This window comes from Neovison vison, chromosome 6 (genome assembly GCF_020171115.1).
Source record: "Neovison vison isolate M4711 chromosome 6, ASM_NN_V1, whole genome shotgun sequence".
NCBI lineage: Eukaryota > Metazoa > Chordata > Mammalia > Carnivora > Mustelidae > Neogale > Neogale vison.
Genome location: NC_058096.1, coordinates 125,497,913 through 125,728,086, shown reverse-complemented (window position 1 = coordinate 125,728,086; position 230,174 = coordinate 125,497,913). Strand labels below are relative to the sequence as shown.

The 230,174-nt window shown below is 41.6% G+C and overlaps 3 protein-coding genes and 1 long non-coding RNA gene across 18 annotated transcripts; 3 read left to right on the top strand and 1 right to left on the bottom strand.

Moving 5' to 3' along the window:
• Nucleotides 1–1,921: 1,921 nt before the first annotated feature.
• On the top strand, nucleotides 1,922–3,102 carry LOC122908907. Its single transcript, XR_006385037.1, has 3 exons — nucleotides 1,922–2,306; nucleotides 2,558–2,699; nucleotides 2,891–3,102. It is a non-coding gene; the product is annotated as an uncharacterized LOC122908907 (long non-coding RNA).
• A 34,847-nt stretch (nucleotides 3,103–37,949) lies between these two features.
• ESYT3 (extended synaptotagmin 3) lies at nucleotides 37,950–113,478 on the top strand. Of its 4 annotated transcripts, none has more exons than XM_044252265.1 (23): nucleotides 37,950–38,485; nucleotides 57,585–57,626; nucleotides 59,431–59,565; nucleotides 62,439–62,515; nucleotides 63,812–63,878; nucleotides 64,499–64,588; nucleotides 65,093–65,148; nucleotides 66,644–66,764; nucleotides 68,895–69,065; nucleotides 69,684–69,766; nucleotides 71,604–71,652; nucleotides 71,903–71,992; nucleotides 72,481–72,543; nucleotides 72,641–72,703; nucleotides 73,246–73,314; nucleotides 73,810–73,896; nucleotides 74,539–74,688; nucleotides 76,545–77,023; nucleotides 77,669–77,767; nucleotides 78,256–78,387; nucleotides 86,026–86,131; nucleotides 86,959–87,008; nucleotides 113,433–113,478. In XM_044252265.1, the coding sequence occupies exons 1-23, from the start codon at nucleotides 38,150–38,152 to the stop codon at nucleotides 113,449–113,451; spliced, it is 2,634 nt and encodes an 877-aa protein (XP_044108200.1). In that variant the 5' UTR covers nucleotides 37,950–38,149; the 3' UTR covers nucleotides 113,452–113,478. The 4 variants fall into 4 exon arrangements, with proteins under 4 accessions (XP_044108200.1, XP_044108201.1, XP_044108199.1 ...); XM_044252266.1 differs by lacking the exon at nucleotides 113,433–113,478 and adding an exon at nucleotides 87,655–88,539; XM_044252264.1 differs by lacking the exon at nucleotides 113,433–113,478 and adding an exon at nucleotides 87,366–87,635.
• On the bottom strand, nucleotides 86,483–215,420 carry CEP70 (centrosomal protein 70). 7 transcript variants are annotated; one of them, XM_044252267.1, is made up of 18 exons: nucleotides 215,137–215,420; nucleotides 202,090–202,192; nucleotides 171,275–171,400; nucleotides 169,043–169,133; nucleotides 168,156–168,279; nucleotides 167,618–167,798; nucleotides 154,983–155,152; nucleotides 147,051–147,107; nucleotides 141,845–141,932; nucleotides 141,663–141,751; nucleotides 140,431–140,505; nucleotides 129,857–129,962; nucleotides 121,277–121,447; nucleotides 109,336–109,482; nucleotides 108,987–109,155; nucleotides 107,753–107,867; nucleotides 106,450–106,529; nucleotides 86,483–86,826 (listed from the first exon to the last, which is right to left on the bottom strand). In XM_044252267.1, exons 3-18 carry the CDS (start codon nucleotides 171,287–171,289, stop codon nucleotides 86,615–86,617), a joined length of 1,890 nt encoding a protein of 629 aa, XP_044108202.1. In that variant the 5' UTR covers nucleotides 171,290–171,400; nucleotides 202,090–202,192; nucleotides 215,137–215,420; the 3' UTR covers nucleotides 86,483–86,614. The 7 variants fall into 7 exon arrangements, with proteins under 7 accessions (XP_044108202.1, XP_044108203.1, XP_044108204.1 ...); XM_044252268.1 differs by lacking the exon at nucleotides 215,137–215,420 and adding an exon at nucleotides 204,083–204,154; XM_044252270.1 differs by lacking the exon at nucleotides 86,483–86,826 and adding an exon at nucleotides 102,945–103,696.
• Nucleotides 215,421–215,441: 21 nt separating this feature from the next.
• Nucleotides 215,442–229,687, top strand: FAIM (Fas apoptotic inhibitory molecule). 6 transcript variants are annotated; one of them, XM_044252275.1, is made up of 6 exons: nucleotides 215,442–215,541; nucleotides 220,298–220,356; nucleotides 221,443–221,575; nucleotides 221,916–222,144; nucleotides 226,006–226,055; nucleotides 229,232–229,687. In XM_044252275.1, the coding sequence occupies exons 2-6, from the start codon at nucleotides 220,313–220,315 to the stop codon at nucleotides 229,379–229,381; spliced, it is 606 nt and encodes a 201-aa protein (XP_044108210.1). In that variant the 5' UTR covers nucleotides 215,442–215,541; nucleotides 220,298–220,312; the 3' UTR covers nucleotides 229,382–229,687. The 6 variants fall into 6 exon arrangements, with proteins under 6 accessions (XP_044108210.1, XP_044108212.1, XP_044108215.1 ...); XM_044252276.1 differs by lacking the exon at nucleotides 215,442–215,541 and adding an exon at nucleotides 215,680–215,711; XM_044252277.1 differs by lacking the exon at nucleotides 220,298–220,356.
• Nucleotides 229,688–230,174: the final 487 nt, after the last annotated feature.

The following is a 230,174-nucleotide window of genomic DNA, read 5'->3' as shown; positions in this document are numbered from 1 at the left end:
TTCCATCTTGCTAATTCAGGGGCTGGTGCTCAGTCTTTTTGCATTTGATCTTGCAGCTTTGGCACAGATTTTCACTCCTTCTTTCTTGTTCAACTTTTTTCCATTGGCTTCTAGGATGCTGCCATCTCTTTGTTTTTCTCCTTCCTCCTGGTCACTCCCTAAAATCTTTTGCACGTTCCTCCTCCTCTGCTGGAGCACTCCAGAGCTCAGTCCTTGGTTCTCTACCTGCCATATGATCCAGTAATTCCACTATTGAGTATTTATCTGAAGAAAACAAAACACTAATTCAAGAAGATGTATGCTCTCCTATTTTATTGCAGCATCATTCATGATCGCCGAGATATGGAAGCAACCCAAGTGTCCATCAACAGATGAATAAATAAGGAAAATCACACATACACGTACACATGCACACAAATATTATGCAGCCATAAAAAAGGATGAGATTGTGCTATTTGAGACAACATGGATGACATTAGAGGGTACTATGCTAAGTGAACTAAGACAGAAAAAAAACCCATATGATTCAACTCATAAGTAGTGGAATAAACAGCAAGTGAATAAATGAAAAAGCAGAATAAGACCTACAAATACAGAGAACAAATTTTTGTTGCCAGAGGGAATGAGGACGGGGATTTGGGCCAAATAGGTGCAGGAGGAGGGCAATCCAGGCTTCCAGTTAGGGAATGAGCAAGTCATGGGAATAAAAGGCACAGAACAAGGAATAAAGTCAGTGATGCTATAATAATGAGGTAAGAGGACAGATGGTAGCTTACACCTGTGGTGAACATATTGTGATGTATAAACTTGTCCAATCACTAAGTTTTTACTTGAAATAATAAAACACTGTGTCAACTGTACTTAAATTAAAAAAAAAAAATTTCCCCCAGGTAATAAAAAAGCCACCTAGCCCAGTGACCGTCTACACTTACTGTGGTGAGCATTGAGTAAGGTATAGAACTGTGGAGTCACTGTGCTGTACACCTGAAACCACTATAACCTTGTACCTCAACTTTACTCCAATTAAACAAAGTCTCCGTGTCACAGGGGTTCCCAGCTCAGTAGGGATGAGGAACCATTCTGACCTGTGCATTAAGAGGAATCACTCCAGGGCGCCTGGGTGGCTCAGTGGGTTAAGCCGCTGCCTTTGGCTCAGGTCATGATCTCAGGGTCCTGGGATCGAGTCCCGCATCGGGCTCTCTGCTCAGCAGCGAGCCTGCTTCCTCCTCTCTCTCTCTCTCTGCCTGCCTCTCTGCCTACTTGTGATCTCTAAAAAAAAAGAAGAAAAAAATAAAAAAAGAGGAATCACTCCACCTGGGGGAGCTGGAAGGGGCTCTCATAAACTTAGCGCCCAGCAGATGAGGAGGTTGTTCGCTGACCAGATGAGATTTCCAGGTGCATATTGGGCCCACTCATTCCATCACTTGTGAAGATTAAGGGTTGCATTGCCCAGGCTCCCAGGACTCTTTAAAATAAAGTCCACCTCTACCTCTGCTCATGTCTGAAGAGGCAGTGGATAAAAGTTGGCTGGTGTCAGTCATGTTGGCATCAGCATCACCCAGGAGCTTATTGAAAGTGCAGACCTTGGGGTCCTGCTCCGACCTGCTCAGTCAGAATCCGCATTTTAGCAGATCTGCAGGGGAGTCAGGTGTGCGGCGCAATAGAGTTTAGAACATCAGCCCGGCATCAGACTGCCATCTAGTCGTGGGCTCACTGTGCCCCAGGACCATGTCCAGCTGGAGGAAGCCTCCTTGGCATTCAACTTGGCAGTGACAGTTTGCTCCTCTGCCCATAGCAGCAGCAGATTCTGTCTAGCAAGGCAGTGTGCTCCCAAGGGTCTTCCTGGTCAGCATGCAGTGCCCTTAGTTATGAGGGAGTTCTACACAAACGGGAGTGAGATCCCAGTTAGCTTCTCAAGCACTCTAGTATTTGCCTGCAAGTGTGGGCAGTTGTGTTGAATGTAAAGAACAAGAGAACTCACAGTCTGGGCTAAGAACACCGGAAGGCTCTGGGTTCCTCAGGCACTCTGAAGGAGGAATATTCTGTGCAAAGCTGGAGATACTTTTGTTCCCCCAGGAACTTTACAAAGCTCCAACAGCATGTCAATAGCTCATTATCGTGGTCATGTAAAAATGGAAACATAAAGAAGAAAGCTGAGTTCACACAGAACCAAGCGCTGATGGATGCTTGCAGTAGAATGGATAGCCTCGCGATGATGCGATAAACCATGAACCCGGACTCGAACCCAGCTCCCTAGTCAGTCCGGCACCCACACCTGGGCTGATGAACGGAAGGAAAGTAATTGTGTAAGTGGTTCTCAAAGTGTAGGCCCCAGACCAGCAGCTTTCAGCAACACCTGGGAACTTACTAGAAATGTAGACGATCTGGCCCTGTCTCAGACCTACTGAGTCAGGAATTCTGAGGGAGCCCCCATAATTGTTTTAACAAGTCCCCCCTTGTTTTAACAAGCCCTCCAGGAGATTTTAGTGTTCCCTCAAGTTCGAAAACCCCTGTGTTAAAACATGTAAGTAAGAATAAAAATCCCCACCATGTGCAGGTAAATGGCAGCTTACTCTGTTCTCATCGGTAAGACAGTAGTGGGCAATCCAGGCAGAGCTGTTCAGGTCCTGCTCCCTCCTTCTGGCATCTGATTAATGAGGATCCTTCAAGGTCTGGAACCCAGGGACCCCAGCGCAGAGGTAGGTAACCTTGCCTCCCTGGGAGGACAATGGGGTCGCTGTCCCTGCCCTACCTTCCCCGAAATCATATATAAAATTGTGCATATATGTGCATTCTTCTAGAGACTATCCTACTGTATCAGATTCTTAGCGTACCACTGTGCTTTATCCAACAGAAAACTGAAACTTGAACCTCTTTTTTCTGACTTCAGGCCATTCTGGCAGTTTCACAGCCACTGAGAGCCGGAAGAGGAAATGAAAGAAGCAAAGATCCATTTACTTTTCTAAGAAGCTCTGACAAAATTCTTCATATGGTTGACACATCTCTGAACCCGCCCCCACAACATCCTGAGGGAGGCGGATGGCCACCCTTCTCCCAGTTCCCCCACATGACTAAGTGTGTGACCCACACATGACTCACTCACCTCCCACCCCCACCGTGATTTGCACCACCTGCTTCTCGGGCCCCCATACCCTGGTCCAGAATTGGTGAAGTGGGGAGGGGATAATCAGGATGCTTGATAGCACTGGGACTGGCTTGCAGCCTGCTGCTGGGGTGGAAGGCTGGCTGGGAAAGGCGGGCAGAGGAAGGATGTGAGGCATGTTGCAAAGGACCTTGACGTCTGATGTCCCTTCTCGAATTCATAACCACCTGGGCTGCAAAGTGCTGGGTGTTAGCATTAATATCACTTCTGGAGCTTAAGGGGGAAAAAACCCAGAGAATCTGGTGCAGTTTGCTTGGGTTCAGTCCCCGCGTGATTCAGCTCCACAGTCAGAGCTGAGACCACTGGCTGGTTCCACTTTATTCTGGTTCCTTTTCAGTGAACATCGCTTAATAAAAGAAACAACTGCCTGGACGTGCGGGTGTCTGAATTTACGAAAGGACCCTGGTTTCCAAGCCCCTTGTAAACAAGCAGTTGAACATAGGGACTCCTCTTTCCATGATGGCAGGTCCTCTTGGAGCCTGGCTTGCCTTGTTGATTCATCTGGTCACACACTACAAGCTCACATCCCTTCCATTTTTATATCCCCAGGTCCCAAGGGAAGGCTGCTAGTACAAAGTTGACACTTGATGTTTATTAAATGAATGAATAACGCTATCAGCTACCAGCAGGGGCCTCCATGCCTTAAGCCTAAGTCAGACTCGTCCCACAGCGTCCCAGCTTTGAAGTTCAGCCCCTGCCTCAGTTTCCACAAGGAAAGCTCGCTCTCAGCAACCATTCCTGAGCTCTGCTGAGGACTTGGGGGTCCCAAGGATGTCCCCTCCGCTGTCAGGGCCTCTCCCTTGTCATGGAAGACCCCCTCCCACCAACACCAGCCACCGAGTCAGCTAAGCAGCCACCCTTCAGACTTCCTCACCGTGCCTGGTTTACTTCCTTTTGCCACAATCCCATAATGCCTTCCAAGGCCGTAATACTATTCTGACAGTTACTAGGGTGACTAAAGTTTCCAGTCTGCTCAGGACTAAGGGTTTTCCTAGCACGTGGGCCTTTCAGGGCTAACAACACAACAATTGGTCACCCTACTGGTAAGAATCAAATTTTTCAGCTTGTTCTATAACAACAATACTAACAACCCTAAACTAGGCGGTGGTTCTCGAACAATTACCAGCCATCCTATGCACCTGGGAGGCTGGTTGAGACACAGGATTTCCCGATTCAGCAGGTCTGGGGCCCGAGGATCTCACAACTGCCCAGGGATGTGAGGTGGCTGGGCTTGTAGCACAGTCCGAGAACCCCGATTAGCTAACACGTATCGTGCCTTCAGTGGAGGGCTTGGCACGGGTACGTGCACAACGGGTCCTGGTGAGGGGAGAATGTTCGGTGGGGCGCTGATGGTAGGCCAGACGCTGCTATTTGTATGTATCATCTCATGAATCCTCACAGGCCCTCTGTGAGGTAGGCGATACGATGCTTATTTTCCAGCAAGAGAAACCGTGGTCCGGGGACTGCCTGGTGATGGAGCCTGATTTGCACCCGGTTCTCTCTGGCTACAAGGCTGGCGTTCAGTTTATATGCCCACCCCCGCTACCCTGAAGACAAGCTGCTCCCAGCTAGCCGCACCACCCTTTTTAATTTTAACTTGTCGGAGGAAAGTCTTGCAGTGAATCTCCCACATCCCCGCCTTCTTTCAGTAAGCGAAATGCAGATCAACTTCCCGTGGGTGACTCAGCAGCAGCATTTTGAACCCAGATCACGGACATTTTCCAGAACTTCTGCGCTGGACCTTCCCCCAGAGACAGTCTTTAGTCCTGTCCCTCCTGCCCCTTTCTCCAGCCTCTCTCCAAGCCTGGCCAGCCCAGCCCAGCCCAGCAGCTAGTAAAGTAGGATCCCAGAGGCTTCAAGTCTGGGGTCCTCTGTCCTCCAGCCCAGGGGAGCACCCCATAACTAGGGATCCCATGGGCCTCCACATTGGTCCTACTCCCCTGAAGGCTGCCTGGGGGAGCCCTTGATGCAGGGTCTTATAACTGCATTTTCTGGGACGATCACAGATCTTCCCCACCACCAGATGAATCCAGACTTCTGTTCCCTATTTGTGGTTGGCAATGCTGAACTTTCCAGTATTACAGGTACCCAGAGGCTGTGTAAGTAGGGGGTAAGAGTGCCCAGGTCTAACCTAGCTATGCTGCTGCTTGAGGATTTTGGGCAAGTTGCCTGACTACTCTGTGCCTTGATTTCCTCATTTGTCAATTTGGGTGGATGATAATATCTGTACTTCCTAGGGCCATTGGGCTATTATTAGGTGTGAATTAGAAATGCACACTTAGGGGGGGACAAGATGGCGGGGTACTAGGAAGAGGCGTCTTTTCAGCTGGTACCCCAAAGTGAGCTGATTACCTACCAAAGAACTCTGATCACCCATGAAATCAGCCTGAGATCAGAATTATACACGTCTGGATCTCTACAGGGGCAGAAGACGCCAGTGAGCAGGTAAAGCGGAATGGGAACAGCGGACTGATATCGGAAGATAAACAAAAGGGGGAGGGAGCCACCAGAGGCGACCGGTGCAAAAGTAATACCCCGATACGAGCGAGAGTGCCCTGCGTCTGGGGACCAGCATTAACTCGGAGACTGGTTGAAAGCACTCCAAAAGAGCAAAGGATCGCGGGGGCAAACTGTGGGAATCGGGGCGGCTAGGGACAGGGGCTTGAGTCCCCGGTCCCAGACGGCCTCCCCGGCGCGGAGGCAGAGAGAGTGCGGCGGAGAAACCGGCTCCTGGTCCCTAAGCCGCCAGCGTGCCCCAGAGCGCGGGGTTCCGGCTCCTGTGAGGGGATGGGAGCCGGTCTGCAGAACGCGCGCTAGCCCTACCACAAAGCTTGAGATGCGCGTGCACGTCGCTCCAGCTCTCCTGGGTTTCTAAGGCCCTGGGGCGCTTCTTGACCCGGGCCATTGTTTCAAAGTCTAAGCCGCGCGCCCGCGAAACTCTTCCCCGGACAGAGGCGCGCAAAAGCCCAGCCTGCGGCTTACGGACCAGCGCCCCGTTCTCAGTGCCCCAGACGCGCGCCCGACCCACAGCCGCCTCTGAAAAGAGGTGCGCGCAAGCCGGGCACTCCCAGCCCCGGCCAGCGGCAAAATCTCAGTGTGCGATCGCTGCTTGGAACCTCTCTGGCGGTCAGGAGCTCCCAGACAGCCGCCACTGCCTTGGCTTTGGGGACGAGCAAAAGATCCTGCGCCCCCAGGGTCTTTAACTTGGAACCTGCACTGCCAGCATCCAAGGGGGAATTTATTCAGCTTCTGCACCCAGACTGAGGCTTCTGAGACGGAGATCAGGAAGTGTTCCAGGGTGCACCTTGACTGCACCAGAGTTGATACATCCAGCTACATCTGTTCAGTCTTCTCCCACCAAAATGACTAGGAGGAGGAATGCCCAACAGAAGAAAAATACAGAGGATGGACCTTCCGCAACAGAGCTAACGGCTATCAACATAGACAATATGTCGGAAAGAGAATTCAGGCTAACAATTATCCAGGCAATAGCTAGGTTGGAGAAAGCCATGGATGACCAAACAGAATTGATTAGAGCCGAACTGAAAGCGACCAGACAGGATGTTCACAATGTTAGGGCGGAGCTTAAAGCTACCAGGGAGGAGGTCCACAATGCTCTCAATGAGTTCCAATCCAATCTAAACTCTCTCAAAGCTAGGGTAACTGAGACAGAAGATAGAATTAGTGATCTGGAAGACAAACAGATAGAGAGAAAGGATCAGGAGGAAGCCTGGAACAAACAGCTTAGATCCCACGAAAGCAGAATTAGGGAAATAAGTGATGCCATGAAGCGTTCCAACGTCAGAATTATTGGAATTCCTGAAGGGGAGGAGAAAGAAAGAAGTCTAGAAGATGTCGTGGAACAAGTCCTTCATGAAAACTTTCCGAATCTCGCAAATGAAACCAGCGTTCATGTACTAGAGGCTGAACGGTCTCCACCCAAGATTATACACTCCAAAAAAACATCACGACACCTGATAGTCAAATTGAGAAATTATAATTGTAGGTATAATCTCTTGAAAGCTGCCAGGGCAAAGAGGCTCCTTACTTACAGAGGGAAGCCCATCAGAATAACGTCAGACCTGTCCACAGAGACCTGGCAAGCCAGAAGAGGCTGGCAAGATATATTCAGGGCACTAAATGAGAAGAACATGCAGCCAAGAATACTTTATCCAGCAAGACTGACATTCAAAATGGATGGAGAGATAAAGAGTTTCCAAGACCGGCAAGACTTAAAAGACTATGCAACCACCAAGCCGATACTGCAGGAAATATTAAGGGGGGTTCTATAAAAGAGGAAAAATCCCAAGAATAGCATTGAACAGAAATATAGAGACAGTCTACAGAAAGAAAGACTTCAAAGGTAACTCGATGTCAATAAAAATGTATCTATCAATAATCACTCTCAATGTGAATGGCCTCAATGCACCCATAAAACGGCACAGGGTTGCAGATTGGATAAAACGACAGGACCCATCCATATGCTGTCTACAAGAGACCCATTTTGAACCTAAAGATACACGCAGACTGAAAGTGAAGGGGTGGAGAAGCATCTTTCATGCCAATGGGACTCAAAAGAAGGCTGGGGTAGCGATTCTCATATCAGATAAATTAGACTTCAAACTAAAGACTGTAGTCAGAGATACAGAAGGACACTACATAATCCTTAAAGGGACTATCCACCAAGATGATCTAACAATTGTAAATATCTATGCTCCCAATATGGGAGCAGCCAATTACTTAAGAAAACTGTTAATCAAGATAAAGAGTCATATTGATATGAATACACTAATCGTAGGTGATCTTAACACGCCTCTTTCAGAATTAGACAGATCATCGAAGCAGAAAATCAATAAAGAAACAAGAGCATTGAACGACACATTGGACCAGATGGACCTCATAGATATATACAGAACATTCCACCCTAAAACAGCAGAATACTCATTCTTCTCAAGTGCACACGGAACCTTCTCCAGAATAGACCACATACTGGGTCACAAATCAGGACTCAGCCGATACCAAAAGACTGAGATTATTCCCTGCATATTCTCAGATCACAATGCTTTGAAACTGGAGCTCAATCACAAGGAAAAGTTCCGAAGGAACTCAAACACCTGGAAGCTAAAGACCACCTTGCTTAAGAATGCTTGGATCAACCAGGAGATCAAAGAAGAACTGAAACAATTCATGGAAACCAATGAGAATGAAGACACTTCGGTCCAAAACCTATGGGATACAGCAAAGGCGGTCCTAAGGGGAAAATATATAGCCATCCAAGCCTTGCTCAAAAAAATTGAAAAATCCAGAACACACCAGCTGTCTCTACACCTTAAAGAACTGGAGGATCAACAACAAATCAAACCAACTCCACACATAAGAAGGGAAATCATCAAGATTAGAGCTGAGATCAATGAGGGAGAAACCAGAGATACAGTAGAACGTATCAATGAAACTAGAAGCTGGTTTTTTGAAAGAATCAATAAGATCGATAAGCCACTGGCTACACTAATCCAAAAGAAAAGAGAGAAATCCCAAATTCATAAAATTATGAATGAAAGGGGAGAGATCACAACTAACACCAAGGAAGTAGAAACAATCATCAGAAGTTACTACGAACAGTTATATGCCAATAAGCTTAGCAACCTTGATGAAATGGATGCATTCCTGGAAAAATATAAACTACCAAAATTGAACCAGGAAGAAATCGACAACCTGAATAGACCGATATCTAATAACGAGATTGAAGCAGTGATCAAAAATCTCCCAAAAAACAAGAGCCCAGGACCTGACGGATTCCCTGGGGAATTCTACCAAACCTTCCAAGAAGAAATAACACCTATTCTCCTGAAGCTGTTTCAAAAAATTGAAGCAGAAGGAAAACTTCCAGACTCTTTCTATGAAGCCAGCATTACCCTGATCCCCAAACCAGGCAAGGACCATACCAAAAAGGAGAATTTCAGACCAATATCACTGATGAATATGGATGCTAAGATTCTCAACAAGATCCTAGCCAACAGGATCCAACAACACATTAAAAAGATTATCCACCATGATCAGGTGGGATTCATCCCTGGGCTACAAGGATGGTTCAACATTCGTAAATCAATCAATGTGATACAACAAATTAATAGGAGAAGAGAGAAGAACCACATGGTCCTCTCAATTGATGCAGAAAAAGCATTTGACAAAATCCAACATCCGTTCCTGATTAAAACGCTTCAAAGTATAGGGATAGAGGGAACATTCCTGAACCTCATCAAATCTATCTATGAAAGACCCACAGCAAATATCATCCTCAATGGGAAAAAGCTTGCAGCCTTCCCGTTGAGATCAGGAACAAGACAAGGATGCCCACTTTCACCACTCTTGTTCAACATAGTATTAGAAGTCCTAGCAACAGCAATCAGACAACAGAGAGAAATAAAAGGTATCCAAATTGGTAATGAAGAAGTCAAACTCTCTCTCTTCGCAGATGACATGATTCTTTATATGGAAAACCCAAAAGACTCCACCCCCAAACTACTAGAACTCATACAGCAATTCAGCAGCGTGGCAGGATACAAAGTCAATGTGCAGAAATCAGTGGCTTTCTTATACACTAACAAGGAAAATACAAAAAGGGAAATTAGAGAATCGATTCCATTTACTATAGCACCAAGAACCATAAGATACCTGGGAATAAACCTAACTAAAGAGGTAAAGGATCTATACTTGAGGAACTATAGAACACTCATGAAAGAAATTGAAGAAGACACAAAAAGATGGAAGACCATTCCATGCTCTTGGATCGGAAGAATAAACATCGTTAAAATGTCTATACTGCCTAGAGCAATCTATACTTTTAATGCCATTCCGATCAAAATTCCACCGGCATTCTTCAAAGAGCTGGAGCAAATAATCCAAAAATTTGTATGGAATCAGAAGAGACCCCGAATCGCTAAGGAAACGTTGAAAAACAAAAATAAAGCTGGCGGCATCACCTTACCTGATTTCAAGCTTTATTACAAAGCTGTGATCACCAAGACAGCATGGTACTGGCATAAAAACAGACATATAGACCAGTGGAACAGAGTAGAGAGCCCTGATATGGACCCTCAACTCTATGGTCAATTAATCTTCGACAAAACAGGAAAAAATATACAGTGGAAAAAAGACAGTCTCTTCAATAAATGGTGCTGGGAAAACTGGACAGCTATATGTAGAAGAATGAAACTCGACCATTCTCTTACACCGTACACAAAGATCAACTCAAAATGGATAAAAGACCTCAACGTGAGACAGGAATCTATCAGAATCTTAGAGGAGAACATAGGCAGTAATCTCTTCGATATCAGCCACAGCAACTTCTTTCAAGATACGTCTCCAAAGGCAAAGGAAACAAAAGCGAAAATAGACTTCTGGGACTTCATCAAAATCAAAAGCTTCTGCACAGCAAAGGAAACAGTCAAAAAAACAAAGAGGCAACCCACGGAATGGGAGAAGATATTTGCAAATGACAGTACAGACAAAAGGTTGATATCCAGGATCTATAATGAACTCCTCAAACTCAACCCACACGAAACAGACAAACACATCAAAAAATGGGCAGAAGATATGAACAGACACTTCTCCAATCAAGAAATAAAAATGGCTATCAGACACATGAAAAAATGCTCATCATCATTAGCCCTCAGGGAGATTCAAATTAAAACCACATTGAGATATCACCTTACACCAGTTAGAATGGCCAAAATTAACAAAACAGGAAACAACATGTGTTGGAGAGGATGTGGAGAAAGGGGAACCCTCTTACACTGTTGGTGGGAATGCAAGTTGGTGCAGCCTCTTTGGAGAACAGTGTGGAGATTCCTCAAGAAATTAAAAATAGAGCTTCCCTACGACCCTGCAATTGCACTCCTGGGTATTTACCCCAAAGATACAGATGTCGTGAAAAGAAGGGCCATCTGTACCCCAATGTTTATAGCAGCAATGGCCACAGTCGCCAAACTATGGAAAGAACCAAGATGCCCTTCAACGGATGAATGGATAAGGAAGATGTGGTCCATATACACTATGGAGTATTATGCCTCCATCAGAAAGGACGAATATCCAACTTTTGTAGCAACATGGACGGGACTGGAAGAGATTATGCTGAGTGAAATCAGTCAAGCAGAGAGAGTCAATTATCATATGGTTTCACTCATTTGTGGAGCATAACCAATAGCATGGAGGACAAGGGGCGTTAGAGAGTAGTAGGGAATTTGGGTAAATTGGAAGGGGAGGTGAACCATGAGAGACTATGGACTCTGAAAAACAGTCTGAGGGGTTTGAAGTGGCGGGGGGGTGGGAGGTTGGGGTACCAGGTGGTGGGTATTATAGAGGGCACAGCTTGCATGGAGCACTGGGTGTGGTGAAAAAATAATGAATACTGTTTTTCTGAAAATAAATAAATTGGAAAAAAAAGAAAAAAAAAAAAAAGAAATGCACACTTAGAATAACGGCTGGCATGTAGAATCTGTATTTAAATGTTAGCCAATATCCCAGAATCCCATCAGTAAATGTTTCTGGAGTCCCTACCAATAACTCCAGCCACCATTTATTGAATACTTAGCAAGCACCTGTCATCGTGCTTTGTGTGGGTCACCTCATGTAAGACTTGGAGGAGCTGGGTGACTTGCCCAAGCACACAGCCCTAGTAAGTGAAGATCCCAGTCTAGGCCAAGCTGCCCTGCATGGACCCCTCTACCTCCCTTGCAGGGCAGGCCCTGGGCGGGCTATCAGTGGGAAGGCTCGGCCTCACCGCATCGCCCTCCTTCCCTTGGATGGCCATCCTGGAAGTCTCTGTACTGTTCCCCCATCCTCCAGCCACATCTCCTGCCCTCCTCCTCTCCCCAGCCTGTATCACTCCCCCTGCACCAATGCTCTTCTAAAAGTTGGCCTCCACAGTCCACTCACTCTGCCTGTCATTGTCTCCTTTCCTGGTCCCAGGGCTACTCTGAACTCTGCTCTGACCAAGCTCCCCTTACCAATCAAAACAGATTTGACCTTCACGAGAAGCAATTTGGCCTCCTGCCCTCAGAGGCTTAAAATCCTCCATCCAAAAAAGTCCTCTCCAGGGATCCTCTCCTAAAGAAATCATCAAAGATGCAAAGAATTATGAACAAAGATGATCTTTGAATTTATAAGCCAAAAAAATTGGAAATGATCTAAGTGAACAATAATTGGGGAATGATTAAATAAATAATGCTATATCCACAGAATGGAGAACGACCCAGCTATTAAAGAGATGTGTGACTCAGTGTAAGAAATACATATTTCCTGTCCTTTTGCCTGCCCTGAGAGTTACCATCTTTGTCAAAATCTTTGCTTAGTGGAAACGTGAAGAAGATGGCATCCAATTTCTTTCATTTTGATTATTTTGACTACCAATAAGAATGGTTATTTTTTTAGATTTGTTAATTTTTATTCCTTATGAATTGCCTATTTATGCTCTTTCTTCAATTTTCTTTGGATACTTCATTTTTCTTAATTGTTAGTTTCTATTAACTTTATTGACCACTTATATGTCATATTTATTGCAAATTGTTCCCTAGCATGTAATTTCTTTTCATTTGTTTTTTTTTACACTGTAGACATTTTACATTTTATATGTTCAAAACTATCATTTTCTCTTTTATGGTTTTTGCCTTTGATGTGATGCTAACAGGATCTTTTCTCATCCAAATAGTATTTTCTTCTAATACCTTCATACTTAATACCTTTTTTTCCAGGTGATTTCCTGCTCATGAAATAATAAAATGGAAATTTCCATACCTCATACCCTTATACTGAAGATTAAATGAGCTGATTCACAGCAAGTTCTAGAAACAGCAACTGGCTCATAGTGGTACTTCTGTCACTGTTAGCTATTATTAATTGCAACTAACTCACTGGAAATTTTTTCTGGAGGTAGGTGTGAAATAGGTTTTGGTTTTGTGTTGAGCCAGAGTTGTCCCAACGCTGTGTGTTTGATCATACATCTTGTCATCAAAAAGCCAGTGGCTGGAATGCAATCTTTGTGTTGACCCCAATTTCAGGGGGAATTCCCTTTACAGAGCTATGGGCTGGGGAGGAAGACTGCTCCAAAGCTCCCTGCTCACCTTCTCATCCTGTACTCTCCCCCATGCCAAGGTCAAGGCCTGTGTCACAATAGGTTTCCTAAGTAGACATGCTTAGCCTGCCATTCTCTTTCCCAGCTCACATTCAGCATCACATGGCCTCAGTCTTTCTCCACTTTTCTCTCTCTTCACTTTGTTCTCTAGGGCCAATGAGACTCAGGTTTTCTCCAGTGGCACTCCCACAGGTCACTGAGTCTCCTCAGCCAAGATCCCCACAGCCCCTAACTCAGCTGGTGAGCCGCATAGGAGCCAAGAAAGGACAGGCCCTTTGTCCCCAAAGGGTGGCAGTGAGGGGGATGAGGGGGGTGCTCTATCCCCTGGGGGTCACCCAACCAGTCTTTCTGGCCACTGCCAATTCCTAGGTCCCCTAACAGCCAGCTTTCCTCTGTCTGAGGCTCAGTGTTAACCTTCCTTCTTATAATTCACCTCTGCAAGGAAGTGTACAAGTGACATATTTTCTCAGATGAGCATTCTATCAAAAGTTGGGGAAGAAGGGTGCCTGGGTGGCTCAGTCGTTAACCATCTGCCTTTGGCTCAGGTCATGGTCCCCGAGTCCTGAGATCAAGCCCCTTGTTGGACTCCCTGCTCAGCAGGAAGCCTACTTCTCCCTCTCCCACTCCCCCTGCTTGTATTCCTTCTCTTGCTGTCTCTCTGTCAAATAAATAAAAATCTTTTTAAAAAAGAAAAAAAGGGTTGGGAAGGAGATGGGATTTTTTTTAAAATTAAAACATTTATTAACTTTGCAAGACTAAATAATCATGGGGAGGAAACCATAAATTCCATGCTTTTCTTTCTCCTCTGGAATTCTGCTGTTCTCCTTGGTAAGTGAACTTGGCCTTGGCTGGATTTTTTTTTCCAATTTATTTATTTTCAGAAAAACAGTATTCATTATTTTTTCACCACACCCAGTGCTCCATGCAAGCTGTGCCCTCTATAATACCCACCACCTGGTACCCCAACCTCCCACCCCCCGGCCACTTCAAACCCCCCAGATTGTTTTTCAGAGTCCATAGTCTCTCATGGTTCACCTCCCCTTCCAATTTACCCCAAAGCACATACCCTCCCCAATGTCCATAACCCTACCCCCCTTCTCCCAACCCCCCTCCCCCCAGCAACCCACAGTTTGTTTCGTGAGATTAAGAGTCACTTATGGTTTGTCTCCCTCCCTATCCCATCTTGTTTCATGGATTCTTCTCCTACCCACTAAAGCCCCCATGTTGCATCACCACTTCCTCATATCAGGGAGATCATATGATAGTTGTCTTTGTCCGCTTGACTTATTTCGCTAAGCATGATACGCTCTAGTTCTATCCATGTTGTCGCAAATGGCAAGATTTCGTTTCTTTTGATGGCTGCATAGTATTCCATTGTGTATATATACCACCTCTTCTTTATCCATTCATCTGTTGATGGACATCTAGGTTCTTTCCATAGTTTGGCTATTGTGGACATTGCTGCTATAAACATTCGGATGCACGTGCCCCTTAGGATCACTACGTTTGTATCTTTAGGGTAAATTCCCAGTAGTGCAATTGCTGGGTCATAGGGCAGTTCTATTTTCAACATTTTGAGGAACCTCCATGCTGTTTTCCAGAATGGTTGCACCAGCTTGCATTCCCACCAACAGTGTAGGAGGGTTCCCCTTTCTCCGCATCCTCGCCAGCATCTGTCATTTCCTGACTTGATTTTAGCCATTCTGACTGGTGTGAGGTGATAAGGAGATGGGATTTTTTTGACAGAGAGGTCTTTATTGATCAGGCAGAGCTGAAATGCCGCTTTTAGAGGGCTGAGTCCTGGGTGCAACCAGTAGCGTCCTGGGGGAGGGGGGTAGGGCACTGCCAACTGGGCATTTGTGTGAAGGGCGCGCTCTGACCTCCCCAGCAGTCCAGGCCTGTGGAGCGAGGGCTTCCACGCCGTCCCTTCCCCCAGGCCGCGGGAGGAAGATGTGGAACTCCTCTCGGGTGAGAAACCGGGCTGCGGAGATGTAAGTCCCGCGGTCCTGCCGCGACTCCGAGCGCGTCCTCCCTGCCAGCCCCTAACTGGGATCGTCCCTCTGACCTTGGCAAGCTATCCTAACTCTATGGGCACAGGTTCTATCGCCCGAAAAACGGAGCTCCCCTGAGAACTTGCTGCAGAGGGTGTCGAGGATTAAATGAGTTGATGCATTCAAAGAGCTTACAGTAGTGTGTGGCACACGCGTAGAAGGTTCTGATATGCGTAGTTGCTGTTTTCAGCATCACTAGCATTTATAGCCACGGCAGCAGTCGCGATGTCACCCGCATCCGAGGTGCCCCGGGGGCGACAACGCGGGAAGCCAGGCCGTGTCCCTCTCGTCCACCAGGGGGCGCCATCGCAGAGCGCATAGGCCGCTCCCCAGGCTCCTCGCCGCGCAGCTGGGCGGGGCCGCCTCCGTCTCAACAAACTTCAGAGCGCGCTAGCTTGGGTCCCTGCTGTCACGCCTGCCGCGGGATACCTGCCCTGCAGGGCTGCTTGAACCCAGACTAGCGTACACCCCAGGAACCCAGGCTCTGGCCTCTGGCCCTTAGTATGAGGTGCCGCGTGGGTCACGCAAGCCGAGAGGCCTGCTCAGGAACTGTTTGCTGATCCCCCTGGACCTAAACACCCCCACCAGAGACCGGGCTAGCTCCTTCTGAACACCTGCGGACACCCAAGCCTAAACCCTGCAGGACTGACCTCAAACACCTTCTAGGAATAGCTTCATCTACTTCAAGGTTTCCAGGTGGGTTCAAGGAAATTGGGGGATGGGGGGCAAAAGGAGTTTCAGGAAGGCTCTTCTTGCCTTGGTTCTCCCAGGGCTCCACACGCATTTATTGCCCTCCCAACCTGCCATCCACTTGGGAGATCCCGAGTCTCTGACCTTTGTCCTTTGGCAACCAGCATCTCACACTCTTGTATGAGGACCTCCTGCCTCAGATCACAGATGGAGCCTATTAACAGGACGGACTCCAAAGCTCGGTGTTGGGCTTGTGGTTCTCAGCGTGCGGTCCCAGGACAGCTGCTACCCGTCACGCGGGCGGGGGTGGGGGAGGGGCTCCAGACCCAGAACTGTGGGGGTGGGGTGAGCGACCCCTACCTTAACAAGCCCTCCAGGAGATTCTCCTGCAGTGGGAAGTTTGTAACTCCCAGGCCCGCACTCTCCTCTCTTCTGCGGCCGCAGGATTGCTCTCCACAAACGTCCCCAGATCTCCCTCCAGAGCTCTGGTGGGTCTCCTTGGTGAGTTTCCAAGGGGCTGCAGGTTTTGTCGGTGGTGTGATTTTGGGGTTGTGAGGTGCGCCCGCGCCCCTGACTTGGTTGTGATAGGTGTTTTCCCGTTTGACAAGGCTCAAAGCTATTGTGGTTTTCATTTTCATCTTGATGAAAGTGTGTGGTGTTTTCAATACAGTTGCTTAGCAAGTAGAGCCCTAACTTGTGACAGTCAACTTGACAGATGATCAGATCTCGCGATTTGCCTTGTTTCCAACAGTTGTACTGGTTTTCTCCTCTAAGGCAAGGGGAGGTTGCCTGGAGACACTGTGGTGGCCACATTCTGGAGTGAAAGGAGAGGAGGCACAGCCCTGCTCCCGCCCATCCCCCCCATCCCGGCCACATCCCCCCCCCCCCCCCCCGAGGTGGAGAGCCCTGCCCTGGGGAAGTTCCAGACCTGGGATAAGAGCAGTGTGGTGCCTGGGGGATACTGAGTACAGACCCATTCTTTAGGAAGCTCACAATCTCAAAGAGACAGATAACCTTTTGGCAGAAGTGTGAAAAATTCATTCCTTTCCCTCCCAGTGACCTGGAAGAGAGAACTCAGCACCACCATCCAAATCCCTCCACAAACACGCAGTGAGAGAGAAAAGGTAGAATTATTTTCCATGAAAAAGGGGCTGTTGGCGTATGTAAACAAGGCTCTAATAATGATGCTAGAAGACTTCAGAAAATATTTTTATTCTAATTGTAGGTAAACTTGTTTCTCTGAAACTCTCAACACAGTTCTCATGATTCTTTTTTTTTTTTTAATAATTGTGTAAATAGAAGTATAGCGGATTGAATAGTGGTCCCTCAGAATATATGCCCAAGTCCTAACCTCCAGTACTTGTGATTGTGACTTTACTTGGAATTAGGGTCTTTGCAGATATAATTAAGTTAAAGATCTTTTGATGAGATTATCCTGAAATTAGAGAAGGTCCCAAAAATCCAATGTCTGTTGTCCTTGAAAGAGAAAGGAGATGAGATCAGGGAACACACAGAAGTATAGGCCTTGTGAAGATGAAGACAGAGAGTGGAGGAATGTGTCTAGAAGTCAAGGAACACCCAGGATTGCTGACAGCCACCAAAACCCTGGAGGGAGATGTGGAACAGACTCTGGCTGAGAGCTTCCAGAACAAACTCGTCTTGTCAACACCTTGATTTCAGACTTCTGGCCTCTAAAACAAGGAGAGAAGAAATTTCTGTTGTTGTAAACCACCCAGTTTGTGGTCATCTGTTGCAGCAGCCCTAAGAAACTAACACAAGAAAATATGTTTGGGAACCCTGGGTGGCTCAGTCCATTAAGTGTCTGCCTTTGGCTCAACTCATGATTGCAGGGTCCTGGGATTGAACCCATGGGTTTTCTCCTCAATGGGAAGTCTGCTCCTCTCTCTCCCTCTGCCCCTCCCCCTGCTCATGCTCTCTCTCTCTTTCTCTCTCAATAAATAAATAGAATCTTAAAAAAAAAAAAAAAGACTCAAGATGAGCAGCTGTGGTTGGAACTGTCCTAGTCTGGTAGCAGATGTAGGTGAGGGCTCACTTAAGGAAGGCCTGCATTTCTAGCCTCCAACTGCAGCAAAGCCATGTGTGTATTTCCTATGAGTGAGGGGTGGGCCCCTGGAAGGAGGTAGTATTTAGTAGAGACTCCCTATCGTAGGCCAAAGGATAGCCAGAGGGTTAAGGGGAGAAATCCACACTGCCAACTGGAGGAGGCATTAACTGGGTCAAAGGCTCTACAGGAGAGGGAGCCACAGTTTGGCTGAGCCCCCCTCAGTAAGTGTCACACAGTTTGGCTGAGCCCCCCTCATTTACTTGCTTGCACTTACTGAGCCCCCCTCAATAAGTGTCACTCAGTGGTGACACTCCAAAGTCACCAACACCAGGTGACAATGCACCAAACTAGCAAGACCTTTCTGTTGCTCATCTCTGCTCTCCTAGAAGGCCCCAATGATTGTTAGTTTTATTTGTCAACCTGACTGGACCATGCGGTGCCCAGATAGTTGGTTAAATGATACTCTGGGTATGTCTCTTAGAATGTTTCTGGACGAGGTTAGCATTTGAATTTGTGTACTGAGTAAAGAGGGTTGCCCTCCCCAACGTGGATGGGCATCATCCAATCTGGGAGAGCTGAAGGAACAAAAAGGCAGAGACAGAACATGCACTCTCTGCAGACTACATGAGCTGCGACAGCAGTCTTTTTCTGCCCTCAGACTGAGACTTACTCCACTGGCGCTGCCGGTTCTCAAGCCCTCGGACTTGAACTGAACTACACCCGGCTCTGCTGGGTCTCCCAACTTGCAGACCCTCTTCCTCTGCAGCTCCCCCTGCTTGTGCTCTCTTTCACCACTCTCTCAAATAAATACATACATAAATACATAAATAAGTAAAATGTTTCATAAGCTCCATTAGCAAAGGGTGTGGAGTTCTTTTGTGGGAAGTTTTAAATTATAAATTTAATGTTTGAAATTATGATAAGACTATCCAAATTTTCTGTTTCTTCTTAGGCCAGTTTTGGCAGTTTTTGTCTTTGTTCATTTCATCAAGTTTGTTCAACTTACTGGAATAAAGTTTTTCATAATATTATATTCCCTTATTATCCTTTTAATGTCTACAGAGACTATGGTGATGTCCTCTCTTTCATCCCTGATACTAATATTTTATTCCTTCTTTCTTTTTTCCTTGGGCAGTTTAGCTAAAACCTTATCAATCTTATTGGTATTTAATTTAGTTATTTTTGCTAATCTCATTTATTTATTTATTTACTTATTGAAGTAAAAATAACGTGCAATGTTATACTAGTTTCATGTGTACGATATATTGATTCAGCAATCTATACAATACTCCATGCTCATCAAGACAAATGTAGTCACCATTCAACATTATTGCAATATTATTGACTACAGTTCCATGCTGTACTTTTCTAAACATTTTATTTATTTATTTGACAGACAGAGATCACAGGTAGGCAGAGAGAGAGGAAGGGAAGCTGGCTCCCTGCCGAGCAGAGAGCCCAGTGCGGGGCTTGATCACAGGACCCTGGGATCTTGACCTGAGCCGAAGGCAGAGGCTTTAACCCACTGAGCCACCCAGGTGCCCCATGCTGTACTTTTCATCTCTGTGAACTATTTGTTTCATAATTAGAAGTTTGTGCCTCCTGAACCCCTTTATGTATTTCACCCATCCCCTCATCGGCCTCCCCTCTGACACCCACCAGTCTGTTCTCTGTATTTAAGAGTCTGTGTTTTTTGTTGTTGTTATTGTTCCTTTATTTTTCAGATTCTGCATGTAAGTGAAACCATGTGGTATTTTTCTCTCTCTGCCTGACTTATGTCCTTATATCACTTAACATAACACCCTCAAGTCCATCCTGGTTGTCACAAATGGCAAAATGTCCTTCTTTTCTGTGGCTGAGTAACATTAAGTTGTGTATACTCCACATTTTCTTTATCCATTCGTCAGTCCATGGCCACTTGGGCTGCTTCCATATTTGGTTATTGTAAATAATGCTGCAATAAATATAGGGGTGCATTAACCTTTTTTAATTACTATTTTTGTTTTCTTTAGGTAAATACCCAACAGTGGAATTACTGGATCATATCGTATTCCTATTTTTCTTCTTTTGAGGAAACTCCATATTGTTTCCACAGTGGTTGCACCAATATACATTCCTACCAACAGTGCACAAGTGTTCATTTTTCTCCACATCCTCACCAGCACTTGTGGGTTCTTGTTTTTTTGATACTAGCTGTTCTGACGGGTGAGAGGTGATATCTCATTTTGGTATTGATTTGCATTATCCTGATGATTAGTGATGCTGAGCACTTTTCCATATACCTGTTGGTCAACTGTATGTCTTTACAAAATATCTCTTCAAAACCTCTGCCTATTTTTTAATCAGGTTGTTTGGCTTTTTGTTTGTTTGTTTTTGTTTGGGAAGGTGGTGTTGGGTTGTATAAATTCTTTATATATTTTGGATATTAACCCTTTATGGAGCATGTATTTGGCAAATATCTTCTCCCATTGAGTAAGTTGCCTTTTTGTTTTGTTGATAGTTTCCTTCACTAAGAAGCTTTTATTTTGATGTAGCCCAATGGTTTATTTTTGCTTTGGTTTCCCTTGCCTGAGGAGATATACCTAGAAAAATGTTGCTATGTCCAATGTCCAAGAGATTACTCACTCTATTTTCTTCTAAGAGTTTTATGGTTTTAGGTCTCACATTTAGTCTTTAATCCATTTTGAGCTTATCTTAGCGTATGATGTAGGAAAGTGGTACAGTTTCATTCTTCTGCATGTTGCTATCCAGTTTTCCCAGTATCATTTATTGAAGAGACTATCTTTTCCCCATTGTATATTTTTGCCTTCTTTGTTGCAGATTAATTCACCATATAGGTATGGCTTGTTTCTGGGCTCTCTTACCTGTTCCATTGATTGATGTGTCTATTTTTGTGCCAGTACCATATTATTTTGATTATTATAGCTTTGCAGTATAGTTTGAAAACTGAGATTGTAATACCTCCAGCTTTGTTCTTCTTTCTCAAGATTGATTTGGCTCTTAGGTCTTTGTGGTTCTAATAAATTTTAGGATTATCTGTTCTAGTCATGTGAAAAATGCTGTTGGTATTTTGATAGGGATTGCACTGAACCTGTAGACTACTTTGGGTAGTGTGCACGTTTTAACAATGTTAATTATTCCAATCCATGAGTATGGAATGTCATTCCATTTTTTTGTTTCATCTTCAGTTTCTTTCATCAATGCCTTATAGTTTTCAGAGTACAGATCTTTCACTACCTTGTTTAAATTTATTCCTATGTATTTTATTCTTTCTGGTGCAATTGTAAATGGAGTGATTTTTCTAATTTCTCTTTCGGCTACTTCATGAAGTATAATTAGTGTATAGAAATGTAATAGATTTTTCTGCATATTAATTTTGTATCCTGTCACTTTACTGAATTCATTTACCAGTTCTAATAGTTTTTGATGGTCTTTAGGGTTTTTATTTATTTGTTTGTTTTTAAAAGATTTTATTTATTTATTTGAGAGAGAGCAAATGAATGGGAGGCAGAGACAGAGAGAGAGAGAAGCAGGTTCCCCACTGAGCAGAGAGCTCCATGTGGGTCCCCATCCCAGGACCCTGAGATTGTGACGTGAGCCTAAGGCAGATGCTTAACTGGCTGAGCTACCCAGGTGACCCTAGGGCTTTTTAAAAAATATATGTATATTGGGGCACCTGGGTGGCTCAGAGGTTAAGCCTCTGCCTTCGGCCCAGGTCATGAGCTCAGGTTCCTGGGATCAAGCCCCGCATCGGGCTCTCTGCTTGGCAGGGAGCCTGCTTCCCCCCTCTCTCTGTCTGCCTCTCTGCCCACTTGTGATCACTCTCTCTGTCAAATAAACAAATAAAATCTTAAATATATATATATATATATATATATATATATATGTATAGGATTGTATCATCTTCAAATATTGACAGCTTTACTTCTTCCTTACTAATTTGGAAACCTTTTATTTCTTTTCCTTATTTGATTGCTGCAACTAGAACTTCCATTACTATATTGAATAAAAGTAGTGAGGGTGGACATCCTTGTCTTTTTCACTGAGAGGAAAGCTCTAGGTTTCTCACCATTGTGTGAAGTTAGCTGTGGGTTTATCAGATATGGCCTTTATTATGTTGAGCTACGCTCCTTCTACACTCTTTGTTGAAATTTTTATCATGAACAGCTATTTTATTTTGTCAGATGCTCTTCTGTGTTGATTGAGATGATCATATGGTTTTTAACATTCCTCTTATTAATGTAAAGTATCAAATCGATTGGTTTGCAATTATTGAACTATCCTTGCTTCTCCCTCTTGATTAAATCCCATTTGATTGTGATGTGTGGTCCTTTTAATGCATTGCTGAAGTTGGTTTGCTAATATTTTGTTAAGGATTTTTGCATCTGTGCTCGGCAGAGCTATTGGGCTCCAATTTTCTCTTTTTTTGGTAGTGTCTTTGTTTGGCTTTGGTATGAGGGTGATGGTGGCCTTGCAGAAAGTATTTGGACACTTTTATTCCTCTTTTTTTTGGAATAGTTTGAGAAAAATAGGTATTAACTCTTCTTTAAATGTTTGGTAGAATTGACCTATGAAGCCATCTGGTACTGACTTTTGTTTTTTGGAAATTTTTCATTACTAATTCAATTTCATTGCTAGTAATTAGTCTGTTCAAATTTTCCATTTCTTCCTGAATCAGTCCTCTAATCCTGAAAGATTATATATTTCTAGGAGTTTACCCAGGTTATCCAATTTGTTGGCATATAATTTTTCATAGCATTCTCTTATAATCCTTTGCATTTATCTGGTGTCAGTTGTTATTTCTCCTCTTTAATTTCTTGTTTTATTTATTTGAGTCCCCTCTCTCAATTTCTTCCTTTATGTCTATTAATGTTTGCTTTTTTTTTTATTTAGGTGCTCCTATGTTGTGTTCCTAGATATTTATAATTTGTATACAACTTTTGTTGGATATATCCCTCTATCATTTTTGCAATGCCCTTCTTTGCCTCTTGCTATAGTCTTTTTTTTTTAAATTTTATTTATTTATTTGACAGAGATCCCAAGTAGGCAGAGAGGCAGGCAGAGAGAGAGGAAGAGAAGCAGGCTCCTTACCAAGTAGAGAGCCCAGTGCCAGGCTCGATCCCAGGACCCTGGGATCATGACCTGAGCCGAAAGCAGAGGCTTTAACTCACTGAGCCATCCAGGTGACCCTTGCTATAGTCTTTTGTTTTAAACTGTATTCTATCTGATATAAGTATTGCTGCCCTAACTTTTTTATTTTGCTTACATTTGCATGGTAATTTTAAGAAAGATTTTATTTATTTATTTGAGATAGAGCAAGAGAGAGAGAGCACAAGCAGGACAGAGGGAGAGGGAGAAGCAGGCTCCCTGCTTAGCAGGAAGACTGAGGTGGGACTCCATCCCAGGACCCTGGGATCATGACCTGAGCCAAGGCAGATACTTAACTGACTGAGCCAACCAGGCACCCCATGCATGGTAATTTTTTCTATCTCTTTAACTTTTAGTCTGTATGTGACTTTAGATCTGAAGTGAGTCTCTGTTGGTAGCATATAGATGGATCTCTTTTTTTGAGCCATTCAATCACCTCATGTCTTTTGATTAAAATTTACATTATATATATATACATATATATGTATATAGATGTACATATATATGTATATATATGTATATGTATATTTCTTTTTTTTAAAGATTTTATTTATTTATTTGACAGAACTCACAAGTAGGCAGAGAGGCAGGCAGAAAGAGAGGAAGGGAAGCAGGCTCCCCACTGAGCAGCGAGCCTGATGTGGGGCTTGATCCCAGGAACCTGGGATCATCACCCGAGCCGAAGGCAGAGGCTTTAACCCACTGAAACACCCAAGCACTCCAATATATATGTGTATATTTCTATGTGTAAATATATCTATTTGTACACATATATATATCTCACACTTTAAATATAAGAAAGATAAGCTGAAAGTAAAAGGATTGAGAGGAATATACAAGCAGTTAAGTACAAGAAAGCTGAAGTGATTATATTCATATGAGACAAATAGACTTTAAGATAAGGACTATCTGATACAAACAGATATTTTATAATAACAAAATGGTGAATTCGTTAGAAATACATAATTATAAGTGTGTATATGCCTAATATTAGAGCTTCAAAGTACATGAAACAATATTTGACAGAACTAAAAGAAGAAATAGACAAACCAGCCATTGCAGTTGGAGATTTTAACCCTCCTCTCAGTAACTTATAGAATACCTAGACAAGAAATTAGTGAAGATATGGAAGTTCTTCACAATACCATCTATCTTTTTAGGATTTAATTAATTTATTTATATGAGAGAGAGGGAGAGTAACGAAGGCAGAAGGAGAGAATCTCAAGAAGATTCCATGCTGAGTGCAGAGCTGGACATGGGGCTTGATCTCACAACCCTGAGATCATGACCTGAGCCAAAATCAAGAGTTGGATGCTGGGCGCGTGGGTGGCTCAGTTGGTTGGACGACTGCTTTCGGCTCAGGTCATGATCCTGGAGTCCCGGGATCGAGTCCCACATCGGGCTCCCAGCTCCATGGGGAGTCTGCTTCTTCCTCTGACCTTCTCCTTGCTCATGCTCTCTCTCACTCTCTCTCTCTCAAGTAAATAAATAAAATCTTAAAAAAAAAAAAAAGAGTTGGATGCTTAATCGACTGAGCCACCTAGATGCCCCTCAGACTTCTTGATCTAAATGATATTTATAGAATATGATACCAAACAATTATGGAATATACTTTTTCAAGCATGCATAGAACCCAAATAGACTGTATACTGGGCCATAAAATAAGACTCAAAACATTGGGTGCCTGGTGGCTCAGTGGGTTAAAGCCTCTGCCTTCAGCTCAGGTCATGATCCCAGCATCCTGGGACAGAGCCCTGCATCGAGCCCCGCATTGGGCTCTCTGCTCAGCAGGGAGCCTGCTTCCTCCTCTCTCTCTCTCCCTGCCTTTCTGCCTATTTGTGATCTCTGTCTGTCAAATAAATAAATAAAAAGTCTTTTAAAAAAAAAAAACCTCAAAACATTTCTGAGGGTTGAAATCATACAAAGTATATTTTCTAACCACAATGAATTTAAATTAGAAAATAATAACAAACCAAGCCCCCTAGCAATTAAAAATTAAACAGGACTTCCAAAGAATCAATGGGTCAAAGAGGAAGTCACAACAGAAAATAGAATAATTTTTTAACTAAATAAATCAAGAGATTATAACCTATTGAACATAAACCTAATATAATAAATAAATGTTTGGGGGCGCCTGGGTGGCTCAGTGGGTTAAGCCGCTGCCTTCGGCTCAGGTCATGATCTCAGGGTCCTGGGATCAAGTCCCGCATCAGGCTCTCTGCTCGGCGGGGAGCCTGCTTCCCTCTCTCTCTCTGCCTGCCTTTCCATCTACTTGTGATTTCTCTCTGTCAAAATAAAATCTTAAAAAATAAATAAATAAATGTTTGAATAATAGTTGATATTAATGAAATTATATCGATAATCAAGAACCTTCCCAGTGAGAATATTATTTCATTGGTAAACTTTGCCAAACATCAAAAGAAGATAAAATACCAACCATATACAAACTCTTTCAAAGCACAGAGGAAAAAGAAAACTTCATAAATTACTTAAGAGACCAGCATAATCCTGATATCAGAAATTGACAAGAAAAGAAAATTATAAGAACAGAACATTTCAGAACCATATTTTTCATGAACATAGATGTAAAAATTCTAAACAAAATATTAGAAAATCAAATATACAAGTAAATTAAAAGGAAGGAATACCTAACAACCAAATGGGTTTTATTCTAGGTATGTGGGGTCAATTATACAACTATAAGCCAATCATCATAATTCACTGCATCAACAGAATAAAGGGGGAAAAGTATTTGATCATCACCACTGATTCAGAAAAAGCATTTAATCAAATTCAGGAAACTGATGTAAAAGGGGAAGTTCCTTATTCTGATAAAGAATATCTTTAAAAAGTTACAGCTAAATCATGTATAGTGATAAAAGATTGAACATTTTTCCTCTAAGATCAGGAATAAGACAAGGATTTGCTCTCACTCTTGTTCAATGTTACACCGGAGGTCTTAGCCATTCCAAAATGGTAATGTAAGAAACAAAAAATATAAAAATCGAAAACAAAGAGGGAAAAGTCTGTTTTCTGGCAGATAACATGATTATATTTTTTGAGCATTCAAAAGAATCTTCAGGGGTGCCTGGGTGGCTCAGTGGGTTGGGCCTCTGCCTTCGGCTCAGGTCATGATTTCAGGGTCCTGGGATTGAGCCCCGCGTTGGGCTATCTACTCAGTGGAGAGCCTGCTTCCCCCCCTCTCTCTGTCTACCTGTCTGCCTACCTGTGATGTCTGTCTGTCAAATAAATAAATCTTTAAAAAAAAAAAGAATCTTCAAACTAATAAGTTAACTTAGAGAATATGAAGCCAATATAGAAAAACCAATTGTTGGCTGGTCTGAGTGCTGTAGTGTTCATAATTAATTGATCACAGCCAGTTGCAGATTTCTTTTTTCCTTCTCTACTCCCACTGATTCCCTTCACTAGTCTTAAAAAGAAAAAAAGAAAGAAAAAGAAAAACCAGTTGTATTTCTATATGCTAGCCATAAAGTACTAGAAAATAAAATTTTAAAATCCACCATTTACCATAGCATCAAAAATACTGAAAACCTAAGAATAACTCTTAGAGCAGTTGTTCAAATCCTCTATTCTGAAAGCTACAAACATCCAAAAACAAAAAAACAAAAAGCAAAAATACCCCAAGTCATAAACTATGGAACTCCTTAATACGTGAATGGATCTAACATGTTCGTGGGTTGGAAAACTCAATATTATTAAGATGTTTTTGTGGGCAAAATTCTAAGATGGCCCCATGATCTCTGCCCTCTGGTATTAAGTCATACTCTCTTAGAGTGTGGGGAGACCAGTGACTTGCTTTTGGTCAACAGAACATAACAAAAGTGATGGGCTGTCACACCTGTGATTATTTTATGACATATATACAGGGAGTCCTCACTTTGCACATAAAATGGGACAAGCTGAAACTTAATCAATGGGAAAATGTATGATTGTTCCCAGATCTTTAAAAGTATTTGACAAAGGGGTGCCTAGGTGGCTTAGTTAGTTAAGCATCCAACTCTTAATTTTGGTTCAGGTCATGAACTCAAGGTTGTGAAGTCAAGCCAGGCACAGGGCTGCAAACTGGGTTAAGATTTTCTCTCTCCCTCTCCCTCTTCCCCTCCCCCCCTCATTAAAAAAAAGTGTTTGATGAAACATTAAAAAGTCCCTTTGCAAATATCACTAAATTCTACCCCTGAAACAAAAAATACAGTACATGTTAACTAAATTGAATTTTTAAAAAGAATTTATTAAAAAATTTTCTTACTGCCAATTATAAATAAACTGGGAAATTAGAGAAATAGTAAAATTAATATTTATATGATATAATCTAAAATATGAGAAGTACTTTCAATAGCTACTACAAGTAAAAATTCACATATCCTATGACAAAGCAAGCAATTCCACATAAGACCAAGAGAGCATAGGTCCACTTAACAATATATGTAAGAATTTTCTTATCAGCTTTATTCATAATAACCAAAAACTAGAAAGAAAATTAAATTTCCATCTTTAGGAGACTGGATCAAAAAATTATAGGATATCCATGCAATGTAATATTACATGGCAGTTTTAAAAATCTCATACTTGCCATAGCACAGATAAATATTAAAAACTCTAAATTGAGCAACAAGCCCAGATACAGAAATATACTGTTGACTAACTGTTGGATTTAATTCATATGAAGTTGAAGAACAGCACACTAAATCAATGATAACAGAACTCAGACAAGTGGTTACCTCTGGACATGGATGTTACCTGGAGAAGCATGAAGAAAATTTCTGGAGGGATAAAGATGTTCCATATCTGGATCTGGAGACCATACAGATGTATAATTGGTAGAAATTGGTCAAGTTGTACCTTTAAGATTTGTGTGTTTTACTGTTTGTAAATTATATTTACTAAAAATAAATATATAAATAGAAAATGCATGTTACGCTTTTAATACAGTGCTTTGTGCACAGTATGGCCTGAATAAATGCCAGGGTTTTGCTATTTTAAAAACCTGTAGAATGCAGCTATAGCTGTACTTAGAAATTTATAAGTTCTAAGTGCATATATTATGAAAGAAAAGAAGTTCAAAAGTAACTATCTTTTTAAAAAGATTTTATTTATTGAGAGAGAGAGAGAGCACATGCACATGGGGGGAGAGGGAGAGAGAGAATCTTAAGCAGATGCCCCCCGAGTGCAAAGCCTGACGGGGTGGAGGTCTCACTTGATCCCATGACCCCAAGATTATGACTTGAGTCAAAACCAAGAGTCAGACACTCAACTGACTGAGCCACACACGTGCCCCCTGCCAAAATTAATTATCTTAACTTCTATCTCAAGAAGTTAGCCAAAGAAAAAGAAGTTGCAGCAAAGCAAACCCAAATAAAGTAGAAAAAGGAAATATAGAAGCACAATCATGGAATAAGTAAACATACAATAGAGAAAATAATTGAAGCCAAAAGTGGGTTATTTGAAAAGATTTATAAAGTTGATAAACCCTGGGGCACCTGCATGGCTTAGTCACACAGATGTCTGCCTTTGGCTTGGGTCATGATGCCAAGATTCTGGGATGGGGCCAGATCAGGCTCCCTGCTCAACAGAGAGCTTGCTTTTCCCTCTCCCTCTGCCCCTCCTGCTTCCTTGCTTGTGCTCTCTGTCCCATTCAAATAAATGAATAAATAAATAAAATCCTTTTAAAAAAATTGATAAACCCCTATGAAGACTGGTTAAGGAGACAAAAGGAAAAAATATAAAGTATCTATAACAAGAACTTAAGGGTGTCCCTGGGTGACTCGATTGCTTAAGTGTCTAATTCTTGAACTTATCTCAGATCTTGATGTCAGGGTTGTGAATTCAAGCCCTGTTTAAAAAAGAATTTAAGAAGAAAAGAAGGACACCACTACAGATCCTACAGACTTTTTAAAAAAAAAAAATATTATAAACATCCATATGCCAACGTGTTTCAAATTTTAGGCAAAATTGAAAATTTCCTTGAAAACAACTTCCCAATTTGTTTCCAAAACACAACTGATCAAGAAAAGAAAGACAATCTTAACAATCTTAGAATTATTAAAACAATGTGATGGAAAATATAGAAGGGTTAGGTTGGAGCTGAAGGGCTGGAGGTAGAAATACTGCCAGCATGGAGATGTGCAATTGGACAGCCTGATAGTTTTTCAGAAGGACAGTAAGGAAAGAGGACTGTCCATGTCTCACTTAGTCCTTGTCCCTAAAGGGCCAGGCTTGCACCTTGGTCAGCACCAGCATTGATTAGTCAGTGCTGATTGTATCAGGTGGGTTCGAGCTGCAGTGTCAGTGTGGACTGCCTGAGAGACCTTCCACAGTGGGCATTTCTGTCACTCCTGCATCTGCCAGCTCCAAGAAGATCTGTGGGACACGATCCTGCAACCAAGGGGTCTCCCAGACCGTATCAGTGAGGAGCAATTTTCAGCTGGGTAAACGGATTGAAGTGACAAAAGATCTCAGGCCAAAGGAAAGCAAACAATTGTGAAACAGTATCTAACATTATTGTGTGAAAAGACTCTACATAGAGATCTCTGCTGATAAGTAGGGCTGCTGTTTGAGGTCAAATGATGGAGTTTACTTTCTTCTACTCATGGGAGGAAGAAGCTCAAGAATTATATCGAATCCCTAAAGAATAGAGTGGAAGATGTTAAAAAATATATATATGTATTAGCTAGCCAGCTAGGCTAGAAAAGCAAAACTAAAACATTAATTTCCCAAGGCAGTTTGTCTTTTTTTTTTTTTTAGATTTTATTTATTTATTTATTTATTTATTTATTTGACAGAGTCACAGAGAGAGAGGGAACACAAGCAGAGGGAGTGGGAGAGAGAGAAGCCAGCTTCTTGCCAAGCAGGGAGCCTGATGTGGGGCTTGATCCCAGGACCCTGGGATCATGACCTGAGCCAAAGACAGATGCTTAATGACTGAGCCACACAGGTGCCCAGTTTTGTCTGTTTTATTCACTGTGACCATCTCTAGTGTTCTAAACAGTGCCTGGTGTGTAAAAGACACTCCATGAATACTTGTTGAATAAATGAATGAAACAGCCAAAGACAAATGTGGAAAATCTGGGAGGAGAATTAAACAGAAAATTGGAGGACATAGACTTTTTTTTTAACAAATAGAAGAATCATTTTTTTTCCAGAGGATACAGGTAATAGAAAGGATATTATGCAAAAGTCAAATCAAATAATTATCAACACTTTCAGATCATATTTCCACACTAAAAATCTAATTATTCTAAGTGTGTATAGTCAGAATTTTAATTGCTGACAGATATAAAGCAATTATCCACCCAACGGGTATAAAAAACTAACATTCCTAGTAATCTACTCTTCCCAATTAAGGAATGATAGTTGCAGTTTTCCTTCATAATACTATGACCTAAAAGAAAATCATCAACACATTTAAGGCTGATCTAATTATAGATTCTAAAATAAAACATTTTGTCTCTTTTCCCTTACAATATATATGTATGTAGGCTTTTGGAAAGAAAAAACCATCATGCAAAGAGAAATAAGTCAGTTAGAAAGGGATAAATATTCCACTGATATGAGGTAGCTAAGAGTAGTCAAATTCATAGAGGCAGAAAGTATAGTAGTGTTGCCAGTGGTTGGGGGAAGGAGAGTGGGGAGTTACTATTCTGTAGGTACAGAGTTCCAGTTTGAGATGATGGGAAAGTTCTGGAGATGGATGGTGTGGTGGTTGGACAACAATGTGCACATATTTAATGCTACCGAACCATATACTTAAAATGGTTTAAATATTACATTTTCTGTTAGTGTGTTTCACCACAGTAAAAAAAAAAAAAAGACACCTTTGATTTCATTTATTTTTGGTAATCAAAGTACTAGTTTGTGGTTGTCAAGAATGGCAGGAATGGAAATGGAGCCAACAAAGTGGGGAAGTGGGGGAAGGGTGGGAAGATTACTATAGGACAGGGTGAGGCAACATCCCCAGACTTCAGCCTCTAGGACCTGTGTGAGGAGTTCTGGAACCACATCTGTGGGGTAGGAGGCCACAGACCCTGCCCACGGTGAGTGTCTGAGGGAGACCTGGCTGAGATCTTTAACAAAGTGGTCACCTCCATGGCCATGTCCCCCTCCATGGCCGTGTCCCCCATACCAGGTTGGAGAAAGGGGGGAGCAATTAGAGCCTGACCTTCTCAGATGGCACCAATGGCTATGCTTCTGTGCCCTAATGCGTGTGCCCAGGAACTCCATGTTGACCCAGAACAGCGAAGACCCACAGGGCCACTGTGTTCCTGTTTAGGACATGAGAGCATGTGAGAAGTGAGGGGGCACAGGAAGCACAAACAGGCTGGAGCCCTCAGCGGTGGTCTTGGAGTGGCAGGCAGTGGTCAAATCATGAAGAACATTGCAGGGACATCTTCCACCCTCCCACCCCCGATGATGCCTTCCTGCTGCTACACTTCCTTCACCAGACAGACAGACACACACACACACACAACTCTACCACATTTTCGTGATGAAAGTTTGAAATAACTGACTTCTTGGGTATAGCCTGTGCACTTTCCCACCCCCAGCACCCCAAACAGTGCTCTGTAAATGTCAAATTTCACTGGTTGTGTGGTTTTTAGGCCTGGCTTGGAAAGATTCCAGGCTAAGGAGCTATGGATTTGCAGCTCCCTCTGTTGCTTTTTATCAGAGGATATGATTAAGGGCCATACTGTTCTTGGCTCAAACACACTCGGGTCTTCATTCTTGTGTGTTCCTTCACACACATACAGCACCTACTGCTGGGTACTAAGCTTGGGAACCCAGTGAGTTATCAAGACCCACTGAGAGAACTGACACCCGAGACCTCACAGATGCTCTGGTTAAACCCTTCACATTGGATACAAGGGGTTGCTAAGGTCCAGAGTGGGAGCTAAGGTCCAGAGTGGGAATGACATTTGCTTATGGTCATATAGCAAATCACTGCTTAGCGTTCTTAATTTTTTCCAGCTTTATTAAGATATAACTGACACATAACATTGGGTAAGCTTAAGGTATACAATGTATTCATTTGACATATGTATATATTGTGATATGATCACCAAAATAAGGTTAACATATGTACCACCTTCCCTGGTTACAATTGTGTGTGTGTGTGTGTGTGTGTGTGTGTGTGTGTGTTGAGAAATTTTAAGATCTATGCTCTTAGCGGCTTTCAAATTTGGAATACTGGGTTTAAAACTATGGTCGCATCAGAAAGGATGAATACCCAACTTTTGTAGCAACATGGACGGGACTGGAAGAGATTATGCTGAGTGAAATAAGTCAAGCAGAGAGAGTCAATTATCATATGGTTTCACTTATTTGTGGAGCATAACAAATAGCATGGAGGACAAGGGGCGTTAGAGAGGAGTAGGGAATTTGGATAAATTGGAAGGGGAGGTGAACCATGAGAGACTATGGACTCTGAAAAACAATCTGAGGGGTTTGAAGTGGCGGGGGGGGGGTGGGAGGTTGGGGTACCAGGTGGTGGGTATTATAGAGGGCACGGCTTGCATGGAGCACTGGGTGTGGTGAAAAAATAATGAATACTGTTTTTCTGAAAATAAATAAATTGTAAAAAAAAAAAAAAAACTATGGTCGCCATGGTTATACCTTATATCCTCAGAAGTGTTTCTGTGTTTTTTCAATGATGATATACAAAGGACCCACAAGCATATGAAAAGGCACTGAGTATTACTAATCACTAGGGAAACGCAAGTCAGAACCACAATGAGATACCTCTATGCCCATTAGGATGATTACTATAAAAAAGAAATGACAACAATGGAAAATAACATGGGCTGGTGGAGAAAGTGGAGGCTTGTGCATTGTTGGTGGGGATGTGAAATGGTAAAACCTGTGGAAAACAGGATGGTGGTTCCTCACAAAATTAAACATAGAATTACCATATGATCCAGCAATTCCACTTCTGGGTTTACCCCCCTCAAAATGGAAAGAGAGTCTCAAAGAGATATTTGTATTCCCCATGTTCACAGCTGCATTGTTCACAGTGGCGACATGTGGAAGCAACCTAAGCACCAGATGAATGGGTAAGCAAGATGTGGTGTATATACACCATGGAATATCATTCAGCCTTTAAAAGGAAGGGAATTTGGGGCACCTGGGTGGCTCAGTGGGTTAAGCCTCTGCTTTCGGCTCAGGTCATGATCTCAGGGTCCTGGGAGCCCTGCGTTGGGCTCTCTGCTCAGCGGGGAACCTGCTTCCCTCTCTCTCTCTGCCTGCCTCCCTGCCTACCTGTGATCTTTCTCTCTTTCAAATAAATAAAAATAAAATCTTTAAAAATTTTTTTTTAAATTTAAAAAAAGGAAGGGAATTTTGCCCTATGCCTTAATATGAATGAACCTTGAGGACATTATGCTAAGTGAAATAAGTCAGTCATAGAAAGACAATTCCATGTGATGTATATGACTTATATGAGATATCTAGGTTAGTCAAAATCATAGAGACAGAATGGTGGTTGCCAGGGAGAGGAAGGAGGGGACAAGGGTTTCAGTTTTGTGAGATGAAGAGCTCTGGTGATGGATGGGGTGATGATTGCACAACATTATTCAATACCACCGAACTGTGCACTCAAAATGGTTAAGATCAAAAATCTGTTATATGCATTTTCTCACAATAGAAAACTGTAATTATACAGATAGTATTTAAGTACATCCTTGTTGTAAAAAGTCAAACAATATAGACCAAACTAAAGTCTTCCTTGACGGCCTCCCCATCAAAATATATAGCTTTGTACCCATGTGTCTTATTGAGTCCTCACACCCCAGTATGATTTAAGTATTACTGTGATCTCCATTTTCCAGACGAGGAAACAGAACCGCAGAGAATTTAGGGACCTTCCCCAGAGCCAGGAAGTGCTCGAGTCTAGATTTCAACTCAGGCACATGGAGGACAAAAGCCATGCCCTCACCAGAGTGCTCTTTCAGCCTCCTGCATGTCTAACTTTGCTGGACCTAAGAGGCATCAGAGTTAGCCACTGCCCTCAAGGCAGTCCCAGTCCAACGGAGTGGGCAGACACAAAGAAAGTTATCCTAGCCCCACATGAAAATGCAAAAGCAAAGCTAATGACATCTACACAGCAGAGGCTACTTATCTTTCTGTCCCAAAGGACAGGTGCTTTTATGAGATGTTAAGTTTTTTTAAAAGATGAAATTGTAGGTACCTCTTTAGCCTTCTTTTTTATTTAGGTCTCAACACAAATGTCCCCCTCTCAGAGAGCCCTTTCCAAATCACCCTGGCGAAAAGAGCCCTCCACCCTCCACCAGTCACCCTCACCCCCCTCACTGCATCATCTTCGTAGTGTTTTTCCTTACCTGCTATTCTCCTGTTCTTTGTCTTCCTTCACTAGAACGTCAGCTCTGTAGGAGCAGGGATCCTGCCTATTCTGTTCACCCTGAGTCTCCTGCACCTAGAACAGTGCCTGGCACATAGCAGTTAGCAGTATTAGTTTCCAAGGGCTGCCATAACAACATACCACAAACTGGAGGCATAAAAGAGACATTTATTTTTTTCACTGTCCTGGAACTAGCAATCTGAAAGCACAGTGTTGGCAGAACCACACTCTCTCTGAAGGTTCTGGGGAAGACTCCTTCTTTGTTTCACCCTTGCTTCCTGGTTTATAGCTGCATCTTTTCAGTTTCTATTATTGTCATCACACGACCTGATTCCTCTGTGTCTGTTTCAAAATCTCTGTGTTTACAAGGACCACATATAAATTTAAAGTCCACCCTGATCCAGTGTGATCTCATCTTAACATGATTACATCTACTAAGACCCCATTTGCAAATAAAATAACATTTATAGATACCAGGGATTAGGGCTTCAACATATTTGTGGGGGTGGGGACACAATTTGGCCCACAAGAGTAGCTAATAAATATATTGAACAAATGATCTCCTGTTCTCCAAAAAAATGCTATAATATGATAAACTCTCAAATAAATTCAAGCAAAGGCTTTGGAAGGCATCATTCTGCCCAGGTTTTGTGATGATCAAACAGTATATAAAATGTCTTTTGCTGGGGTGCTTGGGTGGCTCAGAGGGTTAAAGCCTCTGCCTTTGGCTCAGGTCATGATCCCAGGGTCCTGGGATTGAGCCCTGCATGGAGGGGGGGAGAGTGTCCCTGGGGGGGGGTCCCTGCTTAGCAGGGAGCCTGCTCCCCCCCACCCCCACCTGCCTCTCTGCCTACTTGTGATCTCTGTCTGTCAAATAAATAAAGTCTAAAAGGAAAAAAAATGTCTTTTGCTGACGATAGTAACTGGAGAGTCCAAATCAAGGGAAATAATGGCTCCAATGTTCTAGGCACAGATTCAACCTCAGGTGGGATATGAAGTTTCTAGGTGCCACAATCTCAGTGTTCTTACATATTTAATCTATGAGAGCGATTTAAAGGCATTGTAAATAAAGTTTAGACAAGAAAATCAACCATCATCCCACTACCCTAACATATTTTGGGGAAAATTCAGGAGGGGAGCTTTCCAGGCAGTGGAAACAACAAGTACAAAAGCCTTGAGGCATCCATGAGCTTGGTGTGTTCAAGGAGCAGAGAAGGCAGTGCAGCAGGGGTTAGCAGTGGTCCACAGGATGATCCAAGTCTCTTGCTGGACATCTCTGTGGGTGTCCATCAGCTCACAAACCAGCAACCTTCCATTATCTGAAGTCCTCCAAACACCTTACCTTCCACACCCCCTCTGCAAGGACACTAACCCACAAAAAGGATGTGGTGTGGACTTGTTGTGTGTGAAGAAGGGGGATGATGGATACAGTTGGGTCCTCTCTGGGCATTTGGAATTGGGACAGGATAAGGGTCAAACAGTCTCTGGAAAGTTCTGTGACCCCGGAAGCTGTGGGAAAGATGCTGTGTTCTCCACTTCAGCCAGAGACAAAGGAGGCGGGTCAGTAGGAAGAGCAGCAGGGATTCAGAGCTGAGTCAGTCAACAGTCAGCTTCCTGGTGCACCCACCCTGACAGCCAGCAGGATTCCTGCCGCAGGTTCCAGGGCACTTGCCAACATCCCTATCATACATTCTGAGTTCTTTAGCATGAGCTGATTTGGGTCAACCAAGAAGAGAAGAGTTTGAGTAAAAGAATTCTGTGGTTTAAAAAAAATCCTCAAGGCATCGTGGATGCCTTGGATAATTTTATTTAACATTGAGTTAAATAAAATTTATTTTTACTTTAAGATTCTATTTATTTATTTGAGAGAGCATGAGAGAGAGGACATGAGCAGGGAGAAGGAACAGAGGGGGAGCCCAACACTGGACTTGATCCCAGAACCCTGGGATCATGACCTGAGCCGAAGGCAGACACTTAACTGACAAAGCCACCCAGGCATCTATGAGTTAATTAAAATTTAACAGCTTTCTATCTGAAGGACTTCTCAGAGCCTTTAATAGGATTGTGTATATCCAAAAAGGAATTCTCAAAAAAAAAAAAAAACCCAAAACCCAACACAACAAAACAAAACAAACCCTCACATGAGATGCATTTCCTACATTGATTTCCCAAGCTGCACTGGGAAATAGCTTAGCAGTGTTAAGCTGGAAGGGTTTCAATTTCCATTTTGACTGAGTCCTGTAAGGTTGGGAATGATAGAGGAGAGCCCACCTGTTCCAACCACCTGGAACAAGCCTGTTATTGAAAACACTCATTGCAGCGAGTAATTTTATCCAGTAGGTAAAAAGGATAAGGCCAGAGTGAGAGAGGAATACCTGAAGGGACAGAGAGAAAGAGAATCAAGTGATCTTCTGGTTTTTGTCCATTGGGTCCAGGCTTTCAATGAAATTACTGAAAGCTTAGAATCATTTCAGTACATTTGTCAACTCCAAAATCACATTTCAGTTATGGATGTGCTCACTCATGCGACCCGCCTAAAATGTATGCCCCTCCACAAGACGGTTTACTGTCTGAACGTGGAGACTGAGACTCCCCTGCTCAGATAATTCAGAAAAGGATTAGGTAGAAACTATTGGCTTCACAACTGACCCCCAAGCTCCCCAGGGCTTGCCCTTCATCTCTCTTGTACCCACCTGTCACCTGCTGGGTCGGGCACCCCAGAGACTAGCAGGTTGGCCTGGCCACCCGGAAACGCCAGGTCTGATGATTCAGGGAATTAAGATCCAAACTGACACCCGACAGAGAATGGAGAATGCGGGACAGAGGTTGTTGTGGCGGACAAAAGGGACCCTGGGTCTGGCTAGGTTTTGCTGGGGGCCAGGTCTAAGCTTTATGAGATGCCAGAGGAGGGCAGCGATGCCGGGCTCTAGGGGCCAGTTGGAGGCCTCAGTCAGGCCCACGCTTGGGTGGGGAGGCCCGGCGAGCCGGTCCGTGGAGGGCCTCGAACACCCAGCCAACAGCCCATACTAGACTGCCTCTGGTAGACTGGGTGTAGGAAACAGGTTTTCTGTGATGTTTATCCATGACAAGCCATCTGTCCACACACCTCGATGAGTCATACACCGCCTGCGGCGGCACCTAGTCCAACTAAGGCTCTACCGGGGCGCTGCAACCGGACTCTCTGAGAATGAGCGCGACGTCGCGGGTCTAAAGGCGCTCCTCAGAACCCCACAGCCGCCTCGCCCACGGCCTGACCCCGCCCCCTTCCCCGGGCCCGCCCCTAGGGGGCGGAGACGTCGGAGCTGTGAGCAGAGCCGAGAGAAGAGCGCAGCGGCGCACGGCGTCGGCACGCCCGGCCCTCCAGCGCGAGGAGCTCTGAGAGCTGAGCGCGAAGACTGCGCCGGCGAGTTCCGCAGGGCTAGTGTAGCACGGTGCCCGGATTCTCGCGTTTGGCCGAGCGATGTGCCCGGGTGTCAGGGCGCGGGAACCTGGGCTCAGGTGAAGCTCTGGGAAAGGACAGCGAGGCGGCGACGAGATGCAAGCAGAGGAGCCCTGCGCCCCCGGCGCTCCTGGTGACCGCGGTACCCAGAGAGACCAGCGCGCACCCAGCCCAGATCCGCGCCTGTCTAGCCAGCTGCTACCGGAGCTGTACACCTTTGCGGCGCGAGTGCTTTTCTACCTGGCTCCCGTCTACCTAGCCGGCTACGTGGGGCTCAGCATAACCTGGCTGCTGCTCGGCGCTCTGCTGTGGATGTGGTGGCGCAGGAACCGCCGCGGGAAGCTTGGGCGTCTGGCGGCCGCCTTCGAATTCCTGGACAACGAACGCCAGTTCATTAGCCGCGAGCTGAGGGACCAGCACCTGCCGGCCTGGGTGAGCTGTGGGGAGCCGGGCGGAGGTCGGAGGTGGGGCGGCTGCTCTTAGAGGTTTGGAAAGAACCTGCGCTCGGTTGGGGAGCTGGGGGCTGCAGCTGCGCGATCCGCACACCTGTTGCCTCACCAAGCCCGGAGCACAGAGCCCCTCGCCACGGCCGTCCCTCAGTCTCCTCTCCACCGCCGTTCCCAGAATGGCGGGTTGGGGGGAGATTGTCGTCGGGGGTGGGGAACCTAGGTTTCACTGAAGGGCCCAGAGCCTGGGAGAAAAGTCACGGGCGGGCCACACCCAGGGGGAAAAAAAAAATGGGCGTCTGGGACTTCGCAAAGTTACTCGGGGCGGGGGAGCAGAAGGCGTTTCTTCCACCCGCATGTTGATTCAAACACACACACACACACACACACACACACAAAACGCTGGGTGCAAAACTGATCCGCAAATGCAGCAATGACAAAACTGCAGACTAGCTGCCTCAACAGAGGTCCCAACAGACAGAGGAGGCTGGCCTAGAGATGGGATTGAAGGGATGGGGTGGGAGGCTGGATCACCAGCTTCTCTCCCTTCCTCTACATGGTAGGGACGCTCAGACGTGCCCAGACACATTCAACATTCACGTTCCACACTACAGACCCATCTCCTAGTGTGGAATGGCCTGGACTAGGGTTTCTCAAATGCTTCCAGTTCTGAGAAGCACCTGGCCTGCTTAACAAAAACAAGTTCTGAGCCCCACCTCACAACTCCCAGGTGGAACTGAGGCACATGGCTGAATTTGGGAAACACTGGCAACAGGGGCTTTGGGACCAAGCTTTGGTCTGTGGCAAACTGCACTTCTGGGTGCTTCTCTGATGCTACCAGATACTCTCAGGCCCACAGGGGGAGATGACCAGAAGTCACCAGACCCCACATTTCCTCTGGCCTGATGACTTTATTCTAAAATTCAGCCCCACCGTGAGAGTAGCCAACAAAATGAGGTATGCCGAGAACATATTCGAAAGGCCTGTTTATCTTTAAAACGAGAGAAATTAAGCCTTACTATATTAGTTTGCTATGGTCGCTATAGCAAAGTAGCACAGACACACAACAAAAAATCATCTAGATCGAGGCATCAGCACTCTGCTTCTTCTGAGGCTTCTCTTTGCTTTGTAGGTAGCTATCTCCCTGTGTCTTCATAGGGTCTTCCTTCTGTACATATCCGTGCCCAAATGTCCCCCTCTTACAAGGTCACCAGTCAGATTGGGTTAGGGCCCATCCTAATAATCTCATTTTAAATTAATCACCTATTTAAAGACACTGTGTCTAAAAAGAGTCACATTCTGGGGTACTGGCAGTTAGGATTTCAACATAAGAATTTGGGGAATATGGCTCACTGCAAAACACTGATATTTAATACACGGACTGAGTACAGTTTTATAAATTGGTTTACATATACCGAGGACGAGGGGGCCCAAACCTTTTATAAGGGTGACAATAAAAAAGCACAATGACAACTTTCGTAGGGGAGCAGCCATGGGAATGGTATTTGGGGCCTGTCTCTTGATTATGCTGATTATTCTTTGGGGGGTTGTAATCCTGAAAGAACTGGATCCAGAGAGCAGGCCGGGACCTATCCACGTGCCTTGCTCATTGTTGAGGGAGTTTTGGATGCCTGTCATATCTCTGTTTGGACCCCATGGTGGCTTCAGTCCATGAGGGTGGGTGAGAGGCCTCACCTAGTGACAGGCCTCCCTTTCTGCCCTTCCTTGGATTAGGGAACACCTCCAGACACTTGGTTGTGTACAAAAGGCAATGTTTCTGAAATTGAGGCAAGAGTCACATCCTGTAGGGGCATTGATGTGCCCCCCCCCAACATGCCCCCATGCACATAAACACCAAACGCAACATGAAACTAGCCAACGGAGAGCTCAGCCTGATGTGTAAGGCAACACAAGAAGCTACCTAACCTCATAAACTATACCCCAGGCCTGACCCAGCTGGGCATAGGGACACACAGAGGAAGATAATGGCGTCTCTCCTTCCAAGAGGGCAGTCTGGAGCAGGAAGTAGATGCAATATAGATAATTGCCATGGAGGTCTCAGAGAAGCCAGAGGTATCCTGAATAGGGTCCAGCCAAGGGTTGAAAGCATGGAGTGAAGGACATCCCACTTGATTTCCATAGCAGATTGTCCCCAGACCATAGCCTCCCTCTTCTTTGGCAGAGTCCTGGGAAGGGCCTGACCTCAGTTTATGTTCTCTGGACTCTCCTGGCTGGTGGGCTGGGCCTGGATTGCCTTTTGGATTGAGGCAGTGGTGCTATGAAGGGGATTCCAAGCTGGGGGAAGCTTTCGAGCACAGCACAGAAGCACACCGTGGCCAGTGTATGAGAGCGTACTGTGTGGTTTGGTTTGGTTTGGTTTGGCTGAAGTGTGTATTAGGGGCCCCACTGAGGTGGGCTTGATAGAGGTTGGAGCAGCCATGAAAGTCACAAGGAGCCTGTGGAAGGCTTTGGAAAGGCCTGATTCTGAAGGTCACAAGGAGCCTGTGGAAGGCTTTGGAAAGGCCCTGTAAAAAGCAGCACGAAGGGAGGAATAAACCTAGAGAAGAGAGACCAGATGAGAAAGCCTTGGCTCTGGGTATGGCGGAGGCAGTGTGCTCCTTGCCCATGATTTTAGAGCATGGGAGTCCTTATTCTATACATGGGCCTTTCAGTGTGCCATTTCCCTGTTTGGAGAACTGATTGCCTTGCACGGAAGCAGGGTCGATGACTTACCACCTCCTTTGGTCTCAAGAAATATTTTTACAAAACAACAGATGACAAGCCCATAGTTGGCAGGGAAGGGCAGGGGTTGATGAGGAGTGAAGGGTCTTGGCTACAGCACTCAGGCACAGCCCTGTGAGTCGTCCCCTGCATGGCATTTCCCAGTGAAGGGATGTGGGGAATCCAGTCCACCTGCTGCTTGGAAAGGGCATCTAGTTCTACTTTGCACCAAGACCCCGTGAGGGGTTGGAGGCCCGGGCCAGGCTGAGCTGGAACAAGACTCTCCTGCCAGGCTCTGGTGGCCATGACTAGTTCTCAGTGAAGTCAAGGCTCCTCCTCAACACATTGCTCCAAGCTGTTGTCCCCAGGTGATCTTAGTGAGTCCTTTCCCTCCCTGAGCCTCAGTGTCCCCACCTGTGAAAGGGGTTGTTTCTCGGGTCAAACATCACACTGCCCTGCCCCTCCTCTGGTTCCCTTCCATGGAAGAGCTAGCTGGAAGGAAGGATTCCTTCGCCTTCAAAGGGGCCACAGGTAAAGAAGCTGTGGATTCTTTTGTGGAGTGCACATGGCTGGTCCCTTGGAGGGAGCTGCCCTCCACTGCTGGCGCTCTGAACGGAGGAGCAGCTGCCGCTCACTGTTCATGTGTGAGTGTTCTATGTGTCTCTGTGTGTGAATGGTCTGGGATAGATTTTTTTGTAGAGATCTGGCACAGTGTTTAGGTCTGTTTTTGGGGGAATGAAGAGCCTCTTGAGTGAGCCAACCCTGCTAGGGCTGGGGACTAGGGACAGCACAGAGTGGAAAGTGAAGTCCTTGCTGCTGCAGAGCTGGAGAAGGCCCAACTCGGCCATCCCGTCTTACCACAGGCCCTGGGAAGTCGGTTCTGCAGGTGACTGTGGCCTGGCCCGAGAGGCTGTCTGTGGAGAGGAGGCACGGGTGTGTGCTCGGTGGGGGGCCGGGGAAGGGGATTCTCAGTCTCCCAGGCCTCCTATGGGACCTTTCCCTGGTCTGACACTCATTAGTGAGTGTGTCTCACCAGCAAACACGTCTGTTTGTGATCCCTGCTCCAGCCGGGCTTGCTCTCTCCTGCCAGCTGATAGCAATCAGTTAGTTGGCAGTTTTGCTGGGGACAATTAACTCTGTGTATCTGCTGAGATGGGGGTGGGGCTGATGTGATGTGGTGGCAGGTACAGACTCAGAGTCCGATGCTCATTCACGGGTGGGGGTGGGTGGGAGGCTTGAGAAGTCCCCCTGTGTTCTTGGGGTCCCTGATTCCCCTCTGAAAATGGCAAGGCTTTAGGAGATGCTGGGCAGAGTCTTCTGTGGTTGGAGTCTGCCATCACGACTAAAAAGCCCAATTGGCTTTTCTGTCCTGCCGCCGGCCCCCAGGACACTGTTCGGCAGCATTTCTTGCCTACCCATCATCTAAACTGGTTCACACAAAGCAGGGTACACTCGAAGGCTCCCAGCAAGTGTACCTGGGATGGTCTCTTCCAGGCTTCTGCCAGCATTCAGGCCGAGGACTAGAGCTGAGTGCGTTGCTTCCCTGGGGCTGAGCATGACATTCCTTCCGAGGGTGGGGCAGCCCTCTGTCCTGGCCCCATCTCTCACGATCCCTCCTGTACTGACACTCTGGTTAATTAGAGGAAATAAATGCAGTGGCAGCTCTGAGCAGGGCGGGCCACTCAGATTACCTCAGTTCTCGGAGCCCATGCTTGGGGACCTGGTCTTAAACATCCGCTTGGAGCCAGGGGACTTCTTACTTGTGAGGTCCCTGCAGCCCTGCGAGGTCCTGAGTATGGCTGGGAGTCAGTCTTGTCCTTGGGAAGGAAGAGGCACGGCACATTTTAGTCATGCCCCTTGGGTCTCTGCCCCACGTCTCTGTGATGCTTCATGGACTTCTCACGTCTTGGGCCAGGGTTGGGCAAGAAGAGGGGCAGAATGTGGGCATCCACCCCTCCAGGCCCAACACAGGGATGTTAAGCATCCACGTATTCATTCCTATATGCAGTCCCCAAACATCTCTTGAGGACTTACAGTGTGTCAGGCCCACGATGATATGCGTGACACATGGCCCCCACCTGCAAGGAATCCCTGGACTGGGTGGGGATTCAGACTTGCTAGAACCGCCTTTCCTGATTTAGTGTGATCGGTCCTCAGAGGTGGCAGGGCAAGGCTCTGAGAAAGCCTCCAGGCAGGTTTGGTCACTTGAGCTCATAAGCTCCTTCTGAGGTGAGCAGATTCTGGGACAGCAATTTGTGATACCCAAACTCACATGGGACGTCCCATTGCTTTAGGTGTAAGAGGCTGAATTTTTTTGTAACAGAAGTGTCCACACCAACCTTTTCTCCGACCAAGTATCTGAGGACCTTGGTAATGGGGGAGATCATGATGTAGATAAGGCTCAGGGCCAAGGCAGGGGACAGCCATTGTCCTGCTCTTCTGTTGTGGCCCCCTGTCTGGTGGGCAGAAAGTGTGAAGAGCTGGTCACCAGCTTCCTTCGGCCTCCTAGCCTGGTCTTGACAGCAGGTTGAGCTGGTACTTCAGTGGGAATGGCCCCAGTCACTCTGAGGGCACTTCTGGCAGCTGTGTGCTGTCCCCTAGAGGCCACAACGCAGCTACACAAATGAGCAGGGGACTGGGACCTAGGCTTCCCTGCCCCCTTCTTGACCCTCCCATCCCTCCATTCAGAGTTTCTCCCCCAGGAGAGTTCCAGGGGTTTTTAATTGAGGGAAACCTGGAGTTTACAGCCCGGACATGTTCACACGTGCTTGAGGAAAGTGCTTTCTCTCTTCCTCCTTCTTTACCACAAATAGAGAAGAGTGAAAATGTTTTCTGTCCCAGTGGGAACTAGTAAAAGGGAAAGCCCCATTCTTTTTCCCCTGCCCTTCAAGCCAAGGGAACGAGAGTTCACCCCCTCAGACCACACGGGGAGTCGGGGCTGGAGCTGGGGTGGCCGCTCCTGCCCTAGAAGCCCCATCCCAGTGTACCAGGAGTCTCCCAGACACTCAGAGTAGAGGGCCAGGGACTTTTCAGGGACACAGGGTGTCTCAACCCCAGAGTCACCTACTCCATTCTTTTGCCTGGGTTGTGTTTAGTTTTTTAGTTTACATTGGTTGTAAATTGGTAAAAAATCTGGTTTTTCTGGTTATAAAAGTGAAAGTAGTCCCATTGTAGAACATTTGGAAATGGCCTAAGAGAATTAGGACAAGTGTTTATAGTCCCTCCACCCAGAAACACACCGTTCTATTTGCGTGTATTTCTTTTGTATGGAAGGTGAATAAAACAGTTCTTTAAAAAACTTGTGCCTTTTTTCTTTTTCCTGTATTTTTATGTTTGTAATATTATATTACCAACATTCTCCCAAAAAACCTGTTTAAGGATTATGCTATCCTTCACATGAATGTACCCTGCGCTGCTGAACCATTTCACTGGCATTGATGATCTGTTATTTCCCAGCGTGTCCTCCTCTTGTGGCTACCCGAGGCAGGCAGCTTCTCCTAGATATGTCTGGAGTTTCTCCCCCTGATCCGCCAGCCTGGCTCCCTTGACTTTTCCTTCAAGTCCAAGCTCAGGCCCCCCCACTCTCAGATCCTACTCCTCGGGGCCCCCACAGCATCCGGAGCCTGTCACCCCATGTCCTTTCTGCACTTGCACCTGATTTTTGTGTCTGACTTTTCCTCCAGACTGAATGCTCTTCTAGGGCAAAGGTGTGTTTCCTGCTCACGTCTGTTTCCTCAGTTCCTTGCTTGGTGTCCAGTACACAGTAGGCGCTCAGGAGAAGTCTGTCCCTCGGGCCCTACAAGGTAGGAATCTTAGTCCATGTTTCCCAAGTTCCTTACCATGGATTCCTACATGTTAAACTCACGTCAGTGATTAGGAACACCTGGGATCCCGGGTGGCTCAGTCGGTTAAGCATCTGCCTTTGGCTCAGGTCATGATCTCGGGGTCCAGGGAACCTGCTTCTCCCTCTTCCTCTCCCCCTCTCCATGCTCATGCTTGTGCTCTCTCTTTCTCCCAAATAAATAAATAAAATCTTTTTTAAAAAATGCTTAGGAACACCTTAAAGATTCTCATTCCCTCGTCACTGTGGCCTCATCAGCATCAGGGATTATACTTCTTGGTATTCTAAGGCATACATCATTTTATTATACTTTGCAGATAATTGCATTTTTTTTAACAAATTGAAGGTTTGTGGCAACCCCGCATCGAGCAAGTCTATCAACACATTTTTCCAACAGCATTTGCTCACTTTATGTCCCTGTGTCACATGTTGGTAATCCTTGCAGTATTTCAGACTTTTTCATCATCATTATATTTGGTGATCTGTGATTAGTGAGTATGACTCCCTGAAAGCTCAGGGGATGGATAGCATTTATAGCAATAAAGTATTTTTTAAATTAAGGTATGTACATTTTTTAACATAATACTATTGTACACTTAATAGACTACAGTATAGTGTAAACATAGCTTTTATATGGGAAACTGAAAAATTCATTTGACTTATTTTATTGTAATAGTCACTTCATCCCAATGATCTAGAACCAAACCTGCAGTATCTCTGAGGAATGCCTATACTAGTTGATAAGCAAAAAGATACATTTTTTTTCATTCATTTATTATTTTTTTTATAATTTTTTTATTTTTTATAAACAAATATTTTTATCCCCAGGGGTACAGGTCTGTGAATCGCCAGGTTTACACACTTCACAGCACTCACCAAAGCACATACCCTCCCCAGTGTCCATAACCCTACCCCCCTTCTTGCAACCCCACTCCCCCCAGCAACCCTCAGTTTGTTTTGTGAGATTAAGAGTCACTTATGGTTTGTCTCCCTCCCAATCCCATCTTGTTTCATTTATTCTTCTCCTACCCACTTAAGCCCCCATGTTGCATCACCACTTCCTCATATCAGGGAGATCATATGATAGTTGTCTTTCTCCGATTGACTTATTTCGCTGAGCATGATACGCTCTGGTTTCATCCATGTTGTCGCAAATGGCAAGATTTCATTTCTTTTGATGGCTGCATAGTATTCCATTGTGTAATATACCACATCTTCTTTATCCATTCATCTGTTGATGGACATCTAGGTTCTTTCCATAGTTTGGCTATTGTGGACATTGCTGCTATAAACATTCGGGTGCATGTGTCCCTTTGGATCACTACGTTTGTATCTTTAGGGTAAATACCCAGTAGTGCAATTGCTGGGTCATAGGGCAGTTCTATTTTCAACATTTTGAGGAACCTCCATGCTGTTTTCCAGAGTGGTTGCACCAGCTTGCATTCCCACCAACAGTGTAGGAGGGTTCCCCTTTCTCCGCATCCTCGCCAGCATCTGTCATTTCCTGACTTGTTGATTTTAGCCATTCTGACTGGTATGAGGTGATATCTCATTGTGGTTTTGATTTGTATTTTCCTGATGCCAAGTGATATGGAGCACTTTTTCATGTGTCTGTTGGCCATCTGGATGTCTTAAGATACATTTTTTGGGGGGGCATTACTAAACCCAACTGTCTGACGGAACTCTCTGGTCACTCACAATTACTCTCAGGTCTCCTTGAAGAAAACGCCTCTGTGGATGGCTAAGGACAGCCCCTCTGTGCAGCAAGCCCTCCTTCTTCAGCAAAGAGAACAGGCTCTTGTCTCCAAGATTCTTGTCCCCAGTGGCTGCCTTTGCAGTCTTACCCACGCGGTGTCCTCCTCCTGGGTCCAGGTGACTCAGGCCGGTCTACGGGCCAGGTGTGTTGTTAAAGAGCCTGTGGATTTTAGAACAGCATTAGGCAGTATTTCAAGTTGGCAAAAATTTTTCCTTTAAAGCACTTTTAGGGATGCCTGGGTGGCGCAGTTGGTTGGACGACTGCCTTCAGCTCAGGGCGTGATCCTGGAGTCCCGGGATCGAGTCCCACATCAGGCTCCCAGCTCCATGGGGAGTCTGCTTCGCTCTCTGACCTTCTCCTCACTCATGCTCTCTCTCACTGTCTCTCTCTCAAATAAATAAAATAAAATCTTAAAAAAAAAAAATAAATAAATAAATAAAGCACTTTTAGCCAGGAGATTTAAAGTAGAACAGTGGACATATTTATTTATTTATTTATTTTTTAAAGATTTTATTTATTTATTTGACAGAGATCACAAGTAGGCAGAGAGGCAGACAGAGAGAGAGAGGAGGAAGCAGGCTCCCCGCTGAGCAGAGAGCCCCATGTGGGACTCGATCCCAGGACCCTGAGATCATGACCTGAGCCGAAGGCAGCGGCTTAACCCACTGAGCCACCCAGGCGCCCCTGGTGGACATATTTAGAAGCCATTTGTTGTTTTGGTTTTTTTAAAGAATTTATTTATTTATTTGACAGAGATCACAAGCAGGCAGAGAGGCAGGCAGAGAGAGAGATGGAGAAGCAGGCTCCCTGCTGAGCAGAGATCTTGATGTGGGACTCGATTCCAGGACCCTGGGATCATGACCTGAGCCGAAGGCAGAGGCTTTAACCCACTGAGCCACCCAGGTGCCCTAGAAGCCATTTTTATGGTTAAATGTTTATCCCTCAAGAACAGAGGGAAAATGGGTCAAAGGTTGTGCTTCACCAGGAAATAAGGGACCATTTTCCAGCAGAGGCGGAACCACCAAATAGGAACAATGGGGCGGGAGCCTGTCTGGGAAGACCAGAGCCACAGGGCCTCCCTAAGTCAGACTTCCCTGGGGAATACTTGTTGTGAGGGGGCTCCTCTCCTCTCTGAGTGTGGGAGGGAGTTGGCCGCATCAGTTTGAGTCTGCGGGCGTGTGAGCGTAACAATATGCCCACTGGTGCAGAGAACTGTGAGGCTTTTGTCCAAGCAAAGAGGTTGTGTTTTTGTGTGTACGTGTGATTCTGTGGCTGTGACTGCATCATTCTGAGGGCGCGTGTCTCAGGTTTTTGAGGTACAAGAAGACCCACAGGCCTTCTCTGTACCTCTCTACATCTGCGGGTCGGTCCAAGGTTGCTCGCATGGGAGGAGTTACCATACCTGTGACAGGGAGGGAGCCAGGTTGGCCTGGTGACAGGCAGGCCCTTTAAGTGCAGCTGTCCCACACCCCCTGCCTCCTGAGAGGGTCTCGTGACCCAAAGCTGCCACCTGGGCCTCCCAGCCGGGCTGTAAGTCCTGCCTGGGCTTCTGCTCTCATGGCTGCAGGCATCCCTCTGGCTCATTGCCTCACTGCAGTGGGATCATTTTTCCTAAAGGGTTTAAGAGATAAAGCACACGACCACCTGGAGGTGAAGCATTGATGTGCAGGGCCCTTGTCTTGGCCTCTGCGAGCCTGGAATTCTGTTTTGGACTTGACTTTGCTTTAGTCTATCTCTCTGTTCTGAGCTCTCGTTACCTCCATTGCCTAAAAACTGCTGTCATCAAAACATGAACCATGCTGCCTGGGAGGCTTTGGCCTATGCACACTAACAGCAGATGTGAGTCAGCATTAGGGAGACCTCAGGGGCTGGGGGAGGCCCCCCACCTTTCTAAGGTTCTCTGAGAGGCACTGGAGGGGGAAGGGCAGGCAGCCAGGGTCCTGGTGACTTGACCACAGGCCAGAGCAACTTTGAGATTTTCCAGGCCTGCTTTGGGGAAGTGCTCACACCTGTAGTACATCAGTCAGGGTAGTGTTCATGGTCTGGGGTATGAACGGTGCTAGAGTTCTGAGTGTGTCTCCATTGTGGGGGATTCGCATTCATCATCTCCTGGTTGTAGACCTGGGGAGCAGAGGCATGGCAGCCTCACTTCCCTCAATCAGGAGAAACCTGAGGCTGCAGAGAAGGGGTCAGGACCAGACCCTGGTCCTCAGGGACCCCCCGGCAATACTTCTTACTCCTGGGGTCTGGCTAGAGAAAGCAGCTGGGGAATGGGAGTGGCTCACACTTTAGGGGCGGGGGCAGCACCCAAAAAAGCCAGGCAGACTAATGGTATTTTTTATCTGCTAGCTCTTGCCTCCCCTTGTTCATTGTGGCACAAAAGATACTCCCTTTGTAAAAGAATCAAGGTCCATAAACTGCTGGTAAGAATTTGATGACAAAGCAGTATTCTCCCAAGAATGACAGCTGGAGACACAGACTGTGACTTTGGAGCCCTAGTCAGGAGCCCCAGAGAGTGGAGGAGCCACTTTCTTCCAGGGCCTGAGCAGGTCCTCCAGCAAGCCCTGAGCACTCACTGTCCCACACTCTCCACCACCTTGATCAGAACAACCAGGGAGCTGGTTAAAGATAAAGTTTCCGGGGCACCTGGGTGGCTCAGTGGGTTAAGCCGCTGCCTTCGGCTCAGGTCATGATCTCAGGGTCCTGGGATCGAGTCCCGCATCGGGCTCTCTGCTCAGCGGGGAGCCTGCTTCCCTCTCTCTCTCTCTGCCTGCCTCTCTGCCTACTTGTGATCTCTCTCTGTCAAATAAATAATAAAATCTTTAAAAAAAAAAAAAAAAGATAAAGTTTCCGGGCCCCTGCCCAAAGGCTTCAGGTTCCTGGATCAGAATCTCTGAGCACCCTCACCAAGAATCCATGTTTTAAGGGGCTCTCCAGGTGGAGGTCTTGTACCCACAAAAGATTGAAACCCCCTGCCTGAGTCTGGCCCTTTGCAATGCCAGGATCTGTGGGTGTCTCCCAGCCAGCTGGTCTCAGGGATCCCCAGCCTTGTGAGGTATTGGAACAAAAGTTCAGTGATTTCAGGACTCAGCCTGAGGGCAGGCCTCCAGTCTTTTTCTGCCTTCCCTTCCTTTGTTTAGGGGGGAAAAACACGCAGAGAGGCTCTGAACGGGTCCCTCTGCCATGCCTCACTGTGGAGCCCTCCCAACATTGGGCAGTTTCATGCAGGTGCCTCCTGGGCATTGGACCCAGGCTGTCTGCAGCATACCCCTCAGCCAATCAGCAGAGGCTAAGAAAACTATCCTCAACTGCCTTCCTTCTCTGGCCTCAGGTACCTTCACTGTGTTCTCTCATTTTCTCTTCTCCCTTCTGTGTGGCTTCCCAAGGCGCTGAGCCACAGGCATCTGGAGATCCCATAGACAATTTACCGGACTTTGGATCAGACAGAGCTGGACACATAGCCCAGGAGACATTGTTCTTGTCATGTACCCGAGGACAGAGGTAGCTGAGTGTCTGCATCTCGGGCAACTGACAACTGCCAACAACGGTCACCACTTCTGGAGCATTTGTACTGAGCCAGGGAGGGTTCCGAGCACCACACATGCATTGTCTTATTTACTCATCTCAGGGACTCTGTGAAACTGGCAGCATTGTACCCATCTTGTGGATGAGAAAACTGAGGCTGTCAGAAGTGAAATTTTAAATGCACAAGGAATAAATACTTCTACACTAAGATGTGGACCTCACATGCTGACACTTCAGGTGCAGCAGGCGCGGAGAGAAAATTTGTAGGCTGGGCTCAAATTGTATGCAGGTGAAATGTGAGTTCCGGTCACCTGGGTGATCTGGGCGGGTACCAACTGGTCTCTGAGCCTCTCCTCATCTATAAAATGGGGATGATTGTGCCTTTGCTGTGCACCTTATGGAGTATTAGGAAGGTGAAATGAAAGTATCTGTAGAATGTCCTTTGTAAACTATAAAGCATGGTGTACCAGTGAAGACTCAGGTACCATGAGGGCAATCCTCTGCTAAATTAGACTTTCTGTAAAAGAGGAAAACATAGTCGTCCATAAGGTTTTCTTAAGAGGAGTGAGAGCAGCCAGGTGCCGAAGTACAGAATTGGTGGGGAGATGGACCTGGGTCTGTGTCTCAGCTCTGGACTCCATAGCTGGTGACTATGAGCAACCCTTCTGAGCCTTACTTTCCTCATCAGTACAATGGGGCTGATAAGGAATTAAGGTGAGTTTTAAGTGACATGAGATAACATGAACCAAAAAAGTTTGAAAATAAGGTGGAAAAAGATACAACTGGGCAAATCTGAAACAAAAGTAAGGGAGAATGGCAATTTTCATATTAGACAAAATAGAATGTAACTTGGATACATCCTAAAGACCAGGATGTTATAGCATATAGCATGAAAAAGGTAACACAGCAATCATGGACATGTATGTGCTGCATAAAATAAACCTGAAATGTAAACCAACAGCCCAAGAGAACTGCACAGAGAAGTAGATAAATCTATAGCTTGGCTTGGCAATTCTAACACATTCCTCTCTAAAAATGATATATCAAGTAGACAAAGAGGAAACAAGGATAAAGAATATTGGGAGGGAATGATTTTTTTTTTTTTTACAAAGGACATGGTTAATAACTTGATCATATATAGAGTAGCCACAGGAATTAATCATTACTAGTCCACAAAGGAATTATCACTATATTCCAGTGGATTGCTATCCTACAGACTGTGAAGACCATAAAGAAAAGGAATCAGAAAACAATAAATAGCCTTAGAAATCTCATATGTCTACATATTTAAAAATATCATTATTTAAAAAGCATTGTTTGCAAGGTAGTCGTAATAGAAATTATGAAAAGACAGGAAGCTGAATAATGATAAAATACAATGGCAAAAATCATAGGGGAATTTATAAGTTTGAATTTGAATAAACCCAAAACTGAAATAAATTCTTCAACTCTAAGAACATAAAAGAGCAACAGATTTAGATCAAAGGAATAGAGAAAGAATTAATACATATAATTGTGAAAATGAACAAAAATTTTGATTATAAATGTAAAGGGGAAAGAATGACAACTGAAGTTCTATGAAAAGATTAGTGCAATGGGCAAAATCTTAGTCGAGCTTGATCTATTAATAGAAAAAGATGAAAATAAAATCTGGAATGAAAATGCAGAAGTAACTACAGATAAAGCAGATTAAAAATAATAAAATATAAACAAATATATATCAATACATTTGAAAACCTAGTTGAACTAGATACATTTCTAGAAATGCCCAGATTACCACAATAAGAGATAAGGAGACCTTGAATACACCATTAACCACTGAAGAGAGAAAATGTAATTTCCCACTCCAAGAGCCTCAGGCTATGATGGCTTTATAGGTAAGAAACACTAAACTTCACTGATTGGGTAATTCCTATTATCTACAGGTTGTTTCAGAAAACAGGATATGGAAAAGCTTTATCACTAGTGTTATAATTTATTGTAAAATCTTTATACCAAAACTAGATATGGATTGTACAAAAACAAAAATTGTAGATATCACTTTGAATCGTGAGTGTATAAAACCTAAATGTGATATCAGGCTAACTAAATGTACTGCTTCAAATGGGGCTTATCCCAAGAACTAGAGATGGTTTTGTTTTATTAAGAAATCACTTAAGTTGGCCATCTTAATGGGCGAAAGGGAAAAATAACACAATTATCCCAATAGATTTGAGAAAGCGTTGAATGTAGTTCAATACCCATTTCTTTTCTTTTTTTGTAAACAATTTATTTATTTGACAGAGAGTGAGAGGAGAGAGAGCACAAGCAGGGGGAGCAGCAGAGGGAGAGGGGGAAGGCTTCCTGCTCAGCAGGGAGCCCGATGCAGGACTCGATCCCAGGACCTTGAGATCATGACCTGAGCTGAAGGCAGAGGTTTAACCCACTGAGCCACCCTGGTGTCCCTCAATACCCATTTCTAACGAAAGCTCTTGGAAATTTAGCTATCGAAAAGAACATCCTCAATCTGATAGCTTTCCTCTAAAAATCTACAGCAAAAAGCATGCTTCATGGAAAAACTTCTGTTTGATGTCAGGAACAAGATAGAGCTGCTTGCTGTCACCACCACTGTCTGGTGTGGTACCAGAGCGCTTGGCCAATGAAGACAAACTTAAGAAAAATAAGAAGGAAAAAAAAAAAGAAAAAAAGAAAAATAAGAAGGATAAAGATAAGAAAATAAAAAGGTTATTGGAGATTATATATAAATAACGTATGAGAATTAATGGACAATTAGAACCAACAACAAATTTCAACAAAGTTGCACAGAAAACGAAATACCATTTTTAATAACCATAAAACCTCCTAAGTAATCTAACAAAAAAACGGGATTTTTATAAAGAAAGACTTATGATCTTATATATGAATACAACCAGATGTAAGTTAATAAGGGGAAATATTCTGTTTGTGGATGCAAAACTTAATATCATAAAGCTATCTGTTCTCCCACAAATATATAAAATCCCAGGAGGATTATTGGAGGGAAGATGGACAAGATTCTAAAATTCATTTTGGAAGCATAAATACTATTAACTGAGTTGGTTTGAAAAAGAAAAACAAACAGAGAGGATCCCCCCTACCCTGGGTCATGCTACAGTGATTAGTATGGTGTGGTGCTGGCAGGAAACAGGCACTCAGACCATGGAGTTCCTTGCCAAGTTCAGAAACACACCAGAGTACACACGAGAAGCTGACATATGAGAAAAGTCGCTTCACAAATCAGGAGGCAAGATGGAATTTTTTTTTTTTGGATATGTGTTATTAAAAAATTGTCTTAGAGTTTGGAGAGAAATGAAATTCTATACCTATCTTACCTGCTATAAAACTTTCAGACAGACTGAAGACCTAAGTACAGAGCTAAAATATAAAGTCAGCAGATTAAAAACATGATATAACTTTGAGAATCTGAAGTAGGGAAAGAGTGTTTTAAAAGGCCAATTATAATGGAAAAAAAGACTCCTTGGTCTCCAGGGAGAATTGGGGCTGAGTAGTTGTTCAGTAAGTGTCTGCCTCTCTGATGTCATTCCCTGGCCCAGGACTTACTCTGCAGCAGTCACAGAGAAGGTGGCCTGGCTCAGGATTTGGCTCACTGGGGAGTCCTGACAGGTGCTGAGATTCAGGCAGAGAGGAGCCAGCCGGGTGCCTGAGGCAGAAGAGGCTGACTTGATGATCCCTTATTTTCTTGGCCTGAATTGCTCTCATCAGGGCATTCAGACTTGTTCTCTAGAGGAGTGTCTTAGCAAGGAGCCTCAAACACTAGTATGGCTGGCCAAGAGAACATGAAAACAATGCGGCCCCGGGCACTCCGCTGCTGCCCACACAGTCAGTGTGAGTGTGGGCCACTCTAATGCAAGGGCTGGGCTGGTCATTGATATTTCACAACCAACTCTGCTGGATCTCCAGAGTCATGCCAGGAGCTGGTTAAAAATAAATTGCAAGGCCCCACCTGGAAACACTCTGATTCAGTAGGTGTGAAAGGCAGCTCAGGAATCTGAGTCTGGGAGTCTGACTGGCTCCCAAATGTGGCCAGGATAGGACCTGCCAGGCTGGATCACTTTTCCAGGGTGCAGGAGATTAGAACTAGCTCCCAGTGGTGCAGTACCTCCCTCTGGGTCCTCCCCTGGAGAGGTGTGATAGGAGGTGGAGGGGATATACATATCAGTTGTGCCCAGGGGCAGGATGGGAGTACAGTGGTCAGGATGGAAAGAGGAGAGGGAGGGGTCCAGCCAGCTGGCTTGGGCAGAAGAGGCATAAGGGTGCCAGGGAAAGCCCACCTTTCTCCTCTGTGAGGGTCCCACTCCCTGCACCTTGGTATGATCCTATACTGGAATGGTCTGTTAATTGTCTGCTTCCTTTACTAGCCTGGGAGCTGTTGGAAGGCAAGAAGTTTGCATTCATTTATGCGTTCATTCATTCCACAAATATTTATTAAGATAGTCATATGCTGGGGTCAGGCACTAATAGGTCAGCCCACTAGAGCTTACAGGCTAGTAAGGAGGCGGGCAGTAAGACCCAGCAGCTCTAAAGAGGTCTATTAAAAGCCACAATGGAGAACTGGCAGATACCTAGTAGGGACACCTATCTCTGACTTGAGAGATCAGGAAAGGCTTCCTGGAAGAAATGAAGTTGAAGATGGTGATGAATGGAGCAATGAAAGAGATGGGGATGTCAGTTTCAGCCCCACATGGAGTTGTTATGTCAGTGCTGGGAGGAGTGATACAGAGCAATGAAAGGCCTCAGCTCCCTTTGCCTCTTAGGGGCTTGGAACCTAACCCAGGGCAGCAGCGGCAGGGAGTGTCTGGTGAATAGGCTGCTGCTCCCCAGTGAGCTGGATGGGCCAGCCCTAGTTCCTGCCCACTTCCCCCAGATCCTTTTCCCCTCTTTCCCTTCTATTCCTATGGACTGGGCCAGCTCCCCCTCTGGGAACCAGGCAGGGATTTTCCTTTAGCACCTGGGAATATTAGATGTTTCTTCAAGTTAATATGTATCATTGTCCAGAACTGGAGAAACTGAGGCTGGAAGAAGGGCTTGATGTTCTGGGAGTCCCAGAAGCACTGGGCTTCTCTGACTTCTCAAGGCTGTTAAAAACTGCTCCTAAGGGGCGCCTGGGTGGCTCAGTGGGTTAAAGACTCTGCCTTCAGCTTGGGTCATGATCCCAGGGTCCTGGGATTGAGCCCCACATCTGGCTCTTTGCTCAGCAGGGAGCCTGCTTCCTCCTCCCTCTCTCTCTCTCTCTCTCTCTCTCTCTCTGCCTGCCTGCCTCTCTGCCTACTTGTGATCTCTGTCAAATAAATAAAGAAAATCTTTAAAAAAAAAAAAAAAAAACTGCTCCTAAGAGGCATCTGGGTAGCTCAGTCAGTTAAGTCACCCACCCTTGATATCGGCTCAGGTCATGATCTCAGGGTCGTGACATCTAGCTCTGCACTAGGTTCCACACTCAGCAGGGAGTCTGCTTAGGATTCTCTTCCTCCCTCTCTCCCTCAGCACCTTCTCCCCACTCCAAATCTTTTTTTAAAAAGTCAAATTCCTAAAGGAATTAAATTACTCTATACTCCTGGGCATAGTGTTCTATGCCAGAGTCTATGTTTGGGCCTTCAGGGCACCCCCAGAGCTACCCCAAGGCCTGGTGTGCACTAGGTAGGTGTGTGAACTGTATGGACATGTTTCCTTTCCTGACCTTGGGAGGTCCTCTGCCCACCATGAATGTGATCCTGAGTTGGCCTGTGCTCTGAGGACTTGGCAACAGAAATGGCCATTGCTGCCATTTTACTGATCACGTTTTGTGTCAGGCACCAGTGGTCTTGCCCATTTGTCCTTGAAAACCTTGGGGTTGGGCTGGGGGGTCTATGAGAAGCTCAGCAGATACTGGTGGAGATTGAGCCTCTGGCAGGGAAGGGATTCAGAACTGTCAGAATCAGGTCGTGCAAAGGTTAGCTGATAGGATCGTCACCCACTCACCCCCTCAACCCTCCGCCCAGCCCCATGCAGCCCGCCCCCCTGCTAGGCAACCCAGGGATGTGGCTGGGGGCTGTGACTTGAAGGAAGCTCCCTGTGTGAGAACAGGATCTGGCCTGCTGGGTAGGGGTGCTCCCCATTCCCCTGTTGCCTAGGCAAACAGCATGATCCCCTTTCCAAGCCTTTCAGATTGGCAATTGTTATCTTAGGAATCACCACCATCCTACCTGCTGCTAACTGAAAAAAAGCAGACAAGCAAACACTGACCTCAATTTCTGTGAAAACTACATATGCTTATTTCTACAAGAGGCTGGAAGGAGACACCTGTTAATGGTGGTTGTCACTCAGCACTCTCCGATAAAAATGTCTTTGGGGTCTTTGAGGTGGCTCAGTGGGTTAAATCCTCTGCCTTTGGCTGGGGTCACGATCCCGGAATCCTGGGATTGAGCCCCGCTTCGGGCTCTCTGCTCGGCGGGACCAACTCTGCCTGCCTCTCTGCCTACTTATGATCTCTGTCAAATAAATAAGTGAAATCTTTAAAAAAAAAAAAAAAAGAAAAAGAAAAAAGTCTTTCCTTCTGCTCACCTACAGTTTCTAATTTTTCTCCAGAGGCCACGATTACTTGTGTCATTAAAAGACTAAGGACGGGGGACGCCTGGGTGGCTCAGTTGGTTGGACGACTGCCTTCGGCTCAGGGCGTGATCCTGGAGTCCCGGGATCGAGTCCCGCATCGGGCTCCCAGTTCCATGGGGAGTCTGCTTCGCTCTCTGACCTTCTCCTCGCTCGTGCTCTCTCTCACTGTCTCTCTCTCTCAAATAAATAAATAAAATCTTTAAAAAAAAAAAAAAAAAAGACTAAGGACGGAATTGGCGAGGAGCTGAGCCGGGTGGGGGTTCCACATTTCCCCCCCAGAAGGCGGGGCTTATTTGCATAAGCAAACAGGGGGTTCCCGCCCGCCCTTCCAGCCTCCTGGCTGCTGGGCGCAGTCTGCCCGGAACCGCCTACTTGCGAGCCTTGGGGCACCGTTGGTGCGGTCTGGCCGCTTGTCGCCTGCCCCATCGGACAGTGTGCCCCTGGGCAGAGCTGGCGAGTCTCCTGGTCGGTGCCTGGCGAGTGCTGAGTGGGGGCGGGGAGGCAGAGCAGAGGCAAACGTGGGGTGGGAGCGGGAACCGCTGGCTTCGAGGCAGGGTCTGGGGGAAAGGAGGAGGCACAGGCTGAGTCTGACTTACCCTCACGCCTTCTGTTCCCTAGATCCACTTCCCGGATGTGGAGCGGGTCGAGTGGGCCAACAAGGTAAGGCTGAGGTGGGCCTGGCGGGGCCGGCCTCCTTGGCCTGGTCCCCTTGGTGCCCCTAGGCTCAGTGTCCCCACCCTGGATGGGAGCTGTGCCACAAAGGCCTGTTGGCAGTAACCCTCAGCGTTCTTCTCCTTGTCAGTGACTCTCTTTAAAAAACAAACACCTTTCTTTAGCGTGAAATTAATGCACAGGCAGAGCAGAAATGTTAGAAAACACCAGGAAGTACAGAGAAAAATGCAGCCCGGCAGGAGGCCAGGATCAGGGCCTCCCAGGAGAGGAGGGCGGTATCTCACCCCAGCTGCCCTTCGCCTGTGGCCAGCCGGGATCTGCCTCCAATGACTCGGCATCCTCCTACAGGGTGCCTGGCCTTTCAGAGCCCATCTCTCATCTGTGTGTGGGGATAATTATGGTCCCTGCCTTGGGAGGTTGTGAGGATCCCTCAGGTAATGAAAGCGCCACAGGGCCCAAAGGTCAGGAACACCGTCGTCATCAGTATGACCACTGTTGTTGGATCCTGCTGGTCACACCCTTGGGCCCTGCTGCGGGAAGCCCTGGGAGGGCCCGGCTCTGAGACTCCTGGTCTGGCCTTTTCTTACAGATGAGGAAACAGAGTCTCCCCTGCCTGATGAGTCCAAAACTGTCTCCTAGATGTGGAGACTCCAGTACCTTCCCACCCCCTCAGGTATCCTGATTCAGGACTTTTTCTATAGAGGCTTTGCCTCTGTTCTGGTTGGAAAAGTCCATAGCAGGAATGACTTGAGTTTAGGTATAAAAAAGGACTTTCTAATGGTTTTTGAGCCAAGGCTGATAGTCTCGTGTTACCAGATATGTCATTGCCACGTGGGTCAGAAACTGCTCCCAGCTGGCAGACAGAAGTTGGAGGAAGTACGCTGCTCCTTTCCCCTGGTCACCTGGTTTCTGTGGACTAATGCAGGGCCCAGGGCCCCTGGGACAGACCTTGTTCTTCGGGCCTGCATGTCTACCAGTTCACGGGTGCACTTGTATGCTGTGTCGTTTCTTGCATTGACACTGAGTCGCACACAAGATGCTGGGGACTTGTGCTGGTTAGATCAGCTTCCTGCCCTCTGCTCAGGGCACGGATGGGGATACAGTTGTGTAGACGGACCCTACACGGGGGTACCACTTGTGTCCCAAAGAGCTTTGTGCTCAAGATGCACTCGGCAGACCACAAAGCAGGGAGTCAGGAAGATGGGACCAGCCCTAAGGGGGCTCTTAATAGAATGGAAGTGGTAAAGCCCTGAAACATCACTGCCTCAGGCTCCTCTCATGATGGGTCTGGGGAATGCAAGGTGCATCTTGTGAACTATGACCCAGGTCCAGGAGAAGGAAAGGGAGAAGACTTTGCCCCAGACAGAACTGCTGCTGCTGCTCCCTTCGTACCCCTCACTGGCACCCCCCCTCCCCACGTCTCTTCCCCACACCCCCATGGCACCTGCTACTTGTTGATTACACCACAGTGTTGCCTTTGAGAGCTTCTGTTTTAGCACAGAACAAGAAGTTTCATAATACTATGTTTAGTGACTGTTTCACGGTGCTCTGCAAAAGAGCACCAAATCTTGGGTTCCCACTGCCTGGGCAGGTGTGAGAAGCACTGTTGGAGTTATGCGATGTCTGATGGACAGATAGACGGATAGGTGGGTCAGTGGGTGGGCAGGCAGGCCTGTGGGTGCTGCAGCGTAAGGGCTACGGGACCCCCACACCTGGGTCAGGTTGTCCTGGGCAGGCCTGGGTCTTGGTGGGGGAAACAGACCTGACCCCCAAGAGCCTCCTCTTGGCACAGATCATCTCTCAGACCTGGCCCTACCTGAGCATGATCATGGAAAACAAGTTCCGGGAGAAACTTGAGCCCAAGATCCGGGAGAAGAGCATCCACTTAAGAACCTTCACTTTCACCAAGCTCTACTTCGGACAAAAGGTGGGTGATGTCTCAGGAGGGGGAGCCTGGATCTGCCATGCAGTCTTTTCCCTGTCCCAAACCCTGCCTGCCTGAAAATACCCCAGGGGACCTCCCCATGTGCACTTTTCAGCCTCTCGGTCTAAGTATAGATCCCATACCCCCAAGTCCCAGCACTGCCATCCTTGCAGGTACAAAGGAAGCCTGGGTTAGAACAAAAAGGAAAGGTGGGAAACGAGTCCACTTTTCTTTAGCCAAATTTGGAAAACATGCTGTGCAGTAGAAGCCAGCCAGATAAGAAGGTGTCCAAGTACGGCTTGCTGGGGCATCAGCGAGGAAGAACAGATTTCCACAGGGGGAGACAGTGCCCCAAGGTAGGGGAGAGTTCTTTACCAGGTCAGTTCTGTTAGTTAGCATCACAAGCCCGGCACTAGTTCTATGAAGCTAATGGGCAACCCAGGATAAAAGAAGTTTGCGTTTGACATACCCAACATCATGTCTCTCCCTATTGTTGACAGCTTCCTACTCCACCCTTTTGCCCCACTTCTGCTGCCCCATTGGTGTGTCTTATTTTTGTCATTTGGCTCAGTCAGTAGAGCATGTGCCTCTTGATCTCGGGGTTGTGAATTTTAGCTCCACATTGGGCATTGGGTTTACCTAAGAAGAGCTGCCTCCCACAGGCAGAGAACTGCCTGATGTCCACCCCTTGGTAAACCAGACGCATTGGCATCTGGCCTGCTGGGGGACAGGCAGGTGTCAGGGCGCAGGCCAGCCTGCCCCACTGGCTGCCTGAGTGGGGAGTGCAGCAGGCATGCCTGACCCCTGGAGATTCTAATCTGTGCCTCTCAGATTTGGCCAGGACTGGTCTGTCTCGGCATCTATGAGTTCCTTTATTCATTCTCCGCTTCATTCATGTCCACTTACGGAGCATGGCTATGTGCAAGGACCCGTAGGCAGAAATGGGTGTGACTTACGCCCCTGCCTTTGGGAAGGTCAGTGTCCTGCTATAGAGACAGACACCCAAACTGGTGGGCCACTCCATGGCAGTGTACTCACCATGCTGGAGGAATGCATGAACTCGGGAGTGGAGGGGTGCAGGGGTTGTGGTCATCTGGGAGGACTGCTGGGAGGGGGTGCTGTCTGACCCGCATTTGGACTCAGCAGGCTTGGAGCTAAGCAGTGGGTGGACTGCTGTAGAGCAGAGCCAGATGCCTGTGGGAGGTGGTGCTGCTGGGAAGCCATCCCTCACCACAGCAGAAGCAGGCCCCACAGTGGCCCCAGGCTTCAGGTGGTCCCTTACAGCGCCCCAGCCTCCTCCCCAGGCTGCCGCTGGCTTTTCTGGGTCTTTACCATCTAGGCCTTGGTAGGCCTTGGAGGCCAGGGTATAACCAGGTGCCATGCAGCCTGAAGTTCCTGTGATTGGGGGACCCTCTGAAAGAAAAAGAACATAAAATTTAAAATGTAAAACCAGGACAAAAGTGAATATTAAATAAATATGAGAAAGAATGGGAAAATAAACCACAGAAAATTAAACACTTAAAAAGCTGACATACCACACATATCACAAGTTCGGGAAAAACTACGTGATGATTTTAATTAACTGCTCAAGTTGTCCCTGTAATACTTTTTTCCCCTCAATCTGTGGCCTCTGTACTTTTTGATAAGCTTTTCATGTGACAATGCATTTGTAAATGTCATTTTTTTTTAAGACTTTATTTGTTTACTTGAGAGAGAGAAAGAGCGTGAGCGGGAGAGAGCTCATGCACACAGAAGGAAAGGGAAAGGGAGAGGGAGAAGCAGGCTCCCTGCTGAGCGGGGAGCCTAATGTGAGGCTTGATTCCAGGACCCTGGGATCATGACCTGAGGCCAAAGGCAGACACTTAACTGACTGAGCCACCCAGGTGCCCTGTAAATGTCACTTTCTAAGGAGAGAATAGAAAGATAATGGAATCTTCTCTAGTATGATTGATTGAATTTTTTTTCTCCAACATTTCATTGTGAAAAATCTCAAACCTGCAGAAGATGTGCCAGTATTATGCCGTGGACTGTTTGGATTGTATAGCCACTAACCTTTTGCTATATTTGCTTTAGCACATATCCACACATCTATTTTTCCTCCTCATCTTTTTTTTTAATGTATTTTAAACTAGATTGCAAACATTAGTGGCCTCCACCCCTAATTACTTCAGCATGCATGTAACTCAAATTCAAATGATACTTCTCTTTTATTCTTGGTAAATACTAACCAGAGCCCATTCCAGTGCCCACTAGCCTCCTGATGGGAGGCAAAGAGAGAAGTGAGGTGGGGGAGATCACCTAGGAGCTCAGCGCTTGGCCCTGGTGTGGGATACTTTAATTTCTAGGGTCAGCTCTCCTGAGCTAGGGACCCTGCCTTCTTCTCTTGCCCTTGGAGGGCCAACTCCTACTCATAGGCCAGAACTATTTAAGTGCCACCTCTTCCAAAAATCTTCTCTAACCCTGGCCTGCCCCAAGGAAGGTGTTCCTGAAGTCCCCAGACCCCCAAGTGACAGCAGAGACTGTGCCTCCTCATGCCCTCCCCCACCATTGTCTCCTCTGCTGGGCTTCCAACCCATGAGGGGAAGCTTAGCCTGTCTTGCTCTTTACCTTGTCCTCGGTCCAGTGCCTGGCACAGAGCGGGTACTCTGTACATATCTGTGGTAGGAGAGAGAAAGAAGGAAGGGTACACATTCTAGGGAGGAAGGTATCATAGGTCTGAGGACAGATGGGCCACAGTGTGAATTTCTCTTTTTGTGTCCCATCCCAGAATTGTGGTGGTCATGTTGTTGTGACCAAAGCCCAGTGCCGGGCAGGGGCCAGCAGCCATCCCTTGCTGTGAGATCCCTGCTCACCCATCCCTCTGGCATCTCTTCCAGTGCCCCCGGGTCAACGGCGTCAAGGCACACACTAACCAGTGCAACAGGAGACGGGTAGTCCTGGACCTGCAGATATGGTGAGCCATCTTGCCCATGTGGGCCAGGTGCAGGGTACGGGGTACGCCTACGCCGTGTGAGAACAACCAGCTTGAAGATGGAGTAATGTACTTTATGTTCTGATTTGGGGTGGGAAAGCGTCTCACAGCGCGCATGTGCGCGCATGCACGCGCATGCGCGCACACACACAACACACACACACACACATACACCCCACCCTGGGCAAGAGCACAGGGTCCCTGCTTGGGACAGTAAAGAGTATCAGGAGAATGGACATTCCCAGGGAAGCCACTGCTGGTTGACCCCTCAGCCCAGGCCCAGATTCTCCCATAAGAAATGGCACCAGGCAGGCTCTTGGATTCCAAGGCCCAGGCAGCAGAGCTTTCTTGGAGGTCACAGCTAGTTACCGGGATGCTCAGACCAGCTGCCTTAAAGAGGATGTGGAAAGAGGGAGCAAGTACAACAACATGATGTGGGGACTTGTGGTAAGGCCCAGGGAACTCTGAGCACAGGCTATAAGATCCGTGGGAGAATTGGACTCTGATGTGTCAGGAAAACAAGGATGCAAAGACACATCTATGTGTCTAGTTCAGTAGGTTGGGCAAAGGTACCTCTTCTGAATGATGTTTGTAGCAAGCTGGAGTCTGAGAGAAGGGACATTCAATCCAGGAAGTCTTCTTGGAGGTGGTAAGGTTTTATTGTGCTTTAAAGGAGCAAGGATTAGGGGTTCGTGGGTGGCTCAGTCAGATGAGAGTCCGGCTCTGTTTGGGCTTAAGTTATGATTTCAACGGTGGTGGGGTCCAGCTCTGTGCTCAGTGAGGATTCTGCTTGAAGATTCTCTCCCTCTGCCCTTCCCCCATGTACTCACTTGTTCTCTCTCTCTAAAATAAATCAGTTTAATAAATAAATAATAGATAAATAAAGGACCAGTGATTAGCTCTGAAAGTTCCAGAATGTTGCATTCCTCTCCAGTGTCTTATTTTCATAGCTCAGAGGCTGGCACTGAGAGCATATCAGGTAGATAGGAGTCAGCTCTGGGAATACCTGTCCCCATCTGGGGGATGTGTGAAGATGATGGTTATTGGGCATGCCTGGCTCCAAGTCTCTGCCACCAGATCTACCAGGGTCCTCTGGCACACATGTAGCTTCTCAGCCAGCCCAGGCTTTGGCGGAGGCCATAGCCTGGTGATGCTGGGCGCAGGGTTGGTGACTGGATGCCTGAGCTTGGGCTGTATGGCCCGGGGCAAGTTTCCTGGTCTCTCTGACTGGTGGACCTGCCTTTCCTTTCGGCCTTCCTTCTCCCTCCCCACTTTCAGCTACATCGGGGACTGTGAGATCAGTGCAGAGCTGCAGAAGATACAGGCTGGTGTGAATGGGATTCAGGTATGTGGAACCTGGTGGCACTGCCCACCCCCCATGCCCCTGCTTCCTGCCCTTTGGGCAGGGGGAAGCAGGCTCACACTGGAGCAGGTAGCAGGGAAGGGGAGGACACCACACAGGGGCTGATCATCCCAAGACTCCAGGCCTGAGGTCACGCGGCTGGAAAGTGGTGACTGGGCTTTACCAATCTTCTGCTTGGCCCTGTGGCCCCACACCTGCCTCTGTAAGAGTCCCCCTCAGGGGGGTGGGAGCTGCCCAGGGACGGGAGAAGTTCTATTTATGGAGTGATGCAGAGCCAGTGCTTAGAAACTAGGTGGATGGAGGAGGGGAAAGAGCTTACGGCAGAGGTGGCGTACTGGCACCGGGGCCTGCCTGGCTGGGCTGGCTGGAGATTGGGGCAGGGTTGCAGACCCCTCAGGCTGGAGCACTAGCGGATGGCAGGGGCAGCTAGCTCATGGCCCTTGGTAGCCGGCAGAGGGGTGGCAGCCATGTGCAGGTTTCTGTCCCCTGAGGTGGCCCTGACATTTGGGGATGGCATGGGCATGAGCAAGACAGGTGGCCTTGGCTGAGTACAGGTGCAGGGAGAGGCTGAGGTCCTGCGTGCGTCCTCTGTGCCCATCCAGTTGCAGGGCACGCTGCGGGTCATCTTGGAGCCCCTCCTGGTGGACAAGCCCTTCGTGGGAGCTGTGACCGTGTTCTTCCTTCAAAAGCCGGTGGGTGCCAAGGAGAGACCTAGGCCTATTTTGGGGAGTAAGCACTCGCCTGCCGGGCCCCAGGTGCTAATGTGAACCCAAGAATAGAACTGCCTACACCAACCTAGACCCGGGTACCCCACACTCCTCATGTCCTGTCATCTTAGGTGGCCTGAGGTGCTCCACTCTGCTCTAAACCCAAAAGCAAGAAATAGCTCGCAAGAGTGGCTTGCCCAGGTCACACAGAGGGTCCAAGGTGGAGAGGAGTGTGTTTCTGAGACCCCTCAGTCCGGGCCAGCCTGTGGCCCTGTGCACAGCCCCACTCCTGTGTGGTCCCAGCAGGGAGGCGGTAGACTGAGGCCTGCATAAGACTAAGAGGTGCCTTCATTTGCCTGACACCCCCTTGGAGGTGCCCCCCACAGCGGCTGTGTTCTACATGCTGGTGGGTGCCAGAGGCTTGGCCAAGGGACTCAGCCTTGGGCTTCTGGCTTCTTCCAGTCTAACAGCCTCCCTCTGCCCCTGCAGCATCTGCAGATCAACTGGACAGGCCTGACCAACCTGCTGGATGCACCAGGAATCAAGTAAGTGCGCTGTGGGAACGGCGGGCAGACCCCCGGAGGGGGGCCCTCAGCAGTGGGCAGCCAGTGACTGGAGCTGCCCAGCGGCGGTGCCCTCCTTCCCGGCCCCTGCATATAGACTGGGGCTGGCACCAAGCTGGCCCTGCTCCGGAGGGAGGAGGGGTGGTGTGTTTGGAGGGGGAGCAGGAGGCCGGCAGTGCTGCTTGGGCCCTGCGGTTGGCAAGTGCTGCCCCCAGAACATGCAAGCACATATTCAAACGCACGGGCACACGCTGGCCAGTTGAGACGTCCTGGGGGAGGCCCTGGGGGCTACCGAAAGCACAGGCTCTGTAACCAGCCCCGGCCAGACCAGCCTCCTGGCTCGGTCACTCAGCACTGTGTGATTTCAGACAATTTCCTGTACCCCTCTGGGCTCTTCCTCCCTGAAAGGAGAGCCTGCTTCTTCTGTGTCATGGTTTTGGGAGAACACTCAGGTGTGTGCGGTGGCACAGTGGGCATGAATACACATGATGTCCTCCTTGCAGCTGCACTCCCCTCCCCCAGCCAAGTGGGTGGTGAGAAGCCCACAAGGCCTCACCCAACCATGGTCACAGGGGGCTGCTGTCACAGCAGAGGCTAGTGAAGAGAAGCCGGTCTGGGAGATTTCACATTCTGGGGACTGGATCTAGGGGCTGCTGCACGCAGGGCCTCAGGCCCCCAGGTAGGAGCAGAGGAGGGCTCTGACCCCACATGGACCCATGTCCCCATGAGGGAAGGATGGTTGGACTGACCAAGGCAAGCTGGGGCTTTCTGAGGTCAGGCACCTCCCCTGCCTGCAGGAGGGACCCCGGGCTCCCTCACTGAGGATGTTCTCCCCCCATCTTGGCCCCCTGGATTCAGAGAATCCACTTGTACGTGGTGTCGTTCAACAGATGTTTACTGAGTATCTAGTGTGTGCTAGTCCTGTTCTTGGCACTATCCTTGCTGCTCTACTGGGGAGAGAGAGTCAGGCAGTAAACAGAATTTTGATGGGATGTCAGGGAGTAGGAGGGCCACGGGAGCAAACACTTAGGTAGCACTTACTGTGCACCGGGCACCATTCTCTGCACTTTCCGTGTTTTAACTCCTTGTAACAACCCTAGGAGATAGTGTTAATATCCTCAGTTTAGAGATGAGGAAACTGGTCCAGAGAAGTCAGCGACTTACCCAAGGCCTCACAGCTCATGGGCGATGGAGCCAAGATTGGCACACAGGCTCCAGGTCGCCCCTCTTAGCTACCCCACCGTGATGCCTCAGAGAACAAAGCAAGATGGGGAAGAGGGGTGGTTGGGTGCTGTCAAAATGGAAGCCCACCTCCCCTCCAAGCCACGCAGGCTGGAGTCAGGGCTGGTCTCTCCCGGGCAGGGCCCAGCCCACCAACTCTGCTCCTGGTTCCAGTTCTGGGGCTGGGTGGTGGGGCAGGTAACCTGGGGGAAGGCAATGCCACCCCTCTACAGCTGGCCATGCCCACTGTCCCCAGTGAGGTGTCAGACAGCCTGCTGGAGGAACTCATTGCTGCCCACCTGGTACTGCCCAATCGTGTAACTGTGCCTGTGAAGAAGGGGCTGGACGTGACCAACCTGCTCTTCCCTCTGCCCTGCGTGAGTACCAGCACCAGCCACGGAGCACAGGGCCTGGGACTGAGGGATGGATGGGCCTGCAGAGGGAATGCATTCTCAGATGACAATTGTCTCTGTCCTGTGAGAGCATGGCTTCCTTATTCTATTGGAGGAAGACTGAATCTTGAGAAGGTTGACTAGTTTGCCCAAAGCCACCCATCTAGGGAGAGGCAGAGCCCAGGTGGCATTCCTTCCTGGATCCTGGTCCCAGCTACAGCCTGGATTGGGGACTGTGGGTAGTTACCCCCGTCCTGAGGAAACTCCAGGAGGCTCCCATCCTCTCTTCAGGGACATGAGGCTCCCCTGACTCCCATCATTTGGGGTGGAAAGAATCCCCAGGAGAAAATATTGAGTCAGCACAGGATGGGGGGCTTTATTGTGTGCTCAACCCCACTGCCCCCTCTATCCTGGGCCCCGATTGGGAGGCCTCTGAGGACAGACACATGGCCTCCCTACAGGAGGTGCCCTTTAGGACTGGCAGGGCTCAGGAGATGGGGACGTGCCCATTTCACCATCAGCGCAATGTCAGAGGCATCGGTCTGCTGCAGTGGCACACAGGGGAGGCCTGGGCTGTCCAGGGAGACAGAGTACAGGCGTCCTCACAGCCTTGCCATAGTGATGCGGGCTTTAGCCCGCACTGCGTGGGGCAATCTTAGAATAACAGTTCAATACCATCACCTGCATCACCATTACTGAAAACAGTCTGTCCTTGGGGTAGATTCCCAAGATGTCCTGGGAAGCTAGTATGATTTAAACTCACTTGGGATAGTTTTGTGTATTCGTGACAACTGGCCATGAATATTTACACTGACAGGTTTCATTCTATTTTCTATTTTTAGGGCTTAATTTTGACCATAACTTCCTTTTACCACCATGTAAAATATTTGCAAGCTTCTAAAATCTAATATAAAAAAAAATTCTGTTTCAAGGAGTCTGACTTCTATCCCTTGTTCCCTCCACCTAACCTCTACCCTCCTCCTATAAGTAACGGTTTATCCCCCTACTGTTCCTTTTCTAATGTGAGCAGTTGTGTGCATATCTAATTATATTCCCATTCCCCTTCTCTGATGGATGGCAATGAACTACAGTTTTCTCCACCTTGCTTTTATCACTCCATACGTCACGGGCACCACTCAGTGACAGCGTGGACAGGGCCCTTCTCCTCACAGCCACACTGTACTCCACGGCATGAGTGTGCTGTGTTACTTAGCTAGTTCTGATGGACAGCGAGTTGTGTCAGTCTTTGACTATTACCAATAGTGCTGTCATGAGTAGCCTTGTATGTGTCTTTTTATATTTTTACCAGTATCCTTTGAGAGCTAGCAGTGGGATTGCTGGGTCAAAGGATAAATGGAAATGTATCTCCCGGTATTTTTTTCTTTTACTTTAATTCCAGTATAGTTAATATACAGTGTTAGATTAGTTTCAGATGTAAAGTGATTCAGCAGTTCAGCAATTCCTCAGCGCTTATCATAAGTGTACACATATCTACTGATATTTAAAAAAAAACAAAAGAAGAAGAAAAACGGCTCCAGGCAGGAGCCCTTATTGGCCCCCCTGAATTGTATTTCCCAAGTCTTGTGGTTTGTTCTGCCTTAGGACAAAGCTGAATGTGGGGATGGAGTGGGAGTCAGTGCGGGGCCTTTATGAGCACAGGGACCCACTGCCCACAGCAGGCAGTCCCCACAGGGGAGAGTACCCCTGGGTGTCAGAAAAAAAATGACTTCAACTTGGTCTACATGCACGTTATTGGGCGGGGTGGGGAGGGTGAGGAGTATAGGAGGAAACCTCCTCAGATGGTGGTTGTTGGCACAGGAGGAAATGGCTGCAGTTAAACAAGCCAGTCACATGGCAGGTTGGAGCCAAGTGAGGTTAGGAAGGCCAGGAAGGGGGGCTGGGCATCATGATGCAATGGACAAAGCCCTGGGCCCTGATATCACTTGTTGTATGGCGAGGAGATTGCCAGATCTGGCTTCTGTTTTTCATCTGAACCTGGAGCAAGTGAGATTGGACTGGGATGATGTCTGATGGCTTTGGCCCCAGTGCTGTGGGCCTTGAGGGCTGGCACAGCTCAGGAAGCAGCTGTGAGCCCTGGGCTGGGGCATTTTCCAGGGAGTGATCAGAGTCCATTTGCTGGAGGCCGAGATGCTGGCTCAGAAGGACAGCTTCCTAGGGATCCGAGGCAAGTCAGACCCCTACGCCAAGGTGAGCATTGGCCTACAGCATTTCCGGAGTAGGACCATCTACAAGAACCTGAACCCCACCTGGAATGAGGTATTTGAGGTGAGGGTCTCCTAGCTACTTTTGATGCCCTCCAGGCTTCATGCTGGGTCATGCTGGGTCCGAACAAGGGAGGGCCTCACGTACCCATGGGCAACAGTAGGCCAGAGGAGTGGGCCGATTTCCCACATCCACCAGGCTTCCAGAGGGGGGCTGCTGTGGCCCTGCTGGAGGGAATTCCCACCTCCCTTCCCTACCAGACAGCTTGAAATTTTTCAAACCAGAGGAAAAGACAGAATCTGTTCTGCCCAGATCCTCTCAACCTCCCCTGCCAGAGCCTGACACCAGGAGCTTAATGTTCTCCCTTAAATTCACCCACAATTGCTACTACTTGAAAGGCAGTACACACAGCCTGTTTAGTGCTCCAGAAGCTGCGAGTCCCATGCAGAACACATAGCAGCACCATCCCGAGCACCCACCCAAATCCTCCCCATCCTGCAAGAGGACATTATTCCGTTCTTAGAGGTGGGATTCTTCAAAAGCACTGGAAGGCAGGAATACACCCAGGGCTCTGCACTGGCAGGTGGCAGAGCTGGAATTTGGTTCTCCTTGGGTCATGCTTGAGGTCTGCTTCATCAGCCATTATGGGCTGCAGACCAAGTCACCTGTCTTTCCTTACAGTTTATAGTGTATGAAGTCCCTGGGCAGGACCTGGAGGTGGACCTGTATGATGAAGATCCCGACAGGGATGACTTCCTGGGCAGGTGAGGAGGAGGGCTGAGCTGGGCCTGGGGGCACTGGGCTGGCCCTTGGGACACAACACCCCTGCTTCCACCTCAGTGACCTGCAATCCTGGCTTGGTTACACTGACACAGTGACTGTGTTAGGCAGCCAGCTGCATTGTTTCATGGTTCTACCGCTAACCTCCTTCCTAGAGGTCTGAGTGCCAGCCCTAAGCTGGGCCATGGGGATACTGAAGACCCCAAGGTCTGTGTACCATGGGCTCTGCTTCCTGCATTCCTAATGATGTAGAAGTCCCCATTTGGAACAGTCGTAGGGGCAAGGCTGGCGTGGATGGGCAGGTCCCCTGTGCCAACGAGCCCTGGCCACTTGCTCTGGGGAAGAACCCAAACTCAGGGCTGTGGGAGAACTGAAATGGCTAAGCTGGGGCTGGCTATAGAAACTCCAAATTTATATGTCTTTTGGCCCATTAGCCCCACTTCTAGGAATCTCCTGTGAAGTAAAAGCATTATACCTGAAATGCTCTACAATGAGCAAAACTGTGGTGGCAAAACAAAAAAGGCTGGAAACATGAATAGTCCGGAGCCTACCAGCCTCAGAGGACACTGGTTGAAAATGTGTGAATAAATTTGCCATTGCCAAACTACAGGATAGTCTGCCGCTTTTTTTTTTTTTTTAAGATTTTATTTATTTGACAGGCAGAGATCACAAGTAGGCAGAGAGGCAGGCAGATAGAGAGGTGGAGCAGGCTCCCTGCTGAGCAGAGAGTCCCATGCTGGGCTCGATCTCAGGACCTTGGGATCATGACCTGAGCCAAAGGCAGAGGCTTTAACCCTGAGCCACCCAGGCATCCCTATTCTGCAGCTTTAAAAAAATGATGAGTAGAAGGATCTGTGTGTATTGACCTGGAGGATGCCAGTATGGGGGTGGGGGAAGCAGTTGGAAGTGACCTGTGCAGTTTGATTCATTTCTGCAGGGAGGACTCTTGAGTACAGGTCTGTGTGAGCAGAGAAGAGCACGGAAGCCACACAGCAGGCTGTTCACACTGTTCATTCCAGGAGGTTGGGATTGGGAGGCAGAAAAGAGAGTTTTACCCAAATTTTCACACTGCTGTATTGTTTAGCTTATTTCCATGAACAGGTAATTTTAAAAGTAGAAACAAAGCAAAGTGTGAGGGACATGATCTGACAGCCTAAGAAACAGCTTACCACCAGATATTATTTTTCTTTTCATCTTAATGGAAAAAGCTGCAGGTTTTGTACTGTTGCAGATTAGAAGTCTGGCTTATGGTTGATGTTGTAACTGATTTCAAGTGTGTTCTGAGCTCAAGCATATTTCTAACACCTACACAGTCTCCCCACTGGCTATCGGGATCATCTATTTGGGCTTGGGTCGGATAGGTGGAGGCACACTGTGAGTGTAGCCAGTACCTCCTCTCACACCCATGCCAACTATACTTACCCCTTGGAGGGCATCTGGGGAGGTACTGGAGGGGCATTTGTGGTTGTTACAATGACTGTGGAAGGTGGTGCCACTGGCATTTAGAGGGCACAGGACAGGGAAGCTAAATTCCTGCAATGCATGGGCAGTTTTGTACAACGAAGAACCGTGCCATTCAAAACACCAGTAGTACCATCACAGAAATCCAGGGCCAGTGTGTCCAGTGTCTGGTCATTCTCCTCTGGGGATCGGAGCCACTTGCCTGCTCAGGCAGTAGCCCTGATAATCAGGCCTTCATTTGTTTGAGCTGCAAGTGGTCTCCCATTGGTTCCTTGAGATGGATAAGCTCCTGTCTTGAGGACTGCACTCACATCTGCTTCTTGCCTCCTTGGAGCTGAACTGACTTCCTGTGTATTCCAGCTTGCAGATCTGCCTTGGGGATGTCATGACGAACAGAGTGGTGGATGAGGTAGAGTTGGTGCCTATAACCTCCTCCCTGTGGACATCCTGGTTTCCATCTGTCCATAGGAGGACAGAAGCAATTCTATGACCACCTCTCCAGTCCCTCAAGCCAGAGCCCTTCCCCTCTGGGCTGGGTCACCTTTTCCCTAAAGCCACCTAATAAAGGTCCCTGAACTGAACTGCTTGAAGAGGGTCTGTAGCACCTCAGTGGCCCTTTCCCTGAGCTTTCCTCTCCCTTCTCACTCCCCACCTTACAGTGGTTTGTCCTGAACGACACAACCAGTGGGCGGCTGCACCTGCGGCTGGAGTGGCTTTCACTGATTGCCAACCCAGAAGCTCTGATTGAAGTGAGTGTGGCGTGTCAGTGCTCCCTAAAGGAAAGGTGTGTGAGTGTGGTGGCACGGGGGTGGGACTTCTGGCACAGCCGGTCCATGTGTGAGCTGTGGAAGGGGGCGAGATGAAGCCTCCATATCTCACTCACAGAATCCTCCAGCCAGCCCCTACCTTCTGCTGAACCTGTCTCTTAGCCTCATCTCCACACAGGGCAGCTCCTGATCTCTCAGCAGAGGCTGCCTGCCCAGGGAAGATGGGATCTTTAAAGGATGCTGGTGCTGGTCAGCCCAGTTCATGGGGAAGTCCACCCCTGTGTTTGACTTGAATCTGTCCTGCTGCAAATGTAAACACAGTCTCAACAAAAAGCTAGGTTGTGGGGAATCTTAGGGCTTGTCCAGAGTGCAAGTGCTGGCTGGCTTCCTTCTGCCATGAATGGGCTTCTCCAAAGCCAGTCTGTCTCCTGATGCTACAGCACTTACTGAGGGTCTATGTCTGTTTGTAGGACCAAGGTGGCCTTTCAACTGCCATCCTTGTGGTCTTCTTGGAGAGTGCCTGCAACCTGCCGGTGAGTGACAACATGACCAGTGTCACACCCTGCCTTGTGCCCATAACTTGCAAATGTCCAAGTGTCATTCATTTATCCTCTTCTTCATGTGCTATAGAGAAACCCTTTTGACTACCTGAATGGTGAATATCGAGCCAAAAAACTCTCCAGGTTCACCAAGGTAAGTGAAAGCAAGTCATGGCTCCTTTACCCCAGAGTAACCATAGCCTTGTCTTCTGGTTGATCATCTGTGCACCCACAGCCTACGGATGACAACAGTGCCATTCATTAAGTCTGCTGTGTGCCAGGCACTGGGCTTTACAACTTGTCCCCCACATTTATTATGCCTGAGCCCCATGATGAGTGTGTCTGTTTTTGCCATTTTACAAGTAGCATCCAGAAGGTTAAGCACCTGAGTCACAAGCTAAAGAGCCAGAACTTGACCATTTCCATAGCCCCAGGGAACAAGAGCCTGTGCCGGAACCAGGCCTAGCTCCCGGGTTCCTGTCATGAACTTGGAACCTCTCCTCCAGTTAACCCTATCCTGGTCCTTGCACAGCTTTGGCAGCCCAGGGCCCTGGGAGCATCATAGTAGCCTTCTTCTGAAGGGAAGCAACTGGTTGGCCCCAGGTCCCACTGAAGCTCTGGGAGCTGGGAGGTACACTGGGGTGGTGTCTCAAGCCAGTGGTGCCACTTCCATTGCTGTGGATTTGCCCCTCACAGAATAAAGTCAGCAGAGACCCTTCCTCCTATGTCAAGCTATCTGTAGGCAAGAAGACACACATGAGCAAGGTAAGACAGCTTGGTGTGTAGCCATGGGACAAAGAACTGGGGGCTCCACGCCTTTTCAAGGAGAGAAGAAAAGGTAAGGGAATTAGAGAACTGAATGCTTCGTGGGTGCCAGGTTACAACTGGGGCACTTTGTCTTCAGAATAGCCTCACTAAACAGTTCTATGGTTTAAGAATCTGAGGGTCAGAGATGACTGATTTGCCCAAGGGCACCTGCTAGAATGCAGCAGAAATCCTTTTGGTCTCCTCTCCTGGAAGTGAGCTCTAATGCTGCTGCTATGCTTTTCAGCTCCTGCAAAACTTGCTGGGAAAGCTCTCCTTGCCTTGAGTCTGGCTGCCCTGCTCTCATGTGTCCCCTAAATGGCAGAGTGTCAGGGTCTGACCCCTGGGCAGAGGCTGAGAAGGCTCCCATTGGGTGGCCAGCCGAAAGCAGAGGGTGCCAATATCCTGCTCTGCCCCTCCTGACCCTTCAATGATCTTTCTCTCTTCTGTCCCCAGACTTGTCCCCACAGCAAGGACCCAGTGTGGAGCCAGGTGTTTTCCTTCTTTGTGTCCAACGTGGCAGCTGAGGAGCTGCATCTGAAGGTTTGAAAGCTGGGCTCTTGGAACAAAGCTAATCAGTATCTAAGCCATGAGGGTGGGGAGCTTGATAATGCACCTTGAACAGGTTCTCCCAGCAGTAAAGTCAGCCCCTTTTCTGTGGGAGAGGGTGCAGAGGTCCCTCATCTTCATGAGCCTGGTGCCCAAGGACAGTGGGTAAGAGCTTGGAAGAACAAACCCTCAAGTCCCTTGGCTCTCCCTGCAAGAATCTTTCCAGTTGTTACCCAGCACCCAGAGTGGCCTATGTTGAGATCCTCCCAGGATCTTAGTGATGATGTACTTCTTTAAACAATAATTTAGCCTTCACAAAAGATCTGTGGAAAAGAGTTTCTTTATTTTACACATAAGCAAACAGAGGTACAAACAGTGACTTAGTCAAGAAATCTTAACAAAAAGGTAGATCTGGGATCTTTTCAGGCCCTTAGCCCATCAGTCCCTAAAGCCCCTGAGGCCCTGGGCATTTGCCTCATAGAGATCCAGCTGCCAGGTTTTCAGAACAGGACCAGAGGCCAATAGAAGCACAGTACTCGCTTACTGAAGTGAATGTAGACTTGAATGGGGCCCAGAGAGTGGTGGTGGTGGGTGTGGGTCTTGGTTCTCCTGTTTTGTGACTGGCCCACTGCCCAGGTTCTTGATGATGACCAAGAGTATGCTCTGGGAGTGCTGGAGATCCCCCTGTGCCAGATTCTACCCTATACAGACCTCACCCTCGAGCAGCGCTTTCAGTTGGACCACTCAGGCCTGGACAGCCTCATCTCCATGAGGCTGGTGCTTCGGGTAACTATCTCCTCTTGTTCCCTATGTTCCATGGCTCTGGCCATGGACAAGGCAGACTATCTTAGAACTAAGTACCTGCTCTTTGCTGAAAAGCTAGGAAATAGAACTATATTTTTCATCAACTTTGGAATATTGTCAGCCATTATCTCTTCAGATATTGGCTCTCCATTCTTTTAATCTTTAATTCTAGAACTCCTGCACTGGACCTTCTCCCCATCTCTTCTGTCTCCACCTGACCTTACTGTCTCTTGGTGCTACATTCTGATTTTCTCAGATATGTCTTCTAGACCACTAATTCTTTTAACTATTCATGGTTTTTATTTCAAAGGCTATTTTTTATTTCTATCTTTTCCAAATTCATTGTCTTTTTTCACTGTATTTTATTATCATGTTTATTATCATATTCATATTCTGTCTTTAACCATCTGAAAATATCTAGGCTATAATGTATACCTATAATGTGAATTCTATTATCTGAAGATCTTGAGAGTTGAGATCTTGACATTTGTTGTATCTGTTGATGCTTTTTCAGGGTGACTCATTTCTATGTTTGTTGACTTAGGTTGCAAACATATGTTGTATTCTTTTGTGACCTAGATTGAGTTTGCTTGCTTCCAAGGAGATTCTGTTTTGCTATAACCACGTACCTTGAGAGCCTTACAAACTAGGGTCCACTCTTAGGTTAATTTTTAAATTTTTAGGTTTCATGATTCCACAGGTATGACTATGAGCCAAAAATTCATATAAGACAGTCCTATAAGGTACCATATCCTCAGGAAAGTCTTCAGTTCACCCAGCAGAGTACAAGCAAGATGGACATAGTTCTTTGCAGTCTTTCCTTGAGCAGGGTGGAAATGTTTATCCTAGACTACTTTTTTCCCTAAAGAGACCCCACCTTCGTGGTTCCTACTTCAACTCAGCCTCACATTGACCTGAGGTCTCTTCTCCCCACCCCTTGGATTATTCAAGGTTGATAAATGACCCTAGGAAAGCTTAGCCTTTTTCAGTAACCCTAGGGGTTTTCCTTACTTTCTTGTAAATTTGGCTATGCATTTAAAAAAAAAATTTATTCGACAGACAGCCAGAGACGGAACACAAGCAGGGAGAGTAGGAGAGGGAGAAGCAGGCTTTCTGCCAATCAGGGAGCCCCATGTGGGCCTCGATCCCAGGATCCTGGGATCATGACCTGAGCAGAAGACAGCCGCTTAATGACTGAACCACCCAAGTGCCCCTTGGCTGTGCATTTAAAAAGGATGTTTGTTTCATTTTATTAGTCATTCCTACTGAGGCTTTTCAGAATAGAAAATTTTGACCATTATAGTGTTAGAAATGTAAGTTCCTAGAAATGGTCTTGATGACTGAGGGGCAAGGAGAAACACAATGGCTGAGGTTTGAAACTTTGTAGGAGCACAGGGATATGTGTGGACAGGAAACACATTTTAGGGAAAACAATGGTGAATAGGGTGACAGCTGGAAAAGGGCCAATCCAGAAGGCAGGGTGTGGTATCTGTGAAGGTGAAGGAGGTGTAGATTCTGAGAGTCCTTTGCAGAGAGGGACAGTACATGCTCTAACAATGAGCCAGGTCTGTGCCAGCCAGTGAGTGGGGGCAGGACTGAGTGCTCATGAAGACTCACTATTGAGGCAGGAATAAGGGAAAAAGAGAAAAAATGGTTATAGGGACCCAGGGGAAGAGAGAGGTTAAGGAAGATATGGGCGGGGTAGGGGGAAAATCCACTCAGAAATCCACTGTGTTGGGTAGTCAGGAAGGAACCGCTTCCCAGAAATTAACATGACAGCAGAGGAGGAGAAAGTGGATGTGGGGGGCCCAGCCCATAATCCTGTCATCTGCTTGCAGTTCCTGCGTGTGGAAGAACGAGAGATGGGGAGCCCATACACAGGACCTGAAGCCTTAAAGAAAGGTCCTCTGTTCATTAAGAAGGTGGACACCAACCAGGAACCCAAAGCCCCATCCCAGGGAGAATGCCCTGCAAATTTGCCATGCCCCCCAGATCCTGCTTCTGATACCAAAGAAACCTCCAAGAGCTCCATGTCAGCCACCAGTGCCACTATTGTTACCACTGAGCCCATGCCCCAAGAGACAGGCTCAGAGCCCAAAGGGTTCTGTGAGTCCTTGGGGAAGAAGAAGAGTTCGGGCACCATCTTCCTGACTGTCCCAGGCCCGCACTCTCCAGGGCCCATCAAGTCACCCAGACCTCTGAAATGCCCTGCCTCCCCACTCGCGTGGCCGCCCAAGAGGGTGGCTCCCAGCATGTCCTCGCTCAACTCCTTGGCATCCTCCTGCTTTGACCTGACAGATATCAGCTTCAACATTGAGTATGCACCTCTCTGCTTCATACTGTCTAAAACGACCTGTGTGAAAAATACATTCCTGAATGGAGAAGTAGATACAAACTCACATTTCTCTGCAAGTTCTGATCTTTTACAAAGTGGCTTCATGAGAGGCAGCATGGAATATGCTAGAAACCCAGGGCAAGGGGAGAACGAGAAAGTGCATTCCCACTGTAAAACAGGTGCTGGGCTTTGGTTGTTATGGTTCCTTACCACAGAAACACTTCCTGCATTCCCAAGTGTGGGATGCTATGGAAAACTTAGAATGTGGAAATAGATCCTCAATGGCTGCCATTTATTGTTAACTACGAGCTTAGCATGCAATTTAATTCCATCTTTACAATTACCCTATGAGATAGAAGTTAATATCATAAAGGTCAAATAACCAACAGTCTCACAGGAAATCATGGTATAAAAGCAGATCCCACTCCCGGGTTCATGTTCTTCCTACTGTGAAGTAGGACAGTCACATGTGAATGGATAGAACTGACTTCTGCCTGAAAGGAACCTCACTGAATTATTAACCCACATGGCTCTATGCTCCTAAAGCAGGACATGCTTCTGTCTCAGGGGCTGGGGGAGAGGCCAACACCTTTAATGGCAACAGAAGTAACAAACCTTTCTTTACAGAGGTGGGGATCTCAGGCAGTGGAGGCTGGGTGAGATTCAGCTCACTGTGCGTTATGTGTGTCTGCGGCGCTGCCTCAGTGTGCTCATCAATGGCTGCAGGTAATGGGGTGCTGGGGCAGGGCAAAGGCCTCAGGTGAATGAAAGGGTGGAGATGCTTAAAGTTATAGTGGGGGTGGACAAGTAATACACGAGGAAGAAGTGAGGTTTGAAGGCTGCAAGCTGTGAATGACAAGGTCTTCAGTGATGCTGATGGGCAGGCTCCAGAGCCAAGGACTTTGTTTAAATATAACTGCTGCAAAAACTGTCTGGGGTGACTTGGAGCCAGTACCTTTTCTCAAGTGTGAATCTCCAATTTCCTTTAGATGGGAAGTACTTGCTTTACTCCTGACTTTAAAAAACACGTGTTTTCAAAATCCGGCTTCTGTTGTTTTATCCTCCAAATTCTGCAGACTTTTGTTTTTTGGTCATCAACAGGGCATTTTTATCCACAAGCCATCTACTAAAGCTGAAGGGCTAGTACAGCCTCTCCAATGGAGTCCTTTCAGGGTTTGAAAACTTTCTTTCTAATGTCTTTGAAACCAAATCAGAAACCTGACACCCTGTACCAGCAGTGGAGCTGATCCCTATGTCCGTGTCTACTTGTTACCAGAAAGGAGGTGGGCAAGTCGTAAGAAGACCTCAGTAAAACGGAAGACCCTGGAACCCCTGTTTGATGAGACGTAAGTGAACCAAGCTCCCCTGCCTATGGAGTGTCTTCGTATCCCTTCAAGTATTTGCTGAGTGCCTGGCAAACCTGCCAGACGCTGTGAAGGGCTAGATCTATGGGCCTCAGAATAACATGTTCTACGCCTTCATGAAATTTCTATACATTAATGGGAGAAAAGGACTGCCAAGGCAGTTTAGCAAAACAACTACCAACTTTTCTTGCTCATAGAGGCTAAAATGTTCCTGATTATGAACTGTTCCACACTTTTTCTCTTTAAATGAAGCCTCTTTAGCGGTAAAAGGATTTAAATCTGGCCAAATATGTTTTCTTTAACTCTGTTTTAAAGTAGCAGTTAAAAACAAAACATATCTTAAAAACATATCTTAAACCCAGAGACCTAAAATTTCCTCTAAAGCTCCAAGCTCTGGAAGCTCTGTCTTCCCTTCTGCAACAAAGCATAGGCAACAAGTTGAAACAGATGTCCTTCCTGACTTGTCCACCCAATGTCCTTAGGTGCATGACTGATAAGAGTCTAATCACATTTCTTGCTTTTGATGGGTCACGTATGGCAAGTTTTATGTGAAATATTCTGTACCTTGAGGTCAACTTGAAGTCAAGAAGTCAAAATCTCATTATTGCTTCCTTCTCCTTCAGAATCCTAACAAAAGACATCTGGGGAGATAATACACCTGTTAATTATTTCCTCTTATCTTGGTCAGTAATTACTCATTTTAAAAGAGCTGCATTGGATGCTCTTTGGGCCTTGTCTAAGAACTAATACATTCCCTTTAAGAGCTTCACTTGGAGTTGATATCAAGAAAGGGTTTAGGAGAGAGAGAATCTATTATTTATTGAACACCTTATGCCAGGCACCATCCTATATTCTAGAGCCACACAAGTAAAAGACTTTGCACTCAAAGAGAGCTATGACACAATTATAAAAGGATTTCACAATTGCTATGTGAGAACACAAGAGGGAGAGGTTTGACATTTGGCTTTTGTGACAAACAAACCTGATCTGTTAGTAAATCTCTCTCAATATTGTAACAATAAGATATGGCCAGGTTATCTGAAGGGCAGACTTGGCAACCTCCACCCTAACAGTAAACCTAGAAGTAAGGAGCCTGGACATCTCTTGTGAGTGCATGACCCATACTAAGACTCATTATAATTAAAATGTCAAAAGTTAGCAGTAAAGGGAGAATCTTAAAAACAAGAGAAAAACTTGTTACATATAAGGGAACCCCTTTAGATAACCAGAAGATTTTTCAGCAGAAACTTTGCAGGCCAGAAGGGGTGGCCTGCAAAGTGCCAAAAGAAAAAACTCCCAACCAAGAATACTCTACCTGGCAAAGCTGTCATTAAGAATTGGAGAGACAAAAGTTATTATCACTGGACTGCCCTTAAGGACTTTGTAAGCAGAAAAGAAAAACTGCTAATTAGTAACAAGAAGACATATAAAGGTATACATCTCACTGGTAAAGGCAAATATATAGTAAAGGTAGTGGATTAATCACGTATAAAGCCAGTATGAAGGTTAAAAAACAAAAGTACTAAAAATAACTACCACTATAGTGATATAGGGATATAATAAGCTATAAAATATGGCAGGGCTAGGTAGAAGCTTTAGAATCTTTTTAAAAAATATTTATTTATTTATAAAAGATTTTATTTATTTATTTGACAGAGATCATAAGTAGGCAGAGAGGCAAGCAGAGAGAGGGGGAAAGCAGGCTCCCTGCTGAGCAGAGAGTCCAATGTGGGGCTCGATTCCAGGACCCTGAGACCATGACCTGAGCTGAAGGCACAGGCTTAACCCACTTAGCCACCCAGGCGCCCCTAGAATCCTTTCACACTTAAGATATTATCAACTTAAAAAAGAGCATTCTATGTAAGCCTCAGTGTAACCACAAAGCAGTAACCTACAGTAGGTACACAAAACGTAAAAAGAAAGTAATCTAAGCGTACCACTAAAGAAAGTCCTAAAACTACAATGGAAGAGAGCAAAAGAAGGAATAGAAAGGGACTACAAAACTGCCAGAAAAGCACAAAATGGCATTGAGTACTATTAATATAAACTATCAATAGTTACTTTAAAGATTTTTATTTATTTATTTGACAGAGAGAGATCACAAGTAGGCAGAGAGGCAGGCAGAGAGAGAGAGGAGGAAGCAGGCTCCCTGCTGAGCAGAGAGCACAATGCAGGACTCGATCCCAGGACCCTGAGATCATGACCTGAGCCGAAGGCAGCAGCTTAACCCACTGAGCCACTCAGGCGCCCATATCAAGTTACTTTAAATATAAAACTCTCCAATCTAAAGACACAGAGTGGCTGAAAGGATAAAAAAACAAGACCCATCTATGTGCAGTCTGTAAGATACTCATTTCACACACAAACTGATAGTAAAGGGATGGGAAAAGATATTCTAAGGAAATAGAAACTAAAAGAAAACTGGGGTAGCTATACTTCTCTCAGACAAAATAGACTAGAAAACAAACACTGTAGGGGCGCCTGGGTGGCTCAGTCGCTAAGCATCTGCCTTCAGCCCAGGTCATGATCCCAGGGTCCTGGGATTGAGCCCTGCATCAGGCTCTCTGTGCGGCAGGAAGCCTGCTTCTCCCCCTCCAACCCCCTCTGCTTGTGTTCCCTCTCTCACAAATAAATAAATAATAATCTTAAAAAAAAAAAAAAAAACCAAGCACTATAATAAGAGATGAAACAGGCATTACATAATGATAAAGAAGTCAATCCCAGGGACGCCTGGGTGGTGCAGTTGGTTGGACGACTGCCTTCAGCTCAGGGCGTGATCCTGGAGTCCCGGGATCGAGTCCCACATCAGGCTCCCAGCTCCATGGGGAGTCTGCTTCGCTCTCTGACCTTCTCCTCCCTCGTGCTCTCTCTCACTGTCTCTCTCTCTCAAATAAATAAAATAAAATCTTAAAAAAAAAAAAAAAGAAGTCAATCCCATAAGAGGATCTAACATTTACAGATATTTTGCATCCAACGTAGGAGCAGCTAAATACATAAATATTAATAGACCTAAAGGAAGAGATAGCAATACAATACTAGTAGGGAACTTTGATATCCCACTTATATCAATGGTAGATCATCCAGACAGTCAATAAGGACATAGCAGCCTTAAATGACATTTTAGAGCACTGGGATCTAACAAATAGATACAGAATATTTCATCCATTCATACAGAATATATGTTCTTTCCAAGTGTACATGGGACAATCTCTAAGATCATATGTAGGTCACAAATTAGTTTTCTTAAATTTATTAAGACTTGTAATTTTTATCAAGCATCTTCTCTGACCACAAAGGTATAAAACTAGAAATGAAGAACAACAAATAAACCAGAAAATTCACAGTTTGTTACAATTAAACACCATGCTATGGAACAACCAACAGGTCAAAGAAGAAATAAAAAATATCTTCAGACAAATGGAAAATACAACTTGCCAAATTTGTGGAATGCAGCAAAAGAAGTTCTAAGAGGAAAGTTCATAGTAATAAATGCCTACATCAGTAAACAATAAAAATCTCAAACAACCTCAGTTTATATCTCAAGGAACTATAAAGAATGAAGAAAGCCCAAAGATAGCAGAAGAAAGGAAATAAAAATCAGAACAGAAATAAACTATAGAAATAGAGACCAAGGGACACCTGGGTGGCTCAGTTGGTTAAGTAGCTGCCTTCGGCTCAGGTCATGATCCCAGCGTCCTGCGATCGAGTCCCACATCAGGCCCCTTGCTCGGCGGGGAGCCTGCTTCTCCCTCTGCCTCTGCTGCCACTCCGCCTGCCTGTGCTCGCTCGCTCACTCTCTCTGGCAAATAAATAAATAAATAAATAAAATCTTTAAAGAAAAAAAAAGAAATAGAGACCAAGAAAATAGAAAAGATTAATGAAACTAAAATTTGGTTCTCTGGAAAGATAAAACTTTCTTTAGTTTTCTGTCATTAAGACTCCTCAAGAAAAAACACAAAATCAGAAATGAAAGAGACATAACTAATATCACAGGAGTCTAAAGGATCATGAGACCACTCTGAACAAAATTATATGCTAACAAATTTGACAAGCTAGAAGAAATGGGTAAATTCTTAGAAACATACAACCAAGACTGAATAATGAATAGAAAATCTGAACAGACCAATTAGTAATAAGGAGACTGAATCAGTAGTCAAAAATCTCCAAACAGAGGCACCTGGGTGGCTTAGTCATTAAGTGTCTGCCTTCAGCTCAGATCGTGATCCCAGGGTCCTGAGATCAAGCCCTGCATCAGGATCACCACTCCCAGGAAGGCTGCTTCTCACTCTCCCATTCCCCCTGCTTGTGTTCCTTCTCTTGCTGTGTCTCTGTCAAATAAATAAATAAAATCTTTAAAAAAATAAAAATCTCCCAACAAACAAAAGTCCAGGACCCAGTGGCTACCAAACACTCAAACAATACCAATCCTTTTCAAACTCTTCAAAAACAAACAAAAACAACAGCAGCAACAAAAAACAAATAAAAAAACAGAAGAGGGAACACTTCCAAACTCCTTTCACAAGGCATTATCCTGATATCAAAACCAAACAAGGATACAAGAAAAAATTACCCTCTATGAACATAGATGCAAAAATCTTCAACAAAATATTAGAAAGCTGAATTCTATAATAAAAGGATCATACATCATGATCAAGTGGGGATCCCAGGATGCAAGGATGATTCAGTATCCAACTGCAAGTCACTATAAAACATCAAATTAACAAATCATATGTTCATCTCAATGGATGCAGATAAAACATCTGACAAAATTCTACATCCATTTATGATAAAACTGTCAACAAAGTGGGTAGAGGGGAAACATATGTCAACATAATAAAGGCCACAGGGGACAAGTCCACAATTAACATGATAATATGGGGTGAAAACCTGAAATCTTTTCCTCTAAGATCAGAAACAAGACAAGGATGCCTATTCTTGCCAGCTTTTTAGTTTTGGAAGTCCTTGTCAGAGCATATAAGCAAGAAAAACAAAAGGCATCCAGATTGAAAAGGAAGAAGTAAAAGTATCACTGTTCACAGATAACATGGCATTATAGAAAACCCTAAAGATTCCACCAAAAAAACATTAGAACTAATCAACAAATTCAGTAAAGCTGCAAGATATAAAATATATAAAAATCTGTTGTATTCTAAGCACTAAAAATGAATTATCAGATAAATTAGAATACAATTCCATTTATAGTTGCATCAAAAAGAATACCTACATATAAATTTAACCAAGGAGATGAAAGATCTGTACATTGAAAGCTGTAAGACATTAGTGAAAAAAACTGAAGACAACACAAATAAATGGAAGGATAGTTACTGCTCATAGAATGGAAGAATTAATATTAAAATGTCCATACTACCCAAAGCAATCTACAGACTTAATGTAATCTCTTTCAAAATTCCAATGGCATTTTTCACAGAACAAATCCTAAAATTGGTGTGGAATAACAAAAACCCCAAAGCAATCTTGAGAAAAAAGCTCAAGGAATTACACTACTTGATATAAAACTCTGTTAAAAAGCTATAGCAATCAAAGCAGTATGGTTTTGGCATAAAAACAGACACAAAGATCAATGGAAGAAAACAGCTTAGAAATAAACTGGCACATACATGGTCAATTAATTTTTGACAACAGTCAATTAATATGACAACTTATACAATGGGGAAAGGACTGTTTCTTCAATAAATGGTGGTGGGAAAACTGAACGGCCACATTTAAATGAGTGAATGAAACTGGACCACAATCTAACATTATACACAAAAAATAAACTCAATATGGATTAAAGACTTGAATGTAAGACCAGACCATAAAACACCTAAAAGAAGATATAGGCAATAAGCTCCTTGGCACTGAACTTGATGATTTTTTAACTTTAACAAAAGCAAATAATTTTTTTAACTTTAAAAAAAAGCAAAAATAAGTGAAACTACCTCAAACTAAAAAGTTTCTGCACAGGCAAAGAAAACTTAACAAAATGAAGAGGCAACCTATTGAATGGGAGAAAATATCTGCAAACCATTTATCTGGTAAGGGGTTAATATTCAAAATATCCAAAGAACTTACACAATTTGAAAGCAAAAAAAAAAAAAAAATCTGATTTAAAGATAGAGAACTGAACAGACATGTTTCCAAAGAAGACATACAGATGGCCAATAGACACATGAAAAGGTGCTCAATATCACTAATCACCAGAGAAATGCAAATCAAAACCACAGTGATCTATCACCTCATATCTATTAGAATGACTATTACCAAGTGTTGGTGAAAATGTGGAGAAAGAGAACCTTGTGCACTGATCGTGGGAATGTAAATTGGCACAGGCACTACGGAAAAGTGTGGAGATGCATCCAAAAATTAAAAATAGAACTACCATATGATCCACTAATTCCACTTCTGGATATTTATCCAAAGAAAATGAAAACACTAATTCAAAAGCACATACATACTTCCATGCTTGCTGTGACAGTATTTACAACAGCCAAGACATGGAAGCTGTTTAAGTGTCCACTGATGGATGAATGGATAAAGAAAATGTGGCATATACACAGTGGAATATTATTTGGCCATAAAAAATCTTGCCATTTGCAGAAACACAGATGGACCTTTAGGGTATTATGCTAAGTGAAATAAGTCAGACAGAAAAAAATTCTTACTGTATGATCTCACTTGTATGTGGAAATCTAAAAGAAACAAAAAACCCATAAAAGAGCAAACAAAAGATGCCAAGCTCCTGAATATAAAGAACAGATTGGTAGTTCGTGTGTGGCAGGAGGGAGAAGAGGGGTAGAGATAAGGGGGTCAGGTCAAATGGAACAAATTTCCATTTATAAAATGATGTATTGAGGAAATAATGTACAGCATGGTGATCCTATTTAATAATATATTACATATTTTAAAGTAGCTAGGAGAGTGGATCTTAACAGTTCTCATCACAAGAAAAAAAATTTTTTAACTATGTATAGTGATTAATGTTGACTTACAGTGATCATTTTGCAATATATACAAATATCAAGTCATTGTTAAACACTTGAAACTAATGTTCCCTTACCTCAAAAACAAAAAACCAAAAAACTACCTATAAGAATTCCAGTGGCCTCTTGTGAGTTTATGACAAAGCTTGTACCCTAAGATTCCTCGGCCTTACTCCACAGGCAGAAAGGGGAAGGTCCACTGTTTTCTATGAAGCTCCAATACACCTGACTATTCAGCATCCTAGTCCTTAGCTGGTCAGAAAAAACAAAAGAGATAGGGGTTGAGGTGGTCCTAGGAGTATACACTGTTGAAGGGGCAGCTGAAGGAAAGGCAACCAGGGTAGGCTCAGAGAAAGAAACCCCGAAACATAGTAGTTCAAACAGTCCAAGGCCTTCACAGAGAGGCAAACAGTCTCTTGATACTTCTAGAGCTTGTGATTAGCATAGGACAGTGATTACCTGTAATAATGATCCACTGAATATCTGCTATGAGCTAACACTATTCTAAATGGTCCCCAGAATATATTTTCTATTTTAAAAGTAGGAAAATGGATCAAACACTTCAGATTTTCAAAATGATTAAAATATGTAAATCTAAAAAAGAAGAGTAAATCTCACTTTGACTTTTTGCATCTTTAAGATTTGAATTTTTTGTTCCCATGGAAGAAGTAAAGAAGAGGTCACTAGATGTTGCAGTGAAAAACAGTAGGCCACTTGGCTCACACAGAAGGAAGGAGCTAGGAAAAGTAAGTACAAGAGGGACTCTTGGTACTCTGCCTCCCCCAGCACTCTACCTGGAGTTCACTGGTGGAACACCTTGCAGAAATTCTGATGGTATCATCTGGCTGTTACCAGAACTGGCTTCAAGGAGGTTAGAGCCTCATTGGGAGGTTTTGGGGGTGGAGGGTATTTTAACATTGCTGAAAGTAAAACAGGTGGGTAAATTAATATGATAAATACTATTTTAACAAGTTGGAGAATCTATCCAAACTCATCATTGCACAAGTATTTGAACATCTACTAAGTTTGTTTTGAAAAATACAGCACTATTATGTGAAGCTTGGGTCCCATTATGTCAAGATTTTTGTGGAGGTGGGATTTTACTTGAAGTAGAGAATATATAATCTTCAGGAAGATGCCAAGTACAGATAAAAAGAATATTTATACAATACTTTGCATTTGTAGTTTAATAAACACCTTCTTATAATCATCTTTTTAAGATCCCACTTCTATGATGTAGGTGGAGTTATCCTTATTTTTAGAGTTGAGGCAACCATGGTGTCTTGCTTAAAATTACAATTCAGTTCATGAGTAAAGGCAAGTTGTTCTCTCAGGAATATTGATAAATTCTGAGGTTTAACTCTGAAGAGCAGTTCACCTTTTCCTGGTACACTGAGGCCAGCGCCTGTATTGCACTTCCGGAGAGGTTCCATGTTGAGAGCTAAAAGAAAAAGAGTCCCTGCTCAAAACTGAAACCCAAGGAGCCCCTTTTTATGATTAATTCCATTTGTCCCAATATGTTTCCATTTAATGCAGTTTTTTGGAAGGAACCTGATTATTTGTGTTTTTTTAGGTACTGATTGACTTATCAAAAGAGGATCTGATTAAGGGCTTCTCACGATGGTAAGTGAGCTCTTTCATTTTATCACATTAATCTGGTACTTAAGACATTGTTTCCAGCAGTGCACATGATCTTTTTCCAAAATTCTTCCTTTTTCAGTACATGTCAGCTTCTTTGCTTATCAAGGAAAGAGACACATTATCACCTATACTTAAGGATTTTCTGCCTATAGTTCTCACTTACTTAACAGACTTCTCTCTATAAGCCCTAGTCTTAATCCCAGCTGGTCGACTTACAGAGGGATGGGTTCTCCCAGTCCCAGATGGACCTAGGCTAGCTAGACAAGGCTGCTTGTCCTGATGCTGCCACCACAACATACCTGTGATACTAACACAAGTCCAAACCCAACTGTTTTACAGGTATGAGCTGACTCCAGATGGGCAGCCCAGAAGTTGATGAGCACCCTTACCACCTTTATATTAAAATGTGTACATATGTATATTTTGTAATTTAAATCAGAACAGTCATTTGAAAATATATACATACATTTTTGTGTGAAATTTAAGTACATGACTGGATAATATTAGGAAGAGGTAAATATATATAAAAGTACTACTCTCGGTTGGATTTAGTTGTTGAAATCCAGAAAGAAATGTGGTGTTCATACCTAATAAATTATCAGAACCTCACTGGTGATTTTTTTTGTAGGTAATTATATACCATATAACTTGGGATTTGCCCAAATGTATGTGTCAAAAGTGTCCTGTCTCAGACATAAGGGATGAGGGAGACCTGTTCCTGGAACAGCTGCCAGTGACTGACCAAGGGAAGATGCTTCTTTTATGGGAATAAAAAGTGACCCACACCAAAAGTGCCAAAAGCCAACACTACCTAAGCCCTTCTGGTCCTTCTGCCACCTCTGGTACTTTACTGCCTGGAAATTTGTTCCTTTATCTACTGTAGAACTAAAGTGTACTTTTCCGATGGCAACAATGTTATAGTGATATACCTAAATACTCTGAGTTAAATACTCCAACGTGGGATGGCCTGGCCCCAAACTCCAGCATGTGGCTTCACTTTCATAAGAAAAAGCAAACCGAACCCCGAGTCCAGGTCTGTATCTCCACTACCACAGCAGAGCTCTAGAGACTGCTGCAGAGTGTTGGTGCCAGAAGAAAGGAGCTTCTGTCTCTCTCTCTCTCTCTCTCAGATGGTTTGGCAATTCTATTCTACCTTTCTAAGATGGCTGTTTAAGTAACATTCAAAAGCAAAATATGTAAATTGCACAAACAAGTTCCTCTTTTACATTTCAAACTTTATAACACCAAATATTCTGATCCTCTCTGATGTTATTCTAGAGCTACTGTTGAATTTATGTCCTTTTCTCTTCACTCAGGCAACAGCTCCTGCCATCAGTTTCCTATTCCCCTCCCCTCAATGCCTTCACTGCTGCTTTTCTGAAGAATGGTAACATCTTAAAGTTTGTTATGTTATTCTCACTTATATCCATCATTTCCTGTTTTCTACAAGAATAAAACCCACTTGGGGCACCTGGGTGGCTCAGTGGGTTACAGTCTGCCTTCGGCTCAGGTCATGATCCCAGGGTCCTGGGATTGAGTCCCGCATCGGGCTCTCTGCTCAGCGGGGAGCCTGCTTCCTCCTCTCTCTCTCTCTGTCTGCCTCTGCCTACTTGTGATTTCTCTGTCAGATAAATAAATGAAATCTTAAAAAAAAAAAAAGAATAAAACCCACTTAATTTTGTCCTTTGGCCCTAACAATCTAGTCCCTAGTGTTCTGCTACTTTATTTATGTGCAGATGCTCTATTCCAGACTAGTCTATATATCATATCCTACCTACTCAAATCCTATTCTCTTCAAAAGCCTGGTCTCAAAACCCACCTCTTCTATGCCAGTCCACACTGAAATGGCCTCCCTCATCTCCTACAGCATTTACTGTCAATACTGTATATTTTTAATTTTAATAATTCCCTGCCTTGTAACATTTAATTTTTTAAAAGGCTTATTAGAGGAGAGGGAGGAGTCAAGATGGTGGAGAAGTACAAGCTAAGACTGTATCAGGTAGCAGGAGATCACCTAGATAGCTTATCAAACCATTGCAAACACCTACAAATCCAATGGGAGATTGAAGAGAAGAAGAATAGCAATTCTAAAAACAGAAAATCGACCACTTTCTTAAAGGTAGGACCAGTGGAGAAGTGAATCCAAAGCAACGGGAAGATAGACCACGGGGGGAGGGGCCGGCTCCCGGCAAGTGGCGGAGGAACGAAGCACAAAATCAGGACTTTTAAAAGTCTGCTCCACTGAGGGAAATCGCTCCAGAGGCTAAACCGGGATGAAGCCCACGCGGGGTCAGCGTGGCCCCAGGTCCCGCAGGGTCACAGAAGGATCGGGGGTGTCTGAGTGTCGCAGAGCTCGATTAGACCAGGGATACAGAGACAGAGGCGAGGAGTGAGCTCTCAGCTCAGGGTTACCTTGAACCAGTCGCAGGCTGGGTGAGCTCAGAGCGCGGCCAGAGGCCAGGGAGATGGGAGTGATTGGGCTCTTTACTCTGAGGGTGCACTGAGGAGTGGGGGCCCGAGCTCTTGCCTCCTCCGGGTCAGAGGTTGGGAGCCCGCCATTTTCATTCCTGTCCTCCAGAGCTCTAGGGAAAGCATTTAGGGAAAAAAGCTCCCTAGAGCGAACCCCAAGTAGATTACTTAGCCCAGCCCCTTGCAGGGCAACGTATTCCACCTCAGGCAAAGAGGTTTGAGAATCACTACAACAGAGCCCTCCCCAAGAAGATCAGCGAGAACATTCAGCCAAGACCAAACTCACTGATCAAGGATAAAAGCAAAAAAAGGCATGGAAGATATTAGAGAAACCCTCTCTGGAGAGATAAAAGCCCTTTCTGGAGAAATAAAAGAACTAAAATCTAACCAAGTCGAAATCAAAAAAGCTATTAATGAGGTGCAATAAAAAATGGAGCCTCTTACTGCTAGGATAAATGAGGCAGAAGAAAGAATTAGTGATATAGAAGACCAAATGACAGCAAAGAAAGAAGCTGAGCAAAAGAGGGACAAACAGCTACTGGACCACGAGGGGAGAATTTGAGAGATAAGTGACACCATAAGACAAAACAACATTAGAATAATTGGGATTCCAGAAGAAGAAAGAGAGAGGGGAGCAGAAGCTATATTGGAGAGGGTTATTATAGAGAATTTCCCTAATATGGCAAAGGGAACAAGCATCAAAATCCAGGAGGTGCAGAGAACCCCCCGCCCCCAAAAATCAACAAGAATATGTCCACACCCCATCACCTAATAGTAAAATTTACAAGTCTTAGCGACAAAGAGAAAATCCTGAAAGCAGCCCGGGAAAAGAAGTCTGTAACATACAATGGTAAAAATATTAGATTGGCAGCGGACTTATCCACAGAGACCTGGCAGGCCAGAAAGAGCTGGCATGATATATTCAAAGCACTAAACGAGAAAAACATGCAGCCAAGAATACTATATCCAGCTAGGCTATCATTGAAAATAGAAGGAGAGATAAAAAGCTTCCAGGACAAACAAAAACTGAAAGAATTTGCAAACACCAAACCAGCTCTACAGGAAATATTGAAAGGGGTCCTCTAAGCAAAGAGAGAGCCTTAAAGTAGTAGATCAGAAAGGAACAGAGACAATATACAGTAACAGTCACCTTACAGGCAATACAATGGCACTAAATTCATATCTCTTAATAGTTACCCTGAAAGTTAATGGGCTAAATGCCCCAGTCAAAAGAGGCAGGGTATCAGAATGGATAACAAAACAAAACCCACCAATATGTTGCCTACAAGAAACTCATTTTAGACCCAAAGACACCTCCAGATTTAAAGTGAGGGGGTGGAAAACAATTTACCATGCTAATGGACATCAGAAGAAAGTTGGGGTGCCAATCCTTATATCAGATCAATTAGATTTTAAGCCAAAGACTATAATAAGAGATGAGGAAGGACACTATATCATACTCAAAGGGTCTGTCCAACAAGAAGATCTAACAATTTTAAATATCTATGCCCCCAACGTGGGAGCAGACAACTATATAAACCAATTAATAACAAAATCAAAGAAACACATCAACAATAATACAATGACAGTAGGGGACCTTAACACTCCCCTCACTGAAATGGACAGATCATCCAAGCAAAAGATAAACAAGGAAATAAAGGCCTTAAATGACACACTGGACCAGATGGACATCACAGATATATTCAGAACATTTCATCTCAAAGCAACAGAATACACATTCTTCTCTAGTGCACATGGAACATTTTCCAGAATAGATCACATCCTCGGTCCTAAGTCAGGCCTCAACTGACATCAAAAGATTGGGCTCATTCCCTGCATATTTTCAGACCACAATGCTCTGAAGCTAGAACTCAACCACAAGAGGAAATTTGGAAAGAATACAAATACTTGGAGACTAAACAGCATCCTTCTAAAGAATGAATGGGTCAACCGGGAAATTAAAGAAGAATTGAAAACATTCATGGAAACAAATGATAATGAAAACACAACGGTTCAAAATCTGTGGGACACAGCAAAGGCAGTCCTGAGAGGAAAATATATAGCGGTACAAGCCTTTCTCAAGAAACAAGAAAGGTCTCAAATACACAACCTAACGCTACACCTCAAGGAGCTGGAGAAAGAACAACAAAAAAAGCCTAAACCCCGCAGAAGAGAATCATAAAGATCAGAGCAGAAATCAATGAAATAGAAACCAAAAAAAACAACAGAACACATCAATGAAACGAGGAGCTGGTTCTCTGAAAGAATCAATAAGATTGATAAACCCCTGGCCAGACTTATCAAGAAGAAAAGAGAAAGGACCCAAATAAATAAAATCATGAATGAAAGAGGAGAGATCACAACTAACACCAAAGAAATACAAACTATTATAAGAACATACTATGAGGGACGCCTGGGTGGCTCAGTTGGTTGAGCAGCTGCCTTCGGCTCAGGTCATGATCCCAGTGTCCTGGGATCGAGTCCCACATCGGGCTCCTTGCTCGGCAGGGAGCCTGCTTCTCCCTCTGCCTCTGCCTGCCTCTCTGTCTGCCTGTGCTCGCTCGCTCTCCCTCTCTATGACAAATAAATAAAATCTTAAAAAAAAAAAAAAAAGAACATACTATGAGCAACTCTACGCCAACAAATTTGACAATCTGGAAGAAATGGATGCATTCCTAGAAACATATAAACTACCACAACTGATCCAGGAAGAAATAAAAAACCTGAACAGACCCATAACCAGTAAGGAGATTGAAACAGTCATCCAAAATCTCCAAACAAACAAAAGACCAGGGCCAGACGGCTTCCCAGGGGAATTCTACCAAACATTTAAAGAAGAACTAATTCCTATTCTCCTGAAATTGTTCCAAAAAACAGAAATGGAAGAAAAACTTCCACACTCATTTTATGAGGCCAGCATCACCTTGATCCCAAAACCAGACAAGGATCCTATCAAAAAAGAGAGCTATAGACCAATATCCTTGATGAACACAGATGTGAAAATTCTCACCAAAATACTAGCCAATAGGATTCAACAGTACATTAAAAGGATTATTCACCACAACCGACTGCAACGTCGGTTCGACATCCGCAAATCAATGTGATACAACACATTAATAAAAGAAAGAACAAGAGCCATATGATACTCTCAATAGATGCTGAAAAAGCATTTGACAAAGTACAGTCCCTTCCTGATCAAAACTCTTCAAAGTGTAGGGATAGAGGGCACATACCTCAGTATCATCAAAGCCATCTATGAAAAACCCACCGCAAATATCATTCTCAATGGAGAAAAACTGAAAGCTTTTCCGCTAAGGTCAGGAACACGGCAGAGATGTCCATTATCACCACTGCTATTCAACATAGCACTAGAAGTCCTAGGCTCAGCAATCAGACAACAAAAGGAAATTAAAGGCATCCAAATTGGCAAAGAAGAAGTCAAACTATCACTCTTTGCAGATGATATGGTACTATATGTGGAAAACCCAAAAGACTCCACTCCAAAACTGCTGGAACTTGTACAGGAATTTAGTAAAGTGTCCGGATATAAAATCAATGCACAGAAATCAGTTACATTTCTCTACACCAACAACAAGACAGAAGAAAGAGAAATTAGGGAGACAATCCCATTTACAATTGCACCCAAAACCATAAGATACCTAGGAATAAACCTAACCAAAGAGGCTAAGAATCTATACTCAGAAAACTATAAAGTACTCATGAAAGACATTGAGGAAGACACAAAGAAATGGAAAAATGTTCCATGCTCCTGGATTGGAAGAACAAATATTGTGAAAATGTCTATGCTACCTAAAGCAATCTACACATTTAATGCAATCCCTATCAAAATCCCACATATTTTTTTTCAAAGAAATGGAACAAATAATCCTAAAATTTATATGGAACCAGAAAAGACCTTGAATAGCCAAAGGAATATTGGGAAAAAAAAAAGCAAAAGTTGGTGTCATCACAATTCGACTTCAAGCTCTATTACAAAGCTGTCATCATCAAGACAGCATGGTACTGGCACAAAAACAGACACACAGATCAATGGAACAGAATAGAGAGCCCAGAAATAGACCCTCAACTCTATGGTCAACTAATCTTTGACAAAGCAGGAAAGAATGTCCAATGGAAAAAAGACAGCCTCTTTAATAAATGGTGTTGGGAAAATTGGACATCCACGTGCAGAAAAATGAAATTGGACCATTTCCTTACACCACACATGAAAACAGACTCAAAATGGATGAAGGACCTCAATATGAGAAAGGGATCCATCAAAATCCTTGAGGAGAACACAGGCAGCAACCTCTTCGACCTCAGCTGCAGCAATGTCTTCCTAGGAACATCACCAAAGGCAAGGGAAGCAAGGGCAAAAATGAACTATTGGGATTTCATCAAGATCAAAAGCTTTTGCACAGCAAAGGAAACAGTTAACAAAACCAAAAGACAACTGACAGAATGGGAGAAGGTATTTGCAAACGACATATCAAATAAAGGCCTAGTGTCCAAAATCTATAAAGAACTTAGCAAACTCAACACCCAAAGAACAAATAATCCAATCAAGAAATGGACAGAAGACATGAACAGACATTTCTGCAAAGACATCCAGATGGCCAAGAGACACATGAAAAAGTGCTCCACATCACTCGGCATCAGGGAAATACAAATCAAAACCACAATGAGATACCACCTCACACCAGTCAGAATGGCTAAAATTAGCAAGTCAGGAAATGACAGATGCTGATGAGGATGCAGAGAAAGGGGAATCCTCCTACACCGCTGGTGGGAATTCAAGCTGGTGCAACCACTCTGGAAAACAGCATGGAGGTTCATCAAAAAGTTGAAAATAGAACTACCCTACGGCCCAGCAATTGCACTACTGGGTATTTACCCTAAAGATACAAATGTAGTGATCCAAAGGGGCACGTGCACCCGAATGTTTATAGCAGTAATGTCTACAATAGCCAAACTATGGAAAGAACCTAGATTCATCAACAGATGAATGGATAAAGAAGATGTGATATATAGATATATATATCTATATATATATACACACACACACACACAATGGAATACTATGCAGCCATCAAAAGAAATGAAATCTTGCCATTTGTGATGATGTGGATGGAACTAGAGGGTATCATGCTTAGTGAAATAAGTCAATCGGATAAAGACAACTATCATATGATCTCCCTGATATGAGGAAGTGGAGATGCAAGGTGGGGGGTTAGGGGAGTAGGAGAAGAATAAATGAAACAAGATGGGATCAGGAGGGAGACAAACCATAAGTGACTCTTAATCTCAAAAAACAAACTGATGGTTTTTGGGGGGAGGGGGGTCGGGAGAGGGGGGTGAGGTTGCGGACATTGGGGAGGGTATGTGCTATGGTGAGTGCTGTGAAGTGTGTAAACCTGGCAATTCACAGACTTGTACCCCTGGGGATAAAAATATATGTTTATAAAAAATTTTAAAAAATAAAAAAGAAGGCTTATTAGATTATCTATGAAGGTCACACACTAAGAACTACTCATATTTGAATTTTAATGTTTCTGTTTACTGTCCTTCCAGGTGAACTAAGTTATTGTAACTGACTTTTCAACCCCCATCATCCAAGACTATCCTAAGTACACGGCAGATGTGTAATAAAATTTGTTTCTGCTAAGATTTCTATTTTGAGTGACAAATTTCATAACAAAATCAAGCAACTGATGCCTGTCCTGTCTACTTCACAATGGCCTTGCAATGTTCACTAAGTACATGTGCCTTGAAAATGGTAAAGCATCAGAGATGTAAAAAAGAATACATCATGTATCACATCCTGAATATTAGCAACCCTAAAATAACTTCTGGTTAAGATGGCCAACAAGCGAAAACCTATCGTTCCTCTTCCAAACACAGAGAAAAACCTACTTAAACCACGAACAGCATTTATTTTAAACAGGGCTGATGAAGAAGTAACACAGGTAAATTTCCTGGTGATGGTCCAAAGAGGAAATTTAAGGGTTGATAAGAAGCAGAATTTTAGCATACACTGACAGAAGCAAGGCTTTTGTAAGGGACAAGCAGCCTGAAAGTTTTTATCAGAAAACACCTTGGCTGCCAATGAGGACAAGGAGCTGGCTATCAACAATGGGTGGAAGCAGTCAACTCATCTGTCTTACAGGAACACAGGGTCTGAGATTACACCCAATTGACTTGGTATAGAAACCCCAAACCTTGAAACTTATGTGAAAACTGGTACAGAATCTACAATCATGAGAAGTCCTGACACAGGCAACCACAAAACTGGCCGTCAGGGTTGCCATGCCCATCCAGGGTACATGTGAGACCCCTGCAGCAGGTAATTCCCATTAGAAGAAGCTCACAGGCAAAATTATAAAATAAAATTGGAATTTAAAATATATGAAACACATGAGAACATCAAACTGAAAAATGGTCTTGAGATGTATTTCAGTAAAAAAGAAAGTATAATATTCAGAAGTGGAACATGGGAAACAATGGGGACCAAAGAAATCCACAAAATGTTAACCTAAGTCTTGACTGCTTAGAAAATATAACAAGCAACCAAAAATTTCTGGAAAAACTGGTTTCAAAAACACAGTGGCACTAAAATGCTAGTATTAACATTTAAAAAGGAGTAAGAGGCTGGTGCAGTGGAAAGTTAAAGTGTTCAGGTCCTTATCTTATTTAGGAATCTAAATATAGTTTTATATTTTAAAAATAAATTATAGCTAGAGTTGGGTCAGATACTACCTTATCACCTCTCAGCTCCAAATCAACCTATCTTTGCCCTGCTTTGATTCAGGGCACACCAGACTTGTGTCTTTGCCAGGGGGCTTGATGATTTCCCAGTAGAAGGCATTGGAGAGACACTGCAAGGCCAGAGGAGAAAGAAAAAGGGGCTTTTCTTTTTTCTTTTGTTGTGCTGTTTTCCATGGCAGCCAGCTGGTTGTTGTGTGGAGGCTGTTCTCCATTACTGAAGCACCCCTTACAGTTTACTTTTGGCTCCTGTCCTTGGGCTCCGCCACCATAACCATGGCCTTCATGGTTCAACACCAGTGAGCAAGTTGGGTTGTTTTGCTCTTTTTTTGCCACAAGGAAGCTTCTTCCTATGGCCACTAAAACTCTCCTCAGTTTTCAATCTCAACCTAGTTGGAAGGCATTCTTCCAAATTTCACAATTTCTTTCTTCACTCTCCTTTATCCCTGAGGGTAGTATATGCTTTCTGCAGCTGCTGTTCTGTACTTCTTAGAGTCCTCTTTTATCCCCTTTTATAGTAGTTAACTACCTTTTGCTAGTTAGCAATTCTTGTTTTTAAATTTTCCTGTTTGCTAACTATGCAACGTGGTTTGTCTGCTAATTGGACCCTAAATATATATTTAAAATTTTAAGATAATTACTAAGATAGAGTAACAACAGAAAAATCAGCAGAGCTGAACTATAAAACTTCTAAAACAATAGTAGAGAAGAAAAAGTAATAGAGAAAAAATCAAAAAAGAAAAAAAGCACAGAAAAAAATGATAATTAGGAAAAAACTAAAGAAGATGGTCAAAAGATCTCTAAATACATTTACCATCACTATAAACCCACTACTAAAGCCTAGAATGCCAAATGATGCTGGGAAAACTAGACAGCTACAGGCAAAAGAATGAAACAACCACTTTCTTACATGATACACAAAAATAAACTCAAAATGGACGGAAGACCTAAATGTGAGACCTGAAACCATAAAAGTCCTGGAAGAAAATACAGGCAGTAATCTTTTTGTTACTGGACTTAGCAACATTACTCTGGATATGTCTCTTCAGACACGGGAAACAAAAGCAGTTAAACTCCTGGGAGTACATCAAAATGTAAAGCTTTTCGTCTCTTTATTTCTGCTCAGGTGATGATCTCAGGGTTGTGAGATGGAGCTCTGTTTTGGGCTCTGCATTCAGCATGGAGTCTGCTTAAGATTCCCCCTCTCTGTCTCTTTCTCCTCCCCCTGCAAGTTCACTCTTTCTCTCTCTCAAAATAAATAAATACTTTTTAAAAAATAAAAATGAAAATAAAAAATAAAAAAGCTTTTGCACAGCAAAGGAAACCACGAACAAAACAAAAAATAGCAACCTACCAAATGAGAGAACATATTTCCAAATTATATATTTGGTAAGGGGTTAATATCCAAATTATCTAAAGAACCTATACAACTTAACACCAAACAACAAATAATCTGATTAAAAAATGGGCAGAGGACCTGAACAGACATTTTTCTGAGGAACACATGAAGAGGGCTGACAGACACATGGAAAGATGCTCAAAATCAAGGGTATCTGGATGGCTCAGTCAGTAGAGCATGTGACTGTTGATCTCAGGGTCATGCATTGGAGCCCCATGTTGGGCAAAGATTACTCAAAAAAAAAAAAAAAAGATGCTCAATGTTATTGATCATCAGGTAAGTGCAAATCAAAACTCTAAGGAGATACTACCTTGTAGCTATCAGAATGGCTAGTATGAAAAAGAAAAGAAGTAACAAGTGTTGGCAAGGATGTGGACAAAAGGGAATATTTGTCCACTGCTGATGGGAATGTAAGTTGGTACAGTCACTGAGGTTCCTCAAAAAATTAAAAGTAGAGGGGCGCCTGGGTGGCTCAGTGGATTAAGCCTCTGCCTTTGGCTCGGGTCATGATCTCAGGGTCCTGGGATTGAGCCCCGCATGGGCTCTCTGCTCAGCCGGGAGCCTGCTTCCTCCTCTCTCTCTGCCTGCTTCTCTGCCTACTTGTTATCTTCATCTGTCAAATAAATAAATAAAATAAGAAATAAAAAAATTTTTTTTTATTATTTATTTTTTATTTATTTGAGAGAGAGACAGTGAGAGATAGCATGAGCGAGGAGAAGGTCAGAGAGAGAAGCAGACTCCCCGTGGAGCTAGGAGCCCGATGTGGGACTCGATCCCGGTCCTGGGATCATGACCTGAGCCGAAGGCAGTCGTCCAACCAACTGAGCCACCCAGGCGTCCCAAGAAATAAAAAAATCTTTAAAAAAAAATTAAAAGTAGAAATACCATATGATCCAATAAATCCACTACTGAGTATTCACTCAAAGAAAATGAAAAGACTAATTTGAAAAGACATATGTACCTTTATGTTTACTCTAGCATTATTTACAATCATTAAAAGCAAAATTTTTTAAAAAAGCAATCCAAGTGCCCATTGATAAATGGTATATAGACACAATATACTATTACTTGGCCATAAAAACAAATGAGATTGTGCCATCTGAGATAACAAAGATGAACCAATAGAGTTATTAAGGTAATTGAAACGATTGAGGCAGAGGAAAGAAAAAACCATATGATTTCACCTCTATGTGAAATCTAAAAAACAAAACAAAGGAACAGACAAAAAAAAAAGCAGAAAGAGATCCGTAAGTCGAGAGCAGGTAGTTGCCAGAGTGCAGAGGTGTTGGGGGAATGGGCAAAATGGGTGAAGGAGAGTAGGAAGTACAGGCTTCTAGTTAGGGAATGTGTATGTCACAGGGATAAAAGGTGCAGCATGGGAAATATAATTAATGGTACTGTAATAACACTGTATAGTGACACATGGCACCTACACTTATGGTGAGCATATTATAATGCCTAGAGTTGTTGTATCCCTATGTTGTACACCCGAAACCAATGTAACACTGTATGCCAACTATACTTTCATTTTAAAAAACAAAACAAAACTGACTCCAGGTGATTAGATTCAATGTGAGAAGGCAAAACTGTACAACTCTAAGATAATATAGGAGAATAACTTTACAACTGTGACTAGAGAAAGATTTCATAAGACAGAGAGCACTAAACTATAAAGACCATACATCTCTATACTAAAATTGGGTTCTTCAGTTCATAAAAAGAAACTACAGTTGACCCTTGAACAACATGGGTTGGAATTGCATGGATCTACCTACATGTGGATTTTTTTTTTATAAATACTGTACAATACTATAAATGTATTTTCTCTTCCTTATGATTTTAACATTTTTTCTTTTTCTTTTTAAGATTTTATTTATTTATTTGACAGAGAGAGAGATCACAAGTAGGCAGAGGCAGGCAGAGAGAGAAAGGGAAGCAGGCTCCCTGCTGAGTTAGAAAGCCCAATGCAGGGCTTGATCCCAGGAGTCTGAGATCATGACCCAAGCCAAAGTCAGAGGCTTAACCCACTGAGCCACCCAGGAGCCCCATGATTTTCTTAACATTTTTTTCTCTAGGTTACTTTCTTATAAGAGTACAGTACAGAATATATAGAGCATATTAAATATGTGTTAACTGACTGCTTACATTATCAGTAAAGGCTTCTTTCTGGTCAACAGTAGGCTATTAGTAGTTATGTTTTTGAGGAATCAAAACTTCTACACAGATTTTTGACCACATGGGGGCAGGGCGACACCCCCAAACCCCATGTTGTTCAACAGTCAACTATATAGGAAAATGGAAAGAGGACACAGAATTGCAAAAACCATTTGCTATACATTTAACAGTCAAATGGCTCATGTCCAAAATACGTAACTCTTACAAATCAATATAAAGACAATCCAACAGAAAAATGAACAAAGGACATTACCTAAGCACTTCAAAAAAGAAATACAAATGGCCAACAAAGGAAAATATGCTTAACTTCATTAGCAATCACAGAAATAAACATTACAACCATAATAATAACTCTATACACTACAATGGAAAAATTAAAAATGTGAGTTACCAACAATTGGTCAGGATGTGGAAAAAATTTATACTTCCACCACCACACTGATGGTGTAAGTATAAATTGGTACAATCACTTTGGAAAATAGTTTGGCATTTTCTTAAGTTGAAGGTAAGCACTCCCTATCAAAACTGCTACAATGTATAACCCCCAAGCTACCATAGCCTCTGTGGCAGTATACATTAAGTGTCTTCCCCTAGGGCCCAGCAATTATACTTCTTGGATATTGATTCCAGAAGACTTGCGCACAAGTGTACAAGGATGCATATACATAACAGCAGCAGCTCACAACAGACAGGAACAAGAAACAACCCAAATATCAATTGCCAGCAGAACAGACAAATAGACTGTGTAATATTCATAGAGGAATACTAGATACCAATGAAAATAACCTGGCCCAACAGACAAAACATAGATCAATAGTATAAAAATAATATTGAACCAAAGAACAAACACTAAAAAGAACATGATTCACTGTTTTTATACAGTTCAAAAGCATGTAAAACTCAACTATCCTGGTATAGGCATACACAAAAATGGCAAAGCTATTTATATATTAAAAAAAAAAAAAAGGAAGAGACTAAACATAAGTCAAGCTAATAGTTACCCTTTGGGGGAAGGGACATGGTGGTTGTATTTTGGAGTGCTGGTGATGTTCTATATTTTTGATTGTTGCATGGGTACTCACGTATAATCATTCATCATACTTGACATTTGTGGTTTATACCATTTTTAGCATGTGTTATGTTTTACAATTTAAAAAATTAATAAATAAATAAATAAATAAGGAAAATAAATATCCAACAGCTATTAATTAAAAGGATAATCCTGCATTCAAAGTGAAATGCTTGAGAAGCAAGAGTTATTGAGAAGATATTATCAACTATGAATTTATATGTATATGTAAATATGTTTGAAATACATAAAACAAATTTGACAAATCCAGAGAAATTTCAGTAACTCCGATAAACTAACAAATCAAGAAGACAAAAAAATTGACAGAAATGAAGTAGATTTAAACAATTTACTGGCAGTATATATCAAATAGAGATGAGGCTTTTTTAAAAAAACAACATGTAGAATATGTATACATTTCATGACATAGAAAATTACAAAGAAACTCTCAGCACATTCCAAAGACTTGATGCAAAAAAACAAAACAAACAAAAAACCCCAAACCAAAACTCTGACTACGAAGCCATAAAATTAGAAAAAAATAATGAAGAGACAACCCAAGAAACTTTATATATTTTCAGACTTAATATTTCCAAACCCCCACTCCCAGGATGTAGTAAAAGAAACCAAATTTACCCTTCTACCTCTACCAACCAGAACCCAAACAAAACAAAGAACAAAGCATATGGAACAGTTTTCAAGACACTGGATATCAGGTATATGTCCATACAAAGATCTGAACAACATGAATCTTTATGGTGGTTTTACCTGTAGTAGTAAAAAACTCAAAATACCTAAAATCTCCATCAGTAAGTGAATGGATAGACAAACTGTGGTATACTCATACAATGGACTACTATACAATAAAAAAAAATGAACTGTTAATAAATACAACAACATGCAAAAATCCCAAAATAATTATGCTGAGGGAAAGAGGCCAGACCAAAAAAGAAAAAAGCTTTTTAAAATCAATTGTATGAGGGGCGCCTGGGTGGCTCAGTGGGTTAAAGCCTCTGCCTTAGGCTCAAGTCATGATCCCAGTGTCCTGGGATGGAGCCCCACATCCTCTGCTCAGCAGGGAGCCTGCTTCCTCCTCTCTCTGCCTGCCTCTCTGCCTACTTGTGATCTCTGTCAAATAAATAAATAAAATCTTTTAAAAATAAATAAATTAAATAAATAAAATCAATTGTATGATTCCATTTACATGAAATCCCATAAAATGCAAATGAGTCTATAGTGACGGAGAGCAGATCAGTTGTTGCTTACAAGTAGGAGGGTGCTGGGTTGGATTACCAAGGGCAAAGAGGTAACTTTTGGAGAGATAGGTATGTTTAGTATTTTGATTGTGGTGATGGTTTCACGGGTATATATGTGTGTGTATTAGAACTTATTAAATAGTATAGTTTAAATACATACAGCGTATTAGTCAATTATTTATCAATTAAAATGTTCAAAAAGGAGCTAAACAATAACTGCAGTACTTATATTTTCAATAATTAAAACTGGATAAAAGTAGATCTAACAGAGGGAATCTGCAGTTCTTCCTCCAGTGACCTTCCAAAAAAACTCTGAGGCCTCTGAGGAAGAGTCTGAAAACCTGTTTTAAACTAAGAGCTAACCAGAGGCTCCTAAACTAGCTAACAGAATTTAAATTAACATAATTTTTAAATTACATTTCTTCCTTTCATATAATGTTAGATTTACCAACTGCCTCATAGCAATTTCTTGGAGTAACCTAATCAACTCAGAGTATTTACATTATTGAGTATCCAATTACTTTTTCTACTTAACCCTCAAAGACACAGATTCTTTCACAAATTCTGGGCTAGAGTTTAGAAATATGACTGCAGCCTAGCAAAACAATTTAAAGAATTTTAAATCTAGAAAGAACCTAGGCCTGCTACTTATAGAAGAATGGCGGGGGTGGGGTGGGGTGTAGTAACATTGGTCCCTTAAAAAATCAGACTGAATATTGAGAACAGAGAAGCAGCAGAAGGCAGCAAGGAAAGTATTCTCACATAAAATAAAATGCAGCAAGGCTCAGCCTTGTAAGAAAATATGATTCATTATTTGTGCATAATATAAATAAGTCACTGAGGACACTTATATTTGGAAATTCTTCACAAAAACTTTATTTAAGATTTCATGTCCTTATAAAAAGTATATTACATCAAGATTGTAAAAAGATATTTTAAATGAGAGACTACTATCTGCTCATTTATATTACCTCATAATTCATTTCCTATCCTAACACAATGATAAAACATTTTTTCCTTCATCCTTTTCTTCCTCCTGCTTTGAAAAGGCAGTGCCCTGAGGGTTATCTTAATAGAATGTGCCATTTCCTTGCCAGGAAGCAGAAGGTTCTTATTGGCTGAATTCAAGAGAGCCACTGGCAATCCTTGTTCCCAGAATCAAAAAGGTCACTAAAACCTCAACCTAAATACAACCTTTTTATTATCTGCAATCTGAGTTTCTGTTTTACTCATACATTACACTTTAAAACAGTCTTAAACTTTAAGCACTGAAGAAATGCTTACCACTTTAGCTTACAATGTTTTCTATATAAGAATCTCAAAGTTAATAAAAATATAGATGGGAAGGACCCAATACTAAGAAGGGGATGAATTCTGAGAGTAAACACATTTATAACCTTTGTCTCAAAGCAAGATCCTACAAAATACTCAGAATGTTAAGAATGCAATTTACACAGTAAAAATGATTTGATTTGTTTTCAGTATGAAAGTATTTTTAATTTCTTTACTGCAGGTACAATGGCATCCAAGTCATCAATTTCTGTAACAGAAAAACAATAAGGAAAAGAGTAGCTTTATCTAGTGATAGGCTCAGATGAAATGAGAATTTCTAAGCAAAGCAAATCTCAAATGCAAAGGCAACACTAGCACTTTAATGCATGTGAAATTTTTCTCTAATAGTGATGACAAGAGTGTCACTGATTCAGAGTGTCACTGATTCAGACACAGATGCTTCACAGGGCATCTGTTTGTAAAGCTACCATATACCTTCAAGTATCCTCTGACTCTGATATTAATCTCATCAGCAGTGTGCTCTTATTAAGCAATCCTACTGGCCACATTTGTGATGTTATTGCTGCTTTAAATCTATGTAATTACATGGGTGAGCCTACGTGGTGAAATCCTGGGTAAAAGCTGTTTCTTTTCTGGGTCCCATCTGAACACTTAATGATTTCTTCTCACAGAAGGTAGTCCTCTCCTTAATTCTACTGGAAAAATTTCTCATTAGCAGGATCATTCATAGGTCTACCTTTTTAGGATGAAACACATCTACCTAGTAAAAAGTGTGAGGCAAAGTACAAATCTCAGATGCAACATGTTGTAGAGCTTAGGCTGGTCCAGCTTACGAGATCAACTGGTTCAGGTTCTTCTCTGCCAGATTATTTGTGAATTTGATTTCTCTTTCTGAAACTGTCTTCTTACACTCAGCCTGTTAAATTCACTGTCTGTAAGCTTTTGGACGCTGAAGAAACAAGGTCCTTTTCTCTCATTATCTAGGCTCCAACCCTACAAGTGACAGCGTCAAGTTCTCTAGATTCTTACCATTGTTTTCTACCTTATTCTGATAGGCCACAGTTTATAAACTCATTTTCCTCTATATAAAACATGCTTCCTTAGATTCCACCTCTCTTCTTCCATGTTTAGCTGAATTTTGGTTGCTTTTTTTAACCTAAACGTATAGCCCATGCTACTCAAGCTCCTGACTTCAGTCAGAATACTTATCTAGATCCACTTACAAAGTGTCAAGATATCAGAAAAAAATATAAGCAAATCTGCAACAGAAAATTTGATTCACACCTTGCATCATAATAAGATCAAGTTAATCCCTGAACCCCATTCTGAAATCGCACCTGTATTCTCACTACATGAGGTATCTGCCTTATAAATGAAACTTGAAAAGGATCTGAGCTAATATGAGAATATTCTCAGCTAATCACACCCCTTATATGAGAACAACAAAGTCCTTCTCCACATCTAGTATTCAGTTCAACACTCTGTAGTTGATGCTTAAAATGACATTTAGTAATAATAAACATAGTTATGTTTGCCAGACAGATTTAACTTTCCCAATGTTAAATGTTATTTTTAATTCCAGAATTTCAACTGTGACATAAATACAGAGCTCATATGCAGGGAGACATGGCTTCTTGAAGTAAATGATCCCCCATGAACCATGCTGAGTGTCATAATATCTGAGAGGAAGTTTCTGTAGAAGGATTCTAAAATAAGTGTTACCTGTGCACCTATTAAAATGTTTACTAATGAGAAGAACCTCCCTGTTTAACTGTTACCCCAAAGCATGTAAAATCATATTATTTTATGAAATGAGGGTCTTGGGGATATGAGGCAACACATTTCTACAATTTCATGTCTCATTTTAAGTTTAGCTTTCAAATTACATTTCCCCTTGCTATGTTCTTTTCAAATATATGCACATGCCTAATGCACAGTCACTGTCCCCCTTGCTTCCACAGTCTACATAAAACTGGCCACAAAACTTCCTTTATGTTTACCAGGGCAGGTATTCTAGTCAGATGCTTCTTTTCATTTATTCGTCTTCTTACCAAATTTTAATTTACTCATTCCCTTATCTTCTACTAAACCTCATTTCCTCTTCTAATTTAATTTTATTATTATTTTTATGTAAGCTCTCTGCCCAACGTGGGGTTTGAACTCACAACCCCAAGATCAAGAGCTGCACGCTCTTCCCACTGAGCCAGCCAGGCACCCCTCCTCTTCTAATTTAATTTCCTATGTCAACAAGGCATTCTTTTAAAAAAAAAAAATCTTTCAATTGAATTATATAGAAAAAATATTCATCAGTGAATAAATCACTTTAAACCTTAAAGTGTTCTTAATAGTAAGATAAATTACTTTTATAGCCATATATAATCACACTTAAATTAAGAGCCTTGGGTCACTATTTTGCCTATGATTCCTAAGCAAATTACATTTTTTCCCCTTTAAAAGATAATACTAATAATAGAACCCTCAATCTGACCGAGAATACAAATGTATGTTCTCCCTTATACAGATTTATTAATTTTTTTCTACAGATGTTTACCTTAGATTACTTCTTATCACCTAAGAAATTTAATTTGTATATTTAAAAAAACACAGTAGGTAAGTTCTATCTTTAAAAAAAAGGAAGAAAAAAAACCAAACTAAACACCTTCAAAATCATAAATCCTACAAAGATTTCTCATTAGGTCATGCCAGAGTCAGGGTTAACTGGGCCTAGTCAGAGTAATACCATTTCTCATTTTATAGTTTCAAAATAAAGGCAGCCCTTAGCTCTTTCAAGGCTATGTGTTTCTCTTTTTTATAGACCAACCCCAACCAACTCTAATTACAAGTTAGCAGTATACTTCCAGAACTTTTAGTGTTTTTTAGACACCTTCTACCAAAACACTCTAAGTAAAAGCACTAATACAGCGACTAAGGAACACTCATCTCTCAAACCCATTGACATCTTAAGACTCGAAATTTAATCACTACCAACAAAGATCTTACCTAAGATTTCAAGTAGATCATTAGTAAATGCCTGAAATGCTGGGAAAAATTCCTCATGTTCTTCCAGTTTGTTGATAATGCTTTTAAAGAAAAATGCACAGTTTACACTGAATTTCCAACTTAAGGTTCTTACATCTGATTGAAATAAAACATTTTCAAAATGGAAAGAAATTTCCTAACTTCAATATAAATTTAATAATCATTTACTGCAATCCTTCCTTTTAAAAAGGTCTTTTTTCATCTAATACCACTTTTCTAAAAAAAAAAAAATTTCTTATTATCAGTGTAAACATGTGTTCCAAAGTTATATTTATTTAACATTCCTAATGTGGAAAGCTTGAGAATTTTTAAGAGACCTTCCTTTTCTTTTTTTAAAAATATTTTTATTTATTTATTTGACAGGGAGATAGAGAGAGAGCACAAGTAGACAGAGCAGCAGGCAGAGGGAGAGGAAGAAGCAGGCTCTCTGCTGAGCAGGGAGCCCAATGTGGGGCTCGATCCCAGGACCCTGGGATCATGACCTGAGCGGAAGGCAGACACTTAACTGACTGAGCCACCCACACACCCCAAGAGACCTTGCTTTTTAACATTTTCTAAAAATTGTTTTTCATATCCTGTATCTTATTAAACATTAAGTATCAGTCATCAGTGTAAATGTGGGAAAGGGAAAAAGACCAATAGTGAGATATATGTTCCTTTAAAAAGCATCAAGTATCAGAAAACTCAAGTGCCAGATCTTCCTGGAGAACCTGCAGAATATGTGGAATAGGTGGTATATGTATATATGTTACAATATAAAATTGAGGGGGGGGGTGGAAGAGTTGCTTTAGGTATAACTATGTTTCCATATTTTTTTAAAAATCAGGTTTTATTTTAGAGATGACTAGCTTTAAAAAAAAACTCCTTAACATTTATCTTCTAATCAAATAATACATTGTTAGCAATTACTAAATGATCTATGGTAGTATACTAAAAATAGGACTTGTTCATATATTCCAAACACTAACATGAAATTGCTAACAAGGTATGACTTTCTCCATATATACTTGCCCTTTGGAACATGCTTATAGCAATAATGCTGGAGACCTGACTCACCCTCTATAAACTTATAGGCCCTACAATCCCTTTTTATCTTGAAAATGCTTGGCATTCTCTCCATCAATAAGGTGTGAGACTATTTTAGATTGTCAAATTATTTAAAAGATGCTAACCCAAACAGGAAAGGTAAATAACTTATGAAGTTCTGAAAGTCTTTAATTTCACCAATCCAAGCACTATGGAAGATACTTTTTAAAATAAATACCTTTGGAGGTCTTCAGGTCCCAATACCTGCATAACCTGTTCATTCACATCCTCATTAATCAGTTTACACAATTTTCCAACTGTGTTCACCAACACACACAATGAGGATGAACTATCTGAAAGAGAGAAAGAAAAGGATATTTTATTTTTTTTAAGATTTTATTTATTGTGACGCCTGGGTGGCTCAGTGGGTTAAAGCCTCTGCCTTCTGCTCAGGTCATGACCCCAGGGTCTTGGGATCGAGCCCCATATTGGGCTCCCTGCTCCTCGGGGAGCCTGCTTCCTCCTCTCTCTGCCTACTTGTGATCTCTGTCAAATAAATACATAAAATCTTTAAAAGAAAAAAAAGATTTTATGTATTTATTTGAAGAGAGACAGAGACACAGCAAGAGAGGGGATACAAACGGGGAGAGAGAGAAGCAAGCTTCCCACCAAACAGGGAAGATGCTGGGATCATGACCTGAGTCAAAGGCAGATGCTTAATGACTAAAGCACCCAGGTGTCCCTAAAAGGATATTTTAAAAGAGAATTTCATCATCATTAAATCAAATATTTTATGCTTTAGTTATCCTCAGTTTTTTTACTTTTCAATTTTTTAACCTACTTTTTGTTTATTAGGAATAATTCTTTTTTTTTTTAAGATTTTATTTATTTGACAGACAGAGATCACAAGTAGGCAGAGAGGCAGGCAGAGAGAGAGGAGAAAGCAGGCTCCCTGCTGAGCAGAGAGCCCGATGCGGGGCTCGATCCCAGGACCCTGGGATCATGACCCGAGCCGAAGGCAGAGGCTTTAACCCACTGAGCCACCCAGGCGCCCCAGGAATAATTCGTTTTTTAAAAAAATATTTATTTTATTTATTTATTTGACAGACAGAGATCACAAGTAGGCAGAGAGGCGGCAGATCCCAGGACGCTGGGATCATGACCTGAGCCAAAGGCAGAGGCTTTAACCCACTGAGCCACCCAGGCGCTGCAGGAATAATTCTTCTTCTTCTTCTTTTTTTCTTTAATTTTATTTATTTATTTGACAGATCACAAGTAGGCAGAGAGGCAGGCAGAGAGAGGGGGGGGGGGGAAGCAGGCTCCCTGCTGAGCAGAGAGCCCAATGCAGGTCTTGATCCCAGGACCCTGGGATCATGACCTGAGCTGAAGGCAGAGGCTGTAACTCACTAAGCCACCCAGGCGCCTCTAGGAATAATTCTTAAACAGGGGCCAGAAAGGACAAAAGTCATCACCTAATTCTAAGAGTTCTTGGAGGTTTCTCACAGCATTGTTCATTTCTCCAAGCCTAGTATAAACTTCATTCATTCGAGGATAGACTCCATTTAGAGAAGGCACATCAAATAGCTTTTGGAAGTGAGAAACAATAGCTTGCAAAGTTTTTAAGTTTGGCACATTGCTGTCCTGTCCAAAAGAGAGGGAGAAACCATTCACATATTAAAATAATCCCAAGACTTTAATAAAAACTTTAAAAAGAGAAAAAGAATCTTAGTAGAATAAAATCAATATCTGTTTCACTATCAGTTTTTAAGATAAGATTACATTAAAATTTTAGTAAACATTTACATAAGTATTAATCATTACCTTTTCCTTATTTTCAACTTCTTCTAACATGGTATCTACTATAAACAACAGATCTTCAATTCTGATACCTTCATTTTCATCCTGCTTTTTAAAATTATGCCAAGGTACCAGTTCTGCAGATAGTATTTTCAAGGACTTATACAAATCCTTTATAACAAAAGAAAAAACACGGTATTATTGACCTTAAAAAAGTTTCTGTAACAATGCTAATAAAACATAATTATTCAGGCAGGTTTAATATATATAAACCATCATCAGTATTTTTTTGACTACCATTGTCAGTTTAGAAAGAGTCTATTAAATTTGTTTTCTCCAGGTAAATATAGGGCTTCAAAAAGACATGATATATTGATTATCTCAAATCTGGATATTTAAAGTAATGATATTATGTATTAGTAGTTTATGTTATTTAAGTAATTATTTTTGGACTGTTGATGGATAAAAAATAAGCTTATCCTTTATATTTTGGCCTTAAATAATTCTATAACAGATTTACTGAGATATAATTCACATAAAATTCATTCTCTATAAGTGTACAATTCAGTAACTTTATTCAGTTTACAGAGAGATGTACAACCATCACTATTATCTAATTTCAGAACATTTTCATCACCACAAAAAGAAATCCCATATACATTTACTGCCATTCCCCATTCTTTCCTATCCCCAGCACCTGGGTCACTACTAACATACTTTCTGTTTCTATGGATTTGCCTATTCTAGGCATTTCACATAAGGTGGAATTATACAGTAAGTGGCCTTTTGTAACTGGCTTTCCTTCACTTAGGATAATGTTTTCAATATTCATCCAGTATAGCATTTATTTCTAGGCAGGTTTTAATTTGAAAAAATAATTAGTGGGACGCCTGGGTGGCTCAGTTGGTTAAGCAGCTGCCTTCGGCTCAGGTCATGATCCCAGCGTCCTGGGATTGAGTCCCACATCGGGCTCCTTGCTCGGCAGGGAGCCTGCTTCTGCCTCTGCCTGCCATTCTGTCTGCCTGTGCTCGCTCTCTCTCCCTCTCTCTCTCTCTGATAAATAAATAAAATCTTTAAAAAAAAAAAAGAAAATAATTAGTTAAAAAGATTCTAAATTAAATTAATTTTACTTAATCTTTGTTGACAGCCTACTTAATCCTTTTGACCTAGACAGGTTCTCCTAATTTTTTTTAATCTGTGCACAAAGGACAAAGCTACTGGAAGTTTAAAACTGGTCAACTGATAAACATTTACTGAGCATCTGCTATGTGCATGGCGCAGTGCTTGGCCCTTTAGAACACTGCTGTCCAAAAGAAATGTAAGTCAGAGTAATTCTATTTACTTATGTTTTTAATACTATAGTTGACACACAATGTTACCTTAGTTTCAGATATATGACTTAGTGATTTGACAAGTTTATACATTTTGCTATGTTCATCACAAGTATAGCTACCATCTGTCCCATTACATTGCTTATTAAAGTACCACTACAGTCATGGTAATTTTAAATTGTTGAGTACCCACACTTAAAGCAAAAAGAAAGAGGTAGCATTAATTTTAATAATATATTTGGTTTAATCCACTATATCCAAATATTATCATTTTAATACATAACCAATATTTTATTTTTTTCTATACTAAGTCTTTTAAATCTGGTAGATATTTTAAATTTACAGTACATCTCAATTGAGACTAGTGTATTTTAGGTGATCAAAAGCTAAATGTGGCTAGTGGTTACTGTATTAGTGCAATCCTAAAATACAGAAAGAAGCACAGGAAATTCTTTTTCCAACTCCTTATTTTTGTCCTCAACTTATTTATCATTCTCCAGTGACTGCCCGGGCCTTACATACTGTTATCTGTTACCTCTCATTTGTTAAGAAGGCAATTACTATTTCAGCAATTCTAGGCAATACATCAGTATCAAATGAATGTTTTTTTTTTAAGATTTTATTTATTTATTTGACAGAGAGATCACAAGCAGGCAGAGAGGCAGGCAGAGAGAGAGGAGGAAGCAGGCTCCCGGCTGAGCAGAGAGCCCAATGCGGGACTCGATCCCAGGACCCCAGGATCACGACCTGAGCCGAAGGCAGCAGCTTAACACACTGAGCCACCCAGGCACCCTCAAATGAATGTTTTAAACAGTAAGTGCCATTAGAATTTGAAAAAGTCAGGAAGTTGCAGCATAAATACTTTAATTGACCAATGCACCATCAACAAGGTATAATTATAAAGAAACGGTCTTCAGTAAAAAGCACACCAAATATAAATTTTGCTTGGGAATAAAGTATTAGATAGTTAAGATAAAGAACTGTTCTGGTCTACTTGGCAGTGACAAGATGGTTGTAGCATAGTCCATCAAGCCCCGAAAAATCTAAAAAAGGATCTCCTTATGTTCTCCACATTGCTCAGCTGTGGAGATGTAGATGTACAACCAATGTCCTGTCTTTATACAGCAGGCCTCTGGAGCACTGGGGAATGGGAAAGCCACAAGATACAACATCATACTGGGTTGGGAAAGCAATATCTAGCTCAACTTCCCTGGGAAGACAGAAGGAAGAAAGCAGACAGCTCTTTCTGCCTTTCCCATCCTTCTCTTTTAAGCCAAATCTATCCTAAGGAAAAAACTAATCTAGGCTGTCCTAGCCTAACTAATGGCTGTTCCAACCTTAAAGGCTACTACAATATAGAAAACCTTCCATATGAGGCCACAAAGAACTTAACACAGTTTCTCAATTTGGATCCTGATAGTGCAGTAATAAATATCTGAATCACCGCCTAAAATTGATGAGTTACTTCAGTGGCAGAGCCACTAAATTCCTCTCAAGGGTCCTCAGAATATTCTAATTACAGAGTTTACTCTCTTTGTCATCTTCTAGTGTCTTGTTACTATACAGTACCAAGAACTTACCACCACTAGCAAAGCTTTTCTTGGGGGGGGTTTCCTCGTCCAGAATGTGGAGCATAAGTCATCTACCTCATTCACTTGGCACTTCATCATGGGCCGTTTTTTTGGTTTTGTTTTGTTTTTAAGAGTTTATTTATTTATTTGAGAGTGAGAGAGCACAAGCAGGGGTAGGGGCAAAGGAGAGGGAGAAGAAGGCTCTCCGCTGAGCAAGGAGCGAGATGGGGGGCTCAATTCCAGGACCCTGGGATCATGATCTGAGCCAAAGGTAGACACCTAACAGACTGGGCCAACCAGGTGCCCCCTTTCGTGGGCTGTTTTTATAGCATTCATTTCTTCTAATGAGATCTTAAATGATTAAATTTTATCTTGTATTTTTTATTAAGTTTTATCTCTCCAATTAGTCTGAATCTTGTGTTCCTTTTTTAAAAAGACTTCATTTATTTGACAGAGAGAGTATGAGCAGGGGTAGAACCAGAGGGAGCGGGAGAGAATGTGAAGCAGACTCCATGCTGAGTGCAGAGCCCAATGAGCGACTTGATCCCACAACAACGAGATCATGACCTGAGCCAAACCAGGAGCTGGATGCTTAACTGACTAAGTCATTCAGGTGCCCCATGTTCATCTTTTCTGATTACCTCCCCAATGCCTTGAACATAGTAAATCATCAGTAACTATCCATTCATCTGATTCTTTCTTTTGTCTTCTTTCTCTTCTAGTCTTTCACCTTCTCTTGGGAAGGCTGGGCATGTTCTAGCCCATCTTCCTTGAGAGGAACTGAAGCGGGATTAGCATGATGGAGCACCTGGGTGGCTCAGTCAGTTAGGTGCATAACTCTCAGTTTCGGCTCAGGTCATGATTTAATGGGTCATGGGGATCAAGCCCCACACTGGGCTCCCTGCTCAGCAGGGAGTCTGCTCCAGGATTGTTCTCCTCTGTTCCTCCCCCAATTTGCTCACTTGCACTTTCTAAAATAAATAAATCTTTTTAAAGTGGGGTTAGCACCATTTCCTTCTACTGGGAGAACCCCCTAGCAAGCGGTGACTGGATTTACATAATTAACCATGGTTTACATAATTAACTACTAATTATTTACCTTCTGCTAAGATATAAACTGAAGAGACTCAGGTCTATACGATAGGTATATTAATCTAACACTATCACTCAATTAAAATGTTTTCTATTTTATACCTCTATCTGATCCCTATATAAAAAGGGAAGAAGAAAATAGGTGAATGAGAAGATTCTTTCATCAATTACAGGTATGTTTTTATTATTTTTTTTAATTCAATATCATCATCTTCATTTTGCTGTCTTGGAATTTGTTATTTTACTTCTTTCATTTGACAAATATTGAGAACACATTATGTATTAGGAGGTTCCTTGGGACATATGACAAAATTAAAAAAGGTACAATTCATAAACCTTATATAGTCTTACAGATATCTTCTGTATCATTTATACATCATGCAATAAGGCAATATATTCTTACAGATATCTTCTGTATCATTTATACTTCATGCAATTATACTTAATTGACAAATACTGTTACTGAATCACATCTTCATGAACATGACAGAATACATCATGAACATGATATATATATTAGTTACTGAAAAAAATCTAAAGATCAGGGGAGCCTGGGTGGCTCAGTCGGTTAAGTATCTGACTTTTGATTTCAGCTTAGGTCATGATTCCAGGGTCATGAGATTGAGCCCTGTGTCAGGCTCTGTGCCTCCATGGAGTCTGCTTAGGATTCTTTCTCTCCCTCTCCCCCCTGCCCCTCCCCTCTTTCTCTAGAAAGAAAGAAAGGAAGGAAGGAAGGAAGGAAGGAAGGAAGGAAGGAAGGAAGGAAAATAGAAAGGAAGGAAGGAAGATTAAAGGGAACAGAAACTAAATTTATATTTTACTTTTTATTTTTTATAAGCATATAATATATTTTTATCCCTAGGGGTACAGGTCTGTGAATCGCCAGGTTTACACACTTCACAGCACTCACCAAAGCACATACCCTCCCCAATGTCCATAACCCCACCCCCCTTCTCCCAACACCCCCTCCCCCCAGCAACACTCTGTTTTGTGAGATTAAGAGTCACTTATGGTTTGTCTCCCTCCCAATCCCATCTTGTTTCATTTATTCTTCTCCTACCCCCTTAAGCCCCCATGTTGTATCACCACTTCCTCATATCAGGGAGATCATATGATAGCTGTCTTTCTCCGCTTGACTTACTTCGCTAAGCATGATACACTCTAGTCCCATCCACGTCGTCGCAAATGGCAAGATTTCATTTCTTTTGATGGCTGCATAGTATTCCATGGTGTATATATACCACATCTTCTTTATCCATTCATCTGTTGATGGACATCTAGGTTCTTTACATAGTTTGGCTATTGTGGACATTGCTGCTATAAACATTCGGGTGCATATGCCCCTTCAGATCACTACATTTGTATCTTTAGGGTAAATACCCAGTAGTGCAATTGCTGGGTCATAGGGCAGTTCTATTTTCAACATTTTGAGGAACCTCCATGTTGTTTTCCAGAGTGGTTACACCAGCTTGCATTCCCAGCAACAGTGTAGAAGGGTTCCCCTTTCTCCACATCCTCACCAGCATCTGTCACTTCCTGACTTGTTAATTTTAGCCATTCTGACTGGTGTGAGGTAGTATCTCATTGTGGTTTTGACTTGTATTTCCCTGATGCCAAGTGATATGGAGCACTTTTTCATGTGTCTGTTGGCCATCTGGATGTCTTCTTTGCAGAAATGTCTGTTCATGTCCTCTGCCCATTTATTGATTGGATTATTTGTTCTTTGGGTGTTGAGTTTGCTAAGTTCTTTATAGATTTTGGACACTAGGCCTTTATTTGATATGTCGTTTGCAAATATCTTCTCCCATTCTGTCAGTTGTCTTTTGGTTTTGTTAACTGTTTCCTTTGCTATGCAAAAGCTTTTGATCTTGATGAAATCCCAATAGTTCATTTTTGCCCTTGCTTCCCTTGCCTTTGGCGATGTTCCTAGGAAGACATTGCTGCGGCTGAGGTCGAAGAGGTTGCTGCCTGTGTTCTCCTCAAGGATTTTGATGGATCCCTTTCTCATATTGAGGTCCTTCATCCATTTTGAGTCTGTTTTCATGTGTGGTGTAAGGAAATGGTCCAATTTCATTTTTCTGCACGTGGATGTCCAATTTTCCCAACACCATTTATTAAAGAGGCTGTCTTTTTTCCATTGGACATTCTTTCCTGCTTTGTCAAAGATTAGTTGACCATAGAGTTGAGGGTCTATTTCTGGGCTCTCTATTCTGTTCCATTGATCTGTGTGTCTGTTTTTGTGCCAGTACCATGCTGTCTTGATGATGACAGCTTTGTAATAGAGCTTGAAGTCGAATTGTGATGACACCAACTTTTGCTTTTTTTTTTCCCAATATTCCTTTGGCTATTCAAGGTCTTTTCTGGTTCCATATAAATTTTAGGATTATTTGTTCCATTTCTTTGAAAAAAATATATGGGATTTTGATAGGGATTGCATTAAATGTGTAGATTGCTTTAGGTAGCATAGACATTTTCACAATATTTGTTCTTCCAATCCAGGAGCATGGAACATTTTTCCATTTCTTTGTGTCTTCCTCAATGTCTTTCATGAGTACTTTATAGTTTTCTGAGTATAGATTCTTAGCCTCTTTGGTTAGGTTTATTCCTAGGTATCTTATGGTTTTGGGTGCAATTGTAAATGGGATTGTCTCCCTAATTTCTCTTTCTTCTGTCTTGTTGTTGGTGTAGAGAAATGTAACTGATTTCTGTGCATTGATTTTATATCCGGACACTTTACTAAATTCCTGTACAAGTTCCAGCAGTTTTGGAGTGGAGTCTTTTGGGTTTTCCACATATAGTACCATATCATCTGCAAAGAGTGATAGTTTGACTTCTTCTTTGCCAATTTGGATGCCTTTAATTTCCTTTTGTTGTCTGATTGCTGAGCCTAGGACTTCTAGTGCTATGTTGAATAGCAGTGGTGATAATGGACATCTCTGCCGTGTTCCTGACCTTAGCGGAAAAGCTTTCAGTTTTTCTCCATTGAGAATGATATTTGCGGTGGGTTTTTCATAGATGGCTTTGATGATACTGAGGTATGTGCCCTCTATCCCTACACTTTGAAGAGTTTTGATCAGGAAGGGACTGTACTTTGTCAAATGCTTTTTCAGCATCTATTGAGAGTATCATATGGCTCTTGTTCTTTCTTTTATTAATGTGTTGTATCACATTGATTTGCGGATGTCGAACCGACGTTGCAGCCCTGGAATAAATCCCACTTGGTCGTGGTGAATAATCCTTTTAATGTACTGTTGAATCCTATTGGCTAGTATTTTGGTGAGAATTTTCACATCTGTGTTCATCAAGGATATTGGTCTATAGCTCTCTTTTTTGATAGGATTCTTGTCTGGTTTTGGGATCAAGGTGATGCTGGCCTCATAAAATGAGTGTGGAAGTATTTCTTCCATTTCTGTTTTTTGGAACAATTTCAGGAGAATAGGAATTAGTTCTTCTTTAAATGTTTGGTAGAATTCCCCTGGGAAGCCGTCTGGCCCTGGTCTTTTGTTTGTTTGGAGATTTTTTTTTTAAGATTTTATTTATTTATTTGACAGAGAGAGATCACAAGTAGGCAGAGAGGCAGGCAGAGAGAGAGAGGAGGAAGCAGGCTCCCTGCCGAGCAGAGAGCCCGATGCGGGACTCGATCCCAGGACCCTGAGATCATGACCCGAGCCGAAGGCAGCGGCTTAACCCACTGAGCCACCCAGGCGCCCCTGTTTGGAGATTTTTAATGACTGTTTCAATCTCCTTACTGGTTATGGGTCTGTTCAGGCTTTCTATTTCTTCCTGGTTCAGTTGTGGTAGTTTTTATGTTTCTAGGAATGCATCCATTTCTTCCAGATTGTCAGATTTGTTGGTGTAGAGTTGCTCATAGTATGTTCTTATAATTGTTTGTATTTCTTTGGTGTTAGTTGTGATCTCTCCTCTTTCATTCATGATTTTATTTATTTGGGTCCTTTCTCTTTTCTTCTTGATAAGTCTGGCCAGGGGTTTATCAATTTTATTAAATCTTTCAAAGAACCAGATCCTAGTATCGTTGATTTGTTTTATTGTTTTTTTGGTTTCTATTTCATTGATTTCTGCTCTGATCTTTATGATTTCTCTTCTGCTGGGTTTAGGCTTTTTTTGTTGTTCTTTCTCCAGCTCCTTGAGGTGTAGCATTAGGTTGTGTATTTGAGACCTTTCTTGTTTCTTGAGAAAGGCTTGTACCGCTATATATTTTCCTCTCAGGACTGCCTTTGCTGTGTCCCACAGATTTTGAACCGTTGTGTTTTCATTATCATTTGTTTCCATGAATGTTTTCAATTCTTCTTTAATTTCCCGGTTGACCCATTCATTCTTTAGAAGGATGCTGTTTAGTCTCCAAGTGTTTGTATTCTTTCCAAATTTCCTCTTGTGGTTGAGTTCTAGCTTCAGAGCATTGTGGTCTGAAAATATGCAGGGAATGAGCCCAATCTTTTGATGTCGGTTGAGGCCTGACTTAGGACCGAGGATGTGATCTATTCTGGAAAATGTTCCATGTGCACTAGAGAAGAATGTGTATTCTGTTGCTTTGAGATGAAATGTTCTGAATATATCTGTGATGTCCATCTGGTCCAGTGTGTCATTTAAGGCCTTTATTTCCTTGTTTATCTTTTGCTTGGATGATCTGTCCATTTCAGTGAGGGGAGTGTTAAGGTCCCCTACTGTCATTGTATTATTGTTGATGTGTTTCTTTGATTTTGTTATTAATTGGTTTATATAGTTGGCTGCTCCCACGTTGGGGGCATAGATATTTAAAATTGTTAGATCTTCTTGTTGGACAGACCCTTTGAGTATGATATAGTGTCCTTCCTCATCTCTTATTATAGTCTTTGGCTTAAAATCTAATTGATCTGATCTAAGGATTGGCACCCCAACTTTCTTCTGATGTCCATTAGCATGGTAAATTGTTTTCCACCCCCTCACTTTAAATCTGGAGGTGTCTTCGGGCTTAAAATGAGTTTCTTATAGGCAACATATAGATGGGTTTTGTTTTTTTATCCATTCTGATACCCTCTGTCTTTTTATTGGGACTTTTAGCCCATTAACATTCAGGGTAACTATTGAGAGATACGTATTTAGTGCCATTGTATTGCCTGTAAGGTGACTGTTACTGTATATTGTCTCTGTTCCTTTCTGATCTACCACTTTAGGCTCTCTCTTTGCTTAGAGGACCCCTTTCAATATTTCCTGTAGAGCTGGTTTGGTGTTTGCAAATTCTTTCAGTTTTTGTTTGTCCTGGAAGCTTTTTATCTCTCCTTCTATTTTCAATGATAGCCTAGCTGGATATAGTATTCTTGGCTGCCTGTTTTTCTCGTTTAGTGTTCTGAATATATCATGCCAGCTCTTTCTGGCCTGCCAGGTCTCTGTGGATAAGTCTGCTGCCAATCTAATATTTTTACCATTGTATGTTACAGGCTTCTTTTCCTGGGCTGCTTTCAGGATTTTCTCTTTGTCACTAAGGCTTGTAAATTTTACTATTAGGTGACGGGGTGTGGACGTATTCTTATTGATTTTGAAGGGTGTTCTCTGCACCTCATGATTTTGATGCTTGTTACCTTTGCCATATTCGGGAAATTCTCCCCAATAATTCTCTCCAGTATACCTTATGATCCCCTCTCTCTCTCTTCTTCTTCTGGAATCCCAATTATTCTAATGTTGTTTCATCTTATGGTGTCACTTATCTTTCGAATTCTCCCCTCGTGGTCCAGTAGCTGTTTGTCCCTCTTTTGCTCAGCTTCTTTATTCTCTGTCATTTGGTCTTCTATATCACTAATTTTTTCTTCTGCCTCATTTATCCTAGCAATGAGAGCCTCCATTTTTTATTGCACCTCATTAATAGCTTTTTTGTTTTCAACTTGGTTAGATTTTAGTTCTTTTTTTTCTCCAGAAAGGGCTTTTATATCTCCCGAGAGGGTTTCTCTAATATCTCTATGCCTTTTTCAAGCCCAGCTAGAACCTTGAGAATTGTCATTCTGAACTCTAGATCTGACATATTACCAATGTCTGTATTGATTAGGTCCCTAGCCTTCGGTACTGCCTCTTGTTCTTTTTTTTTGTGGTGAATTTTTCTGCCTTGTCATTTTGTCCAGATAAGAGTATATGAAGGAGCAAGTAAAATACTAAAAGGGTGGCAACAACTCCAGGAAAATATTCTTTAAGCAAATCAGAAGAGTTCCCAAATCCTGACGGAGGAGAAAGGGGATAAAAAGAGGTTCAGAAAGGAAGAAAGAAAGAAAGAATTAAAAAAAGAAAACGAATAAAGAAAAGTATAAAAAAGAAAAAAATATATATATATTAGATAAACTAGTTAAAAAAGAAAAGGGTAAAAGTTAAAAAAATTTTAGCAGAAGAAGAGAAAAAAAATGAAAAAGAAAAGAGAAATTAAATTAACTGCAAGACTAATGAATCATAGGGAGAAAGCCATGAGTTCCGTGCTTTGCTTTCTCCTCCTATGGAATTCTGCTGCTCTCCTTGGTATTGAAACTGTACTCCTTGGTAGGTGTGGTCTTGGCTGGATTTCTTGTTGATCTTCTGGGGGTGGGGCCTGTTGTAGTGATTCTCAAGTGTCTTTGCCCCAGGTGGAATTGCACCGCCCTTACCAGGGACCGGGCTAAGTAATCCGCTCGGGTTTGCTTTCAGGAGCTTTTGTTCCCTGAGCGCTTTCCATAGAGTTCTGGAGGACGGAAATACAAATGGCGGCCTCCTGGTCTCTGGCCCAGAGGAGCCGAGAGCCCGGGGCCCCATTCCTTAGTGCTCCCTCAGAGAACAGCGCCCAGTAACTCCCATCTGCCTGACCTCCAGCTGCGCTCTGAGCTCACCGAGCCTGCGACCCGTTCAAGGTAACCCCAAGCTGTGAGCTCACTGTTGGCTCTGTCTCTGTAGCCAGCTTCCTTGTTCTAATACCTATAAGCTCTGCGACACTCAGACACCCCTGATCCTTCTGTGACCCTGCAGGACCTGAGGCCACGCTGACCCCGCGTGGGCTTCACCCCGGTTTAGCCTCTGGAGCGATGTCCCTCAGCGGAACAGACTTTTAAAAGTCCTGATTTTGTGCTCCGTTGCTCCGCCGCTTGCCGGGAGCCGGCCCCTCCCCCCGGGGTCTATCTTCCCGTCGCTTTGGATTCACTTCTCTGCCAGTCCTACCTTTCAGAAAGTGGTTGTTTTTCTGTTTCTAGAATTGCTGTTCTTCTCTTCGATCTGCCGATGGATTTGTAGGTGTTTGCTATCTTTAGATAAGCTATCTAGCTGATCTCCTGCTAGCTGAAGTAGTCTCAGCCTGCTACTTCTCTGCCATCTTGACTCCTCTCCCCAGAAACTAAGTATTAATGACTTCAGCAATTCACCTTTCAGTGTACTACTCAATAAAAACTGAAAAACCTGTAGATGCATGATAAGAAATGCACAATAACTCCAGAAAGTAAAGAAATTTTTTTCTTCTATGGACAGAGAGAATAAGTAAAAGTAGTATGGCTGCTACTGAACTATTCACTTCTCTACAGAATAGACAGATGTGGACAGTTTTGAGAGAAGAAAAATGATTTCAAATATGAAGAGGAAAAAAAATCCCCAATTAAAATGGAATGAAGGATAAAACATCACATCTCAAAAGGAGTAAGGGCCAGGAAAATCTGAAGCATGGAAATACCAAAAAGAGGAAGATGAACGTACAACAGGGAAGGACCCGGAGGTGTGAAACAGAACCAATACAGATTTTCAACATGGCAGCAGGCCTGAGTCTTTGGTAGAACTTTATAGGAGGTAAAGCTTATAGTAATGACAATATCAAATAGGTCATACTTAAAACTGATATGGTAAGTAGCAAGTTTTGAGTTTTAAATAAGCTAAGCTTTACAGCTAAAACAAACAAAAAAATGGAGCCTAGTCCTATTAATAAAGCCCAGAGACTCCAATAGATTTTCAAAGCATGTAAAAAAATATTCAACCCCTTACCTTTAAGGAAGTCAGTTGATCTGCCCACATTTCTATTATAGGAATAAGATGCTCAAATCCACAATCCTGAACAAGATCTTTATTAAAATGTTGGGTTCCTCCTTTGCTCTGTTTATAAATTATTACTGGAGCTCTTGGATTATGAACAATTGAATTGATGCTATTCAGAACCTAAAAAAAAAAAAGACCACGGTTTTAGGTTGAAATGTTTATCATAGTCTTATCAAAGTGATTTAGGTTAAGGGAGTGCTTTATATGTCAATGTATCATCATTTTCAGAATTAACTTTAGGCATTAAGAGGTTCTTTAATAAGACCGATACTTGTAATGTTTTGGAAATAATGCAGTTTTATCAACAAAATTAAACATATAAGTTCTAATGAGAACGAGAAACTTCCAAGAAAAGTTAAAATGCATTTTTAAATTATTTTGACTTTAAAGTAGATTATGCATGACCTATTATAATCCACACAGGGAAAAATAATCATCAGTACATCCTTAGCTAGAGTCTCACATTTCTCTAATTCTATCTCCTCATATCTAAGCTAAATCAGATGGTGAAAGGGGGCATTTCCTGTTGTTTCATAACCTCAGTCAAAGTTCAAGGGCAATGAAAAATAAAGTCCAACACATTATATACAGAAATCCTGGAAACATCATGCAATTCTTGAAACCCCAGACCCAATTCAGAGAACTAATCCATAAAACGCTATTCCTCTACAACCACTCTCAGTATCAAAATCTGTATTATTAAGGTTCTACAGAGAAACAGGAGCAATGTGTATGTATATAAATACATCTAAAGAGATTTATTATAAGGAATTAGCTCACACAATTATGGAAGCAGGTAAGTCCCAATGTCTGCAACAGGCAAGCTGGAGACCTAAGCGAGCCAATGGAGCAGTTCTAGCCTGAATGCCCACAGGCTTGAGACGCAGGAAGAGTCCGTGCTTCAGCTCAACAATGAAGGCAGAAAAAAACTGATGTCCCAGGTCAAAGGAAGTCAGTCAGGCAAGTGGAGCTCCCTCTTATTACTCATTCTGTTTTAGTCAGGTCTTCAAATGATTGAATGAGAATCATTCACATCAGGGAAGGCAATCTGCTTTACTCAGTCTGCCAAATCAAATGTTAATCTCATCCATAAATACCCTCACAGACATATTCAGAATAATGTTTGACCAAGTACCTGGGCACCCTGTGGCCTAGTCAAGATGATACATAAAATGAACCATCATAAATACCCACATAATCTCTACCTAGATTTAACAATTGTTAACATTTTCCCATATTTGCTCACTTAGCTCAACCTTCTAAAGACATGATAAAACTTTATCCTCAAATACTTAAGTATGCACCTCTTAAAAGTAAGCATATTCTCCTATAAAATCCTAAAACCATTATTATACATAAGGGGCGCCTGGGTGGCTCAGTGGGTTAAGCCGCTGCCTTCAGCTCGGGTCGTGATCTCGGGGTCCTGGGATCGAGTCCCGCATCGGGCTCTCTGCTCAGCAGGGAGCCTGCTTCCCTCTCTCTCTCTCTGCCTGCCTCTCTGTCTACTTGTAATCTCTCTCTGTCAAATAAATAAATAAAATCTTTAAAAAAAAAAAAAAGAAATTTAACAGTAATTAGGGGTTCCTGGGTGGCTCAGTCAATTAAGCATCTGCCTTTGGCTCAGGTCATGATCCCAGGGCTCTGGGATCGAGCCCTGCATGGGACTCACAGCTCAACGGGGAGCCCACTTCTCCCTCTCCCTCTGCTGCTCCCCCTGCTTGTGCTCTCTCACTTTCTCTCTCAAATAAATAAAATTAAAAAAAAAAAAAGACAAGGGGCGTTAGAGAGGAGTAGGGAATTTGGGTAAATTGGAAGGGGAGGTGAACCATGAGAGACTATGGACTCTGAAAAACAATCTGAGGGGTTTGAAGTGGCGGGGGGGTGGGAGGTTGGGGTACCAGGTGGTGGGTATTATAGAGGGCACGGCTTGCATGGAGCACTGGGTGTGGTGAAAAAATAATGAATACTGTTTTTCTGAAAATAAATAAATTGGAAAAAAAAAGAAATTTAACAGTAATTCCCTAATATCATCAATGCCTGGAGTAAAACTTAAGTATCTTAATATGTTTAATATGTGACTATAACCCCTCTGCCAAAAACTATGAGTTTTACTAAGGAGAGGAAACAAACACCCCAAAACACCAAGTATAAACAGAGAAGAGTAATTTCCTTATTTACCACCATCAAACCCAGACCATTTAATAAACAGCTATTTAAGTATAAAAACAAGACACTATATTGATCTCAAATCTTTGTCCCTACTCATACTTCAAGCTATAACTCACAGGTTTCCTGGTACTAAGATATCAGATGTTTACTGAGGAGCTTGTTTTGAGTTCAAAAGAATATTTCAACATTTTCTTCTCTTGTACTTAAACATATTTTAATGGAAAAATCAATTCGCCTCCACAGAATTATTAATGACAGCAGAGCATATTCTTTTTTTTTTTTTAAGATTTTATTTATCTGACAGACAGAGATCACAAGTAGGCAGAGAGAGGCAAGCAGAGAGAGAGAGAGGAGGAAGCAGGCTTGGGATCATAACCCACTGAGCCACCCACGCGCCCCCAGCAGAGCATATTCTAATGACCACAATCAGTGACTGGCAGCAAAATATATATTAACAGTGAGCAAACAGTAAAATGACAATTACAAGAGAGATGGGAATTTAAAAAAAAACAACTCAAAAATGGGTCTTATCTATTCAGGAACAGTTTGTAGATATTGATAAACTCTTGCTATGGATAAAAACTGTATCTTAAGAGTAATTATTTGACAAGTAGAAAAGAATTAAGATGACAAATGTCCTAAGTACTTGAAGAGAAAAAAAGACAAATCTCAACCTAGCAAATGCCAAGTAAAGAACAGAACCAAAAACCATATATAGACAACAGAAAAATGTCAGGAATAAAAGCAGATATATGAGTTGGTCTCAATATCCATGAATGGTTTAATTGCCTTGTTAAAGGTTAAAGCCTCTCAAATTTAATATAAGAAACAAAAGAAATTCAGTTATATGCTAGGTACAAGAGAGTTATCAAAACAAAACAAAAAATTAGTTTACAGAAAAGTGCCTGGAAATAAAATCAACTCAGATATACATGAAGAACCAGCAACAATTAGTTAGAAAATGTAATGGAAAAAAATGATGCTATTCTCAATAGAAATAAAAATTATACAATACCTAGGAAATAAACCTAACAAAAATACTCAAGAGCTAAACTTAAGAATATATAAAACTTTACTAAGGCTACATAAAGGAAGGGCCACATAAAATTAGGGACATATTTCTGAGTGAGATTATTCAAAACTACAAAGGTGTCACCTTTCCAAATATTAATCTAAAAAATCAATCCAATTATAGTTCATCTCAATAGGATCTGTTTTTGATATTGACAAATTGTTCATCCAGAAGAATAAATAGCAAAGGAAAAATATTTACAAGAACAATGACAAGATTCTTACCCTAAAGGGTATCTAAAACCTACTACAAAATGACAAAGTTAAAAGAATATGGAAATAGTATAAAAAATGGAACAGACCAGAGAGTCTAGACACAAACATATGTATATGAGTAGAAATGACAGAAGCTTCATTTCAATAAAGTAGAGAAAGAATGGTCTATGAGAAACTGTAAACTCAAATGGCTCTAGATACAAGATAAGACCATTACTGAGTGAAGCAAGGATGATGGCCAGGGGCTTTAGCTAACTGAAGAATACAGGCCTCTATGTGACAGGGGAGAAGCATAATTCTGCCCTGATAATGACTATGCAGGATTTGTTGTCAGATTCTGTGCTTTTTAAGAGAAGCTTAGAAATAAGCTTAGAATTAAGAACTTAATAAAAATCTTAATTTTTTTCAAGATTTTTTTTTTTAATTTGACAGACAGAGATAACAAGTAGGCAGAGAGGCAGGCAGAGAGAAAGAGGAGGAAGCAGGCTCCCCACTGAGCATACAGCCCAATGTGGGGCTCAATCCCAGGACCCTGAGATCATGACCCAAGCCAAAGGCAGAGGCTTAACCCACTGAGCCACCCAGGTGCCCCAAAATCTTAAAAATCTTAAAAATTTATCAGCTTTTTACTATCATGCTTTGAGTTAGGCCAAAGTCTTTCAAGGAGTAAGAAATATTCTAAGTCAAGCTACCTATAAGAAGTTTTTAGTCAAGTTTTTAGTCAAGAAGATATGTCATGGCAAGGCAGGATAAGCACACACAAATATAAATATTCCTTACCACCTGACAGTTTATTAAACTGATTGGAAACCAAGCTTCAAATACAACAATAGAAGGAAATTTTAACACTCTACTTACATCAATGGACAGATCATGTAAACAGAAAATAAACAAGAAAACAAAGGCTTTGAATGATACACTGGACCAGATGGACAAAATATTCCATTCTAAAACAGCAGAATACATTCTTTTCAAGTGCACATGAACATTCTCCAGAATAAATCACACATTAGGTCACAAAACAGGCCTTAACAAATACAAAAAGACTAAAATCATACCATGCACCTTTTCTGACTACAAATTAATGAAACTAGAAGTCAACCACAAGGAAAAATCTGGGAAGAGCACAAATACATAGAGGTTAAGCATACTACTAAACAATGAATGAGTTAAACATACTACTAAACATATTATTAAACCAGGAAATAAAGAAGAGATTTTTTAAAATACATGGAAACAAATGAAAATGAAAACCCAATGGTCCAAAATCTTTGGGATGGAGCAAAAGCAATAGAAGAGGTAAGTATATAGCAATACAGGCCTACCTCAAGAAGCAAGAAAAATCTCAAACACTTTACATGTAAAGGAGCTAGAAAAAGAATAAATGAACCCTAAAGTCTGGAAAAGGAAGGAAATAATGAAGATTAGAGCAGAAAAAAATGATATAGAAACTAAATAAACAATAGCACAGATCAATGAAACTAGCACAGATAATGAAACCAGGAGCTGGTTCTTTGAAAAGAACAACAAAATTGGTAAACCTCTCATCAGGCTTATCAAAAAGAAAAGAGAAAGGACCCAAATAAATAAAATCACAAATGAGAGAGAAGTAACAACCAACACCACAGAAACACAATTATAAGAGAATATTATGAAAAACTATAAGCCAATAAATTAGACAACCTGGAAGAAATGGGTTCCCAAAAACATTACCAAAACTGAAACAAGAATAAATAGAAAACTTGAGCAGATTGATAGCCAGCAAATAAAATGAATTAGTAATCAAAAACTCCCAAAAACCCAAAGTCTAGGACCAGGTGGCTTCATAGGTGAATGCTACCAAACATTCAAAGAAGAGTTAATACATGTTTTTCCTCAAACTTTTCCAAAAATAGAAAAGGACGGGAAACTTCCAAATTCATTCTATGAGGCCAGCATTACCCTGATAGCAAAACCAGATAAAGACACCACACGAAAAAAGAGAATAGACCAATATCTGACGAACATAGATGCAAAAATTCTCAAAAAAATACTAGCATACAGAATCCAATGATACAACTTAAAAATCACTCACCACAATCAAGTGGGATTTATTCCTAGGTTGCAAGGGTGGTTCATTATTTGCAAATCAATCAACATGATACATCCCATTAAAAAGAAGAAAGGATAAGAACCATATGATCATTTCAACAGAGGCAGAAAAAGCATTTGACAAAGTATAACATCCATCCATGATAAAAAGCCCCAACAAAGTAGGTTTAGAGGGAAAATATCACAACACAGTAAAGGCCATATATGAAAATCCCACAGCTAATACCTAAATGGGGAAAAACTGAGAGCTTTTCCTCTATAGGCACAAACAAGAGAGAGATGTTCACTCTTACCACTTTTATTTAACATAGTACTGGAAGTCCTAGCCATAGCAGTCAGATAACAAAAGAAATAAAAGCCATTCAAATCAGCAAGGAAGAAGTGAAATTTTCACTATTTGCAGACGGCATGATCCTATACATAGAAAACCTGGGAGAATCCTCCAAAAAACTGCTGGAATAAATGAATTCAGTAGAGTCTCAGGATACAAAATCAACATGCAGAAATCTATTACATTTCTGTATACTAACAACAAAGCAGCCCTGAAGGAGAAATTAAGAAAACAATCCCATTTGCAGGGGCACCTTAGGTAGCTCATTCGGTTACGTGGCTGTCTTCAGCTCAGGTCATGATCTCAGGGTCCTGGAATTGAGCCCCACATAGGACTCCCTGATCAGCGGGGTGTCTACTCCCTCTGTCCTTCTTCCCTGCTCGTGCTCTCTCTCTCAAATAAATAAAAACTTCTTTTAAAAAAAAAAAAAGGGAGGGAGGGAAGGAAGGAAGGAAGGAAAGGATGGAGTGAGGGAGGGATAATTCCATTTAAAACTGCACCAAAACAATTAAGATACCTAGGAATGAACCTATCCAAAGAGGTTTAAGACCCATACTCTGAAAACTATAAAATACTGATGAAAGAAACTGAAGATGACATCAAGAAATAGAAAGTCATTCCATACTAACAGATTGATAGAACAAATACTGTTACGCAATACACAAAAGTAAATTCCCAAAATGGATTAAAGACCTAAATGTGAGACCTGAAACTATAAAAATCCTAGAAAATAATATAGGCAATAACTTCTCTGACATTAGCTATAGCAACATTTTCCTAGATACGTCTCCTGAGGTAAGAGAAACAAAAGCAAAAATAAACTATTGGGACTACATCAAAATAAAAAGCTTCTGCACAGTGAAGGAAACAATCAACAAAACTAAAAGGCAAACTAAAGAATGGGAGAAGATATTTGCAAATGACATATCTGATAAAGGGACATATCCAAAATACATAAAGACCTTATACAACTCAACACCCAAAAAACAACCTAATCAAAAAGTGGGCAGGATGTGGGGGCAATTTGGCTGTGACATCTGTCACCCCACTGATCACTGGGGTTGAATCAGCTGATCTGGCTGGCTAGGCAAGTGTCCCCTTCCTCCCTCACCACACCACTCCTTGTGCATCCCTCCCAAAGCTGCAGGTTCAGTCAAAGAGGGCAACCTGCCCCAGTAGAGGAGGACTATTCTTCAGGCAAGGGTATACAAGTAGCTGTGTTCCCCTATTAGAACCTCCAAACAAGCTCTCAAAGTCCATTTGTAGGCAAGCTCTCAAAGTCCATTTGTAGGCAAATATAAGGTAGTAAAGCTTTCAAGACTCTAGACCACATCCAGATGTGGCCCTGCATGTGGCAGTCTGCCTTTCTTTAAAAAAAAATAGCGGGGGGAGGGGTGGTGCAGAAGACCTGAATAGACATTTTTCCAAAGAAGACATACAGATAGCTAACATACCCATGAAAAGATGCTCAACGTCACTTACCATCAGGGAAATGGAAGTCAAAACTACAAGGAGGTATCACTTCACACCTGTCAGAATGGCTAAAAGCAACCACACAAGAAACAGAAGGTATAGGCAAGGATGTGGAGAAAAAGAAACTCTCGTGCACTGTTGGTGGGAATGCAAACTGGTATAGCCACTCTGGAAGACAGTATGGAGATTGCCCAAGAAGTTAAAAATAGAAGTACCCTATGATCCAATGATTGCGCTACTGGGTATTTACCCAAAAAATACTAAAATACTAATTCAAAGGGATACATGCATCTTGATGTTTATAGCAGCATTACTTACAATAGCCAAATTACAGAAAGAGCCTACGAATGGATAATGATGTGGTATGTATGTATATATATGTATGTATATACACATATACATGTGTGTTCACACACACACACACACACTGGAATATTACTCAACCATAAAAAAGAACAAAATTTTGTCATTTGCAGTGATACAAATGGAGCTAGAAAGTATTATGCTAAGTGAACTAAGTCAGAGAAAGACAAACACCACATGATTTCACTCATATGTGAAATTTAAGAAACAAAACAGAGGCACCTGGCTGTTTCAGTCAGTGGAGCATGTGACTGTTGATCTCAGGGTAGCAAGTCAAGATGACTTAAAAATGTAAAAAAAATTTTTTTTAATTAAAGAAAAAGAAAACAGGGGCACCTGGGTGGCTCAGTGGGTTAAAGCCTCTGCCTTCAGCTCAGGTCATGATCCCAGAATTCTGGGATCGAGCCCCGCATCAGGCTCTCTGCTCAGTGGGGAGCCTGCTTCCCCCTCTCTCTCTCTGCCTGCCTCTGTCTGCTTGTGATCTCTGTCAAATAAATAAACAAAATCTTTAAAAATAATAATAAAGAAAAAGAAAACAAAAGAGGGAAAAAAAACTACTAAAGAACAAATTGATGGTTACCAGAAGGGAGGTGGGGGGGGAATGGGTGAAATAGGTGATGGGGATTAAAGAGTGCACTTATTATCATGGGCACCAGGTGTTGATTGCATGGAAGTGTTGAATCACTACAGTGTACACCTGAAACTAATACTACACTGTATGTTAACTCACTGGAATTTAAATAAAAAGTTAAAAGAAGAAAAGAAACTAACTAAAGTTCACTACAAATAACCAGTCTCTGCCAGTTGTTCAATACCTGAAAGTATCTCTGGTCAATTAGGGCCTGCTGCTGGTTATCTTTGCTGGGTTCATCCGGTTTTTCTGGCTCCTCTGCCTTTTTTTGACTGATAAGATCCTGTAATCTAAAGGGAAAAAAATAAACCAAGACAATATAAAATACTTTCCTAGACACTGGATTAAGACAACAAATGAGTCAATGATTGAGCTATCCTCCATCTTTAATTTTTTAAAGATTTATTTGAGAGACAGAGTACACATGAGCAGGGGGTGGGGTAAGGAAATGGGCAGGATAGGGGGTGGAGAAAATCTAAGCAGACTTCCCCAATAAAGGCAGAGCTGACACAGAACTTGATCCCATGACCCCAAGATCATGACCCAAGCCAAAATCAAGAGTCAGACGCTCAACTCACTGAGCCACCCAAGTACCCCAACCCTCCAAAAGTTTTGTGTAATTTTACATACATATTTATGTATACATACACACACACATTTTTTTAAATTTAATTCTGTAAGTCATATGGTCACTGGAAAACAAGAATATCCTCTCAATAGACCACAAATTAGAAGAAATCACTGAAAACAAAAGGGATCAGAGTGAAGAAGTTAAGTTCTAACCACTCCCCAACTTGCAAAAAAGCAGAACAGGAAAGAACTAAAGCAAAAGATGAAAGAAACTTCCAAGGTACTGAGATTGGAGGCTAGAGACAAAGGGAGCAAGGAGCAATGGTCAGGGCAATTTTTTTGTTCACTGTAGCAGCAACAATTAGTATGGTCCTTCCTTCTTCATACTCCATTTGTACCAAAGATCAAACAACAGTGATGCCTGGGCTAGTCAAGAGGGCATGGAAACCCAAGAGACCACTGTTCCAGGTGCCTACCAGAAATCTGAGGGAGTTTCTTTGCCTAGAAACCTATGTACAAGTGTATCTACCTAGTAGCAAACCTTTTCCCTTCACCAAATATCTCGTAAGTCAGGCTGTACTAAACATTTTCCTCCCACCTACCATGCCTTTGGGAAAAAGTAGTCTTTTATTAAAACCTACTTCAAGTTAACCATATTAAATTTGAATATGCCTATCAGTTTCCTGCAGAACCCAGACCCATTAAATCCATTCCATGACTCATTAATGAGTTTGACCTGCTGTTTCTAAAACAGAATAGCAATATTCCAGGGCACTTGTGGCTCAGTCAGTTAAGTGTCAAACTCTTGATCTCAGCTCAGGTCTTGATCTCGGGGTTGTGAGTTTAAGCCTTGAGCTGGGCTCCACACTCTTCATAGAGCTGTCTTAAAAAAAAAAAAAAAGCAATAGTCCATCATGTCCTTTGCCTGCTAAAAAACAAATCAATGGCGGGGCACCTGAGTGGCTCAGTTGGTTAAGCATTGGACTCTTGGTTTCGGCTCAGGTCTTGATCTCAGGGTCTTGAGATCAATCCCTGCATGGGCTCTGTGCCTGGCGGGGAGTCTGCTTCTCTCCCTCTCCCTGTTTCTCTCTCAAATAAATAAATCTTTAAAAAAAAAAAACCCACAATCAATAGCTTCCCACTGCTCTGTAAACTAAATCTAATCTCCTTAGGTCAGCATTTGAACAACTCAGGGCCAGTAGCTGTTACCTAATATTCCTCCTGACTTCCTTCTTACTTCATCTCTTACTATTACCCTACAATTATCTACACCAGTCATATGATTTACCCTTAATCTTCATTCTATTGCTTTTCTCTGCTCTCTGATGAGTGTATGTCAAAAACAAATTATTATTAGTAAGTGGAATTAGTTCTAGGTAAAAAGTCAATCTCCTTCACCCAGTAGATATAAAGACCTCACAATCCATTTTCCTTTTTTTAATATTTATTTATTTGACAGACAGAGAGCATACGAGAGGGAACACAACCAAGGGGAGCTGCAGAGGGAGCAGCAGAAGCAGCCTCCCCACTCAGTGGGAGCCCAACGGGGGGCTTGATCCCTGGACCCTGGGATCATGACCTTAGCCAAAGGCAGTTGCTTAAACAACAGAGCCACCCAGGTGTCCCTCACAATCCATTTTCCACCTCACTTCCCATCTCTTTACCAAATTCATATACTTTACAGTTTGGATGACGGCAGTGCCAGGAGCATATTATCTAAAATACAAACAGGAGATAGAAAAGCCAATATGCTCTCTAATGGGAATACAAGTAAATTGATATACCTGAACTTAAGTGTTAGTTAACCTTTCAGTCGGGTTAACTGATCATTGAACTGTTAGTTAACCTTTCAGTCAGGTTAACTGATCATTGAACTGTTTGCAGATCTGATTAATAAATATTATGCTATTGATATACAACATTTAGCTATAAGTATAGTAACCTAAATATAAGATTGCATGTAAAACTTACAGTCACTCTGGGAAATGATATGTGATTCAATTAACTAGATGAATAAAGACATACCCTCATTTAATAATGACAATAATCAACTTATATTAGAAAACTGATGATGAAGATAATTGTATTTATTGAGAACATTCTCTATGAAGAACTCTTTTAAGCACTTCACACTGTAAAAGAAGATTTCAAAATGGAGTGAGCAAACTGAGTTAAGAGTCTCTTAAAATAAGGTTAAGTAGGCCATTCAGGAGGAGGATTTTATGCATATTCTCATAGGAAGAAACTAAATTTTTAAAAAATTTCAGCCTCAACTGACAGAATGGAAGAAGATATTTGCAAATGACATATCAGATAAATGGCTAGTATCCAAAATCTATAAAGAACTTATCAAACTCAACACCCAAAGAACAAGTCATCTAATCAAGAGATGGGCAGAGGACATGAACAGACATTTCTCCAAAGAAGACATTCAGATGGCCAAGAGACACATGAAAATGTGCTCCACATCACTCAGCATCAGGGAAATACAAATCAAAACCACAATGAGATACCACCTCATTCCAGTCAGAACGGCTGAAATTAACAAGTCAGGAAACGACAGATGCTGGCGAGGATGTGGAGAAAGGGGAACCCTCCTGTATTCTTGGTGGGAATGCAAGTTGATGCAGCCACTCTGGAAAACAGCATGGAGGTTCCTCAAAAAGTTGAAAATAGAGCTACCCTATGACCCAGCAATCACACTACTGGGTATTTACCCTAAAGATACAAATGTAGTGATCTGAAGGGGCACGTGCACCCGAATGTTTATAGCAGCACGGTGCACAATAGCCAAACTATGGGAAGAACCTAGATGTCTATCAACAGATGAATGGATAAAGAAGATGTGGTATATATACACAATGGAATACTATGCAGCCATCAAAAGAAATGAAATCTTGCCATTTGCAATGACGTGGATGGAACTAGAGGGTATTATGCTGAGCGAAGTAAGTCAATCAGAGAAAGACAATTATCATATGATCTCTCTGATATGAGGAATTTGAGAGGCAGAGTGGGGAGTTTGGGGGATAGTGGAGGAAAAAATGAAACAAGATGGGATCGGGAGGGAGACAAACCATAAGAGACTCTTAATCTCACAAAACAAACTGAGGGTTGTTGGGGGGTGGAGGTATGGAGAGGGTGGTCGGGTTATGGACATTGGGGAGGGTGTGTGTCATGGTGAGTGCTGTGAAGTACGCAAGCCTGATGATTCACAGACCTATACCACTGGGGCAAATAATACATTATATGTTAATAAAATAAAATAATTAGAAAAAAAATTTTTTTTCAGCCAGCTGTGTCTGGATCTAACTTCCTCCTCACCAGGACACCTAAATTGTTCACATTCTATACTTCAAAAGGAACCAATGAGATTTGTATTTTGGCAAGTTTCAATACTTCATATGCATATTAAATTAACTCAAGCCAGTTAACCTAGTTTCAATCAGTTCTGCACAGAGGACCTAAATGAGAATGGCACTCATTACCTTTTACCTTTATAATTCTGCCTCCTCTCTGTCTCTCTCAAAACACAATTCAGGTTTCTACCTGAATCTGTCTCCCAAAATCCAATTCTAATTGCCCAGATTAGTATCTGTTTGTTTAAATTTTCAGTCAATTCCTTCTTGGTTGACAACATGTATACATTTAATCTCACTGTTTTTCTAAGTTAACAGAAGATGAGGATTAGTGAAAGCTAGGGACTCATGGGATATTGACCTTTGGTTTGCCTGTTCTCACAATAAATATCAGCCAAAGCCCAATATTCCTGAAAACTTTGTATTCTGCAAAACCACACAGGTAAAAATAACAGAGCTCAAGAGAAAAGCAGTGTTAGAAACCAGTCTACATAAAATTGGTGCAGCTTGTAACCAGAGAACCATCATCAGGCAGTCCCTCAGGAGGTAAGTTAGATAGCCCTAGTAGGTCTATAGGTTGCCTCAGGGGATATTAAAAATGCACAGACCACAGAGCAGAAATATTGGCTTGAGCATGTCAAGACTATGAAGATGGAAATGAATCCACCTCCAGGCTGAAGAAGCTGAGGTTAAAACAGGTAAGGGAAGAAGGGGGCTCCAGCCTGGAGTCTAATGGTGAGAGTCAAGGAGGGACCCCAGGGTCCAGCCTCTCATTTTAAACTTCCTTAAAATAGAACTGAAAGGGCAGTTGCCTATGCACTAACAAAGGTTTTCCCCTTGCTGAACGCTGTAATACTACTGCTATTCTAATTCCTTGTACCTAGGAAAAATAATGTAAACAATGTAATGTCTATTTTACATTACTAATCATTCCTTAATTTCTCAATTGCATATGATTTCATTGATGTTTTGGAAATGTATTTTAGCAGTATAGGCTGTATTCAGAAATATGTTAGGGTTGTTCTGTTGTCTCCAGAGCAGTGAGCTAAAGGCCTAAAGGCCATAAAAATCCCCTAAGAGTAGGGGCGCCTGGGTGGCTCAGTCGGTTAAAGCCTCTGCCTTTGGCTCAGGTCATGATCCCAGAACCTGGGATCAAGCCCTGCATTGGGCTCTCTGCCCAGTGGGGAGCCTGCTTCCTTCTCTCTCTGCCTGCTTGTGATCTCTCTGTCAAATAAATAAATAAAATCTTTAAAAAAAAAAAATCCCCTAAGAGTAGCTAAAGGATTCTTTACATACTTAATGGATATTTATTCCATGTAGCCAGGAGCAATAGCTGTGTTTCTCTGTGAAGTCTGGGAGACTCAGCAAATTGTACTTTCAGCTTAAAATACGCTGTGCAGTCTCCTCTTTTCTTTTCTTTTCTTTTTTTTTTTAAAAGATTTTATTTGTTTATTTGACAAACAGAGATCACTAGTAGGCAGAGAGGCAGGCAGAGAGAGAGAAAGGAGGAAGCAGGCTCCCTGCAGAGCAGAGAGCCTGATGTGGGGCTTGATCCCAAGACCAAAGGCAGAGGCTTTAACCCACTGAGCCACCCAGGCACCCCAGTCTCCTGTTTTCTATAGACAATTCCATAAGATATTTCTATGTGCAGATATTTTATAGCTTTTAACTGTGTCTGATGAAGGCTTTCCATGATTCATGATGACTCCATTCTGGAGATGAGAAACAAATTGAAAGATGGAATGCCAATTTTGTTTTTGTGGCTCAGTGGGTTAAACCGCTGCCTTCGGCTCAGGTCATGATCTCAGGGTCCTGGGATCGAGTCCCACATCGGGCTCTCTGCTCAGCGGGGAGCCTGCTTCCCTCTCTCTCTGCCTGCCTCTCCATCTGCTTGTGATTTCTCTCTGTCAAATAAATAAATAAAATCTTTAAAAAAAAATTTTAAAAATCCTGCTAGGAGCGCCTGGGTGGCTCAGTGGGTTAAGCCTCTGCCTTCGGCTCAGATCATGATCTCGGGGTCCTGGGATAGAGCCCCGCATGGGGTTTTCTGCTTGGCAGGGAGCCTGCATCCCCCTACCTCTTCTGCCTGCCTCTCTGCCTACTTGTTATCTCTGTCAAATAAATAAATAAAATCTTTTTTTTTAAAAAGTCCTGCTTATTGGGGCGCCTGGGTGGCTCAGTTGGCTAAGTGTCTACCTTCAGCTCAGGTCATAATCCCAGGGCCCTGGGGTCAGGTCCTACATTGCCCTCATAAGTCTCCCTGCTCAGTGGGAAGCCTGCTTCTCTCTCTTCCTCTGCTACCTCCCAATGCTTGTGCTCTCTTGCTCTTTCTGCCAAATAAATAAAAAATCTTTAAAAAACACCACTTATTTTGTTTTGCCACAAGGATACAAAACACATATATATCCACCAATGTGAGCCTCTCAAAGTTGTATATTCCTTGAATCTTTTTCTCCACATTCCTAGGACTTTTTATATGATTAGGATGAAAAGAAGGGTGGTTCCCTTCAATCTATCAACTCCAATGCTCCAACTCTAAAGGCTACTGTTTCTTTAGAAAAATCCCACACGTTACCTTTCAGGCCCAAACCAGATGATTAGAAAGGCTTTACCTAGAAAGCCTCATGGGGGAAAGCTGCTTTCCCACATCAGTCTTGGAATACAGTCTATGCACTGCACTCTCTGGAGGGAGTTGCTGTCGAGAACTCAGCCTCCCTTATCCCTCCCTTTCCTTGCAACACCCAGGCCAGCATTACTAAGTCCAGGTGCCTCCATCCTGAGGCCTCTTTATTGGGGTGACCCTGACTGAGGTACTTGCCACTTCTCCTTATGGGGTGGGGGCAGTCTTAACTAACCTACTTTTCTCCACTCTGAGGCAGTATTTTCCACTCCCAGGCCTGCACTGGGCCCATGAAACAGCAGGAGTCTTTTGTGCAGGACTCCTAGGCAGTGAGATGTTTCCTCCTACCAGTGCTGCATGTCATTCACTGACCCTTCCCTGGTGCCATTCCACAGAGAAAAATCGAATACTAAAAATGGAATACTTTTTGGCTGCTTATACTGTTGTAGTAAGTGAATAAAGCCATGATTGTTTATTTCAGTTTGGTTCACTGTCCTAACCACCTTACCATACATCAACTCAACACCAGAGTGACAGGATTATGATTCTGTTTTTGCCTACCAAATATAAATACCACTGAAATTAAATGAGATTAGTGTAGTATCTTTTTTTTAAAACTGGCAGACCTATTTGATCACCTCCTAATAACCGAATTTTATAATCAACCTGTTTTTATATTAATTCAAACAAGAAAGTTCATTTTTTCCATGTCAAATAGACTCATTTGATAGTGAAGGTGGTTGGTGGAAAGGCAACCAATCTAAAGAAAAAAAATTGAATTCTCTCGGGTTCTAAATGGGAGAGAGAGAGCCTTTTCCCTCCTCTTCTTGTAGCATTTTCTTTGGAAAACTTGCAGTTGTAAATCCTTTCTCTATGTCTTTGAGAAGTATGTAAATCTTTCTAAGATTTAAATAAGCCTCTTGCCAAGTTACATCCCAGGAATGTCTTTCTTTGTAGGAGCCTTTGAACCACATTTTGAAATGTAGGTATCTCTCTGCGGCAGTTTAGTCTAGGCTCCTGGCTCTAGGTTGTACCTTGCTGCTTATCATAAAAAAACATGGGAAGCTTTACTTTTCCTTAGGATAAAGACAAAATTCATGTATAATATATGTAATCGATTGTACATGGCTATATAAAAGAATGAGATTTCTTTCTGGCTTTGTAATCGCTTCAGCAGACTGTCTATAATGTACATCACAGTCTGGCTGGATGTTAATCAGTAATAAAACTTTTTTTCTATATATATGGAGAGGATTCACTAGACTGACAGGATATTTTTAGTTATTTGCCCAACATTTAGTTCTTGAATTCTCTAACATTTACATTCTTTAAAGAGAACACAGTAGTTCTTTAAAAATTATTTTGTCTCTGCCATTGCAGAAAATAAAAATTTGAGAAATTTTACCTTAAAAAAATGTTTTTCATCAGGTGTTTTGTTGGTTCTAATTAGTATGATGACTAAGAGTTTGAGCTTGGGAGTCAGAATGACTGGGTACAGATCTAATTTCTTTCCAAGTTCTTCCACATACCATCTGTGTGATGTAGGCAATTTATCTAACATTCCTAATTCCCTGTTTCACATCTAGATTCTACAAAACTTCCAAACCTAAAAAAAAAAATTATTAATTTTTTAAATTCCAAATTTAAATTTCTAAAGCACAATTAATTTCTTCAAAATTCAATAGAAAAATGCAGCAGGGATTAATTCTAAATCATAATTTTAAAGGCTAATTGTGAAAAGTCAATCTAAAGACGACCCAAAATGAACCACAAAGACATATACAGTCAATTCTTGTTATTTGTGGTAGTTATGTTCTATAAAGTCACCATAAACACTGAATTAGCAAAGACTGAGCCATTGCTCCCAGGGTTAATACAGAGTTGGCTTCCTACATGCAGCTGGTGACACTTCCCTCAACTGATCAATATATAAACTTGTTTTATGTGTGTCCATGTTTAAAAACACCTTATTGGATATTGTTATTCATTAACATTGAACTCAAAACTAATAGCACTATAACTCATGCCTAAATGACGTTTATCTAACACATGTATTTTCTCTATAAGCCATATCACAGCCTTCTTCCCACCCAGGAAAGGACACTAGACAGCACATCAACATTATGCTTAGTGGCCATCATGAAGAAATCACCAAAAAAAGTGCAAAAATGCAAAGAAACAAGCAAAAAAGTGGTACTGTGAAAACAACAAGGATGCTTGTTCAGAGTTAAAAGAACTGAAACAACGGACAGAGCATCACCTTGTTCAACAGCAGGAAATGTGTATTTGGGCATGTTGTCTCATGATCATGATAATGCTACAACAACTGATTTGAGGGTTAAAAATAAATTTTAGCAGGTAGGCAAGTTCACAAATATGAAATCTATGAATAAATTAGACTGACTACCCATCTCTATGTATACATAGGTACACATACGTAAGTGTGTGTGTGTGTGTGTGTGTGTCTTCGCTAATATATTTGCCTTCGGGTGAGTAAAATTCCTTTGAAGAGGATCAGGACATGTCACTCCACAATATGCCATTTGACATATGAAATGTTTTAAGTCAAAGGACTTTGAGACATGGCGGGTGCAGGAGAGACTCTCTGACCTCCTCCTCTCCTAAGCAGATCTTAAGACCCTCATGTAATAGGGGCCCTCCAATACAGCTAAAGGAGCATTTTTATCTCTGCAGACAGAGGAACTCCAAGAAAGAATCTGAGTTCCCCCCAGTATACTTAGCTCATGCCCTTTTGTCCTATCATGTTTTTCTATAACTTCCCCAACAAAAGTAGTTTAAGAAGAAGGTTCAGGCTTAACTAGGCTTAACTGTTTCTTTAGGCCTTCATTTCCTTATGAATACCTTCATATAGTCACATATAACATCCATCATCTATCCACACCTCCTCTTCTTATCTCCCTACATCTTCCTTTTCCCAATTGCTTCTCAATCAATTTTCCTATCTCACTTAGACATGAAGAACTATCTAGTTATTCAGGCTTAAAACTTAGAGGAATCTTGATTTTACCCCCGAGCCATCACCAAGTCCTATCAGCTCTACCTCCAATATTCCAAAGACTTCTCACCTCTGCCACTACTGCCCCTTGTGTCCATGTCACCTCTTGTCCAAACTCACACAATAGCAACTCTCATACTATTTCACACTTAGTACTTACACTACATCAGAATGGTCTTATTTATTTTTTTCATTGTCCTTCTCCCCTCATGTAATCTCCATGAGGGCAGGGACCATTTCTATTTTGCTAGTCACACAATTTCAGTACCCAAAATGCCAAGCAAATAGTAGGAAGTACTAAAGATACCCAAATATTAAGGAATAAGTAGGAAGGGAAAAATATTAAGTGAACTAATGAATGCAACCTTTCCAAACCTTCCATTTTTCTTTTCTTTTTTAGTTCTCTTTCTATACTATCTTAATTTAACTCAGTATGTTAAACCTTGGATGTCCAGAATATTTGCCTTTCACTGTGGCATGTTTGCCATGGGAAGGAAGAAACACAGTTGTCAATGAAAATTGAAATAACTTATGCTAATACAACTGACTTAATACACCTAATGAGATATTAACTAATACAGTTTTCAAAATATCTCCTCCCAGTGCTCCCTACACTACCTCTTCTGGTCCCGCTCCCCTAAATGAAAGAGTACACCTGGATAATCTTCAGAAAATACTACCACTAATTTAAGACCAACTTTTTCAAACTCCTCTGAGACTGTGCCTTTCAAAATCAAGAAAAGCACAAGTAAGTACTTTTATGTGAATGTGAAAGGCTGTGAATGGCTCATTGCATTCATTCTAGTACTTTTAAAGTGTGATGAGGCTGTGTATTATTCAGGTCACAACTAGCACCAAGAAAAATTGGGGGCTTGTCATGTCTAATTTCAATGATTCACTTGCAATTCCACTATGGTTTCCAAAGACAATTTTCTAATTAAAATCTTTGCCCTTATTACATCAGATAAATGCCTTTTTTTGTTCTTAAGATAAATATATAGCCGAATCCAACACAGTAGAAACTGTTTTTAAACTCTAGAACCAGAAATACCTTTTATGTCATTTCCCCCCTTCAGTCTGGTAATTTCAAACAAAGGCCACTATGAGGAAAGCATGAAGTAAACTTACAGGTATTAAAAATAATAAGATACTAAACTATAATGAATCTGTAACTTTGGTTAAAATATAATTACTTGATGTTTTTCTTAAGGGCTTTCTCCAGTTTCTTCACCTGTTGTTTATAAAGTCTTAATTCATGCTGTGTGGGCCTGAAGAAAATAAATTACATTAAGCACATTCAGTTTATTGAATAAAACCATAAATATATTTAATAAATAAGGTATACCATGTTATTTGTCACAAATGCTTATTAAAAATCTTAAAATATTCCATGACTGCCACTGAGGTGTTTATTGGCCACTGAATTTCTCCTTCCATGTATTTCCTGTTCAAAACTTTTTACCCATTTGGTTTGTTGTTAATCTGTTACTTGTTTTTATAGTGAAATATTTCAAATGTACAGACAAGAAGAGAGAATAGTAAAATAAATAATGGTGTACCCACTACTCAGCTTCACCAAAGTTAAATATTGACAGATTTGTTTCAAATTTTAACTGAAACATTATACATATAGTTAAAACTCCACCTGTGTCCCGTTTAGGTAGAAACATTATACATATAGTTAAAACTCCACCTGTGTCCCGTTTAGGTAACCACTATCCCAAATACACTGCTCATTATTCCCATGCATGGTTTAAAATTTTTACTATGTATTTATGTAGACATAAACTTACACATTATGTAGCAGGTTTTTAAAAAATTTATATAAATGGCTTTCCTCTCCATTTAAATATAATCCTTATGAGAACAAGTTATTTATTTTGGTAATTATATTATAACCGAGCATAGGACAGTATCTAACTTGTAAGAGGTATTCAACAAACACTTGTCAAATGAAGAAAATCTTAACAATGTTCATCCCTTGTTATTCCCTGCCAACATGCAGAACATCATCCTTTTGTGGTGGCATGCCATATATATATATGTATATATATACCTTTTTGTATAACATTTAAACTTTTTAGTTTTCTTTTCCTCTCATGACACAGAGGTAAGATATTAAGACATTTTAAAGAAATTTGGGAATAGGAAACCTGCTGATATAAATCTGAATCTATTCTGCGTTCCTACCCAGTTTTATCTTTTCCATGTGGGCTCCTATATTCTCACTTCCCTTGCCTACCTACATGTGTTTTTGTTCCTTCCATCATATGAAATACAACTAACTAAAATGAGTGTAAAAAAGTATGACATTTCTAAGATTAGTTTCATGGTAAAGGAGCTGGAAAGATTCATTTAACACCCCAAATTCCAGTATGTGTTTACTTTCCAAAAGTTAAATAAAAATTACTTAAGTTTCTCTGACCTGGTTTCTAAATCTTTTTGGAGATTCAGCTTTTCACTTAAAAGTGCATCAATCTTGGATTTCGATTCCTTGAGTTGATTCTGTAATGACTTCAACACATTTCATAGAAAAATAGTTAACTTTCCTAGATTAGTATTTTACTTTATACAAAAAAGTAATTATTAGTCAAGTAGTCCCCATACCATTAGAAGGCCTTTATAAGTTGGTGAGGCATCCAAACTTCTATAGTCCTTTTCTTCTTCTGACAGACTTTCATTTTCTTTATATTGCCTGTGAAAAGATATGCAATGTGTACTTATGAAAAACCTATCTTCAAAAGAAAAAATACAGCTAACAAAAATCAACCCAATAAGTGTTTGATAACCTAAACATGAATTAAATTTAAGCCAAATTTTTTACTTGTTCTCAGAGAGAACGGTATTAGAACATACTACTACCCAGTATTACAGTACATTTCACAGTACAGTACAGTTCACTATCACCTTTAATTAAAACATAAGATCCATGTGGACCAAAACTTTATTTTGTTTACCATTGCATCTCACTGCCTAGAAGAGTATGGGGTATAAAGGGGATGAAAAAAACACTTCTTGAATGAATAAAGAAACAAAGCATACTGTTTTTAGTTTCTAGTACTTTTAGGTCACCAAAAAACCTATACCAAAAAAAAAAAATATTATATATAGAGTATGAGTGGATGAGGCAACAGATTTAATAGTCCCAGTTCAAGACTTGACACCATTAACCTGATGCTATTTGAATAGGTCAATCTCTCTGAATTTGTCTTCTGTCAGAGAAGTACCTATCACATCTACCTCACAGGACTGGTGTTAAAAGTAAATAAAAGATATTAAAGCACCCATGTCAGGAAGTCAGAAGTGAACTTCAAAAATCACCTGCTTCCATTATCCAAGATCATTTTTAAAATTTCTATCTAAAGAGAAAGATGGAATTAAACAAGGGAGCTTCACCTAACTACTAATTTACTGCAGAACCATTTTCCCTGTGTTAATTTTTCAAGTGTCTCTGCTATCTCAGAAGAAAATGTGAGCCTAATTGGTTTCATTCCTATGTTACTTTCCTTGGCTCTTCAATCATATCCACCAAGTCAGGGAAATACTAACAGAAATAACTAGCAATATATTTCATGTAATCTATATTGATGTAGTAACACTGGGTAAAAAAAATAATAATAATAAATTACATAGCTGAAAATCCATCATATGAAAAGGTACTTCCCCTCTTTTTCAGAGATTATAGCACATTTGCAGTTTTCTAAGACTTCCAATTGGTTAACGCATGTGTTCACATTTCTAGTGCCTTGATTGCTGCTTCCTTTCCTTTCCGAGTTTGCTCATGTGTAAGGACAGAAAGTAAAACCGGTTTGTAGTATGCAGAAACTCCCTTCACAAGTCCCTCTGGAAGTTTCCCCAAATCTGTGCCCTCAATTAGAGCCCCCAAATAGTGTACCATAGGTGTGCTGTGCAAAATAGCTATGGCAAGATATTCATCCTCCTCAGGCCTCAGGACAACTGGGCAGGGCTTAGGATGGTCAGAGTTCTTGAACCAGGTGCTTCCAATTACAGTTCTGTATATACCCCAATGAGGTATACAAACAGCAATATTTGTGTTTCATAGTGAGAAAAATGTCAGACAACACTGTGCTTGATAAATAAATGTTAAGCAGGGGCTTTTGCCTCTGCAAAAGGCCCTCTCCCATCTGTCTTCTTCCCTTGGTCTTGTTCCCCTAGCTCTACAGATACATACCTCCTTCTCCTGTGTTTCCTATGAATCCTAAGTAGACAAATCCCTCATTTTCTGTTTCAGCTCTTTTATTTCTCAACTCTTTCATCTCCTTTTCTTCAGTAATGTAATACTTAACTATTATTTCTTCTTTTTACACTACTCCCGCTCCTTCAGGTGATAATAATACCCTATTTATAGATCTCAAAATCCACCCTGAAGTTGCTACAATCGATCAAGTTCATACTCTTAGAAAGAAGACTACTGGAGTCTATAAGGTCAGTGAACACTGAAAAACCCTCTCCTTTGGAGAATTTTCATTGCAGCAAAGTATAAATGACTTCTAATTTTTTCCATCTGTAGGATTATTTATACTGTAGCTCCAATTTTCTTCCTATCTCCTTCTCCCATAATGAGAGACTTTCAAGCCAAATATCTGGCCTGAGCAAGGTTTTTATAAGCCAAACTATCCCACTTCAGCTCAGTGATGACAGGATTGCTAAGTGAAAAGGGAATTCCTTTCCACCAAGCTTCTCATTACTCAACCCTGGATTTTTTTTTTTTTTTTAAGATTTTATTTATTTATTTGACAGAGATCACAAGCAGGCAGAGAGGCAGGCAGAGAGAGGAAGGGAAGCAGGCTCCCCGCTGAGCAGAGAGCCTGATGTGAGGCTTGATCCCAGGACCCTGGGATCATGACCTGAGCAGAAGGCAGAGGCTTTAACCCACTGAGCCACCCAGGTGCCCCTCAACCCTGGATTTTTACTACAAATTCTTGATAACTAAATTCAACATTCCCCAAAATGGACTCAATCCTTCTATCATTTCTAGTCAGAGAACCCCAGTTTGCACCTCAGAAGCAACTTCTCATACTATATCCCACATGACAGATTTCAAATGATGGCTATGCTAAATCTTCTCTTACTAAAAATCCCAAACTCTCATCATGTATCAAGTCAGCAATCAGCAAGCTGCTGCCTGTGGGCTACATGCAGGCTGTGGATTTTTGTAATTAGATTTTTACAGAATACAGCCCTGCCAGTTCATTTACATATCATCTGTTGCTGGTTTTGTGCTACAAGAGGAAGGCTGAAGAGTTGTGAGACTATACAGCCTAAAATGTCTATAATATTCACTGTCTGGCCTATTACAGAATAGTTTGCAAACACCTAAATCTAGATTAGAATCTACTACAGACATGGCCCAAAGGTTGCAACTGATATTCAGTATGGACCATATAATATTTTTGCTTTTCCTTTTTTAAAATTTTAATGACTACAGTTGACAATACAATGTTATATTAGTTTCAGGTGTATAACACAGTGATTCAGCTTCTCTGTAAATTTATGCTCACAGTGTAGCTACCGTCTATCATCATACACTATTACAATGTCATTGGCTATATTCCCTACACCTTCCCTATTATTCACATGACTTACTCATTCCATAACTGGAAGTCTCCTCTCCCTCTCTCCTTACCCATTATGGCCATCTCCCACTCCCCTTCTCTCTGACAACCAACAATTTATTCCCTGTGGACCATACAATATTTTTAAAATCACTAAGTTAATTGTGAATATTAAAAATCTTATTTATAAATCTCGAAAAACAAGCAAATCTAGCCACACTGAATTCACATTCTTACAAGGTATCGACTGGCTAGAATGTGTAATGGACCATTTCAGACAGATGGTATACAGCTGTCCAATTTGCCATAGTCCTCACCTAGCCTGCTTCACTCACTTTCATTATTTTCTTGATTGTGTAAGCTTAAGTTTGCAACCTCTCAAGCCATTAAATTCTTCATTTTCCTTCTCTTTACTCTTACACACTATGACTATCCGTTTTAGTGTCAAGTTGGCTAGGCTATGGTGCCTAGCTGTTCAAACGCCAGTCTAATTATTGCTATGAGGTATTTTTTAGACATGATTAACATTTAAATCAACAGACTTTAAGTAAAGGAGAACCTCTCCTAATGTGAGTAGGCCTCAAGCAATTAAAGGCCTTAAGAACAAACACTGAGACCCACAAAAAGGAACTCTTCCCTGGTTCTCTAGCCTGCAGGCCTACCTCACAATCACATGAACCAATTCCTTTATATTAAATGTTTTCCTCTCTATAGAAATGTATATCCTATTGGTTCTGTTTCTCTTAAGAATGCTGACTAATCTACATATCTATAACCTCATCACCCAGTTTTTCTGTATTAAAGGAAAAAGTGCCTTCTTCTTTCCAAGGCAAATGATTGCCTTCTCATTCATTTACAGCCTACTTGGTCAAGTATATGAAAGACTGCTCTCTATAGATTACATCTATCTATAACATACCAACAAATCCCCTGAACTCCAGCCAAACTGGTTTAATCACAGTGCCATAAAAAAATTCTATACTTTTATATCTAGGCACTTTTGCTCATAGCATCCAATGACTAAAATGACTACTTTTTTTGCCTTCCTACTTTCTCAAATTTTACTTACCTTTCAAGCTCAAGCAAACCCTCATCTGCTTTGTAAAGGCTTCTCTGTTCATTCCATCCAAACTGTTTGTTCTTGTTCTAAACTCCTACCTATACTGTCTGCACAATTTTTAATGATTACACTATAATGACATTATGTGTATTAGTGTTTTTAATCTATTATTTTCTTAATTATTAATGTGTTTACATTTTACCTCCCTTACTAGATTGTAAAGTCTTAGAAGGGAAGAACCACATCCAAAACGTTGTCTTATCTCTATAGAATCTAACACCATGCCTATCATCTAAAAGACAGTTTCATTTGGAATCAGGAGGTCTCTGAAGTTACTTGACAGAATGCTACTTTCTGAACAGAATGAAACAAGGAATTGCTCTATCAATAGTTGTTCTCTTCTTGTCTTCCTTTCTCCCTTTTTTACTTCCTTCTCCCCAACATTCTGACTTTTTGTTGGCTGGTTGGTTTTTGTTTTGTTTTGTTTTTAGAGTCCCCAGGGTGCTACAAGGGATCAGCAACCTGCACAGCTCTGCCACTGGTCCTGCTGTGTTTCTGGAAAGTCATTATTCTAGGGGAGAGAATACAAGAATGTACACCTGACAAAATTGGGGAATTTATCTGCACTGTTTATTATGGTATCCTAAGTACCTAAGATAACATGGCATGAGGTAGGTGCTCAAAAATATTTGTTAAAAGAATCATCCCATCTATAAACAATGAAACAAAATAGCTGTTTTAATGACCTGAAAGTAGTTGAGATTATTTGGCCTTAGATATCCCTCAGTTATTTTAGATTAGTCAAAGACCATTATCTTTAATTATGTTGCACTTCGGTAGGCAGCTAGTATAATCCTATGCACTCCATGGATATACTTAGTAACTGTCCAGTAGCTAAATGACAACAGTAGAACAAATTATAATGCTGTGACAAATATTTTAAAATAAATGCAATACATTTTGTTATTAAATATAAATATTTTAAAATAAATGCAACAATACATTTAAACATAAAAAGTAAAACAGTCTTCAAAATCGTTATAAAAAAAGCAATTCATAGTTACGTATTAGGTAGATTTCCAAAGCATAGTTAAAGTTTCAGAGGACTATAAAAACTTTTGGTGTGATTCATGACTGGGTAATTAACTTTAAAAATCGTAAACAGGATTAGTCTTACCTTTGTTTATGCAATTTCCTTATTTTACATTCATAGTAATCAATTAGGCAAAGCAACCTAGAAAACAGAAGATAAACTAAATTTTTAAAATGTGATATTGGATCATTTACTATACTGCTCTCTTTACATAATTTCAAATTACAGCAATAAAGGATAAACGTTATTTAGTAAGTTTATAAAAAAATTTAAGTGATTTTTGTCAGAAGTATTCTACTAAGCCATATATTTTTATATTTTGAAGTATATATTTTAAAATAATCGCTAACATTTTATCAATATATTAAATGAATATCTCCTTTGTCCTAGCAGTTATATCTCTAGCAACTGCTTCCACAGAAATATTTTCTCAAACTTGTAACTCAAAATGAACAAAGTTGTTCACTGCACCATTATTTATAAGAGTGAAAACCCAGAAACATTCGAAATGTTATTCAATAAGAGTAAAGTAAAATAAATAATGACACATCCACTCTCTGGAAAACAATGAAGCATAGAAGTAATAATGTACGTAAATTTGTACGTCCTAATAAAAATTATAAGGAAGAAACGTAATGTTGCATAGCCAAATGTAGAGTATTACTCCATTTTTTTTAAAGATTTTATGTATTTATTTGACAGAGTAAGTGAGCACAAGCAGGGGGACCTGCAGAGAGAGAGAGAGAAAAGCAGGTTCCCTGGGGCTCAACGTGGGGCTCAAGCCTAAGGCCCTGGGATCCCAACCCAAGCCAAAGGCAGTTGCTTATAACCAACTGAGCCACCCAGGTGCCTCTCCACTTTTGTTTTAAAAAGAAATAACTGTATGTGAAGTTGTATTTGTATTGAATAAAAACTCTGTGAGTTCCTAACTGGGGAATAGTAACATAACCTAAGGGAAAATCTTAGTAGTCACATTGACTGGTTGGGGAGGGTGCAAGATGCTAAAAATTTGTCAAAAAACTGACACAATGAACCATCCCACCCAAAATGCCAATGGCACTCCTGTTGTTAAACACTAGGAAAGATACAAACCAAACTATTAAAAGTGATTATCTATGGAATATGGAAATCAGGAGGGGTAAGCAGATATATTTTACTTAACACAGTTTTGTATTGTTTGAACTTTTATAAACAGGTACTGCTTTTGTAATTTTAAAAAATCCTCAAAGAAAAAAATAACACTATGTTTTCATATATTATTCTTTTTTTTTAAGATTTTATTTATTTATTTGACAGACAGAGATCACAAGTAGGCAGAGAGGTAGGCAGAGAGAGCAGGAAGCAGGCTCCCCGCTGAGCAGAGAGCCCTATGCGGAGCTCTCAGAGGAACCTGAGATCATGACCTGAGCCAAAGGCAGAGGCTTTAACTCACTGAGCCACCCAGGCGCCCCACATGTTATTCTTCTTAAAGCAAGATTTTATACTATTTCCCCATCTTGGGAAACTTATTTTTTTTAGAGCTAATTCTACCAATTGTGCTTTAAATATATCAACTTTCTGGATTATTCTTTCTTCACCTCAACACATACAAGCGCTCATATTATCCTGTAAAAATGCTTTAATTTCCTTTATATTAAATTAAAATCCTTTAATTTCCTTTATATCCCTCACAAACCCTCCCCCCTTACTCCCCACCGCTTTACACTACCATTTCATCTCTATCTTTTCCTTCACAGCAAATTTCATTCATTCTGTTACTGGATACCTTCAATAAACTTTTAGAGATGACCTAATTGTGTGTCACACTGGAATTCTGAGCAAGACAGTGAGAAGGCAAACACTGATGAGGAAGCATGTAACACTTCTTATCACCTTCCTCCTGAAATACTTTTGTTCCTTAGTTATCCTGAACGTTAACTTCTCTTCTGCCTACTTTCTTCCTTTATCTAAAATTTTGGAAGTTCTCTGGAGTTTGGCCCTTCTAACTGCTGGCCTGATATCTCTACATGGCTGACAAAGGTGCCTAAGCACATGTCCGTAAATGAATTAATCATCTTCCAACCCTCTTCCCCAAACCTAGCTTGAAATCTGGCTATCTTTGACTTCTTTTTCTTTTTCCCAATTTATTTATTTTCAGAAAAACAGTATTCATTATTTTTTCACCACACCCAGTGCTCCATGCAAGCCGTGCCCTCTATAATACCCACCACCTGGCACCCCAACCTCACACCCCCCCGCCACTTCAAACCCCTCAGACTGTTTTTCAGAGTCCATAGTCTCTCATGGTTCACCTCCCCTTCCAATTTACCCAAATTCCCTACTCCTCTCTAAAGCCCCTTGTCCTCCATGCTATTCGTTATGCTCCACAAATAAGTGAAACCATATGATAATTGACTCTCTCTGCTTGACTTATTTCACTCAGCATAATCTCTTCCAATCCCGTCCATGTTGCTACAAAAGTTGGGTATTCATCCTTTCTGATGGAGGCATAATACTCCATAGTGTATATGGACCACATCTTCCTTATCCATTCATCCGTTGAAGGGCATCTTGGTTCTTTCCATAGTTTGGCGACTGTGGCCATTGCTGCTATAAACATTGGGGTACAGATGGCCCTTCTTTTCACGACATCTCTATCTTTGGGGTAAATACCCAGGAGTGCAATTGCAGGGTCGTAGGGAAGCTCTATTTTTAATTTCTTGAGGAATCTCCACACTGTTCTCCAAAGAGGCTGCACCAACTTGCATTCCCACCAACAGTGTAAGAGGGTTCCCCTTTCTCCACATCCTCTCCAACACATGTTGTTTCCGTTTTGTTAATTTTGGCCATTCTAACTGGTGTAAGGTGATATCTCAATGTGGTTTTAATTTGAATCTCCCTGAGGGCTAATGATGATGAACATTTTTTCATGTGTCTGATAGCCATTTGTATGTCTTGATTGGAGAAGTGTCTGTTCATATCTTCTGCCCATTTTTTGATGTGTTTGTCTGTTTCGTGTGGGTTGAGTTTGAGGAGTTCATTATAGATCCTGGATATCAACCTTTTGCCTGCACTGTCATTTGCAAATATCTTCTCCCATTCCGTGGGTTGCCTCTTTGTTTTTTTGACTGTTTCCTTTGCTGTGCAGAAGCTTTTGATTTTGATGAAGTCCCAGAAGTTTATTTTCGCTTTTGTTTCCTTTGCCTTTGGAGACGTATCTTGAAAGAAGTTGCTGTGGCTGATATCAAAGAGATTACTGCCTATGTTCTCCTCTAAGATTCTGATGGATTCCTGTCTCACGTTGAGGTCTTTTATCCATTTTGAGTTGATCTTTGTGTACGGTGTAAGAGAATGGTCGAGTTTCATTCTTCTACATATAGCTGTCCAGTTTTCCCAGCACCATTTATTGAAGAGACTGTCTTTTTTTCCACTGTATATTTTTTCCTGTTTTGTCGAAGATTAATTGACCATAGAGTTGAGGGTCCATATCAGGGCTCTCTACTCTGTTCCACTGGTCTATGTGTCTGTTTTTATGCCAGTACCATGCTGTCTTGGTGATCACAGCTTTGTAATAAAGCTTGAAATCAGGTAAGGTGATGCCGCCAGCTTTATTTTTGTTTTTCAACATTTCCTTAGCGATTCGGGGTCTCTTCTGATTCCATACAAATTTTAGGATTATTTGCTCCAGCTCTTTGAAGAATGCCGGTGGAATTTTGATCGGAATGGCATTAAAAGTATAGATTGCTCTAGGCAGTATAGACATTTTAACAATGTTTATTCTTCTGATCCAAGAGCATGGAATGGTCTTCCATCTTTTTGTGTCTTCTTCAATTTCTTTCATGAGTGTTCTGTAGTTCCTCAAGTACAGATCCTTTACCTCTTTAGTTAGGTTTATTCCAAGGGATCTTATGGTTCTTGGTGCTATAGTAAATGGAATCGATTCTCTAATTTCCCTTTCTGTATTTTTATTGTTAGTGTATAAGAAAGCCACTGATTTCTGCACATTGACTTTGTATCCTGCCACGTTGCCGAATTGCTGTATGAGTTCTAGTAGTTTGGGGGTGGAGTCTTTTGGGTTTTCCATATAAAGAATCATGTCATCTGCAAAGAGAGAGAGTCTGACTTCTTCATTACCAATTTGGATACCTTTTATTTCTCTCTGTTGTCTGATTGCTGTTGCTAGGACTTCTAATACTATGTTGAACAAGAGTGGTGAAAGTGGGCATCCTTGCTATCTTTGACTTCTGTCCTTCTTTCAGGATCTAGTCAGTTAGTCTCGACAATTCCTGTCTATCTTTCCAGTAGCTCTCCTTTCTTTTGGCCCTACCTAATGCAGGCCTTTGCAATCTCCAATCTTGGCTATTAAAAGTGATTATTAACTTGTCTTTCTGTCTCTGGGTTTTTTTCTTCGATCAGAAATTGTCTGGGTGGGGCACCTGGGTGGCTCAGTGGGTTAAGCCTCTGCCTTCAGCTCAGATCATGATCTCAGGGTCCTGGGATAGAGCCCCCGCATCTGGCTCTCTGCTCAGCGGGGAAAAAAAGAAGAAGAAAGAAACTCAGTGGGGGGGGGCTGGTATATAGTAAGCAGAACCCAAACTCTTCAGCCTGTAGGTTAAGCCCTTCAAAGTTCCAGCACACCTTTCTTTCCATATCGTCTCCTAAAACACTTACCATCATCATCATGTGCACCCTATGTTCCAAAACTCTTTCACTACTTGGACTATTCTCAAATATATTCAATTTTCCTGTCACTATACTTCTCTAACTAAAATACCTTTCCCTCACCTCTGCCTATTAAAATACTATAGTTCCTAATAATCTAGTTTATAAGTTATCTCCTTCATGAAGACTTTTTGGTCATCCCCATATCCCTCAAAGTAAATGAATCTCCCCTTCTGTCATGCCCACTTAGTATCCTATTTGCCCCATTATTATAGCACATACCACTATCTGCCAGTATTTTACTTGCCTCAGTGCAAGTCTATCTACCCAGTTAGACTATCAGATCCATATATGGCAGGAAACATGGTTTTACTCAACCGTGTATGTTTTATATTGTTTTTCCCAGTGCCTTTGTAACTTTTAACAATAGCTGCAGTGGTTACAACTCATGTATTTCTAATAATGTTAATTCACAATTTTTAAGTTCTATGTCTCAAACTGAAAATTAGCTATATTAAAATTCAAATAGAGAGGGGCACCTGGGTGGCTCAGTGGGTTAAGGCCTCTGCCTTCGGCTCAGGTCATGATCCCGGGATCCTGGGATTGAGCCCTGCATTGGGCTCTCTGCTCAGTGGGGAGCCTGCTCCCTGCTCCCCGCCCCACTCTGCCTGCCTCTCTGCCTACTTGTGATCTCCGTCTGTCAAATAAATAAACTCTAAAAAAAAAAAAAAATCAAATAGAGAATCTCTAGGTCATCAGACGAATTCACACCTAAATTAGCTTGACTTCATATGGTACATAAGTTCTCTCAACGCTTCTCTTTTACGCACTGTCTGACTCACTCAGATTGGCTGGTTTTTATACTTGTTTTCATTCCCCTTCCTCCATCTCTCTTACTCTCTTATATATTCCACTGTAACTGTCTCTCCTTTTTCTTCTTTTTGTTCTTCTTTACTCTTATATTTTCCCCTCTGCTTCTCTCTTTTTGAAATTTATTCACATCTATCTCTATTTTTATGGTATTTTAATTGTAATTTTTAGATTTTTGTCCTTGTTCTTTCCTTCAAAAAGATGAAAATTGGGGTGCCTGGGTGGCTCAGTGGGTTGGGCCTCTGCCTTTGGCTCAGGTCATGGTCTCAGGGTCCTGGGATAGAGCCCCACCTCGGGCTCTCTGCTCAGCAGGAGCCTGCTTCCCTTCCTCTCTCTCTCTACCTGCCTCTCTGCCTACTTGTGATCTCTGACAAATAAATAAACAAAATCTTTAAAAAAAAAAAAAAGATGAAAATTACGTGTGTGTATTCTTTCTTAAATAATCATCAAAATCTATAATCCTGTTTTTAGTTTCTATGAGACCTCAGTTTTTTTATAATAAAACAGAAATACCTAGTTAGTAAAGATCCCCACTCCTACTATGTAAATACTTAGTTAGAATGTAATTAGCTTATACTATTAAGTGAAAAAAACATGGTGCTACTTTTTATACAAAAAGGGAAAATATGAATATAATATCCATACTGCTTGTATTTGATAAAAATAAAACTAAACATTTAAAATTACCTGTAATGGAAGGTAAGGAATAGAGCCAAGGGGACAGAAATGAAAACACAACTTTTCTGAATATAAATAATTAGTTTTGACTTTGGAATTGTATCAATGTCTTACATACTCAAAAGTAAATGGGAAATAAAAGAGCAATCCCTAAATATTGAAAACACATCTAAACCAACTCAACTGAACATTAATTTGGTGACACAAACATACAAAGGAATATTTCAAGATATTTTAGAAAACTGTATCTGCATTCTAGAAAATACTATTAATGTCAAAGATAATTTCAAAGAGATTTAAATTTCATAAAGTAGACTTATTGTTAGCAGTAATTCTGGTCAACTATTTTTATATGTTATATAATAAAGCAAATAAATAGTTACAGGATATTGTTCTTAGGAGTAAGGATTTCTAGTATAAAAAGAAAGTTACAAATGTAGAATCAGAGTTTAAACAAAAATCCTGTAATGCTAACTTCAGCTGGAAAAAAATTAATGATTTGTTTCTTCCCAGAAATATACATAATTCCTTGTACTCTTCTAAAAAGTCCTAAATCAATGACAAAATAATAAACATTATATGCATGACAAGCAACCCCAATACCAAACTGTGGTCTCTAAAAACCACTCCTGACTTAAAAAAAAAAATCTAATTAATTAATCTTATATTTAATTTAGTTAATTTTAATTCTAAATGTTTAGTGTTAGCTTTAACAAATACCTGAATTCATCCCCCAAAAGAGCTCTGGGACAGAAAAAGAAAAAAAAAAAAAAAAAAGAAATAGGGGCGCCTGGGTGGCTCAGTGGGTTAAGCCTCTGCCTTCGGCTCAGGTCATGATCTCAGGGTCCTGGGATCGAGCCCCGCATCAGGCTCTCTGCTCAGCAGTGAGCCTGCTTCCCCTTCTCTCTGCCTGCCTCTCTGCCTGCTTGTGATCTCTCTCTCTCTCTCTCTTTCTGTCAAATAAATAAATAAAATCTTTAAAAAAAAAAAAGAAATAAAAAGCACAGAATGTGCCTTCTGTCTAAAAGAAATCTAGTATCAACGAGGTTGGGTCAAAAGTGTATAATACTAGCATGAAGAAGAAGAATACTAGCATGAAGAGTTTCCAGGAGTTAATAACAACATCTGAAAAAAGAGAGGACAGTCATAAACAAACAAAAAATCGTATTGCTTATCACTGGAAATTCATAAGGGCATCAACTCCTTACTCCAAAGTGGGAATTAAAATGAAAAAACTGAGCAGTAATTCTACCTTCCCTGTAACAAACCACACAATGCAACCAAATAGCCCCTAGTCAATAGGAAAGGTTCTTTTTTCAGAAGAATTCCATGGGGGAATGGGGGAAACAAAAGAATTGAAAAATCACCATCTTGCAAAATCATCAGAAGGAACTATGGGGAATTCTATAGTGGAAGGATCAAGGATCAATGATTTAACCCCCTGAACAATTTTAGCATCCTTAAGAGTAAGTCAACTGCACAATATGTGCCTCCTGACATGTTACAATTAGAAGCCTACATTATTACCACATATGAAGTATTTTGCCAAAAATATTTTTATCTGAATTTAGTCCTAACTTCCAGTTTAGACACATAGAGGAGACAAAAGAATAAACTAAATGACAAAATAAGGAAGCAAAATATAGCATGAACTTCTCCAGGCCAAATAACCAGTTTCTTCCTTGGTGGGGCATGGAGGTGGGAAAGCAGAGAAGAGGGGGAGGAAGAAGACTCATCCAGTTTATAAGAGATATAACTATTCCCAAGAAAAAAATGTTTTAAAAACTGATAATAAATCTACATATCAATTTATGTAGGGAACATTACTGTCGATCCAAGATGGTATGAGGAACTCTTTTGCAGAGATAAGCAAACACTCTGTTTTGAGTGACAATCCGTTCTTCCTCCTCCTTTGTTAATCTATAGATATCCTTTTGCAAAGAAGCAATAGTCTCTTGTTGTTCCATTCGTTTTTTCTTATAGTGTTGACATTTTGCCTGTAAGAAAGTTTTCAAAAAAATATAATTATGATATGTACATCTAGGACATGGTGTCCTAACAATATTGTACAAAAAGCTGTCTTCACAGTTTCTATTGGGATGCTTCAGTTAAGAACTTCAAGAACTGTTTTTATGGGGCGCCTGGGTGGCTCAGTGGGTTAAGCCGCTGCCTTCGGCTCAGGTCATGATCTCAGGGTCCTGGGATCGAGCCCCGTATCGGGCTGTCTGCTCAGCAGGGAGCCTGCTTCCTCCTCTCTCTCTCTGCCTGCCTCTCTGACTACTTCTGATCTGTCAAATAAAGAAAAATCTTTAAAAAAAAAAAAAAAGAACTGTTTTTATTTTTATTTATTATTTTTTAAAATTTTTTATTTTTTATAAACATATATTTTTATCCCCAGGGGTACAGGTCTGTGAATCGCCAGGTTTACACACTTCACAGCACTCACCATAGCACATACCCTCCCCAATGTCCATAACCCCACCCCCCTTCTCCCAACACCCCCTCCCCCCAGCAACCCTCAATTTGTTTTGTAAGATTGAGAGTCACTTATGGTTTGTCTCCCTCCCAATCCCATCTTGTTTCACTTATTCTTCTCCTACTCACTTAAGCCCCCATGTTGCATCACCACTTCCTCATATCAGGGAGATCATATGATAGTTGTCTTTCTCCGCTTGACTTATTTCGCTAAGCATGATATGCTCTAGTTCCATCCATGTTGTCACAAAGGGCAAGATTTCATTTCTTTTGATGGCTGCATAGTATTCCATCGTGTATATATACCACCTCTTCTTTATCCATTCATCTGTTGATGGACATCTAGGTTCTTTCCATAGTTTGGCTATTGTGGACATTGCTGCTATAAACATTCGGGTGCACGTGCCCCTTCAGATCACTACATTTGTATATTTAGGGTAAATACCCAGTAGTGCAATTGCTGGGTCATAGGGCAGTTCTATTTTCATATTCATTTATTTTTTTAAAGATTTTATTTATTTGACAGACAGAGATCACAAGCAGGCAGACAGGCAGGCACAGAGAGAGGAGGAAGCAGGCTCCCTGCGGAGCGGGGCCTGATCCCAGGACCCTGAGATCATGACCCGAGCCGAAGGCAGAGGCTTTAACCCACTGAGCCACCCAGGTGCCCCAAGAACTGTTTTTAAATGGATGCAAGCTCCAAGAACATTAATAAGCCATGAACACCAAAAATACAATGTAAAATAGGAAAAATTAGTTTATAATTAATCACATGCATTCAAGTTTTTATAATAAGTAAAGGAACTCCATAAAACTGATATAATTTCGTGTATAGGTTTAGATGAAAATAATAATCAGGAAGGAATTTTAAGAATGTTAAAAAGAAACAAGATTAGAAACAAACTAAGGGTTTCAGAGGGGAGAGGGGTTAGGGAATGGGGAAACCAGATGATGGGCATTAAGAAGGGCACATGTGATGATGAGCACTGGGTGTTATATGCAACTAATTAATCGCTGAACAGTACATCAAAAACTAATGATGTACTATATGCTGGCTAATGGAACATAATTTTTTAAAAAAGCATAACATAAAAGAGAAGAAAAAAGAAATCTGATTTAAAATTCAGATTCTTTTTTTTTTTTTAGATTTTATTTATTTATTTGAGAGAGAGAGAGAGACAGCAAGAGAAGTAACACAAGCAGGGGGAGTGGGAGAGGGAAAAGAAGACTTCTGGCCAAGCAGGGAGCCCACTGCAGAGCTCGATCCCAGAAGCGTGGGATCATGACCTGAGCCAAAGGCAGAGGCTTTAACCCACTGAGCCACCCAGGCGCCCCTAAAATTTAGATTCTTAAGTGATCAATGATAATTCGGATTTTAGATGGCTTGATCAACTTAGGCAATCATGTAATATGGAAGACAGTAAACTCAGAGTAACTCCCTAATGAGGATTTATTATTAAGAAATAATATATACCCCAAGATTTATAAGGAATAAATAAATTATATATTATATTCTAAATATATATTTACATATAAATTTGTATTCCTTATATTAATATAAGGAATATAAATCTTGGACACTCTCTGGTCTTCAATGAAATATCACTGGCCTGGTGTTTCCTTTATTCCCTAGCTTCAATCCTTCAATGTCCCTTGAAAGCTCATTATCAAGAGCACCATCATTGTTGTTGTTTTAAAGATGTTTATTTATTTATTTGACAGAGAGAGATCACAAGTAGGCAGAGAGTCAGGCAGAGAGAGAGAGGGGGAACTAGGCTCCCTACCAAGCAGAGAGCCCAATGCGGGGCTCGATCCCAGGACCCTGGGATCATGACCTGAGCCAAAGGAGAGGTTTAACCCACTGACCCACCCAGGCACCCCCATCATTGTTGTTATTGATACACTTTTTATTAAGTTCGGTGAGAAACCCCATCCCCATCTAATCTCCATATAACTAAGACATACTATACTAAGTTATACTCCATATAACTAAGACATATTTTTAGAAGAGAATGCCTTGTCTAAGCACATGTTCACCTGCCCATAGTGACAAGTTACTGAGACTTAGATAACCACAAGAGGGAAAGGGGACTCGGCTTCTGATATCATAACAATTCCCAGTAACCAGTGATCATCTGCCTCAGCCCCAACTTGGAAGCCAGGTATTTGCTGTATAGCCAAGTGATGTGGGTCCCTGTTCCACCTGTAACTATACATTAGCCATAAAACCAGAATAATTTACTTTTTCAAGGTTGCAGGAATAAGAGCAATATACAAGAATCAACTGTATCTCTCCTAAATTATTCTATGACGCCAACAATACCCTGATACCAAGCCAGACAACACAATACAAAAGAACCACAAAACAATATCCCTTATAAACTCTAACGCAGATAATCCCTAACAAAATACTAGCAAATCAAATCCAGCAGCATATTAAAAGGACTGTACACCAGGACCAAGTGAGATTTATTCTTGGAATGCAAGAATGACTCAACATATGAAAAACAGGGGTGCCTGGGTGGCTCAGATGGTTAAACATTTGCCTCTGGCTCAAGTCATGATTTCTAGGTCCTGGGATCAATCCTCATGTCGGGCTCCCAGCTCAGCTGGAGTCTGCTTCTCCCTCTCCTTCTCCCCCTGCTCATTCTCTCTTTCAAATGAATAAATAAAATCTTTTTTAAAAAAAAAAACTAAGAAAAATCAGTGTAGTACACATTAACAAAATGAAGAAAAAGCACAGGATCATCTCAATTGATACAGAAAAAGCATTTGACAAAATCCAATACCTTTCATGAAAAAATGCTCAACAAACTAGGAATAAAAGGAAACAATCTAAACATAATAAAAAAAGCCATTTACAAACACAGTGAACCTCATACTCAGTAGAGAAAGACTGAAAGCTTTTTCTCTAAGATCAGAAACAAGGTAAAGATGCTTGCACTTGGTATTCCACATAGTACTGAAGTCCTAGTCAGACTAATCAGCCAAGAAAAAGAAATAAAAGGCATCCATTTCGGAAGGAAGTAAAATTATGTTTGCAAATGATATGGTCTTATATGCAGAAAATCTAAAATGTCCACAAACAAAAAAAACAAAGCAAAATAAAAAACGAAAACAAAAAACATCAAAAAAGTGTGAGAACTAATGAATGAATTCAGCAAAGTAGCAGTATATGAAGCCAACACAGAAAAATGAATTGCATTTCTATACACTAACAATGAACAATCCAAAAGGGAAATTAAGAAAACAATTCCCGGGATGCCTGGGTGGCTCAAGCAGTTAAATGTCCAACTCTTGATCTCAGGTCATGACCTCAGGGTTATGGGATCAAACCCCATGTTGGGCTCCATGTTCAACAAAAGTCTACTTGAGATTCTCTCTCTTCCTCAGCCCCTACCCCCTTCACTCTCTATCTCTCTCAAAATAAGTAAATAAATATTTTTCAATTGCATTTACAAAGCATCAAAAAGAATAAAATAGAAATAAACCAAGAAGTCAAGAGACTTATACACTGAAAATTATAAAAGGCTGCTGAAGGAAAGTAAATAAGGCACAAATGAATGGAAAGACTCTGTGTTCACAGGCAGGAAGACTTAATATTGTTAAGAGGTCAATATTACCCAAAGTGATCTACAGATTCAACGAGACTCCTACCAAAATCCTAATGACTTTTTTTTTGCGGACACAGAAAAATCTGTCCTAAAAACAATCTTGAAAAGGAACAAAGTTAAAGCTCTCACACTTCCTGATTTCAAAGCTTACTACAAAACTACAGTAATCAAAACAGTGTGATACTGAAATAGACAGATGTATATACTAATGGAGTAAAATAGAGAGCCCAAAAATAATCCTGTGGATATATGATCACACTATTTTCATCAAGGATATGTAGACCATTCAATAGGAAAAGAACAGGCTTTGTTCAACAAATAATGTTGGAAAACCGGGTATCTACATGCAAAAGAATTAAGGTGGACCCTTATCTAACACCATATTACAAAAATTAATTTAAAATGGATCAAAGAGGGGCACCTGGGTGGCTCAACGGGTTAAGCCTCTGCCTTCGGCTCAGGTCATGATCCCAGGGTCCTGGGATCGAGCCCCACATCGGGCTCTCTGCTCCATGGGGAGCCTGCTTCCTCCTCTTTCTCTCTGCCTGCTTCTCTCCTTACTTGTGATCTCTGTCTGTCAAATAAATAAATAAAATCTTTAAAAAAATAAAATAAAATGGATCAAAGATCTAAATATATGAAATAAAACTTGAAAACTCTTAGAAGAAAGCATAAGACAACAGCTTCAGGACACTGGATTTAGCAATCATTTCTTGGATAGGACAAAAAAAGCATAAGCAAGAGAAAAAAAAAATAGACAAACTAGACTTCATCCAAATTTAAAACATTTGTGCATCAAAGGACACAATCAACAGAGTAAAAGGACAACCTACGGTAAGAGAGAAACTATTTTCAAATAATATATATGATAAGGAGTCAATATCCAGAATAAAGAACTCTGAAACAAAATCCAATTGAAAAACAAGGAAAGGGGGGTGCCTGGGTGGCTCAGTGGGTTAAAGCCTCTGCCTTCGGCTCGGGTCATGATCTCAGGGTCCTGCGATCGAGCCCCACATCATGCTCTCTGCTCAGCAGGGAGCTTGCTTCCTCCCTCTCTCTGCCTGCCTCTCTGCCTCCTTGTGATCTCTGTCTGTCAAATAAATAAATAATTCTTTTTAAAAAAGCAAACAAACAAACAAGGAAAGGACTTGCATAGACATTTCTCTAAAGAACATACACAAATGACCAATAAGCACCTGAAAAGAATGCTCAACATCACTATCAGAAAGATGCAAATCAAAACCAGAATGAGGGGTGCCTGGGCGGCTCAGTGGGTTAAAGCCTCTGCCTCCGGCTCAGGTCATGATTCCAGGGTCCTGGGATTGGGCCCTGCATCCGGCTCTCAGCTCAGCAGGGAACCTGCTTCCTCCTCTCTCTTTGCCTGCCTCTCTGCCTACTGGTGATCTCCGTCTGTCAAATAAATAAATAAATAAAATCTTCAAAAAAAAAAAAAAAACAACACCAGAATGAAATAACTCTTCACACCCATTAGGACTATTACTATTGAAAACACAACAAAATAAAGAATAACAAGTGTTGGTAAGGACGTGGAGAAACTGAAACTTTAGTACATTGCTAGTGGAAATGTCAAATGGTGCAGCAACTCCAGAGAATATACTGCAGTTCCTCAAAAAAAAAAATTGAACATAAAATTACCATATGACCAACAAATTCCACTTCTGGATATATACCAAAAGAACTGAAACCAGGGACTTGAATAGCCCTTTGTATACCCATGTTCATAGCAGTTTTATTCACAATAGCCAAAGGTGAAAACAATCTAAGCATCTATTGATGGATGAATGGATAAACAAGATGTGGTATATGTACACAAAATAATGTTATTTGACTTTTAAAAGAAAGGAAATTCCTCATATCAGGGAGATCATATGATAGTTGTCTTTCTCCGCTTGACTTATTTCGCTAAGCATGATACGCTCTAGTTCCATCCATGTTGTCGCAAATGGCAAGATTTCGTTTCTTTTGATGGCTGCATAGTATTCCATTGTGTATATATACCACCTCTTCTTTATCCATTCTTCTGTTGTTGGACATCTAGGTTCTTCCCATAGTTTGGCTATTGTGGACATTGCTGCTATAAACATTCGGGTGCACGTGCCCCTTTGGATCACTACATTTGTATCTTTAGGGTAAATACCCAGTAGTGCAATTGCTGGGTCATAGGGCAGTTCTATTTTCAACATTTTGAGGAACCTCCATGCTGTTTTCCAGAGTGGTTGCACCAGCTTGCATTCCCACCAACAGTGTAGGAGGGTTCCCCTTTCTCCGCATCCTCACCAGCATCTGTCATTTCCTGACTTGTTGATTTTAGCCATTCTGACTGGTGTGAGGTGATATCTCATTGTGGTTTTGATTTGTATTTCCCTGATGCCGAGAAGTGGTGATGCAACATGGGGGCTTAAGTGGGTAGGAGAAGAATCCATGAAACAAGATGGGATAGGGAGGGAGACAAACCATAAGTGACTCTTAATCTCACAAAACAAACTGTGGGTTGCTGGGGGGAGGGGGGGTTGGGAGAAGGGGGGTACGGTTATGGACATTGGGGAGGGTATGTGCTTTTGGGTAAATTGGAAGGGGAGGTGAACCATGAGAGACTATGGACTCTGAAAAACAATCTGAGGGGTTTGAAGTGGCGGGGGGGTGGGAGGTTGGGGTACCAGGTGGTGGGTATTATAGGGGGCACGGCTTGCATGGAGCACTGGGTGTGGTGAAAAAAATAATGAATACTGTTTTTCTGAAAATAAATAAATTGGGGAAAGAAAAAAAAGAAAGGAAATTCCAACACATGCTACAACATGGATAAATATTGAAGACATTTTGCTAAAATGAAATAATTCAGTCACAGGAGGACAAATATTGTATGATTCCACTTATATGAGACAAGGTATCTACAATAGTCAAATAACAAGACAGAAAGTAGAATGGTAGTTGCCAAGAGTTGCAGAGAGCAAAGAATGAAGAGTTACTGTTTAAAGAGGATGGAGTTTCAGTTTGGGAAGATGAAAAAAGTTCTGTTGATGGATGGTAAGGACAGATGCACAACATGAATGCACTTAATGCCACTGAAGTGTATACTTTTAAATGGTAAAGTTTATGTTAAGTATAATTTACAACAGATAAAGGGGGAAATCCAATTTCTCTGTATATACTAGCAATGAACAGTAAGAAATTAAACAAAATTAAAGTATCTGGCTTCAGGTGGAAGAGCGTGTGACTCTTGATCTAGGGGTCATGAGTTTGAACCCCACAGTGAGTGTAGCAATTAATTAAAAATAAAATCTTTGGGGTGCCTGAGTGGCTCAGTGGATTAAGCCACTCCTTTGGCTCAGGTCATGATTTCAGGGTCCTGGGATCGAGCCCCACATTGGGCTCTCTGCTCCATGGGGAGCCTGCATCCCCCTCTCTCTCTGCCTGCCTCTCTGCCTACTTGTGATCTCTCTGTCAAATAAATAAATAAAACCTTAAAAAAAAAAAAATCTTTAGGGTGCCTGGGTGGCTCAGTCAGTTAAGTGTCTACCTTCAGCTCAGGTCATGACCCCAGGATCCAGGTTCCGAATCCTGCATCCGGCTCCCAATTACTGGGGAGTCTGCTTCTCCCTCGACCCCTCCCCACTGTTCATGATCTCTAAAAAATTAACTAACTAAAATAAACTAAAAATCTTTAGAGGCACCTAAGTGGTTCTGTCAGTTAAGCATCTGCCTTCAGCTCAAGTCATGATCCCAAGGTCCTGGGATTAAGCCCCATTTGGGGTCCCTGTGGGGGAGTCTGCCTCTCCCTCTCCCTCTTCCACTCCCCTTACTTGTGCTCTCTCGCTCTCCATCTCTCTGAAATAAATATTTGAAAAAAATCTTAAAAAATTAAATAGAAAGTACAATCATTTACAATACTATTAAAATACTGAATACTTAGAGATAAATCTGTTAAAGCATATGAAAGACCAGCATACTCCAAATTCCAAACACTACTAAGAGGGGGCACCTGGGTGGCTCAGTCTGTTAAGCATCTGACTCTTGATCTCAGCCCAGGTCTTGATCTCAGGGTCCTAAGGTTAAACCCTGTGTAAGGCTTAAAACAACACCAATAAAACAAACAAACAAAAAACATTGCTGAGAGAAATTAAAGGCCTAAACAAATAGAAATATCATGCTCATGGAGCACAAGATTCAATATTGTTAAAATGCCATTCTTCCAAATGGGTCTATGTACTCAATGAAATCCCAGCAGGCTTTTTTTGTAGAAATCAACAAGCTAATTAGAAAATTCACACGGAAATGTGAAAGACCTAAAATAGCCAAAACAACATCGACAAAGAAAAATGTAAAAGACTTACAGTGCCTGCTTACAAGGTTAACAGTAATCAAAACAGTGTGGTACTTCCATAAAGACAGATACATTTATCAGTGAAACAGAACCGAGTCCAGAAATAGACCCACACATACAAAAACCGATTTTCACCGAAAGTACAAAGCAATCTGGTAGAGAAAGGATACTCTTTTTAACAAATGGTGACAGGACAACTGAATACCGTGACCTTGGGCTAGGCACCACTTTTTTAGATACAAACCAAAACCATGATCTATTAAAAAAAACTGATAGACTGAACTTTATCAAATTTAAGAACTTAAGCTCCTGGAAGAACACTGAAAAACTGAAGACAAGGCACACGCAGTTTCTTAAAAAGTTAAATATATATTTATCATACATTCAGCAATTACAGCCTTAGGTATCTACTGAGGAGAAATGAAAGCATATGTTCACAGAAAGAGTAGAACACAGACGTTAATAAGTTCTATATGTAATAGTCAAAAACTGGAAACAACTCAAAAGTATACTAAGAGGTAAATATACTATGGTATATCAATACAATGGAATACTTACCAGTAATAAAACAGTATTAACCAATGATACATCCAGCAATATGAATGAATCTTGAAATAATTATGCTGAGTGAAAGAGGACTAGATACTGATTTTGACAGAGTAGGCAGTTAGCTAGATAAGAGCTGGAGGCAAGGATGGTGGTGAGCAATAGTTAAATAGCTGCCCACCTCCCAGGGCTATCAGATCAAGAATAGCAGGTGCAGAGCATGTGTTCTCCTTTCCAGCCTGTGTCCTACAATAACCTACATCATTTTCATTATATTTACACTGTGGTTTTGACTCCTCCCTTCCCGTGGGGAAAGATGGCCATGACAGTTCTGGCCAGAACGTTGTGAGACCAAGAACTCCCCCTCTACCAGCAGGAGTCCCTTAGATAACTGGAAACAACCTCAGAGACCACTGTAGCGATGATCGACCCATAACCTATGCAAACATAAAAAGAAAACACACCCCTAACTCCAGTGTAGTCGCCATCTCTGGGCCTGCCCACTCACCCATCTTGAGAGTGTACTGTCCTTAATAAACTGCTTTGTGCTTGCTACTTTCCTCTTTTATTGGAGTGTGGATTCTCATATAAATCTTTCACAGGGAATTCAAGAACCAAGACCTCCATTCACACAATACAGAATCTCCCACCAGTAACAATAGCCTGTGCCAAATAACTTGTCCTTTTCCTTCCCGTATCTCTCTTTCCTCCCTACTTTCAGTACTTATGAGGCAGTCATATATTCTGAATGTCTTGCTGACTTTAAAAAAATTTAGGTCTATTTTTTCATTTGGCCCCAAGAAACATTGTCTTATGGTTTGGTGTATTATTTCAGAAAGCTAATATGAATAGAAAGCTAATAATACCAAAAGTCATTTATGACACATGGAACTACTTGATGGAAAAATACAAGTCCTTCCTTACCAATGAACCTTCAAGTATCAGTTCTTTGCAGTGCCTGTCATACTGGTAAATTCATACATCTTATGTTTCAATAATTTAACTTTGTAATTATTTATATATCAACCTCCTTGAATAGATAAATAGATATCTTCCTAGAAAAATAGCACTTGTATCCTCCACCTCAACTCCCTCTGTCAACCAAGGACCTAGCATCTTTACAGCTCCTGATGGCTGCCTTCTCACATCAGTAAGTTGATGTGTTAAATGGTCTTGGATTTCCACATGCCCTCTATCTAAGAGAAAGGTCAAAATAAAATTTATATCTAAATATTTCCAAAATATTTCCCCCCTCCTTTAGATAGACTTTATAATTTTATAATGTTCCACTGATGAGGAAAACTACCTAACAAAGCCAACCTAAAAACACAGTATCTTAATGGTAGAGGATTTGTTGACTGATAAGTAATAAAAACAGATTTGGCTGTCTTTTCTAGAGTTATGATCAACAACAGCAGCTCTAGCACTGTGTACCCCAAGCTGGCAGCCTAAATGAGGGCAGAACAGCAACTGCCTCTGTCCTCATACCAGCACTCCCTGTGGTCTCTGACTGATTCTCTCTGACCCCGGGACGTGATATTACTCATCTGATCTTTTCAATGTTGCCAGCATAAACTGAACAGACATCTAGACCTGGCCTGATGACTACTGGTTCCTTTTAGGCAGCCTAACTCCCTGTGTGCTGTAGGTAAATACACTGTTGTGCCAACAAAACAGCTTTAAGGATTTGATGTTCATTAAGATATAATATTTTTAAAAGATTTTATTTATTTATTTGACAGAGAGATCACAAGTAGGCAGAGAGGCAGGCAGAGAGAGAGAGAGGAGGAAGCAGGCTCCCTGCTGAGCAGAGAGCCTGATGCGGGACTCGATCCCAGGACCCTGAGATCATGACCTGAGCCGAAGGCAGCGGCTTAATCCACTGAGCCACCCAGGCGCCCAAGATATAATATTTTTAAGGATCTGTAATAACTCATACAACTAAACATTCATTATCACTACAAAACGTTTATTTTCTTCTAATTATAATAAATTCTGTCATAAAATAAGTTTTTTAAAATTAGAAAACAAAGCATTCAGTGTTACCATATTGATATTTATATAAAAAGAAAAGTAGCCAAACAACTTATAATCACAAAGGATTTTCCATAAAAATGTTATGTAAATTTAATTCAATAACCCAAATATTTGAGCATCGACTATTGATAATAAAACAGGCTCTCTTAGCCTAAACAAGATAGACAAAAATATTTGCCTTCATGGAGCTTACATTCTAACAAGGGAGATACATAAACAAAACAAATAAAGTATACAGTATGTTAGGATGTTGGATGATGGTAAGAACTATAGGTAAAATTTAAATCAGGGAAGGCACGATGATGTGTGGGGGATGGAACTGGTAATGGTAAGTAAAGTACTCAAGAAAGCAATCCCTGAGAGATGGTGACATCCAAGAAAGGAGAGAACAAGTCAAGCAGTTAAGTAGGAAAAAGCATGCAGTGCAAAGGAAAAAGAAAGAACAAAATGTACAAAGGCCCTGAGATGACAATTCTGTTCAAGGGAAATATTCAAGGATGAGCAAGAACATGAGACAACTGGGTGGCTTAGTGGGTTAAGTGATGGCCTCTTGATTTCAGCTCAGGTCATAATCTCAAGGTTGTGAGATTGAGCCCTGCATTGGGCTCCATGCCGAGCATGGAGCATGGAGCCTGCTTAAGATTCTCTCACTCCCCCACCCCTCTCACAACTGCTCACACCCATGCACACATGCGCTCTCTCTTTAAAAAAAAAAAAAAAAAAGAGCAAGAATGTCAGTGTGACTGGAGTAGAATAAGCAAGGAGTAAACTAGATGAAATCAGAAGGTAAAAGAAAGCCAAATCATGTAGGACGTTAGAGGCCATGGTAAGACTTTTTGATTTTCGTCTAAAGAGGAAGGAAAGACATTAGAGGTTTCTGAGCTACTATGTTTTCACTTAGCAAAAAAGGCAAGGATGGAAACAGGGAGACCAACACATAGGTAGGAGAGAAATGAAGGTGACCTGGACTGGAGTGAAGACTAAAAAAATAAGTTTGGGCAAGAAATTCAGGAACTCCATTTTACATGTAAAGTTCAGGATACCCATTAGACATTCAGTAGCGATATTAAATAGGTGCAAGTTATCAATCTGGAATTAGGGAAGATGCCTGGACTACAGATTAAAAATTATGAATGTATGTTATGCATTAGACTGAACATCATCAAGAGAGTCAGAATATATAAGAAAGAGAAAAGTCTAAGGAATGAGTACTGGGGAATCCCAGCACTAGCTGGATAGGAAGATAAGAAGAACCAGCAAAGGAATTAAAGAATGACCAGTGGGATTAGAGGAAAACCAGAAGAGAGGATATTCTGGAAACCAAACAAAGAAGGCAACACTGATAGGTCAATAAGATAAAGGCAACTGAATTAAGCAACACAGAAGTCACCTGTGACCTTAATAAGCTGCTTTAGTACTATCATCTATGAAAACACTTAAATCAATACCTGTAAAGCTCTACACTCCTTTTGAAGATCTTCTATTATATTCTGTTGCTGGCAAACCCTATTTAGGGATTCATCCTCCAGTTCATCAATTTTGGACTTCACACTCTCCATAATTTGTTCCAAGTCATTAGCTCGTTGTTCATGATCAGCTGTGCGGCTTTGTTCTAACTGAAGTTCATTTCTAATAACAGACACACAAATGCTTCCCTTAATAATAAAAATAAATCACATCAACAAACACACCCATCTAACAACACTAAATTTCTAAAATTTCTTTGCATTCTTAAAATTTCCAACATATAGCACAAACCAACAGGAGAAATATAGGGCACCATTACATATCTAACCTAAGCTATTACTATAAGATTTACCTAGTAAAAATATTTTTAAACTTAATATTTAATTAAAATAAAAATTTTTTTTTAATTTTTTAAAATTAAGATTAAAAAAATCAAAAATTATTTTCAAGGCAATTATTTTAGAATGCATACTACTTATACAAAAGCAATTCAAAAGAGAATTCTTTCTATTTTCTTACTTAAGCTGCTGATTAGTTTCTATGAGTTCCTGGATCATGTTCTGTTGGCGTGTTGTTTCTTCCACCAATGTTTTCAAATTCTGCCTCATCCTTTGTGATGACTGTTTGTCAAAAACGATGAGATCTATATTTTTGGAATATAACACAGATGGTAAAAATAAAAGGCAAAAAATTTTTAAGATTAAAAAGCTTTAATGAGGGACGCCTGGGTGGCGCAGTTGGTTAAACGACTGCCTCCGGCTCAGGGCGTGATCCTGGAGTCCCGGGATCGAGTCCCACATCAGGCTCCCAGCTCCATGGGGAGTCTGCTTCTCCCTCTGACCTTCTCCTCGCTCATGCTCTCTCTCACTGTCTCTCTCTCAAATAAATAAAATAAAATCTTAAAAAATATATATATATAATAAAAAGCTTTAATGAAATCTTGCCATTTACAACATGGATGGAACTAGAGGGTATTAAGCTAAGCAAAGTAAGTCAATCAGAGAAAGACAATTCATATGACCTCTCTGATGTGAGGAATTTGAGAGGCAGGGCAGAGGTTCATAGGGGAAGGGAGGGAAAAATTAAACAAGATGGGACCAAGGAGGAAGACAAACCACTAGAGACTCTTAAACTCGGGAAACAAACTGAGGGTTACTGGGGAATGGAAGAGAGGGATAGGGTGGCTGGGTGATGGACACTAGGGAGGGTTTGTGCTATGGTGAGCACTGGGAATTGTGTAAGACTGATGAATCACAGACCTGTACCCCTGGGGCAAATACTACATTATATGTTAATTTTAAAAAAGAAAAGATAAAAAGTTTTAAAAGGAAAAAGAGATTTTTTACCATAATGAGAAAGAATAGGATCTAGTGAGAATAGGAATATCAAGAATAGAATCTGGTTACCTTTAAGATCAGTTCCTTTGACTAGAGATAAAGGTGCTAAGCCATGCCTCATCAACAGCATATTTATACTTTCCCATTCTGCTTCTTCCCGCTGTAATTATAAGGAGCAAGAAAAGGATTAACTTTAATATGTAAAGAGAAGAAACACCCTCTTGAATATAATTTCATTGTTTTCAGAATAATGGAAATTTTTCCCCAAAGTTTTACAATATGAATTTTTATGCACATATAATTATTAAAATTAAAACAAATTTCTAACAAAATTAGCAGCCCAAAGGATGCAAATAAGCACAAATAATTATATTACATAATTCCATACTCATACATATGGTCTTAATGGATAAATTAAAACAAAAACACCAATCAAAAACAAACAAAACAAAAAACACCAATCAAAAACCAATCAGTGAACCAAAAAGACCTTAGTGTTTTTTTTTTGTTTTTTTTTTAAACTGAATCACACCAAGCCCTACTCAAAAGAAATAGCTGCAGGGTGCCTGAGTGGCTCAGGCAGTTAAGCATCCGACTTCAGGTCAGGTCATGATCTCAGAATCATGGGATTGAGCTCCACGCAGAGCTTCTCCCTTTCCCTCTAACCCTGTTCCTGTGTGTACTCTCATTTTCTCTCTGAAATAAGTAAGATCTTAAAAAAAGTTTGACCAAGGTTTAAAAAAAGAAAGAGAGAGAGAAACACCTGCATATTAGGTCATACTAACTGAACAGTCAATAAATGCAAGTCACTCAAAAACAAGTATCACTTAATGAGCAGGGTCACCAAAAAAAAAAAAAAAGATCAAAACATCTGAATGGTCAAAACCAATGATGCAGACAAGGTCCAACTATAAAAAGGAGTCTGTCCATCTAGGTAACTGATTCTAATAGAATCCCTCTGAGAGACTCTCCCAAGTTTTGCATCTCTGATTCTAAACAAGTACTTATACCATAAACCCGAGAGGGGAATCCTAACTCTCTAAATTAAGTAAATAAAAACATAATAATAGGAAGAAAAAGATAAACACAATATTATACATAAATACCGATGAGAATAAAAATAGAGATGGTTTTTTAAAATTAGACATTTAGGGCGCCTGGGTGGCTCAGTTGGTTAAGCAACTGCCTTCAGCTCAGGTCATGATCCCGGAATCCCAGAATCAAATCCTGCATCAGGCTCCCACCTCCACGGGGAGTCTGCATCTCCCTCTGACCTTCTCCTCGCTCATGCTCTCTCTCACTGTCTCTCTCTCAAACAAATAAATAAAATCTTCAAAAAATAAATAAATAAAATAAAATAAGACATTTAAATCCATGATAATAGTTTATGTCGTTTAATGATCAATTTGAAATCACTGTGTGAAGTGACTTACTTTTTAAGTTATTAAAGTATATTTGAAAAGGTAATTTGAGTGAATTTTCAATCAAAGTGCTTGAAAAATAAAATTTACACAATAGTTTTCACTAGTGATCTATAGTATTAAATACTGTAATACCTTTAAGATTAATAATTTAGGTAACAGACAAAGTACATATAAAAGTGTTACAAAGTACATATAAAAGTATTACTCTCCACATCCAAATGCCCCTAAACATCAAAGAATCTCTCAAGACAAGAAAGAAACAAATTACCCTTACCACAGCACTGTTACTAACAGCGCCAAATCTTTCCTTTTGACTGCTGAGTTTCTTCACCTTCTTTATCCTTTCCACACTTCTCCTGCCTCCTACACTCTTTGCCCTTACTTATGTTGTAGGACTTCTGGTCACAAAGATTCATGACTCAGAATTAAAATTATTGAAGATAACTGATTTTGGAGCCAAATGTGTGGGCATCTCAATGTTAGTCTACTATGACTCATAAAAACCAAGTACTCTGTAAATAATGCTACATATTCTGAATGATCAAATGATATAAATATATATTATTCTCTAATAACTCTCTTAAGAATAATGTAACTGTTTGAAAATTCTGAAAAGCCAATAATGGTATTTTCTAAAGTATGTGTTACAGAACACTAATTAAATGTTCATCAGACTAATGTTAAATAAACAGGAAATACTGTATGCTAAAACCTATTTGTGAAGTCTGAGAATGATGAAATCATTAGATAATCTTTAACCCAAGATTTCCCAAAAATTATTTTACTAAAGAATCCTTTAAGATTTTTCATATATGTAGATATAATATTCTTTGGCACATACTTCAAGAAACACTGGCTTCAAATATTTTACATTTACCTGTTTTTCCGTCATGAGTGTGTTTGATGATTTACTGGACTCCTAGGCTTTAGGGGCTACTGGAGATAATAGTATCTTTTGTAAAATTGGAAGAAGTAGCTTGGCAAGAAAAAATATTCACGTTGCCTAAATGAAAAAAGAAAAAGTGCAATAGGTGTTAAGGGAAATTATATTTAAAAGAACCTGTAACTAGGGGCACCTGGGTGGCTCAGTTGTTAAAAGAACCTATTAGCTATTCGGCAATTTAAGCCATTCCTGTGTCTCCTGTGCCAAAACTTGTATGACTTCTTAGCTGATTTTAAGAATGATTAGAATAAACTCTATCTTAGTTCTCCTCTACAAATAAAACATTATGGGTTTTACACACACACACACACACACACACACAGAGAGAGAGAAAGAGAGAGAGAGAGAGAGAGAGAACTATTTGTTTGACTAGATAATGATCTTCTCAGGATTAGTAAGAAAAGTAGGCGGCCTCCTGCCTGCCAGGTCAGTGTTTCTTCCAAAGCATCCTTCTCCCTCTTATGCTTCAGATAGCAAAATCCAACTAAACAATTTACTATTCACCCTTAAGTCTGGCCTACGGGGTGTAGTCTTTCCACTTTATTTTCAGATAAACCTAATAACATGTTACAAAGTCTCAAATTCTGCCACTTTTGTACCTGATATCATACTACCTCTCCTTTAAGCTTTGGTCTCTTTGAACAACTCAGTCACACACAATGTTAATCCCTCCTGCTTTTACAACTCTTTCAGCTAGTTTTAACTTTCCATTAGAGAAATTTTCAGAAATACACAAAAATAGAGAAAGAATATAATAAACCCATGAATACAGCTCCAACATTCTTTCATTCTTATTTCTTCTTCATTTCTAATTTCTAATGTATACTGTATATTTTATGCTAACTTCTCTTTATAATAATTTCTAATGTATACTGTATAATTTCAAATACAAATTCTTTTTAAACACAGTTTTAATACCATTATCACATCAAATAAAACCAATAATTTCTTACTACCACTTATTACCTAGCCCAAGTTCTATTCCCCACCAAATGTTCTAAAAATGTCTTTTTATTTTTTTTCCAAATCAGGATCCAGATGTCCACATGTGGCACTCTAAAATTTCTTCTAATCTATAGCAGTGCCACCCCCTCTTTTTTGGTTGAAAAAATAGGTCATCAGTCTTGCAAAACTCCCCTTATTTCATATTTGGCTTACTGTATCCTTGTCTTTTAACCTATTTCTCCATCCCCTATATTTCTTGTAATCTGGTTACATCTAGAGGCTTTATTAGATTCAGATTCAGTATTTTCTGGCAAAAATACTTCAGAGGTGGTGCTGTGTTCATTTTATTTTAACACCATCAAAACTCAGCCATAATTTTAAAGATTTTTTGTTTTGTTTAGTTTTGTTAGAGAGAGAGGTAGGCAGAGGGAGAAGCAGGCTCTCTGCTGAGCCAGAAGCCTGTTGTGGGACTCAATCCAAGAATCCTGGGATGCTGACCTTAGACAAAGGCAGACGCTTAACCAACTGAGCCACCCAGGTGTCCCAAGAGTCAGCCAGAATTTTAAAGTGGGAAGAATACATCCTTGTAGACCAGACATAATGGTGGTTAATATCCCCAAAGAGTGTGGAGCCACATAATGTGACAATCTCCCTAACTACCACAATGGACCTCTTTCAAATCATCAAAATGTCGTCTTTCCAGATTCAAGGCCTGGCCACTCTTATCCTATTCTTCACTTTGTTAACTCATACTTGACCTTAAGATCCTGACTCAGATTTCTTTCTTCAGGAAAAACTTCCCTAATCCCATGACCAGATCAGGTCCTCGCGTTATATGTTCTTGTAGCACTATAAAGAATAAAGTATAGAGGTTTAGCATTCAGTGTCAGATGGCCAGAATGACTAACAGCTTAACTATGTAATTAGATGACATTGACAAACTCATTAACCTCTTTGAGCATTGATTTTTTCATCTGTAAAGAAGGAACACAGTAATACTTATATCTCATGGGTTAAATTAAGTCATACAACATATAGAAAGTCCTTCGAATGAGATACCTGGCATATAGAAACTTATAGATAAGTGGCAGTTTCTATATAAAAAGTATGCTAAACAATGGGGCGCCTGGGTGGTTCAGTGTTAAAGCCTCTGCCTTCGGCTCAGGTCATGATCCCGGCGTCCTGGGATCGAGCCCCGCATCGGGCTCTCTGCTCTGAGGGGTGCCTGCTTCCTCCTCTCTCTCTGCCTGCCTCTCTGCCTGCTTGTGATCTCTGTCTGTCAAATAAATAAAATCTTTAAAAAAAAAATTTAATTTAATTTAAAAAAAATTAAAAGTATGTTAAACAAAATGGATCTTACCTTAATCATACAATCATATATTAGCTTAGATGTTTTCTACAAATTAATCAGACAATCACCTCATACATCTGTTCTACATAAACATGTCTAGGTAAGACTAAATTCTATGAAATAAGTAGTCTCCTTTTGGTAATGGTGGAGTAAGCAGCTCTGTCTCCAAAGGCAACTAAGAAAGCTGAATAAAGTACATTAAATTCAGGGAGCGTGGCTGCTCACGCAGTAGTGCATGCAGCTCTTTATTTCAGGGTCATGAGTTAGAGCCCCCTCTTGGGGGCAGAGGTTACTTTCACAAACAAACAAACAAAAAACATTAAACTATTTTTCTTACAAGCATTAAAGAACTAACACAAAACCGAGGAAGTATCAGGCAAAAGAATCGAGGAGATAGGAACCCATTTTTTCCCTAAAGGCATTTGGCAATCCAAAGAAAGAGCTATGAAAATGCCATTCCCCCAAACATTTAAAATTGTTAACTGTTGGGGACGCCTGGGTGGCTCAGTTGGTTAAGCAGCTGCCTTCGGCTCAGGTCATGATCTCAGCGTCCTGGGATCGAGTCCCACATCGGGCTCCTTGCTTGGCAGGGAGCCTGCTTCTCCCTCTGCCTCTGCCTGCCTCTCTGTCTGCCTGTGCTTGCTCTCTCTCCCTCTCTCTCTGACAAATAAATAAATAAAATCTTTAAAAAAAAAATTGTTAACTGTAAAGACTACAATGTTCAGGATAAGAGTTAACTAGAAGCAAACTGTCTGTACCATGAACTGAAACTGGTTCCTCTCCTGAGTCATTTCAGTATCTCAAGAAGATACCAAATTAAAAACGATTTCAGGGGCGCCTGGGTGGCTCAGTGGGTTAAGCCTCTGCCTCTGGCTCAGGTCATGATCTCAGATTCCTGAGATCGAGCCCCACATCAGGCTCTCTGCTCAGCGGGGAGCCTGCTTCCCTCTCTCTGCCTGCCTCTCTGCCTACTTGTGATCTCGCTATCAAATAAATAAATAAAACCTTTAAAAAAAATGCTTTCATGGGGCACCTGGTATCTCATTTTGTTAGCATCTGCCTTCAGCTCAGGTTGTGACCTCAGGGTCCTGGGATCAAACCCCACTTTGGGCTCCCTGCTCAATAGGGAGTCTGTTTCTCCCTCTCTCTGCCCCCCCACCCCTGCTCATGCTTGCTCTTGAAAACATATAATCTTTTTTAAAAATTTTTTTAAAGAAAAATAGTGCTTCCATGTACCTGGCAGAAGCAAATGAAATCTTCTCTGGAAAAGGACCTTAAAATATCCCCACCAGAAAATGTTTCAAATACAACATCCAGCAAACAGTCAAAGATAACCAAGGCATACAGGAAATAAGACATAAAGAGACAGAAACAACAGTCAAAAGAAACCAACTAAGAAAGAAGGACTTCTGATACTGCAGTTATTAGGCAGAGACAATAAAACAATTATGCTGACAATGTTCCAAGAAATAAAAATCAAAGCTTGAAACTTTACTAGAGAACTATAAACTGAAAAAGAAACAGAACAGGGCACCTGGGTGGCTCAGCTGGTTAAGAGACTGCCTTCGGCTCAGGTCACGATCCCGGAGTCCCAGGATCAAGTCCCACATCAGGCTCACAGCTCTACAGGGGAATCTGTTTCTCCCTCTGACCTTCTCCCCTCTCATGCTCTCTCTCTCTCTCTCTCTCTCTTTCAAATAAAGAAGTAAATAAAATCTTAAAAAAAAAAAGAAAAGAAACAAAAAGATTTGAAAAAGAATAAACTAAAAATTTAGAACAAAAATTACAATAGCTGAAAGTAAGATCTCAAATACTAAAAATTTAGAACAAAAATTACAATAGCTGAAAGTAAGATCTCAAATCACAGGCTTAAAGTAGATAAGAAAGCAGAAGAGAAAATTAAACAAATAAATGGAAGGAACGTAGAACAGACTCTATCTTTTTAGTTCTCTATGCTACATTCAGGAAAACACAGCAGATATTCTACTTCAAATGGAGAGGATACATAAATAATTGGCATCCAAGAAATAGAGAAAAAATGAAGAAGCAGGATTTGAAGATATAATGGCAAAGAAATTTTGAGAGCCAGTGAAAGACAAATCCACCAATTATAGAAGCCCAGCAAACTGCAAACAAAACAGAGAAAAAAAAAATCACACCTAGGCACATAATATTAAAGTACAGAAAAACAAAGACAGAAAAGTTCAAAAGGAATTACAGAAAAAAAATCATCTTCAAGGAGTGACAACTGAAATGTCAGCTAAATTCTTAGCAGTAGTAATGCAAACTAATAGTGAACTAATATATTCGATGTGCTGAAAGAAAATAATTGCCAATCTAAAATTCTAAATCTAGTGAAAATATCCACTAATAATAAGGACATAGGACATTTTCAAGCAAACAAAACAAATCTGACAGAACTAGTCTATAAAAAATTCTAAAGGAGATGCTTCATGCAAAAGATTGCTTGATTAAAAAGGCAAAAATGCAGAAAGGAATAAAAGCAAAGAAATGAATACTGCAAAGAAACACTGACTACATAAAATAAGCTCTTATGAAGATTTAAAAATATACCTAAGGGGCACCTGGGTGGCTCAGTCAGTTAAGCATCTGTCTTCAGCTCAGGTCATGATCCCAGGATTCTGGGATTGAGTCCCACATCAGACTTCCTACGTGACAGGGAGTCTGCTTCTCTCTCTCCCTCAGCCCCTCCTCCCTCTTGTGCTCCCTCCTCTCTCTCTCACCCTCTCTCAAATAAATAAAAACCTTTAAAAAATAAATAAAACATAGCTAAAATGAACACTTATAAAATGTATTAGCTGGGAGTAGGGCAAATAGAATACCAGTGTTCCAATTTTGTTTATAATTCAGGAGGAAGATAAAGGCATCTTTTAATATCAGTATTTTGCAAATTAAGGATGCTTAAGAATTTCTGAAACAGCCACTGAAGAATAGAACTCGAATGTGTAATTCCTAAGTAACAAAGGGGGAAAAAAAAAAGGAACCATGAGGATGAATGAAAATAAATCTAAAGGAAAGAAACAGAGAACAAATGGAACAAAAATACAGATTTAAACTCACATCTGTAATCATATTAAATGTAAATAGATTAAATGCTCCAGCTAAAAGAGAAAGACTATCAAGCTAGATTTTAAAAAAAAAAGTCAAACTATATGATTTTGAAGGAAAAAAGACAACTAAAGTATTTAAAATACAGATACAATATGAACATACAAAATGGTAAAGATAAAGAATAAAGAAAGGATTGAAGACATGGTAATAGCAAAGTTTTTAAATCTCTGAATCCGTATATTAAAACAAAACAACTAGGTATCAAAGAAAAAACCCAAAAAACAGTATTTGTATCAAAACATAGTGACAGGATGCCTGGGTGGCTCAGTGGGTTAAGCTGCTGCCTTCGGCTCAGGTCATGATCTCAGGGTCCTGGGATCGAGTCCTGTATCGGGCTCTCTGCTCAGCAGGGAGCCTGCTTCCTCCTCTCTCTCTCTGCCTGGTTCAGTGGGTTAAGCCGCTGCCTTCGGCTCGGGTCATGATCCCAGGCTCCTGGGATCGAGCCCCGCATCGGGCTCTCTGCTCAGCCGGGAGCCTGCTTCCTTCTCTCTCTCTCTGCCTGCCTCTCTGCCTGCTTGTGATCTCTCTCTACCAAATAAATAAATAAAATCTTTAAAAAAAAAAAAAAAACAGTGACATAAATTGTCCCCCACAAACATTAAAATAGAAGTGGGTGGACACAAATCACTAAGGCTGCAAGAACTACAAGGTGTCAGCATCTGTGTAAGAAAACAAGAAAAAGCAACAGGCAGTATTTAACAGTCATAAAAACAGGAGGATTCCCAAATCATTAGTATTCACTAATATTCACTATTGCACTAGTATGAAAACAGGTGAATCTGGAAGGGGTTTTGCCCTTGTGCCATAAGGACTATAGTTGTTAGAGTCCTATGAACGCTCAAAATTGACATGTAAGAACTCCATGACAGGGCCCACAGTTAGAAGACACTTCTGGGAATGGAACCAAAATTGAGCAAGACAGGGACAAGAGAGAGGAAGGGGAAAATTCAGACCAAAGTGGGTTGGGTAACAGACCCAAGAAATCTCAGAAAACAAACTGCCATATTTTTTAACACTACACAGAAGCAGCAGAAGAGGGAAGTCTGAGAAATCAGAATGGCTTTCCTGAATTCTGTCCCACTGTAAAAGTCCAAGAAGAGAGAATTCTGGGAAGACTACAGAGTAAAGAGTACCAGGAATTTGTCTCTGCACCTAGACACCAATTGCACTGGCAGATTCCATCTCAAGTAATTATTTTAGAACTCTGTGGAGTCTACTGAGGTTTGCAAATTCCAGGGAAAACTAGAATGACAATTTGTGGTTAATTACAATTTTAGCTCTTAGCACAGTAATACCCATTCCCCACCCCCATTCCCACAACTGGCAGCTGTTCACAGCATACCAGGAGCAGCTTGCCCCCAGGTCATGTAGGGTAAACAAGAAGAACCCTTTGCTCCAAATATCAGGGTTCTGTGATCTGATCAGTGATTATTACTTCTAACTTCAGAGAAGAAAAGAAGCTAAGTGACTTTCAGGAAATTTAAAGGGCCATTGTCCTTTTCTTTTCCTCTTCATTGTTCTGTCTTCACCCTTTTTGGGAGTCAGACACTGAAGACTACACATTTAAAGGCAAAGGCACATTTGGGAAACTATAAAGTCACGGCACATGCTAAGGGAAGGGTGCAGGCTGAAAAAAACCTGAGAAAACCTTAAGTTTACACCTCAGGTTGATCCTTGGCACAGATACAGACTACAACAATCAAAAAAACAAAAACAAAATCCAGCAAACACTGGTGAAGGAGAAGAATCTGATTTTCAGAAATTACCACATTATTAAATTCAAATGTCCAGTTTCCAACAAAAAAGTAACAAACATGAAAAGCATCAGGAAATTATGGCCCATTTAAAAGAAAAAAAAATTAACAGAAACTATCCATGGGGAAGAAAGGGTGGGGGGAGACTTGATGGCAGATCTACTAGACAAAGACTTTAAAACAACCAATCTTAAAAAAACTAAAGGAAGATGTGAAAACAAACAATATATGAACAAAATGGAAATCTCAATAAAGATATGAAAAACCTAAAAAAAATAAAAAAGAAGGGCACCTAGCCAGCTCAGTCAGTTGAGCATCCAATTCTCGGTTTTGGCTCATGATCTCATGGGCCATGGGACTGAGCCCTGTGTCAAGCTCCCCACTCAGTGGAAAGTCTGTTTAAGAGTCTCTTCCTCTGCCCCTCCCCCCACTCTTACACTCTCTCTCTCTAAAATAAATAAAGTCTTTTTCAAAAAATAAGGGAAGGAAAGGAAAAATAAAGGAAGATAAAAACAGAGAGGGAGGAAAACCACAGGAGATTCTTAACTATAGGAAGCAAACTGAGCGTTCCTGGATGGGAGGTGGGTAGGGGGATGGAGTAACTGGGTGATGCCCATGAAGGAGGGCACTTGATGTAATGAGCACAACTCAATGCTACGTAACTGATGAATCATTAAATTCTCCCCTAAAACTAGTAATACACTGTATGTTAACTAAGTTGAATTTAAATTTTAAAAAATTTTTTAAAGAAAAAATTGTTTTAAAGAGAAAGAGGAGCACCTGGGTGGCTCAGTGGGTTGAAGCCTCTGCCTTCGGCTCAGGTCATGATCCCAAGGTCCTGGGATCGAGCCCCGCATCGGGCTCTCTGCTCAGAAGGGAGTCTGCTTCTCCCCCCCAACCTCTTCCTACCTCTCTGCCTACTTATAATCTCTGTCTGTCAAATAAACAAATAAAATCTTAAAAAAAAAAAAGAATTATTGGTTTATGTTTTGGGACACACGTGTATAAACATATAATCATGTGACAAAAACTGAAAGAGGTGGGGCTGTAACTATATAAAGAGCAGAGTTTTTGCATGTTATTTGAATAACATAACAGTTTTTGCATGTTATTGAAAAACAATAACATGCTGAGTGGGTTAAAGCCTCTGCCTTCCGCTCAGGTCATGATCTCAGGGTCCTGAGATCAAGTCCTGCATTGGGTTCTCTGCTCAGCAGAGAGCCTGCTTCCTTCTCTCTCTCTCTCTCAGCCTGCCTCTCTGCCTACTTGTGATCTCTGTCTGTCAGATAAATAAAATCTTTAAAAAAAATGTATACACTTGGGCGCCTGGGTGGCTCAGTGGGTTAAACCACTGCCTTCGGCTCAGGTTATGATCTCAGGGTCCTGGGATCGAGTCCCACATCAGGCTCTCTGCTTAGCAGGGAGTCTGCTTCCCTCTCCTTCTCTCTCTCTGCCTGCCTTTCTAACTACTTGTGATCTCTGTCAAATAAATAAATAAATAAAACCTTTAAAAAAAATGTATACACTTAATAACACGATCAAGGCACATTCAGCAAAAATTGACAGAACTGAAGGAAGAAATCATTCTATAATAATAGTTGGGAGACTTTAATACCAATAACAGAACTCTCAATAACAGAACACTAGGCATTGGAGCACCTAGGTGGCTCAGTGGGTTAAAGCCTTAGCCTTCGGCTCAGGTCATGGTCCCGGGGTCCTGGGATGGAGCCCTGCATCAGGCTCTCTGTTCATGTTATTCTCTCTGCCTGCCTCTCTGCCTACTTGTGATCTCTGTCAAATAAATAAATAAAATCTTAAAAACAAAACAAAACAAACAAACAAACAAAAAAAAACAGAACACCAGGCAGAAGATAAGTAATGAAACAGGAATTAAACATAATAATCCAGAGCTAAGAGACTTATAAAGAACACTATACTCAACAAAAACACAATACATCACCTGCTCAAGTGTACATGAGACTTCTTCCAGGACAGACTATATGGTAGGCCACAAATTAAGTCACAACAGATTTTAAAAGGTAGATCATAGAAAGTACATTCTCAGACCACAATGGGATAAAGTTAGAAATCAACAACAGAAAGAAAATGGAAAACTCAGAAATTTGCGATAATTAAGCAATATACTCAACCAAACAATAGATCAAAGAAGAAATCACAAGATAAATCACAAGATAAATTAGAAAATACTTAGAGGGGAACCTGGGTGGCTCAGTCAGTTAAGTGTCTGTTTTTGGCTTAGGTCATGATCTAAGGGTCCTGGGACAGAGCCCCAAGTTGGGCTCTCTGCTCAGTGGAGAGTCTGCTTCTCCCTCTACCCCCACACCCTGCTCATGCTTGCACTCTCTCTCTTAAATAAAGAAGATCTTTAAAAAAAAAAACAAAAGATGTGGGATGCCTGGGTGGCTCAGTGGGTTAAGCCTCTGCCTTTGGCTTGGGTCATGATCCCAGGGTCCTGGGATCAAGCCCCGCATCGGGCTCTCTGCTCAGCAAGGAGCCTGCTTTCTCTACTCTGTGCCTGCCTCTCTGCCTACTTGTGATCTCTGTCTGTCAAATAAATAAAATCTTTAAAAAAACAAAACAAACAAAGATGAAAGAAAAAAATACTTAAAGATTAAGAAAAACAAAAATAGGGGCATCTGGCTGGCTCAGTCAGATCAGACTCTTGAACTCTCATGGTCATGAGTTTGAGCCCCACCTTGTGTGTAGAGATTACTTAAATAAAACTTAAAAACAAAAACAAAATAAAAAATACAAATACCAAACCTATGGGACTCAGTGAAAGCAGTGATGGGGGAAATTTGTAGCTATAAACATTTACATTAATAACTGAGGCTCTTACTGCTAGGATAAATGAGGCAGAAGAGAGAATTAGTGATACAGAAGACCAAATGATAGAAAATAAAGAAAGCTGAGAAAAAGAGAGATAAATAATTACTGGATCATGAGGGAAGAATTCAAGAGGTAAGTGATACCATAAGACAAAACAATATTAGAATAATTGGGATGGGGCACCAGTTGTTAAGCATCTACCTTCAGTTCAGGTCATGATCCCAGGGTCCTGGGATTGAGCCCCACATCGGGCTCCCTGCTTTTCCCTCTCCCACTCCCCCTGCTTGTGCTTCCTCTCTCACTGTCTCACTGTCCAATAAATAAATAAATAAAATCTTATAAAAACAATAATTAGGATCCCAAAAGAAGAAGAAAGAGATAAGATAAAGCTTTCATCATCAAGACAGTATGGTGTTGGCACAAAAACAGACACATAGATCAATGGAACAGAACAGAGAGCCCAGAAATGGACCCTCAACGCTATGGTCAACTAATCTTCGACAAAGCAGCAAAGAATGTCCAATGGAAAAAAGACATTCTCTGCAACAAATGGTGTTGGGAAAATTGGACAGTCACATGCAGAAGAATGAAACTGGACCATTTCCTTACAGCACACATGAAAATAGACTCAAAAAATTTGCGACAACATGGATGGAACTAGAGCGTATCATGCTTAGCGAAATAAGTCAAGCGGAGAAAGACAACTATCATATGATCTCCCTGATATGAGGGAGTGGTGATGCAACATGGGGGCTTAAGTGGGTAGGAGAAGAATCCATGAAACAAGATGGGATAGGGAGGGAGAGAAACCATAAGTGACTCTTAATCTTACGAAACAAACTGTGGGTTGCTGGGGGGAGGGGGGTTGGGAGAAGGGGGGTAGGGTTATGGACATTGGGGAGGGTATGTGCTTTTGGGTAAATTGGAAGGGGAGATGAACCATGAGAGACTATGGACTCTGAAAAACAATCTGAGGGGTTTGAAGTGGCGGGGGGGTGGGAGGTTGGGGGTACCAGGTGGTGGGTATTATAGAGGGCACAGCTTGCATGGAGCACTGGGTGTGGTGAAAAAATAATGAATACTGTTTTTCTGAAAATAAATAAATTGGAAAAAATAAAAAAAAAAAATAAAAAAAAAAAAGAAAATAGACTCAAAATGGAAAACTTCAATATGAGAAAGGAATCCATCAAAATCCTTGAGGAGAACACAGGCAGCAACCTCTTCGACATCAGCTGCAGCAACTTCCTCCTAGAAACATCGCCAAAGGCAAGGGAAGCCAGGGCAGAAATGAACTATTGGGAATTCATCAAGATAAAAAAGCTTTTGCACAGTAAAGGAAACAGTCAACAAAACCAAAAGATAACCAACAGAATAGGAGAAGATACTTGTTAATGACATATCAGATAAACGGCTAGTATCCAAAATCTATAAAGAACTTATCAAACTCAACACCCAAAGAACAAGTCATCCAATCAAGAAATGGGCAGAAGACATGAACAGACATTTCTCCAAAGAAGGCATCCAGATGGCCAACAGACACATGAAAAAGTGCTCAGCCTCCCTCGGTTTTGATTTGAAATACAAATCAAAACCACAATGAGATACCATCTCACACCAGTAAGAATGGCTAATTTTTTTTAAAGATTTTATTTATTTATTTGACAGAGAGAGATCACAAGTAGGCAGAGAGGCAGGCAGAGAGAGAGAGAGAGAGAGGAAAGCAGGCTCTCCGCTTAGCAGAGAGCCCCATGTGGGACTCGATCCCAGGACCCTGGGATCATGACCCAAGCCGAAGGCAGTGGCTTAACCCACTGAGCCACCCAGGCGCCCCAAGAATGGCTAATATTAACCAGGAAATGACAGGTGTTGGCCAGGATCCGGAGAAGGGGGAACCCTCCTACACTGTAGGTGGGAATGCAAGCTGGTGCAGCCACTCTGAAAAACAGTATGGAGGTTCCTCAAAAAGTTGAAAATAGAGCTACCCTTCGATCTAGCAATCGCACTACCTGGTAATTACCCTAAAGATACAAATGTAGTGATTAGAAGGGACACATGCACCCCAATGTTTATAGCAGCAATGTCCACAATAGCCGAACTATGGAAAGAGCCTAGATGTGCATCAGATGAATGGATAAAGAAGATGTGGGGTGTGTATATATATATACACATATATGTATATATATATACACAATGAAATACTATGCAGCCATCAAAAAAGCCTCAAATCTTGCCATTTACAATGACATGGATGGAACTAGGGGGTATTAAGCTAAGGGAAATAAGTCAGAGAGAGACAACTGTCATATGATCTTACTGATATGAGGAATTTGAAAAACAAGACAGAGGATCATAGAGGAAAGGGGGGAAAAATGAAACAAGCTGAAACCAGAGAGGGAGACAAACCATAAGACACTCATAATCACAGGAAACAAATGTAGGGTTGCTGGAGGGGAGGCAGGTGAGAGATATGGGGTGGTGGGTGATGGACACTGTGGAGGGTATGTGCTATGCTGAGTGCTGTAAATTGTGTAAGACTGATGAATTACAGACCTGTACCCCTGAAACAATACATTTATGTTAACAAACAAACAAACAACAAAAAAAATAGTTCAACATATGAAAAGCAATGTAATGGACTACATTAATGTAATGAGGGACAAAAAAAACACATGATCATCTTAATTGATACAGAAAGAGCATTTGACCAAACTGAACACCCTTTTGTGATAAGAAAAAAACACTGAACAACCTAGGAAAAGAACAAATCTAGCTTGGGGCACCTGGGTGTCTCAGCCAGTTGAGCATTCAACTCTTGGTTTTGGTTCAGGTCATGATCTCAGGATTGTGAGACTAAGCCCCGTGTCAGGACTCCATGCTCAGTGAGCAGTCTGCTTGAGATTCTCTCCTTCTCTCTACCTCTGTCCCCCCTCTACACTTGCACACACACACACTCTGTCTAAAATAAATAAAATCTTTACAAAGAAAAGAAAATCTACTTCAACATAATAAAAGCCACATATGAAAACCTACAGTGAACATCATATTTAATGGTCCAAGACTGAAAGTTTTTCCTCTAAGATCAGAAACAAAGCAAGGATTTCCACATTCACCACTTCTATTCCATATATTTCTGGGAGGTCTAGCCAAAGCAATTAATCTAGAAAGGGAAATCTAGAAAAAGATGACCAAATCGAAAATGAAGAAGTAAAATTACCTGTTTGAGGGTGATATAATCTTGTATGTAGAACACCCTCAAGAGTCCACCAAAAAAAACAAAAACCTTTTAGAATAAATGAATTCAACAAAATACTAGGATGTAGGGTCAACACACAAAAATCAGCTACATGTATATACACCAACAATAAACAATTCAAAAGGTAACTTAAGAACACAATTCCACTTACAATAGCATTAAAAGAAATAAAATAAATATAATCAAAGAGGTCAAAGACCTGTACAATCAAGACTGCAAAACACTGATCAAAGAAATTAAAAAAACCAAACAAATGTAAAAACATCCTATGCTCATGGATTGGAAGACTTAGTATTAAGATGTCAATAATGCCCAAAGCAGTCTACACAACCAATGCAATCCCTACCAAAATCCCAATGACTTTTTTTTTTTTTTTTTGCAGAAATAAAAATCATTCTAAATACAAAGGGACTCTCAAGGGACCACAAATGGCCAAGACAGTCTTGAAAAAAGAACAAATCTGGAAGACCTATACTTCCTGATTTCCAAACTCACTGTAAAGATACAGAAATTAAAAGTGTGGTACTGGCATAAAGATGGACATAGAGGGCGCCTGGGTGGCTCAGTGGGTTAAGCCGCTGCCTTCGGCTCAGGTCATGATCTCAGGGTCCTGGGATCGAGGCCCGCATCAGGCTCTCTGCTCAGCAGGAAGCCTGCTTCCCTCTCTCTCTCTGCCTGCCTCTCCATCTACTTGTGATTTCTCTCTGTCAAATAAATAAATAAAATCTTTAAAAAAAAAAAAAAAAAGATGGACATAGAAACCAATGGAGTAGAACAGGTAAGCCAGAAATAATCCCCCACCTATATTATCAAAGGATTTTCTTTCTTTCTTTTTTTTTTTTTAAGATTTATTTCTTTATTTTAGAGAGAAAAAGTGGGAGCGAGTATGGGGAGTGGCAAAGGGAGAGAATCCTGAAGCAGATGCCCTGCTGAGCAAGAAGCCCAGCACAGGGCTAGATCTCAGAACCCAGGAGATCATGACCCAAGAGATCATAAACAGCACTGAAACCAAGAGCTGGAGGCTTAACTTACTGAGCCACTTAGGGACCCTGAAAAGATTTTCAACAAGAATGCCAAAATTGTTCATGGAGGAAGTACAGTGTCTTCAACAAATGGTTCTGGGAAAACTGGACATCCACATGCAAAAGAATGAAGCTGAACCCTTACCTAATACCATATACAAATATTAACTAAAAATAGATAAAAGACCTAAACATAAGAGTCAAAACAATAGGGATGCCTGGGTGGCTCAGTTGGTTAAGCAGCTGCCTTCGGCTCAGGTCGTGATCCCGGCGTCCTGGGATCGAGTCCCACATCGGGCTCCTTGCTCGGCGGGGAGCCTGCTTCTCCCTCTGCCTCTGCCTGCCATTCTGTCCACCTGTGCTCACTCTCTCTCCCTCTCTCTCTGACAAATAAATAAATAAAATCTTAAAAAAAAAAGAGTCAAAACAATAAAACTCTTAAAAGAAATTATAGGGTAAAATTCCACAACACTGGATTTGGTTGTGATTTCTTGGATATGGCACAAGAGGCATAGGAAACAAAAGAAAAAACAAATTGGACTTCACAAAAATTAAACCCTTAGTGCATCAGGGCACCTGGGTGGCTCAATCTTTAAGCACCTGCATTTGGCTTGGGTCGTGATCCCAGGGTCCTGGGATAGAGCCCAACCCCAGGCTCCCTGCTCAGTGGGAGGCCTAGTTCTCCCACTCCCTCTACCTGTGTTCCCTCTCTCACTGTGTCTCTCTCTGTCACATAAATAATTTTAAAACTTTAGTGCATCAAAAGATACTATCAACATAGTAAAAAGGCAACCCATTGAATGGGAAAAAATATTTCCAAATCATATATGTGATAAGGAATCAATATCCAGAATAGAGAACTCCTAACACTGAATAAAAAAAAAAAAAAAACTGAATAAAAAATGGACATATAAGGGCCTATTTAGCCAGAGTGATTCCATCTTGAATTAAACAATCATTTTGTTGTTTATGCAGTAAAACTTAAACTGACCCTGCTCCCCCCAGGGGACTTACTTAAAAGCAAATCAGGGAAACCAGTCCCAGGTGACAAAGCCCAAATACAAGGGTGGGTCAGGCCAGGTGGAGGTATCCAATCAGTGGGGGGGCATACTGTCTCCCTATCTACCAAGGAGTGTGGGTCCTGCCTTTTGGGTGCCAATTCTCACAAAGGTGATAGGCTACTTCAAATATCTACTAGGGTAAATCATAATTCAATTGGTCACTTATGTGTGACCTAGCATGACTGTGCAGCTTTCTGTGTGTGTTATAATTTCATTGGTCACCTGTGCGTGGCCAGGCCCAACCACATGGCCTTTGCCCTTAAAAGCTAGTCTGTAAAGCAGAGAGGGGTTGCCCTCTCTGTAAGAGGCATAGCCCTAGCCAGTTGGTTTGATTCTTGATGCTTGGCGCGAAATAAAGCTTTGCTTGACCTTCGCTTTGTATCAGTCTCGCTCCTTTAATCACGGACTCATTATTGGGGGGACCTTTCAGACAAAGAACTTGACATTAAATGGCCAATAAAAACTTGAAAAGATATTCAACTTCAATACCTATTAGATAAATGCAAATCAAAATGCTATGGCAAAAAAAAAAGATAAATGTAAATCAAAACTACAATGAGCTATCACCTCACATCCATTAGGCTACTGTCAGGAAAACAAAAAGTACCAAGTATTGCCAAGAATGTGGAAAAACTGGGGGGTAGGAAAAGAATAAATGAAACAAGATGGGATCGAGAGGGAGACAAACCATAAGAGACTCTAATCTCACAAAAAAACCCCTGAGGGTTGCTGGGGGAAGGTGGGGGAGGGACAGGGTGGTGGGGTGGGGTTAAGGATATTGGGGAGGGTATGTGCTATGGTGAGTGCTGTGAAGTGTGTAAACCTGGCGATTCATAGACCTGTACCCCTGGGGCTAATAATACATTATATGTTTATAAAAAAATTAAAAATTAAAAAAAAAAGAATGTGGAAAAACTGAAATCCTTGTGCACTACTGTGAAAAACAGTATGGTAGTTCTTCAAAAAAAATCAAACAGAATCATCATATGATCCAGCAATTCTACTTCTGGGTATATACTCAAAAGAATTTAAAACATGGTCTCAAAAAGATATCTGTATTTCCATGTTCATAGCAGCATTATTCACAACACCAAATATGTGTAAGAAACCCAACCATTAATCAACAGATGAATGGATAAGCAAAATACGATAAATCCTTACAATGGAATATTATTCAGCTTTAAATAGGAAGGAAATTTTGACATATATTGCAGCATGAGTGAACTATGAGGACATTAGTCACAAAAAGACTAATTCTATATGATTCCATTTACATGATGTAGAGCAATCAAAATCATAGCAACTGAAAGTAGAATGGCAGTTACCAGGCAGGGCTTTGAGGGATGGGAGACTTAATGTCTAATGGGTATAGAGTTTCAGTTTCACAAGATGAAAAGAGTTCTGGGTGCCTGGCTGGCGCAGTTGGAAAAGCATGGTACTCCTGATCTTGGGATTGTAAGTATAAGCCCCACCATTAGGTGTAGAGACTGCTTAAAATAAATAAATAAACCTTAAAAAAAAAAAAAAAGTTCAGTAGATGGATGGGGGTGAGGGTAGCACATTATGAATATATGTAATATCACTGAACTAAATGTACATTTAAACAATGGTTAACATGGTTATAGTTTAAGTTCTAGCAGTTATTTTTCTTTTTTGTAATGCAAGTGCCTGACTTAAGCTTTGACTGTGAAGGGATCCATTTCAAAGACGGCTCTCTCCAATAAACATAGGGCCAACCACAAGACTAAAGAGCTAGGCCACTTCCCACAACTGAGGCACTATTGTTTTAGTGACCTTGGTTTATTTTGATAACTGGACATTTGAGCCACTTGTTTTTTTTCCTCCCTTTCACACTTTAAATTCCCTCTCTTATGTTTTAAATGAACCAATAAAGAGTGAGACTGCAGACCCATGCCTGGAAGTGTAAGGGAAAATGGTAGAGTAGGAGGATCCTGAGTTCACCTTGTCCCACAGACACACTGAGGCAACAACTACAGCTATGCAATTAACTCTGAAAATGATCTGAAGACTGACAGAACAGATCTTCCACAGCTAATTATAGAGAGAAAGCCACACAGAAAAGGGTAGAATGGGCAGAGATGCAGTTGGGAACCAACCCCCTGGTAAACTAACCACAAACAGGAGGGACATCAAAGCATGAAAAGCAAGAGGATCAGACCCCACACCAGGTAAACCCCTAGAACTGGGAACACTAGGAAGACAAATCAGCTTAACATCGGGCTTTGAGGGGCACGGAGGTGACTCAGTCGGTTAAGTGTCTGCCTTCAGCTCAGGTCATGATCCCAGAGTCCTGGGATTGAGCCCTGCATCTGGTTCTGTGCTTAGCATGAAGTCTGTTTGTCCCTCTCCCTCAGAATCCTGCTCACGCTCTCTCTCTCTTCCTCAAATAAATAAATCTTAAAAAAACAAAAAACTGGGGCGCCTGGGTGGCTCAGTGGGTTAAAGCCTCTGCCTTCGGCTCAGGTCATGATCCCAGGGTCCTGGGATCGAGCCCCGCATCGGGCTCTCTGCTCAGCAGGGAGCCTGCTTCCTCCTCTCTCTCTGCCTGCCTCTCTGCCTACTTGTGAGCTCTCTCTCTGTCAAATAAATAAAATCTTAAAAAAAAAAAAAACTGACTTTGAAGACCACTAGGGATTAACTCCAGGAACTTTAAAAATCAACAGGCTTAACTCCAGGAGAGCTAGAGGGTGACAGAAAACCGAATCCCGGGTGCCTGGGTGACTCAGCGGGTTAAAGCCTCTGCCTTCAGCTCAGGTCATGATCCCGGGATCCTAGGACCTAGCCCCGAATGGGGCTCTCTGCTCAGCAGGGAGCCTGCTTCTCATCCACCCCACCCCGCCCACCTGTCTCTCTGCCTACTTGTGATCTCTGTCTGTCAAATAAATAATTAATTAATTTTTTAAAAAAAGACAAAAAAGAAAACCGAATCCCTACCCTTAAAGAGCCAACATACCAAGTAACTCAGAGACATAGCACAGAAGCAGCAGCTTGAAAAGCACCTGGAGGTATTCATGAAAGAGATTTATTGACTAATCTGAGAATATGTACTAGAGGGGTCAAAAATTTCTCTGGCAACAAAAGTGATGGCAGGTGCCATTTTTCCTTGCCTCCTGCAGCCTAGATAGCAAGATGCTTCTGGGAGCCAGTTCTAACACTCTCCATCCGCCTGACTACCACTGAGTGCCACACCCCCACATTCTCATGCAGACCACCCCACCCAACCTGCCCACCTTGGCAGCCATCCCTCCAAAACAGTTCCTGCCCTGTCACACCTGGAAGGCAACTCTGCCAACAGTGTACACTCCAAAGTAACTCCTGCCCCAGCATGCACACCAGTGTGCCCATGGTTCCTACCTGAGCCTCTAAGCTGGCTGTACAGAGTATAAGTCCTGCCCTTCACTATGCCTGCAGGTATGGCAGATACTAACTGTAGATAGCTAGCTAGGCTAAGTGCCAACCCTACCTACCAGTGAACACATAGGTAGCATGTGGGCCTCTCAACATTGCAGGGAGCAAACTGTGCCCAGTACACCCACATTAGGCAAATCAAGTCACTTTAGCCAGTCAAGCTGGAAGCAAGCCCCTCCCACCAGCACACCCGCAATAGCAGCTCAGTCACAACAGAAGGGTGTGCTAAGCCTACAAAGGGGACATAGCTGGAGTGCCTGGTTCTGGTGACCAGGGCAGACTGCACTATACGGCATCACAGAATCTCTTCTACACAAGGCCACTACTATTTTTTTTTAGGTTTACATTTTTTTTAATTTTTTATTTTTTTAATTTCTTTTCAGTGTACCAGAATTCATTGTTTATGCACCACACCCAGTGCTCCATGCAATATGTGCCCTCCATAATACCCACCACCGGGCTCACCCAACTTCCCACCCCCTGCCCCTTCAAAACCCTCAGATTATTTTTCAGAGTCCATAGTCTCTCACGGTTCATCTCCCCCTCCAATTTCCCTCAACTCCCTTTCAAACCAGGAGATGTAGCTGACCTACCTAACACTTAGAAACATATAGAGAGGGGCGCCTGGGTGGCTTAGTGGGTTAAGCCTCAGCCTTCGGCTCAGGTCATGATCTCAGGGTCCTGGGATCGAGCCCTGCGTCAGGCTCTCTGCACAGTGAGGAGCCTGCTTCTCCCCTCTCTCTGCCTGCCTTTCTGCCTACTTGTGATCTCTGTCTGTTGAATAAATAAATAAAAATCTTAAAAAAAAAAAAAGAAACAAATAGAGAGAGACAAAATGAGGAAACAGAGAAATATGACCCAAATGAAAGAACAAGACAAAATCACAGTAAAAAAGATAAATAAAAGAGAGATAAGCAATATGCCTAATAAAGATTTCAAAAGTGATAGTCATGAAGTTAATTACTAGACTTGAGAAAAGAGTGAATGAACTCAGTGAGAATGTCAACAGAGACACTAAATATAAAATATATACATAAACATTTTATTAAAAATATATATGTAAATAAAATAACCAGTAAGAGCTCAAGAACTCCCTCTCTCGCTGTGTCTCTCTCTGTCAAATAAATAAAAATAAAAATCTTAAAAAAAAAAGATAGAAATGAAAAATATATTAGAGGTAAATCAGTAGCAGATTAAAAGACACAGAAGAAGAGATTAGCAATCTGGAAGACAGATTAATGCAAAGCAACCAAACTGCACAACAACAACAAAGAATAATAAAATAGGAGAACAGAGGAAGGGAACTCTGCAACATAATCAAGCATAACATTCACATAATAGAGATCCCAGAAGGAGGAGAGAGAAGGGGACAGAAAACTTACTTGAAGAAATAATAGCTGAAAACCTCCCCAGTTTGGGGCAGGAAACAGACATCCTGATCTGGGAAGGACAGAAAGGCCCTAATGAAGTTAACCCAAGAAGTTCCACCATCAAACACGTAACAGGGCAAATAGCAAAAAGTAATGATAAAGAAAGACTCTTAAAAACACCAACAAGAAACGTTACAAGGGAAACCCCATAAAGCTATCAGCTAATTTTTCAACAAGAACATCACAGGTGCCAATACTCACTTGCATACACCAGCCCCACCTCCCCATTGCACACTTGTTTACACCAACCCCATCTCCCCATACCACACTTGTTTATGCCAGCCCCATCTCCCCATACCACATTTCAGTGGCTCCAACCTTCCCCATCATGCTTGCCTTTGTACCAGTCTTACAGGCCTCCTCCTGAGAACACCAACCCAAACCTCACCAACACCACATCTCCTAATCCACAGGTTTTGTAGGACCTACAGGACCTCAGCTGCAGCAGCAGCAGCAGGACTCATTTCACAAACTGACTACAACACACTTGTTAAAACACACTCCACTCGGCAGGGGACCAAACACTTCCCACAAAAAGCAAAGAGAACCTCCGCAGACAACTGGACTCAAGGAAAAAGCAACCAGGACTCAACAGCAGGCCATAAGCAACACACATAGGAGATACTTCCTGAAGCACCATGTCCTAAGAAACAGGGGACACTGTACTGCAGGGAACCACGGAGCCTTGTCTTCAAAAAACTATTACCATCAAAAGCAAGAGACATAACTGACACTAAACACAAAAACAGACACAAAGTTAGGCAAAATGAGAGGACAGAAAATATGTCCCAAGTAAACGAACAGGACCAAACACCAACAAAAGACCTACGTGAAATGGATATAAGCAATATGCCTGATAGAGAATTTAAAGTAATGAAGATATTCACTGGACTTGAGAAAACAGTGGAGGACACTAGTGAGGATCTTAACAAAAAGATAAAAAAACAACCAACCACAGATGAAGAACACAATAAATCAAATTAGAAATATATTACATGGAATAAATAGCAGGATAGAGAAAGCAGAGGAACAAATTAATGACCTGGAAGATAGAATAATGGAAAGTAACCAAGCTGAACTAACAGAGGAAACAAAATATGGAAACTGAGAATACACTCAGGGAACTCAGCGACTCCCATCAAGCATAATAACATTTGCATTATAGGGACCCCAAAAGAAGAAAGAGAAAAGGGGGCAGAAATTTATTTGAAAAAATAATAGCTGAAATCTTCCCTAATCTGAGGAAGAAACAGATATCTAGATTCAGAAGGCACAGATTTCCAAAAAAATTCAATCCAAGGAGATCCACATCAAGACACATAGTAATTAAAATGGCAAGTAGTAGTAATATGGAAAAAAAATTTTAAAGCAACAAAAGAAAAGAAGACACTTACATATAAGTATAAGGCTATCAGCAAGTTTTTCAGCAGAAGCTATGCAGGCCAGAAGAGAGTGGCATGATATATTCCAAGGGCTAGAAGGGAAAAATCTACAGCCAAGAAAATCCAGCAAGGCTATCATTCACAAAAGAAGAAATAAAGACTTCCTCAAACAAAAAAACTAAATGAATTCATGACCATTAAACAAGCCCTACAAGAAATATTAAGTGGGACTCTGAGTAGAAAGGACCATAAGTGAGAAAATGAAGAGTAAAAAATACAAAAGCAGTAAAAATAAGTATTTCTGTAAAAATCACTCAAGGGAGTCATAAAATAGAAGGATGTAAAATATAACACCATATACCTAAAAATGGCTTCAAAGTTAAGTGACTGCAAACCTAACCATAGATCAGTAGACATAGAAGATGTTATATACAAATCTAACAGTAACCACAAATCAGAAACCAGTAATAAATATGCAAAGGATAACGAGAAAGAAAGCCAACTATATCACTGAAGAAAGTCAACAAACTGTGAAAGAGAACAAGAGAAGGTCAGAGAAAAACTACAAAAACAACCATAAAACAAGTAACAAACTGGCAATTAATATATATCAATAAATATTTTGAATGCAAATGGACTAAATGCTCAAATCAAAACACATACAGTGACAGAATAGATTTTTTGAAAAAGAAAAAAATAAGACCTATCTGTATGCTCATTTCAGATGTAAAGATACCTGCAGACTGAAAGTGAGGGCATGGGGAAACATTTATCATTCAAATGAATGTCAAAAGAAGGCTGAGTAGCAATACTTCTACTGGACAAAATAGATTTTAACACATTTTTTAAAAGTTTTTTTTTATTTATTTGAGAGAGAGAGCATGAGCGGGGTGAGGAGCAGAGGGAGACTCACAGCGGAGCAGGGAGCCCAATACAGGGCCAGATCTGGCGACTCTGGGATCACAACCTGAGCTGAAAGCAGACACTTAACTGACTGAGCCATCCAGGTGCCCCTGGGCAAAACAGACTTTAAAACAACTGTAACAAGAGAAAAAGGACGATATAATAATAAAGGAGACAATGCAATAAGAGGACATAACAATTATAAATATTTATGCATCTAACATGGGAGCACCCAAATATATAAGACAGTTAATAACAAACATAAAGGAAGTAACTGATAGTAATACAATAATAGTGGACTTAAACACCTCCACTTACAACAATGGACAGATCATCCAAACTGAAAATCAACAATGAAACACTGCATTTGAATGACACACTGAAATAGATGGATCTAACTAACAGATATATTAAGAACATCCCACCCACAAACAGCAGACTATACATTCTTTTCAAGTGCACATGGAACATGATGCAGAATCACATATTAAGCCACAAAACAAGTCTCAACAAATTCAAGAAGTTCAAAGTCATATTATCCATCTTCTCTGACCACAACACTATAAAACTACAAATCAACTACAAGAAAAAATCTGGAAAGAGCAAAAATATATGGAGAGTGAATGGGTCAACCAAGAAATCAAAGAAATAAAAATTACATGGAAACAAATGAAAAATGAAAACACAATGGTCTGAAATATTTGGGATGAGGCAAAAGCATCTCTTCTAAGAGACTTCATAGCAATACAGGCCTATCTCAAGAAACGAGAAAAATCTCAAACAACCTAACCTTACATTTAAAGAGCTAGAAAAAAACACTCCCAATGAACAAACAAAAAAACTCCCAACAAACTCAAGTGCAGAACCAGACAGTTTCATTGAGGAATTTACCAAACATTTAAAGAAGAGTTAATACCTATTCTTCTCAAACTTTTCCAAAGAATAGAATAGAAAAGTAAGCTTCCAAATTCATTCTATGAGGCCAGCATTACCCTGATACCAAAACCAAATAAATACACTGCAAAAAAAGAGAGCTACAGGCCAATATCGCTAGTGAACATATATGCAAAAATCCTCAACAATATCGGTAAACCGAATCTAACAATAAATTTTAAAGAATCATTCACCAAAATCAAGTGGGATTTATTCCTGGGATGAAAGAGTAGTTGAATATTCATAAATATTGTGATAGAAGGGTAGTTTAATATTCACAAATCAGTCAATGTGACACATCACATCAACCATATGATCATCTCAATGGATGAGTTTAAAGCATTTGACAAAGTACAACATCCATTCATGATAAAAACCCTCAATAAAGTAGGGTTTTTTTTTAAGATTTTATTTATTCATTTGAAAGAGAGGCAGTGAGAGAGAGCATGAGCAAGGAGAAGGTCAGAGGGAGAAGCAGACTCCCCGTGGAGGTGGGAGCCCGATGAGGAACTCGATCCCAGGACTCCGGGATTATGACCTGAGCCAAAAGCAGTCGTCCAACCAACCGAGTCACCCAGGCATCCCAATAAAGTAGGTTTAGAGGAAAAATACCTCAAATAATAAAGGCTGTATATGAAAAATCCATAGCTAACATCATACTCAATGGGGAAAACTGGGAGGTTTTCCTCTAAGGTCAGGAAGAAGACAAGGATGTTCACCCTCACCACTTTTCTTCAGTCCAGTACAGGAAGTCCCAGTCACAGCAATCAGACAACAAAAAGAAACTAAAAGTACCCAAAAAGGTAAGGAAGAAGTAAAACTTTGGCCATCTGTAGGTGACATGATACTATCTATAGAAAACCCTAAAGACTCAACCAAAAAACTACTAGAACTGATAAATTAATTCAGTAGCTGCAGGATACAAAATCACTGTAGAGAAATCTGTTGTACTTCTACACACTAATAATGAAGCAGCAGAAAAAGAAATTAAGGAAATAATCTCAGGGTGCCTGGGTGGCTCAGTTGGTTAAGGATCCAACTCTTGATTTCACCTCAAGTCATGATCTCAGGATCATGAGATGGAGCCCTGCATCCAGCTCTGCTCGGCTGGGAGTCTGCTTGGGATTCTCTCTCTCTCCCTCTTGCTCTGCCCCTCCCCACATCATATGCTCTCTCTCACTCACACACTCTATCTCTCAAATAAATAAATCTTTAAAAAGAAACAATCCCATTTATAATTGCACCAAAAATATTAAAATACCTAGAAATAAACAACCATGAGGTGAAAGACCTGTACTTTGAAAATAAAATGCTAATGAAAGAAATTAAAATAACACAAAGAAATAGAAAGACATTTCACCTGCTCATGGAAGAGCAGGTGGAGAGTACAGGCAGTCATTTCTCTGACACTGATGGTAGCAATATCTTTCTAGATCGGTCCCCTGAGGCAAGGGACTCCCTCAAAATAAAAAGCTTCTGCACAGCAAAGGAAACCACCATCCAAACTAAAAGGCAACCTACAGAATAGGAGAAGATATTTGCAAATGACATATCTGATAAAGGATTAGTATTCAAAACATATGTACTTGGGGCACCTGGGTGGCTCAGTGGGTTAGGCCTCTGCCTTTGGCTCAGGTCATGATCCCAGGGTCCTGGGATCAAGCCCCGCATCGGGCTCCCTGCTCAGCGGGGAGCCTGCCTCCCTCTCTCTCTGCCTACTTGTGATCTCTGTCTATCAAATAAATAAAATCTTAAAAATAAAATATGGGGGCGCCTGGGTGGCTCAGTGGGTTAAGCCACTGCCTTCAACTCAGATCATGATCTCAGGGTCCTGGGATCGAGTCCCGCATCGGGCTCTCTGCTCAGCAGGGAGCCTGCTTTCCTCTCTCTCTCTGCCTGCCTCTCCATCTACTTGTGATTTCTCTCTGTCAAATAAATAAATAAAATCTTTAAAAAAAAAATAAAAAATAAAAATAAATAAAATATGAACTTATACAAGCCAATACTGAAAAAACAATCCAATTAAAAATGGGCAGAGGAGGGATGTCTGGGTGGCTCAGTTGGCTGGGCCACTGCTGTCAGCTCGGGTCATGGTCCCGGGGTCCTGGGATCGAGTCCCACGTCGGACTCCTTGTCCAGCAGGGAGCCTGCTTCTCTCTCTGCCTTTGCCTGCCACTCTGCCTGCTTGTGCTCTCTCTCTGACAACAAAATAAATAAAATTTTTTTAAAAAACGGGCAGAGGACAATAAACAGACATTTCTCCAAAGATGACATACAGATGGCCAACAGGCACATGAAAACAAGCTCCATATCACTCATCATCAGGGAAATGCAAACCAAAACCACAATGAGATATTATCTCATACCTCTCAGAATGGCTAAAATCAAAAATTCAAACAAGTATTGGCTAGGATGTAGAGAAAAAGGAACTCTTGTGCTCTGCTGGTGGGAATGCAAACTGGTACGGCCACCATGTGAGATGGTATGGAAGTTCTTAAAAAAATTAAAAACAGAACTACCCTATGATCCAGTAATCATGCTACTGGGTATTTACCCAAAAAATATGGGAACACTAATTCAAAAGAATACATGCACCCCTATGCTTATAGCAGTATTATTTGCAAGAGCCAAACCACGGAAGCAGCCCAAGTGTTCACTGACAGATGAATGGAAAAAGAAGATGCAATATATATATCCAATGAAATATTATTCAGCTATAAAACAACATGAATGAACCTAGTGGGTATAACGCTAAGTGAAATATCAGAGAAACACAAATACCATATGACTTCACTCATGTAAAATTTAAGAAACAATATAGGGCAAAGGGAAAAAAAAGACAAACCAAAAAACCAGACTCTTAACATGAAGGAACAGGAACTCGGATACACTGCTGATGGTCATGTAAAATAGGACAATCACTTTGAAAAACACTTTGGCAATTTTTTAAAAGGTTAACTATATACCTAAGATCCAGCCATTCCATTCCTAGGTATTTACCCAAAAGAAATGAAAGCATACAGGCAACCACACAAAGAATTGTACATGAAAGTTCTCTAGAGATTTATTTTTAATAGCCAGGAACTGGAAACAACTCAAATGTCCATCAAAGCTGAATGGATACACAAACTAGTATATGTACACAATGAAATATCTCTCAGCAATAAAAAGGAATAAACCTTCAAAAAGAAGGAATAAACTATTGATATATGCAACAATACATATAAACCAGAAAACACTTACTGTTGAGTAAAAGAAGCTGAAAATTTATATACTGTATAACTCCATTTATATAAAATTCTAGAAAACAGGCGACCGGGTGGCTCAGTTGGTTAAGTGTCTGCCTTCAACTCAGGCCATAATCCTGGAGTCCTGGGATTGAGTCCCACATTGGGCTCCCTACTCAGTGGAGAGGCTGCTTCTCCCTGCTTGTGCTCTCTCCCTCTCTCTCCCTCTCGCTCTATCTCAAATAAATAAATAAAATCTTTTAAAAATAAAATAAATAAAATAAAATTTTAGAAAACAAAAATTAACCTAATCTAAGTAGATCAGTGGTGGCTAGGGGAATGAGAGGCTGCGAAGATGGACCACAAAGGGGAACAAGGGATTTTTGGGGTGATGGATATATGCACAATCTTGATTATGTGATAGTTTCACAGGTGCCTATGTATGTCAAAACCTTATAAAAAAAAACCTTATCAAATAGTATACTTTAAATATGTGCAGCTTATTTTTTATCACATATATCTCAATAAAGCTGTTAAAAAAAATAAAACTTTCCTGAAATGAAAAAATATGTACATTTGAAATTACATATGGAAATGATGAGGGAGTAGGAGACTGGCTGAGAACGGAGCAGGGGCTGGCGCCTTGCACCCCCTCTCCACCCATTCCCCTTGGTAATATGTGTGGCATTCCACAGGCATCCCTGACTGCCCTAAAAGAAGAGCAAAGGGTTATCTTGCAGAGATCACAGTACTGCAAGGCAGGAGTCTCTCTTGGTTTACAAATGTCCTTGAGATTTACAACAAAGAAGTTACCTTATCAATAGCCCAATTTCCAAAGACACATAACTCAGTTCTTCAAGCCCTAACGTCACCCTCCCCTCCATAAAAAACTGAAGGAGACGGAGGTAGAAGGAAAAGTAAATAAAGTTAAATTTCTTTTAAAACCTAAATCTCACTAACAAGGACGTTTGATAGCAGGAATGTAACATTCCACCAGGAGACTCCCAATTGTCTTTATGTTAGTGCCTCATTAGAGGGAAAGTGGCCTTGGCTTGATAGTAACCAGGCCTTCAATATCCTGACAGTCTTCTTTGCCCCAATAGCTCTTCTGAACAGCCCTTTGTCCTCACCTACCCAACTCCTGTGTATATAACCAGACACTCCTCACAGGCTCGGGGCAGCCGCATCTCTGCCTGCCCACCGGTCCTGTCCCCATGCTCTAATGAACCACCTTTTTGCACCAGAGACGTCTTAAGAATTCTTTCTTTAGCCGTCGGCTCCGAACCTCACCCCACGGAACCTCACCTAGGTTCGAGAACTTCATCAGAAAGAACGTATCACATACTCGAGAACACTGACCCATCCTAATAAAATTACTAGACTTCAAAGAAAAAAAAATCTTTGGTTATCTAGAAAAAAAGAACAATACTTATAAGGGGGAAAAATTAGATTATCATCTGGCTTTCATACCAATACTTTATACCAGAAGAAAGACTTTAATATATTTAAGAAATTCAAGGAAAAGAAGTGTGAACCAAAGATTTTATATCAGCAAAACTGCCTTTCAAGTATAAAGAAGACAAACTTTTATCCACATACAAGAACTCAGGGACTATTCCTTCCTAAGGAACCTAATAAAGGAGCACTGGGTAACCAAAATGATACATAGGGGCTCCTGAATGGTTCAATCCATTAAGCATCTGCCTTCGGCTCAGGTCATGATCCCAAGCCCTGGGATCCAGCCCCTCAGGGGGAGCCTGCTTTTCCCTCTTCCACTCCCCCTGCTTGTTCTCTCTGCCAAACAATAACAAATTTTAAAAAAAGAAAAGAAAAATAGGGTTATAGATATAATAGAGAAATTCAATGAAAGCTCTATAATCTCAGTTTGTATTAGAAGTACTTATATGAACTCTTAAGATACTTAATCTTTAATGTATGTGCCTCTATATAAATAGACAGATGTAGGAATTCTAGCTCTGCCTACAGAAAGACCTCAAACAATAACTATGGATCCCTAGCATATAACCTTGAAATGCAATTTCCCTCTTGAAAAAACAAAAACAAGGGGCGCCTGGGTGGCTCAGTGGGTTAAGCCGCTGCCTTCGGCTCAGGTCATGATCTCAGGGTCCTGGGATCGAATCCCACATCGGGCTCTCTGCTCGGCAGGGAGCCTGCTTCCTCCTCTCTCTCTCTGCCTGCCTCTCTGCCTACTTGTGATCTCTCTCTGTCAAATAAATAAATAAAATCTTTAAAAAAAAAAAGAAAAAACAAAAACAGTTTTAAGGGATGATGTCAGATTGTCAGATTTGGGACAGAACATTCAAGCTATCAGATAACCAGCAACAGACTAGTAAGGGTCATTATCAAAAGAATAGGCTTAAATCTCCCCCCCAGGGCAAAGATGAGATAACATAAGCTTCAATAATGATAATGACTGCAATGAACTAAATATGTTTAAGTTCAAGACCTTATATTGACATTAGATTTTTTTTTAAAAAATCTTTAAAGATTCTTTTAAAAAGAATCTTTATCAAAAAATAAGGAACTAATTCATTATCTTGAAAATTGGTAAATAAATGGAAAGAATCAAGCATTTATGCTGCCTTTCCTAAAGGAATCATATAGCTGTGTATCCAGATGATATATAAGGGACTAGTATGCCAATTAATAAGAAAAAAAAAAAACCAGGATAGAAAATACCACTGTTTTGCGACCTTAAATGAATAGATATAGGTATGAAGTTTCAAGAGTTGCTGAGATCACAAAGAGAGGCACAGGCACCTCCAATGGACTTGCCAAACACTGCTTAGAGAATTGCCAAAGGACTTGAATCTGAGTCTGATCCAGTCCTGGATCCAGCTATAAGTGTGCAGGAATTATCCAGGGCAGAACATACTGAATTGTATATGAATTTATAATCAGCAAAATCCAGTCTACAGTATATATAGGTCAAACCCAGATTCTGGATCTGATAAATTATAAGGGAAAAGAAGGAACAGAGAGAAAACCTACTGATTTTAAAAAATATATTTATTTATTTATCAGAGCCTCAAGTAGAATCCAGGCTGAGTATGGAGCCAAACGCGGGCCTCAATTTCGTGATCCTGAGATCACGACCTGAGTCGAAACCAAGAGCCAGATGCTCAACTAACTGTGTCACCCAGGCACCCTGCAAACCTACAGATATTTTAAAGAGTTTTTAAGGGGCAACTGTGTAGCCCAGTGGGTTTAGTGTCTGACTCTTGGTTTTAGCTCAGGTCATAATCTCAGGGTCATGAGATGGAGCCCTGTATGAGGCTCCACACTCAGTGGGGAGTCTGCTCAAGATTCTTTCCCTTTCCCTCCCTCTCTGCCCCTCTCCCTGCTTGTTCTCTCTAAAATAATTTTTTTTAAAAGTTCTTAAGTAATTTTTAACTGGTAAGCCTACACTATAGTGTCTAGAAATATACATTTATGGAAAAAACTCTTAAACATAAGGAAGTAATTACTATAGAAATCTGAAGAATGGCTACTAATGGGAGTACAGAAGTAACTGAGACTGGCACTGAGCAATGGAGGGGCTCTGGCATGGTGAGCACGATTCTACACCCTGATCTGAGGGGTATCATCTTATTTTAATAATTTATTAATACCAAAAACACTAACCAAAAGAAAGCTGGTATAGCTCTGTAGCCAGGCTGCCTGGATTTGAATTGTGGATTCTGCCACACATCCGGGAAATTACTAATGACTCTATGCCTTGATCTCACTATCATAAAATGAGGAGAGTAAAAAATACGTAGCTAATAGGGGTGTTATGGAAATTAGGAGTTAATATAGAAAGAAAATAAAACAGTGCCTGACTCATAGCTGACAGAGCTGGTGATCAGAGTTGGTGACCACCAGCTATGTGAATTAGTGTAGTTACTTAACCTCTCTGGGCTCCAGTTTCCTCAGCTGAGTTTAAAATATCTACCTAATTCAATTATCAAGAGATCAGAAGGAAATATATACAATGTATCTATCACAGTATTCAACAAATAAATTCAACTAGGCCTCCCAACATCCAGAAAGAGTTATCAGTCACATTAGACATACCTCAGTCATAGCACATTCCTCTTGCACTTTTCACTTAGTCATTCAAGTTGATCTCAATGAAATGATCACCCAGTGAGTCTCACGTCTGAAACTGGATCTTCATCTAGATTTCAAAAGATAAACCAAAAATCTTAAAGTGTTCAACTTCTAGTGAAAATGGTCTTGTGTTATTCCCAGAGCAGGCATCTATGGCACTGGTAACCACTGAACTGAAGGGGAACAGCTGAAGTAACCACTGATGGACTCAACACTCATCATCTTGTGTTTTCTTCCTTCTCTTCATTCCTCTCCCTGCTTTTTGAAACATTTAGCTGGGGGTCCAAATCTATCATAAACTATTATCTGTAAGAACAGATAATTCTGACCACAAAGGCAGATTATTCTCATTTGCAAGGGTACTAAAATAAAACACTCTCACACAAATACCACTAAACACAAACGGCAAAGGCAGGAATAAAAACTAACTTCCCAATTCCACCTGTGACTAAATAAATAATTTTTTTAAAAAGATCTTAAGTAATTTTTAATTCCTTTCCAGAAGTCCATGTTGTGAAATTAATGTGCTGATAGTATGCACCAGCCTTTCCCCCCACTATAAGCTGTGACAGGACACAGATCTGGAACTGAGTCACAGGTAAAGACCAAATGTTTTCCAAGGCCAAAGAAGACGCTATACCTTTAATCAGTGCCACAACACACCTAAAGTAAGATTGTGGGAATAGGGGTTGCAGGAGACAAGTTGTTTGCACATAACATAAAAAGTCAAATGCAGAGAAGTAAAGCATGTTGTATTTTCTGGCACTGTCCAGGTTTCCAAGAGTCCTCTGGTAACTTCCCCTTCCCAGGTCTGAAGCCCAGTTAAGGTGGATCCAATAAAATGTGTATTTTTCAACACTTGGGGAAAAGCTGGAGATAACAAACCATGGCATGTGGTGATTCTTTCTCCATGGAGACTCATCAAAATTTGTCATTAGCTATCTCAAAAGCATATATCTTACATTACTGCAATAAATGGAACACGCAATGCTTTCAAAGTCTCTGTCAATTAAATACAAAAGCTCTACTCCCAAAACACAGGAGCATGCTGCTCAATTTTCTTATTAGTGAATCTACTGAAAATAAGGAAATGGGAGTTGGGATTGGATGTCATCTCCACCCAGTAACTGGGCCCCAGGAGAGGGTACACAAAGGGCCAGACCCGCCTCTCCCCGTTTGAGGGAGAAGCTGCGGGCCAAACCCCAGTTAGCCACCTGTTCAAGGTGTGGCGGGGCAGGCAGGAGTCCACCTGGCAATAAAGAAAGTAAAAACAAACTCCTGCAGAGGACTGGAACCAACGCAGGTGATGCCTGCACAATGCTTAATATTATTATGATTAGAAGATAAATGGTAGCAGAAACCCTTCCTGTGCGGTCTCTAGGGGCCGGATCCCAGCCTTCTGACATTCCCACCTCACAGACTCAGACTCCGCCGAAAGCCAGCTGTCCTCCGAGCCTGAAATGAGCCTCATGAGTAGTTGTAAGGGCAACTCGCCTACTCCCCCGGGTACCCACCCTTTCGCTCCGAGTCTCCTCTAGACAGCAAACTTCTCAGACACCCTAACCCTGAAAAGCGAAGCGGGTCCGCTCTGGTCGGCTCTTGCACACGGAGGACTCGCCTAGGGCTCGGTCGCAGTGCGGTCTCCGCCGGCTGTCATTCTAAGCCTCACACGACCGCCTCTTCAACCTTCTCAACCAGCCCTCAGCGCAAGAATTACCAGCTGTGTGCTGCGAATGAAGAAACGGAGGCGCTGTGGCCTGCAGTGAGCAACCCGAGGTGCCAAAGGCCAGGCAGTCACGACTCTAGCCGGGTTAGTCAGGGACCGCCACCCTTACACTAGGATTGTAACTGGCGCGCTCCCTGGGCGCCCGACAAGAGTCGGTGTGACCATCCTCCCAGACCGGCCCAGGCCGGTCCCCGGGATGCGCGGGGAAGGAAGAACACCGACGCCACTCACCTTCCTCCGCCGCGGCCTTCCCCAGCAGCACGCCCGGCCCGGCCCAACTCAGCCCCCTCTGGCTCCGCCCCCGCGACCGTTACCGCGCCGCGGGAGGCCGGCCAATCGAGCTGGAGCGCGGCAAAAAGCCCCGCCTCCGCTCCGCCTCAGAGCGCGGGCCCTGTTTCTTCCCACCGCCCGGGGAAATGGGGGGGCGGGGCGGAACTATCTAGGTCTGCCCTGCGTCGAGTTGCCCTCGCTCTTGGGGCCGGGACTTACAGTCACTCAGAGGAGAGTGCGCCGAGCTTACGGTCTGCGCCTGCGCACTGCCGTCGCACTGTCAAGCGGTGGTTTTGCAGGCGCTGTTAGCAGACACCTAGAAACTCATTTGCCCGGACCACAGAAATAAATAATTGAGGCCGTTGGTGGAAATGAGGCCCCGGCAACGTAACCAACGCGTTCTGCCCTCCACACACATTCAAGCTGTGACTGTGAGCCCTTGTACAGGGCTAGTCAGCCTGTTTTCTAAGTTCCAGACCTTGCTGAGCGCGGCAGCACCTAGCATTTGGAGGACTCCAGTATGTATTCATTAATGACATTTTACCCTTCCGTTCAGCATTTTCAAATCTCCACGAAGTGTCCGGCCCTACATGAGGCTCCAGGAATGCAGAGGTGGCTGACTGGAAATGCTCAGTCTAGTTAGGGACTGAATATACACTCTGAAATTAAGATACAGCGTGATAGGCATAATCAAAGAAGTTTGCACAGGGTACAGAAGGAAAAGAGAAGAATTACCTAAATGGGTCACTTTAGTCTTCCTAAACCTGTGAGTCTCAACCCTGACTGCATATTAAAATCACCCCAGGAGCTGTGAAAATTTGGTACTCAATCCCCAGACTACTTAAATCAGAATCTCCAGGGTGGGCCTCAGGTGTTAATAGTTTGTCAATAACGTCTCTTCCCCATCCTCCCCTCCCCAGTTGATTCTAATGTGCCTCCAAGCTCAAGAACTGCAAATTTAGAGGAATACTTGAATGATTTTGAATGGTAGGAGTTCCCCAGCAATACGGGGAGAAAAGATAATTATAGAGAACTTCTTGAGCAAATTAAATAGTTTCAAAGCACATTATTATAATGCCTAAATCACAAGTAATCAGTAAACCTTATTATTTTTTGTCATTAAACCTGGGCCCCTTTGGTATGACTCATATCTGCCTTCCCCTAAAACCTAACTCCAAAAGCCTTTACAAATATAATGGAACCTACTGAGGGCTCCCTGACGAAACTGAGTAATATGTTGCATCCCTGGTAAGGCAGAATGGGAAGGCTTTAGGAGGTGTGCTAAAGACCTGGGACTTTATCCAAGGGGTAATGGGAAACCATAGACAAGTGTTCAAAGGAAGTAATAAAATGGGAATATTTCTTGTTGGGATGACTTCAAGCCTAATTTTAATGCATCTTGACAATACAGATAAAAACTGGAAAAAATCTCCACCATGTACAAATATGATCATTGCTTTTTCCCCCTCACAAAGTCACCTCAATATTTTATTTCTCAGATTAATAAAGTCAGAAACTACAAATAGGGTCCCTGCCCACCATTTTCAAAAACTCATAAGGGGTTAAGTGATCAAAAAATTCCTAGCAGAAAATACAACTTCCACACACCTGAAGAGAAGTCTCATTGGCCCACTATTGTTCTTGCATCTTACAGCCACACGGTGTCGCTGTTGGACGGCCCGTATTTTCCAGATCTGTGGTGGTGCAGGTCCCATAAGGGCTGATGATCTCCAACAGAGGGCATCAATCATTCGGGGTCTCACAAGAAATCTCAGGGTCACAGCTTTTAGGGTAAATACTTTCAGGCCCATATTTGGCTTTCTTCCCAGGCAGCTGGGGCCACTGTGAGTTTGATCTCTGTGTCTGCGCCATGCAAAGATGTTCTCAACGCTGCCCCCAATCCCTTTCCTTACCTAGCTATTCACACTAGCAGTAGTTTATATTTAAACAGATTTTCATTTTCTTTTTTTATTTAAGGTTTTTTTTAAAATTTATTTGATAGAGAGAGAGGGGGATCACAAGTAGGTAGAGCAGCAAGCAGAGGGAGAGGGAGAAGCAGACTCCCCCAACAAGGATCCTGATGCAGGGCTCAATGCCAGGACCCTGGGATCATGACCTGAGCTGAGGGTAGAAGCTTAACCAACTGAACCATTCAGATGTTCAACCCTAGAAACACAGAGTCCAACTGTTTGCCTTTTCCAAGACAATAGGGTGACTTGCCCACTCTTCTGACTATAGCTGCACTAATTGAGCCAGAAGGTCAAATATCACGTGTCAGTTGGAACCATTTTGGTTGCAAATAGAAAACCTGATTCAAACTGTCTTCTTAAGCAATAAGTAAATTTATTATCTCACACAACCAGAAGTCCACAGGCAAAACACTTTTAGGTTGGTGAATTCAATGGCTCAACAAGTTATCAAGGACCTCATCTATTAGTCTCTCTGCTCTCCTACAAACATGGTAGGTTTCAAATTCATACTCAAGTGATTTTCCAGAGGTCTACCAGAAGCAGTCAGGACCACATACTTTCTTTTTCATCTACAATCTTTCCTTGTGTTTTTGTTTTTTTTTGTGGGTTGTTTGGTTTTTTTTGTTGTTGTTGTTGGGTTTTTCTGACCAATTAGGTCACATAGGCACATACTCTGTCTCCCAATCAGTAACTGACTAGCAAATGTAAAGGAGACTTAACCTTGAGTTCCAGAAGGGAAAAGAGGTTACCATAATTGGAATTGGCAATGGGGTGGGTACTCCTTGAATCACATAAGTTGCAAGGGAGAGGTATGGCTACTTGAGTAAAGCTAAGGGCCAAGAGGACCATGGATGTTAGATGTAGGATCACCAGTATTCTTTACAGTGTTCAAAGCACAGGAAGGCTGATTATCTTCTATTTCCTAAGAAGAGAGCCTCTACCTCATCACTCCTGGATTTTGTGTGTATCAAGTGGAGGGGAGGAAGTTCTACAGCACTCTACAGTCCTCCAAAGGAATTCCATTCTCATGGACCATCAGGGCCTTTCCAGCCCCTCTCTTTGCTAGAGAAGTAAAAGACTGCACACAAATTCAGTCTTTGACTCAGCATACTGCTGCATGGGTCTTGAGTTTTCTTTTCCTTTCTTTTTTTAAGATTTTATTTTTAATTAATCTCCATACCCAGTGTGGGGCTCAAACTCACAACCCCAAGATTCAGAGTCACATGCTCCAGGGACTGAGCCAGTCAGGAACCCAGAGTTTTCTATGGGTCTTCAATGACTCACCAGGGTGCCAATGGTTCTAAACACTCATTTAACATTCATTTACAAAAATATATTAAGTACCTGTTACCTAAGTTCCAGGGATCAAACTAAATACTGTGTATAAACACAGTATACTCACAGTGGTGAGTAAACCAGATGAGATTCCTGCCCTCACAGTGGTTGTGAAAAAAGACACAAATAAGCATTAATTATGATAAGTGCTATGAAGAGAAGGAAGAGAACAGGAGCACGTGGAGGAGGCTCTCTTAGGTAGTGACATTTAAGCTGAGATCCAAAGCCTGTCTTCATTTCAGTTTACTGATTTCCTCTGTGCTTTGTCTTCCCAGTATAAATTACAGCCTTTGCTAGCAATTAAAACAGATCTTTTCATTTCTAAACTTCTAAACTAATTCTCAAATTTTCTCCTAGGCATAGACCTATCAAGTTTTTCCCCATAACGAGGAGTGTACCAAACTCAAATGGCATTTGGTGATAAATTCTTGAAGACTCTTCAACTCACAAGTCTTTTAGACTTAGAATCCTTAATTAATCCTTAATTACATTAATAACCCTTGTGTCTGCCTCCCATCTGAGAATCTGAACTCTGGGGATATGGATCATATCTTACTTTTTCCAGGACGAGCATTATCCCTGGCACATAGGTGTGCAATACAGTGTGGAGTGACCCTGCTAATTTTGGGTCAGATTTAGACAGAGGCATTCACCTTCAGTAGCCATTTTCCAGTATAAACAAGCACAGGCAAATAGCTCAAACAAATAGATTGATAACATAGGGCGTCTTGGTGGCTCAGCTGGTTAAGCCGCTGCCTTCAGCTCAGGTCATGGTCCCAGGATTCTGGGATTAAGCCCCATGTCTTGGTCTCCCTGCTCAGTGGGGAGTCTCCTCTCCTCCCCTCAACTCATGCTCTCTCTCAAATAAATAAATAAATAAATAAATCTTTAAAAATAGATTAATAACAAATGTTCAAGAATCAATACAGATTAACAACAGCTATATTAATTGGACCTTTAAAATGTGTCAATCTCTGGGCTACACACTTTTTTCTAACTTCTTGACTCTTCAGAACAACCTTAACGTAAGTACTGTTATTATCTTCATTCTACGAACGATCAAATTAGAAAACAGAAGTTTAAAAAAAAAATGTGTGCCTGGGTGGCTCAGTCAGTTAAGCGTCTGCCTTCAGTTCAGGTCATGATCTCAAGTTCCTGGGATAGAGTTTTGCATCAGCTCTCCTCAGCAGGGATTCTGCTTCTCCCTTTCCTGTGCTTGCTCTCTTTTTCAAAAATAAACTAAGGGGCGCCTGGGTGACTCAGTGGGTTAAAGCTTCTGCCTTCAGCTCAGATCATGATCTCAGGGTCCTGGGATCGAGCCCTACATTGGGCTCTCTGCTCAGCAGGGGGCCTGCTTCCTCCTCTCTCTCTCTCTCTGCCTGCCTCTCTGCCTACTTGTGATCTCTGTCTGTCAAATAAATAAGTAAAATCTTTAATATTAATTAATTAGTAAGTTAATTAATTTAAAATCTTTAAAAAAAAAAAAAAGACTTGCTAAGATCACACAGCCAGTATGTGGCAGAGCCAGGATCTGAAACCAGCACTCGGGCTCCAAAGCCTACTTCATTAACCATCTGACCATATCACTTCTCTTGATGAGCAACTGCTCTACCATAAGATTGGTATAGGCATTTATTCCAATTTGCAGTTATTTCATCTGTGTATTAGTCATCTACTGATACATAACAAATTATTCCTAAAATTAGAACATTTAACATCTTGACATGTCTGTGGATCAGGAATACAGGACTGGCTTAGCTGGATGGTCTGGACAGAACCCTTCATGAGGTTGCAGTCAACCTGTTTAGCCACAGTCAGTCATTTCAGGGTTCAGCTGGGACTGATGAATTCACTTCCAAACTCACTCAAGTGGTTATTGGCAGAGCTCAGTTTGTTCCTTAGCAAGCAGGCCTCTCTACAGGCTGCCTGAGTAGCACCCACAACATGATAGCTTCCCACAGAGGAAGTGATACAAGAAAAGGTGTGAGGGCCTAAGACATAAGCAGAAGTCTTTTTTAGAACCTCCTCCGGGTAGTGACATCTCATCACTTCTGCTATATGATATTAATCACACAGACCAACTATGGTAAAATATAATAGAGGACTACACAAGGATGTTGATACCAGGAAGTGGGGATGCTTGGGAGCCATTTTGTAAGCAACTAATCAGTCTGCTTGCTCATTTTTTGTGCCTCCTCCACTAGAATGTAAACTTCATAAGTGGGGAAAAACATCAGTGCTGTTCATTGTAATATTCTCTCCACAGGACTTGCCATAGAACAGATGGTCAATAAATACTGAATAAATGTAATGATGATAATGATATGAATTCCAAAGAATGAGCTCCCTACAACAATCCTGTCTTACTCTCACATAGATTTCCAGTTGCCTTTCATGGCAGCATTCAAATATTTGTTTATTTAAGACTTCATTTTTAAGTAATCTCTACACCCAACATGCACCTCGAACTCACAACCCTGAGATCAAGAGTTGCATGCTCCACTGACTGAGCCAGCCGGACACAGCTCAAATAATTTTTTTAAAGCAAGCCTCTAGGGGCACCTGGGTGGCTCAGTGGGTTGGGCCTCTGCCTTTGGCTCAGGTCATGATCTCAGGGTCCTGGGATCGAGTCCTGCATCAGGTTCTCTGCTCAGTGGGGAGCCTGCTTTCCCCTCCCTCTCTGCCTGCCTCTCTGCCTACTTGTGATCTCTGTCTGTCAAATAAGTTAAAAAAATAAATAGAAGCAAGATTTTATTATGCCCAAGAACCTTTACTCATAATTTCTTTTTTTGCTAAAGAAACCCATAATTTTTATTTCACTGTCAGTTTTTCAGGAAGTGAATTCTCAAAGGAGATGAAAAAAATTTTTGAGCTGCACCCAAAGCTATAGGGGGCACAAATTTAGAGAGGAGTGTTAACCATTTGTAAATGCCTACTCAGCACAATTAGGAGGGCTGGCAGAGCTAGGAGCAAGTTAGGGGAACTGAGTCCAAGATTCTTGCATTGGATAGGACCCTGGAAGCATGTAAAAGTGATTCCAGGTGACTGAAATTCAGTGACTCCCCCTAGCTCCCAGATACAATTATTTCAAAATAAAGTTTTTTTTAAAAAGCACCAGTAGACCGGGGCACGTGGATGGCTCAGTCAGTTAAGCAGCCGATTCTCGATTTTGGCTCAGGTAATGATCTCAGGGTCATGGGATCAAGCCCTAACTGGGGCTTTGCTCTCAGCAGGGAGTCTGCTTGAGGATTCTCTCTCTCCCTCTGCCACTTCCCCGACTCATGCTCTCTATCAGTCTCTAAAATAAATAAATCTTTTTTAAAAATCACCAAAGACCTACATTAAAAGAAGTTCTAAGTATGTACTTTAGAAAGAAGTGATCAAAGAAGACAAGTATGAGATGCAAGGGTTGTTGAGAAAAAATAATAAACATGCAGATAAATATAAACAAACATTGTATAATTCAGTATAACAATCACAAAGGCAAATGTGTGGGCTGGAAAAAGGACAGACTCGAATGAAACTTGATTACACGGTAAAAGGGGCAGGCATTGGAGTTAGAGTATTCCAAGATACCTGTATTGTCTAAAAGGAGAAGCAGGGTGGTTAGGCTCTCTTAAGTGTGCAATGTAAAATTTTAAGGGTAGCCTCTCTAAGAACAGGAATAGAGTCAATGAATTCCAAACCAGGGGATGGAAAAAGTGGAATATGAAAACAAAAATTCAGGCTACTTTTAAGAACGAAAGAAAGGAGAACAAAAGGCAGACCAAAGGTGGGACAAATAGCAAAAGGTAAGATAGTAGAGGCAAGCTAAATACAGTGGGATAGTGCAAAACACCTTTCTTCATTATTATTATTTTTTTAATTAATATCCCCTCCACCCATTTCTCCCCCCTCAACCTCTAATGATCACCAATCTCTAATGATCACCAATCTTTTGGTTTTGTTTTTAGATCCCACCCACATGAGACATATACATTAATTGTTATTTTTTACTTATTTCACTTAGAATAGTGTCCTTAAGCTCCATCCATGTTGTCACAAACAGCAGAATTTCCTTCTTTTTTATGGCTTAATAATAGTATTCACGTCTGTGTGTGTGAGAGAGAGAGAGAGACAGAGAGAGAGAAAGAAATATCTAAAAGTAAAATTGATGGATATGGTAGTTTCATTTTTAATTTTTTTCTAGAGGGGCAGGGTAGGGCAGAGGGAGATAAAGAGTCTCAAGCAGGCTCCATGCAGAGCGAGGAGCCTGTGGCAGGCTCTATCTCACAACCCTAGATCATAACCTGAGCCAAGATCAAGAGTAGGACACTTAATGGACTGAACCACCAGGGCACTCTTATTTTTACTATTTTTGAGGAACCTCCACACTGTTTTCCATAGTAGCAGCACCAAATTACATTCCTACCAACAGTGCACAAGTGTTGCCTTTTCTCCATATCCTTGCCAACACTTGTTATTTATTTTTGATAACAGCCATTCTAACAGGTATGAGCTATTCAAGTATATAATTTCTATATAACTATAGAAAATAGACTCAGAAAAAAACATCAAATTCATGTTCATACTGGCCTTGGGGGAAGACAAGCAAATAATAGTGCTGGACTTGCAAATCCAATAGTGTTTTATCTGCAATGTTTTCTTCCATTGAAATTTTTCAATGAGCCAATATTTAATGATGGTCAGTTGATTCTAGGTAGCAGGAATATGGGTATTAATTTCTATACTTTTCTATGTTTTTAAAATTTCTCTAAATAAACACAATACAAATTTTTACAAAGTCTTAACCAACTGGAACGTGAGTCTGTACTGCCTTCCTTCGGCTCTTGGCTCTAATTAAGGGTGTATCTACAGTCCCCACACTCCACATGACTTAAACCAAAGCCTACATTCTCCTAAAATTGTCAAGTTTCTCTTGTTTGATGTTCTGCAAAATCACCTTGTTTCACTGCTTCCCCACTTGCTGTGTTTGTGAAGGTAGAACCATAGCGTCCTCAGGCTGAGGGGAAGATGTCTAAGCAGCAGCAGCCCAGCCAGCAGCAGGAGACTGTGGGTACTGGCTTTGGCTCTGACACACAATCATCTGAGGCCAGAATTCTGAGCCCAGGGCTTGTTTCTAAAGCCCCGATTCTTCTTCCTTTAAATGTATCGCCAGTCATCAGGCTGAACCAATACTGGAAGGGCATGTGGAGAATTTTAAGTCTTGTTGTTATCAGACTATGTAACTTTTCCCTTTTATTTTGATCTCCATTCACGTTCTTTAAAAAGTAAGTTCAGAGGGTGCCTGGGTGGCTCAGTGGGTTAAGCTGCTGCCTTCGGCTCGGGTCATGATCTCAGGGTCCTGGGATCGAGTCCCGCATCGGGCTCTCTGCTCAGCAGGGAGCCTGCTTCCTCCTCTCTCTCTCTCTGCCTGCCTCTCTGCCTACTTGTGATCTCTCTCTGTCAAATAAATAAATAAAATCTTTAAAAAAAAAAAAAAAAGTAAGTTCAGAAAACCAGTCAATGCATTAACAATTCCTTTTTCAAAAGGAGGCAGAATGAAAGCACGGAGAATGGTGAATGAAAACATTTTTTTACTCTCTTAAACTATGCCACTGATGGTCTGGCTGGTTCAGTCAGTAGAGGATGTGACTCTTGATCTCAGGGTTCTAAGTTCAAGCCCCACGTTGGGTGTAGAGATTACTTAAAAATAAAATCTTTTAAAAAGCTGTCCATCAATCAATCAGTCACTGATGTCAAAGGGCAAACTAGTGAGAGGCAGTTTAAGAGGTTAAGAACACCATCTAGGTACCCTGGGAAACAAGGAAATAATCTGCGAATGAGAATAAAGTCAAAAGCATGGGTCACCTGGCTGGCTCCAAGAGGAAAGCATGTGACTCCTGATCTTGTGGTTGTGAGTTTGAGTTCCATATTGGGCACAGAGATAACCCTGAGGTGGGCGGGGTGGGGGGGTGTCAAGTCAAAAGCAGGATCTGCTTGACTGAACACATTTTATACTCAAGTTCACTACCTTTCACAGTATTTTCTTCAGACTTTCTTTCCGTAACAGTTCTGTCTAGTAACAAGTGACTAATGCTACCATCAGTGTCCTGGTCCCTGGGAATGACTAGGTAGAAAATGTAGCCCAAAATGGTATGTTCCTCAATTCAGGTATCCCAGGAATTACACCAAAGAGAAAACAGTGACACAAAACAAGCCACCTGAGGAATCAGATTGCACTGACTATTCTTGGTGCAAACATGAGTGCACCTCAGTGCTCTGTGGGCAAAGGAGCTTCCCAGGCCTCTAAGGAAGGGCCCAGATACTTCTTCAAGCACATTTAACCATTTTGTCATCACAGGCCTTGTTAACATGACAGGTCTGGCTCTACATGCTGGCCCTGTAACTTCTGAAGGGCTTTGGGCCTCTGTAATGTAAGTACTAGGCTGTTGTGAAAAATACAGGCAACAATATATAAGGACATAGCAAGCATCCAATAAATGACATCTTACTGGTCTTATAAAGGATATCCAGACGTCTGAAGTTTTACAAGAAAATATGATCCTTCATTAAACGTATCACTGAGCTGCTCCCCAACCAGGGTTTCCTGATGCTAGCCCAACTAAGAAACAACTCAGCATGTTTCTTAGAAGAAATAAGGACTAGAAAAAAGTAATTAGAAATATCATTCAGCTAGCCTTATCCCATCACTGGAAATTTCCACTCTGGGGCCTTTTACCCTTCCCCCACTACCTCACTCTTTCAACAATTATTTATTGAAAACTCTCTGCTCAAGACACTGGTTTAGAAGAAAATACAAATACGAAAAGTCTTTGTTTTCCAGAAGCCTTCAGTACAGGGTTGCAAACAAAAAATCCGTGCTCACAAAGTAGAATCTGTATGACATAATTTGCTTAAGCATTCAGTCATTACTACTTTGCAGGCTGATTAATAGGTTGTTTCTTTTTGTGTCTCTATTCCCCTTCTCTCACATACTTGCTCAGCATTTAGAAATGACTTCAACTCTACCAACCCTAAAGATAAAACGATCCTTTATATTAAAACCTCAAGCGAGAGGAAGAAATTACACAATAGAGCATGGATGCCTCCATGCCCCTCCAATCTTCTGGGCCATCAGAGTCCTCACCAGAATACTGTCAAATGTCTGTATATTATTGTCCCCGGGGCCACTCACTGGCCTCCTCAAATGGTCCACTCAACAACTCTCCTCCCTCTCTGCTGGTTGCGAAAATGAAAACCACCTGAAACTTACCCAGGCAGGCTCTACATTCATTCCTTAAACAAGTATTTATCAGAGCCCACTATGAGCCTGCACTGTGAAGATGTGCGAGATACACGAGTGAAAGTCAAGCAGCCACCCTTCAAGAACCTCAGTCCACGACTAAATTACCCATTAAGCAAAAATTACAGAAATAACTGCACACCCTGACAAGGGCTAAGGAGAATTCAAGGGTTCAGGGCCTGGATAATTTTCCTTAAAAAATTGTATGTCCTGCAACAAGCTCAACAACCAAGTGGAGGATAACTAAGGGAAGAGGCAGGGAGGAGCGCCCAGCAGAGGGAAGAGCATCTGCAGAGGCCCGTGGAGAGAAAAAGCTTGCATCATTCGAGAACTACAAGGGGGCTCACGCGTGCTTTAAGGAGCTTGGGTCTTTACAGAAGTAACCAGAAAAGATTTCAAGGGGCGAATGCCATAATCAGATTTACCTGCCCAGTGGCTTCAGAGCAGACACAGGGTCTCTTTTTGCCACCAGTTTACCCCAGCGTCCGGCCCCGCGCCTTCTATCAGCGGGTCCCACCAGCCAGGGCTTAAGGTTTGGGGTTTGGGGTGAGGCAGGGCTCCTGCAGAGAGAGCCAAGCCCATCGCTGAGGCTGCGGGCGGGGGTTGCGTCCGCGGCACTCGGAGGCCGGTGGCGGCCAGCGCTGGGCACCTCAGGGGACCTGAAGCGCCACAGAGTCGGCGCGCTCGCAACTGGCGGCGGCCGAGCTTTCAGTTTCCGAGGAGGAGGCGCCCGGTTCTCGGCGAGGGGAACAAGGCCACGCGGCCCGGGTGGCGGGGCCGGAACCCGCGCGCTCCGTGGTACAGAACCTGCCGTGGTGCCCGGCGACCAGGTAAGCCCCGCGGCGCAGGTGGGGAGGCCCCGGGCCGGGCCCCAGAAGCCCCTGCGCCCAGCCCCGGCGTCCCCGCTGCAGCGCGGCTGCGGCGGCCATCTCCCGGCGGCGGGGCGGCGGCGGGCGCCGCGAGCGGTGGGCGGTGTCTACGCGGACCGTGAGCCGGGAGGGTGAGGCACCGGGGTGTTCGGGAGTTTTCTGTCGGCCGGGCCCAGGGCGGAGGCGGAGGCGGGAACTGTGGGGGCGGGGGCAGCCTGCGGGTCTCTCCTTCCTGGCCAGGCCCTGCGACCTGAAGGTAATACTATTCCAGCCGTTTTTTCCTGGACGCCTCAGCGGAGTCAAGGTCGTGAGGTGCTGTAACTCGGCTCCTTTGCCTAAGCGTGCGGCTCGCGCAGCTCCCCGTGGCTTCACGTGTTTTTGTGCGACCTTCGGGCCTCCCTGGGCTGCGCTCGTGTGCGCGAGGTTGAGCGCAGCGTCCCTCCGCAGGGCCTGGCCCAGGCTGGCCGTGCAGTGTCTTAGTGACCGCACTGCGACTGACTTGGTGGATTCCCTCCCTGCTGGTGAACGTGGTTTGCAGTGGGTAGCCAATACGGAAAGCAATTCCTTGAGCACTGTTATGTCTGGTGTGTTGAGCATGATTTGTTTAGAGTGGCTCTGTTGTAAGGCTTGTGGTTTACGGGGTAAAAATGCTCCTCAGAAAAGTTACCGGGTTGTTTTTTTTTTTTTTTTTTTTTTAAAGATTTTACTTATTTATTTGACAGAGAGAGATCACAAGTAGGCAGAGAGGCAGGCAGAGAGAGAGGAAGGGAAGCAGGCTCCCTGCTCAGCAGGGAGCCCGATTCAGGACTCGATCCCAGGACCCTGAGATCATGACCTGAGCCGAAGGCAGCGGCCCGACCCACTGAGCTACCCAGGTGCCCAAGTTACCAGTTCTTGTACCTCCGGTAGCCTTTGGAGACACCTGGCTCCTGAAGCTTCCTGACGCACTTTGCTGGAGGTCCCAATGCTTCCCATGGGTCTGGACGCACAGAGTCAACACCTATTTGTTGAAGACTGACTTTGTGGCTGGCCTTACCTAGAGCTTTTGCTGAAATGGGAACTATGAGTATCTTAGTAATTTTTAAAACGGACTTGGGTTTAGCTTGGACAGACCGTAACAGCCCCCAGGATGGTTAAACCCAAGTTAAACCCAAGATGGTTTCGATGAAGAGTAGAAACGTCTTAATAATTAGGTCTTACTCTGAAACTGACCGTTGAACTGCTAGGGAAGAGATTTTTAAAAGATTATGCTGATGCCTAGTTACTCAAAAAGCTTTCTTCCAAGACATGTAAAAAAGTTTCAAGTGAGTGACATCATCCTCATCAGTGGAAATAAATGGAATTTGTTTTTCCATCCTTTCCACTTACATTTTTGTTTTAAAATTCATTTTATTTTTATTTTTAAAGTAGTTTCCATGCCCAGCATGGAGTCCAAAGCAGGACTTGGACTCACAACCCTGAGATCAAGGCCTGAGCTGAGATCAAGAGTTGGATGCTTGGGATGCCTGGGTGGCTCAGTTCGTTAAAGCCTCCGCCTTTGGCTCAGTTCATGATCCCAGGATCCTGGGATCCAGCCCCACATCGGGCTCTCTGCTCTGCAGGGAGCCTGCTTCCCTTCCTCTCTGCCTGCCTTTCTGCCTACTTGTGATGTCTGTCTGTCAAATAAATAAAATAAAAGCCTTAGGAAAAAAAAAGTTGGATGCTTCACTGACTGAGCCACCCAGACACCCCTTCATTTACATTTTTTAAATTTTGTGCTAAAATAGAGGGAGTTTTCTTTATAATAATCATTTTTCAATTTGGTCACTTGATCCTGAAAGTTAAGTATATGTGTAAGAGTTTAAGAATGACAGTGGAGGGGCACCTGTATGGCTCAGTGGTTTAAAGCCTCTGCCTTCGGCTCAGGTCATGATCCCAGGGTTCTGGGATGGAGCCCCGCATCGGGCTCTCTGCTCAGCAGGGGGCCTGCTTCCTCTTCTCTCTCTGCCTGCCTCTCTCTGTCTGTCAAATAAATAAATAAAATCTTTCTTAAAAAAAATGACAGTGGATTAATTCCTTTCTCTCAAGTTTTAAACCAGAGTCTTCTCTGGCCTTCCCACCTATTTGGTAGGGCTGGGATCCTTTCTCTGGGGGCCCATTCTGTCATTTACTTCTTCCCATTACAAGGACTGTCCCATGGCTGTGTCATAATCATCTTTTGGTTTCTACGGCCTCTCACTAAGCTTTGTGTCCAATTCAGTGCCTGGCACGTAAGTGACTGATAACTATTAACATGGTGAATGAATTTAGAGTATGACATGTGTTTATTAAATCCAGTTTGTAACTTGAAGATGTGTGACAGGTATTTCTCATTTTTCTTTCTTTTTTTTTTTTTTAAAGATTTTTATTTATTTATCATAGAGAGAGAGGGAGAGAGAGCGAGCACAGGCAGACAGAATGGCAGGCAGAGGCAGAGGGGGAAGCAGGCTCCCTGCTGAGCGAGGAGCCCGATGTGGGACTCGATCCCAGGACCCTGGGACCATGACCTGAGCCGAAGGCAGCTGCTTAACCAACTGAGCCACCCAGGCGTCCCGGTATTTCTCATTTTTCAAATGAGTGAGGTAGATATTGCAGACAAGGACAGTTGTGATCATCTTTTGTTTATAGATAATGGTCGCATTCCAAGAAACACTACCATCAGGGCACTTGGGTCTTTCCTTTTTTTAAACAACTTTGTTGAGGTGTAGTTCACATACATATAATTCACCCATTTAAAGTATATAATTCAATGTCTTTTTGTATATTACAATATTATTTTTTTAAGTTGTGAAATACATATCACATAAAATTTGCCATTTTAACTGTCTTTAAGTGTACAGTTCAGTGGGATTAAGTACATCCACAATTTTGTGTAACCATCACTATTTCTAAAACTTCTCAGCACTTTAGATAGATACTCCATAAATAAATGAATATATGAATGAATGTTGATGATTTAGGAAAAATTTTCAAGAAATAAATGTGATCTTGATTTCTCACTTCCCTTCTAATTTGTTGTGTTGTCTTTTATATTATATATGAAAAGTTATTATAATTAAGATGATACCATGCCTTATTGTAGTATGATAATATTGAAGTTCATTATAATGGAAAACTGAGCAATTCTTTCTAGTTTGAATAGTGAATTATTAAACTTTCTAGGGTCTCTAAAAGTTATAAAGCAAAGTATGAAGATATCCCTAAACCTACTCTGATTTGCAAAAGATGGCTTATCCAAATTTATATTATGCTATTTGGCTTCCTCTATTGCTGCATATTCTCTTTGCTTTTATAGTTGCAGGATACCCTCCACTTGCACAGGAGATACCCTGGGGCTTCCTAAGATTAGAAAAATTCACAAATTTGTAAAGTGCTCCCAAAACAGAGGGATTTATTTTAGGTACAAAGTATTTGAGTCTTTAATTTTTATTCTAAAATTTTCATGTTTTCTGTGCTGCTGGATTGCTTCTATCAATGTTAATCCCTTCTTTAACATCTTTTTAAAAACAGTTTGTGGCTTCTGGCTGTTTCCAGCTAAAGAAGTCTGGCAATCTTCCATTTTTTACAAGGAGAGAGCACACTTGGACATCTATAGGGAGAAGGCCAGGCCAGAGTAGATCTGGGGAGCAAAAAATAGTTGAAGTTATTTTTCACTAGGTCTGGCAAGAATACAGCTGTTAATCCCAAATCTCCAAACATGGAGGGTTTCCTATGCATGTGTGAATAAATATATGTGTGCTTCTGATTTTAGTACAATTTAATTAATATTACACCCCAGTTACTTCTGAGGTAATTGCATGGTTGTACTGGGCTTTAGTCTGGCTCAGGCCCTACTAGTGACCTGAGCAAACCACATAATTTTGTGGATTCATTATTGGCACTAGTAAAGTAAGTGGGCTTAAGTAAATGGGTAAATTAAGTTTGCTGTTGGAAAGTGATCTAGCATATCCTTGGTGGCTTCCTGCAAACCAGTAATTTCTTTGAAGGTATCTACAATTTTTTTTTAATTTTTTACTTATTTTTTTAGTTAAGTAAGCTCTACCCCCAAAATGGGGATTGAACTCACAACCCCGAGATCAAGAGTCATGTGCTCTACAACTGAGCCAGACAGGTGCTCCTAAAATATTTTTAAAATTATATATTCTACCATAATCTATAGCCTTCTAAAACTGAATATTAGGATTGCATTTTAAATTTGTTACCACCGTGTAACATCGATGCTTCCCAAAGATGTATACTGTTTATCCTGGAGTTTTATGTATTCCCTGACCCACTGCCTCATACCCTTGAGGCTTCTTATACCTCAGTTTGAGAAGCATGGGACCCAGAGGACTGGGTCTCTAGGTCTCTTGCAGCTCTGATGTGGTTATCACATTTGAAATAAACTAGGTCTCTTGCAGCTCTGATGTGGTATCATATTTGAAATAAACTAGAGTCTGTTCTCTAGTTTTAGGAATTTATAAATTTATAACAGGGAAAAATATGATTGGCCAATTTGCATGACTTAATTTCTTTTCCTGACAACTGGAGATTGCAATTCTATTGTATGTATAAGCTGTTTCATCAGAAACTGCATGCAATTTGAGAAATGGATTGCAAACTTAGAAAAAAACCCTTTGCAGATGTCCTCTTTGTTGCTCTCAGTCTTTCTTTGCTGCAATTCTGCTTTTTTCTTTCCTGCCTGCTAATTGGATTAAAGACTGTTTTGCCATCCATGGCATCTGGAGATGACAGTCCTATCTTTGAAGATGATGAAAGGTAAATGTCTTGCGTGGCAATAAAATTAGCTCTTCAAACTTTCAGGATTGTTTTAATCACTCAGGTATTATTTATCCAGTCTACTTTGTTAAGGACACATTTTTTAAACTTGCAGATTGCAAGATGGTTTTGCTTTTCTGTGACTTAGAGCAAGGGTAGTAAACACCTGGAATGGAGGTGGCCGCTAATGGCACACATCTTTTTCCATGGGGCCTGGATGTAAGGTCTCCAGATCTCTGTTAGCCCCAAGTTCTCAGCAATCACTTCAAGATGATGTAAAATCCACTTACCATTTCTGATGTAGAGTACACAAACAACATTAGAGTGAATAAAGAGTAAGATGTAGTTAAGAGAGCTGGCTCAAATATATTCTGTATATAGGTATTACATAATATATATATGGTACTCATGCTGGGCACAGACATAAATATTATATATTTTATATTAATATCAAAAGTATGTATTTAAGTTGTGCCAGATAAAACATTATGGCAAAAATCCTTTATTTTCTAAATAAGATTATGGTAGTAAAGACAAGAATTACCATTTTCCATACATTTTTATTTCTTTTGTGATAGGACATTTCTTCTATGACTTCTCTTCTCAGTATAATAAATTAGAACTGTTTTTGTTAAAATGAATCCTAACGGGTTTAAGTATGAAAGGTTTGGGGAGTTCCTGTTTTGGAGTGAATGGATCTGAAAAAGAAATACCAGAATTAAATACTGTGCTTTTTAAATGGGGATGTAGGGAAGAAGTAGAGACTTTTTATTGACCTTTCCAAGCACTCTTCTGTAGCCCAGCTTAGAATGCTATCCTGGATAGGTTCTTAATCCTATTAATATTAAGGTGACTTTGTTTAGAATTATCCGACTATATATCCATATATAGTAGTTTCATCTTAAAGAAAGAGTAAGAGAAGGAGAAGATAGTTATATGTACTGTGAGTAGAAATTCTTAGGTACTGTCACTTTAATATCTTGTAATTTTAGGGCTTTAAAAAAATTCGATATTTTCATCTTGGAAAGATTTGTTATATTCTTACTGCTTTTGGCCTATTGTAATTGCTTTATTTTATTCCCTTAGCCCTCCTTATAGCCTGGAAAAAATGACAGATCTCGTAGCCGTTTGGGATGTCGCTTTAAGTGATGGAGTCCATAAGATCGAGTTTGAACATGGAACCACATCGGGCAAACGAGTGGTATATGTAGATGGGAAGGTAGGAAAACATAGGTTACTTTGTAGATTGCATACATAGAAGCTTGAATTTGTTAACATAGATTCTTCATATGTAATTCAAGGCTTTTCTCTTACATTGATTATATTTGGGCCTGGTTCATGTTACTGGACAAAGAAAACTAATAAGAGTTATAGAGTTCATAGAGTGTAACATTTAAACTTCAAGTGCTTTTATTTTCTTAAAATATTTGAATCATGAAGTAATAAAATTACATCTAAATAACATTGCTATTTACTCACTTTAATTACAGCATTTCTAAGGCTAAATATTAAGTTTTCTTCCATTTGTGTGTTTTTAACTTTCATATTTTGTTGCTTAGGAAGAGATAAGAAAAGAATGGATGTTCAAACTAGTGGGCAAAGAAACCTTCTGCGTTGGAGCTGCAAAGACAAAAGCAACCATAAATATAGATGCTGTCAGTGGATTTGCATATGAATATACTCTGGAAATTAATGGGAAAAGTCTCAAGAAGTATATGGAGAACAGGTCAAAAACCACCAATACTTGGGTATTACGTTTGGATGGTGAGGACTTTCGAGTTGTGTTGGGTAAGTGAGCACTATTTCTGCAGAATTTATTGGCTTTTTATGGTGGTTGTTAATTAGTTCCCCCAACTATCCAGACCCTTTATAGGAGCTTTGCGTAGAGAGAGTGTAAGTATGTGTAGGTGTATTTCTGATGTACCATGTGAACGAAGTATTCATTTAAATGACTGATTTATATGAGAGCCAGATTTTGTAGTGATAGATTTGAGGATTATAAACAGGTTTTAAAAAAAGAAATAATGGGGCGCCTGGGTGGCTCAGTGGGTTAAGCCGCTGCCTCCGGCTCAGGTCATGATCTCAGGATCCTGGGATCGAGTCCCGCATGGGCTCTCTGCTCAGCAGGGAGCCTGCTTTCCTCTCTCTCTCTCTGCCTGCCTCTCTGTCTACTTGTGATCTCTGTCAAATAAATAAATAAAATCTTTAAAAAAAAAAAAAGAATGATGTATTATTATTTATTATTGATATTTATATTATTGTCATTATTGATACTTCTCTTTAAAATGATGTTTAGAGACAGTAGAAATTTAAGATTGATCAGTAACAAGGGAATTTTTCTCTAGGTAGCAAACAGTTTAGTACTGTAACACCTCAAAATTGTCAAAGTCCAGATAAAGTAGATTACAAAATAAAGAGTAGTCAGCCATTGATCTTTAAGCTAAGCTCTGTTGTTACAGATCGCTATCTATGTTGTTTCTACTAGGCCTATAAAATAAATATTTACAAGTTGCTATCTTTTCTCTCTTCTGGTACTCCCATATTTCCTGCTTCTCATATCACTAAAGTTAAGACCATTTGGATTATCTCAGTAATTCACTGATTCATTTATTTAGATAATATTGAGTACCTGCTAAATACCAGTTAGCATACTGTAGTATGCAGTAGAAAAAGAGATGTTCATGCCTTTAAGGAGTCTACAGTCTATTCAAATGCTACCATGTTCTTTTAAAAAAATTTTTTTAAGAATGAAAAATATGGGGGCATCTAGGTAGTTCAGTTGGTTAAGCCTCTGACTCTTGGTTTCAACTCAGGTCATGATCTCACCATTGGTTAGGATCAAGCCCCATGCTGGGCTCTGTGCTCATTGCAGAGTCTGCTTCAGATTCTTTATCCCTCTGTCTCCTGCTCAGTTTCCTCTCTCTCTCTCTCAAATAAATAAATAAATTAAATATTTTCTTAAAAAAGTGAAAAATGTTTGGGTTACTGGCTGGCTCAGTTGGTGGAGCACATGACTCTTAATCTCAGGGTCATGAGTTCAAGTCCCACACTGGGTATAGAAATCACTTCAATAAACTTAAAAAAAAATGTTTATCCAGTAATTAAATGCACATAGTTGAAAAAAAAAAAAAAACCCAGAAACTCCTATATAGCTTATTTATTGAAGAAACTAGATCAATTTGTCTTGAAGAGTTTCCTGTGGTCTGGAATTTTTTTTTTTTTTTTTTTTTGGATTTTGTTGATAGCACTTCTGTGATGTTTCTCTTTCTTTTTCTTTTTTTTTTTTTTAAATATGTATCATTTATAGTTTTTATTTTTAAGTAATTTCTGTACCCAAAGTGGGATTTGAACTTACAACCCGAGGTCAAGAGTCACATGCTCTATCAACTGAGCCAGCCAGGCAGTCCCTCTTCTCTGTTTCCCATACATTGGTAGTTGACTGAAGAATTGGTCAAATTTAGGTTTAATTTTTTTTTTTTTTTTGCAAGACTATAGTTTTATTATATCAAGAGGCACATGGTGTTTGTCAAATATTGCCCCTTCTGGTGTTTTTACTGTTTTGTGCTCCCAGTACCCATTTCTTCACAGGTTCTCCAGCTGAGCATGTTGTCAGATCTTAAATTTTTTTTAATATTCTGCTACATGAAAAATGATATTTCAGAGTTGTTTTTATTTGCCTTTTTCAAAATTAAGTGAAGTTGAACATCTTTTCACATTTGAGGTCCTTTTGTTTTTCTTTCCTGATAATGCATCTTCATGTCCTTTGACCTACTTTCTTTTTTTTTTTTTTTTTTAGATTTTTTATTTATTTGTCAGAGAGAGGGAGAGAGAGCGAGCACAGGCAGACAGAGAGGCAGGCAGAGGCAGAGGGAGAAGCAGGCTCCCTGCCGAGCAAGGAGCCCAATGTGGGACTCGATCCCAGGACGCTGGGATCATGACCTGAGCCGAAGGCAGCTGCTTAACCAACTGAGCCATCCAGGCGTCCCTGACCTACTTTCTTTTGGGTTGTTGTTATTTTTCTTGTTGATTACTCAGAGTCTCTATGTTAGTAAGATTAAACTTTTGTCTGTGCTGTGAGCTTTGCTTATTTTTTTCCACTTTGTCATTTATTTATTTATTTATTTTTTAAAGATTTTATTTATTTATTTGAGAGAGAGACAGTGAGAGAGAACATGAGGGAGGAGAAGGTCAGAGAGAGAAGCAGACTCCCCGTGGAGCTGGGAGCCCGATGTGGGACTCGATCCCGGGACTCCGGGATCATGACCTGAGCCGAAGGCAGTCCAACCAACTGAGCACCCAGGCGTCCCACACTTTGTCATTTATTGTATGACTTTGCTTATGCACGTATGTGTTTTCTTAAATGATGTGGGAATATTTTTTACTTTTACATAATTAAATGTATTGCAATTTTCTCTTTTGTCTTCTGGGTTAGATTTCTTCAGAGGCACATTAATAATAGCTTTATAGAAGGTCTGAGTTCAGTATAAATTCCAGTCTTCACCACCATCATGGTTTACTTCAGCAGAGGCTCAGGTGTTGGGAAGAGCTCCGTTTCCCTACAGCTGCTGCCGTTGATATGCGCCCCTGCCCCCGCACCCCAGGCTGCCACTAAGGCAACCATGGCCCACATCTCCTGGGCCCCTCGGCCTCTCTCTCCTTTAGCCCCACTCAAAGGCCTATCTCTGTTCTCTAAGGCTCCCTTCTCAAGGTGTGGGGAGAAAAGAGTCCCTACTAGACTGTGTTCCTGGAGAGTAGATAGGCTGTTAGAATGAAGCCCCTGCCTGGCACCTCAACTGTGACCCGCAGGCAAGTTTTTGACCCCCAGGCTTCTCACATGCACACAGGTCCTGATTCTAGGCTTCTTATAATGCCCACAGCTCATCTTGTGGCTGCTTGATGAGTACAATCTTCTCCCTCGCCACCCACCAGAACACTGATATTCACACTTGGATCTGGGGATCCTCCCCCAAAATGCACACGTGTCTGTGCACACTTGCATACATGCATATGCCTCCCAAAGCGAGCCCTGACACCTAAACTAATGCTCAGGTGGCTCATGGTAGCAGTTTGCTCCACAGAGTCTGCACAGTCCAGCAGGGATGCCTGTGTTTTTCCTTATGATCCAAAAATTTTTCCCCAAAATGAAATCATTGCAAAAATGAATAGAGATTATTGGGCCCTCCAGTAGGAAATTTAAGGTTAGATTTCTAAGCCTGTATGCTGTCCATCCTACATGAACCCTGTCGCAGCCTTTCTTGGTGACCTCTTTGCGCCGTCATCCACTGGGCTCTTTGTGCAAGGCATTGGGGGATTATCTGGTCACTGACAACAGTCTGTGGTGAGGGCCCTCCTCATACTCATTTCTGTGCATCCTTAATCCTGAAGTTTGTGTTGCAGTGTTTATTTTGTTCAACAGGGCTTCACCCATTTGTGCCGAGGCCCTGATCATTTCTTAAAAGATTATTTTGTTTCATTTTTATTTTGTGAACCAAGAGTAAACAGTTTCTTCAAATTTAGAAAATTGGAAAGCCATGAAAAGTTAATGGAGTTTTAGAAGTCCGGTATATCAAACTTCTTTTAAAATAATAAAGAGTTAATTTTATGTCTGAATCATAGATTATAACTTTTTTGTTGTTGTTACTTTTACAGAAAAAGACACTATGGATGTATGGTGCAATGGTAAAAGAATGGAGACAGCAGTAAGTTGACCCTTTGATTACTCTTAGTGCCACGGGTAAGGGTTGCCGCTGAAATGTTGCTGCGTTTCCTAATGATGGAGATTGATAATTAACCAAGGTCCTCTAGGTTAAGAACAAGAAAGAGATGAAGTACTCCTGACTCCAAATTCTGGAGACCTTTCCAGGAGAGCACCTGGGGCAGGGAGGGGTTGGAAACACCTTCTATTGAGAGCTGACCTCAGCTCACATGATGCCTTTCCTCTCCTGCACCAGGCTCTGTCCTAAAAGGAATTCACACATCCATCAAAAACTGCCCCACAGAGGTTGGCGTCCTCCTGTGTTTGTCCAAGTTAAGGTTGGGCTTCATTCCACAGCTCCTTAAACCTGCATGTGTAGGAATCATGTGGGATCTTGTTAAAATACAAATTCTAACATTTCCCCTGGTACCAATGCTGTATGTTGCCCCACGGGTCATGCTTGAAATAGGAAGCCTTTACACCATACCCTCAAAGCAGATAGGACTTTTCTAAAAGTGGAGTTTTTGTTTTTTTTTTTAAAGATTTTATTTATTTATTTGACAGAGAGAGATCACAAGTAGGCAGAGAGGCAAGCAGAGAGAGAGAGAGGAGGAAGCAGGCTCCCCACTGAGCAGAAAGCCCGATGCGGGGCTCGATCCCAGGACCCTGAGATTATGACCTGAGCTGAAGGCAGCGGCTTAACCCACTGAGCCACCCAGGCACCCCTAAAAGTGGAGTTTTTAAAAAAGGAGGAATATACACATGTCAGATGACACAAAGGCAGATAGGAAAGGGCCCTGTCACCAACCCCAGAAGACAAGTGGAATGTATAGACCAGCAGTGCCCAGAGGCTACCCCACGCATTGTGGCCAAGCATGATGACATCCACATCTAGCCCCACAGTGTCTGGCCTTTGCTGGCAGCTGCTTGCACCACTATGGCCATGGGTGGGATGACTATTGGAGTGATTTCAGCGAGAATGAAATAGCGGTGTGCATAGCACAGGGAGCAATCAGAAGCAGAGGAGACCATCAAGGGAAGCATGGAGTGTGGGACTGGGAGCTGCAGTACCTGGGTGGAAATTTGCCAGGGCCGGGGAGTCTGCTGGTAAGCCAGAGGTACTCTCCTCTGTCCCCACCTTTCATGCTGGCTTCCAACATGAACACCAGGCCTAGAGATAATGGGACCCACTCTGCTCTAGTCAGTTTTAGCTAGTTGTCCATGGTGAGTGCTGCCCTTGTCTCCTTCATCTGGGATAGGTGCAGGAAGGTGAGGAGCAGTGCTCGGAGGGCAGGAGGTCTGGGATGAATTTGTTCAGCTGCTATCTAGGACCTGCCTGTGGGTCTTGTGGCTGTCTGCTTCTGAGAAAGTGCCTATGCCAGAAACCAAATGCTACAAAAATAGATGCTTCTCTCTTTCTTAATCCTGGTTTGAATTCTTGAAGGGTTATTGAATCAGAGTTCACTCAGAATCCATCACCAGAGCTTGAGCAGGGTTAGATCTACTGATTTAAATCTAGAGCTCTCTGGGTTCAATCTACTGATCCAGACTTCTTTTATGCAGAGAGGTTTGGAGAGCTCTTCAGTGTTTTATGGCCCCTATGGAATAGCTTCGTTATCGTTAGCATGATCAGGCACCTACTGGTCCTTCCTGTCCTTTCCTTCCTTCCCTGGAATTCTCTAGATGCCAAATTGGCAGTTTTGAATCCTGTTCCCTCCCCCTCAAGGAATTCTCCAGTGTAAGTGTAAAGAGATGTTTTGTGATATTAAGAATGTGGTTGTAAATAAGTAAGAAGTTCAAAGTCATGTTCTTACACAATGTCTTTGTTCCTCAATAATTAGCAGGAAGTCACAGGTGTTTGGACAATAGCATTTTACAACCCAGTTGCCTCCTCACTATAACTCAAACTGAATTTGCAGAGTAGTTTCTGCAGCTCCGCATGTGGGCAGCCTTCCCCAGTAGGTGCTCCCCTGCTTTTGCTGCCCGTGAGCTACAGTTTATCCCCTCCTTTTTCTTTCCATCCCAAAGCATCATGACCAAGATTATGTATCTGGCAAAATCTGCACCCGCAGTGTCTTGTGGTGGTGTCAGTACTCCTCTGGTAAAGAGCTATGGGCCAGGTTCTCCCCCACAGCTCAGAAAAAGCTCTTCCTGGTGCGGCCTGTGCTCTCTCAGGCTGGGTAATGGCTGTGGGGCCTCCCTGGGTCGGGTCCAGCTGCCAGGAAGCTCATGGCCAAGTTTTAACCCTGGTTGTGCTTTCTTTGTTTTCTAGCATATTCCACTTTCATCCTCAAACCCTCCTGTTCTTCCTTTCTTCTCTGCACTACCTGGCCCCTATCTTTTTACTCTAAATTAACTCCTGTCCAGTAAAAATACAATATAAGCCATAGATATATATCCAAAATATTATAATTTAACATCAATATTAAAAGTTTTTAGAGTTATTTTACATTCCTGTTTCATTCTAAGTCTTCCACACTCCGTGTCTGTTTTGCACTGAAGCAGCACATGGTATTTCAGACTCAGCACATTTCAAGTGCTTGACTTGCCACACACGGCTGGTAGCTGCTGCGGCAGACAGAACAGGGCGAGCTTAGGTAGTGCTTGGTCTTGTTATCTGTGTGTTTTACTGTAAGTCACCTTGCATTCTGAGGAATTGAGTTTTCAGAGTGGGCTGAGAGCATTCTATCCCTTCCTGATGGTTGTTTTGCTACTCCGTGCCTCCATGCCCTGGTCTGTACAGTGAGGAGAGTAATAATGCTGCTGTCAGGTTATGGAGAAGGTTCAGTGAAGTAATGCTTGCACACTGTTCTTGATACAGAGCAAGTGACTCAGTACAAAGTAAGTGCTGGCGATCTTGCTTCCCATTTGTACTTTAGTAGTCAGTGTTGTCTCATAGTGCATGTTATAGACACACAGCCATAAGACATAAGGGATTTTTTTTTTTCCCTCTGAAACTTAAGATTGTTCAAGATAGTAAGCGGGTACAAATAAGAAATGTTCAGTTCACAGCAGACATGGAAAAGCATCTAGCAATACAAGCTTCTGACTTTAATTTTCCCAAGTCTAACATTTAGCTAATAGATACTTCATTATACCACCCTTTTTAGATGGTGTTGATACTCTAGACAAAGATAAATGTTTCTGGAACACTAATTCCTCCTTCTTTTGTTGGCCTAGGGTGAGTTTGTAGATGACGGGACTGAAACTCACTTCAGTGTTGGGAACCATGACTGTTACATAAAGGCTGTCAGTAGTGGGAAGCGGAAAGAAGGGATAATCCATAGTCTCATTGTGGATAATAGAGAAATTCCAGAGATTCTTGAATGACTTCATGATAATGAATTTTAATATTAAGATGTAAAGATCAAGACTTTTAAATTACTGTGGTAATTAAATATGTTCAATATGTACTTTTCAGTACACTTAGTCTGCCAGGTGTTTATTTTTTAGTCACTTGAAACTGTAATATTCCAAGGGTCAAAAAAATTATGTACAATCAATCATAAAAATTGCAATTTATTTTGTAAATAATGTAAAATGTTTTAAAGCCAAATGGAAAATAAGATATGGACCAAAATCACTCATGTTTTACAAGAGGAATTTTTACTATAATAAATATGCTATAAAATAAAATTGGTGCTGCTTGATCTGTGTTTCTGAAAATGGATATCTTCATTGAAAAAAAAAATTTTTATTTTAGAGAGAGAGCACATGAACCAGGGGAGGGGGCAGAGAGAGAGAGAATCTCAAGCAGAATCTGTGCAAAGCACAGAGCCTGATGCATGCAAAGCACAGAGCCTGATTTCATGACCCAAAGATCATTAACTGAGACAAAATCAAGAGTTAGACACTTAACTGACTGTACCACGAGGGGCCCCTATCTTCATATATTTTTAATCCATACAGGTAGATTATCTCTTTAGTTTAATTACATAATGATATGATTAGTGTACCTGGAGAAAATGAGAAACATTTTCTGTCTGAAAACTTAAAGAAATACCAAATAGTGTCATGTAAGTATTTAATTAAAAATGGGTTTCTGAAAATGTAGTCATTTTGTTTAATCAGCACAGAACAAGAGGAAGAAGGAAACTTTACACCAGGCTGCCTCAGTTGCATC

Coding starts and splice junctions, on each gene's coding strand:
- CEP70 (XM_044252267.1), bottom strand. Junction 167,799..168,155: donor GAAACTAATCAGCAGCTTAA/GTAAGAAAATAG, acceptor GTCTGTTATTAG/AAATGAACTTCAGTTAGAAC. Junction 140,506..141,662: donor CAAAAAGATTTAGAAACCAG/GTCAGAGAAACT, acceptor TATTTTCTTCAG/GCCCACACAGCATGAATTAA.
- FAIM (XM_044252275.1), top strand. CDS start 220,313: ATGGCATCTGGAGATGACAGTCCTATCTTTGAAGATGATGAAAG. Junction 220,357..221,442: donor ATCTTTGAAGATGATGAAAG/GTAAATGTCTTG, acceptor TTATTCCCTTAG/CCCTCCTTATAGCCTGGAAA. Junction 221,576..221,915: donor TGGTATATGTAGATGGGAAG/GTAGGAAAACAT, acceptor TTTGTTGCTTAG/GAAGAGATAAGAAAAGAATG.
- ESYT3 (XM_044252263.1), top strand. CDS start 38,150: ATGCAAGCAGAGGAGCCCTGCGCCCCCGGCGCTCCTGGTGACCGCGGT. Junction 63,879..64,498: donor CTGGTGTGAATGGGATTCAG/GTATGTGGAACC, acceptor GTGCCCATCCAG/TTGCAGGGCACGCTGCGGGT. Junction 71,653..71,902: donor CGAACAGAGTGGTGGATGAG/GTAGAGTTGGTG, acceptor CCCACCTTACAG/TGGTTTGTCCTGAACGACAC.